This window comes from Carassius gibelio, chromosome A6 (genome assembly GCF_023724105.1).
Source record: "Carassius gibelio isolate Cgi1373 ecotype wild population from Czech Republic chromosome A6, carGib1.2-hapl.c, whole genome shotgun sequence".
Classification (NCBI taxonomy): Eukaryota; Metazoa; Chordata; class Actinopteri; order Cypriniformes; family Cyprinidae; genus Carassius; species Carassius gibelio.
This window is the reverse complement of record NC_068376.1, coordinates 9,479,905-9,768,262: the sequence shown is the minus strand read 5'-3', so window position 1 is coordinate 9,768,262 and position 288,358 is coordinate 9,479,905. Positions and strand designations below refer to the sequence as shown.

At 38.7% G+C, this 288,358-nt stretch overlaps 7 protein-coding genes and 1 long non-coding RNA gene across 15 annotated transcripts; 5 read left to right on the top strand and 3 right to left on the bottom strand.

The window, feature by feature from the left end:
* Nucleotides 1-9,690: 9,690 nt before the first annotated feature.
* On the top strand, nt 9,691-15,651 carry LOC128015443 (uncharacterized). The gene is made up of 3 exons (XR_008183902.1): nt 9,691-10,265; nt 11,911-12,128; nt 15,535-15,651. It is a non-coding gene; the product is annotated as an uncharacterized LOC128015443 (long non-coding RNA).
* A 101-nt stretch (nt 15,652-15,752) lies between these two features.
* On the top strand, nt 15,753-18,670 carry LOC128015442 (proteasome subunit beta type-3). Its single transcript, XM_052599271.1, has 6 exons — nt 15,753-15,920; nt 16,456-16,640; nt 16,734-16,841; nt 17,836-18,013; nt 18,124-18,218; nt 18,500-18,670. Exons 1-6 carry the CDS (start codon nt 15,918-15,920, stop codon nt 18,546-18,548), a joined length of 618 nt encoding a protein of 205 aa, XP_052455231.1. The 5' UTR covers nt 15,753-15,917; the 3' UTR covers nt 18,549-18,670.
* Nucleotides 18,671-23,012: 4,342 nt separating this feature from the next.
* LOC128015440 (zinc finger BED domain-containing protein 4-like) lies at nt 23,013-34,657 on the bottom strand. 3 transcript variants are annotated; one of them, XM_052599269.1, is made up of 4 exons: nt 34,521-34,651; nt 34,243-34,452; nt 28,686-28,946; nt 23,013-27,968 (listed from the first exon to the last, which is right to left on the bottom strand). In XM_052599269.1, exons 2-4 carry the CDS (start codon nt 34,408-34,410, stop codon nt 26,229-26,231), a joined length of 2,169 nt encoding a protein of 722 aa, XP_052455229.1. In that variant the 5' UTR covers nt 34,411-34,452; nt 34,521-34,651; the 3' UTR covers nt 23,013-26,228. The 3 variants fall into 3 exon arrangements, with proteins under 3 accessions (XP_052455229.1, XP_052455228.1, XP_052455230.1); XM_052599268.1 differs by having other exon boundaries at nt 34,243-34,657; XM_052599270.1 differs by lacking the exon at nt 28,686-28,946 and having other exon boundaries at nt 34,243-34,655.
* A 2,435-nt stretch (nt 34,658-37,092) lies between these two features.
* Nucleotides 37,093-44,955, top strand: LOC128015439 (thiamine transporter 1). 2 transcript variants are annotated; one of them, XM_052599266.1, is made up of 6 exons: nt 37,093-37,441; nt 40,241-40,807; nt 42,289-42,526; nt 43,240-43,432; nt 43,842-43,983; nt 44,084-44,955. In XM_052599266.1, the coding sequence occupies exons 1-6, from the start codon at nt 37,313-37,315 to the stop codon at nt 44,216-44,218; spliced, it is 1,404 nt and encodes a 467-aa protein (XP_052455226.1). In that variant the 5' UTR covers nt 37,093-37,312; the 3' UTR covers nt 44,219-44,955. The 2 variants fall into 2 exon arrangements, with proteins under 2 accessions (XP_052455226.1, XP_052455227.1); XM_052599267.1 differs by having other exon boundaries at nt 40,241-40,842; nt 42,315-42,526.
* Nucleotides 44,956-52,019: 7,064 nt separating this feature from the next.
* Nucleotides 52,020-55,737, bottom strand: LOC128015091 (serine/threonine-protein kinase pim-1-like). The gene is made up of 7 exons (XM_052598790.1): nt 55,568-55,737; nt 54,501-54,604; nt 54,095-54,216; nt 53,939-53,989; nt 53,483-53,861; nt 53,214-53,390; nt 52,020-53,067 (listed from the first exon to the last, which is right to left on the bottom strand). The coding sequence occupies exons 1-7, from the start codon at nt 55,735-55,737 to the stop codon at nt 52,946-52,948; spliced, it is 1,125 nt and encodes a 374-aa protein (XP_052454750.1). The 3' UTR covers nt 52,020-52,945.
* Nucleotides 55,738-63,071: 7,334 nt separating this feature from the next.
* Nucleotides 63,072-65,455, top strand: LOC128015438 (fas apoptotic inhibitory molecule 1-like). The gene is made up of 4 exons (XM_052599265.1): nt 63,072-63,339; nt 63,679-63,907; nt 64,128-64,177; nt 64,400-65,455. The coding sequence occupies exons 1-4, from the start codon at nt 63,226-63,228 to the stop codon at nt 64,586-64,588; spliced, it is 582 nt and encodes a 193-aa protein (XP_052455225.1). The 5' UTR covers nt 63,072-63,225; the 3' UTR covers nt 64,589-65,455.
* A 309-nt stretch (nt 65,456-65,764) lies between these two features.
* Nucleotides 65,765-223,896, top strand: LOC128015437 (arf-GAP with GTPase, ANK repeat and PH domain-containing protein 1). 5 transcript variants are annotated; one of them, XM_052599263.1, is made up of 20 exons: nt 65,765-66,196; nt 66,314-66,839; nt 144,553-144,611; nt 148,794-148,881; nt 151,423-151,437; nt 154,393-154,478; nt 155,172-155,313; nt 156,275-156,409; nt 166,835-166,962; nt 167,214-167,369; nt 168,157-168,249; nt 182,839-182,943; nt 186,241-186,406; nt 188,650-188,811; nt 193,434-193,595; nt 207,077-207,231; nt 207,848-207,938; nt 208,167-208,389; nt 220,630-220,885; nt 220,978-223,896. In XM_052599263.1, the coding sequence occupies exons 2-20, from the start codon at nt 66,677-66,679 to the stop codon at nt 221,182-221,184; spliced, it is 2,592 nt and encodes an 863-aa protein (XP_052455223.1). In that variant the 5' UTR covers nt 65,765-66,196; nt 66,314-66,676; the 3' UTR covers nt 221,185-223,896. The 5 variants fall into 5 exon arrangements, with proteins under 5 accessions (XP_052455223.1, XP_052455222.1, XP_052455224.1 ...); XM_052599262.1 differs by having other exon boundaries at nt 65,765-66,839; XM_052599259.1 differs by lacking the exons at nt 65,765-66,196; nt 66,314-66,839 and adding an exon at nt 107,850-109,764.
* A 4,043-nt stretch (nt 223,897-227,939) lies between these two features.
* LOC128015436 (homeobox protein GBX-2-like) lies at nt 227,940-231,012 on the bottom strand. The gene is made up of 2 exons (XM_052599258.1): nt 230,167-231,012; nt 227,940-229,042 (listed from the first exon to the last, which is right to left on the bottom strand). Exons 1-2 carry the CDS (start codon nt 230,675-230,677, stop codon nt 228,525-228,527), a joined length of 1,029 nt encoding a protein of 342 aa, XP_052455218.1. The 5' UTR covers nt 230,678-231,012; the 3' UTR covers nt 227,940-228,524.
* Between the last annotated feature and the right edge of the window lie 57,346 nt (nt 231,013-288,358).

Below are 288,358 nucleotides of genomic sequence, written 5' to 3'. Positions count from 1 at the left end.
ACATTCCCACCCAGTTACCAGTGCATGAAGACACCCAGTTTGAAGCCATTTTAAAGGTCATTGTTATAGCTGTAAATTTGTTCAATATAGACAAGTTATTCTATAATAAGACCATTATTTTGCAATATTTTTACAATGTAACACCTTTTTCCTTCTTACTTATATGCTTTCACACCAGGAGTGTTTAGAATTCTTCAATATACCAGAGGCTCAATCTGCTAACTATTTTTTGATGGAAAAGCGTTGGTAACTTTTACACTATGCCAAGGTGGGTTGTGGTTGTTTCTTCACAGATCTACACATTTCAAAGGATACACATTATATATTCTTGAAAATAAACACCAGATCATTTGTATGTTGACTGAAAATTGGTATGCCTCTTTGCATCAGACATATGTGCGAGACATCTACCCTTTTAGAAGATCAGTGTCTCCTCAACTAAACCTGGTTCATATGCTTCCAGAGAAGGGCCAGGAGCTCATCCAGAAACAGGTGAGTTTTGTTCATTTTAGCATTAAGGGAGAACTTTTTACTGAACACCTTAGACTAGCTCACCTAGAGTTTTTTGTAATATGAAGGTAACTTTAGTATTATGATTCATTGTCGAATGCATATACTGTATGTTACTTTTTAATTCTAGCAATTTTTTTAGTTCAATTAACAATACATAGCCAATCTTTTTTTTTTTTTGCAGGTGTTTTCTAGAAAGTTGGAAGAGATTGGCCGAGTTCTGTTCATCATCTCACTTACCCAGCATATGCCTGTCATGCACAAACAATCCCATGTCTCCATGCTTCAGGAAGAACTTTTGCGTCTACCGTCATTTCCTCGCTCTGCCATTGAGTTCATGCTCTTCAATGAGCCTCTAGGTTAGTGAGAAAAACTATTTGATCATTTTTAAAATTGATAAAAGTCTTGACCAACTGTCTAACCATTTAACAAGTGGTGTCAATCTCACAATATCACAAAGTGTCAAGGCGAGACTGGGACTCAGTTGCAGGTGCTCAAAAGGTCAGTTTATTAGATGGGCTTTATTTTCAAAAAGGACAGAAAAAATAAAACAACTCGACGATCTGACAACAGACAGCACACATGAGACTAAATAGAGAAGGAGTGATTATCATGATGCAGAGCAGGTGATGGTGACCAATAACAAGATAATAATGAAACAAGAGGGCGGAGACGGGCACCACGGTGACACAGAAGCACATGGTAAGTGTAAACAACCACACACTATGGGGAAAAACAGACAGATCAGCCCGGGGATGTGACATTACCCCCCTCCCCAGGAGTGCCCCCTGGCGACCATGCTCCCGGTTGAAATCCTCGATCAGCGACCGATCCAGAATATCCCGAGCCGGGACCCAACTCCTCTCATCCGGACCATATCCCTCCCAGTCCACCAGATACTGAAATCCCCGAACTCGACGTCTGATATCCAGCAACCTCCTGACAGTGAAGGCTGGGGAACCATCCACTAGACGGGGAGGGGGAGGGGGAGGGTTAGTAGCAGATGGGTTAAGGCGAGAATGAAACACAGGCTTGACCTGAGAAACATGAAAGACTGGTTGTACCCGACCAAGTATGGGAGGTAACTTGAGCTTTACCGCCACCGGACTCAATACCTTGGTGATCTGATATGGCCCCATGAACCTGGGGGCTAACTTACTAGAAGCCACCCGGAGAGGAAGGTCCTTGGTTGACAGCCATACTCTCTGACCACATACGTAGCGGGGAGCAGGAATACGGTGATGGTCAGCCGCTGCTTTGGTTCGTCTGGAAACCCGAGCCAAGGTTTCCTCAGCCCTCCTCCAGGTGCAGCGACACCTGTGGACGAAGGCTAAGGCAGACGTAACAGCAGCATCAGGCTCCTGTGAGGGGAACATAGGAGGTTGAAAATCAATGGAGCACTGGAATGGAGACATACCTGTGGCTGCCACTGGCAATGAGTTATGGGCATATTCAATCCAGGGTAACTGTTGCTCCAAGAACTCGGATTATTGGACGTCAGGCAGAGTAGAGCTTGTTCCAGAACCTGGTTTGCCCGCTCGGACTGCCCATTGATCTGAGGGTGAAAACCTGACGACAGACTCGTGGAGGCCCCGATCTGTCGACAGAACTCCTTCCAGAACCTGGAGACAAACTGTGGCCCCCTATCAGAAACCACGTCCACCGGAAGGCCATGAATCCGGAAGATGTGGTCAACCACCACTTGAGCTGTCTCCTTAGCTGAAGGCAGTTTGGGAAGTGGGATGAAATGGGCTGCTTTAGAGAAGCGATCAACCACCATCAATACTACGGTGTTACCCCTCGATGGTGGAAGACCAGTGACAAAGTCAAGGGCTATGTGTGACCAGGGGCAGGAGGGGATGGGTAAGGGATGTAGCAGACCAACAGGAGGCTGATTAGAACTCTTGTTCTGGGCGCAAATTGGGCAGGCAACACAAACTGCCTGATGTCCTGGGCCATGGATGGCCACCAAAATCGCTGGCGGATGGCAGCCAGAGATCTCCGAACCCCAGGATGACAGACTAACTTGGATGAATGCCCCCACTGGAGGACTTCAGGGCGCAGCCCAGCCGGCACGAAAAGTCTACCCTCTGGGCACTCCCTTGGCACCTCTCTCTCGCGTATGGCTTCCAGCACCCTCCTCTCCACGTCCCAGGAGAGAGACCCCACCACAAATTCTTTAGGGATAATTGTTTCAGTTGATACACCAGTTCTTTTAGTATCCCTGTTAAGACGGGAGAGGGCATCAGATTTTATATTTTTGGAGCCTGTGCGATAGGAGAGAGAGAAGTTGAACCGGCCAAAGAAGAGTGCCCATCGGGCCTGGTGTGAACTCACCCTCTTGGCCGAACGGACGTATTCCAAGTTCTTGTGGTCCGTCCAAACCAAGAAGAGCTGTGCTGACCCCTCCAACCAGTGACGCCACTCACCCAAGGCCAGTCTGACCGCCAACAGCTCCCGGTTCCCTACGTCATAAAAACCAAGATGGCGGCGTCCACACGCAGCGGCTTCTCTCTGTCCCGACATAACTGTGTTTTCGTGTTTTTTGTCTTGTGAGTCGCAGTGTTTTTGTACGTTGTCGTCTCGTCTACCTGTCTGTAAGCGCAAATACAGTCGCGAGTTTCTTCTCGATGTCGGCAGAACCGTATTTTTACAGTTAAACTCCGTGCACGCGGAACAGCTGCGGGGTCTCGATCTGCTACGGAGGCCTTCACCATCACCGACCCCCACTACTGCATCTCGCCCGCAGCGGAGGCGCCACAAGCGGCGTGAGAGGAAGCAGAAGACGGGTAAGCACGGAGGTATCCGGGCTAGGCTAACGGCTAACCCACACAAGCCATCTATCCCCACCATCGTACCGGCTAACGTACGCTCGTTGGACAATAAACTGGACTACATTCGATTACTACGCTCAACTCAGAGGACTGTAAGAGACTGTTGTGTTTTTGTGTTCATGGAAACATGGCTCAGCAAAAGCATTCCGAGACGGTGCTATTCAGCTCGACCAGCTGACGTGCTATCGAGCGGACAGAGCTCTCGTCGCGGGAGGAAAAACCCGCGGCGGCGGGCTTTGTGTTTACATCAATGACGCGTGGTGCCACGATACTGTTGTGATCAGCAAACACTGCTCACCCCTGGTGGAGTTTATGATTATTAAGTGCCGGCCGTTCTATCTGCCGAGGGAATATACTGCTATACTGCTCATTTCGGTGTACATTTCCCCATTCAACATCATCAGCAACAGGAACGACGCACTAAATAAACTGTACCAGCACATCAGTGAGCAGCAGACAGCACACCCCAATGCTTTTCTCATCAATAGCTGGGGATTTCAACCATGCTGACCTTAAAAGTGTGTTTCCAGCTGTTAACCCAACCAGCTGAGTCTCAGGAGGAGATCACGGCTCGTCACCATATTGCAGAGCAACTAGAGCGTTGTTTCATCCCGCGGTCCCTCTGCAAGAGCTCTCTGTTTGCCGAGTTCAGCAACGAGCTCAAGATCTTGAAAGAGGCTGTACACAGCGGCTCCAGTAAGAACTGGCTTTATTGGGATATTACCTAGAAAACAAAAGTTTACCTACCTATCTCTCAGCAAAATTGGTCACATTGTTAACCCTAACCCTAACATGCTGCATATACAAATCACACATAAATAACTAATTCATTTACAGTATATCTCACATAAACCGTACCATACAGGACATGTAGAAAGGTATATCAGATGCCACATTGCACAACTGAAAAAACACTATTGCACAAGTAGTTGTTTATAAACCATAGAACCAATAAATGATAAACAGCAGTAAATAAGAATAAATAGTATAAAACAATACGTAATGATAGATAATCAATGCTGATTGGAAACAAATCATTAGCCTTTGTCCTTGCCATTCAAAATTCTAATGGAGGCAGGCACAAAAGAGCTTTTGAACCAGTCAACATTTGGGCACTCTGTACCTTTTTCCTGAAGGCAGAAGCACATACTCAGGATCTAAGATGTGAGAAGGATCAGCCAGTATCTTGTGAGCCCCACACAGACTGCCCAAATAATGTTTGGAGGGATGGATGATCTTTCAGCTCCACAGTTTTCATGGCATTCCGGACAATGTAAGAAGGTCTGTTTTTTAACTGTACAGAGGTTACCATACAAAGCTTGGATTATGTACCTGATTAGATTCTTCAGAACAGCCTGATACAATACAGTTATATTTTATTTTGTTGACACCATACAGTCTGAGTCTCCTCAATAAGTATTTGTTGGAGTTAAGCACAAAAATTTTCAAAATTAAACTGCCATGTAAACATGTTGTCAATATTGATGCCAAGGTACTTATAGGAACACACCTGTTTGATTTGAGTGTCATGAATAACAACAGGACTGTGAACACTGATTGCTCTGTGCTCAAATACCATAACTTCCATTTTTTTTTGTCATTTAAAACATCACACCACTATTCAAAGTTCTTCTTCAGTGATAAATAGAAGGATCACTGTCTTTGTACAGTAGGCTCAGGAAGGCTGTATCATCTGAAAATTTAAAGATGTAGTTCCCTGTGTGTGAGCTTACTCAGTCATTAGTGTAGTGTGTAAAAAGCACAGGCAAGCTCATGCAACCCTGAGGAGCACCTGTGTGCATTATATTTGGGTCTGAGAGTTATTGATCTTAGCAACCTGAGTATGGCTGGTTAAGAAAGAGTGATACAATTTGATCAGGAAAGGGTTAATGTTCAAAACCAGAAAGGCTATAATAAAATACTATAAAAATACAATAAAATGTATTTAGTTCATTCGCTTTATGATGTTCTTCCAAACATCATTAAAAAAAAAGTAATCTGCTAGTTCACTGAATCCCAGAGTCTTTTATAGATTGATGTGGCAAAGCTCTCCTCAATAATGTCTTTTTGTCGCCTTCAGGCCAACTGAAGCTGCTGGTTGAGCTCTTGTTGTACAGTTTTCAGTTGCAACCGTTCACAGTCCCAGAAAGCAGCTTTTTTACTGTTAATGCACTCCTTCACTTCCTTTGTTATATGTGGCTTGATGTCAGAGTTGCTTGTTGTAAAGAGAGTACACAATAATGTATTTTTTGCCACCACATTATCTAAAATGTATATATCTAGTTATTGACTCAGTAGCTTCATCTATGTTTGATGTGTCAGACAAAAGAGACAAAATGTGCAGTCTACATGTACGTGATTCTCTGTCAGGTATTCTGGACTTTATCTCTCCTGTTTTTCAGCATACCAAGGAAAGACTTCCATCAGCACCGTTGGCATGTCCACCTCTGCATACAGGTTGAGTCTGGCCACCATGTCCCGCTCCAACACCGGTACAGGAACTGTCTGGGAGCAAGAGAGCCAACCCTCACGCCAGCCTTCACAGGACACACTCAGTCGGTGTACCGATGAGGAAGAGGAGGAAAGTGTGTGATTGATATTCTTTGGTTTCTTCTTAAGGACTAGTTCACTCAAAATATTTAAATTGTTATCAATTACTCGTCCTCATGTCATTCTGAATTATATCACTTTCTTTGTAAACTAGTTCATTGAAAATATCTGACTTAAGAACAGTCTGTTCATATATATATATATATATATATATATATATATATATATGTATATGTGTGTGTGTGTGTGTGTGTCATTTATATCACTCATCATGCATGAATAGACATGGATAAATCTTCTAGCAGGTCTAGACAGGTGGAGCTGGGTGCACTGTAGGACCAGCTTATAGTGAATACTGACCCAGGCTATTTAAATATTGAGAAAACGATCTCATTGGCTACAGAATCAGCTTGTGCCATATAGTAAATCATATGATTGCTAACGGAGTGCATGCAAAGGACTTATCAACCTGCATTATCAAGAGCAGTGGTTCCCAACCTTTTTCAGCTCGCGGCCCACACAACCAAACATATATGTTTGCAAGGCCAAAAAAAAAAAAAGACCTGACCCCGCTATTAGTGGGTTAATAACTAAGTACTCAGAAACTAGATTGTTAACTGTATTTATTGAATGAACTAGGGCTGTGCGATATGGACAAAAAAAAAAAAAAAAAAACATCGCAATTTTTTTTTAATCAATTTTGCTATTTTAATTTTAATCACAATTTTGATGCACACATATATGCTTTACAGTCATAAATACATTTAGGATGAATTTGAAACATATTTCCAAAAGAAAACCAATTAGAGCTTTATCAAAAAGTTGTAACGTCTCTAGAACAGACATAAGTCAAAATAATCACTATACTCAGGTGTTGAATACTCAGGGAAGTCGTGGCCTAATGGTTAGAGGGTTGGACTCCCAATCCAGACGGGAATTGTGGGTGGGGATAGTGCATGAATAGCTCTCTCTCCACCTTCAATACCATGACTTAGATGCCCTTGAGCAAGGCATCGAACCCAACTGCTCCCCGGGCGCCGCAGCATAAATGGCTGCCCACTGCTCCGGGTGTGTGCTCACAGTGTGTGTGTGTGTGTTCACTGCTCTGTGTGTGTGCATTTCGGATGGGTTAAATGCAGAGCACAAATTCTGAGTATGGGTCACCATACTTGGCTGAATGTCACTTCACTGAAATAGATTTGTTATACATTATACAGGTTCACACGTTTGCAGTGTGTATACAATATGTGTTTGCAATGCAGAAGCAGCAGAGAGAGCGCATTATTGTAACGCGAAAGCACATTAAAATAATGCACGAGCTCGAATCTCTCCACTCACACGCAGATTTCCTTTGCTCTGTCACAAAACCAGACGTGCTTGCTCAGATACATGCTGCTCTCGCACGGAGAGTGTGCTCCCTTAAAACGTGTCTCCTCTCACTTAAACTCACAACTCTCTCTATGCTCGTGTGCTAGATATTAATTATTTTCACACGTTTTTATCTCTAGTCTTTTACAGCGTGCAGTGTGAACGCTCTGATCCGTTAACATGGGCTCGGAAAAAAGGCCCATCACAGATAGCGTGTGAACCTGGAGTTAGGCATATGCCCAGTCTGTTGTGTTCTCGCACAAGGCACGTGCATTCTGATTGGATCGGATAGCACACTGCAGGAGGTTAGGGCCGCGGAAAATCGTGCTATAAAGCGATTTAGAAATCGCGCACACTCAAATCGTTATTTTTTTACGATTTCTATTAATCACATGGCGCTAGAATGAACTGACAATGAACAGAAAATAACTCGGATTGGCAGCACTCAGCAAAACGGGAAACAGTCAGCGGAGCAAGCAGTCAGGAGGAAACATGCCGACAGCCATTTATGTTGAGCCTGTTGACAGCCATTTATGCATGTTTGAATTTGTTGTCCTGTAGCATATGCAGCAAAAATATCTAAGATAAATTCGAATAGTGGAAGCATAGTTACAGTTAAAAAATTTTTTTGTTATTTCATTATATATATGAAATATATTATTTATTTTAATAGTGTTCCTGTAGCTCAATTGGTAGAGCATTGCACTATCAAGCGCAAGGTTGGGGGTTCGATTCCCCGGGAACACATGATAGGTAAAAAAAAATGTTTGACCTGAATGCACTTTAAGTCACTTTGGATAAATGCATTAATTAATTATAACAGTCCAGTAATTGGCGGCCCACCTGCAATACCATCGCGACCACAGGTTGAAAACCACTGATCTAGAGATTCACAACTGAGCTATATATTTGTGAAACTGTAAGTAGTGTTACTGTTTACCTGTTAATATAGGGAATATTAACCAAAGGTGTACTATCAAAGCACTCACCTTGCATAACCTACATGACCTTGCATAAAATTAAATTTAAAAAATGACTTCATGCAGCATGGTAAGTTTAATGTAAAATTTATGGCTTTTATTGCTGAGGAATTTTAGATGCATTGTTTAATGATCCATGTAAAGTTTTACTCTGTTGCTTTCAGATGACTCCATTAGCATCCCCAGCGTGGTAAGTGAGCACGAAGCTTTCCTCCCCAGACTCATTTCGCAGCGGCGTTTCTCCAGTCACACCTCTGTGTCGGCTGCTGCTCAGCCTGAACCAGGCATTAGCACAATGCTGCCCAGTCACAGGTAAACAAACAGCCCTCTTAAAAACTTGAGCTCATTCAGACAGAAAACTGTAACAGTCTTATTTATCCAATCTTACCATATCTTTCCCTTTAAAGAGGTCATCAGGTGCCCATTTTCCACAAGTTGGTATGATTCTTCAGGGTATTGATGAAAAGGCTGTAACATAGTTTGGTTAAAACTTCTCAGTTGAACATCTTTTCACCCTGTCAAAAACAGCTCTTTTCAGAGCAAGCCGTTTTGTAGGATTTTCCTTTAAATATTAATGAGCTCTGCTGACCCTGCTCCTCTCTTCAAAGCCGCTCTCAGAGAGACTGTTTAATTTAGCCTCATTAGATGCATTTAGGTAGATCGGGGGTGCGTTTCCTTCAGAAACAAATGTAATCCACTGCGTCTTCAGCGGCTCATCCAAGAACAAATCACCACAATCGCTTAGGAGTCATCCTTGTCTACATCTGCTCCGGTGGTGAAACAATGGTGGACTGATGACAGCTCACTCAGGGCAGGTCTAAGGTAAGACACCAGTCCAGTCTGTGCTGAAATGGTACTGTCAATCAAACTATCATGGGAGGGGCCTGTCTGTGTGACGTCACAAACACAGCCATCTGAGATCGGCTCGATTTGAGAAAGGGGTAAAGATTTTAGCAGATAAAAAGACGGTGGATTTTTATCATTATAGGGCGGTTGTGTACACACACTGCCAACACACATTTCAGTTTAAAAAAAACTTGTAAAAGTGCATGTAGCATCTGATGACCCTTTAAGAGAGGGCTGATCTACAGCTGGGGGTTGCATGTCTCTCTTTTTATTCCCCTAATCTTGTTCCCTGCCCAACTCTACAGTGAACCCAATGTGCTAGATGAATCCAAGGGGCTTCTGGAGGAGGGTAACCTAGGTATAGTGTGATGCCCTGTGTGTGCAGTGTCTCACCATCTGTGTGCCGGGGCTGAGCCTGCCTTCACTGTTCATCACATCCTTGGACTTGATTTATCACTAGGATCTCTCTCTTTCCCTTCTCATTAACTCCAAGTCACTATTTCATTCTGTCTTTCTCTCTCTCTCTCTCTTTCTCTCTCTCTCTCTTTCGACTAGGGACAGTGATGCCTGCCTATGTTTTATCATTTTGTGGTAGTCGTGTAATCTCCAATGAGCCTCATGGCGTCATAGTATCCAATCATGTTTCAGGCTTTTTGCTGCTCAATTTGGAGTTCCTCTTTGGGGAGCCAATCTGTGGGACTGGGGGGTGTGGTCTAGCAGGATTAAAATAGACAATTAGACTTATTTTCTGATCTGACATTACATGAATCTGACAAATTCTTGTACAAAAGTGGCTTAGTTTATATTGGATGTTTATATCCTCCTGCTCATACTGCCATACCAGATTCTCTATGGCTCTTTTTTTGTGGATAACATTGCAGGTTCTGACCTGTGATTCATGCTTTCTTGATTCGTCCCTGTTGCTGTGTTTCATTGGTGGAGGGCTATGGACTGATGAGGATTTGTGGATGGGACACATTTCTTCTTAACTCACCAATTTATTATGATGATTTAACAGGGACTTTGTTCAGCTCTTCGGGCTGTTCAAGCTCATCAGCTCAGTTTGTTTGTCTGTCCTTCGGTTTTACTCGGCAGGGTTACCAGCGTGCAGAGTTAACCAGGACAGCAGAATCTGCTTATCCAGCCACCACTCGGTCGTAAGAGAGGACTTAGGCAGGTGAGTGCTTAGAACACAGTCTTGTTTTTATTTATTTATTGCTTTTAGTGTATTCTCTATTATTTTAGGCATTAAAGGGGTCATATGATCCAAAGTTTTCCTTTCTCTTTGGAGTGTTACAGGCTGTTCATGCATAGATAAGATCCCTAAAGTTGCAAAGAAACTTTATATAAAAGTTAAGACTTGACCATGACTTCCTAAAATGGCTCATTTAAACACGCCCCCACATGTCTATGTCACTGTGTGGGAAGAGTTGCATAACACCGCCCAAATGCAAAGAAAGAAGAAGTAACTTTTATTCTTGCTGTAGTATTGTTGCTGCTGCCGTAGTTTCGCTTTGGTGTGAAAGCGAAACTACTTTGTTTGGCTTTTCAAAAGAGGACACGACTAGAAATCAGTGGTTAAGTTGTATCAACAACACTGTCCCAGAACAGTTCAACTCAAATATTCCAACGTGTGCAGCACATTTTACAGAGGACTGTTTCCTGGGAGAGTAGCTTACAATGCCGGCTGTGGCACAAAGGCTGTTTCTATAAAGTGCTGCAGTTCCAACTTTGCAAGGACATTCTTGCGCTTCTGACTCACAGTCTGTAAGTACGTTTTCATATTAAAAGAATTTGCCACTGACGATTCAAACGCGTGTTTTGAGCAGTGTAGTAAGGCTTGTTGTTTGTCGTTTCTCCAATCACAACAAGGTTTTACATTTACGTGGCGCGATATTGATAATTATTTTCCCACTGGATACAACAAATGCCTCGATTGTAAGGGATTTTATTGTTTTTGTGTCATCAAGCTGGGACATAGCATCACAGTATAGGAAGGGGCGTAACATTTTATACACTTGAGGCATTTGGCCAATCACAATGCACTGGATAGCTGGCCAATCAGCGTACACCTCGCTTTTCAGACTGATGAGCTTTGTAAAATTCGATGCGTTTCAGAAAGGCGGGGCACAGAGGAGCAACAATAATGTACAGTATGTGGAAAATAATGTTTTTATTTTTTACCTTAAACTGCATAAACATTTCACTACACCAAATACACAAAATAATATTCTTTTTAGCAACATCATATAACCCCTTTAATATGAAGCATTTTGTCCTGCAGCTACGGCGACCCCTGCTGTCTATACAGAGGGCACAGGATGAGTCTCGTGGACTTCAAGGAGCCAGACTCTCAACAACCCGCAGGGGCATTCAGCCTAAGAGTAAACCACTCGACAGGGGTCCGTGTTGTTTGTGCATTATCTACAGTAACTTGAAAAAGAAAATGAATATCAGTAACTCTTATGTGCAGAAGATTTAACATTAAACATGAATATTTAAACAATACATATATATATATACAGTGGAAGGAACTATTTATTTGACCCCCTGCTCAATGCTTTAAGTGGGCCGGTACGCACCGGTACTCAGTACCGCCACTTCCAAATATATCTCTTGAGCGTACCGCCATCTCTCCGGTACGCTCATTTGGACATCTGTTTTAATAGAGGTTTTAATATTTTGCCTGCGCAACCAAGTAGAGTTTCTTATAATTCCGACTGCAGTGATTAGTGTTAACAAAACCAAAGTTATGAATTTGATTCCCAGTAAACTGCATGAGGTAATAATGTATACTAATGAATCTATCATTTTTTCTTCAGCTCATGTTGACCAAAAGAGGTCTGTCACTTTCACTGAGACCCAGCAGGAACCGGCTGGCAGATCTCCCACTGCCACTCCCAGCCCCAGCAGTGGCCTTCCAGGGCTCACAGAGGTTGGGAAGCTGAGCCATTCTGCAGGAGGACACTCTCCTTCTGCCGCATCAGAGTCCTCATCACCTAGCATCAAAACTGCCCAGCACAAACCAGGATGGCCACAGGTCTGATTTTACCCCACTGTCATTAATAAGAACACATTGTTTAAATGAAAGCTTGCAGAGTTGTTGGTTACACACATCCTCAATTTAAAATTACAAAGTTTATTTTACAAAAAATATGTTGTAAGAATGTTTTGATAACATCCCCATTAATTTATGAAACAGAAATGAAATGACATTCAGACTGTGCAGTTTTTTATGGAAATTTTTTCTTGGTTATGTAAACATTAAGGGAACGTTTTGTGAGCATTATGGGAATGTTACATTTTAATTTTCTCTGAACATTCTGAAAAAAATAGTTATGTTAAAAAATGTAAGACAAACATCTAACTAAAACGTTTCAATAAAAAACAATTCTGTTAACAATGCATAGTTAATGTTTTTTGTGCTAACAGTTTAAGACCATTGTTAAGACCAAATAGCTTTGAACAAATATTCTATTAAAGTTACCGGAAGAACATTTGTTTATAACCCTTGCCAGAATGTTATGGAAGTTCTGAGAATGTCCCTGTGGTAAGTGCTTGAATATGAAAGGTTCTATTATGTATGTTTGGGTGCATTGCATGAGTGTTGAGTGGAGATAGCATGTCTTTAAAATTGAATGCATGTAGTTATATGACGGCTTATATAACCATAGCTTAATTTTCCTCTCAGTATGAGAATAAAGACAGGAAATATCACGGGAGTGTAAGAAGCAGTCTTTCTCCAACCCCCTCTGCTGCTTCAAGCTCCACTCCTAGCCTGCTCCCCTCTTCCTCCTCCCCTCCCCGTCCTAAGTACACCATCCCGACTGTCCAGCTTGAATACTCTGCTAGTTTAACAGAAAGTGGGAAAAGATATCCTGTGATATTGTTTCTTGAATAACTTTAACTTACATTTGTTTGTGAACTCCTGACAACAAGAGTTAAAGCATTTTAAGCAATCATGGGACATCCTCTGCAATTAATAGATATATTTATACACTGTGCATGAGTCTACACATCAATGAAAGCTAATTATAAGTATAGTAATTTACTCTTTAGTGAGATAAATTATGTAATTTTAAATGGAACATTCTGTGAAAATTATATAATAGCTACAAAATCTCAGTATTTAACTGTATAGATGTATTCTAAATATTTGTCTTCTATTAAACTATTTATTTTAGAGGATTATATAAAAGATACATATTTAAAATATATGGAAAAAAGCATTTATAATATTCTAATATATTTCTATATTTTGAGAAATATAAAGATGCTTATATGATATACCAAGTTTTTTCCAAATATTTGTTTGCAAAGACAAATTCAAAGCACCTGCCAAATTTCAGTGGGAACTAAGCTGAAAAACGTAATTTAATATTATACATAGTTAAATACATATTGAAAAAATTACTATATTTAAATAGAAATAGTCTAACCATCTTCCCTGCTGTTGTCCTGATTATGTTGTTGATTCTTATGTTAAAGCTGCAGTTGGTAACTTCTGATGCTCTAGCGGTTAATAAACAGAACTGCTCGCGTCTTGCGGAAGAACATTGTAGCTGGAGCTACTTCTCTCTGTTTATGTCTATGAAGAATCACAAAGGTACTGGGTTACTCCGCCGCAGTACCCCCTAAGCAATCTAAAATAGTCCAAATATAAACACTTATTATAGGTGCACCCCAGTGATTCTGGACAAGCTAAAGACACGGTTTGGAAAATGGATTCATGGTGTACTCGCTTATTATATACATTTTTCTACATTTTTAACACAAACAAAGTTACGGGCCGCAGCTCTGATTGGTTGTTTTCTTACCGGGAGTGGTCTGTAACTGCAAATGGAAATAGGACCACTGGGAGGAGCCAGAGGAGCTTGATTTTTTTCACAGATTATCTGTCTCATATCCTACTGTCAGGACATAATGACAGGTTTAACAAATATGTAAAAAATATATTTTTACAAAAGTTACCTACTGCAGCTTTTACTTCAATGTAATTAAACTAATACTTAAACTGACTCAAAATACACAATAACCTTTTTACAGAAATGTCACAAATTCTTCTACATAACATTATGTGTTAAAATAGTCAATAGAATTAAAAAAAAAAACTGAATGTCTCATACCCTTGTATTCAGAATGTAAAAGCTCAACATTTTATGTTTCTGTGTCTGATGCTATGTGGGCATATTGATTTTTGTCTAATGTGTTGCTATCTGTTGGATTTGTTCAATAATAAATTATTTAATCATGTCATGTTTGGTTTGGGCTTTTCGGTTTATTATATATTAGCAATTATATCTATATATTTTCAGGCCCCATCATAACATAGAAACTGCACTTGTTAAAATGACAAATGACCTTGACCTTACTGCTGCGTTCGACACTATAGACCATGATATGCTCATAGATCGATTACAAAACTATACAGGTATTTATGGGCAGGCTTTAAGATGGTTTAGATCCTACCTGTCCAATTGCTATCACTTTGTCTATTTAAATGGGGAATCATCTCAATTAAATCCAGTAAAGTAGAGTGCCACAAAGATCTGTCCTAGGCCCTCTGCTATTTTCAATATACATGTTGCCCCTTGGTTATATTATTAGAAAATATGGGATTAGTTTCCATTGTTATGCTGATGATATAAATATATATTTAAACAAGACCAGATGAAACTTCTAAATTATCTAAGCTAACAGAGTGTGTTAAAAATATAAAAGACTAGATGACCAATAATTTTATCGTATTCATTTCGGAGAAAAAAAAAACTGTACAAAAACAGCATTCTTCCATCTAACATTGCAAAGTTACATAACATGCTACCCTTGTCTAATGCAGAAAAGCTAGTTCATGCATTCATGACCTCTAGACTGGACTGTTGTAATACACTGCTAGCTGGTTGTCCTACATCTTCAAGAAACAATCTACAGTTGGTCCAAAATGCAGCTGCTACAGTCCTTACCAGGTCAAGAAAATATCATATTACCCCAATTTTAGTCTTAACTGGCTACCTATTAGGTTCTGTTTCAGTTACAAAGTATTACTACTTATTTTTAAGGTCCTAAATGGTTTAGCTCTTTCTAACCTAACTAGTCTTCTATCATGCTACAATCAATACCATTCCCTATATGGTCACAAAACTGTGGACTCTTGGTAGTTCCTAGGATAGCAAAGTCCACTAAAGAAGGTAGAGCTTTTTCACATTAAGCTCCCAAACTCTGGATTAGACTTTGTGATAATGTTCAGGGTTCTCTCTCTGTTTAAATCTAGATAAAATACACATATCTCTTTAGCCAAGCATTCACATAATGTATCTCATAACCCCCTATTCCAGTTACATATGATCAAATGCACATTAAAATTATTTTGCTTGGGTTGAACACATAATTTTTTGCTTAGTTGGAACAGCAGTTAAACAAATTTTTCTCTATTCTGTTTCTACAAGCTTCAGTCTGGGTCCAGCCCTTACAAAGACCTGAGATGACCAAACACCGGAGAAGAGATGATGCCATCCACTAAGAAGACCTCAGATGATGCCACCCTCAGACAACATACAAAATTTTAATATAAGTTTTTCTATATATATTTAAATGGGTAGGATTCGAAAACGAGTTTAATGTTGCAGTAGGGGGGTTGTCCAGCAGGGGCGCTGTAGGAACCGCGGCTGGAGGAAATGACGTGAGGAGCAGGAACGACTAGCAGCTCTTGAAAGAAAGAAAGTGTGTAGTCACCGTGTGTTACCCGGTCTACGGCTTTATTTTCAGCACAACATAATAAAATCTTTAAACCAGTTCTTCATATCAGTGCCTGCTTTTTACATTTGCCATCATGGTAAGTGAACAGGTTTGAAGAATCAAGTGTGTTTGTTTAATGTATTCTTCTATATTAGCACTGTAACGTTAGCTCATTAGCCATCCCATCTTTCCAGACGAAAATAGTTATCAAATTATTTGTCCTAACTTGCAGTTCATATTGCTTTTTAATAAGGAACTTCTTTGTCTATTAAACTGACTCCACATGCATAAAAAGCTTTATGGAGTGTGTACATTTGAGCTGGATTATTTGAGTCGATCATATTTAAAACGAAACTAACAGTGTTGTAACGTTACTTGGATGCCTGCCTGTGCTAAATATGGATGGTGAGCACTTGTGTGTAGACGTATTTTATATCATAATTTTCATAAATGCATCGGTATTAAAAGAGGAATTCAGTAGAACTTTTCTTTATCAAATGTGTTATCCTTCATAAGCTTTTCTGATGCGGAGTTGGATAACAAATAGTTTTTAAGCCTATATAACTTTTTGAAATATGCATTGACTGTATAGAAAAATTGAGTTTTATTGTTTTATAATTTTCTACCCATAGTCTATTATGTCATATAATGGAGGAGCCGTCATGGCAATGCGTGGTAAGGAATGCGTAGCAATAGCATCAGATCGGAGGTTTGGCATCCAGGCACAGATGGTTACAACCGACTTCCAGAAAATCTTCCCTATGGGAGACAGACTCTTCATCGGGCTGGCAGGCCTTGCCACAGATGTACAGACAGTGTAAGAATACAGTGTCAGATGCATTATAACATTTGATATTAAACATAACACTTGTATTTGGTTGTAACTTTTTACCTTACTCTCTTGTTTTAGATCTCAAAGACTGAAGTTCCGCTTGAACTTGTATGAGCTGAAGGAAGGTCGTCAGATCAAGCCGAAGACCTTCATGAGCATGGTGTCCAACCTTCTGTATGAGAGGAGGTAAAAATGCATGTCTGTACCTGCTAGTCACTGTTCGTTGGCACCAAAGAGAAAACCATTGCTGGAAATGGAAGGAAATCACGACATAACAAACTTTGATCTGAAGCAACAGAGTATTCTGTTGAAAATCAGAGAAAGGTGCTGTAATTAACGGCATTAATAAAGAAGAGAAACTACAATCCCATGAAGCATTGCAAACTACAATCTCAAATTAAAAACAATGGAGAAATATAAAAGTATTGACTCTGTCGTCACAGTGCTTTATGGGAGTAAGTGGGTGCTAACATGTTCTTTTGGTATGATTAGCTTGGCTTTACCTTTCTAAATCAACTAGTCGGTGCGTTGTTATAATACTAATCAGTGTGCATGCAATTTTGCTGCATTTCAGATTTCAAAAACACAGCAAGACATGTGACCAATAGAAGATTGAGAGGTCACACTGTGACCTCTTAGCTAAATTAAAAGAATGCAACATTGAAATCTGCAGGTTTGCAGTACAGTTGGGAAGAACGAATACACATTTTGACATTTTGGACGTAGTAAATGTAAAAAAAAGAAGTGTTACATCATATTACGACCATTGCAGTGTCTGTAACAGTTTTGTGTGTCTACAGCATAATACCGGTTTAAATGCAGAAATCAGCAAGTCTCATGTTGACATTACTTGCAGACCTGCTACAAAGCATAGAACACTGTCAAAATCTAAATCAGCTAATCAGATGTGGACAGTCATGCAACCCATCCCTAGAACAGTGTTTTTCAGCCGTTTCTGAAGCACACCAACAGTACGTATTTTGAATGACCTTGATCTCTCTACTAAGGAGCTGATGGGTTGAATCAGATGTGTTAGATTAGGAAGAGTTTGGAAAATGTGTAGTGTTGCTGTGTTTCGAGACACTGCCCTGATATGTAATGTTTAGCACTTTTGTCTTTCTTTGCAACATTCCCGTGTGCACTGTGTTCAGAATTGAAACCTGTCATGTCCTTGTCTCAGGTTTGGGCCATACTACATTGAGCCTGTGATTGCTGGTCTGGACCCAAAGACCTTTGAACCCTTCATCTGTTCCCTTGACCTTATTGGATGCCCAATGGTGACAGAAGACTTTGTTGTGAGTGGAACTTGCTCAGAGCAGATGTATGGCATGTGTGAGTCCCTGTGGGAACCTGACATGGTAAGTAGAGGAGAGAACAAGACTATGTAACTGTATTGGACATGAAGGCTGATTTATCTGATCTTGGTCTGGTAATCTTATGGACTTGTGCTGTTGACTGTGTTTTCTAGAAACCAGAAGATTTATTTGAGACCATCTCACAGGCCATGCTGAATGCTGTTGACAGGGATGCAGTGTCTGGAATGGGAGTCATTGTTCATGTCATGTAAATATATATTTTCAGCTGTCATCAACCTTAGTTAAACAATGGCAATCAGTAACTCTTAACTACGTTAACTGATTTGAATCAAGATTGTCATTTGTACTGAACTTTTTGAACATTAAATTGCTTTATTCATTGTATAGCTATTTTTGTTTGATTTATTGCCGAGTTGAATGTAGTAATGCATGGTACAGATTCATTAATGAATTTCAAGACGAGGAAGTGTTTAATTTTTACATTTCTAGTTGAATTCAGTGAGCTAATTGGTGTATTTGTTTTCACAGTGAGAAGGATAAGATAACCACACGCACCCTGAAGGCCAGGATGGACTAGAGAAAATGACTACTGCTATGTTTCCTCTCCTACAACCCCATTTTTTGTACTGAAATAGAATTTGCTTTGTTCCATTTGTCATCATCGAAATGTAATTGTTCAATAAACGTTTCTAATATTTACTCGTTTTCCAATTTTATGGTCCGAGATGTTTGTAAATTATAAATTTTTGTTAACTTATTTCTTGACATTTTAAAGAAGTTAATTTGTTTCCTGAATGCTTATAGATTTTATTGTGAACAATTGACCCATGCATCTCCACATATTTATGGGGAGTAACTAAAAACTGAAAACTTTTTACATTTTGGCCATTCATTTGCAAGACGATGGCATTTTGGGGGCATGAAAACATTTAGAAAACAATGGCAAAGTTTATGGAAATTCTAATTCTGTTTCATTGCGATTTTAAAGGATTAGTTCACCCAAAAATGAAAATGCTGTCACATTTCTGAGTTTCTTTTTACTGTTAAGAAAATATTTTGAAGAACATTAATCAAACAGTGGCTGGTAGATATCGACTTCCATAATATGGGGAAGCTTTGCTGTTTCAGGGTCTGGGAAACATAAACATCATGATAAGAACAAAAGAATTGTCCCCTTGGAATATTTTAAAGATAATTTTCTAAAAGACATTAAGCTTCACAGATCTCAGATGTGGAACAGTCCTTAAGATAAAGTCACAGTTACAACAACTTCTGAACAGTAGAAGAAAGATGTCCAGAAACCCTGATCACCTGTGTATAAAATGAATATATTCCACAAATATATAATGCTACAATATATAAGTGCTATTTTTATAAACACAACATTCTGTATCTATAATAAAAGGTCTTTATGTTTTGTAATTTAATAAAATAAAAAGCTTAACTTTCTTATATTCTAAATTCATTCCACACAAACTGAAATATTTAAAGAGTTTTCTATTTTAATTCTGATGGTTACGACTTATAGCTTAGGAAAATAAACAATTCAGTATCTCAAAATAATTTGAAAATTAAATTTTGAGCTTGATTAGTTTTATTAATTTTGAGTACAAATACTGGGTACCTCTTGGGCTAGTTTAGAATATTTAACGTCAATTATGGGAAAGACTACTGAATTGACAGTTGTCCACAAGACAATCATCAACACCCTCCAAAAGGAGGGTAAGCCACAGAAGGTCATTGCTGCATTGCTGAAAGGGCTGGCTGTTCACAGAGTGATATATTAAAATATATTCATTGGCTAGAAGGAAAAAGTGTAGTAGGAAAAGGTGCAGAAGCAACAGGGATGACCACAGCCTTGGGAAGATCATCAGGAAAAGCAGATTCAAGAATTTGCGAAAGCTTCACAAGGAGTGGACTGAAGCCGGAGTCAGCACATCAAGAGTCACTGCTCAGTGGTCCAAAGTTCTCTTTTCAGATGAAAGTAAATTTAGCATTTCATTTGGAAATCAAGGTCTAGACTAGAATCTGGAGGAAGACTGGAGAGGCACAGAATCCAGAGTCCAGTGTGAAGTTATGAAGCCAGAGATGGTTTGGGGAGCAGTGATGTCTGCTGGTGTTGCTCCATTGTGTTTTATCAAGTCCAAGGTCCATGCAGCCATCTACCAGGAGATTTGAAGCACTTAATGCTTCCATCTGTTGACAAGCTTTATGGAGATGCTGATTTTACTCTGCAGCCGGACTTTAGCACCTGCCCACAGTGCCAAAATGATATTACTGTGCTTGATTGGCGAGCCAACTCACCTGACCTGAACCTCACAGAGAATCTATGGGGTAATCTGAAGAGGAATATAAGTAACATGACAAACAATACAGAGGAGCTAAAGGATGCTATCAAAGCAACCTGGGCATCAGCAGTGCCACAGCCTTATCGCCTCAATGCAACGCTGCATTAAAACAATAATTCATGCAAAAGGAAACCCAACCAAGTATTGAGTGCATAAATAAACCTGCTTTGGAGATCTTGAACATTTCTGTTTTGTAAATCGTTTTTTGACTGATCTTTGAGAAAATATTAATTTTTTTTACTTCCCTAAGTTGTAAGTCATAACCATCAGAATTAAAACAAAAAAATCTCTTGAAATATTTCAGTTTGTGTGCAATGAATCTAGAATAAAAGAAAGTTTGCTTTGATACAAAAAATAAAGAACTTTTCCATGATATTCACATTTTATGTAGATGCACCAGTAATATCGCATTTTCTCATTACACATTATTAGAGAAGTTGTGTAAAAACTTTGACAGATGTGTTTTAAACCATAACCTTGTGAAAACCTCTTCTCGCTGACAACTAGGTTCTTTTTTTTCTTGTGCCTACTCTTAAGACTTTTCATACTTTACTTTTGTAAGCAAAAATCTATGTTCAGCTTCCTGTGCATTTCATTGGTGCAAGTTTCACAGCAAACACAATAATCTGTCAATTTCTATGTATAAATATGTATTATATTTATACTATATAATTTAATACTTTCTGATACATGTTGATAAGCTATGGTTTCCCCCCCCCCCCTCAGGAATGCAAAATCATCTGGTATTGATATTTTTAACCCTTAAAGGGGGGGTGAAATGCTAGTTTTCACTCAATATCCTGTTAATCTTGAGTACATATAGAGTAGTACTGCATCCTTCATAACTCTTTAGTTTTATTAAATTCATAAGAGAAAGATAGTCTGTACCGATTTTTCCTGGAAAAACACGACCGGCTGGAGGCTTGACGTGTGGGCGGAGCTAAAGAATCACGAGCGCGAATAGGCTTTTGCGTTGAGAGCATGTGGAAGCTGTGACATTACCGTGAGGGAAAACCCATCATCCAAAACAAACCATGGCTTACAGTCAGATTCATCCGTTTATTTATGATCTAGAATCAGATCCAGAGGCTGAAACTGAACGAAAGCAGCAGCAGCAACAACTCGCTCCGAGCGGGGCTCGAACCCGGGTCTCTGGCATGGGAGGGGACGCACTAACAAGAAGGCAGAGATATTTGAAGCAGTTTTACTCACCGCCTGCGGTTCCAACACACGATCGTGACCCTTTTTCGTTGGGATTGCATCATCCTTAAGAAATAAACGATACGCAAATCCATCGTCAAACTGGGCCTTGTGAACAAGCATCTTCGAAATGCAGGGAACAAACAAAAACACTTGCACAACTCCGTTGATGCTCTGTAAAAATAAACTCCATCCACTGGTCCCTTAATGTTTTTTTTTTTTTTTTTTTGGTAATCTGTGCAGGGTTGTCTTGCCCTGGCAACCAAAAACACACTTCTTCTGTGACTTTTCGCGACGCTCTCGCTCTGATCAGTGAAATGTCTGTGTTGCTCAGCCTCGCTATACGGGAGCGTGCGCTCTTCCGGCAGAAGTGCCTTAGGACCCATATAAGGAAATTCCGCTCCATCTAACGTCACACAGAGCCATACTCGAAAAAAACTTTCCGAAACTTGTGACAAACAGGAAGGAGTATTTTGGGAACAAAAATACTCCTTCAAAAGTACAACTTAATTTTTGAAACTTTGTCCATGTTTAGCATGGGAATCCAACTCTTTAACAGTGTAAAAAACTCAGTATGCATGAAATAGCATTTCACCCCCCCTTTAAAGTTAAATTTTAAACTGCTAATATCAATAGCTTTTGACAAGTGATCACAATAAACTGTATCAACCAGAATATAAGATGACCCTAATTATAAGACAATCCCCTTTTTCCAGATTCCAGACCTTTTGGAAAAAGGCTTTTTGAAAACCAAATCTTGTTCGTTTTTTTCTCTCTTTCTTCTCTGTAAAATAATTTTTCCCCCTAAATTTTTCTCATATTCCATATTTTTCCTATTTCAATTTTTGTTTTGAAAGTATGGTAAATACTGGTAAAATGTACAAACAATGATCACATTTTTTAAATATTCACTTTTTGATATACTTTAAAAATTACAGGTAGCACATTTGAATTATATAAATGCTTATGAATAATGGGAAGTAATAAACTAGGTAATAAGTACGAATATATTCAAACTCTGGTATTTGTTTTTTATTTTCTGCAGGACTATAGTCTTCTAAAAACAAAGCCTGACACCCCTGTATCACCACAGCTCAGATCATAATAAAGTTCTTTTTAAATAAAGCTTTTGTTCATGAACCACAGCAACTCAATTAGGTCCAATTATTTAGACTAGGCCACTCCAAAAGTTTTATAAAAAAAATTTGAGCCATTCAGAGGTGGACTTCCTCCCATGCTTTGGATTGTCATCTTGCTGCATAATCCAGTTGTGCTAGAGATTCAATTCACAATGTTATGGTTGAACCACTGATGGCAGATGAACTATTCTGATAATGTCTTTCATACTTTTCTGGACCTGGACAGTGTAACTTACTTTGCAATCTATGTGGTAAGTGATTAATGACAACATTTTCATTTTGGGGTGGAGTATCTCTTTTAAGCATCTTGCTGGTCCTAAAAGATTGCAGAAACAATAAAATAAGCGACCAAAGTTCAAAAAAATACATTTATTAGTAGCAAGAATCAGAATGGACAATAACTCCACTATGTGATATAGTTTGTTTATGACTGCTAAGCAATTAAGCAACCTGGGGCCCATTTCAATAAGGAGGTTTAACTAACTCGGAGTTGAAACAAACTCTGAGTTGACTTACTCTGAGACGGGAAACTGATTTTCGGTTTCAGAACAGCTAAATTGTGTTCGTTCAATCAAATCGGAGTAGGCTGACTGAGTTTAGCACGTGCACCACGACTATGAGAAGTCATAATCAATGGAGCTCCTAAAATATGATTCACCATGGCAACAGCACAGACAAAAAGATGTCTGCATACTTCTGAGTCAATGAATAACTGTAATTCTTAATCACAGTTATAATATCAGAGGTGAAAACTAAAATTATTGAACAAATATTCATTCAAAGGAATGTATCAGCATCTAGATATGAATTAAAAAAACATTTCAATCAAGTTAAAGTTTTATGCATAATACATTCTTGGGTGTAGGCTACATGACTTTACAAACATTTGACATTAAATGGTTAGTTCACCCAAAAATGAAAATTATGTCATTAATGATTCACCCTCATGTCGCTCCAAGCCCGTAAGACCTCTGTTCATCTTCGGGATCAGTTTAAGATATTATAGATTTAGTCAGAGAGCTTTCTGTCACTCCATTGCAAATGTATGATATACTGTCCAGAAAGTTAATAAAAACACCACCAAAGTAGTCCATGGAAAATCAGAAGGTCAGTTAGAATTTGTTGAAGTATCAAAAATACATTTTGGTCCAAAAATAACAAAAATTACGACTTTATTCAGCATTGTCTTCTCTTCCAGGTCTGTTGTGAGCATGTTCACTGCAGTGTATTGATGTCCGGTTCGCGAACGAATCATTCGATTTAACCGGTTCACCAAATCGAACCGAATAGTTTGAAACAGTTCGCGTCTCCAATAAGCATTAATCCACAAATTACTTAAGCTGTTAACTTTTTTTAATGTGGCTGACACTCCCTCTGAGTTCAAACAAACCAATATCCCTGAGTAATTCATGTACTCAAACAGTACACTGGCTGAACTGCTGTGAAGAGAGAACTGAAGATGAACACCAAGCCGAGCCTGATAACGAATGAAAGATTGACTTATTCTCGAGTCAAGAACCGTTTCTGTCGGACACGTCTGAGCTGATGATACTGCGCATGCGTGATTCAGCGTGAAGTAGACTGACACACAGCGCGTCTGAACCGAATTGGTTCTTTTGGTGATTGATTCTGAACTGATTCTGTGCTAATGTTATGAGCACGGGTAAACCGAAGGCTTGAATGAAGGCCAATCATCGGCAATGATGCCATTACGTCGAGAGCAAAAGAACCGGTGAACTGTTTTTTGAACCGGTTTATGGAATAGAACTGTCCGAAAGAACCGGTTTAAGGAAAAGAACCGAACTTCCCATCACTAATGGTGAGCCGAAAACCGATGCAACCAGTAGGGGAAGTCGTGGGCTAATGGTGAGAGCGTCGGACTCCCAATCGAAGGGTTGTGAGTTCGAGTCTCGGGCCGGGCGGAATTGTGGGTGGAGGTAGTGCATGTACAGTTCTCTCTCCACCTTCAATACCATGACTTAGGTGCCCTTGAGCAAGGCATTGAACCCCCAACTGCTCCCCGGGCGCTGCAGCATAAATGGCTGCCCACTGCTCCGGGTGTGTGCTCACAGTGTGTGTGCATTTCGGATGGGTTAAATGCAGAGCACAAATTCTGAGTATGGGTCACCATACTTGGCTGAATATCACTTTCACTTCACTTGACTCGAGAACAAGTCAATCTTTCGTTCATTATCTGGCTCGGCGTTCTCTCTTCACAGCAGTTCAGTCAGTGTACTGTTTGAGTAAATGAATTTATGATGCTAACTGACCCTTTGATGTCACATTGACTACTTTGATGATGTTTTTATTACTTTTCTGGACAGTATACGGTGCAAACAGTTTCAATGGAGGGACTAAGCTCTCAGACTAAATCTAAAATATTTTAAACTGTTTCGAAGATGAACAGAGGTCTTACAGGTTTAGAACGAGATGAGGGTGAGTCATTCATGACATAATTTAAATTTTTGGGTGAACTAACCCTTTAAATATCATTCAGTGTCCATTACAATGCACAGCATGTTTTTCCACATAGTTTAACTTCTTGCAAAAAAAATGCTTTACTTGCTTAGAACTTTTGCCTTCTTATTTCCAGTCAAAATATCGTACATATTCTTATATTATCATGCATTTACTACATAAAAAAGACATAAGGTATTTAGTCTTGCTTCCATTGGGGGGTGGGGGTGTAATTGAAGTGCATTTTTCTTTTTTTGCTAAATTTCTTCCAGTGGGGTAAGAAATAAAAAATATGCTTATTTCTGTTTGCATTAAGATTTTTCTTACCCTATGGCGGACAATTTCACATGTTTTAGGTAAAATGGACTTAAATACACTTGTTTCCCCCAGAAAACAAGACTAAATATCTTACATTTTTCATCTATAGAAATTGCATCTTAACGTAATAATTTTTTAGATATTTGTACTTGAAATAAGACAAAAATACACAGTAAGAAAATAATTTTTACAGCATGAAAATAAGAAGTATTTAAACATCGCTTACGTTTAAAAAAAGTGAGGAGACCATAAGAAACTCTGGATTTACTGAAGAAAACCTGCTCCCAACCAGGCTAGGTTTACAGAGTAAGTTACCTCTCATTCAGAAACGGGCTTGACTACTCTGTTTTTTCAGGTTTGACAAACCTCCCATTCTGAAATGGAAAACCCAGAGTTTCCCTCATTTCAGGGTTAACATAGTCAGAGTTTTCACTTAACCTCCTTTCTGAAACGGGCCCCTGGTGCTTTAACATGGTTACAGTTATGCATTTTTTAAAGCATTGAGCAACAGCTCTTAACATCAAATCATGATTTAGAGTAAGAACTAATCTTTATACATTTAGATTATTCTAGGACTAACATGTTGTATGAACAGTTCTAGAACCACTAGTCTAAACTTTAAAAGTAATATTTATTTTTGTATGCATGTGTACTAAGAAATAAACGTTGACCAAAGCTTTTTGGTTGCACATGCTTTTTCGTGGAATAACTAAAGGGGGGGGGGGGGGGTGTCATACATCCTATTAACTATCCAAAATTAAAAAGAATCTATTTACAGTAGTGTTACTCCATGAATTATTCCAAAGCAGTGGTGATTTTGCTGTTGTAACGTAAAAGGAGTACACGCTCAAAATGTTCATCTGAGAGGTGATGTCCTTTTGGGGTCATAATATTGCCCCCATTGTTGAAGAGCTGTTGTACTGGAACACTTGAGGGTAGAGTTGTATTGAACTTGATGAACACTTTTTTCACTCCAGGAAATTCATTTAAGCATTTCAGATCTTTGTTTGTGCCCTGAAGATACAGCCACACCTCTTCCGATGCTTCCCTCTTTCCACCTTTGTTGCTAGAACTCCCAGGTCCATATGAGAAGAATTCATCCTCATGAACAGAGCCTCCATTGGTCTCAGTTTCTTCAGTCCCTTGGTCGACCTGTAATACTTCAGTGACCAACTGTGCTCGAAGACTCTCCCTCTCATCTTCTGGTAACCACCAAAGTCTAAACTGTGGCATGGTGGCTGTGGCCAATCTGGCATCAGAACTGTCAAACACCTGCTTGAAGCGAGAGTCAATAGCCTTAACAGTGCTGTCGATGACCTTGGAGAAAAGGCGGGTGTTTGCTGCCTTTTCCTCAAGCTTCCTTTTAAGGGTCAACAACGTTGGTATCACAATGCCAAGGAAGCACTTTTCTTCACCATGTAGAAGGTCAAGCGCAAAAGCCACTGGTTTGAAAACGTCAGTATATTCTGTGAGATACGCAGTTTCATCAGGTGTAAAACATGGAACACCTAAGACTTCGGTCAATTCGTTGAGCTGCGAATCAGTAAGTGATATCAGCTTGTTAATGGCATAGTATTCTGAGCTCCACTGATTGAGACAAGGAAATGTGAATTTCATTTTCGCAATGGATTCCATTGCATCAGCAGCTACGGTGGAAGTTTGGACCTTGTGCCATATTGCTGCACATTTTTCAGTTGCGCTGCTGTGCAGTTTACCTGTCTGTCCCTTTGAGACAGCATCCGCTAGATCCTTTGAGGCAATCAAGTTCAGTGTTTGAGAAGCACACCGTTGGTGGGGTGGCAAGAAATAACTCAGAAAGAAGTCTCCACCCATTTCTCCATCACAAAGAATACTGCCCAAATCCTCAAAATGACTTTGCTCCACATCTTGGTCATCCTCAGAGGAGAATTCTTTGAAGGCTTTAATGAAATTGTTACCATTGTCAGTGACGGTGGCCTGAACCTTGCTCTCGATGTTATAGGAAGAATGAATTTCTTGAATTTTAGCAATGATGGTTTCACAAGTGTAGCTGATGGGGATTCTTGTGCAGGCAAGAGCAGCAGACTTCCTTTCTAGATTGTCCTCCAGCCAGTGACAAGTCATTCCAAAATAACTTCTGTCCTGCACAGACCATACATCAGCAGTTGTACATAATGTCTTCACTCTGTCGAGTTTCACTTTTAGCTCCCCTTTCATTTTATTGAATACTACTTCAAGTTTGGTGATAAAAGCATTTTGACTCATGACTTTTTTGCCCCTGCTTAAAATTTCGATCAACCTCCTGAAACCAGCTTGCTCTAGAATGGAAATAGGTTGCACATCCTCCACAATGAAATTGAAAACCAGGGTATTTAGCCTTGATTGCGATGTTTGATAATAAATTGTGGGATCAATCTTAGCTTCTTTTGCTTCAGATGGTTCTGCCGTTTCCTTTTCCAAAATGCTTGGTCCATAACTGCTTGGTCCATCACTGCTTGGTGCATCACTGCTTGGTGTATCTCTTATTTTTCTCCTACACACCACAGAATGCTTTCTCTGGAGGACAAAGAAAATGAATCAAAATAAGACTTATTTTCTGTGCTTAGGCAGATCAAACACACTAAAACACTTTAAGACATTAAATGATAAGTATGTATTGCACTAGAAAATTTTACATTCAATAGAGATTCATTCATTCATTAGGAGTATTTTGCAAATATTTATTTCTTCCAGAATCGAAATCAATAATGAATGAATGACCTATGAAGGATATGAGTCCATCTTGAAACTGCTTTTGTACAAACAATGAAAGTCAATGGGATCCAATGTTTTTTGGACCCCACTAACATTCACTGTATGGTCAAAACATTCTCTCAAAATGCCTTCTTTTGTGTTTCACAAAAGACAATATCTTACAGGTTTGGAACAACTTGACAATTAGTAAATGATGACAATTTTCATTTTTGTTTGAACTATCCCTTTAACATGTTGGACACAGTGGGACAGTGGCTTTGAGGTGAATTGAACTAGAAGTGTAACGGTATGAGATCATCACGGTACAACGAAAAAGTTAATCATTTAAATAGTAATTTATTACATTTGTTGTTTATTGCAGGTTTTTTTTCCCCTCACAGTAATTGTATTTATTAATGTTTCTTCATTAAACAGTCGGCCTGCAGTAATTTGTTGCATACGATTTTAGTGAAAATTATGAAGGGGGATCATTAATTTATTACCTTTTATTTATCAGCAATTCACAGTATTTCCACTTACATTCATCTTTGCAAATTCCTTGGGATGGTGGTCACGGAGATGGTGCGCCATGTTTGAGGTGTTGCCTGCCCGAGCAGACACTTTTTTCCGACACATTCTACAAATTGGATAACCATCAACATTGATGGTGCCTCCTGGGTCTTTTACATACCCAAAATACTCCCATACAGCAGACCTTAGTCGCTTGGATGGGTGAAAAAGAGGCTCAGGCTCCGATATTTCGCTGTGCTGGCGTTTGCGCATCTGGCAAGGTGAGTGACACTTAAATGAAAGAGGAAAAAGTCGCAATTTAGACATTTTATGACTCTCACTTAATTAAACGTAGATTAAATATAACCAGAATTGATTTACTTTGGTTTTATTAAAAATAAGAATCCTTCTTGGACTATAATAATGTCTGTATTTAAAGCCGTGTACCATAAAATCATACCATTACATTGCTAGTTGCAACAGATAAAGTGCTTTGATGAATGATAATTATTTGTCATACTATAATGAACAAACATGTCCTAAACCATCTCTTGTGTCCGAAATTGCCCCAGTCCCTTACATAGTGCATTATGAAAACTAATCTACATGAAACCATGGTGTAGATTATAGAGTTGTTCCGATTCCGATACTAGTATCGTAAATATCCCCGATAACACAACAAATTCTGGCATCGGCGAGAACATGAACCCATATACCGATCCGATACCATTTTCTTAAAACGACCTAGTTATGACCGCTAGCTTTGCCTAACCGCTGCACAGTTCTTCTTCACTGCTCAGAATGTATTGCAAACACAGGAAGTTGTGCTGTGTTGCCACAAGCAATCCCTGTTTAGAGCAGCGAAGAAGAAATGAAAACACGTTAGTAGCACTGATCTATATATGACTGGATCGCTCATCGCATTCTAAAATGCCAACAGACAGTGAAGCCGCTTCTATATTATAGATCAGTGGTTAGCAGTATGTCCGCTGTTTAGCAGTGTCACTATGTGAGGACACGAACATATAAACCGTCACTTCATGAGAATTTAACGTTTCATTTGAGAAAACTGTTCGGTTTAACGTGAGTAAATTGACAATATATTAAGCTACTGTTGTAGCCTACAGTAGATTTAGCTATGTCCATGTAGCAATAATAATCCGTCTCTTTTAATAATAATAATTATGCCTCAACGGTTCCTTGTTTTTACTTGTTTTGTTGTAAAGAGATTATCTGATTAATATATCATTTTTTATATTCCTAAACTTACTTGTTGCAGTTTTTTATACAGTTATATTGTAAAACTAAAATACCTTTTTTAGTTTGCGGTGTTAGATTTTTGCCTGCATTTGAAGTTCATTTTGCTTAAGAAAATAAATAATATTAGTCAAATTCATGTCAGATAATAAAAATACTGTAATAAATACAGTAGTTCACCATGTATTTGATCATGTTTTATTAAGGGATAAGTCTGAAGCACACCATAAAATAATTCTAGCAATTAACACAGGGCTAGTAGTATATATAGCTGTATATACAGATACACACCCAGGTATCGGATCAGTACTCGGTATCGGCCGATACCCTGAGCCCAGGTATCAGAATCGGTATCGGGAAGAGAAAAAGGGTATCGGAACATCCCTAGTAGATTATTAAGGGGACTCATTCAATCCTTCTAGTGCTGGGCGATATACTGGTTCAAATGGTAAACTGGTTCAAATTAAACAAAAGGTATGAATAAAAAAAAATACAAATAAAATGTACTGGTAGAAGTGGCTAAGCAACATATACAGTGTTGTTAATTGAAAGGGCATCCCTGTTAATTACATACATGGAGTAATTTTTAGAGTACTATTAGAACTATTTATAAAATACAACTACTTCTTTAACTGGGCAAAGCACAAAACAATGTATTAAACTTAAAAGAATTAGCAACATAATTATTATTTTAATTCATATTAAGGTCCAGTCAGGGAAAAAATGTGATAAACCACCAGAAAAAAATAAAAATAAAAAATGGGATAAAAAAATTGACCAAACCGCCTAGCACTATATGCGACAATACTCAAAAACTAAAGAATACCCAAAATCCATGATTATGGTATTTTTATTGGTGAAAGCTAGGGAAAAAGACTGTAAAGAGGAGTATAACTGCACAATCTGTAAGGAATTACCGCAAGGTATTTTTATTATCAATTACACGATGTACAAATACCTGTATGAAGGGTAACAAAACTAAACAATTCAATACATAGTTTTTATACTGATTGAGGCTTTAAGCATTTAACTTATTAAAAGAAAACAAACAAAAAAAATTGACATGAAAATTAACGTCAAATGTTAAAGGGGGGGTGAAATGCTCGTTTTCACTCAATATCCTGTTAATCTTGAGTACCTATAGAGTAGTACTGCACCCTTCATAACTCCAAAAAGTCTTTATTTTTTATTATATTTATAAGAGAAAGATAATCTGTACCGATTTTTCCCGGAAAAACACGAGCGCCTAGAGGCGTGACATGTGGGCGGAGCTAAAGAATCACGAGCGCCAGTAGGCTTTCGCGTTGAGAGCGTTTGGAAGCTGTGACATTACCGTGAGGAAAAAACCATCATCCAAAACAAACCATGGCTAACAGTCAGATTCAGCGTATATTTATGATCCAGAATCAGATCCAGAGGCTGAAATTTAGCAGCATCAGCAAATGCGTATCTATGTGGTATGTACTGAAACTGTATATATTTGCTTAGCGGTTTTGGAAAATGACTAAGTTCCACTTTATGTCGTCTTTTTTTTTTTTTTTTTTTTTTAAGCTGTACATGTGGAAAGTGCAGTTTGATGACAACATCGCATGTTGTTTACTTTATGTGCTCACGCGCCGATAGCTAAGTTCACAACACAGAGATATTTGAAGTAGTTTTACTCACCGCCTGCGGTTCCAACACACGATCGTGACCCTTTTTCGTTGGGACTGCATTATTCTTAAGAAATAAACGATGTTCAAATCTGTCGTCAAACTGGGCCTTGTTTGTAAAACAAGCATCTTCGAAATGTAGGGAACAAACAAAAACACTTGCACAACTCCGTTGATGCTCTGTAAAAATAAACTCCATCCACTGGTCCCTTAATGCTGTTTCTCTTTTGGTAATCTGTGCAGGGTTGTCTTGCCCTGGCAACCAAAAACACACTTCTTTTGTGACTTTTTGCGACGCTCTCGCTCTGATCAGTGAAATGATTGTGCTCAGCCTCGCTATACGGGAGCGCGAGCTCTTCCGGCAGAAGTGCCTTAGGACCCATATAAGGAAATTCCGCTCCATCTAACGTCACACAGAGCCATACTCGAAAAAAACTTTCCGAAACTTGTGACAAACCGGAAGAGGTTTTTTTGGAACAAAAATACTCCTTCAAACGTACAACTTAATTTTTGAAACTTTGTCCATGTTTAGCACGGGAATCCAACTCTTTAACAGTGTTAAAAACTCAGTATGCATGAAATAGCATTTAACCCCCCCTTTAATATTCTTGCTGAATGATAGTGTATAAAAAAATAATAATAATTTGCGACAGCCTCAAAGCCTCAAAATTCACACACAAATGCAGTGAAGTTCACAGACCGCAAGCAGTTTGTAAATCAAGATAAATGTGTATGTGCATCAGAAATACATTTCTGAATCTTGTCCTGTGCATTTGTGAATCTTGAGTGCATTTGTAAATGTTGTTTGCATTTCTGAATTGTGTGTGTATTTCTGAATTTTGTATGCATTTGTGAATCTTCCGTGCTTTCAAAATTTTGTGTGTGCATTTGTGAATTGTGTGCATTTGTGTATCCTGTGTGTGTATTTATGAATTATGTGTGTGCATGTATTAATCCTATGTGTGCATATGTGAATGCAGTGTGTGCATTTAACTTTATTGAGACTCTTTTGGCTCCATAGAACTGGACTTTACTAAAGTGCACTTAAACTGAATACTTGCAATTACACCATGCATGTCAATCAAATTAGTAACATGATATGCTGATTAATAGAGCTAAATCGCATCTCAGTATTTTCAGCAACAAACAAACAAAAAAACAGTGACTCAAACAAGTATTGCAGATAGAAGCCATGAACTGGCACCACAAAAAGTGGCTTAGAAAATAAATATTGTAGGTTTTAATTATCATAAGCATACGGTCTACAACAATCTTTTATATTTTCAATTTAGTTTGTCTTTCTGAGGTAGATTTAACCCTAAAGATTTAGGTGATGACACACAATATATCTTTTTGAGCAATGTTTCTGAGTGATGTTGTTTGGGCACTTTCCCATTGAGAATGGGCAATAAATTTCTATCTGCAAACTTTAGATCAGTTGTGGACCCTGTGTCTCACTTGGTTTCCCGTTGATGGAAACATTGCTGAAAAGGTTTCTACAATGGTTAAATGTTAAATACTTTTTTTTACTAGGTTATTTCTTTTTACAATACTTAATGCCATTTTAAAGTTGTCCTTTTTTACTTTCATTAAGTTGCCTATATTTCTGACTAGAAACTTGGACTTTTCAGTAAAAGTCTGACTCTACTTTAATATTAAAGAGTTCATTTACACACCTGTCCGTCCACAGCTCTCTCCAGCGCACGATGTTTACATCATAGTCTCAATTCGATCTTCAATTTCCATTCACTCTTTTCTCGTGTAGTAGACTACACGATATCCACTATATAGGGAATAGGGTCGATTTCGTACATACAATTGTTCATAAATCAAAGTCAAACACTTCGCTAAGCCCGCCTTTAAAACGTTATGGACAGATCCACCATGGCAACTGCCGCCGTCCGCCATTTTCTCAGACTAGCATTTGCCTTTTTTAATGCAAATATACGGAGGATATGCATGTTTTGATAGTTTAAACTTTATATTACAAACATACAGTAAGATTCCGTTGCCTGTTAATTTGTAATAGTGACATAAGAGTCTTTTTTTTTCGTTCTGCAGAGCACAATAAACAAAACACATAAGGTATTACTACTCATTCCCAACTGGCCACGTCTTAAACTAACATTTGCCCGAAGTACGTTAAATGTATTTTACTAACGTATTTGATTTAATCATTAATATGTTCGCAGAACAAGAGCTTATTACAGAAACGTCAGGAACAGTTCTTCTCACCTAAAGTCACACCAATCCTTTTTAAATTAATTAAGCTTATTCATTTATGATTGGATATTATATAATACCAGACCCAATTTAGCACTCTAACATCTAACTTATCACGGTTCCTAAAAGAAATTGATTTACTTTAGACTCAAAACCACTCCCACTTTGTTGATCATCTTGTCCGACGTTTCGCTTAAAACTTTACATGAAGACCAGATGAAGTGAAAATCACTGCCTAAGGTTACATGTGTTTATAAGCCACTAAATTCGATTATATTTCGTTTCCTCGTATTCACATATAGGAGTGCAACAAAAGCTTTATCTGCATTCCACCGAGAATCTACCAAAAACGGTATACTTTTTTCATTGTTTCCACCACAAACTCAAATACACAATAAAAACACAATCGTTGGGTGTTAAATTGAGAAAACGTGCACATGTTAGCCTAAAGTTACCTCCAAATGCTTCTTTAGATTAGACGTCGAGTCCCTTGCAGTGGATAAGATGTTGATCTTTGGGAGGCAGAGGTTGCACTGAACAGTAATGTTTCTCCCTCTTGTGTCTCTGAACGTGAAGTGGTGTTTGTGCATCCAGTGGTCAAATGCTGAACGAGACCGCTCCATCTTCACACGAAGCTCCGGCGTGTACAGCTCTTAGAAAGCGTTCTAACAAAAACAGTCAATTACTCTTGCTGATTCATGTGTAATCGTGTCATAAGAAAAATAAAATATACCATATTCTATTTGCAGACTCTTGATTTTTGTAATCTAATTAAGTAATCCAAATAACGTATCCGTTACTACCGAACAACAAAGGTGCATTTCCTCAGGAATAATTTCTTCTCTCTTCCCTTTGCTGTTTCAGGCGTTGGGCAAACTAAAATAGCTCATTACCGCCACCTTCTGCTAGCACGGGGCAGAGACACTATACAAGGGGTCTCAAAACCCTTACTTAAATTAACAATGGTTTTATTACAAGTGAAAAAAAAAAAACATTTGGTCAGTCAAATAGTAAACGTACAAAGTCACAATCCTTGTACCATTTTTTACTATGATTAGAGCAGCAACAACCAGATACATTGCAAGCAAATTACATTAAGGTTGCGCTATCTATCTCTGCTACACTAGCAATTAATTGCAAAGTAGATTTGATGCAAACCAACGAGTGAATTACCCACTGCTTTAAAAAAGATATATGTTGGACATTATTCAAGTTAAACGCACAGGCACACAAACACATTTTTAGTAATTTTACTGAAAATGGCCGATTAAGCAGTTTATATTGTGAAATATATATTTCTAGGTTTTGTTCGGTTTGCATTACATTCCATTTGGATCTAAATTGTCCTTTTCCTGGCATAAATGTAAAACAATGAGCTGCTGAGTGTCCTGTGGATCACCTTTATGAGGCTGTCTGGGTCTGGAGACGGGCATGTAGCTTCATCTGTCTTTACATGGGTTAGGATCAGATTCCTCTGCAGTTGTTGTATGTTGTAAAAAATAAAAAAAAAGATCTACATATCCATTCATGTCATGCAACGGCATGCAACAGGCAAGCACAAGCTATTATTACCCCATTTTAATAACATGATGTTACATAAAGTATCAAATTACTATAATTAAGACACAAAATGAAACTTAGTGGCAATCAACTAAAAGCTTTATTCTCATAGCTAGCATAGTACATAACTCATCCATGCTCCCAGCATACACTATTATTCATCTGAATTGTCCTATTCTTTTCTTTATTTATTATTTTATTTTGTTTTTGCAGTTGTTTTTGTTGACATTTGGTGGCTGTGTTTAGAGCTAATCTGTTTATTTGATTATTTTGTAGACTGTCACTATTGTTGAGGTTTCTATGATTAGTACTGATGTCTAAAAATGTCTTAACATCCAATTAAAATTCTTGCACAAAAGTTGTAGAATCTTTAAGAGATAATTGTTCTTTGTATTCACAGTATACAATGATCTTTCTACCACAACAGCATCTTTTATAGTACAGCAAAGCCTCAACTTTTGAGTAAATCACAAAAAAAAAAAAAAAAAAAAAAAATCATAAAAATATCATAAAAATGTACCACCAGCTGATCGGTTTGACTCTCTTTATGTAAGAACATACAAGTGTCTTTAGTAAATATTGCAATTGAAAGATAACTAACTATACATTCTTATGCTGGGAGCCGAATTCAAAAGTGACCAGCATGTGGGCTCAGCCAACAGGCTTTGATCAATGTGAAATCAATAAATAAACTCCTTTGTTAATATTCAACCAGGCTAGGGCTATTGAATATTATATATATATATATATATATATATATATATATATATATATATATATATATATATATATATATATATATATATATATATATATATATCTTTTATTAAACAATAACAAGTAACAGTGAATTAAACTCGGTCAAAAATCAAGGGGTCGAAACTTGAGGTTTTGTCCACAAACTTCACGAACGCACTTGAAAGTGGCAGCAGGGGGATCCGGATTGCTTAGGGAAGTTCGCGAGTGCGTGTCTAAAAGTGAAGTGCAACGCATCCCATGTTAACTAGACGAACCCTATGCAGTTAAAAGTTAATGACAAGTATCATTATAAAATTCACAGTGTTGCTGCAGATGAAATATAACGCGGCTAAACTTAGGCCTAAATACTTTTTTTTCAACTGGTTAAGTTATTGATTATTTATCACTCAAACCCATTTCTCTACCTGTCAGTCGGGGTCGCGTTTCCACCATCTTTGTAGTTTTTTAACACCTTTCATGCGTGTTTGTAGTTTTAGTTGGACGGATCTGGGCTGTGTTCCACTCCACTTTTACACGCACTCGTTCCACTCAGTGTTAATGTTGACAGAGATTTTTGATTTAGTCTTTATCTTGAGACGATGCTTGTCACATAGTCATTTGAGTCTTTTATAGTTTCATAGTGTCGTGAAACGCAAGATCGACTCGAACTAGACGTCAATTAATCCACCTGATCCACTTATGCACGGCTTCCTTTTTTCATGAGCAATTTCTGATATATATAAATACAGAACATAACATTTGTATTCGCAAACATGTCTGTATTTGTACATATCGCTGCACAATCATTTAATCCTGAATTCCACAGACTCAAATTGACAGGCATTTGTTGGATGGTAAAATACATGTATAAAATTAATGCAGTACATATGGATAATTGTGCGTGCATCTATTGATCATTCTGAGTCAAATTTGGGCACTCATGCAACGTAATCCATGACGTACATCCGAGTAAACGAGACGGAGGGAAGTTTGCGAGTTCGCCGGAAGCAGTATACCATCCGGGTACTTTTGGAATACTACTCATTTCAACATACTACGATTTAGGATTGAGACATACTAATTCTTATTTTCGAATACTATTTAGGGCGGATAGTATTGAATTGGGACGCAGCAGCTCTCATTGGCTTGTTACTTGACTCGCTTTCAAACTGGTCAGCAACAGCGAGATTGCAAAATGCCCCTGCATTGGTCGAGGTACAAGCGAGAATGTCTGAACCATGGCGTTACCCTACCATGTTACTCTGTATTTATGGGTTCTTCTGCAGCCACAGACCTCTGGAACCATTTCTAATCTCGTTTTTAATGGGACCTGAAAAAAACCTGACGGAAACAGAGGTAAATGTGCCTTCCCAATAAGCTGTAAAATTGAAACAGAATTAGAACAAGTGAAGAAAATTAGTTAAAATGTATTAATTAAATCAGCCACTCGTAAAAGTGCAAAAACTTCTCCTGGTGAAGACTAAACATGTAATGACATTATTATATCTATCAGATGAGTCAAAAAAACATTTTATTATATCTTTTTAATAGTGTGTGGAAATTAGGAAAGCTCCATTCCTCTTGGAAACATGGCATAATTGTTCCAACTGTAAAGCCAGGAAAAGATCATTATTTAAAAGTTACAGAACATTTGCATGTACATCTAACCTCTGTAAACTAATGGTACGAATGGCAGTGGCAAGATCAAAAAATATTTTAGCCAGAAAAACAACAGGTGCAATTTTAAGTCTAGAGTTGTATATAATAAAGACTCAGGTTTATAAAGAAGTATTTGTTGGTTTGTTTTTGAACATATAGAGGAAGCCTACGAAATAATGTGGAAGGAAGGACTTTTAATTAAACTGAATAAAATTAATATTAATGGTGAATGTGTATTTGGATTAAGGATTTTTTTTTATTGATAGAAGTAAGCTTCATACTTAAAAATATATGCAATTGAAAATGGTACCCCAAAAAGTAGTGTTTGCAGCCCTATATTGTTTAACTTAATGATAAAGGATATTTTTTTAATCATGCTGGAACAGGGATAGGAAAGTCTTTATATGAAGACGATGGTGCTTTTTTGTTGTATGTAGAAGAAAGCATGTAGAATGTTATTAAAAGAATTGAAATGTGGCCAAGTAATTGAGGATTTCGAATATCAGTAAAAAAAAACTAATATCAATCGGGAAATTTTTTTTTTTTTAAACTTCTCCTGTCCTGTATCAGCTTCACAGGTTGAACTGAATGAGATGTCACTGGAGCCTCGCAGGTTGAAGCTGAAACTGGTGTATTTGGCTACTGTAAAAGTGCATTCAGAAATGCACACAGTTAAAAGAGTATTAGAAAACTGCTGTGAACATTAATATGTGAATCTTAATCATTTTGGATAGAAAAACAAATAATAAAGCAAATATGCTGTTTGCAATACTGTAACACCTCCATGGTTATTCTCAATGCCTTTATTGATTTTCAGGTTCTGTTGAGCATAAATGATAAAAACAGACAAGAACCTAAAGATACAATTGTACAATATTTGGATCCTAAACCAGGACATGCAGCAGCAGCAATATATCTTCCAAGGTCTAAAATATAATCATCTATCAATTTCTACAACAGATGACTGTAATATTATTGGCTCTTCAGTGAGGTGAAGAGATTAATATAGATCTACCTGAAGTGGTCATATGTTCAAACTCTTTTTTTTTGTTTTTTTTTTCAGCATTATCAAGTTTAATGAGTGGTAATTCTTCGACTATAGATGAGTCATTTTATCAGATATTTTACAAAGTTTGTTCAGAATACAAACAAAAACAGTTATCTCTTTTGAATGGATACCTGCATATAGGGGAATAGAAGGAAATGAAGTGGTGGATCAAATAGAGAGGGGGGAAAAACATTAAAACATCGAGAAAGAGTTTAATGTTCCAATGAGTTAATTAGAAATTAAAGGGCTAATTAAAAATCTGTTAAAAGATATGTGGCAGAGTAAATGGGATGGTGAGAATAAAGGATGACATTTATATAGTATAAAAAAAACAAAAATTGGAAATGAGAATGTTTGAAAATCTAAAAAAAAGACAGCATAATATCTGACACACTGTACTTTATCAATCATTATATTTAATAGGAAAACATGAGTCTGGACTTTGTGTTAAATGTGATCTTCCTGAAGCAGTTGAACATATTTTAATAAAATGTAAAGGATTTGATAGCGAAAGATTACATCTTCAGATCTCACTTCAGAAATTGTTACATAAAGATGCAATTAGACATGCTTCATATACTATTTTAAGTATCTCAAATATACAGAGTTAATGAACAGGATTTTATAGGGTTTTCACATCGTAGTATGTGGCCAACTGCCATAAAAACGTCAAAGAAGAAGAAGGTAAATGTGCCTGAAGGTGATGTAAGCATACAGGAAAATGATGTCAGACCATGCGATGGCATCTTTCTGAAAAGTAACTTTCAAGCGTAACCGTTATAGAAAATAGAATTTCGGTTTTGCATGAAATAACATAATAAGAAATGTAAACGTGTATTTTTTGACTCTGCTACATATAGATCATTTTACTTCCTTGCTGAGCACGATTTCAAATAATTTGCATATATACTGTAGGGAAAGATATGAAGAATATTTGAGTGTAGCAGTGTTGGAAGTCAGCTTTCCCGCCAACTAGATGGCAAATCTGCCAGCTATTTTGTGTAATCCCAGAAGTTTATAATCTTTTGACAAAAACAAGAACCTACTTTAATTACTAAATCTGTGTCACAAGATTCTTTTAAAGATCTTTAAAAGAATTGCTAACTGTAGGTTTTCAGCTAGTTATTTATGCATCTCAGCTCTCTGGTTATAGGTCACTGTCTGATATGCTGCTTTGTTTACATGCTATGATTTAAATATGTCTATACTTAAATGATGTTTTTAATTTCCACATGAAAATAGATTTTTAATATATTTCATTTGTGTGTGTGTGTGGGGGGGGGGAGATCTATAATGTAACTATAGATCTGATTAGTTGTTTTTTTGATCTACTTAATTAAAATGTGTTCACTCACATATATTGAAACTGTAAGGACAATAGTTTTTTCGTTTTTTTTTTTTGATGGTAACATTACTGACCCTTCTAACTACTTTATCTTTTATCATAGGTTGTGAATGAGATCTACCCATTCTGGACATATTCCTACCTTTTGCTGCTTTTTCCTGTTTTCCTGGCCACGGATTACCTTCGCTACAAGCCTGTGCTCATTGTCCAGGCGGCCAGCTTCATAGTGACATATGCTCTGCTTCTGACGGCTCAGGGTGTGAGGGCCATGCAGTTATTGGAGTTCTTTTTCGGTCTGGCAACTGCCACTGAAGTTGCCTACTATTCCTACATCTACAGTGTCGTGGAGCCATCTCATTATCAGAGAGTGACTGGTTTTTGTCGCAGTGTCACCCTGTTGGGCTCGGCCATTGGCTCACTCATCGGACAGATTCTGGTGTCTGTAGCCCAGGTCCCTATGTATTACTTGAGCGTCATCACACTGGTGTCCTCCTGCATAGCCTTTGTTGCCCCTTGGTTCCTACCCATGCCCAATAAGAGCCTGTTCTTTCACCAGAGAGAGAGCAGCTCTCAGGATCATGGAGCTCTGGAACCCATTAACAGTAGTCAGCTGATTGAAAAGCCAGAGGATCCAGAGTCCAAAATGCAGCTTAGTGCAGACGAAAGAACAGTGGGTAGACTTTTAAAAAAGAAAACAAAAATATTGTGTTTAAATGTGTGTGTGTGTGTCTTTATGCATCTTTGGTCTCCCAAACTGTTTTATTAAATTTAAAATAATAATAAATCATATTAAAAATAAAGAGTAATTGTATATATTTGTATAATTATAATCTTTAATTTTCCAGCATATTCACAATTTGAGATCCATCTTTTCACACTGAGGACAACTGATGTACTCATACACACACTCAGATTAATTTTTATGAGTTAATGTAGAAACCAATTCCAAAGATTTTACATACTTTTTCTGACCATTATGTGCTCTTGAACAAAATGATACAGTATTACCTCACCTGTATTAAGCATTATTAATACTGACTAGTATTTTTAAAGGCATAGTTTACCTAAAAATGAAAAATCATCATTTACTTAACATCAAGTTGTTTCAATCATATAAGACTTTCATTCATCTTCAAAACACAAATGAAGAATTAATTTTTAATGAAAACTGAGTGGTTTCCTGTCCCTCCATTGAATGTCAAGGTAATCAAAACTCCCAAAAGCCATCATGAAAATGAATCCATATGAATCAAGCGGTAAAATCCAAGTATTATGAAGAGACATGATTGCTTTATAGGATAAACAGATTAAGTTTAGGCTTTTATTTATTTATACATCAGAATAAATCATCTTTCCATTGATGTATGTTATGAAAGGTCAATAGTTGGCCAAGATACAACTATTTGAAAATCTAGAATCTAAGGGTGCAAAAAAAATCTAAATATTGAGAAAATCGCCTTTGATGTTTTCCGAATGAAGTTCTTAGCAATGCATATCACTAATCAGAAATGAAGTTTTGATATGTTTACAGTAGGTAATTTACAAAATATCTTCTTGGCACCTGATCTTTACTTGATATCCTAATAATTTTTGCCATAAAAGAAAAATCTATAATTTTGACCCATACAGTGTGTTTTTGGCTATTGCTACAAGTATACCCCAGCATGAGAGAATTGAGGTTTGTTTTAGCTTGTGACACACATGCATTATGTGCTTCATGAATGTGTGTTTTATATGTAAATAAAAGCCTCAATTAGATCTTGTTGATTGTATTAAGTGATCATGCCTCTTCACAAGACTTTGATTACACTGCTTAGTTCATATGGATTCAATTTAAGATCACTTTATGACCTTTAATCTATGTTTTGGTTACCTGGACTTTCAACGGAAAGAAAGAAACGTCTCACGTTTTATTAAAAATATCTTAATTTGTGTGTTTGAAGATTAACCATTGTGTTTGGAACAAAATGGGGTTGAGGAATTATGACAGATTTTTATTTTTAGGTGAACTATCGCTTAAATACTGGCCTACGCAGAGAGATGTTGATTAAAAAATGCTAAAATGGGCAGATACTGATATGTTCACAGACATATGCATCTTTATCAGCATATTGATATTCAGCTGTTTCTATGACTTGGTTTGACTTTCAGACTCTCAAGGACAATCCTAGCAGTAGTGGATTACTGGAAGTGTTTAAAATGGTCTGGACAGACTTACTGCAGTGTTACTCCTCCTCCACACTACTGGCCTGGTCAGTGTGGTGGGCTTTATCCACGTGTGGTTACCTCCTGGTGATTAATTACGCTCAAGCACTTTGGGAGAAAATCTTGCCTTCCAAAGAGTTTGACATCTACAATGGATATGTGGAGACCATTTCTACCTTGCTTGGTATGGCCATCTGGTTATCTGTTTATTCAATTAATTGTATTATATTCCCATTCTTAAATGATTTTGCATTATGCATTTTCTGTTACCTATGGAAGCCCCTTTTCCACTATGGGTAAAAAAAAAAAAAACACGAAAAAGTTAATTGTGACTTTATCTCTTTATTAAGAGTTGTCCAAACTATTTTCAAAACTATTTTGAGGGATATAAACTTGTAATTATGAGGAAACAAGTTAGAATTGCAAGATGTTAACTCGCAGGTATTTTATTTCAATCATGGAAAGATGCCAGTACAGACCATTTTACAAATTCTAGTCCACCGAACTTAATCTATTCTCCTCTTGGTTTGTTGTCGGACGAAATGGCGGATTTGGTTTTATGATTTCTCCGATCGCCTGTCAAGCAAGCTTCCCATGAAGTGAAACAAAGAAAGTCGAAATTCTGGGTTTACGTTTTCCAATTTGGACTTTTTTCACAGAATTGCGAGAAACAAAGTCAGAATTATGAGACGTAAACTCCGAATTGCAAGCTAAAAAGTTATTTTTCTATCTTTTGTCCCATATCGGAAACAAGCTTCCATCGTTACCAGCCTTTTCATCATTGTCATAAACCTAAATTCACCAGTCATAAATAGCTAACAGCAGACACCCGTGTTATGTGATCCACAATAAAACGATTTAACACATTAATTAAATGATTTGTGTTTTTCTCCCTAGGTGCTTTTGCAGCGTTTGTTGTAAGCTTCATGAAAGTGTCCTGGGCAGTGTGGGGAGAATTTGCTCTCTGCATCTTCTCTGTGGTAATTGCAGTGTGTGTGTATCTCATGGACACCATCAGGAATATTTGGGTTTGCTACACTTCCTACATGCTCTTCAGAGCTACCTACATGCTGCTTATCACTATAGCAACGTAAGCAAAGCTGTCACTCCTTATCCATTTTCTTTAGAAATCCACTGTAAGCTGGATACATTCTGATTTTGTTCTGACCACAAAGTGCTATGAACCATGTTGTATTTGACCTTATAACAGCGAGTTGCTTGTTGCTCCAGAACTCCAAATAAGCATATATAAATCTTCATGCATTTTTGAGTTTCGCAGTAGGAATGTTACCTTCTAAACATGAAAGTAGTCTCATTGCTTTTTTATCTGAAATTCTATTGGCTATTTCAATCAGGTTCTCCTTGTGTACTTGGACTCAGACCATTGCCAAATATTTCTTTTTAAAATCCTTTGAAAACCCCTTGTAAAATATTACAAATGCTAAACATTTTATATTAATGTTGGGAAAGGTTCTATTCATTTGTCTTTTGTATTGCAGGTATCAGATTGCTGTTAACCTCAATATGAAACGCTATGCTTTGGTTTTCGGAGTAAATACTTTCATCGCACTCTTACTGCAGACACTTCTTACCGTGATTGTAGTAGATTCTGCTGGTCTAGGCCTGGATATTTTTCTACAGGTAAAGTACAACATGAACTTAGTTGAGTGTGTCATCATGCATCGTGGATCACTAATGAAAGCTAATATCCTGTGCAATTTTGTTTGCTCCTTTTCCACAGTTTCTGATCTATGCAAGTTACTTTGCTGTAATAGCTGTGATATTCTTCATCGCTTGGCTGTATAAACTGTTCAAAAGGAGGGGAGCTGGAGGACAGAACGAATTACCTTCAACAGAGACCATTTCAGAGTCCTGAAAAACCGCACATCAGCATCTGTTAAGCACAAGTTTATAAAATAATCTTCTGTTCAACTGAATGAACATAGGTCAAATGATAACTACATATTAAGAAAAAGCAGGATTTCCAAATAAGTCACAGATCCAGCATTAAAGTTAATAAGCAAGCACTGATGATTTTTATAACGGAGTTCACAAGCATGCACTATATCAAGTGGCCGTTGTGGGTCACAGATTGTGTGGAACAAAATGCACTTATTAAAATAACACCATTATGATGCCTTGCCAATAAAACATCTGCAAGAATCAAAAACAGCAGAGAATGCACATTCGCTCTCTGACAGCAGGTGGCGCTTATGAAACAGCAAAGATTCAGTTTAAAGCACTTTCAAACACTACTTAATGTCTATTATTACCATAGACTGTGATTATTACAAAGCTCTGAGGAATATTTGATTTTTGATATTTGATAACAGATGGTAAAAGCTGATAAACACATGCTCATCTGGGTAACTGAAGTCGGTGCTAGGAACAGTTTTCCTTCGTGGAAGCTTTGTGTTTGGTTTGCTAATAAAATATTAAAACTCAATTCAGTATTATGTATACAATTATTTAATAATGTCATCCTGGTATCGCTGACTCGTGCTTTTTTTCATACAAACATAGCTGCTGCCATTTTGTGACAACTGTTTTGTTCACTGTAATGGATTATAAGATAATTAAACTGGTAAGATTTTAAAACATTTTAATCTTAAATCCATATCGTTTATTGCCTTAATTATTTATGTGGTGAAATGTTGTGTAATAAGTGGAATGACTGTAGCCTATTCCTTAAATGATGCTCTAGTCTGAACTCAAGTACGCTATTAATAATTAGGCAGTATGCTAGTAATATGCATGATGGTCAGTTGTAAGAATTGGTCCTAAGGATAAAATGTTACCATTTTATTTAATAAATTATTCTTTAAAAAGCATTTAATTTATAGGTAAAGAGGAAGATATGTTTGTGTTTATTGCATACCTCTCTTTATAGTCCTGCATATATCAGATTTGCCACAGCAGAATGAAGTAAATTATTTAGATTTGTCTGTAATTACATGATGATAATAATATTATAATTACTTGGTGCATTGCATTTGCACCATCCATTGTAGCATAGATCTTCAAATCTTTATCGGTGGTTTAGCTTTAAAGAAAAATGACAGTTAAAGTAGAAAGCTTTTATTTATATAAACAGGCAGTGCTTTATTTACCTGCAATAATACTGAAATTAGAAATATTTTCTTGAAAATTCAGCCTTCATTAAAAATAAAATTTGAAATGTGTATTTTTTTCAGCAATAACATATGATTGTCTTGTTCACTGTATAAATTAAATAATTATTGTGCCAACATTATAAAAGAATGTTATTTTGATCTCCAGCAAAAGATTTTCTGCAGAAGAGAAATAAACTACCTGATCACTGAAATATGGATCTGTGTATTTCTTTTGGTATAAGATATTTAAGATTTGTACTAATTAAAATGTAAAGGCTTTTATTTTGCTCAACTGCATATACATACAGTATACTAATAACTCATCTAACATTTAGCCTTATATATATATATATATATTTTATCATCCAGATTATAGAACAATCCACTTTAAAAAATGCTTTGTAGTCCACTTAAAAATGTTAACTCTACAAGAATATTTTACACAATCCCAAAATGCCCAGTAGAGGGCAAAAAAGAAATTCCAGATGGATGAAAATTATGGCCCATACAGTACAAAAAACACTTCCCACAATACAAAACGCTTACTTGGGACTCTTATCTGCAAAATAACTAGTAAAACATGGATCACTTGGATTTTTCTTTTCTGGAATTTCAAGTTTATTATTGTTAATTCATGAATGTACAAAAAATCAACAGCAATATACTTCATGACACATGCAAATCTAAATATTAGCTACCACAAAATAATAAAGTGAGATGTGTTTGGGGTACTGTTTAGTAAGAAAAATGCAAAGGCAAGGTTTTCTGACATTTGAACTACTCACAGTCACACCTTTCCCAGTATGAAGTGCACAGGCTCGAAACATTCCCTTCTGTTCTTAATAACCTTAACCGTCGTGGGCAGCACATGCCGAAAGACGGCTGGATGGCCATCTCCTTGACATGGACCACATAAGGGAGGGGTACCAGGATTTCACATTGCCATCTTTCCCAACAGTCAGCATTGAGAAATACTCTTGCCTAATCTGGAAGTAGCTGTCCTGCACCAGCGAGGCAGACAGATCCTTACGGTTCACTGATGCTTTTTCTGCAATGCAGACCACAGTTTCCTCAACACTACATCATAGTTTCAACAACAAAAAAAGTGCAGGGACCATAAAAGTGAGTTTTGTTCAATGCAAAACAATCTTACCATTTATGGGATAAAGCTCCGGACTCCACTCATGTCATCCAGGGTTTTTCCAACAAGTTTCAATAGAGATATATGACGCATTCACATAATTCATAATTCATAGCTGCCTGAAAAAGGCTATAGAACAGAAAAAACAAAAGATGACTCAGTCGTTTCCAACTCTGACTCATACTATATTTGGGATTGGAGTGGGAGTTTTGAAGAATTGAAACAGGCATGTGACCTGCATCAAAGATGTTCGTTGTTGTTTTTCGTTCTGAAACAGGCCTTCTTTTGAGATGGCATCAATCAAGCTGTCATGCCCCAGAGAGGAAGTGGTCCCTGTTGGTCCACTATGCAGGACCCAAATACCCACAGGTCCTCCTGGACTGTAAAGAATACAGAGAAGGATCATCAACAATGTTCCTTCCTCCAAAATAGCTAACAAAAGAGCTGTAAATGAACTGCGTCATCCTATTTTTATTGATGCCATTCCTCAGAAGCATTTGTGATTGAGGGTTCTTGTGGAGATGAGAGCTGAAATGTAAAATGAAATGAAAACTTCTAGAAGCAGGAAGATCTCTGAAGAAAATGACCCGACCATATCCCAATATCCCAATGTACTACAAATAGTTTTTAATTTGAGCTGTCAGTTGTTGTTAAGTCAGGCTGTTTGAAGGTCAGACATCCAGATAGTGTACCATGCACATAAGAGTAGTTTGATTGGATAGGGTGTTTCACTGGATTGGCCCCCAAATTTGTTTATAAATGCTTAACATGGAATTTCAGAGAACAAAAAAAGTATATTTTCCCAAGTTACATAAACAAATGGGAGTGGTGTTGATAGAGTAAAGCTATATATATATCTTTTTTTTTTTTTAAATGGTCTTAATTTTGATAATTTAAGTCTGGTTTTATGCAGTCTCAACTGTCCTGCACTTTTTCAGTCTGCAACTTACTGATGTCATGAACAACTCAAGACAGTATCCAAAGTGCTCCACTGGCTGAAATAGCTTGATATTCTGTTTAATGCTTATTAAAAATCCTACATATATCTTTATAGTGTGTGTTGTCTGATTCTGAACTATTATAACCATTGAGGTCTTTTACATTATAGGTTATTTATAATACTAAAAGGTTTTCCAACTCAGGGTTTGTGATGGGAACTGCAGCCCTTACGAAAGGAAAATATATTTACCAATATATTTCTTAAAATATATTGTGATATATTGTAATATATTATTTTCCCTTTTTATTTTCTAATTTTTTATATATTTGAATACATTTAATAACATATTTATGATACATATATTATATAATATATTGCAAAATATACAAATGATTGCCGCTTTCAATATATTGCAATATATTGGAAAAAATAAATATATATAAGAATATATGCCTAATATATTACATGATATTTTCCAATATACTGCAATATATTTTTGTTTCATAAGGGAGGGTGTTTGAGAGTTGTTGAAAATATTAAATTAAAATTAAAAATAATAAAATAAAATTAAATATTAATGTAAAATTAGAATAAATAAATGGTGCTGAACATAGGAAGTGCTCTAGAGATCTTGATTAATCTTCTTTCTTCCACATAACCACAAGTGTCCTCTGCTGTTCTGTCTCTTTAATGCGAGTTGACAATGTGTGAATATAGTCAAAACACTGCTTTCATGACAATCAGCACTTCATATCGTTGCTGTGGAAACAAGGAATGCATAATTGTGTGTTATTAAATGAGGTGAGAAATGATTACCTCTACATATATACACTGATAAAATGATCTACGTTTTTTACCATACACCTTGACTTTCATGTCAAAATCAGTCAAAAGCATGTTGAAATAATTAGAAAACATCCCTAAAAATGCTTCTGAAATGCTGTGATGAGGTCCTGGTTAACGAGTTCACTGTCCGACAGGCCTCGCAAGGGTTTATCCTGTTAATAATCATAATAATAATTGAATCTGAATTAAGACATTTTGATAGGACATGTTACAAACAAAGATGCTAAGCAGCACTGACCTTTTCGGGAATGTGTTCAATCTTCATGGTACTATTTGTGAGAGGCCCAAAGATGCTGATGATGGAAATTTTACATAGTGCCATATCAGGTACTCATCCCTCTGTTCACTGTACATATGATTCTGCTCATCTGGAGCCGAAATTACCTGCAGACAATGAGAATGAGAAGATTAATAAGTCGTTGTTCAAGTAAGCAAATAACACAACTTGAAACCTGTTTGTATTTCATCACTCCAGAAAATAAAAATTCTAGGGGTTTCACATTTTGGGTTCCCCAAAGAGCACTTCAGTGAAAAGATATTAAAATAACCTTTTGCTTAGTGTGAAGACTGAATAAACCTTTTGCGCTATACATGTTAATGGTTTTTCATGGATGCTGTCATACATGCTGAACCGTTGTTTTTAAGAGTGAAATATCTACAGGGCTCAATAGAAAGGATTTTTTTTATGAATTTAAATGTATACGTTTTCATTTGTTGTTTCAAATGTATACTTTTTCAATTATTTAAATTTATTTAAAATTTTATTTTTATATACAGTTTTCACACAAAATGTAAATTTTTTCTAAACAAAGAAAATTGTAGTAATATTTAAATAGTTCTGCACTATATATCTAATCTAGATGACAAGTTTAAAGGGATACTCCACCCTAAAATGAAAATTTTGTCATTAATCACTTACCTCCATGTCGTTACTCGTACAGCAGCTGCGATTGCACGACCACGTTTAATAGACATGGCTATTGTTTGAAAGAGTAATTAAAGTAATATAACAGTATAAATAATAAAACGGATGAATATACTTCTGTTCTGTCTAGATTCAGAGGCTTCTTAATGACTATCTTGTTTTTGAAGGAAAAAGAAATGATTTGGAAGTGGACGTAAGTATTACATTCATAACAGAGGGTCAGTTAGAATTTGTTGAAGCATCGGAAATACATTTTGCTCCAAAAATAACAAAATTACGACTTTATTCAGCATTGTATTTTCTTCCGGGTCTGTTGTGAGTGTGACTGCTGATGTATGAAGGTGCTGATGTGTTATCTTTGTTATTGGGCGCACCAGAAAACACGATAGCAGCGTCTTACGTCAACAGTCACAGCAGTCACTCCGAAGATGAATGGAGGTCTTAAGTGTTTGGAACGACTCGAGGTTCATTAAAGGGGGGTGAAATGCTATTTCATGCATACTGAGTTTTTTACACTGTTAAAGAGTTGGATTCCCATGCTAAACATAGACAAAGTTTAAAAAATTAAGTTGTACGTTTGAAGGAGTATTTTTGTTCCCAAAATACTCCTTCCAGTTTGTCACAAGTTTTGGAAAGTTTTTTTCGAGTATGGCTCTGTGTGACGTTAGATGGAGCGGAATTTCCTTATATGGGTCCTAAGGGCACTTCTGCCGGAAGAGCGTGCGCTCCTGTATAGCAGAGCACTGACAGCACAACAGACGTTCACTGATCAGAGCGAGAGACCGAAATGTCACAAAAGAAGTGTGTTTTTGGTTGCCAGGTCAAGACAACCCTGCACAGATTACCAAAAAAAAAAAAAAAAACATCATTAAGGGACCAGTGGATGGAGTTTATTCTTACAGAGCATCAACAGCATTGTGCAAGTGTTTTTGTTTGTTCCCTGCATTTCGAAGATGCTTGTTTTACAAACAAGGCCCAGTTTGACGCCGGATTTGCGTATCATTTATTTCTTAAGGATAATGCAGTTCCAACTAAAAAAGGTTGTGTGTTGGAACCGCATGCGTTGAGTAAAACTGCTTCAAATATCTGTGTTAAACAACATGCGATGTTGGCATCAAACTGCACTTTCCACATGTACACCTTAAAAAAAAAAAAAAAAAAAAGACGACATACAGTGGAACTTAGTCATTTTCCAAAACCGCTAAGCAAATATATACAGTTTCAATACATACCACATAGAGACGTCCTGCTGTAGTCGTTGCTGCTGCTGCTCTTGTTAAATTTCAGCCTCTGGATCTGATTCTGGATCATAAATATACGGCTGAATCTGACTGTTAGCCATGGTTTGTTTTGGATGATGTTTTTTTCCTCACGGTAATGTCACAGTTTCCAGACGTCCTCAACTCAAAAGCCTACTCGCGCTCCTGATTCTTTAGCTCCGCCCACACGTCGCGCCTCCAGCCGCTCGTGTTTTTCCAGGAAAAAACGCGGTACAGACTATCTTTCTCTTATGAATATAATAAAACTAAAGGCTTTTTGGAGTTATGAAGGATGCAGTACTACTCTATAGGTACTCAAGATTAACAGGATATTGAGTGAAAACGAGCATGTACTTTTGTACAAATGTACTTTTACCAGTTATATATATGTTAAAGGGTAAGTTGATCCAAATAGCAAAATTATGTCATTAATAACTTACCCTCATGTTGTTCCAAACCCGTAAGACCTCCGTTTATCTTTGGAACACAGTTTAAGATATTTTAGATTTAGTTCGAGAGCTCTCAGTCCCTCCATTGAAGCTGTGTGTATGGTATACTGTCCATGTCCAGAAAGGTAAGAAAAACATAATCAAAGTAGTCCATGTGACATCAGAGCATCAGTTCTTCAGTTTTTGAAGCATCGAAAATACATTATGGTCCAAAAATAGCAAAAACTACGACTTTATTCAGCATTGTCTTCTCATCCGTGTCTGTTTTGAGAGAGAGTTCAAAACAAAGCAGTTTGTGATATCCGGTTCGTGAACTAATCTTTCAATGTAACTGGATCTTTTTGAACTAGTTCACCAAATCAAACTTTATCGTTTTAAATGGTTTGCAACTCCAATAAACATTAATCCACAAATGACTTGTGTGCTGTCAACTTTTTTAATGTGGCTGACACTCCCTCTGAGTTCAAACAAACCAATATCCCTGAGTAATTCATTTAATCAAACAGTACACTAACTGAACTGCTGTGAAGAGAGAACAGAAGATGAACACCAAGCCGAGCCAGATAATGAACAAAACATTGATTCGTTCACAATTTGGGTGAACTAACTATTTGGGTGAATTAACTCTTTAAATGTTTGCTAATTCAATTAAAATCCATTATATTAATTAAATTTTAATTAAATTTTTAAGCAGACACTGTGACGACAGAGTCTTCTCCAGCTCCTATTGGACGGAGTGTGGCAGTTCCTAATTGGTCTTCTCTGTTAATTGTTAATTAGTAGCATGTATTAGTGGGTTAGCTGTTGACTAAGACAGGCACTCTATGGGATGGTCTCTCTGGAGCGGCTCTGGTTTCAACATGTAAGATCTTGTTGATCATGCTAACCTTTGTATTTCTTATATCATATAGTTAAAGTTTTGTTGTGACATTTTCTCTTGGTTTTCTTTATTACCCTTAGACTTATGTTTATTATTAACACTGATTGCTGTTGTATTAGTTTAATACAATAAAAGTATTTGCATTGATATCCTTTGTTGTTTGATCCCTCTGTTATGTTGCGGTTTTAAAACAAGCTGGTCATAACAACACTTTGAAGTGCACTTTTAATGTCTCTTTAATAAAAAAAATTTTCTGAAATTCTGAAATTCATTTTTAATCTTTTGTTCAAAGGCAGGGAGCTCTGGGACAGCATTGCAAGGAGCTTGGAGACCATGGCGCCTAATACAGGACTATCTTTACCAGCTGTAACAAGAATAACTGGACCAAGAAGCAATGACAGATGAAGGGAGCTTGGAGACCAGAGTGGCTAAGATGGGCGCTTTTGAACTTTGATGCTTTGATTTCTGGCTGTGGCTGAACCTTATCACATTCAGGAACCTCTGAAGAAGTAATGGACATGGTAGACACCTCTGGGCCTGGATAGAGATGTCTGAGAGACTGGAGCCCAGGGTTGCTGTTGACTTTACAGGAACCTCAGAGGAGGCAATGACACCACTGGGGTGCCTATGGCAGGTGTGGAGCAGCCATGGCAAGAACCTCTTTAGTATCTTAAGCTTGCTTGTTGGCAGAGAATAAGAGAGAGCTCTGGCATTTGGACAGCGGAGGCAGGAAGCTCAGGAATGGAGTGGCCATGATGGGAAAAACAAAAGAAGTATGTACATGTATACAATATGTACACATCCCTCCGAAAGCAGTACTGCCAGACGCTAATACTGCTTCCTCAAGCCAAGGTGCAAGACGCTACACAAGGCTTGCTCGCCCCGCAAGACGCAGAGGCGAGAGGAGGGATGAAAGCGTCTCCCGCTGCAGCCTGCAAGACGCAAAGCTGCACGAGAGACACCAGATGAATGGTCTTATGAGACGACCTGAAACAAAACAGAAAAGAACAGGTTTTACTTTTTGGTTCTTTCTCATGAGTCATGAGGATGTTAATTCTTTATAGCTGATCTTGTATTCACTACCTTAAACCATTTGTGGGATATGATTTGCCCCAGACCAAGTCTCCGGCTTGGCTTCTCATGCAGGAGAGCCCTGAGGAGGTCACAGCATTCTGTGCAGGAAGACATGAAGGACATTTGATAACCTTAAACTTTACACCTTAAATTACTTTAAATTTGATCATGTTATTTATTCTAAGCTGTAAGGTGTTTTGTATGAATCTGAATTAAACTTTTTTTTTTTTTATGAAGATCCCACCTTTTGACAGGCCGGGTTTGGACCAGCGCTTGTAGTGTAGCAGGAACAGGTCATAGTCACTAGGTAAGCGTCCACACAACAATTCAAACATCACCATCCCTAGTGACCAGACCGTCGCTGGCCCGCCGTAGTACTTCCCCCTGCTGTGATACTCTGGAGGGGAGTACACTGCTGTGCCTGGAGGAGAGAGGACATTGTATGATGTGTAAGTTTGCTTTAATGCAGCATGATTGTTCTGTATCTATTAGAAGAAATGAATTGTATCATACCACAGTATGACCTGTACGGTGACCTCCTCAAAATGTCCCCGCATCCGAAGTCAATCAGCCTGACTTCGGATGTCTCCCTGTTTACTAGTATGTTCTCTAGTTTCACGTCACGGTGGAACACTCTGCGGATGTGGCACATGTTTGCTGCGTGAGCCGCCTGCCACATGATCTGCCGTGTTGTTTCCTCATCAAGGCTTCCACCGTGACGTCTTTTGAAATCCACGAGATTCTCACAGGGAGAGGGACATTCGAGGACCATGACGAAGTGGTCAGGGTGGTCCGTCCAGTCCAGTAACTTGATTATTTGCGGCACACTGGGACCTTTATTCGCCAGGATGGTGAGGGCGATCTCTTTTGGAAGGGGATGTGGATGATCAGGCTAGAAGAATTGAGTTTTTAGACCAGTTTGTTAATTTAATTTGTGATTTACATTAATATACAGTGCAATTTACTTACAATGAATATACATGTTGTGTTTTGGGTCTTTGTGACGTATTTCAAAGCCACCTGATGAACAACAAAAATAAAATGTATTAATTAAAATAGACTAAGAAGAGGGTTTGGATGATAAAACATTTGCTAGCTTGGTAATGTGTTATATATTTGACTTACTTTAAGATTATCCTGCAGACGTGTCCCTTCATACACCACACCAAAACCACCTTTGCCCAGCTGATCGCCCACAGTGTAACGGCTGAAGATGTAGTCTATTAAAAGTAACAATTTCACATGATCTCAGTGCCTTGTAATGTGAGATGCTGTATTTATTTTAAACTTTTTTTCATAGATTATTCATTTAAATGACTCGATAGAGACTATCCTGAATATTTATAGTTTTAACATGTATTAGTACATAAAGACATATAAAAATGTTTTAACATGTTCTGGAATAAAGATCTGACCATGCCTGTATGAAGTGTATTTTTGACATTGTGTGTGAAGGTCCTGACAGATTTACAAGGTCAAAGTAGAGCTCTAGTGAAAAATCCTATTTTCATAACATGTTTGTGTCATGTACCATCACTACTTCTTCCTGCCCATGCCACCTTCCTCTTCTGTCCCTCATCCTGCTGCTGCTCCTCTCTCTGACCTGAGCTGCTCTCTGGGTGTTTTTTGGCAGTTCTAAAGAAAGAGCACAGCCCCCGCCACCACTTCTTGCTCTTTCTTTTCTCCCTCACTCTCTCTGCCTCCTTCCTCTCCTCTTCCTCCCCTCTTTCCTCTCCTCCTCCTCCAGCACCAACAGGGGTTTCATCGCGGGGACGAGGATGTTGTAGCTCCGTGTTGGTGCTGGGTTTTGGGGGTGTACTAAGATGTTTATCGTACACCTCGCCAACCTTCATCGGACTCACTTTTGTCACTCGCTGTCCCATCGCTGTGAAAAACTCTCTGACCACCATAACAAACCCACAAAGAATGAAAGAATGTCACGCACTTTATATACTCCGCGCGATCTATTCGAACGCGCTCTGTGGCGTCATAAGGCTTTGAGCGCCTTAATGATTCCCGTTCATTTTATATATAAAACATGATAAAAACTAAAATAAAACCTTACAAGGGCAAAATCTATTAAAATAAAGCAAATTTCTAATAAATGAACAAAAATGCTTTATCTCAATGTTGTAACAGATTTACAACAATATGTAAAAGCTAGCCAAAATATTATTTTATTATTTTAAGCAAAAACATTAAATATATATTTTTGTTGCATGTATGAAACGAAAATTGTATAGGCAACAATGAAAAAAGTTTTTCAAGCAGTAGTTAGTTCAATTAAATAATTTGTCTTACAGTTTAATTTACCATTATTTGTTTTATTATGCAAGTAATATATATATATATATTGTTCAAAACATCGAGACATAAATATTTTTCATTAACAGCTCAACTAAGACATTTGTTTTGACCAGTGTAAAATATCAGGTTAGATTAATTTACATTATTTAGTTTCTATCATGACCACGCCTCCTCACACTGGTGCTGCGAGGCCATTAACGACACCATTTTGTCCCAGTAGTGTGCGGATGAGAAGGTGGAAACTTTGTTTCAGACAAATTAGGTGTATGGACGTTATTTTCTGCCATTTACCTTTCTTTCACTTCATAAATTGCCTCCAGCTGAATAGGGTATGGGCATCTTTTCGCTTCCTTAAGGGTCTTTCTTGGAAGCACCATCCCAAACTTACCATCCTCCAGTTTCAGGAAGCCCATCAGTCTTGGCACTGGGCTGGATCCAGCAGCTCCTCCATCAGAGATCATTGCTTGCTAACTCATCTCACATTGCCTCCCATCTTCCCCTTTTCATTGAACATTATAATTTGCTGCTTGTTTCTGTCCGCTATCTTGCAGTGCATGTCAGGCTTGAGCAAGTTCATCATTAACCTGTAATAGCCATCAGAGTCGATGGCAGCAGAAATGACCAGTACACATGGTGTGTATATGTGTGTTCTAGGAGGTGGATAACATTGCAGATCTTCTATATAATGTGTTTCATTGTAATTGTGCATTTCCTTCTTCTGCTCCTGTGTAATAAAGGACAATGGAAGACTTTAAAGGTCCCATTTTTCGTGCTTTTTTTGAAGCTTTGATTGTGTTTACAGTGTACAATATAACATATGTTCATGTTTCGCGTGTAAAAAAACACAGTATTTTCCACACAATTCACCTATCTGTATACCACTGTTTTCACTATCATATAAACGGGCTGATGACTTCCTTGTTCTATAAAGTCCCTCCTTCAGAAATACGTAACGAGTTCTGATTGTGCCAGCGGTTCCTGTGTTGTGATTAGACAGCAGCTGAGCGCGCACTAGGGGTGGGCGGATCGATCTAAATATCCATAGTGCGATACCAACACTGGTATTGGAATCGGATCGATACAATTGTAATTGAATCAATATTTTAATTTAAATATCTCTCATCTACGTTCATTATACTTTGCTCGTGTCTTCTACCTCTACAATCCTGAGCAAACGCTGCTTTCACATCCTGGGCCACTTTGCTACTCCTCCCCCTCCTGCTGCTCTGCTGTGAGTCGTTGTTGTGTCGTCACGTGACTCACTGACACAACGCGCCGAGGAGCAGCGAACAGAGTGAGTAAAGCTGATAGCACATTCAGAAGGGGGGCTCAGGGAATGTAAATGCATAGGTATTTTTGTTCTTTGTTTGTTATTCAGTAATAATTGTGTGCACTTTATTTCATTTGCTTTTAAAACCAGAGGAGAGATTTTTTTTTTTATTCTTCATTTTTTTTTTTAAGGCTGGAAATAATTAATTCTACAGTGCCTAATAACTAATAATTTTGTGGACTTCAATACATTAATAAAAAAATATTGCTAATGACATAGACCTACTGCACTCCCCTACACAAAAGCTTTTTTTTTTTTTTTTTAAGTAAAAAGTATCGTATTGGTATCGGTATCGGCGATACTGACCCTATATGTATTTGGTATTGGATCGATACCAAATTTTGCAGTATCACCCACCACAAGCGCACACTGCCCTCCTGCTAACATGATAGGGCTAGAACGCACGTGCTGCAGATGTACTTATTATCACAGGAGCGTTTTTACTGATGAGATGTGCATGAAAATCGCATTCGTTTTTTTGCACAGCCCTAACATCTACAAAGCTAAACAGCATTGCCCTTTGTGTAACAAGTTACAGAAACTGTTAAACGCACCAACTTAAATAATAAAATACACTTACCGGTTGTGGTCCATAAACATCCCGTTCTCCAGACAAAGAGGGAACTGCTCCATCTTTCAAGAATAATCTGATTAACTGATTAAGATTGAGGAAGTTGTCTTCAGCAAAATGTGCTGCACATAGTTTTACATGTGGATTATAATTTTCGGGAACCGAGTTAAGCATGAATTGTAACCATTAATCTCCAAGTACAGCGTCCCTGGGAAGCCCAAACAAAGATGATTGGACTCCGAGATGAAAATAACAGCCTTTCGATGACATGGTAAACACAAACGCAGCTCTTCTTCCTTCTCCTTCGGAGCACAAAAAGACCACGCCCCCTTTTTGTGAATTCATGTGGGCGGAGGATAGTCAAAAAAACTGTTTTAGTGACGTCATTACTGCAGGAAGTAGGGATGTAGTCCAAACGGGTCGTTTTTTGTAGGCGAATTCTGTTAAATAAAATATCTCGCTTGGCATTGAACTTTGAGCTTTAGCATTTTACAGATATTATTTATACTCTATAACAAGAGCATTACACAGTAACTAAAGTTTAAAACATTGGATCAAGAAGACTCCAGAATTATGACATTGGATAGGCGAGAAGGTTTGGAAATTGTTTTAAGGTGGTCATATGATAATATTTTAAAATTTTCCATTCTCTTTGGAGTGTTACAAGCTTTTGGTGCATAAAGAAGATCTGTAAAGGTGCAAAGACTAAAGTGTCAAATCCAAAGAAATATTCTTTATAAAGTTTAAACACTGCCACATCCCCTAAAACGGCTCATTCAAAACCCCGCCCCACATCTCTACGTCACTATGTGCGAAGATTTGCAAAACGCTGCCCAAATCTTCATGCAAAGAAAGGTGCAACTTTTATTCTCTCTGGTGCCGCCAGCGCCATTTCGTGGAGAAGCTGTGTGTTTCATTGTGAAAGTGAAACAATTTCGTTTGGCCTTCCAAAAAAGCACGATATCTACTTCATCATGCCTAGAGCTGATCCGTGCTGGTCACTGAGGAAAAAACATTTACTACTCATGGTATGTAAATAGGTTTACATATGTAAAGAATTTGCCACTGATGATTCAAAAGCGAGTTTTGAGCAGTGCAGAGTAGCACTTCTTGTTTATAATTTCTCTGATCACAGATGCAGAGGTGTTTTTTTTTGTTTATGCGGCGCGATATGCAATGCAACGTGTAAAAAGACAGAATAAGGCATTATAATCAGTAATGATGTCCCCACTGGATGCAACAACTGCCTCGTTTTTAATAGGTTTTATTTGTATTTCTTTTTTCTTGTCATGCTGTTGATCTGTCCAGTACATGCCATAACAGTATATGTTGAGGGGTGTACGATTTCCGTCAGACGCTTGAAACATTTGGCCAATCAGAACGCACTAGATAGCTGGCCAATCAGAGCACACCTCACTTTTCAGAACAATGAGCCTTGTAAATATCAACAAGTTTCAGAAGGCGGGGCAGAGAGGAGAAACAATAAAGTACAATATGTGACCTCATTATAATATTCAGTTACATAATAATTCCTTACATTTATATAGCGCTTTTCTAGACGCTCAAAGCGCTTACATAGTCAGGGGGTATCTCCTCATCCACCACCAGTGTGCAGCATCCACCTGGATGATGCGATGCCAGCCATAGTGTGCCAGAACGCCCACCACACGACAGCTTACTGATGGAGAGGAGACAGAGTGATGAAGCCAATCAGCGGATATGGGGATTGTTAGGAGGCCAATGATGGTCAGAGGCCAATGGGGGAATTCAGCCAGGATGACGAGGTCACACCTCTACTCTTTTCGAAAGACATCCTGGGATTTTTAATGACCACAGAGAGTCAGGACCTCGGTTTAACGTCTCATCCGAAGGACGGTGCTTGACAGTATAGTGACCCCATCACTACACTGGGGCGCTAGGACCCACACAGACCACAGGGTGAGCACCCAGAGGTCTCCCATCCAGGTACTGACCAGGCTCAGCCCTGCTTAGCTTCAGTGGGCAACCGGTCTTGGGCTCCAGGGTGATATGGCTTCCGGGAAATACATACTTTCCAGGAAAGACACTTAGTGAGTTTGTTGTAGGCTATCCTTTAAACAGCAGTGGGAAAAAACTCTCACTCACGATCAACACTTCTCAAAGCTCTCTGCACCTCACACTGAAATCTGGAAGAAAGTTCTGAACAAAAGGGGCTCACGGATAGACTGGCCACGGCCACCCACGTTTGATATGTTAATAGCGTGCCTTATGAAGGTAATTTAATGCCATATATATTTACATACGCAGGGTAAGAGTTGTGGAAGTGTACATAAAACTGTAAGCGTAAATTAAATTTGCATGCGCAAGATAAGATTTGTATGGTGTAAATGACTTTTCAAGCATAAGAAAAAATGATTTGCAGCATTTTACCGTTACTCATCAGTGTAATTCAAGTATTGTGAAACTGCAGCTTCATGCTAAAGCAAAATAAATATGATCTGTATTCTTTTGACTCCCTTTTTCTGCGTTTAAACTTTATAAGTTGTGTACCATTATGTGTTCATACTGAATTTCAAGCTGTATAGTATCCTTTTCTTCCTCAACATGCTATGTATTATATATTAATTTATTGTAATATTGTAAATTTGATGATACTTAAAGATGACTTAGTATCTGCACTAGTTTAATACATGTATAATTGCACCTGTACTGATCAGAGGCAATTACATTTTTTAAAAACAAAATTTAACCGACAGCAATATAATATATAGCCTATATATATAATTTTTTTTTTTTTTTTTTTTACTTTAACGTTGCAATTTAAGGGGATTTAATTAAATATTACTAAAATATTTATCTCTAACTGGGGAACTTATTCACCATTTATCATATGTAATACCATTGTGTAACCACTAGATGGCTGTTTAGCTCTATAAACATATAAACATGGCTGTGTGTTCCCTAGTGGCTGGGAACATTGGATTCCAACATAATTAGTTACTTTAATTTGAATATAGATTTAGAAATCATTAAACACATTTTTATCAAAGTTGTATTGTTTTATTTTTTCATTTGTTTGAAGTGTACAGGTGATGGTCATATAATTAGAATATCATCAAAAAGTTGATTTCACCAATTACATTCAAAAAGTGAAACTTGTATATTATATTCATTCATTACACACAGACTGATATATTTCAAATGTTTATTCCTTTTAATGTTGATGTTTATAACTGACAACTAAGAAAAATCCCAAATTCAGTATCGAAAATTAGAATGTTGTGAAAAGGTTCAATATTTAAGACACCTGGTGCCACACTCTAATCAGCTAATTAACTCAAAACACCTGCAAAGCCTTTAAATGGTCTCTCAGTCTAGTTCTGTAGGCTGCACAATCATGGGGAAGACTGCTGACTTGACAGTTGTCCAAAAGACGACCATTGACACCTTGCACAAGGAGGGCAAGACAAAAAAGATCATTGCAAAAGAGACTGCCTGTTCACAGAGCTCTCATTAATATAGAGGCGAAGGGAAGGAAAAGATGTGGCAGAAAAAAGTGTACAAGCAATAGGGATAACCGCAACCTGGAGAGGATTGTGAAACAAAACCCATTCAAAAATGTGGGGGAGATTCACAAAGAGTGGACTGCAGCTGGAGTCAGTGCTTCAAGAACCACTACGCACAGACGTATGCAAGACATGGGTTTCAGCTGTCGCATTACATGTGTCACGCCACTCTTGTCTTGAACAAACAGCATCAGAAGCATCTCGCTTCAAGAAGGACTGGACTGCTGTTGAGTGGTTCAAAGTTATGTTCTCTGATGAATGTTAATTTTGCATTTCCTTTGGATATCAGGGTCGCAGAGTTTGGAGGAAAAGAGGAGAGGAGTCAAGTTGATTGAGGTCCAATGTAAAGTTTCTACAGTCAGTGATGGTTTGTGGTGCCATGTTATCTGCTGGTGTTGGTCCACTGTTTTTTCTGAGGTCCAAGGTCAACGCAGCCGTATACCAGGAAGTTTTAGAGCACTTCATGCTTACTGCTGCTGACCAACTTTATGGAGATGCAGATTTCATTTTCCAACAGGACTTGGCACCTGCACACAGTGCCAAAGCTTCCAGTTCCTGGTTTAAGGACCAGGGTATCCCTGTTCTTAATCGGCCAGCAAACTCGCCTGACCTTAACCCCATAGAAATTTTATGGGGTATTGGGAAGAGGAAGATGCGATATGCCAGACCCAACAATGCAGAAGAGCTGAAGGCCACTATCAGAGCAACCTGGGCTCTCATAACACCTGAGCAGTGCAACAGACTGATCAACTCCATGTCACGCCGCATTGCTGCAGTAATTCAGGCAAAAGGAGCCCCAACTAAGTATTGAGTGCTGTACATGCTCATACTTTTCATGTTCATACTTTTTAGTTGGCCAATATTTCAGAAAATTTCTTTGTTTTGGTCTTAAGTTATATTCAAATTTTCTGAGATACTGAATTTGGGATTTTCCTTAGTTGTCAGTCATAATCATCAAAATTAAAAGGAATAAACATTTGAAAAATATCAGTCTGTGAATGAATATAATATGCAAGTTTCACTTTTTGAATGGAATTAGTGAAATCAGCGTTTTGATGATATTCTAATTGTATGACCAGCAACTGTAAGTGTTTGCGTTAGTCAAATCTGGAGATAAATAAATAATTGTGTTGCTCTTACTTGCTTCGAATAATAGCTTGATCAGTCACATGAAAGTAATTACAATGATCAAAATTATACAATTGAGTGTTAAATACTGTAAACAGAGACGGTCTGAATGATGGTCTGAAAAACGGACAAATTCAGATTTATATAGCTTTATTGGTTTAGCAAAAAGGTTTTACAAAGCACTCAGATACTTTAGTTCTGAGCATTGTCACATAACATAATTTTGATTGTAACATCAATAGTGTATGCAGATTATATTGAAATTCAATGTAAAGCTAACCCAATCCAATAATGTTAACACGCATGGGAGTCTAGCCTAATGGTACACAACTTATAAAGTGTCAGGTTTTAATTAACTTGTTATATATGTATTTTTTAATGTAGCCTATGTGTACGTTAAAAGTACCATTCTGGTAGTGAGAACAATCCGGAACTAAATGAAGATTAATGTTTTGGCATATGATGTGTTTATTGAACCAATCAGGAGTAAAAGAGAATCATGTGATTGGCTACAAGAAGGTGGTTGACCCGCCCTCTCCGTCACGCTTGCAAAACTCAGTTAGTGAGAGAATCGTGCCAAAATTGTAAGCACAGAGAAAAGAAAGACGGAGCTGTACATATCGGTTTATTTTGGGAACTTTTTGCCCCTTTTTGTTATTTAGACATTTGCAACAGTTAGTTTTTTCAATCTTCATGCTTGCAAATCACTGTTCACAGACTTTTGCATTTTAGCGAAAACAACCTGTGCAGAAAAATTGAAGACGGAAAAAATGCAGATAATATTTATTTTGTTTAGCAATGAAGCTGCAGTTTCACAATACTTGAATTACACTGATGTGTAACTGTTAAATGCTGCAAAGAATTTTTTCTTATGCTTGAAAAGCGATTTACACCTTCACAAAGCTTATCTTGCGCATGCAAATTTAATTTAGACTTACATATGTACACTTCCACAACTCTTACCCTGCAAATCTGATTGGCATTAAATTACCTTCATAGTGCCTTGCTAATTTTGGGGGAGAGTGCCATTTATTGTTAGTGACCAGAGGATCCAAATCATCCAGGCTTAACAACTGAAAACAGTTTTAATGATTTTTACTCCAACAACTGATGTCTATTTAAAATAAATTGCAGTGAAAATCACTGTCTTCGCACATAAACCTCCTCAAACAGTCTCTGGATTGATTAATTAAGCCTCTTACACTAATGCACTCGTTGCTGAGTGAGCATTGGATGGCCTCCTCAATAATATACAGAGATTTAATCGGCAGTTGCACATGATGAGGACTGCTATTGTGATCAAGCGGATGTTACAAAAATTAACAATGAATTTAAAATAGTATAGAGCGGTTGGGTAGTGTGGATCATACACAGTATGTCCAGAGACATTGTGGGAACGTGGGACGTGTCGCTTAGCGATGGGGTTTACCGAATTGAGTTTGAACATGGATCAACAACAGGGAAACGGGTCATTTATATTAATGGGAAGGTGAGAGGTTATAAACCGATTTGTTTTATTTATCATTATGTTATATTAGATATTGTATTATATTATTTTATAGTGATAATGTATATAATATAATCGTTATATAATATGTTTGTGTGTGGGTGAACAGTGGGTAGAATCCCCCTCCTTCAAAATAATCACATTTTGTTGCTTTACAGCCTGAAATAAAGACAAATAGTTTTTGATATATATATATATATATATATATATATATATATATATATAGAGAGAGAGAGAGAGAGAGAGAGAGAGAGAGAGAGAGAGAGAGAGATGAATAAGATAATATGAAATGATAATGTTAAGTTTCATCAACCTTTTAAGGAGGTGTTGAGGAGGGATTGGATGTTCAAACTGGTGGGCAAAGAAACGTTCGCTGTTGGGAGCACAGATACAAAAGCTACCATAAGTATTGAGGCAATCACTGGGTTTTCCTATGAGTACACACTGGAAATCAACGGAAAAAGTCTCCAAACATTTTTGGACAACCGATCAAAAATGTCAAGAACATGGGTGCTGAAACTGGGTGGTGCTGATTACAGGATAGTTCTAGGTAAGTGACACCCCTCTTGATTTATAAAGTTATTTCAGTTTTTCTGAAAGGCTTTACTCTTCTTGCGTTCATTTCTAACAATACTGTAAGGAGAGAATGACTAGTCTAGGGTCTAGATCTAGATTTCAAATTCGAATCCGGGGTCAGCAGAAAAATTCAAAAAGTTAAGATAATTAAAACGAGCTATTAGCAAACTAGGTTATTTTTTCTGTTCCGCTAGAGAAAGACACTATGGATGTGTGGTGCAATGGACGAAAAATGGAGACTATGGTGAGTACTTTTAATACTGTAGTTCATACTAACACAGGCATTAAGGTGTATGAAAGATCCACTTTGGTCCATTGTTTATTTAAGTCTGAGTCAAGTCGGTTAATGGTGTAGTTGTGTGGCCACTGTTTAAAAACATAACACCATTTTGTTCATATCACATCGTTCTCACGACTGGTGCTTGTTTAGTAATAGGCCTATGTTTATACTGATTTTTTTATGCAGGGGGAGTTTACAGAAGATGGAAGCGAGACACACTTTACAGTGGAAAAGAAGGAATGCTGCATTAAAGCAACAAGTAGTGGAAGGAAACGAAATGGAATAGTTCATTCCCTGCTGGTGGATGGAATCAGGATAGAAGAGGCCATTGAGCAAAATAGATGCTTACAGAATTCAGCTGTGCAAGACATTTAGTAACAGAATTATCAGAATTAGATACAGACGTTTTTTACCAGGGTAAAATGGGGTAAAATGTCCCCCAGAAGATGACCCCTGACCAGCACATTTATTGAATGACTTGGATGTTCATAATCTGAATATCAACATTTGTAAGATTTAGTCAGTCAAAACAATACTGAGGTAAACTGATCTTATTTTGTGTCACAGTAATCTAGGATATTGTATTATGCTGAATATCAAAAGTGTTTGTGTCTATTTGTTAATAAGAGATTTGTGGACACATAAATGTGTCAGATTTGTGGAGTAAAAGACATAGTCTTTATACTGAAAGGATAAAATTAGGCCCTTGAGCTAAATGCCCTAGAATGGAGACAAAAGGCTTCGAGTTTACTTACATTTGTTATTTTTTAATTAAACAATTGCAATAAATAATGGGGTTAATATTCAATAAATCCATCAGTTAGATGTACCTTTTAGGCATCTTCAATAGTCATTAAAACCTATACTATAAATTGACTGAAATCATTTCAAATTAGAATTCATAGTGTTGCTGCTATAATGTATCCTAAATTGAAATATTGCCAATGTAGGTCTATATGTTCATATGTCTGTATATAAGTCATAGAATAAATGTACCTTTCAGATGAATCTTGTTTAATGGGATTCTGCTTTGTCTACCATCGGATATGAAATAATTATGAACTAAATTTTCAAAATACACATTTAATTAGAATAGTTATATATATGAAGTGTGATTAATATAGTCTAAAATACTAAACACAAAGACACACACATTCATTTCTTTTAATATCACATTGGCTGGTGTGAATATGCAAATATGTATATTCTAAATGTGTTACAATAAAATGCACATTGCACGTGGTTCCTCTTTCCTTTGTCTTACCTTATCAGTTCACCAGTAAAACATTCATATGTTTACATTTTATTGTTTATCATAAGACTCTGATGTCATATCTGAGAGTGTGTCAAAGACTTGTGCCAGCAATTAATTAAAATCGTTTATAGGACCCACTAATCAGACTCCTTGTACTCAAAGTAAGATCCTACCTTTTAGCGCCCCCATCCAGTGTGTGGCGACCTGTATGCGTTTTAATAACAACAGACTGCGCAGAACAAACGCAGCTACGACGGCTCCCAAGCTCCGACGTTTTTCCAGTAGGAAGCGTCCAAAGGAAGGAGCAGGCGCAATGATGTTTGAGAGGATACAGACGGGACGGACCTCAGTGCGGGAGGAAAGGGAATGCACCCATCTTTGCGGATAAAACAAGAGAGATATCCGAAAAGCTTCCCTGCGATAGCATCTCGGTGAAGTTGACATATATGAATAGTTTTGAGGTTTTGCATCGAGACCGCAGAAAGTAGTTCAGTGGTTGAAATGTCAGCATGAGCCGAAGTGAACAACAGCAGGGAGTGAGTTGACTGTGCTTGGAACACAGCAGACACACCGCGTCCAGCTCGTTTGCGCGAAGTGTAGTTTCTCGCCGAGTTTGAAATTGAATTATTTATTTACTTCTCACTTTTGGCGCTGAAACTGGGCAGTGTGTATGAAGCCCACAGCCGGAGGCGACCATGTGGATCCTTCTCGTCTCGGACTGACCTGAGGTGGCCTTCTCTCGCCTGTTATAGCCGTAATGACGATGCTTGATTTAGGGAAGCTCCTGTGTTTTTATGCTGTATTTATGAGGATATGGGGCATATGACTGTATCCTTTCATTTCAGATTCGGACAGCTGCAGACCTCCCTCCAGCGTCTGGACTTCTATTGTAATACACATACTAAAATATCAAATGCACTGATATCAAAGCCGCTGCTACATGTCAGTTCGTCTCGCGTTAAGTGGTTTAATGCTCAATCTTTTACGTTTTTGTGATTTCATCCTATATAACCAGTTTGACTTTGGGAATATTTGTAGTTTTTTGTTCTGAACAAAATCGTTGGAGCTGACTAAAGACCTCATGTGGACATCTGACCTCCCTCCTGTGTTTACGTGTTTGCAGCATTTCAGTATATCCCTGCATCACCAGCAAACACTATTTAGATAATTGCATATCGGGCTCTATTGGAAGAGATCCTACTGCAAACATGAATTATCAGCAACACCTGGCAAACTCAGCCGCGATCAGAGCTGAGATTCAGAGATTCGAGTCCGTCCATCCGAACATCTACTCGATCTACGAGCTGCTGGAGCGCGTGGAGGATCCGCTGCTGCAGAATCAGATCCGAGAGCACGTCATTGCCATTGAAGGTAAGGGTGTTTAAAATCTCTTTCAGACAGGTTTCAGATTTCTTAAAATATTATTGTCATTTTATTTATTTAGCTTTTCGTTTAGTTGGTGAGTAATGCCAGGTTTGGCGGAAGCTCTGGTTGCCATAATAAAAATGGAATGGGACGTCAAACCTAACATTATAGCATGACACTTCAATAAGTGCATGCTCACCCCCAGTGTCACTACAAAAATACATAATTAGGTGTATGTTAACTAATAAATAATGGCAGTACAAATCAAGCCGCTCCAAAAGATGATAGTTCTCTTTCTTGTCATGAGTATGGCTCTTTTGAATCTCAGAAAAAAATCTTACATTTTGCTTCTAAAGTTGAAAAGTAGTATCTTTTATCCCCCAATTGTTTTAATGGTTGTTATAGTTCACTTCTGGTTATATAGGTTCTTTAAACCATTTCCTTGTCCTTGACAAGGTTTCAGATTTAGTCATAGTGTATTGTGAGAGGCTTGAGTCAAACTTTAAACAGATGTTTTTAAAAAGCTCACTTGGTTTTAGTCATCCATATCTTTGCCAGGTAGAGGCCATATTTGATTTTTAACTATAGGAAACTGTTAGGTATCAATTTACAGTCAGTTGCGACTGCTAATCTCAGCCTCATTGTCATTCATGAAAATTAAATGTCATCTAATCTGAATAAGGTCTATACTGTAATATGAAATTGTTGATGGTTGTGTTTGTGTCAGGTATGGCTTTCGTTCTGTTTTGTGGAGGACTGAATGTGATATAAGTTTTGATGTATGGGTTGCCTGAAGGGAGTTTTGGCAGTGTGTTGAGAGGGTCGTTCTCACAGTCTGTGAGGTAGCAAAATGCTATTTACAATAACTGCCGTCAGTTTTAGCAGCAGGTTAAATAATATCAAAACGAGAAGCTGTATTGTGTGTTTGAAACGAAACTGTTCTCCACTAGATTGCAGTGAATGTTTTCCTAATGAGTGTGTGCTCTGCTCGGCTCTGTGTGTGGTCAGTGACAGGTCTGTGTCAGAGCCGAGTTGATATATGAATCTTAGACCCCTTGCAATGAGAGTAAAATGCAGGCTGTGCTTGAAATGGTTCTTGACTTGCTGAGACATGCACATGACATAGACAAACCTGTCACTACCACCAACACACCCCCTTTACAGACCCCGGCCTGTCTAATTCCTGAAAACCAAGACAGAGTACTTAAAAGAGGGAAGCTTTCAGAATGAGAATTTCCTGATCATTTACTCACCCCCATGTCATCCAAGAAGATGTTTATGTCTTTCTTCAGTTGCGATGAAAGTAATGTTTTTGAGGAAAACATTCCAGGATTTTTCTACATATAATGAACGGACTGAAGGTCCAAATTGCAGTTTCATTACTTCAAAGGGCTCTACACAATCATAGCTAATGAATACCGGTCTTATCTAATGGAACAATTAGTAATTTTCATTTTTTTTTTTTTTTTAAGTATATACTTTTTAACCACAAATGTTTGTCTTGCACAAGCTCGACCTCATGCATTACACAGTCACTTTTGAAAGGTCAGAAGGAAATGTGCATAGAAAGTCAAATGCCCTTTACAAAAAAAAGGTAAAACAACAATGTCGGATGATTTTTAAGTTGTAGGAGAAACTTTTTTACCTTACCCCACCTTTTTGAACCGGAGTACACAAATGAAGAGCTAACTTCATATGACATTTCCAACGGGATTACGTCATGCGGGAATTTGCAGACGTGCATAGCGAAGCTAGTGTAAGATGTGCGTTTGTGGTAACGAAGTATATACATTTTTATTTTTTAGAAGATGACTAATCGTTTCACTAGAGAAGAGCCTTATTTATCTGCTGGGATTGTGTTAAACCCTTTGAAGCTGCATTGAAACTGCAGTTTGGACCTTCAACCCATGGCCAATATTTGTCTCGAAATATCATGGATTTGAGTGAATTCTGGAAGTGAACTGTTTCTTTAAAAGTAGAATTGGAACAGTTTACTTGCTTAGTGGAATCAATTAATGTTGAATCTTTTAAAATCTTTTGTATAGTTACTTAAAATCCTTTAAATTTATGTTAAAGTATGTGGTCATGAGTCAAAGTTGGCATTCTAAAAGCAGAACTTGGTAGTAGTTAAGTGTTTTTTTTTTTTTTTTTTTTTTTTTTGCCAAAACGTAATGATTGACTTCTGCACTGCAGTGTTTTACTATTCATGTCAGCTAAGTGATAACTTGCAAAGTGCTTTCATTAGCTATGTGGTGAATTTAATTTCACAATATCCCAAAAATAATTTTGAGAAAATTCAGCATTTAGGATGTTGGTATTTAATTGTGAATTAATTGTTGACGTTTTAATGCCACTTTCATTAACTTCTCGCTGACCTCCCAGTTTAACAGACGGCAAATCGGAGCTGAAAACCAATACTTAACACACCCTGTGATCAGAAGCAAGTCGGTCTTCAGATATTATAGTTCTGGTGTAGCATTTACACTGGTGTCCACAGTAGTCACTTTACTTAATTTTACACCAGATGACCGCTGACACGTCAGGGGTGGGTTGCTTTGAGCCTGAGATCACTGTCTGTGCAGAGCATGTTTGTGATCTCAGAGACACGCATCTGGGCGACACGTCCTCTAACCTCTCTGTTTCGTGCATAAAGGGCATGATATTTATAAGAATGAATGCTGTAGCTTGTGCATGGAAAAGAAGGTTCTTGTGAATGTAAGTGTCTGCTCGATAAAACTGACCTTCTGAGAATGTAAAATTCCGAAAACCTATGCACAGTCATTTACAGGGATATTTGACACAAGGTTGGTTTGATTTCATATTGATTTCAGCAATGAATTCTCTCTATCATTAAATTGTTCAAAAAAAAATTTTTTCTCCTTTGCTTTTCCTTGCTTGGCAAACAAAAAAACATGTTCAGATTTCTTATTTATTTCACTTCTGTAGCGGTTCAGTTGTTACTAGGGCGGTCACTTTTAGTTCGAAAATCAATTGCACAATCGATCGGACCAACCAAAAAAAGTTTCGAAAATTAAAATAGGGAATCGATTTTAACCAAATATGTACACTATTAATTTTAAAATAATTAAACAATTAAAAATGTAGATGTAACAAAACTCACAAACAAGCAGAAAAAGAAAATAAAGAATTCCGAAAGTGCAGTATGCCTTGCGAAAGCTAGACAGAAAATACCAGCGATTTTTCGCGCCTATAAGACCCAGTGACGTCGAAAGGGAAGTCTTATGCTGTGTTCACACCAAACGCGAATAGAGCGTCTGGCGCAAATGATTTCAATGTTAAGTCAATGTAAAGATGCGTTTACGCGCGTCTGGAGGTCTCGCGGCGCGGTAGACGCGAATTCTGAGTTATGAAAAGGACCATTGCAAGCTGACAGCGACCGGCTTTTGTGATGGAAAATTGCCAGTAATACCCCCACCTTGTGCAGCTGTACCTGAGTGTCCCTGGGACATCAGTTGTTTGAAATGGATTGAATCATTATTTAAAATAATCTTGGAGATTTTTGAATTGCCTAAATCATAAATGCAGCCAGGATGAAGCCTGCAGTGATGTTTTTCTTTTTTCGAGAATGTTGCACTCCTGTTGCTGTTTGTTATTCTGTACGAAACATCATGCCAATAAATAAGAAATATTGCTGACTTGAGCTTTTCCAGCGCTCTCTTTAAGTTCGTCCGTTATTTGACGTTGAAAAAGGAAACGTCTTTTTTTTTAGACATGGAAAATCGATTTTACAATCTATTCAATGAACACTTATGTCTTAAAAATCGAAAATGATTTTTTCGCACAAGTGACAGCCCTAGTTGTTACACAAATAATTTCTTATAATAAATTGATAAATTGATGTCAACTTCAAAAAGGAGTCTTGGCACCTCTTTTGCCGAATGCTGGATTTCTAGTCTATGTCTAGATAAATTTAATATTTTGGCCACTGGTGTGCTTGGTCCTGTAATTGCTGTTTTCATATACCCCCCGCCCCACCATTTTGACAATAAATGTAACTGGAAAAGCCCAAAAATAGCATAATAAGAATTGAGTTTCGTTTGATGACATAGTTCTGTTGCTTTAAGCTTATTGTATTTCTGCCCTCTCACTAAAAGTGTCCATTTTTGAAAGGTAGGACGGGTTGCTTCATGGGACTGTTAGCCCTGAAATGTCTGGCAGCTCTGTTGGACGGGATCATTGTGCCAAGGGAATGGGGCTATGCAACGCACCCCTTCCAAATGAGAGGTCACAACATCACGCAGATGTCGGGAAAACAGCCCTCCCATCTGATGTCTGCAGGGCACCATTAGGGAGATGCAGTCGCAGTAGCCCATATAGTTTGTTAAATGCCTACTGAGGAGCATGTGTAACCCCATGGTATGACCGCAACAGAGCTGTAACGGATGTCAGACGCATCAGTCTTTTAAAATTCCATCTCACGTCCTATTGCTGCGTCATAATCCGCTTTTATGGCCAGTCTGCCTGATGCATTAAACATTTTGGCCATCTCTTCGGCGTTTCTCAAAGCTGTCAGCCTCTGTGGTCGGCATTTTGCTTAAATTGCACTGAGCATTTGGTGTAGTAGAATGCTAACCAGAGGAATGGCTGCAAGGAGACCATATATCTGTTTATATTTAATTAGGAGGCCCTGAAGCACGGCCGTGGAGCCTGAGGCCAGGAGAGAGGAACCAGGGCAGCATATGCGGGTGCCATATGCTGAAGAGCCTGCGAAGTCTAGACTGGGTTCAGGGATTAACAAGCTGCCAGTACAGTTGAATTAAATGGCTCAGTGGGGTTCTGAACACAAACAATAAAGTGGCATATTAGGGGCAGTAACTGTCTCTTCTAGTTGTGAGAGTAAGGAGATTGCAGATTGCTTGAGATTCATTGGTTCCCACACAGTTTTTTCGAGGCCTTTATTTGCTGTTCCCAAAACCATTACAACTTTTGGGGTTTTGATTCTCTAACAGTGGCTGAGACGACAAAACATCAATAGCATGATACGTCATTCCCAAAGGAGTTTTTTTTTTCCCTTTGGCATTGAAAGAAGGCAGTAGTAGCTATTCTAAAGGCCCTATTTATCCATAGCAAAGTTTTTTTTTGTTATTCGCTTAGGGATAAAAAGAAGTTTGAAATACCCGAGCAGCGATATGATGTTAATGGACTTTCTGAACATCCAGCTTTACAGTATTTACCATTAAAAAACAGTGCCAGTGTCACTTTCAATTAGACTTAGACTTAACTTTTGTTTCTACTAATGAGCTTTCCAATGTGTTCATGTTTTTTTTTTTTTGGGGTCTGACCTTAACAGACTGAACAGAAGAAATGAACCAAAAAAATGACCATGTCAAAGAAAGTGGAGCCGCAGTGCAGTTTGGAGAACGCCAAACGAAATTCATTTTTGGTCTTATTTTGTTCACAGTCTCACCAGTTCTTCAGTTTCACTGTGTGTGTTGGGGGCTTAGTAGATTGCTTTATCTTCAGTGGTTCCCACATCATTTTATCTAAGGCCTGCTGTTTGAAGGCATTCATTTTTTATACTGCTTTCAAAACCATGATCTTCTGGGGTTCTGATTCTTCAACCGTGAGCGGGACAAAAAAATCAGTAGCACGATAGGTCAGTCCCAAGGGCCTTTTTTTTTCTTTGGCGGTGGTAGAAGGCAATAGAGGAAGTTCTAAGGCTCTACTAAGTCACTTTCAAAGGAAAAAGATGAAACAGTGCCACAGGCAAAGCTGTAAAGAGTCTCCAGTCGAGATCGGCTCTCTCTCCCCATCCCTTTCCCTCACACTCCCTCGTTTTATCATTCTCTTTCTCGGTGTGGGTGGTGAGCGAACAGAAGTTCTCTGCTGAATAGCCATTTTGTTCTTTCCAGTCTAAAGCGAAAACAACACCCTCATCTCTCTCTTGCTGCTTTTATCTCTTCACATTGTCATCCTTTCAGCAGACCTGTGCACCCGTGCCCTATGACAAATGTGTTGGGTGATTCAGAATGGTTGTCTCATTCCTGTTTGAGCCTTGCATTTGTTACTGCATTCTTCTCAGATAATAGACCAGATGCCAGATAATCCGAAAGATCAAAATGCAGGAACTTAAAAGACATGCTTCAGGTGTTTTTACATGTAATGAGTAACTCCACTGTCATTTGCTTGATTATCCAGAAATGCATTACTCAGGAAAGGCAGACAATTGTGTTGTTCAAAGTTATTCTGTGTGTATCTTTGTGAAACTGGAAGTGGAAAATATTCGCCTCTAACTATGTGGCATTTTGAGCGGTAATGGGAAACTCTTTTAGCCTATCCTCCTCATATAGACTAAACTAGTTCTCAGAGGACATATGACACTTGAGGAAGTGTCAGGTGTTACAGCGTTGCTGATTAAAAGAGTTGTGTTGGATTGTTTAAAACCAATGTATTCTTATGAGCTGGGGGAAGATCCACCTGTTTGTCCAGTTTGGTGGGGAATTCCATCAGCAGGCCATCTAGATGGAAGTCACTTGGTTCCTCTTGTTTTTAACATATAATGTGATTATGCTGATCACCATATTTTGGTTCCACCTTGCTGCAGACAAAGGAAAAAGTATGTTAATTGTATGTCTACTATGGATTGCACTACTTCATGCACCTTATAATCAAAATTGGGTCAGTGACATGTAACTCTTTTTTTTCTTTTCTTATATGTGTAAAGCACTATAAGTTTGCTCAGAAATACATAAAAATGCAATTCTTACAATACACCCAGTGACTTGTAATTAAAAAACACTTACATCATAAGATGTGATGCAAATGTTGCAAAGCCTTGTTACATTACATTCTTTAAAGGAAAATAGTAGTTTAGTGTGATCTTCCATTATTATATCTTACTATTATTTTAACAAAATCACTTCACTATTAATATTTGAAGAAATGTTCTGTGCCATAGCAACATAATGTGGAGCAACCGACATGCAGAAAAGATATAAAACAGGAAATGATGTGATAGATATGACCCCTGCAGACCCTCCAGACTGTGTAATTCTTTTGAAAATATCAGATAGGCTAATTTGACTTATGACAAGGTTAGTTAAAATGTTTTGAGATGCAGCTCCCCAAAAATAACACACACAATACATTTTTTTATTTTTTTAAATAATAATAATAATAATAATAATAATAATAATAATAAGGCAATGCCATATTACAAACTCCAACAATATCTAACATTATATAAAAAAAAAATTTAAACTTTGTTTTTAATGAAGATTAAACCTAATTTAAAGACGTTCTTAGACATTACAAAGATACTAGCAGGACCAATAAGCAGTGTTTGATCACTAATTTGGACCAGTGTTGTAGAAATGAAATGAATGTTTGCAGAATTGATGTTGGAAACAGGTTGCATTTGAAACTATTTAAAGAAGTGGAGGTTCTGAGAAACCTTGTGTTACTACAGTCTCTGAAGATCATCCTAGAGGAAACACCAGACCGTCGCAATGAATCTAATATGGGGACGCTGGTGATGTAATGCCTCTAGAGACACAGGGCTTTGTTGTCATTTTGTCCTCTGCATGCTTACGCACTGGGTTGGGTTTGTATCTTTTGACAGAGGAGCAGCTTACCCAGAGAGCTAAAGCTGTTTTCTCTTTGTAATACCACACCATGTGATTTACCTGTTTAATGACCTCATGTGCTGATGCAATTGCTTAGTTCCCTTGTCCTCTTCCTTTTTTACTGGACTTAAATGGTTGTAAATGTCTGTATCTTTCCCAGATGTCATTCGCATGTTGTTTGGTCATGACCTCATTTGAAAGTCAGTGATTTAGATCTTGCGGTGTCAGTGTGGTGCAGTGTTTTTTGGGCGAGTATGCCATCAGAGATGTTGGAACGGCTCCAAACAGACAGCCAGGATCCCCCGTGACTGTAGGGGACGTGACCCTATTAAGGCCATGTACATTATATACTTACTACTGTTCATATGTTTGGAATCACTTAGGGCTGCAACAATCTATTTTGGTTAGTACCATAACTTCTGCCATAAATCTTTTACTGTTTAATTAAAAAAAAAGATCATGAAATAAAATAAAAATGGTTTTCTTACAGATGAGAGTCTAGAAATGTTTTCTTCATTCAACAGACTTAAGTTGTATGCATGTATGAACAACTGCATTCAGGTCACCACAGCGACAGTATCAATAAAGATGATGTGCTTAACACCAAGAAGTTTTATCATACCTGTAATTATAATTCATATATATATATATATGTATATGTATATGTATGTATGTATATGTGTTTGTGTATTTATTTTATTTTTTTAAAGTAGAAACACTAGAAACACACTGAACTTACTATAAAAAGCATTAACTTAATTTTCTGTGCTCAGAACAGATCCTTTTTATTCGTGGACTGTACCCAGCCAGGGAAAAGAAAGTAAGCCACTTTCCACAGGTAAAATATAGAAAATTAAAAAAACAACAACATCTAGAATAGAAGTCAAATACGAACACTGTTCTCCATGTTTGTCCAGTCTGGTCAGCAGTTATTTAATTATTTAGAGTGATTTATATTAAATATTAATCAAAATTGATGTGTTTATTTAATCAAATATTAAATATTTACAAATTTGGAACACAGGTGGGTTTAAATGGCACAGAAGTAGCCAACTCTGGAGCTCTCATGTAATTTTATAACTAAACATATATCATACGTATTTGAGATTTTAGATTACATTTATCTGGTTTGGTTTAATAGGGTCACTTCCCCTCAGCACAAAGGTTGAAAAAGCTTGTTTGTATGACTGGAGGCAGGACTCTGTGTTTCTGTATTTAAAGATCCAGTCAGAGCTTGAGCACTGCAGAAGTAACATTCTCATTCTCCTGATATTGCTCATCTTACTGATCAGGGGACAGACACCCAGCAAAACAACAGCGGATATGATTCAGATCTCAGGGAGGCAAAAATAGCCTCCTGAGCTGTGGCCTTCCTGCTGCTCACAGAGCCGCTTCCCCCCATTAATGTCTTGAGGGGTGTGATGTCACTTCCCCAGCATTGATCGCTCTGTTGTGGGTCGAGTGAATGTCCTCCAGCTGCAACCTGTCCCGGTGGCTTTGCTGTCAGTCACTTTGTCTAAAGTCACATTACAATAATACGTCTAAATTAACGTCTTTCTTTTAGCTATATCATGTTCAAGAAGAGTTCAAATTAAATAGGGTTTGGTATCGAGCTCGATACTTTTTAAGCACTGACCGAAATGCCTTGATACCATCGAGTATCGAAAACTGTCTTGTCGTTTCGGTACCAAATTTCGACATCTAAGGGGTTAATCTAATTAAAGTCAGTGAACCAATAAACATGCAACATGCTTTATGTGCCTAAATCAGTAACTGGCTCTTCTGAAGCATCAAGGGACATGCATGTTACCTGAGCATTCATTCATACTATAGCATCATGCTATATAAGACAAATGGTTTTACCCAAAACTCACTTTAAACCACCATTGAGTGTTTTTAACAACCTGCGATTGGTTTAGTTATACAATATTGTAGAAAGTGTTATTTGTAGCCTTTTGTATGAATTATTATTATAGAAGTGCATCATGGTATGCATACATTTGAATCATACCGTGCTTTTAATTAAATTTTTTATTGTTTTTAAATTGAGTGTCATGTCATACCTTAAAAAATGAAGTAAAACTTTGCACTGCACTGATAGATCTTCATTTTTGAATGTTTTTAAATATTGATATTTTCCACAGCCTGCTGTGTTCTAAAAGCATAAACCCCACCTATGGTAAACTGGGAAATTTGTTTTAATCTTTTTTTTTTTCAGTGTTTTTTTTTTTTTCCACTGGAATTCCCCTTTAGTCTTTTTTTTATGTCACTTGGCCTTAAAATAATCATGCTTCTGCATCTGTTCTGCATTTAAAAATAACATTCTGGCTCAAAGACAATGTAGAAAATTGATGCTTTTTTTTTTTTCGTTAGGAATTCCCATAATAGGGATAGTCGTTTTTTTTGTGTGTCCCATATTCACTGATACAATATTAAAACCAAATTCTTTTGTTATTCATTCATCATAACAGTATAAGATTTATCTGACTATCAGTGTTGTTGAACATCATTTGTGGGGAAGCCTCACTCAGAGTAGGAAACACTCTAGTTGTACACTTGCTATGTCTGCTCTAATTTCAGCAGAACAGTCTAAGCACAATGGTACCAGGTCTCTTGAAATTAAACATTTGTATTCAGAATCAGGCCATCTGCAACTGCCCAACCCCCCACCCTGTAAAGGAAACCGAAACGGATTAGCTGAGCCTCTGTCCTTACATCTTGGGGTTGCCTCCTTACAATGGGTGAAGCTCGGTGTGTTGAATTGGCATTGAAAGTGGAAGTGTTGCGTCGATAAGAGGCACTGTTCCCATCTGGCCCCTGTTTAGAAAGGAAAAAGAAAATCAATGGCACTTTCCTTCAGGACCATCCTCTTGTATTGGGTCACCATCTGCCAGTTCTAGACCCTGTCTTCTGTGTTAGTGAAGTAATTAATGTCTTCTGCTACACCTAGAGAATGTGTGCTAACACAGCCTCTGAGCACCCACCCAGATCTGTGTATGGTTTGTGTAGATGAATATGTCTGACTTTTTTCAATTTTTCTGCAACCTGAAGTGCTGGAACATTCAGATTGATCTTTCCTTTCATTAAATTTCATAAGTGTTTCCGACTGGAATGTCTTTAGCAGTCTGACATAAGCACAATGCAATAGTTAGGATGACAAATAGGATAAAATGTAGGATAAAAGTGACAAGGATTCAGAAGAATACTTCAGCCCAAGGCACAGTAGCACAGCGCAACAAAATACAATAGAACTTATAATCAGTGATTATAATAAGTGGATGCATTGCGACAAATCCATGACGCAATGCAAGAAAACTGCTGACTCATTCTATTTATGACGTGCTGACACAAAGTTCAGTCCAGTGTAGATATGAAGACATATTAGACACTTTTAACCTTGAATAAAGCACATAATCATTACCTGAGATTATCACTGTCATATTTTGTATGTTGTTCCTGCCGCGAGGTCGCAGAAAATAAAAAAACATTTCTAAAATAGAATTCTGTGTTGCTTATTGTCACGTGGCGCAGATGGAAAGGACAAAAACTGCATGGAAAAGATACATCTTTTAACTATATAGATTTTTTCAGATTAACCGTTTTTTAAATGACGTTGATTTGCGGCTTTTGAGAATCGATATCAAATCGATCTTTTCCAGTATTTATTTCAGCTCACGTTTAAAACCAGATCTGATTTACGTGAATCTTATCATTACTCTTCTCCACTAGATGTCACCCTTATTTACCTTGCGCAATGTTACAACTGTAAGCCTGTTATTCATTCAGCGCTTATCATGGTGGAGATACTGTTCATGAGAACCAAGTACAAAGCCACATGCTTGATTTGAAATGCTCCGGTGAAATGCTATAGGAATACTATAAATCTGCGGAAGCAGTTGAGATCACGTATAAGACGCCATGATTTCCTCAGTCAATGAATGAATGATGGTGTGGCACACTGTTTTGTTAACTAACGTACACACATACTAGAGCGTGGATGACACTCGCTGTGTTTTCAGCTTCTGCCATCTCACTATGATGATATGAATACACAAATATCATCTCCAACTGCTCTGAGAGTCACTTCATGAGCATTTTACTGTTTAATTTGAGAAAACTACATCATATCACATACACGGCAGCCTCACGGCAACCTGTCAAAATAAAAGTTTAGTTTAACATTAAGTAATGTCAGAATATATTATTATTTAGCAGTCGTTTTACTCGGTGCTACTACTGCTAATACACATAAATAAATCTTTATTTTTAAAGGAATAATCACATTTGAGGCCAGTGGAGTTAATGAGAATGAGCGACACCTGCGCCACTCACGAGTCACGAGTCCCGTGGAGGAGCTCCGGAAGGATAAAAAGAGGAGGAACAACAGTGAAGGAGGACCAGGCCTGGATTTTATTTTGTAAAAATGTTTGTAAAAATGTATTTTTGTTCGCTCATTCTCATTAACTCCACCGGCCTCACTCCGTTCCCACAGCTCTCTGCCCCGCCCCTCTTATCACACTGAAGTTTACGGTTCATTTTTTGAAATATCAGTAGCATTTGTATTAAAACTATATTCACTGAATGTAATAAAAACATTGAGAATCAAATCGAGAGCTTGCGAATCGAAATCGAATCGACATTCGGGACATTTGAATCGATACCCAGCCCTAATATATGTGTATATATAGGTTAGTGGCCCTTGGCTTGGTATTGTTTGCAGAATTCGGCCCTTGGCGAAAACTTATTGAGGAACCCTGAACTAGACAGACAGTTTATTGTCCATTTTTGAAATCCATTTTCAGTAGTATAAATAAAAATGCACAATATAGCTCAATGACAACCATTATCCTGTAATACATTTAATAAATCTATGCATTAATAATATAATAAAATTATATACAATATGAATATCCCACGCACATTAACACGGTTTCATTTCGCTTTGGTGCATAAACATTTCATCATTCTATTGAGGTAAACATGTATTGTGATTTATTTTTAATAATTATTGTTTTATCACCTACCTAGCCAATAATGACAGTTTAAGCGTTTTTCATTCTCCATCATTTCTCCACAGGGCTTGTGCACAAAGGATTTGACACACAAAACCATAAACCTATCAGGTTACAAAATCAAAAATATAACTAGTTCTTATTTAGTTCTACGTATTTAGACCAAAGTCATGTGAACCTGTATACATATTTAAAATAAACAAGTATTAAATAAACAAAAATCACTATTGTATAGACAAGAAAAGGGGACTGCAATGGGTGCTTGTTTTGCTCCCAACTATGCCAATCTGTTTCTAGGCTTATGGGAGGAGCGCTATATATTTTCCCACGTCAACCCTTTTAAAGATAAAATCTTGTGGTGGGGTAGATATATTGACGATGTGATTTTGATGTTCTCAGGTTCAGAAAAAGAACTTGTAGACTTCCATGTATATGTTAATAGCTTAAATGAGAACCTTAAATTTAGTTTGGATTATGATTTACACACTATCAACTTTCTTGATCTACGGATCTCAAAAGATAATGAGGGATTCCTACATACATCTATCTTCAGAAAGTCAACAGATCGTAATACCTTGCTGCATGCTAATAGTTTTCATCCCCCATGGCTTATTGATAACATACCCTTTGGACAGATCCAGAGACTAAGGCGTATATGTGATTCAGATCAGGATTTCCAGTATCAGTCTTTGGATATGCAGCGGCGTTTTCAACAAAGAGGTTACCAAACAAAAACTCTTGTTCAAGCTCATAATCGAGCCCAATCACTTGAAAGGAAGAGCTTGTTTCAGTCTAGACCCAATAGAGTATCAACACAGAAACCCTATTTTGTCACTCATTACAGCAAGGAGGCTGTCCAGATTAAACACATTATAAAGAAAAACTGGAACATTATTGAATGTGACCCGACTTTACGGGAAATATTCACGGAACCCCCTGGAATCAGTTTTAGGAGGGCCCCCACACTTAAGGACAGGTTAGTAAGAAGTCACCTCCCTGCTCCTAAACGTGAAACTTGGCTTCGTCAACCCAAGGGTAACTTTCCTTGTGGTAATTGTAATTATTGTGAGAATATTGCTAAAACTGACAAATTTATGGATGTTTTTAGCAATAAGACTTACACTATTAACAGTTTTATAAATTGCAATTCTACCCATGTTGTTTATCGTTTAGAGTGTACTTGTGGCTGTTTTTATATAGGCCTTACTAAAAGGAGACTAAGAGACAGGGTAGCTGAACATAGATATGCCATTCGGACTGGAAATATGAACTATCCAATGGCCAAACATTATATAGACGCAAAACATGGGAGTGATTCGACCCTAAGAGTAGTGGGCATTGAGGCTGTTCGCCTGGATGCCAGGGGTGGGGATATCATCAAACGCCTTAAACAAAGGGAGACATATTGGATCTATTCCTTGAGGGCTACTAGTCATCCAGGTCTTAATGAAGACTTTGACCTCTCACCTTTTTTGTAAAAGTTGTGTCTCAATAGGGACAGTGTATTGTTGTCCGTGAATGTTGACTGTTCTTTTAATGTACTGTAATGCCCATAATAATATTTATCTCCTGTTGCTTTGGAACTATCTTGACAATAAATCCAGAAGTAAGATGGGTAACTAGCCTCTACACATTTATTTGACTTTATGGATATAATTGTGTGGAGTACACAAGATGTCTGTATTGGTGTTACTCTCTCCTGGTTTTTTTTTTTTTTTGTTTTTTTTTTTTTCTTCCACTTGGAGATCCTTTATCTTGTATTTGTATGGTTTGATCTTTGGTATTAGCCATTATCTGAACTATTGCCTCTAGTGGCCAAAAAATTGTGTTACAAGTGCCAGAGTGGCACACCTGAAACCAATGCAACTATAAGTACTGCGTGATTCTGTCTGTTTGTTACCAACACCCTGATGAAGGCCAATGGGCCGATACGCGTTGGTGTTTTAATGCTTTAGCCCAACCATTAAAGGCTTTTTAACTTTTGCATCCTATTGAGTGCCTGGACTTGGATTTTTTTCCAAAATCTTTTTCTATATTTAACCCTTCCAAGAGCACCAGAGGATACAAGGGATTCCAGCAGCGCTCCAGTTCTCTTTTGTTTAACAAAAATCACTCTTCTTATTTCAATTTACTCTTATACCCCTTGTTTTTATCAGCTTCGCATTCAATTTTTGATTTTCAATGTTGTGTGGAAAACAAAATAGCTGGAGTTGTACGGTTAATTTTAAGTTATCCCTATGGAACTTGAAAATTATGGACCTCATTTGTATTCTTTATTGAACGTTCTTAAAAAAAAAAAAAAAAGAAAATATATATATAAAATATATCTCTCTCTCTCGCGCGCGCACGCTCTCTGGCCCATACAGTTAATGAATAACGGATCAACTACGACAGCCTACATCGCACATCCTGCGATGTGACTATCGTGGATTCGTACATCGCGATATCGATGCTTAAACGACACATCGTGCAGCCCTAATAAATATATATATATATGTATGTATGTATGTATGTATGTATGTATGTATGTATGTATGTATGTATGTATGTATATATATATATATATATATATATATATATATATATATATATATACACACACACACATATATATATATATATATATATATATATATATATATATATATATATATATATATATATATATAATATACACACACACACACACACATATATATATATATATATATATATATATATATATATATATATATATATATATATGTGTGTGTGTGTATATATATATATATATATACACACACACATATATATATATATATATATATATATATATATATATATATATATATATATATATATATATATATATATATATTTGGTTTTTAAAAGAACAGGTTTGAAAAGCATGAGGATGAGTAAATGATGACCCATTCCTTGAAGTCTTACAAACCTTATGTGAACCCTGCAGCATGAGACATGAACGTTATAACGTGCAGTCCTTGAGTGACACAGTAGTTTTTCAGTCTGTCCAAAAATACTAGTGACCTACAGAGGTCACTTAATTCTCTTGTCTCAGCATGTTGGTGGCATATCTGGATTGCAAAGGTGAGGGAACCGCTGGCAGAGGCTTGTGTTTTCCATCAGTATGATAAGTTGTTGGGTTCAGTAAGTGAAGCTGCTCAGGTAAAAGGAAAGATAAATAATGTAATGTGGTTCAAAGCCTGCACTAATCCACGTCATCTGTAGCTAGACATGTAGGCATTTTCTGGAAATTCACCACTGATGTTTTGTCAGCTGTAGACCTGCTCCCCTAGCATCAGAATATAGAATTTCTATTTAAGCCGTTTAGTGTGGACAAACTGGCACTGAGAGGAATGGGTGTGCAAAACACACACACACACACACACACACACGCAGTGTTCAGGAGTGCTGGAGTTGCCATGGTGCTACCGCTGGTTAGGACGACGGAGTGCTGGGCTAATTATCCCCTGTGGATGCAACTGCCTGTGGGTGGCGGTGGTTCTAGGTCATCCCTGCTGACTGGGAATTGCACCAAACACTCCAGCCCTCGTGTTCCCTCTTCTTTTGCTTTCCTCGTTCCAGCTATAGTCAAGACTACTAGAGGAGTTTCCATGTAAAAGGGCCACATTGTGATTTGGTGCAGCAATGGCGGTCTTGTGCTGAAAAGAGATCCGGCAGTGTGCCATTGTTATCACAGTATCACAACTTCCAGCAGTCATTTGAACAATATGGAACTTGCGTGCCAAAAATCAGCCGCAATTGTTTCTTATGCATGGGAGGCCTGAGGGGGAAGTTGGATATTTCAATTACATATTTGGGTTTTCGTTGAGGCGGTTTAATGTGTATTAATGAAGCGGAGGATGTGCCATGAAATGATAGCCATCTTTCAACCGATGTGACAGCACGTAATTATGATAAGAAAGACCTCTGGTTAAAGGTGTAAAATAAAGCTTGTGTACAGTATACATTTCCTAAAGAGCCCATGAAATGGTTTGACATTTGGGTGCACTGAAACTTTGGCTGATAGAAAAACACAGAAAATCTGAGCAGAAACCAGATCAGATAAGCCAAAACTTTGATGTGGAGAAAAGCAACTTGCAAGTGAAATGATCTAGGTTTAATTATATTTCATGTAAACACAATGATAGTGGCATATTGCCAAAAAGAGCTTGTGTTTAAGGTTGAGACTGGCGTGCCCACTGTGTATGATAGATGTAATGTGTGAATATGCATCAGTCTCACTGCAGTCAATGGGAAGCACATTGCGGTCAAAATTCAAACGCACTTGCAAATTCGGTTTATAATGCTTTGTCTAATTTGCATGCACAGTGTGTGACGTATTTCAAATACTATAAATAAAAGAAATTGTTCCGCATGTTTACATTTGCATTTTCATGCATATTCCTCTTAGATACTGGTTTCAGTTCTTGAAGTTCAGATTACATGTTAGAGAGAGACTAAACCTTGGTCTCATGATGTTCTATTATCCTCCAATATCAATTTTAGAGATATTTTGAGACTGTGTTCTGTTTCCAAAATCAAGATCTCTGTTTGATTAATACAGTTGTTCATTTATTTTATACAACAGCTGTTTCTCAATTCCAAAAACCCTAAGAATGGACTTACTTTCTTGTGGAGATGATTGAACTAGGAATGAGAAAAGAAACGGAGAAAAAATGGACAATATACATTTATTATTATTATTATAGTTTTATATTATAATAAAATGGCATGATATGTTTGCTATTTTGTTATTTATTTATCAGATTATCAGCAGAGTGAAGCCAAAAACATCTCTTTGTGGCTGCTGTCTTTTTGTGAAAATGGCATAATTTGGAGGCCGAGTGTGTGCAGTAGTGATCATGGTATCAAAGTCCCGCCCTAACTCCTGCAGAGCCAATCGCAACCTCACAATCATGACACCACACCCTGGTTCTATAGCATAAAATAATCAACTAAAAGCAAACTTATTAGAAAAACAAACATTTGATCATAAATTAGCGTGACAAGAACTACCTAAAATTATGGAAACTATTAAAAATATGTTTAAAAAAATTCTAAGTATAATTAGATTATTTAGTTTAGTTTAGGTTCCATTTATTTACATAAAGAGGTTCATGACCAATGCTGCAGCCAATCAGCAGATGACGATTTAAATGTTTTGTCTTCACTTTTCAATTCATGTGCAGCATGCTGGGATTAAATATATCATTCTGTATTACTTATACTTATTACATATATTACTTATTCCTGTTGTGATGTATTTCCCATTAAAATAGTTGGGACTGGACTTATAGAAGTGTTTATTTATTGATTTATAATTTTTTATTATTATTATTATTTTGAATTACTACTAGCTTTATTTGACAGCCTGGCAAAACCATTCTCGACAGTTTTACCCTGAACTTTCTCATTCTAGAAAATATTAATTATTAGGTCAGTTTTACCAAAATATGAACAATGTAAATAAATTTTTTTGTGCTAATGCTAATTCATTCTGAAAAGCTGAGAAGTTAATTTAAGTCAATTTAAAGTGATAGTTCACCCAAAAAAGAGAATTACCACATGATTTACTCAAACTCAAGCCATCCTAGGTGTATATGAGTCAGAAGAATACAATCAGTTATTAAAAAAATTGTCCTGGCTCTTCCAAGCTTGATAATGGAAATGAATGGGTGTTGAGATTTTGAAGTCCAAGAAAGTGCATCCATCCATCATAAAAAGTACCCCACGCAGCTCTGGAGGTTAATAAATGCCTTCTGAAGAGAATTGATGCATTTGTGTAAAAAAATAAAAATAAAGAAATCCATATTTAGAGCTTTATAAACCTATTTATCTCTAGAATCCGCTAACTGTTGTACACGAGACAGTAGCGTTCCAGCAGATGACGTAGATGTTAGCTTAAACTCCGGTGAGAATATGATAATCTCACCAAGTTTTGTTTACAGCAAAAAAGGATCAGTCTCCTCTTGGCTTATATGGAAATCCAACTGTCCCCCCTCTGCATTTGTAGAGTTTCTCAAGAAGACATAGCACTACCTGTTAGTAGTAATATCTCATTGTGAGTAGAAGCTGTTCTTAAAGCTCTTAGTGGTATTAGCATTATCATTCAAAAGTGGTGCTTAGGGAGTAGAGCCTCTCCCTCCAGCGTCTGCATTTTTTTGCACAGTATTGTGGGTATTTGCACTTCAACAGCTCATTGTATGCTTGATGAGTTCAGTGTTAATGTGTGCAGTATCATGTTTCATGCTACTATTATTCCTATAGCAAATGTGGTTCCTTTGCCATAAGTTTATCGATTTGTTTATTAATCAATAATAAGCTGCTGAGTTGTTTATTAGTGTGCGTGTAAAAACTTATGGAATGAGATGGAAGTATTAATTAGATATGCAGATGGTGTGCCTTACACAAAGCAACAGGCGAGGTGTGGCAAATCTAGGCCACTCTCTTATTACAAAGCTGTCTACACTGTATGCACCAACAGTCTAGTTGTTTTCTGTTGCATCACGTAACACTGTACTCATGGTGTTAAACACCTTTGAAAGTTTAATTTGAGTAAAATTAGAGACAGGTGGGTTCAAAACTAAGTTTTGAGTGCTGAATGGTATTATCTAGAAAACACATTTTTTTTTTTTTACTGTCATGTGTTTGTCTCCCCTCTTCCTTTTACATATTTCTTGGGTACTAAGGTCAACTTAAAGTGGGATCTAAACAACTTCTGAACTATATATTATATACTACTAAATAAATTTACTATATAACTATAATTGATTATTACACTGAATCTGTGCCAATATCATGGACCATAACTATATCAGCATCACTTGACCATTGAGTGTAGTTTCGACTCATCCTCAATGCATCCTATAAACATTGTCATATATCTTGAACACATTCAGGTTTTTTTTACATAATTATATATAAAGTGTTGAATTTTATCTTAGGCTCCTTGCATTCTTTCTTATCATGTAAACAACAGTGATATGAATATGGAAGATAGTGTATGTATTTAGCAAAATTCTCGTCTTTATAGTTATTTTTTCTGGCTGACTGATGAGCTAATGGGCACTGAATGGTTATTCTGAGGGAAATGATTGTCACATTGTATTGTTTGCAAGCTTTATACATTTTCCGCTGTTTGAAACATTGAATGAATGACATTTCATTTCAGTAAATTGTACTGTAGGCTTACTTGTAATATACCTTTTGATGTCCATTCATATTTATTTCATCGTAAAGAGAAAGATATGAATTTGCCACTTGAAGTGAGGCGCTAAAGAAATTGCTCTAATGCCACGATAAAGAGCGACAAATATTTTTTTTTTGTCTGAAATTCGTTATGAATTTGGCAGAATTTTAAAGATGATACTTTATTTTAAAATAACAGAGCACAAGGCTTATTACAATTATTATATGTCAAGTTTGCTACAAATAATATGAAGTTCATGCATTAACATTACATAGCATAGTCTAAAGGTCTTGATCACAAGAAGCCATATAAGTATTGATTCTAAATGATAATTGTTAATGATATAGAACAGGAGCTGCTTTTAGCGAGTGTGCCATAAATGCTGGTTTGCGGCAAAGATGAGGATTGTTTGAAAGTCTTTTTTTGTCCACAAAGACTTTGATGTGTGTCATCTCATGTTTATTACATCAACAAAACGAAATATGTGATCACAAAACAAGCAGGAAAAAAGGCATCACATGCAAATATTTTAATCATAACGTGCAAATTAATATAGTCACCAGTGGCGATCTCAGCCAAAATATCACTTGCAAATTAATATTTTTAGTAGCAATTGTGACTGTTTTAGGTGCAGCCTGGAGCCCTTCATATAGTGAAAATCACTTCTGAAAAAGGCAGCAGTAACAAGGTTTTGACTAATGCTGTCATTAGCTAATAAGAGGACCAAAACATCTTTATTTCATCTTTAGGCAAGATACATACTTTACAAAAGTGTGCAAACACAGGCTACACAAGCACTTGAAGATACAAAGCTCAAAAGAAGGTATTTTAAAGAATGTTTCAGCTCTTTAATTTGAGTAAAATTACAGGAAGAAAAAAATACTTAATAAAGCAGGTCTGTATGTAGGGCCCTATGAAATCTTTTTTTTTTTTTGCCAAATTCTGTTTTTTTTTTTTTTTCTGGATTTATTCCCCCCCATTTTTTCAAAATTTTTTTGACTATTTTAATAGCTAAATTAAAGTTTATTAAACAAAAAGCACGTATTGAAATCATGAATCTATATACAATTTAACAGCAATTTCTTAGAAGTTTTAACAAAAGTTAGTTTTTTAGGCCCCTGTGAATTATGATTAGTTTAAACATTTTTTTTTTTCTGGTAATTAAATGAAGGCATACAACATAAATTATTCATGTAATCCAATGAAAATTAAACCCCTTTCAATTTGCTGCACAACAGGTGTACTGTTAAAACATGGAAGAAAATTGTAAATTTTTCCTTACATTTAATTTTTTTTTTATTATTAGTAGTAATATTACAATAAGTGTGCATTATACTACGCTTATGTAATACATTTCTGTCACAATTTCTTCAAGTTAAACTGGACTTTTAATTTGATGAGTTGCCAGTTATATCACTAAATTATTACTCCATTTTTGGTTACATCATTGTCGTTTGTTTATCAGAATAATCCACATCCAGTAATTCACTTTCCAACTTTGTTTTTCATAACGGAAGAATGAAATGGCTCAGAAAATCTCAAAAATACCTCTTAATAATAAAAAATTAGTATTCTCGTTTTCATTGACGTACAACCTGTATATATCTGTCAAGATCTCAAAAACAAAAAAAAGGATCTTCCCCCCACTTTCAGAACTGCATTTGAGGGTTTCAGTCCCTGTTTGCTTTTCCTGACAGATTTTGTCAAATTCCCTGCATTCTGCACTTTTGAAGTCCAAAACTCTCCTCTCCCCCTCCACTTTTCTGGCTGCCATCGCTTTGCTGACTGTGCAAGAGTTTTCTCAGGAACAACAGTGACTCACTTTTGAGGGAGGGGGGCGTGCGAGCTGTCTAGTGACGCAGGATGATGTCATCTCCCCTCTCGAGTCAGTCATCCAGTTGTGTGTGTTTGAGAGCGAGCGCGTCAGTGTCATCGTTCTGTGCTGAGTTTACATCTCTTGCTCGCTCACTTTCATCTGGGATATGACTGTCAGTACGTTGACAGCGTGTCCCACTTGCCACTCAGTCTCTCTGTCCACCATCTGTCTGTCATACTGCAGCGCTGCGCTCGACTCCGAGACAGGAACAGTGATCAAGGGGGACAAAGTGTGACTATAAATTCTACACGCAGTGGCTGCCGTCACTTTGACACTGATGCCTGTCACAAGTTTCCTAAATTCGTAGGCAACGGATTGTAGACTGAAGCACAGCACATCTGTGCTAGTAGCTGCAAATATCAATTTTCTGTAATAATCTACAAATTATTTATTGGATTATTATATTTTTGTCCAAATACATTTTTCACTACTTTTAAAATGGCGTTTCTGCAGACTAACTGTAATAAATGTAATTGTAATGGTGAAAGACTGTAGTAAAAAAAAAGTTAGTTTTTCCCCTTTCTCTATATGGTGAAAAACTGTAATAGATCTAATGGTACGTTTCATGTAGTTTTACAGTAAAATACTTTTAAATGGAACAAGTCATCTTATAGTTTAGTGAAAACTGTATTTTGTGTTGGATAAACTTCACTATACATATAACTTTTAGTCATTTAGTACAAAGTCATGTCTGTTTTATAATTTGTTTCTGTTTAGTATAATTTCTTTTATTTGCTTTTATTAACTCGCTTCTGATAGGCAGAGCAGCCAAGAGTGCATTGCTCCATCTGTTATACAATGTGAATTTCACTTCACTTTCACTTCAATAGATAGTCGTTTTGCTCTTGGTGTAAATAGACTATGCATCTGTGATTCTTTTCACTTTTTTTTCATACCATTTGATGTGAAAAGGGGCTTATAAGCTACAGGGAGACCAGAGGCTGTTCAGTTTGAAAGAAAGCATTTCAGTGACGTCAAGGCCATTATACGATTTGATCCAATTTGAGCCCTGTTGACTGTTCTTTTTTCAGCAATACAGACGCGGAGGTTGACATCTCTTCCTCCTCTGAAGAAAATCTCTGCTGCAGTCCAATCCCCAGTCTCTCTCGCAGACACATTAAAGCAGTGCTTGCGTCACATACATCTTGTTCTTTAACTCGATTTGCTGACCAGCTCAGCATTTCCGTTTCACCCCTGTGAATAACTGAATTCTGCTGGCATCATTCTTGTATGAACATGTGTGAACGAGTGTTTTTTTTTCTTTCTTCTTTTTTTAGAGCCTTATTTGTTCCACTGATATTTGTTAGGAAACTGAATAGACTTAACAGGTGGCGAGGTTTCTGTGTGTGTTCAGACATTGTGGCTGTGGTTTGGTGCTGTGCTTTGTTTACCACCTCCTTTCCTACTCTTTCTGTCTGAGGAAAACCAGTGGGAATAGCACATTGTTTGGTAGATGCTCATCATGGTTTCACTTTAGAAAGGGATAGAGCCAAAGCAGATGGGGGAAATGGAGTAGTATGTGCACAGGAGGGGCGAGACATTAGAGGAATGAGTTTAGTTGCCCTTTTTGACCTAGGATACAATATGCAATTGAATTATGCTGCAAATCACATCTGGCTGTTCTTCCTCCCAGAAGACGAAGGTTTTTTTTTTTTTTTTTTTTTACTTGATGATCCCATGTTTTCCAACACAATATACAGAGACTCCTCAAATAAGAGAGTTTGGGTTTTTCTGCTGTAATTTTGACAGTTGTTGTTTTTTTTTTTACACAAACTGGGAGTATTGATGTATTAACAAATTTAAATTAAATAATTGTAAAAGGGTCATATGACGTTGCAAAAAAAACCTCATAATTTTGTTTATTTGGTCATGAAATGTGTTATGTGTTTAAGGTTAAAAAACCACATCATTTTCCAGGTTGAAAACCACATCATTCAAACAGGTTGATTTTTTAGAAAGCTCATCGTTCTCAAAGGCGAGGTGTACGCTGACTGGCCAGCTGTCCAGTGCATTGTGATTGGTCAAATTCCTCAAGTGTGTGCCGGAAATGTTACGCCCCTTACCTTACTGTGATGACGTGTCCCAGCGCAACCTGACAAAACCATTAAAACTCATTATAAACGAAGCATTTGTCGTATCCAGTGTGGACATAATTATTGATTATAATGACACACCATCCTTTTACACATTCCTTTGCATCGCGCAGCATACAGTAGACAATAAAACCATGTCTGCATTTGTGATTGTAGAAACTACAAACAACAGTCGCTACTCTACACTGCTCAAAAGTCATGTTTGAACCATCAGTGGTAATTTTAATTATGAAAACGTACTTACAGGCTGTGAGTCAGCATTATTTGTCAGAACACTGGCATTACACTCCCAGGAAACAGTCCTTGTCCTCCGTAAAATGTGTTGCGCACATCTGAATATTTGGGTTGAACTGTTCTGGAACAGTGTTGTAAATACAACTTAACCACTGACTTCTAGTTGTGTCCTCTTTTGGAAGGCCAAACAAAGTAATTTAGGTTTCAACACGAAACACACAGCGTCTCCACAACATGGCAGAGTCGGCAGCAACAATACTTCAGTGAGAATCAAAGCTATGCCTTCTTTCTTTGAATGAACATTTGGGCGGTGTTGTGCAAATCTTCCCACACAGTGACATAGACAAAGTGGGGGCCTGTTTAAATGAGGCATTTGAGGAGGGTGTGGAAGAGTCTTAACTTTTATAAAGAAAACGTTTATTTACTGTTTAGCTCCATTGTTGTTTTTAGAATCTTTATTACCACACGTCCAGGTTTAATGGGTTGTTGTGATGGTACTGACTTATATAATTAATATTAATTAGGTTGCGCCTGTCCTGTGCAGATAAGCTTCAGTTGAAAGGTCTTCAGGATGTACCACACTAACTTGGCACTTAGTTTGGACCAAAAATCCAATATTGATTGCCTATTTTACTGTAATATTGTTATATTGCTAATACACATGTTCTAATATACTGTACAGAATTTACAACTGTCAGCAGTTTAACAGAATATTAGAAATAAATGTACAAATTGCATAAACAAGTAAAATTGTCGACAGCACATTAATTAGCATAAATGTAAATTCAAGCATATATTTTTAAATTAATGTAAAATGCTATTCACGGCTAAGTAAATCTATACTGCCTTCTTTACTGTGGTTTTGAAATCTGCCATCTTTGGTTATGGGAAGTTTGTAGGCCAATCATCATATGAGTAATCATTATAGAGCTGCAGGGAAATCTTATGACAACACTGACTCGCTCTCGCTCATCACACCACAAGAACTCACGCAGTCCCAGTCCTTTCACTAGTAGTGACTGTCCTGAGCTGTGATAATGAAAAAAAAAAACTAAAAGAGCCAGTTTCACTCTAAGAGCTCAACGTTGTGCGCACTAATGGTGCTGCTAAGATATAATTTCATCAGAATACATGTTTGATTTTGAATAACCAAATGGAGGAAGATGTAGTTGTGGCTTCTGCTAGAGGGTCAACAGGGTCCTGCTAATCCCCCAAAACCTAACCTCTTGTTCATAACCCATTTTAATTTGATATTGTAGTGTACATCAGCATATTCAATGAGAAAAAAATGTTGGGCTAGGGCTTGAGTTTATCCATTGGAAATGGATTAGTTTGTGAATAGAGGGTGTTACACACCAGAATAGGTAGTTGTGAGCCTAGGAGGTGTTTGTGAGCCAAACTGTCATGTCATTTTCATTGTCTGAAGTTATTGTATTTTTAGAAAGGTTACATAGACAAACCTGCACATTAAAAAAGCAAATAATTAAATAATTAAATATTAGTTTCTGGCCAATATCCCACAGCCAATTCTGTGAATGATTGCCAGCCTTTTACGGCGATATGTTTTCAGAACTTTATTCAGAACTTTTAATTATTTAAATGTATAGTTTTTCTTTGAATTGTTTTTTGCTCTTTTGATCTTTAAATAAAAAATTACAGATAAAAAAAAAAAAGAATATATACATACGATATATATACGATATACATATGATATACATGTGTGTGTGTGTGTATGTATGTATGTATGTGTATGTATAATATTTATAAAACGATGCTTAGTAATAAGTATTTGTTTTTCATATGTTAATATGTTTATACTGTCAATGTCAGTGTCATGTCAGTGAACTCCATGTCCTGTCGGCTCAAATGCTTTAGAAACATCTAAAGTCTTGAACGCAATGTGACCTCTCTGTCATTCCTCTTCCTATGAAGAACAAAAATTGAAGCCTTGGTGCATGTGACCAGGTTAGTTAAAGAGGATGCCTCGCTGCTATTTTCATGTAATGTATTTTACATTCAACACTCCTTAGAATTGAAGGCTAATGAAAGTTTAATATGAGTTCATTTTTATTAATTTAACAGATGATTTAATTCAGAGTTCAACAATGGAAAGAATACAAGCTATTTCTGTTACATTCACATAACATCACAACATAAAGTGACAGGAACAGTTCTTCCTGAGGCACAGTGGTTATAACTAACTTTGTTTATGCTCATTCATACTCATTTACTGGGATGCAGTGGCATAGGCCTTTCAAACTTGTTTTTCTGCAGTCTGTGTGAAGCATTTATTTCAGTGTCTATCACTTCAGATGGCCTGGAGCTCTGCAGCCAACTCTTTGACTGCCTGACCTGTGCCATTTAGAATTTTTTAGCCTGTATGTGCTTGTTTTCATGCATGCCTTTGTCTGTCCATAACACAACTGCAAGTTTTATGCCATGCAAGTCTAAGAAAAAAGTCAGGATTGCGACAGAAGTCGGAAACAAGAATCCACATTAAGTTGATCAAAAAGTGACAGTAGAGGCATATTTTTTTCCTAAAGATTTGGAAGCACTGTATAAGGTCAGTAACACGGTCACCATAACACCGTTTTGGCTCATACCCTAAAAGTGGCAATTTCAAGAAGCTATAAAAAAAATATCTGTGGGGTATTTTGTGATAAAACTTTGCATACACACTATGGGGACATCAGAGAATAATTCAGAATATTGTATCAATGCACTATATGGCACCTTTAAGTAAAACAATAGCTTAGTTTTCAACTGTGATAAGAAATGTTACTTGAGGACCAAATGATATCTGAAGGAACATGTGAAACTTTAGACTGCACTCTATACAGAACCTTAAATGGTTCTATCAGGCACTTCATATTTGGAACCCCTAACAGGTTCCCTATAGAACCTTTTTTAAGGGTTCAGAGAAAAGAACCGTTTAGGGTTCTTTGTAGCCAGGAAAAATGCCCCTTTGGGGCTCATTTTATGAATTTTAGTTTTTGTTTAATTTTAATCAAATTTTATTTTATTTTTATTAGCATTTTTTCCTTAAATTGACAAAACAGTACATTCCATTTTTAAAATATTAGCGTTTCATCAAACCTCCTCCCATTTACCTAGCCATCTAACATGCATCAGTCATAAATTGATTGCTACACACAAAAACAATAATTGAAAAATTCAACTGTTCAACCGTTTTGTTCTGTGTCTATTCTGTGTCTCCTCGCTTCATAACGTTATGGTTGTTGGTACAGATACTGCTTTAAAAAAGGTCCTTTACCGCCATGATAATAAGTCTTTATTATTGCGGATTCACATTTTCGCTCCAAAATATCTCATAATAGGAAATCAACACCCTCTCACTTCTGTGTGTGTCTTCAGGGGTTTATTTATAGACTTGTAAGGACACTCTGTTAGTATGAATACAAATGAGAGATGTGCCCTTCAAAATATGCAGCACAAAAGCAGCCTCAGTTCTTATGCGTAGTAGCACATTCACACCACTATGTGGTGGCAGTGAGCTTTGATTGCAGTCATAGGTTCATGCAGAATAGGTTCATAAACAAATATGAAAACCTATAGCTGTGTCCACCAAGAAATAGGAAGGATACTTGTTTTTCATGTACAGAGATTGTATTTTTCCCCCTACAGTTTGTTTGTCTCGCCATCTGACCCTCGCTGCGGTTCATCTTTTGAGTTTGCATGTTTGCATACTTAAAGCGTCTTGTGTGCACAGCGCTGTTTTAGAAAACACAAAGTGCATGTGGTTGTTTTGAAGTGGAATCTGACTCCTTTGAATGTGATAGTGTTCTTGTGCGTGTTAACATGCATTATTTTGCACGCTGAGTCAATCTGTGTGTCTCAGTTTGGCTGCAATTCTAGGTCAGACTCCTGTCTCGCATTATTTGTGCTTGCTCAAAGACGGCGCCACATCTCCCTTGTTGATACACCGCTACTTCAGGGGTCCTACTGTGGAGCGAGGGGGCCCGGCCAGCAGTGCCTAAACAGCCAATTTGCAGTAATTAGCCTAAATTTGTAAGTGCACTGAAAATATCAGTGTGTGCATGTATCTGGTAGGATTTGTGATCCCAAGTTTTTTAGCTTTAATGTTTAATGACGGTGTAAATGGTTTATAAAACACAATGATATCTTTAATGCATAAATGATATGAATGAAAGTTTATACAGTATTAGATACCATGTTTTTGGTTTGAGAACTAACTAGATTCACGCCTCGTTGTGTATTTTATTAGTGAAACATGTCAAGACTCTAAACAGAGTTCAGAACTTTAAAGCTTAATAGTGCATTTTAGTATAGCCTATATACTTGCAACATTCAGTCAAGAATGAAAAACTATGTTTTCTTTAATTAGTAATATATGTTTAATAATTCATAGTCTCTAGAACAGCATTTCTAACAGAGATCAACTCAGTTCACTTCTTGAAGTCGCACGCACACACACACACACACACACCGTGAATGATAATATTATCTCTCATAGGCCTCTAATGATGCCTCCAGGGCAGGAGTTTGTGTGTGTGTGTGTGTGTGTTTACGTAGGATGCTGTTCTTCCCAATTCTCTATTCTGCTTTATTACATTCTTTTTTTTCTCTCTGACCAATAGAATATCTGACACTTTTACTCTTCCTTGCCCACTCGCTCTCTTCTACTTTTTTCCCCTTACCATCCCTTGTTTGTTCTGCAGCGGTCTCATTTAGCAAACACACCATTGCCTGTGTCTGGTATTGCCGTCGTACCATTGTGCATTTGTTGGGTGTGTCTTGTAGGTGACTGGTGGAATTCTGGGACTTAAGTGTGTGTGTGGGTCTTCATTTTATGGGAGACTGACAGCTACTTAATGAAAAGGAAAGTGTTTGCACTCTGTGGGTGTAGGGCTTCTGTGACCGCTGATGTGGAGCGGGCTTAACACAGTGGATGTCATTGTTTTTGTTTTTTTTTCTTAAAGAATGTGAGAAGGATTTCTTTGAGATAAGCATTTCTTTGAGACGTGTCCAGGACATTTCCTTTTAAACTCTTTATAACCTAAATAACTGATACTGTGACTTCCTCTTTCTGTTATCATATAATGGAGCACACGTGTCAACAGGCAAGGGTTGCAACATCCATTTGTAAGGCCTTTGTCAAATTGGGACTTAAAGTTCACACTAGTGACTAGTTTGTAACACTGTTCTTTATTTGGGTGGTCTTAAGGAAGAACTTAGATGGTAGCTTGTTAGCTCTCCATAAGTAATGTGTAGTCGCATATGATTTTTAACCTTTATTTGGACCATTAAGAATATATATATATATATATATATATATATATATATATATATATATGCTTTCATATTCTTCTGGAAAAAATACTGGTTTTTATAAAAATTTGTTTTTAACATTGATAAGAGATATTTCTTGACTTCAAATCAGCATATATTATTAATTTCTGAAGGATCTTGTGACACTAAATACTGGAAAAATGACTTGAATTTTTTAAAAATATAATATATTAAAATAGAAAACAGTTATTTTATATTGCAATAATATTTCACAGTATGAGCTGCGAGACTGCTGATCTCTGGTGCACTTCTGTATGAACAACCCTGTGTGCAAGAGAAAAGATTGGTCCGTCTAAAAATATCTTTTTTTTTTCGCTATTATGTTTTATTTATTTTGATTTATAGATATATTTTGAGGGAAAATCCACTGCCAACTTGCATTGCTGACATGTTGAAAGGCTTCCTGTGTTCTGAAGGAATCTGATGGAGTTCAGCCAACTTAATGTCCTGTTTTTCTGAACACTAGGCACTTCCTCTCGCTGCTTTTCTATTCCCATCATGTTTTTCGTGAACGTGTGTGGTTCATCTGCAGTTTCATCGCCAACACTGTTGATTTCTGTACAAAAAGAATGTGAGTCTCCTCTCTTTACACTAATTTAGATTAGTCTTTACCAAATTTGAGATGTCTGTAATAAAACACACCTGATTCAAACCTCATACCTTCAGATTCCCCCCATTTTCCCACACTTTATATTCTAATGTATGTTAAGGCAGGATCTGTTGGATGTTTTTATATATAGTTCTTTTTTTTCTTTTTGTGGAAAATATTGAAACATGGTAAAACAATAATGAGAGGGCTTTTATTATACTATCAGTAGGATACACAAAGTAATAATATATAAATAGTAAGATAATTTTATTTAGTAGTCTACCATTTACAGTTTTTAATCCTTTTTTTTTTAATCCTGTTTTTCCAGTTAGTCGCTTCAGTCTAGTCCAAATAAGAATAATATCCCATTAATTTGATCACTTTATGAGCACAGTTTACTGAAAATTTCGCTATTCACAGAAATCTCTGCTTCATTGCTATGCAATGTTCTGTAAAGCTAGTCTGAGTTAGTAACGCTACCCAAGAGATCGAGCTGTTTTGCTGTAATATGTCGTCTCTAATTTGGTACGAGACAAGTTGTTTTCTCAGTAACATTGATGGTTTTAGATGGAAAAAGGAGCAATGCCACAGTCATAATTATAGGCTCCAAATTCCCTCAAACAGACATTTTTCTATATTTATACGCAAGCCTGAATTTGAGACGTTATTGCTAGATCGGTAATGCTTGCCATCTATCTGTTGACAGAAGGAAGTTTGGCAACGGGTGTCCAGACGGACTTAAAAGAGATGAATTGAAGCTTAGCTTTTGTTGCTAACATGTGTGACTCTGGGCTGTGTTGCGTAGCGACAGCTAGATGGCATCAGAATATTGAGTGACCTGCGGCAGGCTGGACTGAGCTGAGGAGCTTTTGTCCACACTTACTGACATGAATCTTCTAACACAAATCATATTTACAGATAGTGTTAGTACTTTGTCGTAAGGTCATTTGCTTGTTCAGTGTGATCGATAGCGGTTTCAGTTTAGTATTACCTTTTAATTCCATTCGGTCCTTCCACATCAGATCCTTGTCAGGTTTTGGGCTGTAGCTCAGGTTTTATCTGGTGTAAATCTAATGCTCAGTGTCAGATCGGATGTGCGTTGTGCAGCTGGCCAAATCCTCTTTAAAATAGGGTCATGCCAAGAAACTTAATCCTGCTTCCTACACTCGCCCCATCAGCCCCACTTCCTGTCCAGCGCTAGGCCAGGGTGGCATCCGTACCACTTTACCCACAGAAGTGTTTTTTTTTTACTTAATATTTTTTTTTCCATGCAAAACTGTGTATTAAATGATTTATACTATGCTTTTTTTTCTGCAATATAATAAACAGTTAAAATTGTAAATTGTGTTTATATACTGTATAGTGATTTGTGGTGGACCAAACAGCTGCAGTAATTAGATTAGATTAGATTCAACTTTATTGTCACTGCACATGTAGGTACAAGGCAACGAAATGCAGTTAGCATCTAACCAGAAGTGCAATAAGCAGTAAGTACAGAATAAAGGTCTATAATATGTACAATAACTATACAGGTAAGTATTATGGACATAATTTACAGATATTAAATACTATAAGCACGATATACAGATAGGTGTACTATGAACATACTATACAGATGGGCTATGTAAAAGTGTATGTACACTATAGGCAGAACTATGAACATAATTTACAGTATTGCAATGGAGAGTAAAGTGCATAGAAAATATTACAATGTGCAAATGGATTATACAGTGTTCCTGGATGAACAGACAGTAGTGCAAGTAATAACAAGTTACTGTTTTTTGCTTGTTGTGAATAAATAAATAAATCAGTCACAGTGTTGAAGAGGGGGAGGAGTCTATGTGTGTGGTGTGGGGGGTGTTGAGGGGTGTCAGAGGGCAGAGTTCAGCAAGGAGACAGCTTTAGGGAAAAAGCTGTTCCTGAATCTTGTGGTCCTTGTCCGGAGGCTCCTGAAACGCCCTCCGGAGGGGAGGAGGTTAAACAGTTTGGGTCAGGGTGAGAGGAGTCCTCCAGAATGCTGCGAGCTCGACGTAGACAGCGTTGCCTCTGGATGTCCTTAAGAGCAGGAAGTGGTGTCCCTGTGATGCGCTGGGCAGTTTTCACCACCCTCTGCAGTGCCTTGCAGTTTATTCAAATTAAATTGTTTATCACAGATTTTTGGTGTAAAGAGCCTTTAACAATTGAAGAAGATCATAGTGAGATTTCCATTTTATTTGAATTAATTGAGGAGCCCTTTAATTATTAGGCAGATTGCTTTCCTTACACCATATTTTCCTCATATCTGTAAATCTGAGTCAGTATTTTGGCTGAGTACCGCTGAGTTTGAATGTGAACCGTGAGTGAGTTCAGGATGTTTTATTTTTAGGCAGGTTTGTGATTGGAGGGGGCTTGAGAGACAGAAAGAGCATATGGTGTGATCTGTGAAGGGTGATTAAGTGTGGGTGAAGCCAGGAGCACTGCAGGGGTGCCCGGGGGGTCCACACTGTTCCTGCCCCACTTTGGTTGGCATTGCGGCTGTGCAGTTCTGATAAGATTGCAGACACATTTGGAATGTGCCTTATTGTAGGTTTACACTGATTCAACAGTATCCGGTCATGTGCTGTAATGTGCAGAAGTGTGTGCATTTGTGTATTTGTGAACTTGGCCTCTGAACTCCAGCCCTTCCTCCACCTGCTCATGAATATGTAATGTGTGTGCTAAATGCCACACTGAAACTACATGGCTCATGAATAATTAATGCCTGTATGTATGTAGCAACATGACTCAAATGTTAGCCTGAAGCCCTTGAAATGACTTTAAAGCTGCTATAAAGAGGGCCAAACACATCTGATCACTATTTGAAGCCTTGGTTTGACCTTCCACCTTGCCTTGCAAGAAAGTGGTGTCTTAAAATTTGTTGTGTGCACAGTATAATGTAGTATAGAGATCATAGACTATTACTAATGAATGTTTTTCTTTCTCTTTTATGTCATCTTGATTTCCTTGACGTAATCCTCAAAGGTAAGATATGTTTTATTTTTTGATTTATATCAAGTAAAGCTATCAAGTGCATTCTGTTTTTGACCAATAATCCTCGCCCGGGGCCCCGGCCCTCTAGAGAGCCTCAGCAACCTTCCAGGGGGCCACAGGATGACATAAAATATTATATAGTTAATAAATAAATAAGTTATTTAAATAAATAAATATGTATTTTTATCATTATGATGTTACAATATTCCAACTCCAGTATAAAAAAAAGAAAATAAAAAAAAGTTGGCATCACTGGTGTAATGCTAATATTTAATGCTGAGACGCTGCTTTGAAACAGTCTGTAAAGTATTACCGTATTTTCCGGACTATAAGTCACACTTTCTTTGATAGTTTGGCTGGTCCTGCGACTTATAGTCAGGTGTGACTTATTTGTTCAAATTAATTTAACATGAACCAAGAGAAATGAACCAAGAGAAAACATTACCATCTCTGGCCACGAGAGGGCGCTCTATACTGCTCATTGCTCCTGTAGTCTACCACTGAAGACATAGAGCGCCCTCTCGCGGCTGGAGACGGTAATGTTTTCTCTTGGTTCTTGGTTCTAAATAAGTGCGACTTATAGTATAGTGCGACTTATATATGTTTTTTTCCTCGTCATGACGTATTTTTGTACTGATGCGACTTATACTTAGGTGCGACTTATAATCCGAAAAATACGGTAATGAAGTCAAGATGTAAACTGCCATCAATAGGTTTAATGTTCTAGATTGAAATCCACATGTGAGAATGCAAAAACAGAGCCCTGTTGTTATTTTTAACTATTAAAAATAGTTTTCATTAATTGAAAGCAGAAATAAGATATAAATATAAGATGGAACAACATAATATTAATGATAGTTAAAATTATAAATATATAACACTAAATAACACTGAAACTCATAGACAGAGTTTTCTTATCGGTTGTGATTTATGATTGATCATCACACAGCATTTTCATGTTCATTGTGGACAGACAAGTTTCTTATAGCTGAAATCTTGTTTTTTAATAACTCATGACATAACGTTTGACTAAAATGCTAAAATATGTCATGAAAGGTGTGATTTCCTTGAAGATCTAATCAAATCTAAATCTGTGTCCAATCTTGCCATGTCTAAATGCATTTGAGCAAATCTATATGCTACTTTCTGGGAATGTTAGTTATATCTGCTGTTCTTGTAATATTATCTGATGTTCATATGTTCCTATATTTATGCTGTTATGTATGTTACCACCTTCTATTCTTGTGCTTCGTGTTATCTGATTTTCCTGTTTGTTTTCCTGTTATCTGTCACGTTTAGCAATATCTGTTATTTCCAGAGTGTGTGTGTATTTGTGTGTGTGTGTGTGTATATATATATATATATATATATATATATATATATATATATATATATATATATATATATGTATTTTATATATATATATATATAATATATTATTATCTGCATTTCCTTTAGTTTAGTATCATGTTTTGATCTGTTCTTTGTCTATTTGTAGCTTAGGCTTTGCACATATCTAGTCCCTTTATATTTTTTACGTTTGTGCTTTTGAGTGAATTGTGTATGTATCTGTGCCCATATTCCAGGGTGTGTGTGTGTGTGTATATGTGTGTTCCAGCAGGGGTCTGTATTTTCTGCTAACTGACCCATTTTCCACCGCCTCATGGGGTGTGGGGGGGATGAATGGCAGCGTGGTGCTTCGCTCTTTCAATCTCTTTTCTCATCAAAGAGAGAGAGAGAGCTTCTCAAATGCACCTTATTCCGTGTTAAAATCCCTCTATCCCAGCATCCCCACATCAGCTTCATCGCAGCTCTGTTGGTGCTTTCATTACTGTCTTTTAATGTCTAAACAATCACCCTATAAAGTTTTTAAACGGGTTTGCGTGAGCTGACACAGAAAAGCCTAGCATTTCTCCTGTGTTGCAGAGCTGCGATTCATATTTAATGCGGGGAGTGTGTGTCGATGCGTAGGAGGGAAGCTGCAACCGAGGGTGCGTTTTTGAACGTAGAAAGAGCACGAGAGTGTCTTTTTGTATTCCACTGCAGTGTCAATTCCCTTTCGGCTTTGCTAGTTTTCTGATCTCCATTTTAGCAGTGACCTGCAAAAACGCTAACATAGAACAAGTCTCTCAACAGCATTTAGTTTCAGTTTCTGAGCTGTAGAGTCAAGGTTGATGAAAGGTCTGGAAGTAAAATCTATCCTCAGAAAAGTAACCTATGTGACTGTAACTACGATCATGGCTACAGGAAGGAGGAGACGGGAACCGGTGAACATTTAAACTTAAAACTTTAATTAATAAATAAACAACCACAAAACAAAAGGAAAAGCAGCAGCCCCTCATGGACGACTGCTGAATAAAACAGAACAGAACTAGTCCAGGCCTGGCCCTCTCTCGTCTCGTCCTTCGCTGTCGTCGCTCCTCCGTGGGACTCGAGACCGGTGAATGGCGCAGGTGTCGCTCATTACCTCGCTGTTGTCTCGGCCCTGCCCCACACCTCATAGTGACTGTCATATGACAGACAGGATCATATCACACAAAGTTTTGCCACGGACATGGTTTCAGTTAACTTGAAGTTCAGTATCCGTAAGACTTGTAGTTTTCTGAACTCAGTGGTGCAGTGGAGGTCTTGTTTTGAAATAACCTCTTTATTAGCTCTTTCTGCAAAAACGTACAATTACATTGACCGATTTTGATTGTTTTTCCATACCAGATACACATTCTGCTTTCCTTCTGCTTTTTATAGAATAAAAATAATAGTATATACATTAATCAGGTCATGACACATTAGGGCTGAAACGATTCCTCGAGTAACTAGATTACAAAAAATGATCGAAGCAAATACCTCTGCCTCTAAGCCTCTTTAAATTTTTTTTTAAATCTCACATCAGGTTCTTTGGCAATGATTTTAATGTGACAACGAGTTTACGTCACCCACAAAGCGGAAGGAGACACAAGCGCTGCGTCCGAAATCTCATACTGCAAGGAGTCAGCAGTGTTTTGATTTGAGGGCGATCAGAATTCAGAATTTGAATTCAGCATCTGCTGTCTCTCTAAATAAGACGTGAACACATGAACAACATCTCCAGATCTGCTCTGACAGTCACTTCATGAGCTTTTGACCGTTTGAGTTGAGTAAAACTAGCGTCACATCACACTGTAAAGGCACGCCAACCCGTCAAGATAAAAGTCCGGTTAAAGACTGTTGTTCAGCAGAATGTACATAGCCTACTACTAAAAAATAAAAAAATCTAAGTTTTAATCACATAAGATTTCTTACATGTTTTATTTTTTATAGTAAATCCCCTTTGTTTACCAAAAAGTTAAGTAAATTTTAAATAATTAAAAGATAAATTTATGTTTTATGTGTTTAATGTGCATCTCAGAAAATGCTTTATTTAAAACCCCAACTGAATGGCACTTAAATGTACTTAATTCATCTGTCAACTTTATTGTCATTGTTCACAGTACAAGTAAAGACAATAATTAAATGCTTATTTTTGCATTGCATTCTATGCATTTAAAAAATAAATAAAATAAAAAATCTAAAAAAGGAAACTTAGTTGTTCATTTTAAGAGACCCATGAGTCTTATTTTCTCTTGCATAATTAATATTGCACTTTAATTAAGCAAAAACAAATTTTATCCGATTACTCGATTAATCGATGGAATTTTTGGTAGAATACTCGATTACTAAAATATTCGATAGCTACAGCCCTAGCAGATACACATTCTTTCTCAGCCGCAGCCAGGGAACACTGTGGGTGCTTTCCTTCTGCTTTTTATAGAATAAAAATAATAGTATATACATTAATCAGGTCATGACACACATTACATAACAAAGAGTTTTGTCCAAGGCTTCCTCACTGTGCCAGCAGATGGTGTCAACCTACAAGGATTTCATTTGACTTGCCATTAAATAAAAGAATTGGTTTTATTTATTTTTTCTGGAAGTCAGATTCACAGTCTGTAACCAGGTAAATTGTTAAGGTAATTACCTTTTTCTATATTAATATTATATTTATATATATATATACAATTTTATATATTTCATTGCTTGATTAATTTATATTGGGTGTGTGTGTATATGTATATGTGTATACAAACACACACACACACATATATATATATATGCATGTATGTATGTATGTGTGTATATATATATATATATATATATATATATATATGTATATGTATATGTATGTATGTATATATGTATATGTATATGTATGTATGTATGTATATGTATATGTATGTATGTATGTATATGTGTGTGTATATGTGTATATGTGTGTGTGTGTGTGTGTTCCCGATAACAAATATTAACTTTTATAAAAAAAAATTATTTTACTTATTTATTCACTTTATTTAATATTATTCATGTTATGTATAATTAGAATTATGTTTTTTTCCTATTAACAAATGTTCATAATTTATGAAATTATGTAAACATTTATTGTAGAGGTTAAGTTCATTAGAAATATGTTTGACAGACAAAATGATCTTTCCCGTGTGTTTAAGTAGCACATGTGCTTATTTTGCTGCTGATTTATTGCTTCATTACAATAAGAAAAGTTTCATTACAGGATCCTTCAAAACTGTTTGGTTTTATCATACAGTAAGTGCTGACATGAGCAAATCATGTAAAGACAGTCAAAAGTTCACACTGCTTTGGTCTATAAAGAGCTGAACAAGTGCCTGATCATCATAGCTTTTTATCTAAGAGTTTCTGTTTAAATAGTTGGACTTCCTCTTCTCCAGAGTCCCTCAGATTCTGCTCTTAACCAGAATTCACTTGTAGAACAATAGAGGAGCTTTGTGTAAGTAGTTTGTATGAGAACAGATATGAGTGATATCTCACTGTCTTTCTTTCAACCTGCCGGCTGGATTCTTGATAAAACAGTGATCAAGACATGGACTGAATCCTTGTTCTCTCACTGCTTTCTCCCCTCTATAAGCTTTAGCTAATAGTGTGGATCAGAGCTCTGTGCAGGCTGCACCTGTGAAGCTCTGTGGTCCGTATCGGGGATCTCACACGGTGCAGGAGTGATGAAACCCGCCAATCATGAGGCCTGTCAACACCCTGCCACTGGACCGCAGCAATAAACAGCTCTTTTTATTCTGAGCCTTTTATCTCAAATAAAAGTCTCTCCCTTGTGAGTCTTGCAGCAAATGGGCCAGAGAACACCTGAAGTATAATCAATATTTTAATTCAAATAATATATGCAATTGGATTGTATTTATTTGTCGAATATTATATTTTTTAGAGATTATATAAATATATTTAATATTGAACATTTACTGGTTATAAACCAATAGTATGTTAATTAAAATCTCACACATTTACAGTAGCTGTCTTCATGGTTTTTGCTGTATAAAACATTCTAGTTTGGTGCATGGTAAATGTGCGGGAATTACATCTATATATGTAGTCCGAAGCTCTCACAAAGCACTTTAAATCAGTGTGGGCTGAGAAGACAGAAGAAAAAGACAGGTGGTTCCTTGCATGCTACATTCTCTTCAAAGCGGGGCTCTTGAAATATAATTTCATTAAAGCTTCTTTCACCGTCTGGCCTGTAATTATCAGATTCCTGTCTTTCTTGGCCATGGATTAAAAAAGGAAGAAGCAAAGACCGGTCCAGAATACTCTAGATAATATTTACTTTGAAATAGATATACAGCTCTTTTTTTCCCCAGTGCTCTAAATTTGTGAGTATGAGCTCCAATTATGTTGTTTTTAGGATATTACAGTTTGCCAATTCACTGGTGCAGTTGAACTATGTGTGACGAGAGGCTTATTTCCCAAAGTTTGGGAGAACATCTGCATGTTTTGAAGACATGTTAGGCAAAATCTATTATCCAAAAGTGTTTGTAACTAGTGCAAGCAGCTCTGCTTTCTTTTCATGGCATGCAGTGGGAGATCTTACACTGGAGAATTTTTCTGCAATCAGTCAGGCTCCTGGGTTGTCCAGCAGTGTCGCATGCTGTTTCAAATAACTGTACTCAAACGTCATTTTTATTCAGCTGCATGCAGAAATATGCAGAAAGATTAATGTAATAGAACATAGAAACATAGGCTCTCGGTTATATATTTAATATGTAACGTGGAGTGTGTCTGCTTTATATTCCATTCTCTGTGTTCAAGTATTTTACGCAGGTCTGTGGTCATGCAGTCACATTGATGATAGACCATGTGAAGGGCGATGTGCTTCATCAAGAGTGTGTAGTGCATACCTAGGCTTCTAAGCTGGCTTCTCTTTTTGACAGTTCTGTGGCTGTGATGAAAGGACAAGGCATGTTTGAAGTCAGACAGCGTCGTGTACAGAGGTGTAGAATTGGCTTAAACTGATTTTCCATAGTCTCATATGGTGCACAGGTTTGAAGCTCCACAATCAGAGCAGAATTGAAGGAACTAGACCAAATTTGGTGTATAAATCTGACGTAAATAAAAACACACATTTAAATACATATATTTCATGAGGTTTGAGTTTTTATTTTAAATTAATTTTGCAATTTGTTTTTTAAGTTGAATAATATCAGCAGTATACAAGTGTGATATCTTAAAGTAAAATGTCTTATTACAAGAATGAAATTAATCTTAAAAAAGCAATTTGACATTTCTAGCATTCCTTTTTTAAATATATTTTAACTACTTTTTCTTTACATAAATATTACTATATAATATATTTAAGTGCTTAATATTTGAAAAAGCTGTTGTCCACTAAATCTAAATTATATGGTAAATATAGTAAAAAGACAAGGGGAAATTATTATTATTATTTTTCAGAAAATGTTATTTCTTTTTACTTTATAAATACAACACAGAACATTTTGGGGTCTTTAAATTGAAGCTCTTGTTGAAAATGTATAATGTATAATACTGTGTGTACAAGAGATCCGCAAAGTCCCATGTACATATTGGGATTTGTTTTGGTTTTATGGGAATATTGCATGTAAAAGAATCATGCCAATTAATTTCTTTGAAATGGAAATTGAAACTATTCTTCTTATGGGAATAGGAGATCAGTAGATGAAGACCGCTGGAGTAGATGGAAGCTTCACGTGGGGCAGGTGGGGCTCCCCTGGGTTAGAGAGAGGGCTGGGGGAGAGGTGATGCTAAGAAAAGCTGTACAGAATGGATCCTAATGAGCCTTTTCTAATCCGCCCAAATCTTTGTAACAATCCTACAAATGTCAAGCCGGAGTTTGAAGGCGAAAGGAAGACAGAGGGATTTGAGTGGTGAGATAAGTGGGGTAATCTTCAACACCCACACCTCCCTCCTCACAGACAGCAGGGAGTGATGGAGAGGTGGCCGGAGGGCAGATGAAAGTGCTGCTCCAAATATGATGTGATAGTCCAAATATACTCGTCTGTTAAATACTGCTTTGGCATTGAGAGAACTCGATTTTTATTAAGTATAAAAGAAAGCACAGTGAACCATTTTAATAGTTATCTTATTATTAATAATAATTACTAATAAATGAAATAAACCTGTGACATGTTATTCCCATCTCCTGTCCTTTTCTCAAAGTGATGCTTTTTTTTCTTAAATGCTAAAGCATCAATAAAACAAACCATTATCTCACAGTATTCGTGAATATGCGCAGTTTAAACGATAACATGTTGAAAAAAGTACTTTGTGTATTGTAGCGTGTTTTCTCTTTCTCATTTGAGCCCGGGTGGGTTTCAAGTTTTTGATGGACAGAGACGTGGAAACCCCACCCCCGCACGGCCGCTGGATAATGCGATGTCCCGGAGTGGATCACCCAGCGGAGTAGACTCGCTTCAAATTAATGCTCAGTGTTTTATCTTGACACGCCAAAGCAAATACACGCTTGTATTGCAGTTAAATTAATTTTAGCACTACTTTGTGTGCCACTGCTTAACATGTTTATGCGTAGCTACAGGAATTTATCTTCACAAGTACAACATGTGTTTGATATTTCTCTCAGGGACCAATTAGAATATTTTTCTGATTAAATGCCTGCATGTATTTCACATTGATTTATTGATTAATAATTCCCGTATGATAATCTGAATAAGTGATGCAAGTCGTATGAAACGACACTAGTGTGAAAATCCGTTCCGGGTTTTTCTTTGGCTCAGACTGGATGATTTGTGTGAGCACACACGGGGCAGAGAGAGGAGAGATACGGGTATGGATCCGTAGCTCTAGCCGCTGTCCGTCTCGATTCCCGGGACTGTCGTTATGAATACAGTGAGGCTCGAGCTTTGAGTCGTGCATGGTAGGTTTGAATGAGAGTAGGGACGCACAGCGGTGGGAAACAAAGGCGCGCACGCTTCGGTGCAAAGGAGCAAGCTGGCTGCGCGGCGGGGGATGCACGGGCACAATAGGGAAGACCACACTCTTCTGCTTTTAGGAGGACAGTGTTGCAATAACATTTCCCCTCCCAGACAAACAAGCCTCGCAGCGGGAAACAGGAATTTGAAGCCGGACTTTACTTTTCAGGCAAATGTTATGTGAACATGAGGACGGGCTTTGCACGGGACACCCAGGCGACTTGATGGGGCTCTTTCAGGATTTTTAAGAATGCGCAAATCGTCTTTTAAAAACGCACCAGCACAGCAAAGGAACATTTATCGCACCAACGCGATTTTGAGCTGAGATTTTTTAATATCATTATTATTATATTATTATGCGCTCTGGAGATCACCAGCTGTGGGTGAAATCACGCTAGAAACACATTTGACGGGAATTTATTTACTTGGATTTGGTTTCTGAAGAATGTACTTACTTGATGGTAATTACCCGGAAAGGATGGAGCGGGGTACGCCACAAAGAAAAACCGTGTACCGGATATCTTTGACACTAGTGAAAAAAGAAACTCTGCAGGATGGCGGAGGCTCAGCGCCCCGCCGGCTCGAGAACCCTAAAGTGAGCGCGCACCGGCGCGAGGGAGCCGCTGACGCTCCGCGCAGCTCTCCGCTGGAAGAACTGAAAGAAGTGGAGGACGAGACGGATGAATTTTATGCACACTCATACATGAGGAACTTCAGGACATTTAGTACTGGACATCTAGAGTTGGGCAGGTTGAAAATCCAAAGGAGGGCGCAACATTCACATAAAGACAAGGAATTAAATGAAACGTGCATCCTGCCAGAGAATGGACAGAGCAAGGTCATTGAAAATGGGGCACTAGTCCACAAAAAGGCAGATGATGTTGCTGAAAGTGACAGATTGAAATGTGATGTTGAACATGGAGAAATCTGCAGCACAGCTGCTTCTAATAGAGGAAGCACAGACATTCGAAAAAAAATCTTCAAGACTTCCCGGAGCACAGAGGAACCGGTCGGTACATGGTCAGATGATACCTCAGAGGAACCAAAGGGTGGCAGGACGGCCAAAGAGAGCTGTATCTCTTATTTGCTGGCTAAAGGGAATGGGAAGTCACCCAAACCAGCACCTGAAACTCCTCTGGTGAAGAGGCACCCGAGTCTGCTGCGGCGAAGCTTCAGCTTTCGCCACTGGACGGGTGGAGAGTTGATCCGCATTCGGGCACTTTCCAAAGAGAAGCACCACAGCAGCTCGGGCTGCATTGGCCACGATGGAGAGCACAGTCAGGCCCAGGCCGGCGTGGTTCTTCAAAACATGGCTTTCGCCGAGTCTGAGTCCACTGAGAAGCGAAACACCTTGGATGTGGGTGAGGTCCTGAGCAAAACTGGTTCTGTGACTGTAATGGGCCGCAGGGAGAGAATGAAGGGCAAGAATCGAACGCTGGACAACAGTGACCTGCTCAAGCTGTCGGATAAATCTTTAATGGACAAGGAGGGTTTCATTAGAGGGACAGGCTCCCGTTCCAGCGGACAGGAACGTAAACTCATTCGGTTCTTCAGCGGTATCTTCTCAAAGCGAGATGGGACATCCACGCCACTTAGCAGCCCCAGCAGCTGGGCTCTCCGGAAGAACAGCTTACTGGGAAGTCAGCGGAGATCAGAAATGAGCTACTCGCAGTCCAGCAGCGAAAGTGTTAACGGATGCCAGCCGGACGGTAATAGCTGTTACCTTTGCTCTATTTTTTTGGGCTTCATTTAGACATGTTATGAGGCAGGAGGATGCTCGGTTTGCTATTGTGGACTTAAGACGGTGGTTAGAGGATGCATGTTTGTTTTGGACGGGAAGGTGTTGTTAAGTCCACACTTCGCAGGCCACCTGTATTTGTGTTTCATTATGCTGCATTCTCACAGCTTACTCTGAGATCTGGCAGCCTTGTTTGCAATGGCAAGTGTTTACATTCTTGAACCATGAATGTAAAAACCCTCATTAAGCGCTGTATACGTTAGCCTGCTCTATATATTTTGCTGGCAATGCACAATGTCAGACTGACGGTTTCTCCCACTTGTGTTTCCTTCTGGAAGTTTAGAGCTTATATAAGTGGATTTGCACTATTCACACAAACACCGTTTTCCTTGTTGTTTCGGATCCATTATCTCACTGTCAGTGTTACTGGTGGCAGCAGGTCGTCTGTGCGAAGACCACCGCCCGCTAGTGTCATTAATATGGTAATGTAGAGCTGTTGTAGATATTGTGTATAGAGATTTGAATGGATTTCCACACACATCTACTGACTGAGGTTAGCAGAGCCTCAAGAAAGGGAGGTTGCCTCTGCAAAATATGCCTTTTAGACAGGGTTTTCCGAACTTTGGATCTCTTAGCGTGAAGATCCCCTCGCAAGGATCACCCATACTCAATTATAACCACAGCAATGAAATTCAGTCTTGAAAGACAAATTTATAGAGTCATATTATAGAGAATTAAATAACTGGCTGTTGTATTGCCATTGTATGCATTCTATTGCACATTATATTATCTGTAGAATACTAACTTTGAACTAAGTTGACTGATTAGAGCGATGTTTGGTGTTTGAACCTTTAAAATAATACAATTATTTTAGTTTTTTGCTTATTGTTAAAAAGTCAAGTTAAAATTATCCAGTCAAAATAAAATAATTGTGATGTATACTTCTCCTTTTATAAGGAGTGATTAGATAGCATAAAGAAACTGGAATGTCAGATTTTGGTACAATTATTAATAAATAAATACAATGAAATCTTAGCTGTTTAAAAACCAGTGCTTTGGGTCATACTGTCTGTTCCTGCATAGAATAGTGAGTGAAAAATCTTTCTGTTTGTAAAATGTTTAATTCAGAATTTTGTAATACAACGGTGATGCAGTCTTGATTAGACTGGAAGTGTGTGTCAGTGACGTAGCTCGACAGAGGGCTTATTTCAGGACAGTTAATGATCAGGTCAGGCATGTAGTAAAACCTTTAGTGTCTGTGGGGTGAGACGGCACCTTAGCTGATTAGCCGTTTCCACATTCCTCAGATTCCAGAGACATTCTTGACTCATCTGAAGAAATATATTCTTGCCAATTAGATAATGATCATCTTACATTAGAGCAGTGTCATGTTTCCTTCTAAATGAGCGGCTTCACTTGGAACTGTTTAATGATGCACTATTCTATCCGGTCTATTGTCATTGGCTGAAATTAATCTAAAACGGGTGGTTCAGGGATGATCATTTAAATAGTGTTATACAAAATGTAAGCAAATGGAGGCAATGATTATGAACAACAGTACTTTCTCAGCGCACTGTGCACGATGCACCAAAGCTTATTCACTTTCATTATAATGAAAAGTGTGGCCAGATTATTCTTTAAAAATGTATTTTTTTTAAACAATCTTTTGTTTTCCACATAAATTTCCTTTTTGGCCATTTTTAAGAGCTTAGCATGATGTATGTTCATTGCAAAAAGTTTATTCTACAATATGGTTGATTTTTAGGGATTTTAGCTGATCATTAGTAATTTGTGTAACACTAATTATAGTAAACCAATCAAATTCAAATTATGATTGCATTTCTTGAATGTTTTTTATTTTTGCTTTCAAAGCAAAACTATGTTCGGCATTAGGAGACGCCTTCCTCCTGCAAGGTTTATTTTTAGCTAGTTACTTGTTTCGTGACTCAGCCGGTGTATGTAGCTCTGACGTTTCCTCAGAATGCCACCTTGGAGTCATTAGTTTGCTTCAGTTCTGTTAGCATTGCTGTGTTAGCAGCCGGACAGGGAATGACTTTCATTCATTTGGCTCTGTGCGAGCAGGATGTGGGATATGAGGCACTGCAAAGTCAGTGTTATGTTGTCCTGCAGGGTATATTCCCAGATGGATTTGTTTATAGGCAACTGATGTCCTCAGAGGGCGCTTGCTGTCCTATAGCTTGGATGTGCAGCGAGGAATCATTCATAAAAAAAAAGGAGAAATGTGTATTGATTAGAGATGTATGTAATGATTCACTCAACTCAAAATGTCATACGATTCCCAATACGGATTTCACAATATGATTATCTCACAATTTTTTTTAATTATAAATAAAATGGTGTAAGTGCTTAGACAACTTTCTTTGCAAAGTTGAAATGTGACAAATAACAAAATTGCATTGAAATTTTAAAACCAATCTCAAATCAAATAAATAAATGTAAACGCAATAACCTGATTTCTGTCGGCTTATTGAAGGGCGCATGTGAGATATTTGACCGGAACGCAATGTTAGTGCAGATATAAGTGCATCTAGACTAGGGGTGTCCATGGTTAACCGGTTAACCGATTAACCGTTAAAAATTGCGTAACCGAGTGAAACATTTTGCTCGGTTAAGTGACGTCAATGGCGTGCATTGAATTTAGTTGTAATACATTTTTGCACCACCAGAGACCGCCAGAGCGCTCCCAGACATTTGTAATTTCCACAAGAAGAAGTCATTTTTCTAATATGAAGCGGGCAAAAAAAAAAGTACAGCGTTGGAGCACTTTAAAATTGAGAGCGACGGGGCAAAATGCAAGTATTGCAATACAGTGCTTAGATATACTTCAAGTACCACCTCGTTGTTGTAATCTCAACAGCCAACACCCGGGCATCATTAGGCCGGTCAGGACACACTGGATGCGTGGCGATGGGCGAAAGCATCTCAGCTGCGTGGCGTGTCTGTTTTTAATTCGGTTCCCATGTTAACAGGTTAGACTTCCAGACTGCCTGCGTGAGACGCGCGGCTCAGGCGCGGCTCGACGCGTGCATGCTAGAAATAGAACCGGCGCCTTGTTGGAAGCGTTTCCAGGCAAAATATAATAGGAAAATATGTTTATATGTCATTTTGTACACAAATACATAATAATTCATGACATTTTGATATTTGAAAGTCTATAGGTTGACATAAATTCAGATATAAATGTAATTAAAAAAAATAATCATCGATTTTCAAATATTGTACCTGTCAAACATATCATAGTCATAGCCTTAGCGAGGCGGCCGCGGAGCCTGCTTGTTACCTTCGCCTAAACACGGAAAGTTACATAACCATTACTAGAGCCTGTTCCTTTATAACATAGCCAAAGGTCGGTGTATATTTGCTTTATACATTTTAGGCTTATTCTCAAATACAGATTGTGTTAGTGGGCGGGATTATTAGGTAGTTTTAATAGGACAATTTGACCGGAGAGATTAAATTTTGTCGGACATTTCTTTTTTTTTTTTTTTTGGCCAATGTCTGGAAATTACCGGACAACGGAAACCCTGGCGCACACTATGGTTAACCGATTATTAACCGCTAAGGGCCTCGGTTAACGGTTAATGAAAAACTTGAAAACGTGCAGCCCTAATCTAGACAGAGCAAAAGTTTGCAGTAAAGAAAGAATGAAATATTTCACAAAATTATAAAAGTGTTCTCATCTAGTTCTTCAGAAGTAGTTCATTTGAGCCCGGGTGGGTTCAGTCAAAACGCTGCATTTATTACTTCATGAGAGGATAATATGAGCTGTAAGTTTAACATGTAAACCGGAAAACCTGGTTATTTTACTAAGCTGATATTTGTGAGTTATCAGCTTACTGGTGCACATGTAAATATGCTCAGTGTAGAGATGCATAATAAAGCACTGCTCACACACAGAGTAATCTGTCTCAAACCAAGCAGCTTCCTGTTGTTCAGCACAAAAAAAAAAAAAAAAAGATTATGAGAGAAATCTGTGTGGGGAAAGTTCGTCAGTTGTGACCTTCCTATCAATCTCCCGATCTCAAAGAGTCCTATTGGAATGACTGGATTTTGCCCATGAAGTTTCACAGAGCAACAGTAAATGTGGCCGCACCTTAAGAAAGATCTATCATTTTTGCCTCTCTTGATGTCTGAAGTTTCAACAAAATGTAATGCTAATGAAAAGCAGAAGTTGTAAAACCCCATATCATTGATGCTCCCAGGATGAAGTGGCTAGAGGAAGTAATGGCCAGTGTTTTTTACACTGAGTCATTGGGAAGTGTTGAAATAGAGCTAACTCTCAGCTTCCTCTGGAACAGAGTGATCACAAGGGTGTCCATTTCAGTGTTCTGCTCAGGTGCTAGCTGTTGGTAGGGGGAATTTGGTATATTATGGAATAGCTGGAGGGTCTGACCTGTGACTATCTGTCCCACTTCCCCCTCCCTCAACACGAGCCATCTATTGGTGTCAGGTATGAGTGAGTGGGTGGGCTTGTGTGTGTGACCTTCATCTACAGCCATGCAGAAGTAATGCTGGTCACATGTGGAACTGTGACATGCTGGATGTGATAAGAGCATGGCTGGAGTTTCTCATGGGATGAGTGTCTGAGAGCGGAGTGGAAGCAGACTTTCGTATGCACTCGCTTACACACACAAGTCAGATGTTTTTTTTTTTTTTTTTGCAGACAGTCATTGTCAGAAGTTGTCAGAAACTGGTCTGAAAGTCAAACAGTATTTACATGTTTTCAAACAGATTTTTGTTTGAGCAAGTAACAAGGTGTGAATTAGAGGTTAACTGATTTAACATATACTGATAGCTAGGTTGGACCACAATGGCCGGTAACCAATTAATCGATAGCTTTTAAAATAGATACTGTATATGAATTAATGAATTAACTTTATCACACACACACACACACACAAAGTACTGAACTATACTTTTAATTTGAAATACATTTTACATTGATCATTCATTTTATTTCATAGTTCATTAGTTAACAAATGCAAATTTAAAATATATGGGGGCATGTTTGAATGAGCCATTTTAGAATAGTCTTAAACTTGATAAATAATATCTTTTTGGATTTGAGACTTTAATCTTTGCAAATATACATATCTTTATGCACCAAGAGCTTGTAACACTCCAAAGAAAAATAAAAATTTCAATCGCATCATATGACCCCTTATAAGTCCATAAGTATAAATATAAATATAAATCCAAACAGTCTTGCTTAAAAAAGTATACTGAAGTGTTTTTTGCTTTCAAAAGTATACTCAACCACAGATGAGCGTGGACAGATGAGCTCGACACATACGCAGTACCACGGGGTGCACGGCTGTCTGCGAGCCCTCTTGATGACGAAAATAATGTAATGATGACGGTACGCGGACAGCCGAAATGCACATTAGCCTTTACGCGATCGGCAACAGGACGTTTTTGCCTTATTGCAACTCTCTGTTCTGGACTTGCACAAACTGCGTGCAATGCATTCATTTTCCAAAATGTAATTTCAGTGAAATTATGAAATCTGTTAATGGCCATTGACACGACCAGAGACTCTGAAGATGAACGTACAGAGAAAAGTACTGTAGCAGTCAAATCACTCACTGTTCATTATTAGATTAGATTAAACTTAATTGTCTTTATGCAGAGTACAAGTACAGAGCTAATGAAATGCAGTTAGCATCTAACCAGAAGTACAAGAATATAGTGTTTTATATACATAAAAGTGCAGAGTAAGTGAAGGCATTGTATGTACATTATGAAGAGAGCAATGTAGGATTATATACACATTATGAACGGCAGCAACGTGAGAACAGTGGTAATAAATACAGTTGGATGAGTGTGCAAAAGTATTGTTAATCAATGTATTATATGCAAAATAACAGTAGTGTAATGATATTTTTATAGAAATAGTTTACTGTGCTTTGTACAGTAACAACTGTAGACCGTTTACAGTAATAGCTAGAACAGTGTGCAGTCTGTGCAAAATATGAGTAGTGCAAATACATGTATGTAAAGTACTGTGACCAGTGCAGTAAAAGAGCAGGTGCAGGTTAGATTGGTGGTGTGGCGTTCAGAAGTGTCTCAGCCTCGGGGAAGAAGCTCTTCCTGAGCCTACTAGTGCGAGAGCGTAGGCTCCTGTAACGCCTGCCGGATGGAAGGAGGGTGAAGAGTCCATGGTTAGGGTGAGAGGCACCCTTGATGATGTTTCTTGGCCTGCCCAGACACCGCTTGTGATAAATGTTCTCGATGGAAGTTAACTGGGTGCCGGTGCACAAACTATAGGAAGAAAATCCTCAGTATTGATTTGGGGGTTTATATGAATGTGTTTCTGAGGGGAGCTGACTGTCTTCTGAAAAGTTTACGTGGTAAAATTTCACAAAGCTTGTCAGAGCATTCTGTTTTTGCTTCAAATTGGGTTATAATTAAATCAAATGATGTGTATGATTATTATTATATAACTAAATTTATATAATGAAATTATATGAATGATTTGAATAGGAATTGAATCTCATACCGGCCCATTCCGGGTTCAGTCCCGGAACGAGCTCTGTGTGAACAAAATGCTAGAACCAATGCTGTAACATATGTGTCGTAGTGATGACATAGTTATCGTGTAACTCTTTGAGTGGGTGTTTTAAATAATACAACCCTGCAGTTCCAGAGGGGCTATTACTAGTCTGTGTTTTAAATGCAGAGTGGTGTTCACCTAAAAAAAAATACTTAAAAAAAATAGAAATGTGCGCAAACTGGACTGAAGTAGAGACCACGGAGCTCTTCAGTATCTGCTTTGAGATTGTTCGCCTGCTCCGTGCAATGTCACGTGATGCGGTAGTGAATGAGCAAATTAAACACCAAATGCAACAGCGTGGTTTTTTGAGAGAGAAATCGCAGGTAATTCGTAAGTCTTAAGAAAATAAAGAAATCCACCAAGTGCTGGATCACAATGGAAAGAGCGGCAGCGGAAGATTTTATTGGCCTTTCTATGATTGATGATGTCACGTGTCATTTACGGGTTGTGTGTGAAAGCGCGCACAGATTCCGGGAAATCACTGGCAGTGTGAATGAACCAAAATCGAATGATCTGGGAATGATTGCCAGGACACATTTCCAGCTAATTTTCCAGAATCTCAGTATGAAAGGGACTCATGGTGTGTGTTGCTGCTGAATAGTAGTATTTAAATACTGTTAAAATATTTCAGTAGGTTGTTCTGTCTGCATCGGTGGAACAATGCACAACTAGGAACCATTAACAGAACCGAAAGTCATGAAAATAGTTTGGTTCTGGTTCTTATTTTAAATGTGACATGTTGAAAAAAAAAGAGAAGTAATGGGAAAGAAATCTGACAGTGGATTGCAGCCAGAGATGGATTGTGGAGTTGTACTGTATCCATGCAGCTGTCATCACTGAAGCGTGCTGTAGAACATGCACTCGACTCCAGAACAAAGGCACAGCAGGGACCAACTTAATGTGGCTTTTGTTTCCCATGTGCCGCGAGAGGAGGAAGTTAAGGAAAAGGATTGAGCTAAAAAAGTGAATTATTTTGTGAGGGTCATTGTTCTTGGAATTTGGTTGACACATGCTGGTTTTATTAGATCTAGTAAGCAGAGAACAGCTGGAAGTAGTAGGAAGAAAATCAGGGCTCACTGCAGGCCAGACTCAAACCTGCATCACCTGCTTGAGCAACACCTAAATCGTTGCACAATGATCTTTTTATTGAAGTGGTTTTATTGAGAAAAGAGGGTCTTCCTGGGCTCACTGCTAATAGTTGTGATCATAGACTAAGTGTGTGTACATCTCTGCAGTAGTCCGTTTTGGCTACTCCTGGCTCCGTACCACTGCAGAAGCAGTGCTTTGTAAAAATAACGAGCCCTTACCGAGTGAACAGTGATGGGGGGGTGGAGCGGACCATGTCTGAAACTCAGATGCACTCATCCTGCAGTGTTTTGTAGGTCAGTTTCTGCCTTTATGCACCATTTGGTAATTGAAACAGATGTGTTTATGTACAGAATCCATTGAAATGTTCTATTTTAAGTTTAATTAAGTAGTTTAATGTGTCTTACCTTTGCAGTCTGACTTCTCCAGCTTCGATGGGAGTCGAAGAAAGTTGGAGCAATGTTTACAGAATGAGCATCTCGATTCTGCTTGTGTTTCAGTGATGTACATTCATATGGTAGTAGTGTGTGTATTGTGTTTGTGATCGAGGGAGAACGACTGTTATAGCTCTAGGCGATAATACTGACCTGACCAGTGGAGCATGGGTGCTACACAAACTCACGCACGCGTGCTTACAAGCCTTCACTAACTATATGCTTTTTTTCTTTGATGAGGGATGACGGGAACACAAAAATAGAAACCTGCAGCAGTGCATACACTATTCTCACACACAATATTCTTATCTCATGGACTACTGTGCATTTTATATTGCCAAAGATTTGAAGTTTGGCTCCATTCACTTAATATTTATTTTAAATAATATTTGCTAAATTTAGAAATCTTCAACAAAAATTAAGATGAAAACAATTTGTATCTGAAAAATCTGTAACAAAACAGAAAAATCATCTTCAGATCTATTATATTATCTCTATAATAAAGAAACTTCTTTATTTTCACAAAGAAGTTTCTAAAAAGCACAAATAAAGAAGTAAACATTAAAATTTCAGCTTCATGGCATTAAATAGTTAATAGCCGACAGTACAGGTAAAAAAAGCTTTAGTTGCATTTGCCTTTCAAGTAGTAGACAGAACTGTTAAACAAAGACATTAAACTAGGCAATAAATCTCCTGTTTCTGACACTTATCGGCCAAACAGAACAATATTTTGGTAATGAGATATGATACGATAATTAAAAAAGGTCTAATATCATTGATATATCAGTATTAACCAGAATTAATAAAAATAAATGCCATGAAACAGTAACAATAATCACAATAATATATAATTTTGACAGTATCCATCATTCTATACACATTTTAATGGAAAATTTTAAACTACTTTAAAATAATTATTTTTAATAATTGTGAGGTTGAGGGTCTAGTATATAGATCAGCAGGGTCTTCATTGCATCCCATTCTTAGGTTCATTACCCTCAGACACCACAGCACGATCCCATTAAACACATGCTGTGTCTAAATACACATCTGCTTGTGTGTGAGAGGCACTGAGAGATCTGCGTGAAGATGGAGCAGGCAACCTGACATTTTTGTAGATTACTGAGTGTTTGGAAGCAGATTACATTCTACTATCTCAGTGTTTACACTCTCATAGACTCTAATGTGATCCAAGCTGGTATTAAGGTCAGTGTGTGTGTTTATGTCTGAGAGAGAGGATAAATTAGAGCTGTGCAACATGCTCAGAGGAAACCAGATGCTAAACAGCGGGAGCGAGTTTTGCAGCCTTGTTTGTAGACCATTGTCGTGATCATTAGCTAGAATTTTACGTTGTATTGTGTTGTGCGTCTGTGAGGGCTTCAGTGGCTGTTATTAGATGTGGTTCGACAGCTGTGAGAGTAGAGATGAGAGAAAAGAGTTTAGTTCCCCTACTAGATGAATCAGACTGATTCCCCACCTGACCTCAAAACAGCACTTATAAGATTGTGATGTGGGTCAGAGGTCCAGATGGTGTCCTAGAGCAGAATGAGGGGAAGACAAATCGGATATCTCATGTAAAACAAGATTTTCCACTTTTTAGTCTATATTACTTAAAGAGTGATACAAAACAATCAGATATTGTGCTTGTATTAACATCACAAAACGTGTGCAAAATGCCCACCCATGCTTAACTTGTATTCATTATTCAGCAACTTGTCCCACACTAATAAATAGCATGAACTATGCCAGTAAAGGGGTTTACCAATGAACACAGGACATTCACATACACAAATAGTAAAAGTTAAGTAGCATGAAATAAATGTATTCATACATTACATATTAAAGGGATACTCCACCCCAAAATGTATCGCTTCCCCCATGTCGTTCCAAACCCGTAAAAACTTTTTTAGTCTTTAGAGCACAATTTAAGATATTTTGGATGAAAACCGGGAGGCTTGTGACTGTCCCATTGACTGCTTAGTAAATTATACTGTCAAGGTCCAGAAAAGTATGAAAGACATCATCAGAATAGTCCATCTGCCATCAGTAGTTCAACCGTAACGCTACGAAGCCACAAAAATACTTTTTGTTTATTCAACAATTCAAGTCTCTCCGCATCACCATATCGGCTTTTTTGAGAATATCCTCTGGATGCAAGCAGCGTACACTATTCTGTGCCAGCCGTGCTGCATGGATGCACTGTTTTCGTCCAGGTCAAAATGTAAATACACAGAAAATTTATCCTTGTGTCGCGGCTGACACAGAATAGCGTATGCGGTTTCCATTGAGCGGACATTCTCCAACATGGCCTATGGCCTAGATATTACCCAAAAGGAAGATATATTTGTCTGGATTTCTTTTTTCTTTACTATATTATAAAGAGCTTGCACACTTCACAATTTACATTGGAGACAAAATTTTCTGACATTCTCAGCGAAAGACACTTACATAATGACTAACAAAAAAAAGGTGAATTATGCATATTAATTATGCACTTTTCCAAATGCGACATTTGGGCTGAAAACAAAGAAGATTATAATTGCCTCACATACATATTGACCTTTTTGTGATTGCATGTAAACAAAAACATAGACATAGTGAGTCTCTCCATTATATATATTTGGTTTATAGTGTTGTACCATTCATCAGTACCTGGTGGATCTGGTTGAAGCCATTTTCTTGTCAGTGCCTTTCTGGCTGACAATAACAGTCCTAAACAGGTACTTATCTGCAGTTGAAGTCAGATTTGGGGTTTCCAGACCTAAGTACATGTGCAAGAAATTGAAAGGGATATTAGTTTGGAAAATGTTCTCTAAGCATCAATGTACGTCTTGCCAAAAGGGTACAGCCTTTGGGCAGGCCCAGAATATATAATAATGTTCAGCGTCGTTGATGCCACACAGTCTTCAGCATCCTGTTCCTATGTTTTGGTGAGATTTCTGGACAGGGGTAATAAAAAAATCTCGTTATGTTTTTCCATCCAAATTCTCTCCAAGTTAACGGGTAAGTTGTCTTCCACTGCATTTTACACATTACTTCCCAGTCATTAGTATTAAAATGGCTCCGGGGCTAAATTATGAAAGACTGTAGTATCAGTAAGATCTGACGGTAACGGTTCTGCTTTCGGTACTGGAGGGGAAAAACTTAATGTACTTTGTATTTTTGTTTAATAATGTTATCGTGCACATTTTATCTCACCAAACATTTCTAATGTGCGATCATATTAAGACGTTTGTCTGTGAGATCTGCGAGATCTGTCATGCACGCCGCGGAGGCTGTCTGTCAGTCACACACACACACAACACAACGAGCGCAGCGCATGCACAGACATAACAGTATGAAAACTCCCGCTTAATAATAAAGAGTGGTGATGGAGAAGAGATTTGCTTAATAATGTTATCGTGCACATTTTATCTTACCAAACATTTCTAATTTGCGATATTATTAAGACGTTTGTCTGTGAAATCTGCCAGATCTCTCATGAGAGATCTCACGCACACATATGCATAAGGGGCCATTCACATATCGCGTCTTTTGCGCGCTCAAGTTCGTTATTTCAAATGTAGGAGCGCGGTATCCAGGCTCATAATGGAAGCAATGCGGTCGCGATGCGCATGCGGTGCGACGAGCTCGTTTTTTCCAGGCGCGTCCGCACCGCAGTTTAAAAATATCTCAACTTTTCAGAATGCCGCATGCGCACCGCAGGTCATGTAGCTTCTTCTCCTTTTCCGTAACAACGTTGAAAGTTCAGCCAAGATGAAGGAACAGCTGATAGCTGTATGTGGATTTTAAAATTAATTTTGTAGCAGTGCTACTGCAAGCAGTTCTTAGTGCTGCAAATCCATTTATCCATTGCTGAAATTTCTGCGTCTTCGTGGAGAGAGCAGGTCATGTTTGCTTAGCAACGGCAGACTCATCAGGAGCGAAAGTGCCCGAAGGGGGAAAAAAATCAGAAAGCGGCATGCCTAGCATTTTCCACGCATTTTTAGACGCAATATGTGAACGGCCCCTTACAGTACGAAAACTCCCGCTTAATACAAAGTGTGACGATGGTGGAGACAGCAAAACGTTCCAAAGTGTGGTTATTCTTCACTAGAGTTGATGCAGACAACGCTGGTTGTTATAAGTGCAACAAAATTTTTGCATACAAGGGCGGAAGCACAAGCAATCTGTCAAAGCATCTTTCAAAAGTGCATTATGTCCAGACAGAGAAATGCAAAGTTTTCGACTGCTAAACACAACACAAAGTACCGATAAGAATACCGTTAAAGTACCGGACCGTTAAGCAGTATCGGTAAGAGTAGTAATACCGTTAAAACCTTAATGATACCCATCCCTAAATATCAGATGAGTAGAACTTAAATATTGATTGAAATGTTGAAAGAAAATGAAGTAGCAATAACATTTGTTTTAAACTGCAAGATTTGACCTGTTGAAAATGTCCCTCACAGAGCGTTTTTCAGTTGCTGTTTTGCATAGGAGCTGCTTTTCTGCCCACTGCTTTTTTCAGCCATGGGATTTGAATGAGTTTTTGCCTCCATCTGTCTGCATGTGTGGTTGTTGTTAGGGGTTGTAGTGGCAAACTCTTATTATTATATTTATTTATTTTTTATGTCATGTCTTTTCCATGAGTGTTTGCTTGTTCTCTGTCCTGTTATCTTCTGCATGAAATGGAGAATAGAGGAAGAGAGGGACAGAGCGGTGAGATTTTGCCTGGGAATGTGAAACTGGAGGTGGGGGAAGCCCACCTGGGTGTGCCAGCTGAGATTTGGCTGCCCAAGAATTTGGAAAATAGATTTAGAGATGAAGAGAGCAAGACCGCTATTCACATCTTTATCCTAGAAGAAAAATGTATGGCGTTGTAGCGTTCCAGCTTAACTGGTCATTGAACATATTGCTGAATTAGAAATAATTTTAAAATGACTCATATATGCGGGAAAAAAAATAGGAAAATAAACGTAATAATTTAGATACCAAGAAACTTCTAGCTGTCGATAAATGAAAATATCATCTCAGTTTACCATATGTTATAAACTAATAATCATTCAGTGCAGAAGATGCATTTCAATATTTGTACATTATTTAGTCCTTGGTGTATTGTACAAATAATTGTATCCTTTTATTTATTTAATTGATTTATTTGTATTAATTTGTTGCTGCATTTATTTATCAATCCATCTATCCATTCAATATGTTTAATGTTATTGGTTGATCAATCATCATGTCATCTAAGTAACTAGTATCCAGTAAATATGTGTTTTTCATGGTTAGCATTGATCATTTCGTTGAAGAAGGGCTGTTCTTACATTTTTGACATAATAAGTTTATATTTTTGGCATTTTTTATTGTGCAGGAAAATAAAAGGTTTATCATCACTTTGATATATTGATTATACTGGATCTATGGGGCCTTTCCCACCATTTTAGTTCCAGAACTAAATGTAAAGTAAGAAAGTACTGGGACGATTTTGCGCTAACTATTTCCCAGTACCATTTAAAGGTTGCATTCGCACCGACAGTGTGTGTGTAGGACGTGACGTGAGCTGGTCTAAAACGATGTCATTTTTTCACTGCATTCAATAATGTTAACAGTGTAACGAAGAACAGTGTTAAGGACATGAGGATGTAGGACGCTGTGATCAGAGCTGTGTTTTTGTTGTTTCTCGCGGGTTTCACAATAATGGACATGGAATGTCAACATATACATAACGCGATTGAAAGAATTGAAAGGTGGCTTAAGAATCTCCAATGACAACTGGCAGTGCTACATTTGGCTGCACTTCAGCATCCGTACATTTATCGCTGTTCATCATACTTGCGAAATAAGTTGACACAATGTTTACCGTATGTTTACACAGTGTTTTAATTCATGGTGGCTGAGGGTGATTTCCAACACATCTGGCCAATCAATGTCTTCTTGCATCATGGGTAGTACCAGTGCTGGTTAGACCCCGTTCTGGAATAGGAGCTAATTTGGTTCTCGAAAAAGGCAGTCTGGCACAAAAATTGCACCTAGTTCCGGCGGTGCGAAAACGGCCAAAAGTGGGTAGTTCTACAATTAGTTCTTGTACTATGAAATGGTTCCCATCCCATCATTAACTACATAGCTTTTAAGATACGTCACTTTTCTGATTGCACCACCATGGCACCAGTTACCCAGCATTGTGTCTGTCACCTCTGCAGTAAAGGACAGCTGTGGTCTGCCACCGCTAATGCTCATGTCTGCAGCCCCGAGTGTCTGCCAAGGAATTAGGCCACATCTGCAGAGTGTGTTTCAGCTGCATAAAACCGATAACAGCACCCAGCATTTCTGTGCCTTACATCCAGAAGTGAGATCAGAAGGAAGAACACCTTATGTGGCGTTAGTAATTCACGGCTCTTGTGTGTGGGAGAGCAGTTGGCATTTTTTCACTTTACTGCAGGTGTCACCTGTTTAGGCAGTCAATGAGCATGATAAATAAAGAAATGATGAGATACAATTGGCTTGAAAATAATTCTTGCCTTGTTCAAAGCAAAATTTACAGCAAAGTTCCAGAATATTCTGTTTATCTCTCTAATTCTGTTTATCTTCTTGGTGAAGTTACCTCAATGTTAACGGGTAATTTGTGTGGTGTGCAAAAATCTGACAACACACACACACAGACATACATGCATATATTTTTATCTTGCTTGCTCTTATTTTCTCGTAAGGTGTTCTCCAGAACACTTCCACTTCGTGGTTTCTTCTCTAGGCGAAAACCCCCGGCTTGAAAAGATGATGATCAAGCTTAAAACATTCAAGAAGTGATTCATGAACTGCAATCAGACCCAGCCCTGTGAGTTACTGTTGCTACGTCCAACAAGCCGTGGCCCTCTTACGCCACACATCATGTTCTCACACGGGGAAAAATACATGGTGGAGCAAACAATAAATACTGTTTTGTGGCTTTCCAATGTGTCCTGAGAGATAAAAAAGTGGCAGAACCGATCATCTCTTCCTCAACATTAATCTTCTCTCATGTCTGGTTTGTTTGTCAGACAAAATGGCAGATTTGGCGTTATGATGTGTCAGTCAAATCAGGACTTGGTGATGATTCAGATTTTTTAATTCGAATCACAAGTTCTTGGTTAAATTTTATTTGATTCTGTTTCATTTGGGTATATTTGATTGTAGATGTCCATTTTGCTTGCCTGTAAAAAAAATAAAATAATCTGCTAATGGAGTAAAAAAAAAATATTTTGCTATATATTAAAAGAACACGTTCATGGTCATACAGTATGTTTTTGATTTATAAGAGGCTATAAGAGGCTTTAGTCTTCAGTCAGACTATACTGGTTGTGTTGTATGTTTATTTTGTGTGCAGCCTGCAAGGACAACTTCACTGCTCTGTTAAATATCCTTGGCAGAGCACTGCTGGTCAATGGAGATTTGTTTGAAAGGCTAGAATGTTCAACTGTTAACACAATTTAATGAGAAGTGAAAAAATGAAGCAGTCCCCAGGCTTGAGGGAGCGGGCATAGGGAGGAAATGGCCTTTGGTCTGTAAGTGTAGGTAAAGGCCATGGGTTTACATGGAGTTACTCAGGATATAGCAGGGAAACACTTCTGCCATATGTGTGTGAAAGTGTCTGGGCAGATATTGTTCACTTAATGTTTTTGTTCACCTTCTGACGAGGTCATATCCTCTTTGAAGCTGTAGTCAGGTTAGTTCTGCTTGTACAGGTGAGTGTTATGTCTGTAAATTCCCTTTTCTGTCATCATGTCCCTTCAAATCCTGCCAATGAGCTCATTTTCTACACATTACTTCCCAAAGTGGCACTGGCTTTCCGCTGAGCCAAGCATTTCTGCCACCCTTCTTCCAGCTCATTCTCCGGCTCCCTTTCCTCCCGTCCTTGGCTGTCGTGCCTATCTGCAAGCTTTCCATCCTGAGTTCTGGATCAGTGCCTCGTAAGTTATGGTCACAGTGACCGTGATTGGTCACTAGCAGATGTCTTGATGTCTGCCCGTTCACAATCAGCGCTCACAATGACCCTTTCTGTACTATGAGCATTTCAGTGGACGTCTTTTGAAAGTGCTTTTATGACTCTCATGAAAGATTCACTTGCTTTATTCAGAAGCATCTTTGCAGTCTGTGCCTTTTGCCAGCCAAAGAGAACATAGTCTGCAAGAAGACTTTTCTGTGTTGTACTAGTACAGAAAAAATGTCCTCATTGACCCTTTGAGTCTTAAGACCCCTATCAAGATGAATACCGTATTTTCCGGACTATAAGTCACACTTTTTTTTCATAGTTTGGCTGGTCCTGCGACTTATAGTAAGGTGCGACTTCTTTATCAAAATTCATTTGACATGAACCGAGAGAAACAAACTAAATGAACCAAGAGAAAACATTACCGTCTACAGCCGCGAGAGGGTGCTCTATGCTGCTCAGTGCTCCTGTAGTCTACACTGAGCAGCATAGAGCACCCTCTCGCGGCTAAAGACGGTAATGTTTTCTTTTGTTTACTGGTTCTAAATAAATGCGACTTATAGTCCAGTGCGATTTATATGTTTTTTCCCTCATGATGAGCTATTTTTGGACCGATGCGACTTATACTCAGGTGCGACTTATAGTCCGAAAAATACGGTAATTGACGCGTATGAGGAAATTTTTAACAAAATCTGGCCGACACAAAGGTTGCTTTACAAGTTATTTCTGTGGATTGAGACAGTTCCCCCTCACACTTTCTTTTTTGACATGGAAGATTTATTTAAATGTCATTTTCAGGGGCATTTTTTCTTCTTCAGCAAAGTACAGTGAATGTAATGTTATGTGATTGTAATGGCATTTTGGGAGCGTTTTACTTTTTATGAAAAAACTATATTAGAATGCAGTTATACTCTGCAGATTGCACACAAGCTTCTGATGATTTGCAGACATTCTGAAAAATTTCAGACAACAGCATGAATTCATGCAATGTTTGCAGACTCCCATGTTTTCGAATACCATTAATAGCTCAAAGGTTTACATGATTGCCAATGGAATTCACCAGGTCATAAAGTCATGTTGTGTACAGCTGCTTTTCTATGATAATCAGGTATACTACCTTGTGTGCAAGGGCTTCTGACTTTTCGTTTGTAGGAGCTCACACATTGTATGTGCACTCCTAGATACACACTAAACAATGCTTCCCTCTGGGACAGCAAATATAGATATCTCACACATACTTTGTCTCTACGGTCTCTGCAGACTTACTAAACCCATACCAAACAATAACTAGACAGGCCTAGAATGGATTGACCAGATTGAAACAATAGAAACTGAAAGGTCTTTTCCCCATCTTTTTTTAATATCAGGGACCTTTCCCTCCACTTTTGTTGCATTTTGATTTTTTTGCCACAACCCCTGGTTAATTTGCAAGGGCCACCAATGAAAGGGTTCTTTGACGTTGCAGTGCTTTTTAGCTCATGAGCTGTCAATCAAAAGCTTGTGCAAAACCGTAAACACCACAATTGATCGCAAACAGCTGGTGAACGCAAACACTTGTGTGACAACTCAGTGTGATTGGTTGATGAGAATGAATTTCTGAACATTAAGAAATCAACCACCAGGATTTTGCCAAGTATCAAAAGAAAAAGATGTCCTGCACTCAGAAAAAAGACAGATAATGATGGGACCCGATAACAGAATTGTGGGGGATGGGGTTGTTCTAGAGGGTATTCAAGTGCAGTTTTAATGACTCATGTCCATTGCCTCTTTGGTTGGGACTCTTAAAATTAACTGAAGGATTGCCCTGCCTCCCGTCTTTTGTCCGGGTGCTGCAGTTTGACTCTTGAGGCTGGTGTTATCCACTGTTTATTTGGCTGTTGTTTAGCTGACAAAAGGCCAGGTCAATGGCTGCAGGCGGCGAACTAATGAAAGTTTTTCATGGCATTAAGCCTCGCTTTCGGCAGACGCTGAGGAACAAGAAGTCAGCTGGAACTGTGGCGTGTGGCACACGTGTGGGGCGGGGGCATATTAAGCAAACATGAATATTCATTGTGGTTTCATCCACAATTTGTTGTTGAACATTCAATTTTGTCATTCATTAACTAATTTTGAGCAGAGATTTTTGTTGTTATTTTTTTTTAGCTTACGGAACATAAGAACAAATTACATGTTAAGAGGAAATTGGAAGTTATTGAGGGATTTCCCCAAATGTTCTTCTGTTTATCTTGGACTCTGTATGTAAAATACCCTGTCAGACGGACGGGTTACTTGGACACCACACAAACAGAAGAAGAAACATCCTCCCTCTGAACGGGATTATGAGTCTTGACTGTGAACACACTGCAAACATCTCAATGAAATGATGAAGTTGGCCTTAATTGCTCTGGTTTAAACTAGTTTGTGTTGCAACCGTTTGATATGGGGGATGCATAATCGCAAATGCATGAAGAAGGGAGTTGCGTGTTTGCATTTGGTTGAGAGTGTTTATTATTTGGGTATTCAAATTAAATTATACTTTCATTTATGTATATAAACAGTAGTGATCTCTTGAAACCCCTCTGCTGAGAGCACAGTGAGAAATGAATAGCAGCTTGCAGGTTTTGACAGGGAGAGGGGGATGAATGAATGAGTGGTTATATGGTTATTTGTCATCGTCAGTCTCTCGTTAACCCACTGTCAGACACACACACACACACTTCCCCCCACTGCATTCTGAAGCACGAGCTGCCCTCAGGATATGGGGCCCGACCCTCACCCAAACAATGGAAGTGTGTGTATGTGTATTTCATTATGTATGCAGCGTGCAGTGAAATTGATAATGTTTCTCGGCACATGGAGCAATTAAAGTTTTGTATAATTATTTCATTAATTTGTGAGGCAAGGTTTGGGCTGATACCTCAGCAGGGGGCTGCTCTCCATACACCTGCTGTTGGGGTGCTTTCTGTGTCTGTTCTCTTTCATAATTTCATCTCATTCTCTGTTTCTTTATTCTGTAATTGGTAAAACTTGTTTTTATCCCTGTATCTAAATATGTACATTATGTATGAGTATATACACCACTGTGAACTAATTTATGGTATGTAAAAAGCAGTTTGTCAAACAAATGGCATGTGACGATCAGTTTTTGTGTTTTTTTAATCTTGTGTTTTTGTAATTTAAAATTCAAGTTCAAATATGTCAGGGTGATACACATGGCCTGATATCATAATACAGAAAAAAAGTCCCAATAAAAAAAATGTAATTCTTGAAAAGAGAACTTAAATTGTTTTGGCACTTTTTTTTTTTTTTTTTTTTTTACAAATTATGTATTTTAACAAACATCCTTTTTAATATTTGCAAATCCTTTTGTCTGAAAAATCAAAATCATGCTGTCCACCTAACAAAGTCATGTGTTGCAACCAACATGCAAAACCTGCTGCGTTAAAGTCAGTAAGTGTTTTAAAAATATCCTTGTAAATTTGGTTATTAATATAAACTATTTTAAAAAATTTGACTTTTTTTATGACAAAACAAGGTTATCTACAAGTTTAGGATATTTACTAATTATATTTGTCATTCAATATTGTAAAAAAAATATAAATGGTTAAAGTGTACTCGCATTTATTCAAGGAATAAGAAAAATTAATCTTATTTTCATTGTCTTTTAATTGGAAGGTTTCTTTAATTAGTTTTTTGTTTTGTTTTTCTGAAATAGTACAAAGAGTACATTTCAAAAAATTTGACATGTGTTTATATTTTCAAACGTGTTTATATCTATTTTTTTTTTTTTTGAAAGAATTTGCCTTTTCTATATAGTGATATTCATTAATCTTATTTATCATTGATCCATGTCTGAATATGTAGTATTCGTGTACTTTAGGTGAACAATATCTGGATGACTTCCTATATATGTTGAGGTTCTCATGTGTGGGACTATAGTCCACAGTCTCCTCCGCTTGTTTTGTCCTCACTGACAGAAGGTGAAGTCGTCTCTGAGTCTAGGACGAGAGCCTCTCTGTGTTTGCTTGTGCTGTCTGAGGATGTGTAGGATTTCCATTGTTCAATTCTTGGAAAACCCCATCTTATACACCCCACCCTTTACCTTTTCACCTCACTTAAGGAAAAGAAGAAAAGAAAAAAAAAACAGGCATGGATAATGGCACTCGTACAATCAATCTGTTCCTTCAGTCACTGGGAGTGTGATTGTTCTTGACAGCAGGGGGTCTGTTCTTAATGATTAATGCCACGGCTGCTCTGTTTTGGACCCTGTACACATTGTCATTTTCAGGGCATTAATTGACCATTTGCAAAGACCCGTTCCCCTTAGTTACTTTTGCTATGTCCAACAAAGGCATGGCTATCTTACACCACACATCATGTTATCACACAGTGAAAAATACATTGCGGAGAAAAGAGGACACTGACAATGCACTGACAGACAGGACAGAGCAGGTTACTTCTGATTTGAAACAAAGTCTCAGCTTTCAAATGTAGTCTTTTTTTTTTTAAGAAATTAAAATAATAAATACTGTTTTGTGGCTCTTCCATGTGTTGTGACAGATCACTATGGCAAAAACTACAACTACATATTGTACAAACTTGTCTTATGCATATTGTATTCAGAAATAATACAAGGAAAATTATTTTAGAAAATCTCAAAAGTCTTTTGCAGTGTCTCATGTAGGAAACACTATTCAAAAAATGCGGCGCTTAACTTAAAAGAAGATCACTCCATCTTCTTGCATGTTTTACATATTCCTCTGCCCGCGTCACATCTTTTTCAAAACAAAAGCATATTCTGTGTTAATGGAGCTTGGCGTTATATTTATGGTCCTTCACAGAGCGCGTCACACATGGTTGAATCGTTCTTTTCTCTTTGCTGTCATCACTGGCATATTGTCAAAGTATCTAATTCTAACATTTAGTAATATTTTTATTCAAAATTGCTAAAAAATTTAATTCTGTCAAAATACATTCAAATTAATCCGTGAAATCTGGAAAATCGGCCAGACCTGGGTGTCCCATACTCAAAATATGTTCTCTATTTATTTTTTTTTGTGCAATTGTGCGCGCACACACACACACACACACATTTTGCCATTAGACACCGCACGGCTGGCACAGAGCAGCGGTGCGGAAATGGTGCCTGGCATCTTGTCTGTATTACAGACCCTCCCACAAGCTTCTCGGATTCATTCCATGACTGTAGTTTGTATTAATGCTTTCATCGATGAGTGATAACACACAGGAACCTGTAGGAATGCTTGTAAGCAGTTTATATATTGTGAGCACAGGCCACAAACTGTGATTGTCAGTTATGACCCTTGATATTGTAAAGTTGATAAGAAAAAAAAATCAAACATTAAAATCGATAAGTGAGAATGGAGAAACTTTGCACCATCATATGCTGAATTAAGAAATCCATCATTTATTAATCTAACGTAGAAATGAGCGCAGATCCATGCGAAGAAATCAACTTACGACACATGTGATTTAATGAGACATTCATTATGACGCCAATCTCATCGTACAAATGATCGCAAGTTGATAAATCTGATGGCAGAAAACGGTTTACGACACAGAAACGAAACCTGGCTTAAAAGAGGATGTAATCTCATGAGAGAAATTGATCTTACTCCAAAAACACCCATTATACGTGTAATTGCAAACAATTAGGCTACATTAATTTATATAATTTATATATACATCAAAATGCTAGTAAAATAAACAGCCTATTTAGTTCCCCTCACTCTACAACGAATATTTTACATTTGTTCATTATAAACCGCATACAAATGACAAACAAAACTGAAATTGCATTGGGCTCACGCCTGTCTCATACCACAAGAATCCAAATATTTCAGTTTAGTTTTGCCATATTTTAAACATTTGTTTGCATTACTGTTATTCATTATGCAGCCTAAACATGGCTTTATACTTCACTCATGTTCTAATATCAGTGTAAAATCCTTCACATTCGCAAAAATGTTTGTTTGGGAGTTGCATGCTGATTTTACAGCGGACCTAAAATAAATAGTGAAATTTATGTTTGTATGACTGCATTTTAGTTTGATGATGAATGGCTGAAATGTCAGGTAGTGGTAGAACTAATGTTGTTTGTGTGTGCGTGAGGCGCCTGTGCTATCAGATGGATTTAATCAAATAAGGATATATAAATAGAAAAAAAAAATTTGAGGTAACTCAAAAACATGCGTACACGAGCTGAGACCAGACGTGACATTATATCGTAGCCACCTTTTATGTCCATATTGATAAATTTCAAGTTTTCAGTTGAAACGATCGTAAACCCAATTTTCAGTCGTACGTCGTTTTGTAAATGAGGCCCATTGCGATTCAATTAAAATCTTCAGCTGCTGCGAAACACAAAGTTTGGGGACGGAAGGTTTTTAAAAATGTTTTGAAAAGTCTCTTGTGCTTACTGTGGTTGTATTTGATAAAATACAGTAACAACAGTAATAATGTAAAATATTATTTCAATGTAATATTTTTTAGATCATTTTAATTAATTTTATAAAATAAATTGTCCAAAGATTCTGTGTCATCCTTTAGAAATCATTCAGTATGCTGATTTGTTGATCTATGTAATATCTGTGTTGAAAATATTTAAATTTGTTTACATTTTGAAAAAAAAAAATTGCTGGAATATTGGATTAAGGGAAAGCATTTATTTGAAATAGAAAAACTTTTAAAAATGTAAATGTCAATTTAATGAATCCTTGATCAAAAGTATTTTTATTTTAATCTTAATGACCCCAAACTTTGCATTAGTGTGTTCCCCACTTCACATTTAAAATTGTAATTGTAATCTTGATGAATGTTTCACCTGACAAGGGACCAAAACCTCATGGCAATGCTCCTGGCAGTTTAAATAACACAGTGGCGGCAGCTCATGTGGGTGGCCAGATCCAAAGGCTGCAAGACAACAACACCTCTCTGGAAACAGCACACACTGAGTTGGACCGGTATTGAGTGAACCACAGTGGTGCATCAGACCTACGGCCGTCTTGTTTTTTAGCTGCAACATCACAATGGGTTGTTTGTGGGCTGCCAAGTGTCCTTGCTGTCTTTTCTTAATTCTCTTGTATTTATTTCCTGACGTTGTGGTGGAGCATATGTACGGGTTTGTCTGTGTGTGTGTGTAGTCTGCCTTGTTGTGAGCTCCACAAGTGTTGTGTTTGATTATAGACATTTACAGCTGCTTAACTTTTCATAACACTGCTGTGTCTCATTAGGTTTCACATTTTGTGTGTTTTGTCAGATTAATTACAGTGTGAATTGCAGCATGCAGCTCTAGGGAATGTTTTTTCCGGATCGTTCTAGTTACGTTTACATGGCTTACTGTTTTGTTTTGTTTTGTCTTGTGCATCTTGCTTGCACACTCTCCCATTGTCATTCTATCACTGCCTCTTGTTTTTTTTTTTTTTGTATGCCTTTGTCTTGCTTTCAGTCAGAACAATGAGGGGTGGAGAAGCATTTGCGTGTGCCACCTTGATCAAGTGCTCATCATATCTTCTGTAATAATGGCATACTGATTTTATCAGCTGTAATGATATCTTGACTGCATGAAGTATCATAATAGCAAGGTAGTTGTGCATTAAACGTGTTTTTTTTTTCATAAGGTGAGGAGGGAGATCCAGCATTATTGTGCTGAAGGGCCTAATTAGGGCTGAAATTTCATTGTACATAACTCTGTTGAAGTATTATTTGCTGATAACTTTGCAAGTTTTCACTCAAGTATGACTTGTGTGGGTTGAGGTTTGGTCGTCTTTTAACAGAAGTAGCATAAGTGGGTTTTATTTTGGCAGTCTCAGACGTGCTGTGAGGCTGGGATCTGTGTGGTTTGTGTGCAAAATCATGGAACACTGTAAGACAAAATTTACATGTCTGGCTCCAGTCGTTCCCCAAGTTTGTAAACAGAAAAAAAAATGGAAGGAATATGTGATCTCAAAGAGAGGAAAAAACTGTATAATCAATCTGATGTATGATAGATGTTTCAAGCTGAAGCTTTTATCATGGTATGTGCTGTTATCGTGATATTGTATTGCATTACAAAACAGGTTTAAAGACCAATTTTTTTTGCACATAATGACAAGTTGTAGTTATTTTCTTTTAAATCATAGAGAGAGGAATATCAAAAAGAACCTTGGACCTTTAAGAAACAAACTAAATTTAAATGCAAAAAGTAAAAAAAAAAATTAAATGAAACCCCATTAAAAATGTTAACTTTTGAAAATAAATATAAAGTGAAATGGAAGCTCATGTGCATGCTTGATGTGTGAGATTGTGTTAAAATCTGGGTCCTAAGTTTCGTTTGAGTAATTCAACAATAATTCATTCTCCGCTGCCTCTGGTAAATTTACCGTGTCACTTTAATAATTCCTTGGAATAAAAACATCCAGAAAACAGAGATGTGCACATGCAGCGGCACACTAGAGAGATCATGTCAACTCTTGCAGAAGTGGAGCCAGTTAATATTTGCATTTAGCATTTGGAATTCAGATAAGCCTAAAAATGATTTGCTTGTTTGGTTTGGCATGTTTGTTCTTAGCTGCTTTGGTCCTGAATCAGGTGCTTTGTTAGTGTATGTGTGTTCTGTCTCCTGTGATGTCTGTTCTCCTTGACAGCGTTGACTCAAAGGTGGCCACAGTATAATAATAGCAGCAGCGAAGGAAAGAAAACTGCAGGAACTGTGCCAGCGGTGCAGGCTGGTGGAGACAGAATTATGGCAATATGGCTATTTGTCCTTCTTTTTTTCTCTTACAGTGGTGCTGCCATGTTTTCAGTGGACCACATCACAGACGCAAAAGGAGGGAAGTCTATATAGAGAATGTAAACACTGCACAGGAAGTGGGAAACACATTATATTTACATTGTTCCTTCGAGGCATCCATTTGTTTTACCCCATGTTCCTGCACAACTAACTTGTATGACAAACCTACTAAAACTTAATTGCAGATGTTCATTGCAAATTGAGCTATGAACTGATCGAAGTCCCTTTCAAGGCAAGCCTGTTCACTTTGCGACCATTCTAAGAACATTTTCAGTTATTTATTTCCAGTCATGCAAGTACAGCTCAGAGTGAATTTAAATGAGCCAAATACTCACATTTCATTAACGTTTCAAATCATGAATGGTTGACATAAATGGTTTCATAAATGTTATGTTCATTTGGAAGGTCGGACTAACGAAAAAAAAAAGGGATGTACTTATACGGATGCTAGTATCTGTATCAGGCCCAATACCAAAAACCGATACCACACAGTGTGGGAACAGTGATATGTCCAGACAAAGAAACATCAGCAACAGAGAGCAGAATGTTATTTGGGTTTAAGGATGTCTATCAAGTACATGTATATAATTAATATAAAATTGAAAATGTAATATCCACACCTGCATAGTTGATGTGCAAAGCTCAATGGGTGGATTGAGCGTGTTGTGGAAAGGATGTGCGAGGGGTGTGCAGTAGTGACAAAAAAAAGGTATCTATATTTTCTGGAATTATTTCACTAACAATAATTAGAGGGTATTTTGCTTTTTGTTTATTTGCTGTTACTGTGCTGGTATTTTGTTAGGTCTAGGACTGTCGTGAAGAGCTTTGCAGGAGTACAGAAATGAACTTTTCCAATGAGTTTAAATAGATTTTTAACTTTTATTGGCATTTATAAGGTCAATTTTCTAACCTATTTAAATGTATGCATTTCTTTTTTCGTTTTAATCTATTATTTCAAAAAGTAAGACACTATAGGGCTATCATTTCAATTAAATAAAAGTTTCAACAAAATGTGTGTTTGCAACGCAGAGGTGGCACAGAATCGGCATCTGAAGTCACATTTAGATGCATTTACACAGACTGTTTAATGCAAGACATGAATACATTTAACCTGTAGTTATAATTACATGAATAATGTGTTTTAAAAACAATGTTCAGTCGTGATATTTGCAATGATTTTGGGGGAAAAAGGGAAAATATACTTTAAATATAAACCTAAAATTGTCATATTAATTGCCTAAAACCTAAAGGTGGTGGCAAATCACTACATGAGTGAGTCATTCATTCAGCGGATTTGTTCAAACTAGGGCTGGGACAACGCGTCGAGGTCATCAATGACGTTGATGCAAAAAATACGTTGACGCAAAATATGCGCATCGATTCGTCGGCCTGTTTTTATTTCTCTAAAAAACGTTTGCAAAACATTTACCATATGTGCGCTGAATATACGCGATGGCCGCATCAACATTCTGTCCAACGTCATATAACTAATCCAGGGGGTTTTCTGCATTGATCTTTTTTTTTGGCGGTTGTCAAAGACTTATTTGATCGGTGAGGGATGTAGAATGACAGGGCGCATACGAGAGAGAGCCCCGGCTCTGCGCGCGCACTAACAGTCTTCAAACAACACAAGCGCTTCTTTCTCTCTCTCTCCCTTGTGCATATTAATCAAAATCATTAAACACGATAGAAAAAGGGCGAAACACCAAAGTTTCAAGTGCGTTCGCGCACTCACAGTCTTCAAACTACACGAGCACTGTCTTGCTCTCTCTCTCTCGTGCATATTAACCAAAATCATTAGACACGATAGAAAAAGGGCGCAACGCCAAAGTTTCACGTGGAGCATTCAGAGATTTTTTTTTCTTTCTCCATGACAGGCTGCTGGCTCCCACTGTAAATTTTTTTTTTTTGGAAAAGCACTCTCTGTATTAGCTTAAAGCCCTCAAGTTTACATTGGTTACTGTATTCTTTCAATTGCTCTAAACAAGTATTTTGGGTGACCTTTTTTATTGAATGCTAGACATCAAGTTGTTATTATTTTCATCTGAAAGAAGAACTTTTTTTCAGTAAGCTAGGCCCTATGTGTTCAGTAAGCTATGTGTGTTCAAGGCTTCAAGGTTTTATTGAATGCTATCTCTATAAAAGTGCAAAGTAATGCATTCTTAGTCTTTTATTTTGTAATTTTAAGAGCAATAAACATATATTGCAATGTTAAGGAATTCATGTTTTTTTCATTCAGATATGCAAATCAACATGTATAAATTGTTAGTAGTCTGAAAAAAATTAATCGTTAGATTAATCGATGCATCGAAAAAACAATCGCTAGATTAATCGTTTAAAAAATAATCATTTATCCCAGCCCTAGTTCAAACATTTAATTGATTCAGTAATGAAACATTATGTTTTGCAAAAAAGTTCTGCTGTGGCTTTGTTTGAAACTATTTTCATTGACGAAATTGAGCAAAAACCGGTACACTGTTGTGTCTAAAGTCATGCTGTACTAACCGAAAAACCAAACAGCAATAAAATGAACAGTGAAAGTTACACATTGTACAGTAGCTAGCTAACATGATTCATATTGGTTTCTTTACCCAGTATTTAAAAAAATTACAAATGCTATGAAAATACAGGTATCAGAATCTGTATCGGCAAGTGTCTGTATCGGACTCTTTCTGGAAAAAGTGGTATCAGCGCATCCCTATTGAAAGATATTGTAAACTAGAGCATTCCAATTTCTCCCATTCATTTTAACACCAGCGACCAGTTTCAGCCATATACTTTCTGTGCTTTGGTCTGTGCAGCCTCCAAATTCTCTTTAAATATTGTCTATAGGCGTACAACTATATGTCTGCTTTGACCCACCAATAGAAATAGAATAAGTGGCTATAATAACCTAGTAGAGGCAATTCTGTGGCTGTCATTCTGTGTAACCACATCAGATCCTTGTTGGTTTCAGTCAGCGTGTCTTGTTTACTTTGACTGTGCATGAGAAATTTCAAGCATAGAATGTTATGTCCCACGATTGTGATTCCAAAAATGTGTTGTTGTGTAATGCAGGTAATAGCAGACAGGAAACACAGTTGCTCTAAATATAGAGTTCATGATGCAGAATGCAGTTTTTTTCCTATTTGGGTTTTTGTGAGATTGATAGAAATGAACTACATTAACTGGATATGACATTACGAAACAATGAGAACATTTTAATGATATTTTTTGTAATTTTAAAGGAAATATGACTAAAATCTGCAAAAAATGAGCACTGCACAAAATGCCCCTGCTTATTCCATCACTAACTTGCTGCATCTTTTCTTTTCCAACCCTCTTAATCTCTCTGTTCCCCTGTGTCATTTTGACAGAGAGCAGACACATTCTGCTAAACACTCTTTATCTCTTGCTGTCTTTGCGAAGTGACACCCAGAAACACATTGTGAGGGTAATAGACTTTCCATTGTCACTGTGTGGATCCATTTTAAAGCATGGCACTTGCGTTCACCTTATGTAGCTTGTAAAATCTAGGACACAGACTCAGCTTCTCTTTTCCTGTCTCAGCACGTGATGTGCACATGTGTAGCAGGTTTATGTTTATTAAGAATGTCTTATTGAGTCAGGAAACTTACAAAACCTTACAGAACATATGGTTCACACCTGGACTAAATGGACTAAAATTGCAAATCCAACTTTTATTGTCAAAAGAATTGCAGGTGTAGTTGCCTCTCAGCCAGTTAGATTTAACTTAGCATTTTCAGTGATCAGTCGCAGAAGTCTGATTGGTTGATAACGTTTGACTACTTTTAGTAGAGATGCGAAAATAATTAATTTGTAGCGTAAGAGCACGGAGAGATGTGTGAGGGCATGTTCTGAAAAAAACACAATGGCATACCGTATTTTTCGGATTATAAGTTGCACCTGAGTATAAGTCGCATCAGTCCAAAAATACGTCATGATGAGGAAAAAAAACATATATAAGTCGCACTGGACTATAAGTCGCATTTATTTAGAACCAAGAACCAAGAGAAAACATTACCATCTGCAGCCGCGAGCGGAAGCTCTATGTCTTCAGTGTAGACTACAGGAGCACTGAGCAGCATAGAGCGCCCTCTGGCGGCTGTAGATGGTAATGTTTTCTATTGGTTAATTTATTCTATTGGTTCATGTCAAATTTATTTTGATAAATAAGTCGCACCTCACTAGAAGTCGTAGGACCAGCCAAACTATGAAAAAAAGTGTGACATATAGTCCGGAAAATACGGTATTTTATTTAGGCTTTATATATATATATATATATATATATATATAGGATTTAAAAGGAGAAATGTGAACCTTCTGTATTAGCTGGTCTGTTTTACTCTGTTGGATTGAGAGCCATTTATTTCCAAGTGCATCACTGTAACCCAGATTTAATTTTCTTTTTTATTATTGAGAGTCAAAATGATTTTAAAAAAATAATCAACAATATGCTACAAGTACTGTCTATTGAGCTGATAAGAATCAGTATTTGAACAGCTTTAGATGTCATGATCATACTGCCGATGGGTCGTAGCGTTTCATTGGGAACTGGTTCAGTATGTGTGTGGCACCACATAAAATCAGCTAAAGAAATGATTCCAGCATGCAGGGCAAAGAACTGGTACCACAGCGACCCTGCTGCACTGGGAAGACTGGGGAAGATGGAAACTTGACTACTATGAAATCAGGAAGCAGCTGTAACAACATCCTGTTTCAGAGTGATATCCAGGGAGCGGTGGCGCATGGGTGAGCCATCAGTAGCAGCCCAGCAGAAGGACAAGAATACAGCCCAGTGTGTCAGCGCAGAAGTGGGGGGCCAACCGGCTGGATTTTTTCCATTCACCCTGTTGGAGTCAATGACCAGCAGTCAGTTGAAGATAGACGCTTGATACAGGAATACAATTATTTGCTGGTTTTCTTTGTTGAGGATGATGGTTGATAGTGGAAATTGGAGAGAATGAGAATCTTAGTTGTCTGAGCTAGTCTGGCTTGTCTCTTAGTGTGTGTGTTTTCACATAAACTGCTGGGATATGTGTCTTTGTGTTCACAATGCTATTTTGGGAGCTGCAGTGAATGAGGAGATGAAATATGCTGTTCTCAGTGTCTGGAGGGAACAATGGGGTGAGGTGGGAATGAGATGAAGAGTGTAAAGTGACAGTGAAACGGAGGGTGGAGGGAGGTTCTCCAATATCCTCCATCAAATCTTCAGAGTGTGCAGCAGTAAGTCATGTTTCTGGCAGCATTCAGAGCTAATTGAATTGAACTGAGGCTCCACAGAACACTGACTCCACAAGCACTTAGATGCCTCTCAGTGAGTTCTTTATAAAAGTCTCAAACCAACTGGGCAAGCCTTATGTGTTCCTTTTTGTCTCTGTATGTTCCTCATTTTCAATTCTAATATGACCCGTCCTGACCTGAACTTGTTTTAGCATTTTACTTTGCAGTTTCATATTGAATCAGAAAGATGCAGACTAGTGTTATGCTCAGAAAGCACGCCCTCAACTGTTCACAGACCGTCTAAGATTTTAAAGGGATAGTTTGCCCATAGTTTGGAATTTTAAAGGGATAGTTTGGAATTTTGAAAAGACAAAAACAAAACCTGATTCACAGGGGCCTTAAAAATTATTTTTTTTATTTATTTTTATTTTAAAAAAATTCATTTTATTTGATTTATTTGATTTAACTTGTTTAAAAAAAAAATCCATTGTGGAATCCGTATCATGATTTGTTTCGCATCGTGAGTTTAGTGATTCGTTACATTCCTACAACAGAGCCTTTGTGCCCACAGAAATTTGCTTAAATTTCGCTAATGTCACTGTACCTAAACACATTTCAAACAATAATCTTTTGTACTCCACAAAATAAATAAATGCATTCGGTTTTGGAACAACATTAGGATAATGATAGAATTGCATTGTGGGTCGACTATCATTTTAACATATTTAATGCATTTTAACAAAGACCACTTAACTAGTATGTTATTCAGAAAACTGTTTTTTTTTTAAAACCCAATTTACAAAGATCACAATCAAATCACTACCGAAAAAAAAGAAAAAAGTAATAATTTATTATAATTAAAAAAATTGATAGCTTACAGGTCATTAAAGTCCGACTGATTCGAGTTTTTAAACAGTTCATTAAAAAGAAGAGATCATGATGGAGGTGTCAAACATTTTTTTTTCTTCGATGCAGCTCAAAAGAAAAACTCAATAGAAAGAAGTGTTATCTGTCAATATTTTGCTGTACACTGACTGCAAACTCAAATTCATCTTGGAGTGAAAAGCAATGCAGGAAATGTTGGTAAGCACCCTAATGCATATTGCACATATGAATGGAAAGAGCTTTTGCCAAGCTCCAATCTGACGACCTCTTCCTGTCTAATCAGGCCAGTTCTTAGACAGAATAAGCTGCAAAGTGCATCAGACTTTGATGACTGTCAAGATTCTGGCTGTAGATGAATATAGATGAGACCAGATATAATCAAGCAACTTGGATCTCATACCAGACGTCTCATTCAGAGCAATTACACACTCTCACTGTTCTGCAGGAGAGGAAAAGCTGCTTCACGACAGAGAGAGATTTATGCTCTGAACGAATGATGATGAATGTCCTTGGGAGTTGTGACTTGTGCCAAGTGCGCCTTTGAGCACTGTGTAGTGGTTAATTGTTGCAAACTACCAGACACATTCATTATTGCACTTTGCGTGTTAGTCCTGCTTTCATAAATCCTAAATGAGTCTTTGATGGAGCCTCGCGGTGTCGATTTTGGACTTGTGTTGGCCTAGTTCTCAAAGTCCCCTCAGGATGCTTTAATTGAGTGTGTGGGATGTGAATGATTCAGGAGACTGTCTAAGAGATGCACATTTCTAAAGTGAGGGTGATTCCGAAGTATGAAAGCTGAGCAGGATAAAAGCCAAGGAAGGACCTGATCTGGGTCAGGCCGTTACAGACACCAGGACAATGGCCCTGGTAAAATGAGGCAGAATCATTGTAAATTGAAGTAGTACTTGTAAATGTCTTTCTTTTTTCTTCCAATTTCACTATTCTGTTCTTTCCATCATGTCGTCATGTTCTGCCCGACACACAGAGTGGGTGGTGGAAGTCCACTTCTGCGATCGGTCAGCTCACAGCGAGGGGGTCGAGGGTCCAGGGAGGTCATGGGAAACTGACTGCTAAGAATCAGCGCTGAGTGAAATGACTCTCTTGCTCTAAATACACATATAAACAAATACATAAAAGCATTTAAATAAGACACATGAGCCTCCCACAGGGCACACAGACACCCCTCATTAGCCCACCTGCTGGAATATCAGACAAAAGCTCTTGCAGTGTTTGCTATTACTGTTTTTCATGCTATTGACTTTCATAATGAAAAATATTCTAGCAAGTCTATTTCAATTGAAGAGATGAGACGAGATTGACAAGGGCTTTGGCTGTAATGGTTCATTACCGGTCTGTCACTCCCACCATGTCTCCTGTGATGTTACAGACCGTCATTTTTAATGAGTCGCAGTATCACAGACAGCGGTCATAACGCTGTGTTGATTGGTTTCTATCTGCACACGGAACGCCCAATAGAGGAAGGAGATTGAAGTTTTCAAATAAGTCTGATTTCTCCAAACAATATGATTTATATGTGATTACAGCATCAGAAGTGCAGTCAATCCTTAATTTTCCAGTCGGTTTTCATATATGCTTTCTCTAAACACAATGAAGAATAAAGCAATGCCCCAAAATGCCTACCTAGACAACATTATAAGACATCACATGTAGAGATCGACCGATATGGGTTTTTCTATAGCCGATGCCGATGTTTAGAGGTCAGGGTCAGCCGATGGCCGATGGCTGATATGTGCTGCTGATTGTTAAGGCCGCTATCTTGAAGTTTTCCCCTTCATTTGCATGCTAAAATGTCACACTAATAAGTGGATGCACAACATTTCTAAACTTATCATCATTTATTGAGCACTGACTTGAACCATCTCTCGAATCTTAATTTAGTGCACTGCACGGTATTAAAATAAAAAATGTATCCAAAGTTAACCAAACAAATCAATAAACTGACCAAGTATTAACTATATAAAACATGTGTTTTGTGTAAATGACACAGAACATCTAAAGTGCATTCTAATTTCAAACTTACATCGCAGTCTCTTCATAATTAAAATAAAGTACAGTCAACCAAACATATAAAAGGTTACACTGGTCAGTTTAAATAGACCGTAGTATACCGGTCCACTCTGCTTTTATGCCAAGGACGGTTTTGATCATGTGAAGAGGATGATATTTTCCGTCTAGTGTACATAAAAAAAAAATAAAAAAAATTACAGTTTAACATTCAGATACATTGCGAATATGGAAACATTTGGATATGTGCAGAACGAGACGTGAGCAATAACCTCCAAATACATCTAGTCAAACCCGCGCTCGCTCATCCTCGTATGCACGCACTCATGCACTGTCTCGATCTAATGAACTGTAAATGCCGGATTAAAAAAAGACAAATAGGCCTAGCGTAATGCAAAACTTCAAAATCGGACATTTTGCAGAACAGGATCAAATAAAGTACTGGTCATAATACTTGCATAAAATGCTTGATGTGAAAAAAGCGGTTCACTGACTGCGCAGCACAGCCACAAGCGCCACAGTTACATTTGGGATCATTTTATTTTTAATACTATAGTGCCATTTAAAAACATTGCAATTGCACACACTCAATGTGTGGACAAAGCAAATCAGACAATATGGTGAATGGGGTTAGACAAATTTTGATTTGTAAACATGCTTATTTAATTGAATATGTAAATGTTTTAATATAATGCAGCCTATTTTTAAATATCTTACACAATATTTGTGCATAGAGTGTGTTTTATGCTAATTAGATGTTTTACGATGATTGCGTGTGATATGTATTTTTATGCTAATTACTCACTACGATAGCAAAGCAGCATGATAACGTCACACTCTGCTTGAAACACTGCACGGTTTTCAACCTTTTTGACTCCAAATATGAATTCACATGACTTTTCCAATCATTGTGACGTTCTGTATAAGGATTAAAGATAAGGATATATATTTGTATAATTCTTATCCAATAAAATTACTTTAAAGTTATTTTTTAAGATTCTATTGGTATTCATCTACATGACTTTTTCAGGTCTGGAAATTTCACTTTTAATTAGGCTCCCTCATATATAAGGTTTTTTTTTTTTTTTTTGAGGGCTGTTTGTGTTGCGCTCAGAGTTGCAGCATATGAACATTGTCCAAATTAGTTACAAATGAGGTTCCATTTCAATTAAGATTAAGGCTTGAGGTGTCATCGGTAGTTGCTGAAATACTTTTTTTTTTGTTCTTTTTTTTTTTGGGAGTTGATATTAGAGCACATTTTCATTTGTCATGCATCTCTCAGCAATGATGTGCATGTTATATCAAAAGTTTGTTGTGTTTGGAGTGACAAATATCTAGTAATGTGTCTTTTATTTACAACTTTCTCCCCTGTAACCATATATGAAGTTTGCAAATGTATGATGCCTAGTGTTTTTTAATCAGTTCATGTAGTGTATTCCAGTCTTTAGAAGACACCTTTAAAAGGTTGGTAGGAAGGCAGCAGCTCACTACATTTGTGTATTTGGCAGGTCCTTTTTTTCCAAAGTGACTTAAATTGCATTCAATATAAACCTTTTATTTGTTCTCAGTCCCTGAGAATTGAACCCATGACTTTGGTATTGCTAACGCCATGCTCTACTGGTGTCTAGCATTTTCTGTAGCATTGATCGTCATGGGCATTTGCTTTGGTAATACAGCATAACCTGACTCTAGCTATATATATTTCCTCTGCTGTTTGTATTGATCATTGAGTCACTCATCTGGAACTGTTCTGTAAATAAGACTGAACTGAAGGATGAGCTCACATTTACAATGATCTCTTTCTGTCTCTGTTACAGATGCCTTTGTCAACAGTCAGGAGTGGACACTCAGTCGCTCCGTACCAGAGCTCAAAGTGGTGAGTCCAGTCACTGATGTTTCATTAAAACTAATACAAGATTCCATTTGCATCATTTTATTGCTTAAATTTGTCTTGCATGCTCATGACCTCGCCACTAAACAGCTTTGATCAGGTCGTACCTTCTCTAAATTGGCCTGAATATGCTGAATTACGAAAAACATTTCTTCTTTGATAGCTTTGTGTGATTAAATTATTAAATGTGAAAATTGCATTGTACCAGTTTTAAAGTTAAATCACTGACTTGTAATGCTAATCGCATATGAGTGCATAGATAAAAAAAAATTTTAATTAAAAACTATATTAAGTGTTGCGAAGATATAGCCTCAAGTCCATTTTTGTGTGGATTTCTTCAACATCGGAAATCTTGATAACCATTTGCCAGCATTGTCTCAGGATGATCTGTGCAAATTTTAGTGAAACCATCTAGGGAGAAACCATCTAGGGAAGGTGCAAAAGGTGTACCTGGAATCAGAGGAAAAACAAATATTTTGCTTCTAGACCTTACGGTTTTGCTTCTAGACATTACGGATCCTATTGTATCTGTTAGGTCTCCTCTTCCTTCCCTACTCCTCATCCGCGCTGCAATCCATGACAGCCCATCAAACTGCTTGGTAGGAAGGTTATGAAATTTGGCACACAGATAGAGGACAGTCTCCATATTAAACATAACAAATTTGGAGTCTCTATATCAGACTCTCAAGTGCCACCAATAGGCCAAATTTACACTCATATTTCTGCTAATAACTTTGTTGCATACCAAAATGTAAATTTCTATGAGTCAAGAGGCACACAGAACTGAACAATACCTACTTTTCTTGTGTCTGCCTTTTTGGCTGTCGACAATTTTGAGTTTTGTAGTAAAATGCTGTATCAACAAATGTCTTTAACAAGGGCCTCCAATCATGCTCCTGGAGAGCTACCATACTGTAGAGTTCAGCTTCAACCCTAATCAAACACACGCAAAGCAGTTAATCAAGGTGTTCAGGGCTGCTTAACTATAGACAGGTGTGTTGAAACAGAGTTGGAACTTAGGGTGTACTCACACTAGGCACGGTTGCCATGAACCGGGCCAGAGTACGATTGTCCCCCCTCCCCACTCCCCCTCTGGCCTGCACTCACATATAGGGTTTCAGCATTCGTGCCGGAGCACGCTTACGTCATTATGGTGCGACGGTTTCGGGATAAACAGGAAGAGCGGCACTCTCTGAACACAATGGAGTCCATCGCTCTGTTTTCTTTGTGGATAATTTTGTGTCATTTGGTCCACAGCCCTCTCACAGTTAAACAGATGTGTCGCCTTAGTGGCGCGAAAATTTTCACATAATCGTGCTGCTCGTATGAGGATGTTTGCAAGGTACCAGCTGAAGTGCAGCAAGGACTTTGCAGTTTTTAGTTTTTATGCGTTTTGCACCTCTGCCGTAGACCAAAGCGACCCTTTCCCTGCCATGTTGGTTTTGGAGCGTCGCAAAACCGTGACGCAACGCGTCCTTTTCCGTGCTCCGGCACGGTTAGCACTCACTGAACTCCAACTGAACCGTGCCCTGGCCCACCTCTTCCAAGCGGGCCAGGGCTGGCCAATCGAGCCGCGCCCGGGCACGGTTTGGAGCACTCACACTAGTCAAACGAACCGCGCTTTGGTGGTCAAACGCACTCGGGCACGGTTCAAACTGGCTAGTGTGAGTACACCCTTAAGGCCATGTCGCCGGCAGCCATATCACCCTTGAGCCCAAGACCGGTTGCCCACTGAAGCTAAGCAGGGCTGAGCCTGGTCAGTACCTGGATGGGAGACCTCCTGGGAAAACTAGGTTGCTGCTGGAAGAGCGTACCTCTTTTGTGCTTGACCCCTTGATCGCTTCTTGCAGCTATATTTTAATATATTTTGCATAATTTAACAAAATTCCTGTTTGATTGGATTTAAAATTGTCAAGTAAAAAATAAATATCATATTTTCCAGACTATAAGTCGCACTTTTTTTCATAGTTTGGCTGGTCCTGTGACTTATTTATCAAAATTAATTTGACATGAACCAAGAGAAATGAACCAAGAAAAAACATTACCATCTACAGCCACGAGAGGGCGCTCTATGCTGCTCAGTGCTCCTGTAGCTGACCCCTGAAAACATAGAGCGCCCTCTTGCGGCTGTAGATGGTAATGTTTTCTCTTGGTTCTAAATAAATGCGATTTATAGTCCAGTGCGAGTTGTATGTTTTTTTCCTCATCATGACTTATTTTTGGACTGATGCGACTTATACTCAGGTGTGACTTATAGTCCGAAAAATATGGTAAATAAAAAAATACTGTTAGTTTTACAACAAAAATCAAACCCTGGGACTTAAAATACACAGTTAAAAAGACTTTGTTTTACTGTACTGATGATACTGTGGTGGTGTTGGCGCAGTAGATAAGGCACACGCCTTTGGTGTGAGAGACCCGGGTTCGAATCCACTTTGAGACACCAATAGCCGTGTTTCCACTATCGAGCTAAGACCGGGCGTGCTAGTGCGTGCCAGGGCCAGTCGCGTTTCCACTGTCACTTCCGGGGCTTGATCGTGCCTCGCCAGGGCTTCCTTGGGGCCAACGGCCAGGTTTTTTCGGCCCGACGAAATCCTTGGGCCAAAGCGGGCCAGCTGGGGCTAGAGGAGGGGTTACGAACAAAGGCGGAGTTTCTCCGTGTCTGGAGAGCGTCAGCGCAGATCATTTCAGAAAGATAACAACTTTAACACCAGCATTAAAGACGTTTTAAAATAAGTTGAGCTCATAACTCACTCTTAGTCAGCAGCGAGTGTTTGAAATAACTTGATCCGATGTGGATTATAATCACTAAACAATGCAGAAATATTTATAAGCGATGTAAAAGACTATGCACGATAAACATTAACATTACCATGGTAAATATGACCGCTTGGAGAAATCAGACGTCAGCTTCTTATTCTCTATCACAATTGTGTATTTATTAAGTAACATTTTATCTGTCGTCTTGTTTCGTGAGTTTAGCTCCACGTTGCATATCATCAAAATATAATAATGATTTTTGTTCGGGAGCTTTTATAAAAATAGAGAGTCTGCGCTGAGGATCATTTCAGAAAGATAGCTGCTATAACGCCAGCATTAAACGCTTTATTTAAATAAGTTGAGCTCAAAACTCACTTTCAGTCAGCAGCGAGTGTTTGAAATAACTTGATCCAATGTGGATTATAATCACCATACAGGGCAGAAATATTTATAAGCGATGTAAAAGACTATGCACGCTGGGCATTAACATTAAACATGGTAAATATGACCTTGAAGAAATCAGACGTCAGCTTCTTATTCTCTATCACAATCGTGTATTTATTTAGTAACTTATATTATCTGTCACAAGCCTCGTCTCGAGAGTTTAGCTCATGTTGCCTATTATAAAAATATAATAATGTTTTTGTTTGGGATCCTTTATAAAAATAAAGATATAATTCATTCTTAATGTGACGTATAGGCCACTGTGACTACAAATAAACAGAAACAGACTCACTGAATAAGCAGGCTATTTTCATAAGCGTTAAAAATAAATAAATAAAATAGAAAGTGTATTTATGTGTGATTAATTTTGAGTCTTGATAAATTAAATCAATATGATCACTGTATCACTTATTCTATAGTTAAAAAATCCATGCTTTTGATTTTGAATATATAACAAAGCTTGCAAACAAACGGCCGCTTTTATCATGTTCGTTTTGTGATCGCGCATGTTCCAGTGACTTATTTCTTAGTTTTCTGATAACTTCTCTAGTGAAATAATGAGGTTGCATGACGTTGTTCTGAGAGGCGTGTAAAGGGCGTGTTTTAGTGACGAGCAGCGGAGCTTCAAGCTCCCCTGTGGAAACCCTGCGCTACTCTGGCCTCGGTGCTACTGGCCCGGGGCTATGAGCCCCGCCCGGCCCGCTTTAAGCCCTGGCTCGCACTGGCCCTACAGTGGAAATGCGGCTAATGTGTCCCTGAGCAAGACACTTAACCCCTAGTTGCTCCAGAGATGTGTGACCTCTGACATATATAGCAATTCTAAGTCGCTTTGGATAAAAGTGTCATCTAAATGAATAAATGTAAATGTATTAGTACTTGCTTCAGGTCTAAGGTGAGACACTGTCTTTTTACATGCCAGTATATCATAAATGGGACCCCTAATAATTCTTTGTGTATGTGCAGGGCATTGTGGGTAACTTGGCCAGTGGAAAGTCTGCCCTGGTGCACAGGTACCTGACAGGGACGTATGTGCAGGAAGAGAGCCCTGAAGGTAGGTGTTCTGCTATCAAATGGGCAGGTGAAATACGAAAACCCTTTTAAAGCCTTTGTTATATCTCTCACTGCATTTATCTTGTTTAGTATTGTTAACCGTTTGTATTATTCACTTCAATGCTTTTGAAAGGCTTTACAATGGTGAATGTATGTCCTTCTGTTCTTAGATCCCGTTAAAGTCTTGAAGTTATGTGTAAATACAGTTAATATTCTTCTCTTTTCAGTACTGCCAAGGCATAGCCTAGATGCACTTCAATTTTTTTCTTTCAGCTCTCTCCTTCTCTTATTCTCTCTCTCCGCACACCTGCTGTTAGTATGGTACAGTTTGTGCCAGAGGACTCTGTTATACTTCTTATGTATAATTGAGAACATTCAAGGCACACTGCCAGACCACCACAATATGTTCTCGTCCCTGAGCATGGATGTGCTTTCAAAAGCTCCCCGTGTCAATATTTCATGTCCTTTAGAACTGTTATCATGTAGACATGTTAAATTGGCCTTTCAAATGGCTCCCTCAATGAGCAGGGTTTATTAAATTCAGGTACTCATTTAAAAATCAGGGCTTTTCTTTAAAGATCGCAATTAGTTTAAGCGACATTTAGTGCAATTGTTCTTAACTGCAGTGATCTGCATGCCTGGGGGTCCCGTAGAGAGCATGAGGTCACAGAAGAGGGCAGTTAGCAGGCCGACGGGCACTAATCATGTCTCGTCCTCTCTGCACTTTATCGTATAAAACTCAAGCCACTGCATACCAGCGGTCAACCAGGAAATGGCCCTGGAAGAAAGAAATCCCCCAGAAATGTCAATTGCCTGTTTTCTGCAGTGGATTATAGCACAGATTGCCAAAGGAAACTTAGCGCGACATCAGAGACCGTTGAAGTATGTGCCTTGCTAAGATTAAGCAACACGGTTAAATCTTTGACGTTTGAGGCCAGCACATTGATGTTAGAAGTTCAGCTGAACTCAGATTTGCAGTGACGTTATGTCACATTTCAGCATCATAAAGCTGTGATTTTAATTTCCTAATTTACATTCCAGTAAAACTACCGCATAAATGTTTTCCTACTTTTTTTTTTTTTTTTTAAGATTTACTATTCTGGGTTTAAAAATAGTGTTTCCTAGCTTTGGTAGAGTAACCCCAACCTCGAAACCACTAAGTAGAGCTGGAGCAGATTTTTACTGCATCCTCTGCAATGAAAGTAGTCGGCCGCATGGGTTTTGCACCGCCCCCTTCTTCTATCACACATACTACATGAATAGAAACATTCTCAGAGCTCATTAAGAGATATTATCACAAGGCCAACTGTGTGACTGCGTGTGTATGTTTACGCAAGAAGAAAGAAAAATCCCTGCAGACCCTGTGGTCTCAGTCCAGACCCAGTCTTTACCATTTCAAAACCAGCACCCCATATGGGTAAATAAACGTTTTTTTGTTTTGCTTAAGCCGCCACAATCATGTTTGATGTAGAAATGCGGCTCTGCTGGGATCTGCAGTTTGGTGAAATTGTGCAGACCAGCCCTTGTGGCGTGAAAAATAACACTTTTATCAATGTGAAATATCAGATTTAGACATTGAATCTTTTCCAAGTAAAATCAAGATAAACTAGTTGCAAACTGTAAAATACGTAAAAACTACACAAACTAGTTTCTACTTTGTATTTCCTATCTTTTTGTTAAATGGGTCAGTGGCAAATAAGAATATATATAAAAATCATACAAGAATATTTAAAAACATCTGACAAGTTCTTAGAAATTTTAACTTGGGTTTAAATTTAATAAGCTAATAAATGTTATGTGGTGTAAACATTAGGTAAAAAGTAATAACAAATTTCCATTAAATTTTTAATGTCACTACACCACATGAATCTGATATGGCACATATTAATTAGCCATTCAAATATGAATAATATTTTAACATAACAGCTTCACTTTTCTCAAAAAAATAAATAAATAAATAAATATATATGCCAAACTACTGTTTTTTCCTTAATTATATGTATTTTTAATTACCTTTTTTAATGTAGTGTTTATTCTAAAATGTACTTAGAACAAATAAAAATGAATTATATATAAAAAAAATGCTCATAATTGAAGAGGTGTATTCAAGTCATTGTATGTTTAAATGGCAATTTAATGTATTTTTGAATTAATTAATATTTAATTAAAACGTGTTACTTCACTGACCTCAGTACTCAGCTGGCCTGCATTATACGAGCGTGTGTGAGAGTACGTGCCCTTTCATGTCAGACCGTACTGTAAATCAGCTGTATTGACCTGTCCGTGTCCTCAGGGCAGATGTTTTTGATCAGTCTGTTCTGATGCAGCATACTCAGGACCCACAGGCACAGAAGAAGGACCTGTGCCAATAGAATGAATGAAAGTCACTTCTCTCTCTCTCTCTCTCTCTCTCTCTCTCTCTTTCTCTCTCTCTTTTGTCCTGCTGTGTTTAATTTCTTAACTGACTGTGCATGTTTAGCTTGGCTGCTTTTTGATTTGAGTTTTGTTTATTCTCTTTTTCCTCGGCCGCTTCTTTAACTAGCTGACGTGGATGCAGGTAACCTCCTTTTCTTCTTGGGGAAGGTCTGTCATAGTACAAGAGAGTTGAGAAGGTGGACTCTCCCCTCTGTGGCTTGTGCAACAACATATTCTTCATCATGTTTCTGTTTAGATGCTCTCTACTTCCAGTAGAATCTACTCGACATTGCTTCTCTTGACTCGTCACAAAGCTTTAAGCAGATCAAGCCACAGGACAGGAGCTTCCACTCTTACTCCTCTCTTGATGCCACTGTAGTTCTGCCATCTTCCATGTCATTCATTTCCTCAGTAAACCACCAATGACACCACTGCACTGCGGGTCTCTATCCATCAAGACAGGATGTTAGACTGTTGTTGAACTGTGCGTTCTAGCAAAAACTTTGTTTCTGAGAGTTTTTCATGATGAGCTAAGCTTCAATGCATCCAGAGACTTTCAATCCGAGTATGTTTTTACTCAGCTGAGGTTAACTCCATGGAGAGAGAATTAACCAATGGGTGTTTATCTTTCACTCGCTGCGCACTTCTCTCTCTCTCTTCGTTTTCAACATATATATATATTTGGGTCCAGACTGTATTCTGAGTATTAGCTGCCCTGATGCTGCTCTGCTTCCTTATCCTTCATAATGCAAAAAGACAAACCATGTCATTATGGAAAAGCTTGCCATCTCCTCCAGTCTCCTAACCGACATACCCAAACAACTCGCTCACTCTTCGTTTTCAACCAAACCTGAAGACTTTTGTAAAGCACATGAACTTTGACATTCACATTATTGCCCACATGTTTTGTTCAGTGGAGAAGCAGAGTTCAAACTCTAGTCATCCAGACAGAGGGAAAGTTGGAATGGAGACTGAAACAGATAAAGCTGTTCGAATCATTGAAAGCAAGAAACATTGTGTTCCATCATGTCGTCATCTCAATTGAGTTAAAGTGGCTATGCTTTAAAAACATAATGTGTCTCTTAGGAAGAGAACTATGGCAGTGACAAAAAACTATGGCAGTGCTGCATTAACTGTAATAGTTGCGACTGCTGTATTAAAAATAATATATATATATATATATATATATATATATATATATATACACACACACATACATACACTTTCTAGTGTAAGAACTATAATCTTTTTTAGAGGTTTTTTTAATGATTTTTGCTGCTGTGTTTTTATACAGCTATGCAGAACCAATATAGAATAGCGGTTATATTTACAGTGGGTATAGAAAATAATCAACCCCCACCCAGATATAACACCAATATGTTAGAAAAATCACAAGGTGCCCCATTAAAACAAGGCAAACTCATTTAAACTGTGAGAAAAGTAGTGTTATATTATGAAGAAAAAAATTTTTTTTATTGCATTGATACATTAAAGCCAAAATAAATATAATCTAGAAATTAATTTTAATTAATATATTGTGTGTGTGTCTATGCTGCAAGTTTGTTACCAATTATTTCTTACCTACAAAAATATTTACATTATAAAATTATAAGTTATTTCGGTTGCACTTTATTTTACAGTACGTGTACTTACATGTACTTATAGTGTATTTACAGTGTATTTATCTAAGAAAGTTCTGGTAATACAAGGTAACTGCATTGGGTAGGGGTAGGTTCAGGGGTAGTACCTAGTTATTACATAGTTATTGTAATTACTATAATAAGCACATAGTATGTACATGAGGAACAGGACTGTAAAATAAAGTGCTAGCGTTATTTCTAACCTGTAGATACACCACTGTTACCGATTAGACCTGATAAATCAAAAAATAGTATTGAGTAAAATAGGGTAAATGGCCATCAAACCCATTATCAGTCCTTTCCAGTCTCTCTCTGTATGATTTATTGGTCTCTGTTTGTTATCATGGGGATACACAACTGGAGGTCAGAGGTGAAGGGTAAAAGTTGAACATGTTTGAGTGGTCATGCCCCTAGATGACTTTGGAATGTCCTTTCAGGCTATGAAAGCGAGAGTGAAGGTCTCTCAGGTCTGCGGTGCACAAGCTGATTAGCAGTGTAGAGCTGCAATAAGACCCTCTAACATCTCCAGGAATCCCCTCTGATCCTCTTACGCTTCAGCAAATCAGCCAACAGTTGCCCTCCCCTCTTCCCCCGAGAGAAAGATAGAGAGAAGTCTCTCTGTCCTCTGATCTCTGACCGCCGCTCTCATCTCAAATGGGGCATAGGTCACAAGTTAACTCTAGACGTTTTGACCTTTACCACTCCAGCCATCGTTAGACTGGACGTTTGGAAAACGAATTACAGCGGTAACACTTAATTAGTCATTGGGTTCAAATACTTTTGATTCAGGCATTATTTGTCTTTCTCTGGAAAGCAAAGAAGGTCAAGCAGAGAGCACTAATTACTTAACATGTAATCATTTTTATAATAAATCACATTTTCATGAAATACTACTGTCAAAATTCATAATGTGTATTTGTATCTAGAAATTGTCTTAAGAACAACCGTTAAGTAAGTACACTATGAGTGTTAGCAAATATTATATAAACGTGAAGTATAACTCATACATTAACTGTCAGTTCTGAAAAAGGAGCTTCCACAAAGTCGATCTTATACAGGAATACCAGAACTGAATTCCTTTGCTGTTAACAACATTTTGACAGAAAGAATAGAAATATAACACATAGAAGGTGCAACAAAGCGATTGCCATGCTACAGTTCTCTGTGATAGTTGTAGAGTGAGCCCTGCAGTGAATCTTACACCAAATAAAAATGATGCTCATCATTAAAGATATTTTTAAAGTTCTCACTTTTTGTATATTTACTAGTTCTGAACTCTGATTTTTAGAACAAATTATCCCCCCCCCCCATAAATAATTAGAAAATAACTAAATGATACACATGCCCTTTTCCATTTCCATTTCAATCAACAGTCCTCCAATCATCTCACTGTAGAAGTAGTGGATGTCTTAGAATCATCAAACTATGTAAATTGATTGGCTTCTTTTGTTGGACAGGAGGACGTTTTAAAAAGGAGATTGTAGTGGATGGACAAAGTTTCCTCCTCCTAATCAGAGATGAAGGGGGACCTCCTGAGGCTCAGGTAGGAAGTACAGCCACAAATACATCACAAAACATCACAAGGGTTTCACAAAATTGTGATTTCCTTACAGAGGATATTCATTTTGTTGAACAAAGCGGCTGAGTGGAAAACAATGACGTAATAGGGTTTACATGAGGTAGATAACATTTGTTTAGACAAACTGATTCTCTGTTGGTCATAAAATGCAAACAGGAAGTCTCATGTGCCTCTTTCTCATGGTCTATGAAATATGAATTTGATGGTGTGTGTGTCAATATGTTAGTTCAGTAAGTGCACTGAGCATTGAGTCAGTCATTTCTAGAGCTCTCAGAGCAGTTTCAGTGCACTTTTTATGAAAATTCCAGGAATTAACAATAAAATCCATTGGTTGTATCATATATTCACTTACTGTATAGCACATTTTCAATATTTCATTAACACTGTATTTTTAGGACAGCTACAAATAAGATGCATAATGGGAATGTTGATGATAACTGATGAATACCTCTTTATAATCACATCACCGCTAACGGAGTCATCTGTGACCCGATATGTAGTGCTTCAAAGCCCTTGCTAGCGCACAAGCTAACAGTCACAATAATAATATCATAGGGAAATATGAAATATGTTTAGCCTATTTTAAACAAAGAATCATTATGTTTTTTTGCATAATGTTTCTGAATTCTTCCCACTCTCTCAATCATTCTCTCTTAGTTTGCGTTGTGGGTGGATGCGGTGATTTTTGTGTTCAGTCTGGAAGATGAGATCAGCTTTCAGACGGTCTACCACTACTATAGTCGTATGGCTAACTACCGAAACACAGCAGAGGTGCCCCTGGTGCTTGTGGGAACTCAGGGTGAGTACTGTATATAGGGTGGATATATCATATGACAGCAACTCACACTCACAATTCAAGGCCATATTCTCCAGTGGCTTGGCAACAAATTGAAAAGAATTCAGAAAGAAAAGAATACAAAAATTCCTTCAACGTATCAGGGATTGTTGATCAGTTTAATTATTTTTACAATTCACAAACACATTAAGGTGTGGCATTATTTATCAATCTTTTATATATGCACTACTGTTGAAAAATCTGGGGTTGGTCTTTTTTTTTTTTTTTAGTCTGTAATTCTACCGATGCTGCATTTATTTGATATCAATAATTGTTTTCTATTTTAATAGAATTTATAATAGAATTTATTTGTGTCATGGCACAGCTGAATTTTCAGCATCATTACTCATGATCCTTAAGAAATCATTCTAATATTCTGAATGACTATTTTCATGAAAACCCTGATACATTTTCAGGATTCTTTATTGAATAGAATGCTCAAATGAACAGTTTTCAGTTTTTGTTTAAAATAAAATATTTTGTAGCATTATAAATGCCTTTTGTAGTGAAATAGTGAAATGACTCACTTTTGATCAATTTAATGCAAAGTATTACTTTCTTTACAAAAGTTGATTGACCCCAAAATTTTTAATGCACATATACATACATACATACATACATATATATATATATATATATATATATATATATATATATTTTTTTTTTTTTTTTTTTTTTAAATAATAAATACTAAAAATATAACTTTCATACTACTTGTGTTTTCGTTATATGATCACTAGAGGGTGCCACACTCTAATTAATGGAAGATCATTTACTAAGTCCACAAGTTTTTTTGTTGTTGTTGTTGTTTTTTTTGAATGAATATGAAGCCTCTCTCATTTGATGTAATGATTTTTTTAAAACATGAATTATTCAGACCATTTATAGTTTCAAATTTCTTTGTCCCGTCCTGACCATTTGGCAGATGCAATCAGTGCGGCTAACCCTCGCGTCATCGATGACACCCGCGCTCGAAAACTGTCCAACGACCTGAAGAGGTGCACATATTACGAGACCTGTGCTACCTATGGCCTCAACGTGGAGCGCGTCTTCCAGGATGGTGAGTCTTTTCGTACTGTCCAAAATAGTTTAAAGTGTACGCTTTACATTTTTGCCGTTAAAAGAGTTTTCATCTACTGGCAAAGTTGTGTTTAAACACGTAAACAAACACCTAAATCTAGCATTCTTCTCAGATGTGTCAATTGTATGTGTTAAATTAGTCATTTCAGCACCGGTCATAACAGTGCATGCTTGGATTACTGTTACTTTCACATTATGTGGGTTACAGAATAATGAGCAGGAGGCAGAATATGCAAGGTGACTTTGCTGTTGAATAGCTGACCCAATCTGGCTTATCAACCCTTAATTACAGGCTAAATGGCCCATCTCGCCTTGCATTGCTCTGTGAGGTATAGAGATAGCCGTGTTCTGTGTGCTGGATTTTTGCTAGGACACTTTGAGAAGTAAGATTAAAAGAGCTTCATTAACCATTTCAGGTGTAGTGTTATGTCAGGAGAGATGGAGCCTTTGAGGCATGTGCTCCACTAGAGGGCACAAGATGGTAAGAAATCGGGCTCATTTCAGAAGATTTTATTATTTAAAAAATCAGTGGAGGTCTTATGGACATTTTTTCCTTGTTGGAAAATTGTGTTTCTAGTATGTTTTGACAGATGTGCCATTTGAGCTATGTTTATTATCATATTTATATTTATGTTCCTGGCAAGTGCTTTGTGGCTTAAATATCTTTCAAGTGTTTTCGAGTGTATATTGTGTTAAAGTTATAGTACACGTGTGTAGTAAAAAAAATAAATAAAATTAAGTTGAAATCCATCTAAAACCCCAAGAAATGAATTCCCTTTTGATGTATCATCACTATAGCCAGCAAAGTGTTACTTTATAATAAATCCCCCACATTAAACCATAAACGGTTTCCCGTGTTCTGAATGAACAATGAAAGTTTGGTAAATTGAATTTTACATTTGTACATCAAAATGCTTGTTTTTTTTAATTCTTAGAAAATGTATCTCAATTTCATTATATTTCATTGAACTTTTGAACAGTAATATCTATCGTTTTGAAGTTTGCACGTTTTTTCTAACTGTATCTTATTTGTATATTTCTATATGGACACGTTGGTTTGGTTTGTAATGTGGCATTACGTGTGTTTCCGGTATTTGCACATGCATGTGTCTGCGTGAGGCTGGCTGGCTGATGCACGGAGCTCTTCGGAGGGGTTGGGCAGGCTGAAGCATTCAGTGCTCCATCCAGGACGGAGATTTCAAATCTAAACGCGCAGCTATTATCTTCCAGCCAAGACCGCTGTAATTTAACTGTGTGTGTGTGTGTGCGCATGTCTGTATTATGGCCAAGCTCATCAGAAGCACTAAATGAGAGCAAGAAAAGGCTAAATTCCTGATCATTACTGACGCTGTCTCCTCGCATCTCTCGTTTAATTATCCTCAATTAATCATGCATTCTAATTATCCACTGTACTGGAATTTATTGATGAGTACCAAAATTATTATTTTAATGTTTTGTGTTGCATTGATAGCATTGCAACTGCCCAGAGGTGGGTGTGGGTGTGTGTGTGTGTGTGTGTGTGCACGTGCGTATACTCGTGTCATTTTGTTTGCCTGATTTGGGCCTACTTTGGCATCAGAGCAATGCATGAGGTGTCATAACTACACATGTGACCATAATTAAAGAGTTTTAATCATCGGCTCACTGCAGATTTACAGGCTCTGATATTTAAGTTGATCATCTCAAACAGAAATGAAATGAAACAGTATGGACTGATCTTAAGTTTGTTTGGCCCCATAATTATATTACACATGAACAATGTCTTAGTATCTTAGTGTATAAATCGGAAATATAAAAAATCCAGTCTGACTTTGTTAAAATATATATAACATATGTATTGTACAACACAGCGTAATACAGCTGTTTTACCAGAGAGGTGTGCATTTTGCAAAAGAGCGACGCTGTAAAAATATGTATAATTATAATATCAAATAAACAGATAAGATAATAAAAATAAGATATAACATTTAAATAAAATCTTTTGTTCATTTGTTTTTCTTCAAAAAAAATTTGTGTGTCATTCTAGTATTCTAAAGAGAGGTAATATGGTATTATACATTTAACATTATATATATGTATATATATATATATATGGTTGTTCTTTTCCATTTTTTTCTACAAGTATGCCATATTTTCTGTTAAACATGTTTTACAGAAGTAAAATGAGATACACTATCGTTGTAAATACCAGGATGATTTTTTCTTCTGCTTCGTTCGTCTTCTCGATTGATTTGAGAGATTCAGTGGAGTATTAATGAAAGTGCAGTTTAACAGGACAATAGATTTTTTTTTTCTTTTTTTTTTCTTTTTTCATAAAAGCATGTGATGCCCATTGATTTGCAATGCAGTTTTATGCATGTTTGATCACCCTGCTTTACTTTCTGTCACAATCAGTTATTACTCTCTCAAATTCCTAATTCCTAATGGGACAAAAGTCTATATATATATATATATATATATATATATATATATATATATATATATATATATATATATATATATATATATATATGGCCTTTTGCCTCTAATAAATGATAATTGTCTTTTGGTTGAGCATTCAATAATATAATGACCTGAGTTGCCATAAATCAAATAATGCAGGCGAGCGAGTTGCATTGCTTTCCCAGAATCACAGAGATGCCAGCACGCAAATAACAAGAACATTAACCATTAAAAATAATTGGTGCAGTAGTTATCTGCATTAGATTTATGTAACAAAGTGTTTACGAGATGGCCAGTTTGCCAATTTATTTGGTCAGGGTCAGCTGAGGGTTTACTCCAGTAGGTCGTGTGTGTGTGTGTGTGTGTATTTACGCGCATTTTGTGCTTTCCTATATGTGCCTACTGTTCAAATAGAGTCCACAGCTCTGAGAGTGCTTGTGGACGTGGCTGCGTGTGTATTTCTACGCCTGCAGAGTGTGTGAATGTGTTTGTCAGGGGTTCTTCGGTAGAGGTGAGGGGTCCTGACAGCTCCCCTGCCTGCGTCCATCAGCGTGCTAATTTAATTATCCTAATTATCCCCCTCCCCATTCCTCCCCTCACGCCAGCTGCCTTGTCACAGTGTCAGAGTGAGGATGTAGAGCTTTCTTAGCATACACTAACATCTAACGAGGTCTGCTGTGCACTTCCCCTCTTTCTTTCTTCTCAATCTCTCTATTTCTATCAGTATCTCTTTCATGGACCCCTATGGTTTGACTATTTCTTTGATTGTAAATATTATAGAGTTTGTATTGAAGATTAATCGTTAAGTTGTTGTTGCTGCTTGAATATTTGCTAATACTACATCAGAGTTTTTTATTAGTGTATTTGGAAGTAATAACCGAAGTGTACAATAGTTTTTTTAAGTACCAGGTGTTCTGGGTCCTAAACCACCATTATATTACTTGGAAAAACATTACAACGTTAATTTTAGGTTAATTTTGTTAAGATTAGTTAGATAACAAAAACAAAATTTTTTACTAGAAACTAGAAAGTGAATGTGAATTTCTTTATATACTAATAAGTTTCTAACTTTGAATGGAGTTTTGTTAATTAACATTAATTAAAATATTATGAATGAGCAAGAATCAACAATGAACTATATTCATACCTTTCCAAAAAAAGAAACTTTCAAAAGCTTGGGGTCAGATTTTTTTTATTTTTTTTTTATGTTGCTCAGTAAGGCCACATTACAGTAAAAGCTGTAATATTGTGAAATAATATTACGATTTAAAATGGCTTTCTTTCATTTTAATTCATTTTAACCCTTAATTTATACCTGTGATGCAAAGCTGAATTTTCAGTAGCCATTACTCCAGTGTGACTGCTTGTGTGTACATTTGTGAAATAAGCTGTCAGCGTGACATAACTATCACTGTATCACTTGTGGCTTCAACTCCCTGCGTTTGCCAGGTAAAATGGTAGTGTTTCATGTGGATGCGGTCTGTGTTTCCACAAGTGTGTATTGTGTGTCTTGTGAATCAGGTCTAATTACTGAACAGTAAGTGCAGGAGCTGTTTGACCTTTATACAAGATTCCTGGCAGGTGGCTCATCTGCCTCGCTCTCCTCCGACTCATTAGCTAATATTTATAACACACTGCTGCTAACCGCTCTGACAGCAGCAGCCTAATAAACATACCTGTGTCTTCATTTAGTTCCACTTACCTGTTCTGTCCATCCATACGTTGCACGATGTAGTCTCTTTCTCTGTTTCCTCATTTCTCTCTGGGGGTGGAGAATAAAGGTCAGTCTGTTGTATCAGCTCAGCGTTTAGAAGAGAGGTCACAACCTGGGTTGCAGAGTCGGGGGTCCAAGTCTTTGTTCAGCAGGGTTCTCTATTCTGTTGACCTCGATGAAGTATAATTGAGTGAATGAATAAACACAGCCACATGGGAAGTAAATCAGAGCAGGGTCATGAGCCATGACAGTGGATTATTAGTGCAAACTGATGATTATCTGGTAGTACAAATCAAAAGATATGTGCGTAAATCATAATTGGAATGGTGTGTGTGTGTGTGTGTGTGTGTGTGTGTGTGTGCATGTGCATGTTTTTGTGACATATCAGGACACAACTTTGTATAATGACATGGGTATGACACAGGTCAAAGTCACCTTTATTTATATAGCGCTTTAAACAAAATACATTGCGTCAAAGCAACTGAACAACATTCATTAGGAAAACAGTGTGTCAATAATGCAAAATGATAGTTAAAGGCAGTTCATCATTGAATTCAGTGATGTCATCTCTGTTCAGTTAAATAGTGTTTGTGAATTTATTTGCAATCAAGTCAACAATATCGCTGTTGATGAAGTGACCCCAACCCCAGGTATTACAAGGAGAAGGTGACGTATGAGGACGTAACCCATGTCCCCATTTTTCAAAACTCTTATAAATCATACAGAACGAGTTTTTTTGAGAAAGTAAAAATGCACAAAGTTTCATGTAAGGGTTAGGTGTAGGGTTGGTGTAAGGCCATAGAATATACAGTTTGTACAGTATAGAAACCATTACGGCTATGGGATGTCCCCACTTTTCAGAAAAACAAACGTGTGTGTGTGTGTGTTTGTTTTATATATATATATATATATATATATATATATATATATATATATATATATATATATATATATAAATCAACAGAACAAAATGTTCACTTTAGGGGAAATAAATAATTTATAAGTAATTTATATCAAAATATTATGCTCAAATTCATTTATTCACCCTCATGTGGTTCCATAATAATTTATTTGGTAAATGTGTCTCCATCATAGTTAATTCACATTTCTGCTTACCAAATAAAAAGTTTTTTTATACACGATGGGAATTTTTATTTATTTTTCATTTATTGTATTGATTCTTATCCAGTGTTTTTAGTTTGACATCCCCAAAATAATCAGATATTATTGATTGTATACATGGATTGAAACCTGGCTATTGATTTCCACCAACTGCAGCAGAATGTATTATAATGTAATAAAAAGTATCACAACAGGATAATTTGCTATTTGTTGTAGTAAAAGCAGCATTTTAATTTCAACCACTGACAAGTGTCACTAATATATTATTATAGAGTTGTTCCGATTCCGATACTAGTATCGTAAATATCCCCGATAACACAACAAATTCTGGCATCGGCGAGTACATGAACCCATATACCGATCCGATACCATTTTCTTAAACAAGACCTAGTTATGACCGCTAGCTTTTGCTTAACCGCTGCATGGTTCTTCTTCAATACTCAGAATATATTGCAAACACAGGAAGTTGTGCTGTGTTGCCACAAGCAACCCCTGTTTAGAGCAGCGAAGAAGAAATGTAAACGCGTTAGCAGCACTGATCTATATGCTCATCGCATTTTAAACTGCCAACAGACAGTGAATCCGCTTCTATATTATAGATCAGTGGTTAGCAGTATGTCCGCTGTTTAGCAGTATTTCAGACTGGACCAACCAGACAGTAAAACGGCAACTAGGGATGCCACAAGTACTGCCACTTCACTACCAAGTCGGAGCTGAAAATTTAAAGTGATGATACCAGCGTCTCTGTAGTACCGGTAGTAAGTTTGAGTATATTCAGTACCCGCAGCTGCGTTCAGTCACTTCCGTGTTAGTCTAAGCGCAGGGCTCCAGACTGTAGCCATATATATACTAGTGTCTGTGAATATTAAACTGCAAAATACTATTTAAATATTACTCCTGCAAATTACAAACTGTAAACCGTCACTTCATGAGAATTTACTGTTTCATTTGAGAAAACTGTCATATCATAAACACAGACACTCAAAGATCTTCATGGCAACCCATCAAAATAAATGTTTGGTTTAATGTGAGTAAATTGACAATATATTAAGCTACTTTTGTAGCCTACAGTAGATTTAGCTATGTCTCTATGTAGTAATAATAATATGACTCTATTGATAATAATAATTATGCTTAGACCATTGCTTGTTTTTTTTTAATTTTGTTGTAAAGAGATTATCTGATTAATATATCATTTTTTATATTCCTAGACTTATTTGTTGCAGTTTTTTGTACAGTTATATTGTAAAACTAAAATACCTTTTTTAATTTGCAGTGTTGGATTTTTGGCTGCAATTGAAGTTCATTTTGCTTAAGAAAATAAATAATATTTCTGTCAAATTCATGTCAGATGTAATAAATACAGTAGTTCACCATGTATTTGTTCATATTTTATTAAGGGATAAGTCTTAAGCACACCATAAAATAATTCTAGCAATTTACACAGGGCTAGTAGTAGGGGTGTAACGATACGCGTATTTGTATTGAACCGTTCGGTACGACGCTTTCGGTTCGGTACGCGGTACGCATTATGTATACCGAACGGTTCGTTGGAGTAATTAATTATATTTGAAAAAAAAAAAAAAAAAGAGAGAGAAAGAAATATAATGATATGCGTTCAACAAGGTAGCCCAATAACCCAAACAACGTAACAGGCAACGCCCCTGACACTCCCGAAGAAGAAAAAAACACCATCTTATATGTTTATGTTAGGCTACTCAGCAGGCGCTCGCTCACTCAGTACGCGCTGAAGGCTCGTTGCAAAATAGCCAATGCGTTTAACAGACTAGAAATGAGAAGATCCTCCAATAACCAACAGGTCTGGTGTTTGGGTGCACTTTGGATTCCCTTTAAGCTATAATGGTGATGGCAAGAGAGTGGTGGATAAAAAAACAACGGTATGTCGCATCTGCAACATGACAGGGTACACCAGCGGGATTACAAAAAAAAAAAAAAAAAAAAACAACAGCGGGAATATCTGGGATATATGCGTCAGTACTATCTGGGAAAAGACGAAAAAAAGGAGAAACATGCACGCAGCAAACTATCCCTGCAGCATTTAGACACTATAGCTTACAGGGAATCCAACCCAAACACCAGACCTGTTGGTTATTTTAGGATCTTATATTTCTGGTCTGTTAAATGCATTAGACATTTTGCAACGAGCCTTCAGCGCGTGCTGAGTGAGCGAGCGCCCGTTCACATATCGTGCCTAAAAACGCATGGAAAACGCTAAGCGCGTCTTTCTCCTCTTTTCCAAAGCGCTCGGGCAGAAGCGCTCATGAGGCGTCTGTCTTTGCTAAGCAACAATGACGTGCTCTCTCCATGAGACGCGGAAATTTCAGCGAAGGATAAATGGATTTGCAGCTCTAAAAATCGCTTGCAGTAGCTCTGCTACTGAATTTATTTCAAAATTGCAATCCATATACAACTATGATCAGCTGATCCTTCATCTTGGCTGAACTCTCAACGTTGTTACGGGAAAGGATGAAGCTGATTGGTTGGTTCTTGTCACATGACCCGCGGTGCGCTTGCGGCATTCTGAAAAGTTGAGATGTTTTTACATTTTGCTGTATCTAAAACGTATCGAACCGAACCGAACCGAACCGTGACATCAGTGTATCGTATCGAACCGAACCGTGAATTTTGTGAACCGTTACACCCCTAGCTAGTAGTATATACAGCTGTATATACAGGTACACACCCAGGTATCGGATCAGTACTCGGTATCGGCCGATACCCTAATCCCAGGTATTGAAATCGGTATCGGGAAGAGATAAAGGGTATCGGAACATCTCTAATATTATAGAGCTGGAATTATTCTTAGTGGCTGTAATAGTAGCCAAGGTTCTCTAAATCTGTACAAAAAGAGTCGCTCCAGTGGGGTGAATGGTCCTGCTCTGTGTTGGCTGTGCTTCTGCTTCTCCTGACTGCGGTGCCATAAATCTGATCAAACGGGAAATGTTTCCGGCAGGATAAATGTCTGCCTCTCAGAGGGGAGTCAAGATTGATAGTCAAAGTTAAATTGTATTAGCTGTGCAGTTTAAATATTTAACCCAGTCTTATCATAACTGCTCTTAACACTTAAAGTAAAATACAGCAGGTGTGTCTGGAGAGAGATCTCTGGACGTATATCTCTCACCTCCTCCATGCTCTTGCAGTGCTATTGTCCAATAATACTTAAATGGCTTGACTTATTACGATTGCTCATTATAAAGCTCTCTAAAAGATTCTGGGTGATAACAGAGTCACTGATAAGTGTTTTCATGAAGGCCACTGTGGGTTTGCGAGTTGCATTGCTATTAACATAAGGGTAAGTGAGACAATGCTCGCTCAATTTTTCGTACAGCTCTGTTCATGTAAATTATTATCTGTCCATAAATGAAACATGCACAGAATGACTTGAATAGTATTTGTATGTTGAGCATATTTTTTGAGCGAAATAAAGTAAAAAATATCATAATGAAAAAATAAAGCCTCATTAAAATAATAAAAGAAAAATAAAGAGAGAAAAAAAGTCATTCAGTGTGACCTAAAGTCTGGTGCAACCAACATGCAGAAACACAATAAAACACACTCAAAAAAGGAAATGATTTAATGAAGAGAACCCCTGCAGACCCTCACAAATGTGTTAAAAAAATAAGACAAATAATAAATTAAAAAAAAGAATTTACCCCAGTTTTTAGTTAGGTTGTTGTAGCATTCATGTTTTTACAACTCCCCCAAATTATAATATTTTTTTAAATTTAGAATGAATTATATTTGTACAAGAAAAGCTTTTACTTTAAAAACATAACTGTGATTGGTTTGGAAACTATTATTCACCCATTCAAGGTGTAAGGAAATTGCTTTCAATATTTTTTAGATTACACCACGACTGGTTTCATTACATTTAAACTTTCCCTGAAAATAATATAACGTTTTTTTCCATTTAAAATCATTTAAATAAAAAGATTGCATTTCTAAGAACTTTTTCTCTATCGCGCACACGTATTTGTCATCGCCCCTTAACAGTTTTCGTCAGTGCTATTTGCTGCTTCTCTTTACTCAGTTTCCTTTTAAATGAGAGGAGTTGCTCGTTTATGATTATAATTAGCCGATTAGAGTGGCAGCGTGTCGCGACGAGTCTAAATAAACACAGCTGCACAGCGTTTCCGTTGGAGCGACAGATGGGACACGGAGAGCATGGGAGTATTGCATTGAGGGATTTTTGTTTTTAGCAGAGTAGCATGGCGTTTGCCCTTGTACAGTGCTCTCTCACCTGAAGGTAAATGTTTATGACGGAATCATCATTAAAACTCAAGACGTTTAATAGTTCCAATTAAAACAATGACTTCATTTACAGCGGGATGAGAGGCGGCCCTATTTATTGGGAGCTGGAGTAATTGAGTTCTGGGCACTTGGACCGTTAACTCACTCCTGACTCCTGAGAGCCACTTCAGTTTAAAGGCTTGAGGAAGTTTCTGAACACTAGAGGGCAGTTGTTTGAGACTCGAGGGAAAACAAATTTAAACACAGTTATGTTGAGAGGAGTGTTTAATCAGCGAATTTCAATTTCGCATTGACAGTTCACAACTTAAGAGTTACTGTTAAGTCCTGATAGGGAATAAAAAGCCACTTTCTACTCTTCTCCTCCCCTGTGTGTGTCTGCTTTAAGGGATTTATGAGTTAAAGAATGAGCTCTTCTCCGTGAGCTTCTCTTCACATGATGAGATCAATGTCGTTAGCCACGAGATGACGAAGTGGTAGAACATATCTCCGCGGCCGGGAGCAGGTTGCCACGAGGCCCGTCAACCGATCGATACGGACAGAGGCGAGCGATTGACTGACGACGCACTTTATCTGGTGCAGGCAGGGCATCGAGGGAAAAGAGAAATGGACAGGGGAGGGAAAATGTTGAAATAATGGGCCTTGGAGGCTTTGAGAGCAGTGCGGGTGCCGTTCTGTGGAGGAGAGTGATGGGCGAATTAGGGGCGGTCTGGGTTAGCGATTCCATATACACTCTCATGAGGGGTAATGAAGGGACTACTTACCTGTCAAACTGAACCGGGGTTGCGTTTACTGCAACAGTCTTTCTCTATAATACATACATTTCCCCTGACTTTTTCCATTTCTTTGTAATTTCAGTGGCTCAGAAAATAGTTGCGACCCGGAAGAAAACGCAGCTGTCAATCGGACCCTGTAAGTCACTGCCCAATTCTCCAAGCCACTCCTCCGTCTGCGCAGCGCCTGTGTCTGCAGTGCATATCAGCCAGGTAAGTCTGAAACACTTAAAACCTGAAAAAAAAAATCATTTAGCTCCAAACGCAGATGGAAATCCTCTTCCACATGGCTCATTCCTAATTGATTTCTCATTAGCAGTGTACAGTTGAGCCTGTGTTTGTGCAGCCAAGCTTAGAGAGGCTTAGAGAGGCTCAGAAAAACAGGAGGCTTGTGGCGTTTCTTTGTAACGTGAGATTATTTTCTTGCTTTTGTATGTGATTCTTGCTTTGCGTGTGTATTACAGACCAGTAATGGTGGGGGCAGTTTGAGCGATTACTCCTCTTCCGTACCCTCCACTCCCAGTACCAGTCAGAAGGAACTGCGTATCGATGTACCCCAAACTGCCAACACCCCTACGCCCGTCCGCAAACAGTCCAAACGACGTTCCAACCTCTTTACGGTCAGTGTTTAATGTTAAAATTACACTTGAGACAGAAGCAGCAGTCAGTTTAAAGGAGTTTCTTACTTATCATACCAAATGAATACAACACCAAAAAATGAATTAATATTTAAATAAAACAATCATTTCAATTATCTTTTTTTTTTTACACACACTATCATTCATAAGTTTGGGGTCTGATTTTTTTTTTAAATTATTATTATTATTCTGCTGGATGCATTCAATTGAGAAACAAATCAGAATATTAGAATGATTTCTGAAAATACACAACACTAAGCCAGGAGTAATGTTACAATTACGTTTTAAAGAATGGTTCTAATAATGTTTTTCAGTATTACTGTTTTTAAAGTATTTTCTAAAACTTTTGAATGAAAGTGTAATATAAATATATTGGTAATGCCTTGGTGAGCATTTTCTGATGAGAACTTAAAAAAAAGTCTTGCACAAAAGTCTTTGTGTGAGTGTGTGTGTATGTATACTGCATATGATTGTGTGTGTGAGATATATCGCGTGCACACACACACACACACACACACACACATAAGAGAGAGAGAGATAGACTGTTGTTCTTCTGGTCTTGCATGCTCCTTAGTAGTGCAGATGTACCACATGTCTTGCTTTCAAGAAGTTGTGGGTGGGGGGTCACATTAAGGTCAAGATCACCCCTCCTATACCCCCTTGACTTTTGAAGTTGCGTGCCCTGCACTCCAAACTGGATCTAGTCTGAAGTTAGGCTCAATTAGCAGCTAGCTTGCCTTTGACTAAAATGATGTCTTCTCCCCCACAGTCTCGGAAGGGAAGCGAACCAGACAGGGAGAAGAAAGGGGTGGATGGCCGCGCAGACAGCATTGGAAGTGGTCGTGCTATCCCAATTAAACAGGTAGGGTCTGGCCGGCCGTCTGGACTGGTATAATTGGAGTCCAGCAGTGGTGTATTGTGGACGAAGGGCTTCAGATCAGTACTCAGACCCGCTCAAAGCCCGTTTGATGCCATCTCCTTGATTAACAGTGAAAGCACGCACTTGACATCAATTAGAGCCAGGCTCTCCTGTGTGCTGAAATGAGATCATTAGGATAAGAAGTGGGAAGGGATTTGTATCTCCTCAACGTACCCCCCCAGCCAAAACCCCTACCCCATCTCACTCTCCCACCTTCTTCTTATTCCCTGTCAAAAGAAGGGATAGAAAAAAGCTAAGAGGAAACTAATGAAGTGCAGTCTACCAATCTGCATACAGGCCCATATTTCCCGATCAACCCTCCCCGAAAAGTTTGGATTGGGTCATGAATAAGTGGTGTATGTGTGGAGAGGGGGAATGAGAAGATGTGATGTGAAGAAGACCCCCCTCCATTTCACTGTGGGAGAGATTGTTTGACTTGGCCTTAATTTGTCACAAACAAGAATGCGTAGTGAGAGAGTAAAGGAGAGCGCTAGCTAGCGGGGGGGTGGGGGGCGAGATCATTCTCTGTGCATCTCAGCTGGAGTGAAAGAATCAGGTAATTAGCGGCACTAATCGTGCCCCCTCATGTCAGCGCCGTGGCCTTGTTTGTAATTTTCTAATGAACAAATTGCATCTCTGATTAAAGCTGCCTTTAAGTCAGATCTGTGTTTATTAGCGTGCCACAGTGGAGCAGCGCTTCTGTCGTCCACCGTTACAGCGCAGCTGGCGTTCAACAGCGAAGCTGCACATCTTTTGTAAGTGCGGGCCATGTTCAAGACCTGCTGGGTTCGCATTGAGAGGCTCCATAGGAGTCAAAAAAAATGTATACAAGACACCCAGGCAATGAAACGGAAGTGCAACTGACCCTCTTTTTTGCAAATTAGATGTTGGGGAATACATTGCATCTTCGTTGGGATATATATGTGGCATCGTAATCTTAAATTGCCTACTTAGTATTATGGTCATACAAATGTCACTATGAGCTATGAATCAATTAAATGACAATTTTATCACATCTATTAATTTAATTTAAAATAATATATAATAAAAATGCAGCTCTTCTATGATTCAAATTATTTTTTTTTTTTATAAAGTCAGGATGATATTACTGTCCTGATATTATAATGAAGAAAAAAATATTAAAATTAGAAGTTCTTGAAAACAAAAAAGCAGTTTGGCATAATATTTTATTATTTCTAAGAAAAAAACCTTTTAACAAAACTGTAAAAAAAAAAAAAAAAACATTTGTCTGCAAAATTTGTGACATGCATGAAATATACATTAAGTAACATCATATTGAGGACCCTCATGCCATAAGATATTTATACTCACATGTATGTACTGGTCAATTTTTTTTACACACTACTTTTATTTAGCAAGGAACATTTTCTGTATGCATGTAAACTTAAGTCTACAATTACTACTTTGTTATACTTGAGAAAAAAAGACTTGTAAGGTAGAAACAATCTTGACAGCACTTTTGGAGATTTTGGCTTTTTCAAGCAGGTGTATGCCTGTTGTTACCCACATGGAAAATATAGCTGCCCAGGAGCATTCCCAAGATGGCTGCTGATTGAATTGTCTGAAAGGGATTTTGGAGGAACTTCTTTTTCGAGGCGCACAAGCAATAGCTAATGCTGCCAGCAGTCATCTTTCACCTCCTGCGGCTCTATTTGCATAAATCCTGTTAAAGTCAGTGGCGGTTAATGAAGAAGAAATGAGGCTGGCCCGGCTACAGCGTTGCTGAGAGCAGGGCACTGCGCTAGTGGCAGATGGGAAGGCTGAGCCGTAGCAGACAGCTGTGCAGAGGAGAGAGCAGCATGCAGTTTTAACTATGATCCTACTCTCTTCCGACTGGGCTTGCGCTGTGCTAATTTGTATGTTCGATGCCAAGAGCGATCAAGACGATAACGCGTGTTCTCAGGAGAGAACAACAGTGTTCTATGACTTCATTCAGATAGACACGAGGCATGATTGTGATTTGAATTTGTAATATGAACTTAATTATAATAGGGAGTTCTCATTGTGTGTGCTATTTTTATAGGTATGTTAGAGAGCCTTCAGTATAGTGAGACATTAGTGGATGGAGAGTGTGTCGCCTGGCACAGAGCCATGTCTCTGAAACATCTCTCAGCCTCTTGACACTGCGGGTACATAAATGAGGTATTAATTTCCCTGGTGTCAGACAGGACCTGCCCCACACTTACTTGTACACGCACACACTCTTGTGCCGATCAGAAGCCCTGTCAGTGCCTGTGTCCCTCATCTCATGAGAAGATCAATCAGCCAGCGCAATCAAAGCACACCAGTCTCTGCAGTCCACAGTGTTTCAGTTCTTCCTGCTGTCTTCTCGCTCCCTCGCTAGTGCTTTAGATTCATGATGGTAGGAAGGTACATTGGCTGGCCCACACACTCTTTTGCAGTTTCTTTGTAAAGTAACACATTTGAATAAGACTTTTTTTTTTTTGGGGGGGGGGTCATATTGCAGTTATGTTTTTCATATCTGCAACTGGGATTTGAACTGTGATATGATGACCGTTTACTGTTTCGATATCCAGGCAAAGTAAAAAAAAACTGAACTTTAATGTGGACTCAAATTTATTTTTAGTTTAGTTTATATTGATCTTGGAACGTGTCTTAGCCTTCTTTCAATTGAATATTTTTTTGGAACCCAATCAAGATGAATATTTTATTTCTATATATATATATATATATATATATATATATATATATATATATATATATATATATATATATATATATATATATATATATATATATATATATATATATATATATATACACACACACACACATATATATATATATATATATATATATATATATAAATGCTAATGATAAAAAATAGATGTAATAAATGTGTGTGTGTGTGTGTATATATGTATGAAAATGAAATGTACACTATATTTCTGTTAGATAAATCTATTAATAATTTGTCCTAAAATAATATTTGTAGTAGTTAGACAATAGTATTATTTCTGTCTATTCAAATTCAAATTTATTCAAATTTTAGTTCATCTTAATTATAAAAGTTGTAACAAATGTAAAATAAATACAGTACATACTTTTTCAAAAATTTTACAGTGAAATTATACTGTTACAAATAAAATAAGTGCAAAATTGAAGCAAGACCTTAACATATAAAAAACTAATCAAGCCATGTAAAAATTTCAGTTTTAGATTTATTAATTGTGCATTTCTAGATGTTGTAGAAGTTTGTGAAAGATGCGTGTTTGGATTCTGCAGACTTCTTTGGATGCCCATTCTGTGTGGGCCTGCCCATTGGTCCTTTAATCAAACTTAGTTTACTTTTATAATGTCCATTTGATCCATGAAATCTCAGAAACTCCCCATCCTTCTCAGAAACAGATGGAGAGACAAAGAGCCATGGAGCCACTGACCAGAATCTCTCCGTCAGATCAGTGACTCTATCTGCTGATGTGGCATTTCCCATCTAATTGGGCACCACGTTCAGGCGATGAGTGTTTCACCAACAGTATGAAAGTGGCCTGGGCACATCCCCTCACAGACGATAACGCAGCCGAGCAGTTTGCGGTCAGAGGCACAGGGCAGAGCTTCGTTTAGGAATTAGATGTTAATTGATTTGATAATTCCCTGTGGTCTTTCCTCTTACGTGCTCGCGTCTCTTTCGATCTGCCTCCTTGCCTCTCACTGGCCACAGCAGGCTGCTGGGTGTTAGACCTGCTCTCCTATAGCGTGTGGCCATGTACACTTCCAGTTCTACCTGCCTCATATTAACACCTCTTCACTGGTCTCTTTAGGTCCAGGAAAGTTGATTTTACCAATTTCACCAGAAATCCCTCACTCATGATACGGCATTAATGGCTGGCCTGAACTCTCGGGCACTGGCTCTCAGCTGCACGTCATTGCTGGTTTGGCTGCTGATGAGGATTGTTAACTTGTAATCTTTTTGGCAGGTGTCTGAGTGTATTAGATTTATCACTCAGCTGTTCCTTGAAGGTATGGCCATAATTGTTAGTGAGTTACTCACACACGGATGAGTCCTGAACAAAATCGATTGCTCTTGATGTTTTTCTGTTCCACTGAACCCTCTTAACAAATAAAGTTACCAAAAGGGTGTTTTTGTAATGATGCCATAGAAGAATCATTTTGGGTTCCCCAAAGAACCTTTCAGTGTACAGTTCTTAAACAAATTTGTGTGTCATCACTTAGAACAAATTTATGCAAAACAGAGTTTGTTCAGAGTTGGTTTCAGGAGTTTGGAACAGCATACCAAATTGAACTTTCCAGAAAAGTTTGTTTAGGATGAAGCTACTACTTACAAACTACTATATCGGGTAGGTTTGCTCTGGGGCCCCACCTTCTTTGATGTGAAAATGTTCTCTGGCTCATAACAGAGTCATAACTGGCTCATAAGTTTTTGCAGGTTTTCATAAAGTGAACAGCACATATTTACATGATAATCTAAATGTGGCTCCCAGCAGTGTTGGTGGTATAGGATTGGTCGCTAACAGTATACCATTGCCCTGGTTTTTCAAATTGTGCTGGGATATATCGGGGCCTTAAATGCGAAGAACATTTAAATAATCTGAACTTTTTCTCATAGTATAAAGAGCCTTCTGTGTAGTGTACGGAGCCTAAAACAAAGCTAAAACGTGTGTACAATTTACTATTTTGTTTCCTCAATTTATAAATTGTGCGCACGATTTACTAATTTGTTCCCACGATATGCTACATCGTGCACACGAATTAGTAAATTGTGCGTACAATTTAGCAAATTGAGGGAGCGAATTAGAAAATTGAGTGAGCAAAATAGTAATTGTGTCCATGTTTTAGTACATCGAGGGAACGAATTGGCAAACTGAGAGAACGAATTAGTAATCGTGTTAGTAAATAGTGCACACAATTTTTTTTTTTCATGTCATGAACGAGGCTCTGTAGTATTGGAAATGTTCTTCATAGAACCATAGATGCCAATAAAGAACCATTTTTCATGTGTGAAAAACAACAAATAAAAAGACTAGGTCTATTTCTGTGGGTGTTACCTTGACACCTAATTCTTCCCCTTAATCCAAGAAATTCACAAAAACAACGATATAAAATAGGTATCAACTAAATCAGTTGTTTTTTTGTGTATGTTCGCATGCTAGGTTTATTCTTTATCTAGTCCTTGTCACAGTTTATTTGCTATACGCTGTGATCTCATTATGAAGGTTATTGTCCTGACTCCTGAGCTGAAGGTTACGCTCTCAACATGGCTCTCAGCTACAATAAAACCTTTGTAAAAACGTCTTCATTAGAACATGCTCCTCATTAAAACATGCAGACGGCTCGGTGGACAGTAATGAGGCTGGGGTGGGCTCGCACTCTCCAGCAATTAGATGGCTAAAGAGGAGCATTTTCACTGCCGTCTCCCTGTGGAGGGCTTCAAACCGCCCTCTCTGAGCCCTCAGAGTGGGTGTAGGGAGGTCAGATGTGTCACATGAATTTGCCATGACAACTTTCACGTCTGCCAATCATAGCATCCTTTGACATTCTTCCTTGTTTTAAATATGACTGTTTGTCCAATCACCGCAGAGATCCCGGTTGTTTTTGACATCTATAGTTTATTATGACTGTATTTTTTTTTTTGTTTTGACTGGTGGTCATTTTAATGGCTGTTATTGTTTTTAATGGCTCATTTACATTTGTCAGAGATCACACTGAACAGTGATTATTATGCTGAAACTCTGTTGAAACTTGGCAAGCTTTTGGATTGTCTGTAAAAGATTGTTTAGTTTGGTAGTTGTTTATGGCTTTGTTCAGAAACTAATGTTACTCTAATGATTGCCAGCTTTGTTTACTGACCCTGTGCAGCCCGGAGTCTGCCGACATCTGTTCCACGTTCTTAATTAGCCGATTACTGCGCACTCACACATCTTTGTTAACTGTATGGAAAGGCATTTTAACACAAGCTTAGAGACAAATTAATTTTTAGAAGTGGGTGCAGTGAGACTAATGTTTGCAGAAGAGCCATCTTCATGTCAGTGTTGTACATTCTGGTTTGTGGTACTACACTTAAGTACAGTCGTAAAAATAAATAAAATAATAATAAATATTTCTTTATTGCCAATGGTCGTTTAGTATGTTTTTGATTAATTTAAAAGTTCATTTAAAAGTTTTTGATTCTCTAGAAAGAACATAATGGTCATTTGTTCAGGAATTGCTAGTTGCTGTTTCATGTTGCAAATAGTTTGGTTCGAAAAGGAGAACTAATTTTGAGTAACAACCATAGTTTTTAGTGTTTTATTTTGCTGCCTATAGTTACTTTTATTGTCTTTGATTTCCATTACAGTTGTTTTCTGCCTATGCCTGATTAATTAGCTATCCACTTGTCGTCCTAGCTGATGTGTTGTCATTGCTCAAGATTAAACATTTAGATCTTTTTCCATTTTTGGTAGTGCAGAGTGAAACTTTTCACACATTCGTTTTTTACTGTGCATTGCTCTCTTAAAATTTCCATTTAAGAAATACAATGGCACTCAAACGTCTCTCCTCATCATAAAGGGAAATTAGTATCATGGATGTAATTGCATGTTCTGGTGCGTAGATGAGCACTGAGCTGTGCATGTTTGACGAAGTTCTGCCCCTTCAGAGCAGGAGTGCTTTGTAAGGAGCTAAATTGGATGGTTAATTCGGGTGTTATTTACCCTGTAATTCATTAGCTTGGCCCTGCCATTGGCAGTGGGCAGGCTGTAATTTCACGCTTCGCAATAAAAGATGTCTCATAATCTGCTTCATTTAGCACCGAAAGAATTTAATGAAATTAACTGCAGCCCTAATTAAGACGGTGAATATTAAAGACCTGCTATCAAGCCTTTAACGAGTGTGACATGATCCGCCTTCTGTGGGATTGGAAAAATATCATTTCCCAGGGAAAGGTTATCGCTGCTCTGAGCCATTTTGGCCAAGATGGCATTTTTGTCATGCACACTAACCTCCCGCAAATTAGATTTTTTTCCCCTTATATAATTTTAGCTTGAAAATAATTTAACCAAATACACAAACATCAATTAGAGCCCTCTGTTTAAATTTGTCTAATCTCTTGTTACCAGTATCCTTTGGCTTTGATTGGTTTAAGCTTTCAGGGGAGTGTTTAAACCACTCATTAAGCTCCTTGATGACCTTGACGTGTTATTGTTAAATCTGAGAGCCATGATGAACTTCACATTACAGTCTTTACTGTCTCTTCATCAAACTTGGTCTCCTGAGCATTAGTTAACATGGCCAGGTCTTTAGTTATGAAGACATCGATTTGTGGATAATTTCCAAAATGTCCTTTATTTTCAGTTTTCATTATCAGACAAAAACTCGATCGAAACTAGGCATTATGATCTGCATGATACAATGCATTTACAATAGTTTTTTCATGCAATATTTTCTCTATATATGGAATAGACATAAAATATTTTTTATAATTCTTATAATGTTTTAGATATTGTTGTCCCTTTGAGAATTAAAAAACAAAAACAAAGTTGAACCATGGCTAAACATTAATACTCGTAGTTAGTGATTGACCGATATATCGCCAAGGCCGATATTTGGCATTTTTCAAATATCGGCATCGGCAGATAATTTTTTCTGCTTGGCCGATGTGTTTGAGACGAGACTTTTATTTTGACAGCGCTGAGAGCGGCAGTGCCTGAGCACGCACAGTGCTCACACTCTCTCTATGTTTGTCGCCGTCGTCGTTAACAGTTCTGTCAGATACGGATAGAAGTCTGTCTAATAATCATATAGAATGGTTAAACAAAGGAATTAATGTATACAGAAAGAATTATAACAAGTTTATTTTATATTAGGCCTATTAGTTATAGAAAGGCAAACATTATAATAAGTTCTCGTTTGCCGTCACCGTCAGCATTGAACAAATACACATTTATATAAATAATTTATATAATAAACAAATCTTTGAATGACTAATGAACATTTAATTTCACAAACCTTGCAAACTCAGTCGAATCCAGCTGTGAAATCTTGTGAAGTGTGTTTCATGATCATGTGTTCTCTGCAGATTGGACAGTCCATGTGAATTGAATGCTTTAAACTCATGATTTCAAATTATGCTGTGCTTTATGCATCCGCCCACTGTCATATTCATGTCATTTTCACTGTGTGCTGTATGTAAAATGAGGGTTACCCTGGCTGTATTTGAAAAATATGATTCCCAAATGCAAATTTTCTTTTTTTTTCTCTAGCCATAAATGCTACTGTAATTTGCCCCTTCTCTAAGCATTTAAATAATTTAGTGGAAACAAGAATACAGAATCAATCGTTATAATCGAATCGAATTTAATTGTGAATCGAATTGAATTGTTCTAAATTGGCAAAAATCGTTCTTAAATCGAATCGAAAACCTATGAATCGAATCGAATCGCTGCCTTCCCAAAGATTCACAGCCCTAGTTTTTAAGGATGTGTTCTCATTTCTATCCTGATTCAGGTGTTTGTCAGCATGAGAGAATGTCTGCCAGTGCTGCCTGTCGTTAAATAATAAATGTCTCTTGGGGAGGTGTGTTCCCTCACTGCCTGCACTAGCCAGATCAGATGTCCACAACGATATAAGACCTCCAGCTTTCACGCTATGTCACTCACGTGACCCCGCTTCTCTCGTACACGTACACAGTCACTCACAGTGACAGGGCCGGAGGCGAGCCAGTGTTGGGATGACACACTTAATTTAGCACCCTTCTCTCTGGAGTGCCCAAGAACAATAAGGCCAGCGTGGGCAAACACCCAACCCTTTGTTGAGCGGCTGTCCGGTGCAGACTCATAGGAGATGGATCCTGTCCACATACTGACTCTGTCCACACCCATGCCACAGTCTGCATTCATCTACCAGTTAACCAATCCTTTTGTTATAGAAGAATGGAAGAAATGAGAAGAGCTGAAAGAAGAAGATAACGCACTGATAAGAGCACATCAGCACATCTTTTAATGGAAGAGTGCACAGACTAAAGGAGGGGTAGACCAAAGGAGGGGTAGACAACGTCGGTCCTGGAGTGCCAGTGTCCTGCAGAGTCAAGCTCCAACTCTGGAAAAAAAGCCTTATTTGTTTGAAGCCTTAGTAATCCTGAAGACCTTGATCAGCTTGTTCAGGAGTGTTTGATTAGGGTTAGAGCTAAACTCTGCATGACAGCGGCACTCCGGGACTGACATTGACTATCCCTGGATTATAGGGTTTTTTTTGCTAGTGAAGTTTATTTGTAATGTACTCTGTTCTAGCTCTTTTCCTTCCGGGACAAAAAAAAAAAAAAGAAAATATACATTTTTTGTCTCATTGCTCATTAGAAGTGGGCTCCTTGCGTGAACTGTTTTCCGACTCACATGGTCCCTACACAGTGTTCATTGCTCCCTACTCCCTGAGCAGGGGAAATGTGTTGAAGTTTACTTCACATCGGAACATTTATTCATGGATTTGTTGTGTTTTTCAACGTCTTCACACACGGACAAGTATGACATCATATACCACGGTAAATAAATACAATTTAAATTCACATCTTGCACACTTCAGTGCACTTTGAATGGAACATACACGTTCGAACTGGAATCATGACGGAATCTCCTGTGATGTCCACTTCGCAGGGCACTTACATTTGAATTGAACAAATGTCTAAAGCGATAAGAGTGACATACAATATGTGCACAGCGGGGGGCGTGAGAACTGGAACTGAGAACCGCTAGTGTAAAACACAATCTGCCACATATAGACAACTTCATTGTAAAGAAAAACAACGAATAAATATATGATCATAATTTGACAAAAATACTACTATAAACTAGCTTAGTGGATATTTTCAGTAGCAAAAAAATATTTAGTGGGGGAAAATAAAAGTGGAAAAGTGTAGGGCTAAATCTGTTAAAATGTTAAACATTGCTTTTTGTATTGTTGTAAAATACATTTATGAAAAACAAGTAATATATTTATATAAAAAAAAAACTTTAATGTATAGTACAGTAATGAGGCAGCAACATACGAGAGATAAGACAACAAGATAGACTATTAATAATATTTAATTGTCCAGAAAGTATATTATAACACGCTCTCCAATACGAAGCAGCACAAAGAGCTTATACGGATCCTGTGCACAGAATGATGCGTCACAACGCCCAGTGCTCTGCATAGAAAAGTTCAAAGCACAAAGGGTTTTGATGTGCAGTGTGTCATATCTGTGCAGTAGTTTACGGAGTCTTATCTTCAACCAGTTTTAAATTTCAGTTACTATACATGAAGAACAATCCACAGTGTTACAACAGACACCTGGTAGAAAGCAATATGCTTTAGAAACAGAACTTAACTCCAGCAAGATAAAGCCCTTTTATGCAAAACTACTGATCTTCATCTACAGATCAAGTATGATTATAGGACCACTGAATCCCCTTGGAGAGAGTTTTATCGTCTTGACTGTCGTAGGCGAACGCAGCATGTAGTTTGAATGCTGAATGTAGGATGTCAGACAGCCGCAGCGGAGAGAAGAGTTTACGTGAACTTGAATTTAACAACTTAAATATTCATCTAAACCTCTCATTAAACTACGGAATGGTCTCAGAACACTTGAAATATAGTGCACGGAAACTTTATGGTGCTTTATAATGTTTTTGTGTCTTTCGTGGGATTTAACAATAACACGGGATAGTATACGCAGAATATTGGATTTGGATTGGTCTCGATTGAACGATAATCGATCCGAAAATGCCAGTATCGGAGCAATACTTTTTTTGAAAATCTGATTATAAAAACTCAAAATCTAAAAATGAAAATGAAAAATCTAAACATGTTAGCATCATATTAGCATATGTGTTAAATCATGACAGCAAACATGTTAAAACATGGTCAAACATGCTAGTAAAACAAGTTAGAATCATGGTAGCAACATGTTAAATAATATGAGCAACGTGTTAAAAGATGCTATCAGTGTACTAAACCATGCTAGTAACATACACTTTTTAGAAACATGCTACAAACATGCTAACAATGTGCTAAAATGTAACAAAACAGGCCATGTTTTAGTTACATATAACACAATGCTAGCAAATTGTTAAAACATGATAACAATGAGATAAAACATGTTAAAACATGGTGAAGGACTGCTAATGTTTTTTAAAGGTCTAATGGTTTTAATGAGGTTTCTTAGCAGTCTGAATTAGTCTGACATATATTTGGTGCAATTTTTTTTATGAAAAACTTTAAATGTTTCTTGTTTTTAATTTTCAGACAAGACATTGTCAAACCAACATCAGAGTTTATCCTGTCCACAGTTACTGCAGTTAGATATACTTTAGACTACTCTTAAAAAGTTAACCAGTCATCTCTCTCTCTCTCTCTCTCTCTCTCTCTCTCTCTCTCTCTATCTCTCTTTTCTTTAAGACTGTTCATAACTTTTTAAAATCAGTTATGAAAAGGGAGAATGGTTATCTACTAGTTGGTCAAACTAGTTCTTAAGACAGTCTTAATATAGCAGCTATGTCTATGCAACTGGCCCCTGGTTTGTAGAGAGTAGGAAATGTCTGCTTGAGATTTATTTTCTTTGGCCCGTTTGCAACATTACAAGACCTTGCAGGTTGTCAACCAGGGGAGGGTAAAATAGAGGCAAGCAGGGTGTCGCTGGCTCAGGCATTAAATAATGAACGATTACTCCCATCAGAGAAGTGACGTGGTGTTCAATTAGCCTCTCCTGCTGAATGATCACTTGTCATCTTGCCGATGGATGTGCAAAATTAATATACCTAGATCCAAAGCAGGTTGAGACAGCTACCTGCCCAACACACCTTGCCTGGAGAGACCCCACACATACACAGTCATTAAAAGATCATCTTCTTTCTCTCTCTCTCAATCTGTCCATTCCTTTCTTTCTCTCTCTCTCTCTTCCGCTTTCATTTTTGCTCTTTTTTTCCCGGAGCCTCACACACAAACACACACATCTCAGTCTTCGTTAATGAAGTAATGGATATTCACCCTATGTGACAGATGGGCCGCTAGCGGCAGCACCCTTGTTAGGAAATTAAAAAGCTTGTCAACTTGTGTTTACCACTCAGTAGGAGAGCCTGTTGTTAATTGTCTTAAATACTGGGTCTAGAGTGTACAGACGTGCATTCTGACCTAAGGGAACATCCACCCACACGTATATCTCCATCGCCCAGGGCCAGACTGATCTCAGAACAGTTACAGGCCTCATTACCTAAAACCCAGCTGATCTTAGAACAAATAGGTATGTGTCACAAGAGGCAAGACTGATCTCAGAACAGTTACACAATATATAGGGAATAAAACAATGTAAAAATCATATTAAAGCACATGATCAAAAATAATATATATATATATATATATATTAGGGGTGTAACGGTTCACAAAATTCACGGTTCGGTTCGATACGATACACTGATGTCACGGTTCGGTTCGGTTCGGTTCGATACGTTTTAGATACAGCAAAATGTAAAAACATCTCAACTTTTCAGAATGCCGCAAGCGCACCGCGGGTCATGTGACAAGAACTAACCAATCAGCTTCATCCCTTCCCGTAACAACGTTGAGAGCTCAGCCAAGATGAAGGATCAGCTGATCATAGTTGTATATGGATTGCAATTTTGAAATAAATTTAGTAGCAGAGCTACTGCAAGCGATTTTTAGAGCTGCAAATCCATTTATCCTTCGCTGAAATTTCCGCGTCTCATGGAGAGAGCACGTCATTGTTGCTTAGCAAAGACAGACGCCTCATGAGCGCTTCTGCCCAAGCGCTTTGGAAAGGAGGAGAAAGACGCGCTTAGCATTTTCCATGCGTTTTTAGGCACGATATGTGAACGGCCCCTAAGGCGCTCGCTCACTCAGCACGCGCTGAAGGCTCGTTGCAAAATGTCGAATGCCTTTAACAGACCAGAAATATAAGATCCTAAAATAACCAACAGGTCTGGTGTTTGGGTTGGATTCCCTGTAAGCTATAGTTTCTAAATGCTGCAGGGATAGTTTGCTGCGTGCATGTTTCTCCTTTTTTTCGTCTTTTCCCGCTGGTGTTTTTTTTTTTTTTTTTTTATTCCCGCTGGTGTACCCTGTCATGTTGCAGATGCGACATACCGTTGTTTTTTTATCCACCACTCTCTTGCCATCACCATTATAGCTTAAAGGGAATCCAAAGTGCACCCAAACACCAGACCTGTTGGTTATTGGAGGATCTTCTCATTTCTAGTCTGTTAAACGCATTGGCTATTTTGCAACGAGCCTTCAGCGCGTACTGAGTGAGCGAGCGCCTGCTGAGTAGCCTAACATAAACATATAAGATGGTGTTTTTTTCTTCTTCGGGAGTGTCAGGGGGGTTGCCTGTTACGTTGTTTGGGTTATTGGGCTACCTTGTTGAACGCATATCATTATATTTCTCTCTCTCTCTCTTTTTTTTTTTTCAAATATAATTAATTACTCCAACGAACCGTTCGGTATACATAATGCGTACCGCGTACCGAACCGAAAGCGTCGTACCGAACGGTTCAATACGAATACGCGTATCGTTACACCCCTAATATATATATATATTTTATGTTTCTATTTAGAAAGTTTTAAACTGACTCTGAGTGACAGATTCACTGTCACATATAAATAAGTTGCCATCAGAACAAAATGTCTTTTTTAAAATAACATTTTTTCAGAACTTTGCATTTGTTGCTTTTAATCTCACAATTTGATAATATAAATTCATAATAATAATCTAATGTTAAATATATTGTTAAAATTATATACAAATATTAAAATTTTAATGTCTTAATGTAATGAAAATTGTGACAAAGTTTTCCTCCTTTTTTCTTTTCCTCTATTTTACATGCGTCAGGAGAGAAAAGTCTGCCGTTGACTTTATATATATTTGTGTGTGCATTTATAAGTATATTTATTATTATGTTTAAAATTTGCATTACATCTAGAAAAAAGTTACAATTTCAGTTTCTGTTACTTGATGTAAAAAAGTACAAAATATATATATTTAAAAATTTTTTTAAAAAAGATTGACATTGACAAGTTTTCAGAATCAGAAAGCTAAATTTTCTAATGTACTTGACTATTACTCCTTTTGGAACATACCGCCGGCTCGGGTGTTGAACGCTCCGTGGCAGCCAGAGCAAGAAATCTATTATTATCAGTCCGGTCTGCGCGTTAATGTTTAACAAGTCCAGCGAAGTGACACGCCAGCACAGCAGCGTAATTGCTAATCAGCGGACAGTTTTATTCCCTTCTCGCCTAATGAATTTGGCTGAAATGAGGTGTGGGCGGCCGGACCCTTAAAAGGGCAGTCAGCCACCACTGATGTGTGTAGTAGAGGAAGTAATGTGTTTGGGTGGAAATTGGGAGATACTTTATGAACCACAGACAGTTTTAGCCCTTTCTCACACTATAAAGCAATTTATAAACTATTTTTTAGGCCATGATGCTGTGTTGTTCATAATAATAAATGAATACTGTTAATATTCCGTAATGATGATTAAACGGTGTGTTTCTGTCTTTGTGTAACAGGGCATGTTGCTGAAAAGGAGTGGCAAGTCGCTGAACAAAGAGTGGAAGAAGAAATATGTCACACTTTGTGACAACGGAGTCCTCACGTATCATCCTAGTCTGCATGTGAGTACTGTACCAACACACACACACACACACTCTGCCAGTACACGTGTATTGTATTTGCTTTTCTCCTCATCTTATTGGTCCTGCCCTGTTAATGTTATTACTCTCTGTTCACCCGTCGCTGTTACATCCAGTTTTTTATTTTTTATGTTCTTTTCACTGGTGTTTAACGGATTATTGTGTCCGCCTCAGTAAGCACGGTGTCTGATGACACTGTCTTGTCCTTAATTACAGACTCATCAGTTTGCACACGGCTGTAATATAACGCTGTAATGTCTTGTCATAATCACCAACTCAGACAACCCGTTCGCCTACACAACAGTGGAAATGGCCATCTTTTATTGGTTGTTTTCCTTCTCTGGATTTCTTTTTTTTTTTTTTTTTTTTTTTAAATCAGACCTCAAAAGTGCATTTGGTATCTCAAATGCAGATGAAAGATGCTTTGTAGAATGGATGGATTAAGATATGGATAGCATATAGTTAGACCTTGCCCTCTGAACAAGAACAAGGCAGTTTTATCATTTAAAAGAACAAATCTTCAATATATCCATGCAGAAACTTTTAATAATATTATTTTTATGGTTGGAAACATCTGTAATTTATACACACACACACATATATATATATATATTAGGGGTGTAACGGTTCACAAAATTCACGGTTCGGTTCGATACGATACACTGATGTCACGGTTCGGTTCGGTTCGATACGTTTTAGATACAGCAAAATGTAAAAACATCTCAACTTTTCAGAATGCCGCAAGCGCACCGCGGGTCATGTGACAAGAACCAACCAATCAGCTTCATCCTTTCCCGTAACAAGGTTGAGAGCTCAGCCAAGATGAAGGAACAGCTGATCGTAGTTGTATATGGATTGCAATTTTGAAATAAATTTAGTAGCAGAGCTACTGCAAGCGATTTTTAGAGCTGCAAATCCATTTATCCTTCGCTGAAATTTCCGCGTCTCATGGAGAGAGCACGTCATTGTTGCTTAGCAAAGACAGACGCCTCATGAGCGCTTCTGCCCGAGCGCTTTGGAAAGGAGGAGAAAGACGTGCTTAGCGTTTTCCACGCGTTTTTAGGAGCGATATGTGAACGGCCCCTAAGGCGCTCGCTCACTCAGCACGCGCTGAAGGCTCATTGCAAAATGTCTAATGCATTTAACAGACCAGAAATATAAGATCCTAAAATAACCAACAGGTCTGGTGTTTGGGTTGGATTCCCTGTAAGCTATAGTGTCTAAATGCTGCAGGGATAGTTTGCTGCGTGCATGTTTCTCCTTTTTTTCGTCTTTTCCCAGATAGTACTGACGCATATATCCCAGATATTCCCGCTGGTGTTTTTTTTTTTTTTGTTTTTTTTGTTTTTTTTTTTTTTGTATTCCCGCTGGTGTACCCTGTCATGTTGCAGATGCGACATAGCGTTGTTTTTTTATCCACCACTCTCTTGCCATCACCATTATAGCTTAAAGGGAATCCAAAGTGCACCCAAACACCAGACCTGTTGGTTATTGGGGGATCTTCTCATTTCTAGTCTGTTAAACGCATTGGCTATTTTGCAACGAGCCTTCAGCGCGTACTGAGTGAGCGAGCGCCTGCTGAGTAGCCTAACATAAACATATAAGATGGTGTTTTTTTCTTCTTCGGGAGTGTCAGGGGCGTTGCCTGTTACGTTGTTTGGGTTATTGGGCTACCTTGTTGAACGCATATCATTATATTTCTATCTCTCTCTTTTTTTTTTTTTTTTTCAAATATAATTAATTACTCCAACGAACCGTTCGGTATACATAATGCGTACCGCGTACCGAACCGAAAGCGTCGTACCGAACGGTTCAATACGAATACGCGTATCGTTACACCCCTAATATATATATATATATATATATATATATATATATATATATATATATATATATATATATATATATATATATATATACATACAAATATATACATACAAATTTCTTTCTTGTATTTAGATTGAACGCTTTCAGACCTATCACTGAGTTAAATGCCCTCCTGAAACATTGACAGATTTTAGTTCAGCCAGTTCATCTAGGTGAATTAAAGGAAGTGTGCGTCAGGATGCACGTTCCCCCTCCTCCCCTTGGCTGTGAACAGGTTCCTCTCATCAGCAGGTGTCTGCTACTCAGCCATCAATTAGAGTGTTTGCGGAGGCTAATAGGATGAAACTCAATCAGGGCTCTTAATTGCTCAACTATGTGAAAAAGAAATCACATTAATTCAGCTGATTAAGTGGATGGCAATAGATGCAACCTAATTAGTGAGGAAAAAATCCCAAATAACTCATCCACATTCACAACCACGGATCAACTTTGTAATCTTTTTTTTTTTTTTAGGCACATAACTATTGTGCGTTTCATTAAACTTGCACTTTTTTGTTAAACATTACGTGATTATGATTTAGCACAGTGCGATTTGATAGATTCGTCGACGTGGAACATCAATTTTTAAATGCACATCTGCCGCTGAAGTGGCCAGATGATGATCTTTTCATGAACTGTTCACACTTGAGGACTCAACTCCCTTAACTAAATCCCTCAAGTGGCAAGTGGTTTGCTCGCCCTTTATTTTAAATCAAGAGTTACATATGGACCAGTGCCCGGAGTGAATGTCCAACCTGAAACGCAATAACATATGTTCTTCAATAGAACAGCTCGGTGGAGTCTTTCGGCTTAATGAGCAGGGGCAAGGCTTTGAGAGGGAGAGCGTACCACCCAGAACTGCCATACATCTGCCGAGTGCCAATCAAATAACACAAAGACCTGAGAATCTCTGTGTATGTGTGCTGCACCAGGCAATTTACAGCAAGAACATAACATGTCCATACCTCACTAGAGGCCAACAAAAGGGCAATTCAAAGCCAAGAGCTCTCCACACGGTTTAACAAGCCACAGGAGAGCCCTTCAGGAGTGGCGGGCCAACAGCTTGCGGCTGGTAATTGTATCCCTATTAGCATTGAGTAACTTTCATCATCAATGCAAGCAAAGCCACGCTCAAATCCCGACAGCGCAGACAGAATCCCAACACATGCTGCGATGGCATGCTGTGGTCCTCAGAAGAGGAAAAAGAAGCTCAGAAAGAAGATTTAACGTGTTCTAAAAGGCTGATTTTCTGCACTTCACCGTGAATATCCAATTCATTAATATTGATTTCTTCACCTCCAGAGAGGTGGACACAATTAACTGTGTACTGACAAAATAAATCTAGTAGACACTTTTCATCCAGAGTGTCTAATGCTGTTGCAGTAATCCTTTTGTCGTTTTTCCTTCCTAAAGGATTATATGCAGAATGTTCATGGGAAGGAGATCGACCTGCTTCGGACTACTGTGAAGGTTCCAGGGAAGAGGCCCCCCAGGGCCATCTCCACGTGTGCGGCCCCCAGTCCCAAAACCAATGGGCTGACCAAGGACATGAGTAGCATGCAGCTCGGACAGACACCAGGTAACATGATCATGCTTTTGTCTTATCTTATCTTAACCTTTATTTATTTATTTCGTTATATAATATATATTTCGTTTTAACATGTTCTTTCCAAAAAAACAAACGTATTATAAAATGATCCTGATGTCAATATAATAGGCCTAAGAAGAGGTCTTCATCAGTAGAGTTATTGTTTAGTTATTCGTGTAAAACTCATTGCATCAACAATCCTCAAGCCCCCCAAGGAGTGTTAAAGACCCTTCTTGGGCACACACAGACACACACACACAGCACCAGGAGGACCAAACTAATAGCATGAATATTCAGTGACCCATAATACATGTAATAATTATTGTCATGAATATTAATGCAACCAGCGCTTGTTCTCCAGTCAGGCTAGTCTGAAATGAGCTCTAATGAGAGGGAGAGAGAGAATGATGGAGGGAGGGAGCGGTAGAGGAGAAAAGAGAGATAATTCACAGTGGTAAGTCAGTGAGGCTTTTGTGAGTCGTGTATTTGACTGCAGGGCTGGGTCAGCGGCGTGATCACATACACCTCTTATTCCTTTGGTCTTAACATCTCTTTTTGTGAGAGCGCCAATTATTCACCGAATCCATTATAGCATATCTTCACACACTGCTCTTCTTACGCTGTGTGTGTGTGTGCGTAGACCCTTCTCTGCCCTCATACACACATAGTGTTTATTTTCCCTCAGATGGCCACTGATGTAAAAATGTAGTTTATCAGGGCTCTCCCGAAGTATGAACAGCTTTTGCCATTTACCCAAAGGTGCTGCCGTCTGATTTACCCACTACAATGGAGATTAAATTGAGTCGTGACATTTCATTCAGTTGAGTTTGCAACGAGCCCGTGGGTACACCTTTTTGCAGCAGCAACAACGTATTAAAAACAAAAACTGAAGCGTTTGCTGAACTCCTTTTTTCTTTCTTTCTTTTTTAATGTGTATATGACTGTAGCTAGAGCAAGCGGTGGCATCAAATCAGTGTTATTTACATTTTGTTCATCGCTATTGGACAAAGTGTTGTTGAAGTTAGATTTGTTTTGTTCGTAAGCCCAGAAGCCTTATGGTTGATTGTGTTTGAGTCTGTGTGTGCGCGTCATGTCATATCCCTCCCGCGTTCTTTTCTGCTCAGCTGTGATGAAATCTTATTAGTGCGATGAAATGCGACTTCCTATGACGTCCACTTTAATTTCCACGTTAGTCAGACGAACCTCTTCTGCAGTTTAATGATGCCTCACGGTCGTGATAATTAACCTTATATTAATCTGAATTCACTGTTTATGCTCCTCAACGACAACAAATCAAGAGGTTTTGTGCATGATTGCTAGTTACGCTTATTATTATTATCATTAACAAAAAGTATTAGGTAAAAAAATTAGGGATGCATTGATATAAAAATTTTGGTCAATGTCAGTAAGTTGATAATCATTCTCTTGATTGGGATGATATTAAAATTGCATACTGTCTTTTTAAAATAAATTAAAGCACTAAAAATGAAATTATTTTAAATGGTACTTACATTTAACAGGTTAGTTTACCCGAAATGAAAAAAAAAAAAATAATAATTGAATTAAATTTAATAATTTAGTTAGATTCCTGTCATTTTAGAATCATAAGATTTTCATTCATCTTTCGAATACAATTATTTTTGTCTTATGTATACATATATTCTCTCATGCATTCATTGAAAGTCCAGGTAAACACAATTGTAAGATTCATAAAGTTCATAAAGACATTATAAAAGTAATCCAATCTACACTAAGCTGTTTAAACTAATTCTTCTTAAGAGACACCATCACTTTATATGATCACACTCAATCTAGGCTTTTTATTGACAGAGTATACATATTTACATGACAGAACTAGCCCCTTAATGAATTATTCATAATTTTTCATTATAAACTTTGATTATGATTACAAAGTTAATCTAATTGTAAAAATTGGTTAAATGACCATACAGTATTAAATAACTGACCAATGCATCTTAAAAAAAAAAATACAAATTCTAATATTGGCTGATAACAATTATAATGCCAATATAATGTACATGTTGTAAAAAAAAATTTATTAACCACTATAAAAACTTGAGTTTGCAAAAAAAAAAAAAAAAAAACTCTAAATGTGCACTATAATGCAAACAAAAGCTATATGGCATTAGAGATGACAAGAACAAATCAGGAAATTTGTTGCATTGGGAATATCATATTAATGGTGTATAAATGATCATGCGTCTCTCCCGCAGGCTCTGTGACCAGTAGTTCTTCTGCGTCTCAGATGGCAAGTGGCATCAGTCTGGTGTCGTTTAACAGTCGGCCGGATGGGATGCATCAGCGCTCATACTCTGTGTCCAGCGCTGACCAATGGAGTGATGCCACAGTCATTGCCAACTCAGGAATCAGCACAGGTGAGTGTAGAGCGCTAAATCATGTGCAGCCCCCTCAAACTGCTTCGGGCGGGTTTGCTTGTCATAATGTTGAAGGTTTTTCTTAAACAGTGATTGGTTATCCTATAGTTGTACACCCACTCCACCTTCCATTGATCCTTGTGTCAAGCTCTAATACTGCTTTAACTGTTTATCAAAATAATGGCCACTCATGAGAACCACATTACCAAAGGCTCATCTGTCGATGACGAGTCGCTAGCAGAAGAGAAATGTTTGGAGCATGATTTTTATCAGTCTGTCACCTTTCTGTTGTCAGAGAATTTCATACTGGACTATTTTTATGAAATCTTTCATGTCTAAACAGCCACGAGGGGAAATGGACATATACACAGACGTCACTATTGGACGGACAGCTGTCAGACACAATGTTTTTATGTGTGCTGATGAACTGCAGTGACATGGTGTGACTAGTTTTAGGCCTGTCGTTTGACCCCTGCCTGTAGTTGACTCTGTATTAACCCCTGAAAACAAATACAGCTGTGAAACACTTAAACGGGCTCCTGGGTGTTTCCGCAGCAGGGCTCTACTCGCACACAGCTGAGCCACAAACCCCACACATGACTTCAACAGTACATGTTTTAAAATGTTAGCTTTCTGCTCCTAATTCTTAATTCACTAGTAAAGCTATTATCTGTTTAATAGTGTAGATTCAGTACTTGAATGTGCTGTTTGTCTTCCTGTTCCTTTGCGTGGAATAAAAAATGTTAATGAACTGCTTTATAGTGCATTGTCAAAATTTTCTGAGTTGAGCTAAAAAATAAAGGCTAAGCGGTGAAACAGATCTTCTGGTATGCGGCACTGTGTACGTTATCCGTAAAGTGTCTTGGAATTGCTACTGTGCCTTTAAGACTTCTATGTAAATACCCTTTTCACTTTTTGCTGAAAGGTTTGTTAGTATTTGCATTGCCCTGTCCGTAAACAGCCTTTTTGCTGAGGCCACATTCAATTTGTGTACAAAACAATCTGTACTTAATCTGTGCTGAAATGTAGCCGTTTTGGAAGAATATGCAGAGCCGTAGGTGCTACACACCAAGAGAGGGCACTACAAGATGAACGAAAACTAAAAAGAATTCGAAATAAAAGTAGTCATAATTAAAAAAAAATTATATATATATATATATATATATATATATATATAATAAATCATTAAAACCAACAAATTGAAACCTACACTGAAAATAAAATTAAATCAAGGTAAAAACATGTGGAAAGTTAACCTCTCTAAACAGTAAGCATATGAATAATTCTCTGTGTGTATCTGTGTGTGTATCAGTGACTTCAGCATTAAAACAGCAGTGGAGTTGGTGGGAGGATCTATAAGTGGCCCCTGCTCCAGTGATATTCCGGATAGTTGTTCGGACACTACAGCTCTCCGGAGGGCTGTGTTATGAGGTTGTGTGAGTGCTTGTATGCTTCCCCCCAGGAATCTCTTAAAAATGACCTTTCTGCCGGCCTAATGATGTGTCTGTCCACGGTCTGACTGGATCAGATCTGATGGCTGGATGACGGTAGTGCCGGACGCTGATTGCTTGTTACCTCTTGCCCCCAAGAGCTGACGGGAATGAGATCCTGTCTTTTATCTGAGAGAAGTGGAGAGAGATAAGTGGTAGCAAAGTAATTAACTGATGTTCCTCACTATGCACTGTGAGGAAGAGACTGTTGACTAACCTCTAGCCTTTCATTTAGTCTTTAGCCAGGAAGCTAAATTATTTTTCATGTTTGCTGAATAAAAGCCAGTACTTATTTTCTCACTAATTTTGGGATTAGTTGTAGTTTTTTTTCCTCTAGCACATCAGTTTCTCATTAAATTTGTGCATTTTGTAGCATTATGGATTTCAAAAAATTTTTATAGGGTGAGGAAGTCTTGCATTGTGCCTTGACCACCAGAAAAACTGCCACAAAGACATGATTCCTGTCTTCCTCTGAGCCAGTTTATGATTATTTGTTCAGTTCTCAGCCGATTTGCATGTGGGAATGATTTCTAATGACATTAATTTATGCCTAATTATGCATAAAATAATGAATTATAACCAGTGACAGAAGAAAATGCAAACATGACCCAGATGTTTTCTGCTACATCTGTAGGTGTTTTACTACCATACATCCAAAGCGTGACAGAAAATTACAGATTTTTTGACAAAATGTGTTTATGGAAAGTTATGCAATATTAAATAGAGTATTTGAACAAATTTTCCCAATCCTTTGCAAAGTTGTAAGTTAAATGATCCGTTGTGAAGGCATCTTATCATCATTAAAATTAAACTTTTGACTGCTTTTATTTTTGCAAGTACATTAAAGACAAGATTTTTCAAATGAAGTGTTAAGGAATTACTTCTTATATACCTCTAAATTATATATTTATAACCTATAAAACTTCTGTTTTGTGAAGAAGAAAAAAAAACTGTACATGATGGAAACTCTGAATCATGCAAATCAGCCGAAAAAAAGAAAGAAAGAAAAATAGTGGTCTATAAGTAAGATTGTTAATTAATTTCCCACAACACAATTCTTGTGATAAAACAGATACTGACAACATTGTGCTTTTTATCCAAAATAAACACAGCTGGATCAACTGAGATAATTTAGAACTAAAGCCTTTAAAGTGTAATTGTAAGAGGGTCAAAGTTGAAAAGAGCTGCGGTGGTTGACACTTGGCTGTGTGCCGTCTGAAGGAGTTGGATCACTTCAGAGCAGACTCGTCCTGACTGAATGTGGCTGCTATTTGAAAAACACAGCCTCAGTAATGAGCTTTTTTATTCCAGAGGAAACAAAGCCAAGTCCGTTTAAAGGAGATAAGATCCCCTCTAGTGATCGGGCACTCTGTCTTTTTGTCCCACTCCATGTTGTCTTGAGGGCATTGGAAAGGCTGTGACATCCCTGTCTCTTTACCTGGAGCATCCTTTGCTGCGAGCAGACAGTTGCACATAAAAATATCCCCTCTGTCCCTCCCTCTGTGGCTATTCTTGATCCTCTCGCTCTTTCACTTAATACTGAGAGACAAACAGCAGCAGAAGTAATGAGTGTCTCTTTGATTACCGCTGCTCTGGGGTACATGCTTTTGGTTCGACCCGCCTTAAGATAAGTTTCTGACCACCCTGATGTCATGTCACGTCACCCCACTTGTTGATTAATGCACTCTTTCTGTTTTTTAACATAGGGATGTTCATTCTTCCCTCTGTCTCTTTCGAGCTTGCAATAGCTTAGCAACAATGGAGAAAATGCACATAGCAAGTTCATAGCTAGATATTTTTTTGAAAAAAAGATACAATGGTTTTGAAATAAGCCTCTTATACTCACTAAGACAAATGATTGTTTTCCATTTTAATTTATTTTGAAAAGTAATTATTTTCAGCAGCCATTATTCCAGTATTGGGTGTCACATGATCCTTTAGAAAACATTTGCTGCTCAGTGACTTTTAAAGAGTAAAACTTTCAAAAGAACTTCCTTTATTTGAAATAGAAACCTTTTGTTACATTATAACATTATAAACATCATTACTGTCACTATTGATGTATTTAATATACCTATGCTAAACACATCATGAATACATGTGAGTGTATGCAAAGTAAACATTTAAAAAATAAAAATAAATAAAAAATAAAGAAATAGTGAGGGAGGATGTATCACCCTGGCATTTTTTCCCCCCTTGAAAAAATATTAACATGAATTTTAATTCAGAAATTTAAAGCATGCTCATCAGAGATCAGGTGTATTCAAGACATTGTGTGTATGAATTGCATTTTTAAAGTATCTTTAAATAAACAAATTGATCCTTAAAGCACTGTTTTTCACAATGACCTGGCAACTACCCCTAACAATCACTCTCTAGTTTATTTTAGTTTGTATTGTTCATGGTAAACGATTACAGACATTTAGCCTTTGCCTTAAAGCAAATTATTCAATAATAATCTATGTAGTGCCATGGTGTGTTGCCCTTTCTCTCCTCTGAAGTAACTGGATATGCCTTACAACAAAAACTAAAAGCAAACGGACGAACATCAGCTAGAGTTATACCAGACTAATAAATTACTTTCTTATAAAGCATTGAGCTTGAGAAGACAAGGATGGAGAATATGAGGGAGAGGAAAAGGTATATTTGACGTTGAGGTGTGTGAGAGGGAGAGCTCAAACAAAGGGGCTGTTAGAACGAGGTGGTTAATTGTTCACTTTGGCATGGCATCTTGTCAGCAGAGATAAGTTGTCACGTTTTCCACTTGAGCTGAGACTAAACGATTGTAAAATAAGTTCCAGCCGTCCTTGGGGCTGTCTGCTGATGCACGGCGCTGGGAGCATGCTCAGTGCCAGCCTGAATATCCCCCAGCCCCTCCCCACATCAGCGCCTGATATTGATGTGAACTGAACGTTATTTTATTCTGCCGCTAGTCACAGCTGTCAGTGCCGCTTATGAAAAGTGAAGCAGCCTTCTGATAGCCTGAGCGGGAAAATCCAGCCAAACGCCAGTCACAACTGGCTTTACACATCATTTAAAGCAGAGCAGACAGCACAGAATATTCTATATGCGTGGATAAAAATAAAAAAAAAGGCTGAACATTTATATCAGTTTCTCTCTCTTTGTTTCCAGAGACGGGTCTGGGAGATTCTGTGTGTTCCAGTCCAAGCATATCCAGTACTGCCAGTCCAAAGATAGACCCACCCCCATCGCCCCACGCCAACCGCAAAAAACACAGGAGGAAGAAGAGTACCAGCAACTTCAAGGTGGACGGCTTCTCTGGAACTGCAGAAGGTACATCCTTTCTCTGTACCACTTCATCTGTTCTCTTCTCTTCCTCTCAGATCTGGTCAGATCTCGACTGACCTTCTCTTGGTCTGTAAATTTGGGTGACGATTGGGTGTTCAAGAGAAGAATCTTCATTAGTATAATACTAATGTGTTGCATAGGTAGCATAGGTATCAACATGTAACATACATTCTCATTTAGTTCATGAAAATATGAACTCGTAGATACCAAACATGGCATATGTGGGGTTATATTAACTAGTGATCAATCATAATACATGCATAAAACAGTACACACTACACAAGACCATATACAAGAACGTAATAATCATCAGAGATGTATAGTAACGAAGTAGAACTACTTCACTACTGTACTTAAGTACTAAAAGGCGGTATCTGTACTTTACTAGAGTATTATTTTTTTCTCCTACTTCCACTTTTACTTCGGTACATATTTTTGCTGAGTTTAATACTTTTACTCCGATATTTTTTTTATGTGCTGCATCGTTACTCGTTACAATTATGATGTTACGAATCATTCCATTACAAACCACTGCCAGAACTGTAGATGGCAGGTTTGATGAAGCTGGCATATCATTGAGCGAATCAAGTGATTAAGAAGACTGCGCGTGCTGACTGAACTGCTGTGAAGAGAGAAATGAACACCGAACCGAGCCAGATAATGACTCGTTCACGAGTCAAGAACCGGTTGCATCGGTTTTCGGATGACCAGTAACGTTAGTTCTTTCTGACAGTTCGATTCAGTAAACCAGTTGAAGAAAACAGTTCACCGATTCTTTTGCGCTCGATGCAATGGCGTCATTGGCGTTGACTGCACATTGGCTCATAACATTAAGAATCAGTTCAGAATCAATCACCAAAAGAATCAGTTCGGTTCCAGACGCTCTGTGTGTCGGTTTGCTTCACGCTAAATCACACATGCGCAGTATCATCAGCTCATCAGTTCACGAATCGGACGCGTCTGACAGAAACGGTTCTTGACTCGTGAACGAGTCATTATCTGGCTCGGCTCGGTGTTCATCTTCATTTCTCTCTTCACCTCAGTTCAGTCAGTGTACTGTTTGAGTCAATGAATTACTCCTGGATATTGGTTTGTTTTAACTCAGAGGGAGTGTCAGACACATTAAACAAGTTAAGCTTAATTCATCTGTGGATTAATGCGTATTGGAGACGCGAACGGTTTAAAACGATTCAGTTCGATTTGGTGAACTGTTTCAAAAAGATCCGGTTACATCTAATGATTCGTTCGCGAACCAGATATCACAAACTGCTTTGTTTTTAACTGTCTTACAACAGACACGGAAGAGAAGACAATGCTGAATAAAGTCGTAGTTTTTGCTATTTTTGGACCAAAATGTATTTTCGATGCTTCAAAAAATTCTAAATGACCCTCTGATGTCTTACAGGTTTGAAACAACATGAGGGTAAGTTATTAATGACATCATTTTGCAAATTGGGCGAACTAACCCTAGTAACCGTTTTTTGTTTACAAGAAGTTACAGTCAAAGGAATTGTGATTGTCCTTTAGGTTAATCATTTGAAATAGTAAAAACAATATGTTCAAACTTTTGACTATTTTCTTTAATAGCTACATAACACAATACTTCTACTTTTACTTTCAGTACTTGAGTAGTAAATTTTAAAATAGACTACTTGCAATACTTAAGTACAAAAAATGTTGAATACTTCAGTACTTCTACTTAAGTGTGGTGCTTAAAGAGCACTTCTACTTCTACTCAAGTCACTTTTTTGATAGAGCACTTGTACATATACTCAAGTATGGTTCTCTAGTACTTTATACATCTCTGATAATCATACACAATGACCTGGAGATATGCATGATAGGGAAGGCATAGAAAAAAACTGTCTATGAATTAACTGAAAGAAGTCATTTCATATAGCAGTTTGTGTGTGTTTTAGAGATCATTAAGTAGGGAGGAAGTTTGGTTGTAAAGTTGATCTAATCTGGCTGAGGTGTCCCGGCCTGGATACCGTTCACAGACATACAGGCACGGAGTCTGGTGTTGGGTGAGGGCTCTGTGATTGTTTGTTAATCTCATGAATAGTTGATTTGTTAAATCTAATGAACAGTTGTGTGTCTGATTGGTCCAAATGCTAAAATCGTTCATTGCTTTTGTCTTTTTAAATATAATCTATTTCAATTTGTGAAATTGACCATGTGAATTCCTTTGTAGAAACAATCTAACTTCCACCTTGCTCTTAGAAACATTTTCAAGTTATGCTGGTAAACACAATCATCAAATTTACACCACCGTTGTCATGAAAATTAATGTCAACAATGTGATTTTGACTCAAATTCTGATTTTGAAAATATAATTTATGAACAAATTATTAGATTAGAAAAGTGGAGAATAGCAGGCATTGTTGAATGGTGCTACAATTTATATACAGTTATCTGTGCATTTCATTATAGTCAAAGAACCCTTCCCATATACCAGCATACCACCATTAACACCATAAGCTGCATACACTGCTGCTGTCACACACACACACATAACCACAAGCACGCACACACCATCACGCAGGGAAGTTGTGTCTGCTGTGAGGTGCAGTGGAACAGATGTTTCTGAGCAGCAGATGTGTAATATGTTTCTTGCTGTCAGTTTGGACCAGGCAAATGACAAGCCTGCGTGGAGCAAGAGAAATATGCTGAGTGATTATCACACACACACACACACACACACACAGACAATCCGGTTAAACGCCGTCTGTCACTCACACACACACAAACTCCACTCATCACTGCAGCCACCAATTCGACAAAACGGATAGATATTTGTATTTATTTTTGTACTCATTCGCATAGAGAATTGAAGCTTAAACTGGTTTAATTAACATCGAATATAACTACAAACACAGTATTGTTTGTACAACTTTGCAATAGGCCTACATTTAAATGTTATGTAAATGCAGATAACATACTCTGCTGTTCAAAAGTATGTGGACTGTAAGTTGTACAAAAACATTTATTCATCAAGTAAAACGTTAGACTTATATTGTTGTAAAATTATTCCATGTAAGGGCTGAACAATTCTATCTATTAAATAATCCTAATATATATATAATATTTTATTTTTCTGCAATATATATTGCGATATGAAATCGAATCAAATTTTTTCTGACAAACAAAAATGGGGTGAGCACACTTACATTCTGATTTTAAATGATTTAAACATCGACACCATCGTGACAATTGATTAATATGCGCAAGGGATAGAGAGCAAGACAGCGCTCTTGTAGTTTGAAGATGGTGAGCGTGCCGCCGGGGCTCGCTCGCTTGCGCTCTCTCTCTCTCTCTCTCCCTCTGTCTCTCTCGTGCTCTCTCTCTTTCTCTCGCGTGCGCATGCTCTCTCTCGCGCTCTCTGCGAATCACATTTGTCAAGGGCTGGGGAGCAGCTGGCCCATACAGTTAATGAATAACGGATCAGCTACGACAATCGCATCGCACATCCTGCGATCTGACTATCGTGGATTCGTACATCGCGATATCGGTGCTTACATGACACATCGTGCAGCCCTACTAGATTACATTGTAATGTTTGGGAACACTTGGTGTAAATGGGTCTTCAGTTTACAGTAAGTAGTTCATAACCTCTGGACAGGGTGAGAGTACAGTCCTGAAGTGTTGTAAAGTTGTCTGTGTTTGTGTGTGTGAGAGAGGAATGATGGATGAGTGTGTGTCAGCTCAGAGAGTGTGTGATTAATTAGACTGGGCTTGTGTGGGTGGCCACGGCCTCTTGAGAGCCGAGGACCAGTGCTTGTTTAAAATGTTCCCAATCACCCTTATTGATCCTCTCCCTAAGGAGGCCAATATATTGTCAGTGAGGGAAGAGTGTGTGCATGTATGTCTACACATCAGTGTGTCACATGCAGTGTGTATCAGAATGAAATTTATTCAGCATATTTCTTTCAGTATTAAATACCATACATGTATGCATTCATTGGTTCTCATCTAGGGGGTTGTGACCCCAAAAAAATGGATTACAGATCTGTTACCAGACAGAATGGAAAACAATGCTAAAGAAACCTGTGTAAGATTGACAAGATTAATCATGTATAAGCAGTGGCATTGATTGAATACACATAGGAAAATAATAATTTCTCTTACAGTCCATAGATAAAATGATAAAATATATAGCCGTCATGCAGTACTCGTTTATTTTTTTAATTCTGGTCACTTGGTAGAAACAAGTCAAATTAGACATACAAACATAGACAGGTTTCATGACAGTTTAAAACTAATCAAACTAAAATAAAGAAAAGAAACTAAATTAAACGCGCGGATAACTTGCAATATAACCACATTGCAATGTTTTGTGCACTTAATTATTATAACATAAATTCTACTTTAGTATTATATAAATTATGGAGCAAACGGGACCATTGAAAAGGTTGGGGTCAGAATTTTTTTTTTTTTTTTTAAAGAAATAAATACTTTAATTCAGCAAGAATCCATGAAATTCATCAAAAGTGACAGTAAAGACATTTATAATGTAACTGACGATTTATTGGTGAGCATAAGCAACTTCTATAAAAATAAAAATAAAAACTTCCCAACCCCAAACTTTCGAATGTTAGTGTATGTATGTTAATATGCACAATCATTTTGACAGTCAATTTTCATAGTAATGCAATGTCTGATTCTATAGTGTTGGATTGGATTACCATCAATGTTAAATTTGGGAGTTGAGAACCACTGTACCATCTTTACCATGACCTTAGCATTTGAGATTTTTGAGAGACCATCTTTTCCACTTAATACTCTCTATGGTGACACCATGTGGTCATGGAAGAGTGGAATCATGGGAAATGAGAACCCTGAAAGTCCTCAGATTGTAGAAGGGGGGGGGGTCTTATGAAAATGAATTCTGTTTCTTCCTTTACTGTGGTATACCTGTTTAACACATTTTCTATTTCCAAATGTAACATTCAGAAGAAGGATTATAATTTTTTGTTCTGAAAGAAAGAGATTTTTCTTGTCGTTTTTATACCTGTAGGGGTCTTCTATGAGAAATGGGGTTGCATGAATGTACCTCACTCATCCCCTCTTAATTTCTCACCATCACTATCTTTCTTTCACTCCTCCCTTTTCTTTTTCCTAACCCTGGAGAGCCGCTTTGTCTTGGCCTGATTCACGCTTTTTGAAAAGGTTGAACGTTGTCAGACACTCCCGGGCCTCTTCCCCAGCCCCCATTCGTCAGGCAGGCACTTAAGTGAAATATTATAAATAATCTACAGTATTGAAATCTTTTATCAGCTGTGTCACTTTCATTATTCAATAAGCGATTAGTAACAGTCTCCCAATTTAGCCATTAAGCACTTGTGCGTGGGGCCGGGGAGTGCTGTCATGCCGTGGGCCTGCTGAGGGATAAGGCTGTCAGCCTCTTTGTTATTCATGAGCTCCACCGGCCAGGTACCATGCTCCTAGTGCTTTATATAACACACACATACTGTCAGGCTCAGGTACTGCCCTCATAGTGTTTTATAGAGCATGCACACATTTACATGTACTCTCATGGAGGTGCTTGAACACTGCATGTGTTGCTAATATCTTATGTGAAAACTTTGGGTCATATTTCATTCCAAAATCGAAAGAAATATTATTTTGCTGAAAGAAAATGACATTTATTTTAGGACCATTAAGAATGCATTGTGACATTAGTTAAGCACAATTTCCCTCTGAATTCGAATGACTGTCAAATAAAAATAAAATAAAAAATCACATTAGCATTACTGTAATAAAAGAAAATCATTGCTCTTGTACAAAAACTACTTCATGCATATTTAAATACAGTTGAGTACAATTACATTGTACAGTAGCATCACCACATAATATATACAATTTATCCATATGACTTGAGATCTATTTCATAAATTGATTTGCGAACAAATAGTTCTTTTGAATTGGTCTTTTCAATGAATTAACTGAACCAGGTTTCAAAACCAGCCCGAATGATTCTTTCACTAAATTGGATTGATCCTGTTCTCAAGTTCAACACACTGACAGAGTGATTCAGTCATTAAATCATGGATCATAGATCATTCTTTTTATATTTGGGTGAAATGTGATATGTTTTTGTAGGCTTTATCTGTACACAGTTAGCAGGTTTTGGAGTTTTACTTTCATCATACACCTGGCGCTTTTTTCCATTTGATGTAATTTAATGTGTAAATAAAATATTGTTCTTCAGTATAAATGAAACTCTTAATCACTTTAACATTGGAATTAATTGGGAGTCATAACGACATCCTACAGTTGTCTTCAAGATCTTTCACTGTATCCTAAATGCTGGTTGTAACTGTTTTAGGTGCACCGTTTTAGAAACGTTTCCCTAAACGCACACAATCTCAACATGCCGATGATTCTCAGCTAACATTACAGCAGTTCAGGGGTCTTTCTCTAATTTCAGCTCACCTGCTCTTCTCCCTTCTCTGAGACAAAGTCTTCTCACACACGTTCTTCTTTCATCCCCCTGAAGATCAATTGATCCCAGCATGCTGAGCATTTATACACTCCTCACATCCCCCCCACAGTGGGCCGCTGAAAGCCCAGCACTCAAATGGCAAACTTACTGCACGGATGATCACAGTTTATCAATTACCGCTTAGCTGTACGGCCCTAAGTGGCCCTTGTTAAGTAATTACTATGTTTGATAAGAGCAAGAGAATGTGAGAGCCTTTGAAACCGGATCGGGTGGACGCGGTGGGCTCTGCACTGCAGAGGGACAGCAAGAGCCTTATGAATGCCTTGATGATCGCACAAAGACATGGATACAGGAAGAGCGATACATTTTAAGCAGCAGCCAGAAAGAAAGAAAGACATTCCATAAGATGGCTGGGGCTCACAGGTGTCCTCGGCTGGAATTGATCTGGCACGTGGCCGCAACTTTTAATTAAAGCATTCTGCAGGTGAACAGCTCTGCACTGTTACTGGCAGGAACAAAGTGAAGATGGGCTTATGGCTTCCTAATGGTATGGGAAAAGGACTATTTATATCTTAAACTCAAAGTTGCTCTCTGTGATCAACAAAGGCTATTTGGAAATGGCTTTTAAGCACAACAAATGAGAGCGAGAGAAAGATGTGAAGAGCAGACAATCATGGAATATATGTTACTAGAAGGCGAAGAATGGTTTGTAAGGGGGATCAAGCATAGCACATAGATAATAATGCTTGGGTAAATCTATCCCATACAGTTTTTACTGAGTCTATTGTGTGGAAAATAGCTTGATTCCGGGCTACGTTATTGTAGTTTTTTCCTCTCTGATGCTGTGCACATGGAAAGGACTGGATGGGATTACTGTTGTGTAACAAATTAGGCCTGAGGGGAAAAGAGTGAGACTGCATAGAGCCGAAGAGACTTCAGGTCAGTTGTCAGCACAGCTGGGGCTAGACCTGTGAACACAGTGACCAAAGTGATAAATAAATTAGTGAAACTGGATTTTGCATATCATGGTAATTTTAGAAGAATTTGTTTTAGTGAACAGATTTTATGTATTACAACACTGTGAAATAAACATGCACATGGTGAAATAAACAAATCTCTTAAAAGATTAGCAAATATATATTTATATATATATATATATAATATATAGACAACTTAGTTCATATGTCATCTCAAGTATTTAAGTATTTTTACAATGAAATATAACATGAATGCAATATTTTTGTGAACATTTCCAATCAGCCTGTAAAGTTATGCAAATGTACAAAGTGTCACTTGACAAAATTAAGAGAATCTTGTGATGAATTGCTATTGGACATGTTAGTGGAGCAATGTTTTTTTTTCTTTTATGAAATGTACAGATTCATTCGTTCATCTTTATTTTTCATTCACACGCTCTGCTTGATAACATGGACATAACCTGTTTTGTCTTGCAGTTTTCCACTCAGACGGGGCATTATTATGCCTTTTTAAACTAATGCAATGTGTTTTCAACCCACGCTTCAAACCCACTGACTTCATTAGCCAATTAATAATTAATGCATAATTCTCATTTGTTTGAACATTTGCACTTTTGTCTGCTGACTGCAGTTCATCCTTGTTTTTCACCCTGCCTTTCTCTGTCATATATATTTCGTTCTGTGATACTTCTTGCACATTTCCCAAATATTTGTGTTTTTGGCTCTTCTCCTTTCTCAGTTTTTTTTTTTGTCTTCTTTTCTTTCTCTCCATCTGTTCCTCTGCTTGTCATCAGATGCAGCCAAACGTATTGCATGGAAACTAAATCGCGTCGGTAGTCTGCGCAACATTTACAGCATTGCTTCCAACACTGAAGGTAACTAGCTCCAGAAAACAGACCGAGGGTTTTTTTTTTTTTTGAAAAGCCCCTCACAAATGCGGTGAGACCCTGTGATTATGCTTTATCCTTCTGTCCTCCCTCATCGCTCTCCCTCGCGAAACTCGCTGCACAGCACTTACAGTTTTAGGGCATGTAACGATTGTAAAATGAAGCTTTTGTTTCCATAATTGTGTTTGTTTGTGTTACAGTGTCGTGTTTGATATTTGAGCATTTAATGTAGTGATGGTAAATTGGATAATGTCATTTGGTGATATTGGACTCATTGTGGGAGGTGACATGCGCTTTGCCCCCTCCCCTTCCTACACCCCCTTTCCCATGACTCCACCCCTTCCCTTGCTTTATTTATTTGTTCACATTTTCCCAGGATGTGAATAACTCCTGTAATATTTGCCAGGTTATTAATGCTAGATGCTTGAATAGGAAGGGGATAATATTGGAATTAATGACCTGTGTCACAAAGCAATACTGTGTGCTTTGACATTTCGCTCTGTTAATTTGTGTTTCCAACCATTCAACTCTTCTACTGTACCCCCGAGCACTGCCGTCTGGGCCGTGTGGAGGTAACACCCCCTGCCTCATTTCTGTTCATGCTGCATTCTTGCTCTCCAAGTTGATTGCGTGCCGTTTGTTGGTAAAGGTTGCCTGTGTCAGAGTTCACAAATTTCCTTGTCGCTGCAATATGCCTGAACAGCGCAGCCCAAGAATTGAAAAGCATGAAAGTGATCGGACGCTTTCGGTCTAAATTGTGTGAAACCTAATGATTGCCCTATTAGTGGCTTGTGGAATATTGAAAGCAGTACCAGGCTCCCAATAAATGATAGCTGCCCCATTGTAAAGTTTAAGGGCGAAATAGAGGGGAGGGGTTGCAGCCTGATGCCCTGTCATCACAGTTTTTGTATTTCACAGTTGTTTTCTTATTAATTTTGTGCTAAGGGGAGGGGGGCGGAGCTAATCTTCATATTTGCCTCCAAATATCGTCTTTCTGCATTGTTGCTCTTCATAATTGTCAAATATCCCCCTCTCCCCAACAGCACTGCGATTTAATTAGGGTGAGAACATTACTGCTGACCCCAGAGGGGCCGGTACCTTTGAAGGGTGGGTCCAATCTAGCTGGGATGCTCCAGTGATCCCACCAGCCCCCAAACCTTGCAAATGTTGATAATAATAATTTAAAAAAAAACATCAAAAATTACTCCTCCGCCACTCCACCAGAGTTTGACTTTTTCTGTAAATGAGCACATTTTCTATTGTCTGCTTGTTACTTTGGTACAGAGCAGGAAAGACCTCTTTTTTTAAGCACTCTGGCTGCCAAGCATGTCTTTCCGTAAAGGAGGAATTTTGGGATTTGAACACAAGGCTCTTTTACAGCGGTGAGGGCGGCCTGTGGTCCTGCGGGACCTTTAATATGACTTGTATGATAGGAGTCCAATTAGGCCTGTGATTGACTAAAGGAGAGGAAATGGTGTTGCTGCACAGATTTCCCGCTGATTAAACTTGTGAAATGGCCTCACGGGGAGATGATTCAAAGAGCTGTCTCAGAACATAGTATAGCTGGAAGAGAAGTCTCACAGACAGATGGTGGTTAAAGACTTGTTTATGAAAAAAAACAAAACTAATCAGCTGTGAATGCAATTGATACATTTGTTTTTAACTTACTTTTGGCTAAATTAATGATTCAAAGAGGCAGACTAGCAGAATAATGTCTGGTCCACATTACCGCTTATTCTAGCAAGATCTGCTCACTTAAGGCCCAGACACACCAAACCATCATCAGAGAACTAGAGGCGACAAAATCTGACTGTGGTGTTGCATCACATTGTATCTTAGCCGAAAAAGTTACTCTTGAACACACGGCAGAGACTACAGCCAACACCCATATAGTACAACTTATGTTTTATGCCTGCATGAGAGAAACCTCGGACTGGTCAACCGATAGTGGATTTTGCTGATACCAATAGCTAGGTTGGACCACACTGGCCGATAGCAATTAAATAACTGATATTTTTTTAAATGGATACTGAACAAACACTAAAATAGTGCTTTATTTATAAAAAAAAAAAAAAAAGCTGTACTGAATCATACTAGTAGTAATAATAATAAAGTAATAATAATAGTAAATGAAATTAAGACAAATTAAGACAAAATCAGTTTTATTTTGTCCTAAATTCTGTTTTATTCTTTTCAAAATTCTGTTATTTCCATTAGAATTTTTCTGGATTTTGTATTTTTCCATTGTAATTTTTATCTACTCTATTTTAACTATTAAGGCTTATTAATCAAAAAGCAAGTCTAATTAATTAAAACTATGAAACTTATACTTTTTCACATCAATTTAATCAAAGTTTAACAAAAAATACATATTTAGGGCCCTATGAAATGTTTTATTTTTTCCATATTTTTTATTGTTACCAAATTCTGTGTTTTAGTATGTCTAATTATTTGAGTCCATAAAACAAATTGATTAATTTATTTTTTTTTCTTAAAGAAGCCTTACTCAAAAATGATGTTTTGTGTATTAAAAATATTCTGGATATCAAATTAAGACATTAATTTCATTTATCTTTTAATTACTGAAAATTAAGCCAACTTTTTTTTTTTTTTTTTTTTTTGCAAACAAAGAGGATTTACTATTACAGTTGAAACATGGAAGAAATGTTGTGTGATTATTTCTTAAAAAATAATGTTTGTTTCATTTTTTTGTAGTCGTAGGCTATGTACATTCTACTGAAAAATAGATTGGACATTTATTTTGGCAAGTTGCCGTGAATGCCTTTACAGTTCTGTGTATGTGATATGAGGCCAGTTTTACTCAAATCAAATGGTCAGAAGCTCATGAAAGATCTCTCAGAGCAGTTCCGTAGATGTTGTTCATGTGTTTACGTCCTCATTAAGAGAGACGACTGAAGCTGAAATCACCACGAGCATCAGGCACATGTCTGCGCCATTCATTAGTCAAGCAGAATATGTAGGATTCATATTTAAATCAGCTTTTGAGGCTCAATAGTAACAGATATTAGTCCATATCGCGACTTGATTTAAGTGTAATTACTTATTTTTGATTAATTCATTCAAAATTTGACCAATTCTGTGACATTCCGCTTTAAACTGTGAATTCTGTTTTTATGACTGGATTCCGCAATTCCGTCCGCGTTTTCTGCATCACGGAAATCACAGGGCACTACAATTATACCAGCACAATGTATAGTCTCACACTTTAACTGCTTCAATCCTTGAACACTTAATGATTATCTAATCGAAATAAAAGAGTAGAACTCTTTAGGAGAACTCACCGGTATCACACTCCAGACGCATCGCTTTCAACTCGAGCAGTGGTCTAAAACAGTTTATTTATCCACCAAACGGACACAGGTTTACTTCAAGAATGAACAATGAGGCATAGATAAGTTTGAAGTTCATGGATTAAAAAAATTATCTATATTATAGTTCTATGAATGAAGCATACAGACTTTATAAGAGCCACAGAAAGACAAACGTTTCAATGAAAATGTTCAATATTCACTTCATTATGTACACTAACAACGATTCGGGGCAAATATAATGTAATTTAATGGAAAACTATGTGAATGGCGCTCTGTGGCGCGGCAGGATTTTCTGTCTGCATTTAAATCTGGGTCTGAAGTTTCTCGCTCTGTTCAGCGTGCAGGATCACGTGTCTAAACAAATAGCACTTGCTGTCAGTGATTACAACCACTAGAGGCTGCTCTTGCAATCAAAACAGACCCTTCTCAGCCGCTCCTGCAATGGACACAACCTGGAAAACTATCGCCATTGATTTTTTCCGATTATCAATTGTTCCAGCAATCAACTATCGGTGCCGATAAATCGGCAAAACCGATACATCGGTCGACATCTAACTGTGGATATACAAATTGTGAGTCTTCTGTGTGGACCCTCTTGGCTCCCATATTTGCTGGCTTCCATCACTTCTGTAATCATCATGTCATTGATAATAATAATAATAAGAAATGTTACTCGAGCATCAAGTCAGCATATCAAAGTGATTTCAGGAGGATCTTGATTCACTGAAAACTGGAATATGGGCTGTCGAAAATTAAATACACCCTTGGTATATTGGATATATTAACCATTCCATACTTTTGACCGGATTTGTAAGTTTATCTTTAAGGGATACCAGCTGACTGTGAGAGATTGTGTTGACTAGTTTATACTAGTTTCTAGGTTGTTTCCTGTTCCTGTTTCTCATTGGCCTTGTATATGCTATGGGGAGTGTGGGGTTTTCCACTTCGTGGCATTTTGGCCTTAGGGATGACTCTTTTGTGTGTGTGGAGGGGTATTACTTCCCTGATTACTTCATTATGTAATTGCCCCTCCAGAGTAAATTATAAACAGAATGTGTAGAGTGTGTGATCTCTTACTGCCTCAGATCGTGTTTCGGATGGGATGCCTTTGATTGTGACACACCATCACATCTCATCAATGTAGGTTCTCTGTTTGAGACATCTGCGTGTCCCTTCCATTGCTGTCCCCTCTGATCATCCCGTCAATGGCCTTTTGTTCCTAACACTTTCCAAATGTTGACCCTCAGTCCCGTTAAATAACCTCCTTTCATTTCCCTGTTCTCAAGCTCTCGAGATAAACTCTTGAAAAGGGGGCTCTCACTCTCGCTCTCTCATTTAGTCACACACACATTTTCCTAATTGTCTCATGATTGGCCCATTAACCTAACCAGGGCCCTGGATAGCAGATCCATATGTCAGTTTGCCTAGGGAGTGTTGTGGACAGGACCAGCAGCACGGTTGGAAATTTTGAGAGTCTGGTTTGTAATTAGTGGTATATCCTGACCATGGTCGTGGGGTAAGCCCCCCCAGGTCAGGGAATATGCGGCGTGTATCCCACAGCTAACAGGTGCTCTACAGGGGCGAGAATCCTTCCTGGGGACTTTTATCCCAGAACAGTACATCCAAAGTGTTTGAGTTAATCATTCATATAATTTTATTAAAACCACATTCATAAAACGCTCAAAAGTTGCATCAGAACAAACAAACAAACAAACAAAAACATATTCAAAGATCACGTACACTACTTAATGGGGAAATACGGTATTTGTGTTGTTGTAGCTGTTGATTAGTAATCGTCTTGAATACTTTCTCTCCTCCGATCTAGAACAAGAGGACAACTTTGAGTTCATCATTGTTTCTCTGACGGGACAGACCTGGAATTTTGAGGCAACATCTTATGAGGAGCGGGACGCATGGGTTCAGGCCATCGAGAGCCAGATTCTGGCAAGTCTACAGTCCTGTGAGAGCAGCAAACAGAAGGTAGAAAAATCTGTATAGTGGATCTGTTACTTGATGCTTGGCCATTCATTTATTCAAAGATACCCTAAAAATGCAATTTGTACATACAGTAACCTGAATATACCTCTTCTATGCAGGGATAGGGGAGTATAAAGTAAAAAACGTCAGTGCAAAAAGCCTTATTTATAAGAATAAAATGCTGAAGTGCTGATGTTTTATCAAGCGCAAAAATAATTAAAACCCCGCACCTCCTTGTTATAGGGCTAAATATATGTACATATGACTAAACAGTATATCATACATTCATGTACACATTTAGAAACTGTAATTACTTTTGTTGTAATATTACCCTTTTGCAGTATTACATTCCTGCTTCACAGCTACAGTCTTAACTCTCAAACACACTGTGTGTTTATGCCCCAGGCCAGGGCAAATTGCATTTCCCTGGACCTTCTACCGAGTACTTCTATCCTTTTTATTTGGTTCCCCTTCTTTCCCTGCTTTTGAATCTCATTTCAGCATGAAATGCAAAGTGAAATGTTGCTGTGTAGTCAGAATTGTCTAATCATGCTTCATAACATGCCTTATAAGTCATTACCATTCAGATAAACTTGAACTTTCCTGAATGTGCCCACAGTCTCGTCTGAGCAGCCAATCAGAAGCCATGGCTCTGCAGTCGGTCAGGAACATGAGAGGAAACACACGCTGTGTGGATTGTGAAGCCCAGAGTGAGTATTGTTATAAACTGAGATCTGCATGTACCTTTTGTAATGTGATTTATGATTCATTGATGTACTGATCTATGTATATTGATTGATTTAAATGGTGCAACACCCAGAATGACCTTCTCTATCCTTCCATATAGAATATATATATGCTATATGTATGTGGTTATGCTGTATATAAACTTAAGGACTTTTTCTTTGTTTCTGTCTCTGTTTATCTGGTGTTCTCAGACCCTGATTGGGCCAGTCTGAACCTGGGGGCTTTGATCTGTATAGAATGTTCAGGCATTCATCGCAACCTGGGTACTCACCTGTCCCGTGTCCGCTCTTTGGACCTGGACGAGTGGCCTCTAGAGTTAATCAAGGTCATGTCGGCCATCGGCAATGAGTTGGCTAATAGTGTGTGGGAAGCCAATGCTCAAGGACGCCTAAAGCCTGCCCCTGATGCCAGCAGGTACACGGTTACAGCATGTCCTCTTTCAAACAAGTATCTGTTTGAGCTTTTCTCAAAATCAATGCATTCTGTCATTATTTCCACTTCATATGATCAAGGTGCTTATTTTTACTTTAAAAAATTTGCTTGATTTTTCTTTGTTGAATATGCATCATCAAACCACAATTAGAGTTTGAAAAATTTTATTTACAAAATACTGTACTATATATTGTATATAATGCTGAAAATGTCAATTTTATTTCTAAATTAATTTAATCAGTTACAATATTATTTTAAAACTATATATGAATATAAATCTATGCAGTCAGTGGAAGTGTAAAAACAAGTTTTAAAATGGAAAATGTGTAGGAACCCAAAAAAAACACTGTATCTTGTTCATGACAGAAACTTAATTTTCTTATTCCATCTCCATCTGCCTTATAGCATATGTGGATTTCTGTGGAAAAACGTAAAATCAGATTTTTCCTTTTCTTTGCTCCTCCATCTTTAGCAGTGTAATTATCGGCAGAGAGGCTTTAGTCCCACCAGCCATCATAACAAATTAGTGCTGACTGCTAGCCGCCAAAATATCGACTTCCCATTCCACGCTGGGCTCATTAGTCACCTGAAGCACCTTTTAATTACTCCCCTCCTTTCTGAAAATCTTTCGATATGGATCCGCCATTTTCTGCCGCCCGTTGTCAATGTGCTAATGTGATTATAGTTCCTCATGTAGCCGTTTATGTATGTATGTGAAGGCATGTGGCCCCCTGAGTGGGAAGAGGAGATTACAGAGAGGGTCAATATTATCTCAATTAACCACAGTCCTGCAGTCATCTCTCTACTCGCCCCCAATACTCCTGCTGAAATAAACAAAGTGTAATTCAGTTTGATTCTTTCATGTTTTTGACTGGAACTAGCTTTTGACATTAATAGTTGATGTGTATTACATTTATGGGCTAAGCAGAGAAGATACATCTGAAAAACAAACACCTTTTCCATTTAACTTAAGCACATAAATTTTATATCGACACTTCAAATGTCGCAAAAATTAGTTTGGAATCACTTTGTGGTGTCACTACAGAATAACAAAGTACAAAAAATAAAAATAAATGACACAAATATTGTTTCAGAGGGAAGTGGAATAGATAGGCCATTTGCGTAGTAAGTGAAATTATTTATGAAAACGGCTCAAGGACAATTTACATTTTTTAGCGTTTTCTTTTTTTTTGCCGTCATTTTATTGGTAATAAGCCAATTGGATGGAAAAAGGCTGGAGATAGCAAATTTCTCAACTTTTTTTGTCAATAAAAAAACAGCGGAAAAACTAGGTGGAAACTTTTGTTATGCTATTGTTAAGATATGTTACCTGAGCACCAAATCAACATATTAGAATGATTTCCATGCGATCATGTGACCTATACTAATGGCTGCTGAAAATTCTTTTACAAAGTTTTTTTTTTTTTCATTTTTAATAAAATAAATGCTGAATTATCATTATTATTATTATTTTTATTATTAAATGTTTTTTTTAATACTTTATTTTTTAAGATTCCATTTTTTCAGATTCTTACCAGCCACCTTCAGCACTTTCATGAAATTCTAGGGGTTCAAGAGGCCTTGTTGGGAAATTGTCTTTCATTCCAATAAAATACATTTTTTAAATAAACTTGAAATCTGAAACTTGAAGTCTTCTTGATCAGCATGTCTCAGCATTGAGACTCTGAAATGTTGTCTTGCTGCTACTCAGCAAGCTTGTGTCCTGGTGAACAGCTCGGGCATTGGTGTGTGCGCTCTGCATCCACGATTGGTGGCTGATAAATTAAAACCCTCCCTCGTGGTCTCTCAAGTGAGTAATAGAGCTCGAAATTTCATTTTGCAAGCGACTGATTTAATGATCCAAAGGGTAATTAATGGGCTGATTATCTTAATGTTAAATATGGCCAGCAGCAATTAGACTGACCTCCCGCCTGTCAAGGTCTGGGCTACTCTCGTCTTTCAATTAGGGGTCTGTTTGGGGGGTGTGAGCTGGAGGTAAGGAGGAAGAGAGACGCTGTCTTACACACCTCCGTCTCTGCATGTATCATCCCTTGTTCTACAGGCTGGAATTATGTTTGGGACTGACTAGACAACCCACCTGAATCCAACAAGGGAATTAGAGACTATTGTCAGTCTCTCTCTTTTCCCCTGTTTCTTCTTGACCCAGCTGTGTCTATATAGTTTTGTTTAGCCTTAACCTCTGTTTCTTTTTCCAGCCCTCTGTTAATTGTCTTTTGAAAGAATGTCAAGAGTTAAAATAAAGGTGCTTTATGTTAGACGTTCTTAATCGTTTACTGATTTGGATACACCCCCTCTTTTCAAAACCACATCCGACAAGGATACAGTTGTATGGTTGTAATCAGAACAGTAGCATGTTATCTCAGTGTTGTCAAAAATAATGGTAGAAAACAAATGGCTACAAAATATTGCTTAATAAGGCTATTTTCTGCCATTCTATAAAAAAAATCTGTACCTTTTAAGAACTAGATGTATTATTAAAAAACAAAAAAAAACATATTTAGCCATAAAACCATTTCTGTATTTAACCGCTTTCGAAGCAAAAAAATAAAGTTTCTTCTTGTTGCCTCATGGGCGTCTTGGCCGTTATGTATGATGAAGCCTGAGAGAATCTCTAAACTTACCCATTATCCTTTTAGTGCCTGTGATAAATTCACACCACCACTGCCTTTGAAAGTCTATGAGGTCGCTCAAAGACACCGCTATGGGCTTATTTTTGGGACTGTTTGGCCACACACACATTGACCCACACTCTGTTGTAGGCGATAGGTTTTGGCATGAGTGCTCTTCGGTGGCAGCTAGGCCATGTTGCGGTCTCATTTTTTTAATTAGTGCAGTGGTGCCATGGACACCAGAGCCCCCACATCCCTGCCACACACACTCGATGCCGGTCTGTATTAGTGGCCCAGGCAGGGTAGGAGTGACAGCTCTGCTAATTGCGCCTCGTGGTGACTTATTGGGAGGGTGGCGCTCGCTGGCATCTCACACTGCCAACCCTGAGCAACACTCTGATGTTTCGCAGCCTGTCACCAAGCGTGAATATTTTAAATTGTGAAATACATGCATTGTGTGTGTGATTCACACGCCCCTTTGTTCCAAGTGAACATTAGTGATATACTTGTTTTCTCATGTTATGTGAGTGTAATGGAGCAAAACTTTTTTTACACATTAGAGCTTTTGCGATATCATTATATTTCACTACAGATATTATTCCTGTGCTTCAGGGATGATGTATTTTTGTAGGCCAAAACCTGCAAGCAAGTTAGAATTTTTGCACTTCTGGTTTCATATTCCTGAAGTCAGTAGTTTGTTTTTTGACGATAAAGATAGGGGTTGTCGAAAGCTTAATGCCCCATTACAAGCGACACGATCCCATTCATTTCAATGGAGAGCTGGTGATAGATTGGATGGGGCATGTCCAGCGGCGCAACAGATTTTAGAATCCTTAAACTTTATGCAAATGAAGTGTGACATTCGGGAGGGACAGCCAACAGAAAAGAAAACTCTAGAGCTCATGTGATCATTCTCTTCTCAGCTCTGGCAATGACGCTGTGTGCATTTTTGCTGCAGATAAACATGCACGATGGAAAAAAGACATGGCGACGTGCAGCGACAAAGATGCACGCTACTAGTGGGAATGCAGCTTAATGGTTGTGGCATTGAAGTCATGTGACAATGGTGTAGTTTGTGTATAGCCTGTGGTTAAATTTTACATTTTGGCAAGTGTCCTGTATTTAAGCTTCAAAATTCATGAAACTTGACCCATTAAGATCCTCATAATGACCCAAAAGGGTAAGATTTATAAATTTGTGTTGGTCACACAGATTACTTTCTGCAATAATCCAAAAAAAAAAAAAAAAGAATTTGGAAAAATCTTTTTCCTTTGGTCGAAGATACCAGGGTAATGGTAACTTCCAGGTTGGCTTACAAAAATTTTATCTCTGCAGCACTCTATATTATTGTGATATCTATAGAAATTCTGAAAAGGAAAAAAAAGCACAATGATAACTTAGTCCAATGCCATGATAACTAAGCTTTAACAATACAAATAAGAACTTTTCAGAGCTAGCAAGCTAACTTAATAAATGCGCTCTACCATGGTGAAATCTTCGGGATGATGAAGGCGAAGATGAGTGAAAAGGTTAGTGCTATTGCCTTCTTTTGCACTTACTGTTGATTTGCAGCTTGTCTTTTTTTATTTTATTTTTAAGTGTAGTCTGTTCTAGAGGGGTCTTGCCTCCATCAAACACCAGAGATATTGAGCTCCACACACCGCCTGACTCCCGTAGCCACATGCGTCATCATGAGCAATGCCTGGCCTATAATAATTCAGCAGTAAGTGGCTAAAAAAGAGCCTCTTTATAGCCAGATATCGGTCTTTGAAAGGGCAGAGCTAACAGATTTCAAATTAGACCCGGCTCTTAATCTGGGCCGGGGTGCAGGTGTGCATCCCCAAAGCTGAGCTCAGATTGGGCCCTGGGGACTGGAGGGAGGGGGTTTAAGTTGGGGGGGACCTGCTGGGCTTCATTTTTCCTCAAATCCAGACATAGACGGAGAGCGATATGCTATTAATGTCCCATGAGCCGCTTACTTGCTGAACTTCCTCTTTGTGGGGAAGAAGTAAAATGACATTTTAGATTTGAATATGTACCATATACCTTGTTTCTGTCATTTACTTCTCTTCCATTCACCAGCGTTTTCTTGTCAGTGCCGTCAGGCATTCCTGGAGGTCCATTTCTTCATTATTAACTATCTGATCCTGTGATGGTCAGCCTCTGACCTCCTCCATCCGAGAAGACCGGTGATGTGAGCCGACTCATGTCCTGCATGTTAAACAGCTCCTTGCCTTTTTCTCTTTCACTGACAGAAAGCGCTGCACAAATGTTTCAAATAATTGGCTGCCCCATTGTAATTCAACTGTTAAAGGACTTCTTGATTAGAATAGGCTAATAGACATTATTTTTTACATGACTGCCTACCATTGCCCGTAATCATGTCCCAACTAGGTTAACAAGCCTTCCAATTTACTATTGGCATTAAACTGGCTGACACGAGCCAATCAGAGCGCAACGTATTATGAGGAGGACTGATAATATGAAGCAAGAGGGGATTTAATGCCTGAATCATCATGTCATCTACCTTTTCGTCCAATTTAATACAGAATAAATAATGTGTATATATTTGCGTGGCTTTTCTCTCTCTCTCCTTTGCTTTGTCAGTGACTTTCCTGTGTATTTTTTCTTTAGGACAGTAAAAGCTATGAATAAATGTAATGTCTCATTATTTTTTGTTTTGAAACCTCTTTTCAAAGCGTTAAATCTGTCAATATTAAAGATCGACAAGTATGTCAGCTTGTCGAAGACCTTGTTCTTGTGCAGGAAATTTGGGTTTGAATCCAGCCTGCGTCAGGTCCAGTTCCCGCCCCTTCTCCCCATCATACATTGGGTTGTTTATGGGAGCGTTTCGAGTACAGATACTCAAACATCAAGCCCTGTGCTGTTTTACTGATGCTTAGCACATTTTTTTCTGTCTCTTAGTCTCTCACACCACACACACACACACTTTTTTTTCATCTCTCTTTGCACTTTGGCCCCCATTTGCATTCTACCACTGAAGCGTTCTGATCCAGTTAATGGAACCTCATATGAGTGTGGCCCATTGCCTCCAGTGGGACTGATTTGAGTGTAGCGCAGGCCCGAGCTCAGTCAGAATCACTAAGTGCCTGTAATATTAAAAAGAAGCGCCGAGCTTAATTATCTGTGTCTATCCAAGGGCAGCTAATGACTCGGCTGGAGAGGATAATTGATTTCAGGCCCTTGTTTTTTCCTTGTTAGAAAACGTGGTGCGGGGAGCAGGAACAGAGCAGCTCGTGAAGTTAAAGTGTCCCTTTGTGGCATTATTCACCTCATGAATGCTGTCTGTCCAGTGGTGTTTAGTTTTTGTGAGCTTTTTATGTTTTCCAGGAAATAGTGATTTTGAGAATAACTGTTAGAGCACAGAGATGAATGAGCATGCATGTCTGCGTCTGCACATGCGCAGGTAACTGTGCACTGCTGTCTGTTTGACAGATTTAGCCTGTCAGAGTTCATTACCTGTGAGTCAGTAGGGCACTAATGAGCTGAATTAGTGGTATAATTAGACTGAAAAAAGAGCATTAGTGTCGATCTCTTCTCTATGAACTTCTTTCTTTCGTTTTACTCTGGACAACCTGAAATAGGTGATCCTACACACAATAGTTAACCTCTGATATGTGGTCTCTCTGAACTCTCACAGGAGTTCAGAGATGTGTGTGTGTTTGGGGTGGGGGATCACTGGGGCCAGTGGCAGCTGGAGGGCTGTCCTGTCACGGGTGGCTGCATTAGCGGACGCCTGTCAGTGTTGGGTAAACAGCCCCTGGCTTTGAGCTGGACAGGAAGCGCAGGGAAGTGGGTAAACACAAGCCTACAAAGTGATCGTCCAGGGAGAACACAAAGAGCGCATACACACTCACAAACAGGAAACCATCCTGACAAGAAATATATGTAGACTCCCGTTAATTCCCGTGACCCGGCCTGTTGCATTCCAGCAGTGATGAGGCTACTGTCGCATCTCCTGCCTTTCCCTCAGGTAAACGTCCCAAAACAGCAATGCAACATACTTTATTGAAGCTGTCAGTAAAACAGATGTTTGCCATGAACACATCAATGCAAACACAGTATATATATATAATTCATTTTGTTTATAAAAATGCATAATAATGATCAAGGAAAGTACATTTTCTCTGCAGGTATTCAAGGTATAGAGAAAATGAGACACCACATTACATACAGTATTTAGAGTCATTAAGATAACACTGAATTTTCAAAGCCATTTTAAACCTATAAGGATACAAAGATTAAGAACTTTGCACGTGCATTTTAAACTAGGTTTTTAAATCCTTCTTTATCGTAGGCAGTCTTATTTCTCACTGACCAGTGGTCGGTTTAATGCACACAAAACAAGGGAACTTTACATTAGGTTCAGACATGTTGACTTATTACAAGTAGCCATTTTGGATCTAACTTGCATGGAAAGTAATTCTTAAAGTCCTGCTAAAGCCTGCAGTCTGCTAGCACCATTTTTTCATCAGCAGGACTACACACACACAAACACACACACAATGATACACAGTCATGGTAATTGAACAGAGTTTCTAATTAATTCAGTTAGCCATCTTCCTATTCAAGGACAAATTCCCCAAGATTCATATGAGTTAATACTGATTTGGTGTGTGTGTGTGTGTGTGTCTATACCCTGATTACCCTTTCCAACTGACACCAGGTTGTAAGCAGCTCCCAATCTTACCCCTGGGCATCATTTGCTCTTTTATTTTTTACATTTGTACATGATTATCTTGTCATTATACAGTATTGTTGCTCGCCTTAATTTGTGAATTTGGCATGCAAAGACAAGGTAGTTATTTTTGTACTGGGTCTTTATGTGTGTGTGAATTAAAGTGGTAGGGTGGTCTTAAGACAAGAATAGGAAGCAGCAGGTGACCTGTTTTTTCTTGTGTGTGTGTGTGTCTTTTCCAGGAGGTTCAGTTGTGCCGCCCATCGTCTCGCTTTACATCAGTCACCATTGACTTCTGAACCGTTTTTTTGTTGCCTTTTGTTGCTTATTTACACTTCATTTATGTAGGCATACGTGTGTTTGTGCACATTTAGGGAGACCTGAAATCAAACACAAAATGCTATTGCCTTCCTCAAGGTTTATCGATTAGTTCAATTCTAAACTAATTAGTTAACCCAGAACAGCCCCACAAAAGCTACCAGCTACATTTCTGTTCCTATATAGGAGTAGATTTTCTTTTTTGAACACTGTTGTAGTTAACTGATATTTAAAAAGGTTATTTGCAAGAAGTTTAAGCTTTTGTTTTCCATTAGCCAGCTGGGCTTGGCCCTTAGCAACGCTGCTAACTGGGGAAGGCATGCGTTTCAGAGGGCACTGAAGTGCTCCACATTTCCTCTAGACACAGAGAGGCAGAGGGGCAGTGGGGAGACCCTGCCGAGCCTCTTCCTCTCTCTTTTGCCCTTCTATCCATCGCCCTCCTCCACGGGTCCCAGGATGCTTTGTGTGGGGGCTGTGGGCCGTGGCCCTCGTGCCAGTCCTTTCACTCACCCTGAGCTGACCAGCAGCACCCGGAACATTCCGTGCTGCTAGACCCCCCTCTCAAAACACACACAGCTTTCCCACAGAAGCTGCAACCTTTCTCTCCTCCTCCTCCTCTTCCCTGTCTTTCCTTCCTGCTCATTCGTCCTTTTTTTATCTGTTGGTCCTACAGTGAATCAAATGATCATTGCTGAAAGTTCTGTTTTAGTTTCTTACTGTCTGCATGTTAGTGCTATATAATTGTTCTGGGTAAATTGCATTTCATGGCATCATCCCGATTCTGTTTGACGACCTTAACCACAGATTGTCTGATATAAAAGTTCGAAATAAGATTTTTTTTTTTTTTTTTTTAATCAGGACTAGTCCCATAAAATAAACCCTGTGGTTGGCCACTTTACACAGTTCTCAGATAGCCCCTTCCTGTTTATTCAGTGTCTTTTGGCTACAATAAACTGAAAAGTGAACCAGATGTTATGCTGCTAGTCAAATTTCTGACTATAGTTTGACATCAACAGGTGATGGTTACTTGAATCTTTCCCATGTGTGCCCTGTTTGTTTGTGTGTGTGTGCACTTGTGACTGTGAGATGTGATGCTAGCTGTGACATTAGACACTTTGAGTGTGCTGTGGGGGTTCAGGTCGTCAGCATGGCTTTGCTGCTTTGATTAAGAAGGATGTCACTAAACCATCGATCCCCTGGGCTATTGATTACCTATTTTTATGCATCTGCCTCGTTGATAAAACGTTATCTCCTCTGCACTCTGGCCCCTGATATCCATACATGGCTAATTTGTAATCAGGGGTTCTGAATTTAACCCTTTGAGACACAGTTCAGTTCATCTTTCAAAGCCCATCATGGCTATGCCATCCTCTGTTATTTAACTTGGAATTAAATCAAACATTTTTGACTCTAAAGGTTGCCTATTTAAAAGCTGATATGCATCTCTTGTAATTGTTTTTTTATAAATAATAATAATAATTTTGAAAAGATCTTATACATTTTACTGTTTTAGTCTCTTTTTGGCATTTTAAATAAGATTTTTATTATAAATAAAATAAAAAATAATAATTATTTGAAATAATTGTAAGACTTATTAGGGCCTCCCTGGAAATTTGCAGAGGTCCTGTTTGAGAACCATTTTTAGAATTGTTGTTTTTTTTTTTTTCAATGACCACTGGACAAAAAATATACACATGAATAAAATAAATATAAACAGATGTAGACACAAGTTTGTTTTTAAATAATAACTTTTACATATTCATTTTATACTAAATTTAAATAAAAATTTTCACTCAAAGAAGTAAATAGTTTGAATGTTATTTACTAGAGGTGGGCATAAATAAAAAATGTTTAATCTATATTAATCTCACTGTGATCTTGAAATTAATCTAGATTAAGCAATCAGAATATGTGTGTTACCTAAATAAAATTGACAAACAGTAAGTCTTTGAGAAGGGGTTTATCAAGCTAGATGATGCATTATAAATGTACATCTCCTGTTTCCAAAATGCATCACAAACTGCTTGAAAAAGCTGTAAACTAATTCCACATTGCACAAGGTGCAAACAACAAACAAAAAAATATATCTGGTGTCTGAATAATTTTTGGTTTGACTGTTAAAACTACAGAGTAGTCAAGAGCAGTGAGTGATTTTCTTTCTTTAATTTTCTTGGATTAACATTACAGCAGCCAGTAGCTAAATTAGGCGCGGTCACTTTAAGAGACGATGGACGCATCCAGTATAATACACGTCACATTTTTTTCCTCAACTGTTTGCTTTCACTTAAGAAATAACTGACAGTTTTTTCAAGCATAATTTCCAAGGTGGATATTTTGACATGTTTCGTATGTATTTGTCGGCACTAGAGCAAAAATAAGCAAATTCGATGTTCAAGAGTTTTGATCAAAACAATTGAAAACGCTTATTTTTAGCGTTTCGAGACGCCTTTCTCTGCCTGAGCCCTGAACACCAGAACACCGCGAGTATTGAATTGTGCTCTTTCACATCTTTTTGTTTGTTCAAACTGCGATTTGTATTTGTTCGTTCCGGTGCAGGAGGGACTTCGAGGAAAACTTCACAGAAGAGAGCTCGGTTCAGTGTCGCTGTCCGTGATACACGGCTCTCTCTCTCGTGCGCACCTATAACACGGCACGCGCTACTCTGTTCAGCTTTTCCGTGTCTTTTGTTTGGATGCTTTAAAATTTAAATCGACAAGCGGTAAGGTTTAACAACATGTGAAAAAGAGAAGCTTTCGATGATGCGCAGCAGTGGCCCGTCAACTGTCCTGAGCATCTTTTTTAGGCTGGCCTCAGCCAGTCGGTTATATAAAATATCAAGGTGAAAGTCATCATAGCTTGCTTAGTATAGACCCAGATCTCAACCCAACTTTGAGAATAGATTAACGGCTATATTTTTTTTATCGCCCGATAAGAGTCTCGCGTTAACGCAGCACGTTAACGCCGATAACGGCCCACCACTATTATTTACACAATATTTACCTAATTCTGGAATTAACACAATATAATATATTATGGAAAAAATATTGGGCAGTTAATTTAATTAGCCAGAACACTGGCCTATCACTAGATTGCACAATAAAAATGTTAAAACAGTTGCACAACCAATATCCATGTCAACTGTTTATTATATTTAATCAGAGATTTTTTTCAAACTGTTGTGTTTGAAAATGCATCTTTCTGCAAGTCCTAGACTAAACTAAAAATGTCTAATGCAATCTCTGTTCATCAAAACCTCAAAATGGAAGTGATCATCGTCTGTCCACATTGTTCCTGTCCAGATGCTCCTTTTGAGGAGGAATTGTGGCAGTAGGATGTCTGTTCTTTGGTCTCATTGGGTTGGACTCCCTGAGGGGCAGCTGCGTTGAGGGAACAGCTCAATATCCTCTGCCCAACTCCCTTCCCCTCCTCGGGGGTATCAGAACTCCCTCTTCCCCTCAGATAGCATCTGAAGCTGAACTAATCCCGAGTTGTCTGAGAAAGGCTGTTTACTCTGCGGGGATTAGCAGAGATTAACTGCTATCATAGCACAGTTTGAGGAGGTGATGCTGTAAATGATCCAGCGATTGCTGATGGCCCTTTCCTGTTCGCAGTTACCATCAAATGCTCTTTCACATTCTTACACTTCTATGCCACTTTATTCAGCCACTTCAGTGTATTGATTTCTTTCTCTCTCTCTGTCTGTTTTTATTGAACCTCCGCGTTCTTAAGGCCCTGATATCCAACCAGAATCGAACTGGTGTGACTATACAAACAAATTCGGGCCAAACTGAATTTGAAACTGTCTAGAAATCTTCTCTTCCGCTCGTAAACACCTTTAAATACTTGAACTGTCTGCCTGGGACTATTACATATTTTTTTCTGTTCAGTCCATTGAGGTGATATGTGAGTAAAAATATGAACACACTGGAGAGCTGTAGTTGTAGTTCTAATTTAAAGTGACACTCACACAGTTTATTAATATTTGCTTGCTTTAAAGCGTTCTGTTGTATTAAGTGCTATATAAATAAACGTGATGTGACTTGACTTGAGTGCTGAATCGTGGAGTGCAAACATATCCACATCGCTGTGATCAGATGCTTTCTTAACTGCTGTTTTCTCACCGTTGTCATTTTTGTCATATATTTTGTTATTGAGATGAAAGCACATATTTACACATTCATCTAATCGCCACTCACAGTAGCAGCGCTTTTTCAAACTCCTTTTTACCCCTAAGAAAAAAGTGAAAAACATTTTTGATCTGAGTGTATTTTGGACCTTTACAGCCCATGTTACAAGATATAAGTTTATATTATGCCTCCTGTGGTTGTATTGTTTCTGTTCTGCTCAATGTAATTTTTTTTTTCTAGTGTATAAAGGTCTAGATGCTGCTGTGTGTAATGGAGATGTGAGAGCTAGTAAATGTTTGGCGCTGGAATGGGAACAAACTCAAAAGGCTATACAAAAATCCCATCAAATTTTAAATGTCATTTGGAATGAGAGCCAGTTCAAAACATGTCACCGGTGCGAACCATGTGTTGACAGCCCTGTTTTCTGTGTTTGTGTGTGTGCTTTCAGAGAGGAACGTGAGCGCTGGATCAGAGCCAAATATGAGCAGAAGATGTTTTTGGCATCACTGGCGTGCACAGAGCTGACTTTAGGACAGCATTTACTGCGGGCCACAGCGGAGGAAGACTTGCGCACTGTGGTCATACTGCTGGCCCACGGCTCCAGAGATGAGGTCAACGAAACCTGTGGGGAAGGTGACGGCCGGACAGCCCTCCACCTGGCCTGCCGCAAAGGGAATGTTGTGATCACGCAACTGCTTTTATGGGTGAGAGCCACAGCACACACACTTTTAATCACACGATAAACTGTTGGTCAGGATGTGTGTTTGAGCAAACCTGTTCTCTCTGTACTCTGTAGTACGGCGTGGACATCATGGCACGGGATGCTCACGGAAATACAGCACTGGCATACGCACGGCAAGCGAACAGTCAGGAGTGCATGGACGTCCTGCTTCAGTACGGCTGTCCTGACGAGCGTTACCCACTCATGGCCACTCCAAACCTGTCACGCAGGAACAATAACCGCAATAACAGTTGCAGCAGCATTAACAGTGCAGTTATATGAGACATGAACATGCATTCTGGTCAGCACTCGTCCTCCCTCCCTACACACACTTTCACATGTACAGCTCCACCACTACATCAGAATCATAAGACTATACCAGACACGAGGGAAAGACCCCTGACACTGATGATGATGATGATGATGATGATGAAGATGATGAAGCAGCATGAGCAGAGCTACTGTGTTTGCCTGACTTTACATTCCCACAGGTTGAAAACAACGTCACGGCAAGGGTTTAGCCAATCATGTGTCATTCATTATTTTGTGTTTTTTTTTTTTGGGGGGGGGGGGGGGGGTTGGGTGTCCCACATGTCTCACTGAGCTGTGGAACAAAAATAAAAAGAGGATTTTCTGACTGCGCCAGTTTAAGCTACCAAATGCATGATGGGAGAATAGAGTGTGGATTTGGGAACAGCGTTCTGCTCCCTGCCTCTTCTCTGTGGAGTCAAAAGCAAGACAGGAAACGATGGGACAGCATAGGATACTTTTACACTGGATCTTCACAACGACCCAGAAGAACCAGAGAACTTCACTTTGTCGCCATGTGCGTCTGGACTTCCATCTCCCCGAACCTGACTCGGATTCCTCTGTCTGATCTCACTCTCTCAGACTTTGCTTTGTATCTGTTTTTACTATTTCTTAGTCAGTTACACCAGTATGTCCATCATGTCTTTTATTCTTCTCTTATTTTTTAAAGGAATGTGAAAGGATGTAATAACATTTTTGGAAAAGAGCCAAAATATTGAGTCCGTTTGAAGTTTGAATCTGGTCTCTTAAACGGTTTTTGTGCTCATTACTGGACCAACGGAAGATTCTTAAAAACAAGGGTTTTAAGATTTACATTTCTCAGAAGTAAAAGGGAATTATAGTTGTATTCACCAGCTTTAATTAAGCAGATTTTTAAAAATCTTTATACATGTCAATCTAGCCTTTTATGTTGCTCATTCTTTACTTCAGCTCACAGTGAAGCGTGCAGGCGCCGATCTTAACCCAGAATTCAGAAGTGCAGGGCTGAAGCTCAGACTGACCTCAAGTGTTCAGCATTAAAAACTCCACCGAATATCAGGAAAACCCAGGACTTTTTATCGTGCCTCTCTCAGGTCACCTCCGTCTGTTGCTGTTCTCACACTTCACACTGCACCTCATTTATCACATAGAAGAGAAGGGCTCTCTGGGTCTTCAGTCTCATTGTGTACATACTCTTCTTCCTTCTCTCTCTCATTCTGTTTTACACATTCTGAGTAGTGTAACTGTTATAGAAAAGCATTTCAAGAAAGCACTCCCCGGCAAAAGCGGTTTTTATTATATATTTTCCCTTGCCCTCTTCTTGTTTCAGTGCAGGTTAAGGTGTCTGAAGTTGTGAGTTGCAAAGCTCCCTTTACATGCTTTCTTCTTCTGAACTGTTCTTCATAGCTTAGTTGTCCTCCTTGCCTTTATCTTCTTTCTTTATCGTGTATCAAGTGGAATTAAAGCAATACGAATCCAAAATTCAGCCAGGTAGAAACATGAGTATGATTTGATGGGCTTTGACCATCTCATCTCGGGTCACGTTGATTTTACTCTTCGCTAGAGTTTGGAGATGTGAGAAGATCTGTTGCAGAAGGAATATTCTTCTGCAATGCATACTATCTTTAGGCTAGCTGATAGACATTTGGGACTGTGTCGCGAGAATTTTCCAAGCTCCCGAAGGAAAACTGTGAGAGTGGAGAAGCTTTAGTGAACAACATGAGGATAGAAACACTGAGGTGTGTTGATTTTCAGCTGGTGAGTGTGTAGTTTTGGCCTTGTATATATCGTAGCAGGCCCTTTAGAGGCTTTACCACAGTAACCATTATTTATGACTAAATGCACTACAGAACATAGATCACTTGTTGTGAAGAACCCACGAAATAATGTCTACTCTGAATCCTTTCTGTGGAAAAACAGTCGTTGTTTTATTTTTGCATGAATGGATGTTAATGTTCTCTTCCTTGTGTAAATGTCTTCATCTTCATACACGTAACTGTACTCTGACAGGTGACGCTAAAGTGTCTGCCATTTTAATATATATATATAAAAAACCAAACCTTTCAAACTTGTGAACAATTTTTTTTTTCTGCTTCTTTTGGAATTCATCTGCTTGTGTAAAACTTCTTTTTGGGTCACCTGTCCATCTGTAAGTGAACAAAGAAAACATGAATAAGCAAAACAAAAATCCAGCCATAACAGCAACCAAAGCATCACGTCACCCCCTCGCTGGCGAATAATGCAGACTTAAAGGGGGCTTTATCAGAACGTTCCGAAATTCTTGACCATATCCTCGTTTTATTTCCGTTTCCATTCTCTAGTCGTTGCTTTGTGTAAATAGATGTAAAAATGGAGAAGCAAGTAGTGTTTGTTTACGTTGTTTTTGTTTGTGTTCGTTACCTCATTTCATCCACAGTCTCCATGTTACACCCAAACCCAAGAAACCGATTTAATTATTTATGAATATGCTAATCTGAAAGGGGAGGAGCTCTCTCACACTACTTGGGTTTTGCATTCGTTCCTTTATTTAGCCCATTGGCATCACAACTATCATTCTGATTCAAATTATCGGTGTTGTATTTCTAATTATTCTTGTTATTATATTGAGTTTGTGTCAGCTGTACAGTACTGTGTTGAAAAATTATACCTGATGCAGAGTCTTATACTGTAATGTGTCTCTTTTCAATAAAATGCTTCTTAATATAATGTTCTCTTTTTGATTTTTATCCTTTTATTATTATTTGTTTTGTAATTATTTTGAGATTTTACGTTTTCAAGCTAAAAAAAAAAAAAATGTGTACACGCATATTATGTAACTTTATAATATATTTATTTATGTATTGGTATTTACACCATAGCTTCACAGTATCTCAGTAGATTATTTACACACACACACACACACACACGCGCGCACACACACACACTTAATATTCAGCACTTCTGTGACACTGACAATTGGAGTATTGATGGTGAAAATTTGACTGCATCACAGAAATGAATTACATTTTAAAATATATATTTAAATAGAAAACCGTATTTTCAAATTGTAATATTTCACAATATCACTTAAAAATAAGTGTACAGTATCCAAACATTTGACAAGTACTTCATGTAATATCTAAGGATCAATTATAAGTATAGATAGATAGATAGATATGTAAAGTTATTCACACACACACACACACACACACATATGCATATGTTTTGCGTTTCTCACGTCTGCAGCCTAAAAGCCTAGTTTGGGTTTGTCAGTGAGTGCGGTCCGCTCTCTGGCCTCTGCGGTCCAGATGAAGGCGTTAAAGCCAGGCTCTGTCGACTCACTGTGTCCCTAATCAGATAAAGATCCTCTAATCCCCTCCTCATCCTCTCCCTCTCAGGAAGAGAGCCGCAGCTCCACAAAGCATCCAAAGAGGGGATGCAGGGCTTGATTCTGCCCCCACAAAAGCCCCCTGACCGGGAGGACAAAAGAGGCCTCAGCGGCCCAGGAAAACAGATGTAATTAAAGAGATTAGACAAGACAGAGAGAGAGAGAAAAGATCAATCTATAGAAAGAGGAAATGTTTTGTGGTTGAGAGGGAAGTGGGAGCGTGATTATGAGTTAGTGACAGGAAGTGTGTTTGTTTTCTTATAACTCCTTTCACAAACATTTGAAGCTGTTGAAGGTTGACAGGCTAAAGGAGCCATGGGGAATGAATCCTTAAAATGTCAGTGGTGCTCCAGAAACCCCGAAGCATCTTGTCCAGATCTAGTCTGATCATCTCTCATCGTAAATCAGTTCCACTTAGAAATCCAATGAGGCAAAGCACTGGTTCAGTGCATTAACAGAGCTGTTCATCTATCATGATGTGTGTGTGTGTGTGTGTCCCTCTCAAACACACAATAATGGCATTAGAAATGCTAGAGAAGCCCTGAAATGAGGCGTGAGCTGCACCATCATATTGTGATGATAATCCAAATTTTCAGAGAGAAAGAGCTGGGAAAACCCATCCTCTAATCCTGGCGTGTTGTCACACATTTTGTTTTAATCTTGAATTATGTTGTGAACATCTGTTAACTCAGTGTCTCAATCATATATGTCTCTGCTACAAATTGTGGTAGTTAATACATCTTCTAAATTATGTGATTTAATGTCACCTACCAAGAGTGCTCTACTTGACACCCGGTTCCAAGCTGGGGTGTGACACTTCCAAATAAACGAATTAAATTGCATGGATAAATTTAGCATGGTAATCAAATGTACTTGTTTAAAATAGTCATCATCTTACTGTAAACACCTTTATTCAAAATGCCCAATATATAGGAAATTCAGTCCAAAACAGAAACATGTCATTAAAAAAGATCACATTAATATAAATTTATTTGTTATACAAATCTTCAGATGATGTCTGTTCTGTCATTTAAGATGCATTGATATGATCAGAAATTATAATCCAGACATTCATTTTTATTTTAAACAAAGAATCTGTCAATATGATTATATACATACATATTTGTATGTCAGTATGACAGTGTTTTCATATCTTTAACTTATTTATAATTGGTGTTTGATGGTGTTACAACTCACACCGCTCTCCCCTGTACACAGAAACTGCTTAATGCTCATTGGAAAACCATATTTAATTATTAATAGCAGTTGTGCAATGTAATTATAAAATAATATTATTGGAATTTTCACATATTAACCTACTTATATTTATTGGGTGGGGATGGGGGGGATGGGGGAGTCACTATTTATAAACTACTGCTTTATTGTGATAAATGATCTAAGATCTAAATTTGCATAATGAACTGACATATTTAGTTTATGACTGGTAAAAGACTAAATCAATTATTTGATATTTGATGTTTGATGCATAGGTTTTCTGATAATATACAGATCTATTATTGAAAATAAAATCATAATTTTTTTTTAATTAATTTAGTTTTTATAAAAAAAAATGAATACTTTGAAAACATGTTTTTTTACAAAAATGTGTTTGTTTATAATAAATAAATCAATATTATAAAAAGGTTCAGATGTATCTTTGTCATTCTCTCATTACTTTGTTGTTTAATATGAATTGGAGAGAAACTTCTCAGTACATGTGAGTATTTGAGTCGTCATTGGTTCTGTAGCCGGTGCTCTCTGTCAGGAATAATCATTGGAGGTTCATTTGACGCTGTTCATTTAGGGCAGAAGGGACAGGCGGGAGTGAAAAGCTGAGGCCCGAGCCAGTCCCCCGGGCCCATTTATCTGTCAGCCACCACGGCCAACCTTGATTACAATTTGCAAAAGGAGAGTTAAGGCAACTGTCAGATCTTTTTTTCTCTCTGTCTCCCATCACTGTTCTTCTTGAAATGTCTTTCTGCCCAGGTTTCATGTCTCTCATGATGTACCTGGATACACTGTCTATTTTCCAACATCATCCAGACCTGCATATTTTCATTGTCTAACCACTGGTGTGTGTGTGTGTGTGTGTGTGTGTCTCACTGATGATGAGGCACTGATGATGTCTGATCTATTGCTTTATACAACAATAAATCTACTACCAATAATAATTAAATTCCTCTGGGAAGAAACATTAGTATTCCAATTCAATAATGAATCTTCAGCATATTAACCAGTGCAATAAGCTGTTTTTGGCTCATATTATAGTTTTCAATGTATACATTACCTCAAAAACAAGTACTTCATATTTAATGATTTTTGTAGAGCAGATTGTTATTACACACTGTTCTTATTACACCTTGTTATTATTAAAGAGTAGCACAGTATTAATTACATAATGTGTGTAGATTAAAAGATTAAAAATCTTAATTCTTAAAAATCATGAAATTAATAAATCAATTAAATGGGTCAATATGTTCTTGATTTAATATTTAAGATTAAAAAAATGTAATATGCATATTACAAATTATACTTTTATTAATCGTATTTAAATAAATAATGTACTTATATGGTTAAGTTTGGACTTGTCAATTTCGGAAAAAAAACGACTGTGTACAATGATGGCAGAATAATATACAATTTCGACGACCTCTAATGCAGACGCAAATGCAAAATAGCTAATATTATTTAACGATAAATAAAGCATAATATATGTAAATTTAATTATTAATATTATTTGTTTATTTCTTTATTTACATTTTTTATAAATAACAAGAGCTTCGATGCGTGAAATTAGATTGTATTACCATCAACTGCATATACCGCATATGCTGTTTATGCGAAATAATATCTGATTTACATTTGTGTCTCAAGGTTTCCCGACAAGTCCCGTGTGGGCCGAATAAGCTCGTTACTTTTCCTCCTACACGAGGGAGGTCCGCAGATCAAGGCTGACACGCGGTAGTGTGTTCACACACCGTACTGACACACCGTGGCTCGCACCCTGACCCTGAAATCTATTCATGAAGCACAGCCTCCTGTCACAACACCGCACTCCTTCCTCACAGATGATTTCAGATCATCTCCACCGACACGAGCGCGAATCCGTTCTGCGAGTGCAGTAAAACATGCTATTATTAGCAATAATAATAATGTTTTTATTGTTATTTATTATTGTTATTATTTGATGATATAAAAATAAAAGTTGCATAAATAAAGAAAAAAGTTTAAAAGGCTTGTTAAAATGAACCCACTCAATCCACGACTGTTTTTGAGATTATGTTTGTACAGCCCATATGAACGCTTAGTTTGATTTATTTCCAAGTGACAAGTGAATTAAATGATTACGTGTTGCATTAAAAAAAGACAAATTTCTTTGCAATTGTTTATGGTCCAGTTTAATCCACACAATATTCCGAAGTCAGTGAACTCATGAAACGTTAGCAACTTTTTTTCTCACAATATTAAATAAATTAGCAGCGTGCCCTTGACGTCTGAAAAGGTTACAGACAATGAATGCAAGAAAAAATAAAAAATAAAATATAGACTATTTATCATATAAAATAAAGGGAACATATTAAACAGGTCGTTCTATTCGAGGGAACAGTGTTAATTTTACTATGAATTTAATTTAATTTTGTTCTTTAGCAAAGACCGAAAGTGCTCCTTTTAGGATAAAATTCATCTCTGCCAAAACCACGTGAAACTAGACAGTCACACAAAATAAAACAGAAACCCGATTATTTTCTTTTAAATACATAGCCTAGTGGAATTTCCTGAATTAAAAGTTGTTTTTGGTCCAAAGTTGGAAATAAAACTTCTCCCAATATATTTATAGAGCACAAACTATATCAGCTGGATAGATTTGCGTGTCCTGGTTTCCTTAGAAACATCAGCCTCGAGAACAGTTTGGTCATCTAGTATTCGCTGATTTGTCTCTAGTCCTCTAGTGTCTAAACTCAGTGTATCAAGGTCTGGCCTGTTCTAACTGTTGGTGCTGGCTGCGAATCGCAAACCGACTAACGTGCACCGGAATGGGCACCACAATTTTCGGGTTTCTCGAGTGCTCTCCAGTTTTGGAGTTCACATTGCCCGCTTTGACCCGTTTCCACTTGGCTCTCCGGTTCTGGAACCAGATCTTGACCTGCACCTCGCTGAGCTTTAACGCATGGGCGATCTGCGAGCGTTCTGTGAGGGAAAGATATTTCTTACAGTGAAACTCCTTCTCCAGTTCTAAGAGCTGCTCGCTCGTAAAAGCGGTCCTCCTTCTCCGATTTTTCCCGGTGGACGTGGTGTTCCCGGCCCCATTCCCGCCGTGGACGCCATCGTCCAGTCCTCCGTTGGCGTCTCCATCTTCCCTATGACACATGGCGTTACCGGGCCCGTTATCATCGGAGCTGTAATCTAAATCACTGTCCATGGAGAAGCTCTCATCTTTCCTGTGACACTCATCCTCCTTCGTGTCGTCTTTGATGTGACCTCGGACTATGGGAATAAAATAAATAGATAAATAAGCAGAATTAATTTGAGAACTGCCTGAAACTATCAGAATAAAACATCTAAACAATAATTTGCTGTGGGGAAAGTTGTGTCTATTATTTTTGAATAATGTGAGGTTGGGAAAACAAGTTTTGTTTTCATAAGAATCTTATCTGGTTTTGTCTCGTAGCACGTTCCTCGTGTTTATTGCTGCCACTTTTACGCGCAATTACGCACGGTGATGGATCCCTTAGGAAGGCTATTTGTACACCTCAAAACAAGACTTCTGAAATGGACCTAAAAATCTCCCCCCTTCCACATCTCTTTAGATTAATTGTATTTTCATCTCATTGCTATTTTTTTATTTAAATATTTTTTTTTTATTTAAATATTTTTTTATTATAATAAAAAAATCTGTATCAGATCATACCTTTAGATAATGTCAATTTTCTTTACGTTGCAGTCACAGGCTACTATAATAATGTTAGACTACATTTACTATGCTCTCATTAATGATCCAGGCGACAGTGACTTTTGCTTACAGTTTTATGAACATTTAAACACCACTGACCCTGCGATCATTCAATTCAATCGAGCTAATTTAGTCACTGATGGCAGCTCGGCCTCAGGCATCGTTCCCTGAAAACTTGATATGGGCCTTTAATTCACGTGCTACGCTAAAATTATTTAAGCCACAACCATGACATTTTATTTCCGGAGGATTTTATATAATTATTTTTGTCCCACATCCCTGTCCCTCATCGGTGCGACTGGTGAATTTAATTGAAGCGACAAAATTAATTTCAGCGTAAAGCAGATTAGTTAATCATACCAAGAGTAGCCTACACATATTGTTTCTAGAAATCGTTAAGAATAAATATGACATTTTAAGACGTAGAATAATAAATAATTCCAATAATTTCTAGATGATACATTTTTAACATTTTGAAAATTGTTTGAGAATTTAATAATATAAAAGAATAACAAGATACGTTTTAAATTATTTTAAATATTAACCTATTACATTCTTTTAAAAGACACTTCAAAAACAACTAGGTTAACGTAAGGCTATTCAGAATGCGCACTGAAAGCAAATGCGTGATGAGATATGCACGCTCTTTTTGTCTCACCTGTAGAAGTGTGAACGCACTGCGAGTCGTGAAATGACGGAAGGCTCGCTGAATCTTTCGTTGGAAACGTTTTCCCGTCTTCTCCATCCAAACGAATGTCCTGAGATTTATCGAACATGGCGTGAATAGACTGAGAGCCGAGCTTCCTCGCCGCGTCCTGATGCTGCTGAGACGGCGAGGTGGAGAAGCCGCCGGGTAACGTGGCCATTAGCGTGGATGTGAGCGCCATGCCCTGCGCCAGGCTGGAGCAGAACCCGCTGGGTAACCCAGGGATCGGGTGGTGCGGATGGGTGGCGGGGAGACCGCTCTGAGGAAGAGTTGGAGGAGGTGGTGGAGGAGGCGGAGGAAGCACCACTGACCGATAGGGCATAAACATGGGATAGCCCGTGTACACGAAATGTCCCGGACTGGGCTGCGGTGGACCTCCGATGAGCGAGTCGATGCTGAATGCAGTGGTGCTTCCCACCGGACGCTGCATCATCATGAACGGTGTGCTGAAAGCTGCACTCATATGATCTTATAGCCTGTGGACAGTTTATGAATCCTGAAGTCTGTGGGAGAAGCTGTCTCCCCGTGTTCTCAGATGAGGATGTCACTGGCTCAAAGACTGACTCCTGGTATTCCGTGGCATCTGATTCGACTTAGTTCAGCGTCAAAATTGTTGTTTTCGTTATAAGAACAGAGCGAGAGAAGTGCGTTGAAACACAAACACCGGGCACTAATTCCTTACTGTGAAATATCTGGACGAAGAAAAGGTCGAGCATCTCAGATGAGCTTTGTCGTCCTCCCTTGAGTTATTTCAGCGTCCTCGTCCCTTGTGGAAGTCACAATAAATTGCTCCTCGCGCTATCAGCTGTGATCAACTACTGAAGTGTGAGTTTGAATTACGCTCCTTCGGTTTAAGCGTCCCCACCACGCGCTCTGGCCACGCCCACCGCGACTCCGCGCTTTTACTATTGGTCCGGTTTCATCCGTTTATGTGGAACTGTCCTGACGCGCCGGTGCTGCGAGCGTTGCGCTGGCTGCTGTCTCTTAAATTAGAACGTCACTAACTCGGTCTCTCATTCCAAAACAGTCAAAACAAGAATCATGTGAGATGTGATCTGGTGTGTATTTTGGCACTTTGATTGCAATTGCATTGAATAGTTTTTCTTGATTCCAGTTAATGTTTGCAAATTCTGATATGCCAATTTATAAATGTAAAATAAATATAGTTAATTAATACAAAATGTATACAAAATAAAGCAAGGCATTTTAAGACGTTATAAATTCCTATTTTTTAGTACACCAAACTGCAGACAAACATGATCAATAGTTTATAGCCTTTTTATTATATGAATGTTTTCCACTAAGTTTAGTGAAATAGCATCCTTACATCAGTTTCTAGCTGAAAACTCACAGTCTATACATGACACTGACACTGGTCTGTTCATGATGACATGATCCTCTGGCCTTTATAGCAGTCAGTCATCATCATAACAAGATGTCACAGACACTTCATTCCCAGATCTCTGTGAATCAGCAGTTAATAGCCCTCATTCACACCTACACTGTATTCCTCACATATTTCAAATAGATTATAAACAGACATAGTGAAGTCTGAAACTAAAAGCACAGCCAATCGTATACTTCACCGATATTACAGTGTAATGTAAAAAAAAAAAAAAAATGCTTATTTTCATACACATTAAATCATGCATCAATAGACAGGCTAAATTATATTTCTAAAACCACGAATAAACAATGAAATTGTCTATTTATTTTTTATTTTTGGTGAGGGGGATTAATTCATGAATTATTTAGTGGGTTTGCTGATCAATAAATGTGTCTCCATGTTATAAAGTCTTTGGTCATGTGTGCATCATTTAGCCCACATGATTAAAAGGAATGCGTCCGTTTTCTGGGTTCACGGTGGTGATTAGTCCTAATCTTTGGGGACCTTCCTTCCCTTCCTGCACCCTAAAAACCTTGACCCCGAGCCCCCCTTTATGCCTCCACGCCAAATCAAGGGCGATCCCCTCACCCCCTCCCAAGGGTCACAAGGACACAGTCTCATTAAAGACAGGCTGATACACAACTGCAATGCAGACATTAAATAGCAGTATTTTTCAATTAACGCTGACAAATTCAATCAAAACTCCATAGATTAGGATGAAATGAGGCATGGGTCATTTACAAGGGGATTTAATTGCACCACCATTAGACAAATAGTACAGCAGTCACCATTCCATTATCAATCATGTGAAGGCATCAATAGTACGAGGAGAGGATGGGGGATGGGGGGCTCTTTCTGATACGCTGCGACTGAACCGGCACCGCAGAGCAGCTAATAAATACCCTCTTTTGTACTTATAAATTATCCAGTTTAATTAACAACATGGATTATGATTGGAATATGATTTAATTAAACCTTTCCTGCATGGTCGAGTGCAGAATCATCCATTATGGAGAAGCGAGGGGGAGCGTTACCGTGGACTAAATTAAGAAAGGCCTAGAAACACCGACAGCCCCCGAAGATCTTCCCATCGGGACAATAACTGCAACTGTGTAAGATGCAGAGAAGTTCTGCACTTTAAACAGGAGACTGCATCAACCCGATACATGCTTTTAATTGTGTAGCATACAGATGGAGGCCTGGAGAAAATGCCCCACATCTAAGAAAGGTTTACTCAGTGGGCAAACCAATTAAAGACCTCTTATTGCTACTCGATGCAGTTTTGCAGGGGAAATGGATTTTGAAATGTTGCCTGCAGCATTTGACCATTCAACATTATTTAGTTACTGTGTCTCAGACTCAACCTTTTCATCAAGATCCAAATGTCAGCTATAATTTATTCGGCACAGTTCACCTCTCCCAATAAAAACATGAGTCGCTGTTTCCCCCTCTCTGCGCATTAGGAAAGGGCATAGGCTCCAACACTTTCATATATATGTTTAATTTGCTCTCAAATTGTTTTGGTCATAGACAAACGGCTATTAAAAGGCTGACCTTCGATTTCAAATTATGAGATCTATTTGAAATCAATTGATTAAGCTTTAAATGATCCCCTGATGATTGGAGATCAGACCCAGTCAAGGTCTGACCATGCGTGACCGTCGGGGAGCGCTGGATCTCCCTGAGGCTCAGGGCTAAGCACAAAGATTGATCTATCTCAGTCAACCAGTCCTCAGGACTCCTCACTACTCCAATAACCACTGAGTTTAGGGCTGCTCTCCATAAACTCACAGCTAAAGTTAAACAGTGATGGAGAAACAGAATTTATGTGCATTACCACAAAATAACATTTAAGTATATATTAATATACTGTATGTAATGTGCTAAGTACATACTCTAAATAATCACTTCTGCAAATGCTGCAATGATTTTGTTGATTTAATCACTTTTGGCATCTCATAATGCCTCAAGTGTTTTCTACGAACTATACATTTTCCTTTCAGCACAGTACAGTGCAACAGAGCTGCATTGTTGTCGTTTCCCTAATGACTCTCCATTGTGATTTGAGCAATGAGAGCACACTCTGCACATCCTTCACAACAACTTGATTCCTTCCTAATAATTCAAACAACTAGTTACACTACAGGTATTTAGCATCTGCCTCTTTTGTGAACCTAACAGCATTTTTGGTGACATTTTGTGGCCACAGTGAGTCTTAGGGGTCCTTTAACCCCTTTTACTTTTTTAAAGAGCTTTTTACCCCTAATTCTATCCTTTCGACTGTTTAGACAAAAAAAAAAAAAAAAAGAGAAAACTAAATGTTAAATCAAATTACATCGGTGAACCTTGTCATTATGCACAATGGAATCATGGATCAGGAAACTCAGGTGTCAAACAGGTGTTTACCCTTGTGAGAAAGAAGCAGACTTTAGCATAGCAATATGCACTTTATTAAAATAATATAAGTGTAGAAGGCAAGTCAGTGTCAAAACTACACTAGGCACATGCTTTACATCAGTTCAGACTCATCATTTGGCTTTGTGAGACATAAAGGACACATTTTCATGCCAGTTTCATTGGTAAATAGATGCAGGGTCAACGCAGTACTCACAATAAAGTGCAATTCAAACCATCATTCTAATTTTAATATGCCTCACATTAAAGGGTTCACACCACGACACAAGTGTGTGCCACGGTCCAATTCATCTTGCTTTATTAAAGCGAGGAAATGAGGTGAGGCATCGGTGCTTTGCGCCCCCAGGGCACGTTCAAGACAGATGAACAACAGGGGCAAGCACAATGATAGCACAGCATTAGCACCCCACACACACCGGAGCTCTGTTCACACGCACAAAGCAGCAGAGAATGGCTTTACAAATCCTCAAAAGCAACATTCTGATACTGTCACCATCAGTCTGTCAAACGCACCTCACACATGCAGTCTTGCACGGCTCAAGGAAATCAATACTGTGACTAAGTGCATCTATAAAAGACATAAACACGCCAGCTCATTCAGCCCATTCACTAGATTCAAGAAGCAGCAGTGAAACTAAGAACTGATAGCATGCTGACTTATTATTATTATTATTATTATTATATAAGTATTTCCCCCATAAATATTTCTTTAGAAAATCATTTTATTATAAATGCAATTTATAACAACAAATATTTACATTTTAAATGAACTATTCCCTTTAAAAGCTCTCTGTGTAAAAAAAGGATTTACAGTACAATGAAAAGGTGGCAAAGAATGTGGTAAAACTTCCCCTATAGTTATAATTTGTTTTGTGTTCATGTTAATCAATGAAAACTGACAGTTTATATCATCTCAGCAGGTTTTGTTATTTAATTTAATTTTTATGAAAGAAAGAAGGAAAGAAATATGATTATTGTATTATTGTCCTATTTATTTGCTGCGGATTTGTTTCCTGTTTTATTTAAAAATAATAATAATAAAGTAAAAAGCTTAAAATTAAATGAAAGAAGAGGCTAGTGATAGAAAACGGCATAACAATCAAAGTAAATGTGTCCATAATAATTCCACGATAAATTAATGTGAAGAAAACATGCCCTTTTAGTTCAACTGATCTAAAAAACTTACTTTAGTTGTAAATTGTAACAACCAGTCTTTGGTCACTGTACGCAAATTTACACCTCCACTTTGTTGATGAATAAACTGTTTTTAACCAGATTTGTATAAGAATATTATTTCAGAGAGATACTTCATTGAGCTACAAAGGATTAATGAGTAAGAAAATGTGTTACAACACTGGCCTTTTCTCTTAATTACTGTATACACAGAAGACTTACTGTTCCAGGCAGTCTGATTAATCCACAGCGCCGCCTGCAGGTCATGATAAAAACACTACAACCATTTTCAAGCTTCAGCGTGTTTAAGTGTCTCAAACTGAGTAAAATATTTAGAAAATATGTTTGATTGTAAAAAATAAAAAAGTCACGGCCTAGTGTTCAAATAGCTTACATGTATGCAGTCACATATAATCTCTCACATGTGCACAATTTGTACATTTTAAAGAACAGTGAGAAATTTGATTAAAACAGAAATGAGAACCTTAAAACCACAAAATTAAATATCCTCAATTGTCTTGCCATCAACTCTACGCAAAACCACCAGCCATGTCAATCACAAGCCACTTTTAAACGCCCATGAAAGGGAAATCCAAATGTGCCCTAATTATAGTCATTTCAAAAGCATCAACAGCCTTCACTGTCCACAGACCTTCAGAAACAGACACCATTCTCCATGACTAGACATCAATTCTCGCTTTTAACAAGCTGAATTAAAGCCATTCTGGCTGAAGACAGCCGTGGGATCAGCTGTCCAGACGGTCAGGTTCAATGATGTGTTCCCATCAAAATCAAGTTTCCTGAGAGTTTACATCAAACGGCTCTCCGACATGTCCCAAAGCGCATTTATTCAATTGCAACACAGTATATTAAACACCTATAAACAATAATCAAAATAAACAATTAAAGCCGTTTTCTGATGCTACTCTCGGGTTAGAACAGACCCGATTTGTTTCCTCTAATTGAGTTCAGAGCAGTCAGTTTGATTAACATTAGTACCTCAGACCGGGGCTTGTCTTGTTATTGCTTGGCTAGACAAGACACGATGGGTTTATGTTCTCTTTAACACATGAAAGCTAGACTGGAACATACACGCACTTATAAGGCTTTAACTTAGTTGCACGATGATCTTCCACTTCTGTGTGAAATATACATTTTAAAGACCCAAGATGTCAATGTGAAAGTAAACGGGATCTTTAAAAGCATGTTCAAATTGATTTCTTGTCTTGTTACAGTGTGTAGATAATGGTAATTTCATGGGGCTGTTTTCGACAAATCTGAGAAAGAGCTTTGATTGATTTAAGAAAAACCTTCCTGCCACCAGTAAGTCCAGCCTCATCAGAGGTGGCAGGAATGAAAAACTCCAGGCGAGCTATGAATCCAACTTTATTCGTCAGAGAAAACAGATCGGTCATTTTTCTCCCAAATGATAAAGACAACAAGATTCAGGATATGACAGAGAGAGAGAAAGTCAATTGCTGAGTGAACACCATACAGGTATCTGTTTGATAAAGTGTAATGTGACACAAGTCTGCAGAACACACAGAGACTCAGACACTGTCTATTAGATTACAGAAAGCTATTTGTTTCTTGTATGTTTACAAGGTTTAGTGGTATGCCCCCCCACTTCCCATTCATAATTCATACTTTATGAGCATGTGAACTACTTTGGCTTAATCTTTTAATTATTCTATACCTGTAGTATTAAATAAAGTGAACAATGATTCACTTCTCATTAGATAAAGTCATGCAACACTAGCAACATATACTGAACAAAGAGCAAAAATCAGGAAATGATGTCATAGAGAGGACCTCTGCCTCTGAAAAGTCATTAATAAGTCAGATAATTTGTCCTTTTCAGGACAAGGTAAGGACAGGTCAGGTTGTGATATAATCTAGTACGACTCCTCTCAAAGTAATGATATTTATGTATAAATAAAGATGTTATGTATGAATGTAAAAAATATATATAATAATAATACTTCATTTATTATTTAACATTTTCTTGAAAATCATTAAAGTAACACTCTCCTGTGGGAAGGACCGTAGAATTTTGTAAATTGTGAGCAGTTCTAAGGAATTCTGCAGAGCTTTCTATAGCCACAGATCCAGCGTGAACCTGGTCATAACTACATATTGGCTTCTTCAGCATGACTCCAACATAATGGACGAATCTTTCTCTTACCCTCATGTTCTTCTATAATAATGATTTAATCCAAAAACCATGTAAATGCTGTATCTGCTTTCTGGGGACATGTATCATCCCTTTATCACTTCTTTCTTTCTGAGTTATGAGTGTTTTTTGTGTATGAAACATTTGCTTGAAAACATATGTACATAGATGTGTGTGTAAGTGCTGGTGTATGAGTGTTATGGGCTTTTCTAATATAGCTCTTATGACAAGGGGGTGTGGATTCTGAATGGCTGCGGTTGGCAAGGTCACCGTGTCAGATTGGGTTCTATAATGCTTCCATGATCATAATAACAAATCCTCAAGGTTACGGAGCGTTGCTCTTGATCATAACGGAGAGCAGGGGTGGAATACATTCAGAGCACCAATATGCCACTCAGATCAGAATTATGCAACAATCTACATTCCCTATGTTAACACATGTCCTTGAGCACTATACTCCCCCCAAAAATATGTTGTGAATGACATGTGTGGAACCTCTTGGTTCCTCAGGATAGAGTTGGTGACATAGAAAAACTGTTTTTAGGAATCTTGTTGTGAAATTGCATGGGTCCAAAAAAACAAAACAAAAAAACAAAAACAACAACAGCTCAAATGAAACAGCTGACAACTGTTAGCGACAATTTGGGGAAATGTGCTTATTATTACTATGTAGTCTAAGAGAAATTAGAAAAGGTAATGCTTTTACTCCAGTTTACATTTAAGGATGTGTTGTAATAACTACAATTATACATAAGCACAGATAAAATATGACCATAAAAATGAACTTTATTGTTTCCTGTTGAACAATAGAAACCAAACAATTATTATAATTATTGTTATTGTTGTTGTTGCTGTAGTAAGCTAGCCTACAATAGGTTTAAAGATGACATATCATGAAAATTGGACTTTTCCAGGTTTCAAGTGCTACTGTATGATCAGTTCTCCATCTGAGAAAAAAATGTGTCTGATGTCGTTCCCTTGGTGACGTGGCAAAGGGATCTCATTACAATATTACGTCCCTTAATCAGTTAGTTTACACCTAGTCTTGCATAGCCAGACCTTCAGACTGATGGCTGAAGGTCTGGAATCTATGGGAGCTTTTATTGGCCAAGGCCCAGCCATGAGACTGTTTGACAGAGATGTCAAACAACCTATCAGTTTATTTAGTTCAGCATCACATTTCGGGGCGTGGATGTCACGGTTGGTAAACCGTGATCTCGGGGTGTTTGCACTTTGTGGTGAAATCTGTGTGAATCGCGTCTGCACTGATTAGTATGGCAAGCCGTTCAGGAAATAATTCATGTATATTGTGTGAATATGGATTGGTTTACTGGTTGAATGTATGGTTCAATGACAAACACATTGGTTTATGATACATTGGTATAACCAGACATATACTGGTTTAGATACATCGGTCTGATCAAGTGTATATGGGTTTGCTCCTTTATACACTGGTTTGTTCGAGTAAACATTGGGCTCCTCAAATATGCATTGGTTTCCCCAACTATATATTGGTTTAGATACATCGGTTTCCTCAACTATACATCGCTTTCCTCAACTATATATCGGTTTCCTCAACTATTTATTGGTTTTCTCAACTATATATCGGTTTCCTCAACTATATATTGGTTTAGATACATCGGTTTCCTCAACTATACATCGGTTTCCTCAACTATTTATTGGTTTTCTCAACTATATATTGGTTTAGATACATCGGTTTCCTCAACTATATATTGGTTTTCTCAACTATATATCGGTTTCCTCAACTATATATTGGTTTTCTCAACTATTTATTGGTTTTCTCAACTATATATCGGTTTCCTCAACTATATATTGGTTTCCTCAACTATATATTGGTTTCCTCAATTATATATTGGTTTAGATACATCGGTTTCCTCAACTATATATTGGTTTTCTCAACTATATATTGGTTTAGATACATCGGTTTCCTCAACTATATATTGGTTTAGATACATCGGTTTCCTCAACTATATATTGGTTTAGATACATTGGTTTCCTCAACTATATATTGGTTTAGATACATTGGTTTCCTCAACTATTTATTGGTTTCCTCACCTATATATTGGTTTTCTCAACTATTTATTGGTTTTCTCAACTATATATCGGTTTCCTCAACTATATATTGGTTTCCTCAACTATATATTGGTTTTCTCAACTATATATTGGTTTAGATACATCGGTTTCCTCAACTATATATCGGTTTCCTCAACTATTTATTGGTTTCCTCAACTATATATTGGTTTAGATACATTGGTTTCCTCAACTATATATTGGTTTAGATACATTGGCTTCCTCAACTATATATTGGTTTAGATACATTGGCTTCCTCAACTATATATTGGTTTAGATACATTGGTTTCCTCAACTATATATTGGTTTTCTCAACTATATATTGGTTTAGATACATCGGTTTCCTCAACTATATATCGGTTTCCTCAACTATATATCGGTTTCCTCAACTATATATTGGTTTTCTCAACTATATATTGGTTTTCTCAACTATATATTGGTTTAGATAGATTGGTTAGCACTGTTAACTGTGTGCTAATTTGATCAAATTTTTCTTTTTATTTTAAATGTTGTAGATTTCAGTAGCAAATAGGCCTGGTTAGAAGATAGACATATAATAAAAGATGAAATTATGTATTTATGATCCTCAAGACGTCTTGATAAAACTTATGTTTCTGAAGACTCCAAAGTGGGCAAGATGATACTATAAACAATTATTTGCAATCCATCAAAATATGCCCGAACTTCATCTGAACTAATTTTCCACAACCTTTAACCATTTCTAAATAGATAAGGAAGTTAGTTTGATTCTGTGATCATGTGATCTGATCATGTGACCAGAAATTTCACACATCAATTCTGAAAATATCCAAACTTGTGTGTTTGAACAAACCAATATATAGTGGAGAATACCAATATATAGTTGAGAAAAACAATATATAGTTGAGGAAACCGATGTATCTAAACCAATATATAGTTGAGAAAACCAATATATAGTTGAGGAAACCGATGTATCTAAACCAATATATAATTGAGGAAACCAATATATAGTTGAGAAAACCAATATATAGTTGAGGAAACCAATATATAGTTGAGGAAACCAATAAATAGTTGAGGAAACCAATGTATCTAAACCAATATATAGTTGAGGAAACCGATGTATCTAAACCAATATATAGTTGAGGAAACCAATGTATCTAAACCAATATATAGTTGAGGAAACCGATGTATCTAAACCAATATATAGTTGAGAAAACCAATATATAGTTGAGGAAACCGATGTATCTAAACCAATATATAATTGAGGAAACCAATATATAGTTGAGGAAACCAATATATAGTTGAGGAAACCGATATATAGTTGAGAAAACCAATAAATAGTTGAGAAAACCAATATATAGTTGAGGAAACCAATAAATAGTTGAGGAAACCAATGTATCTAAACCAATATATAGTTGAGGAAACCAATGTATCTAAACCAATATATAGTTGAGGAAACCGATGTATCTAAACCAATATATAGTTGAGGAAACCGATGTATCTAAAACAATATATAGTTGAGAAAACCAATATATAGTTGAGGAAACCGATGTATCTAAACCAATATATAATTGAGGAAACCAATATATAGTTGAGGAAACCAATATATAGTTGAGGAAACCGATATATAGTTGAGTAAACCAATAAATAGTTTAGAAAACCAATATATAGTTGAGGAAACCGATATATAGTTGAGAAAACCAATATATAGTTGAGGAAACCGATGTATCTAAACCAATATATAGTTGAGAAAACCAATAAATAGTTGAGGAAACCGATGTATAGTTGAGGAAACCGATGTATCTAAACCAATATATAGTTGAGGAAACCGATATATAGTTGAGAAAACCAATAAATAGTTGAGGAAACCGATATATAGTTGAGGAAACCGATGTATAGTTGAGGAATCCGATGTATCTAAACCAATATATAGTTGGGGAAACCAATGCATATTTGAGGAGCCCAATGTTTACTCGAACAAACCAGTGTATAAAGGAGCAAACCCATATACACTTGATCAGACCGATGTATCTAAACCAGTATATGTCTGGTTATACCAATGTATCATAAACCAATGTGTTTGTCATTGAACCATACATTCAACCAGTAAACCAATCCATATTCACACAATATACATGAATTATTTCCTGAACGGCTTGCCATAGATTAGCTTGTGGGCATCTCCGTTTATTGTCATCTGCAACAGCTGCCACTCATTACTCATCCACTATATATTGGCTTGTCTCACGTCTTGTGTTTGTGAGATTGTTGTTACATGTTTGATGTGGTTACCCTGTTCGTCTGGCTTTAGTGTTGTATGCGTTGGATGTCTGTGTTTTCCCCAGAACCTCATCCACTCTCTGCACGTTCACTCAGCCACGGACACTTACCTTCAGCTCCATTCCCCGCAGTTCCTGTGCCATCCTCTCCTGCTGCCTACTCGCCGTCATCATCCGGACTACTCACCTTCTCTCCGCCATCATCCGGATTCTTCACCTCCTCACCACCACCACGGAGTGTCGTCTTCTCAATAATGTATTTTGTATATGTATTTTTTTTGTTTGTGTATTTATACTCATCTCATCACATTAAAACTGTTAACTCGCATCTGCTTCCAGACTTTCCTTAATCCACCATCACATAACGATCTCACCAACATGGAAGCAGCGAGCACCAACAGCCTCATGGTTTTTATGCATCACAGTGGCCAACGCATGGATCAGCAGAAGAAGAGCATCTCTAACACCAGACGCGCTATCCGAGCGCTGGTGGCACAGGTGTCCGAGGTCACCCATCGGATCCATCTGCTCAAATCTCCCACTGCGCCCATCGCACCGCCTGCGCCGTCTGTCCCCCGGGAGATTCCCCAGGACCACTTCCGGCCAGAGACGCGACTTCCGGCGCCGTAGAACTATGCGGGTGAGCCAGCGTTTTGCAGAACTTTCCTAACCAAGTGTTCAATGCATTTCGCCCTACTGCCCTACAGAGTCTAAAGTAGCGTTTACGCTCACATTATTGTCTGGCAAGGCTGCCTTATGGGGGATGGCAGTGTGGGAAAACCAACACCCGTGTTGTGCCTCGTTCCACGCCCTCTCTGAGGAAATGAGGAGAGTCTTTGACGGGGCCGCGACCGGCAGGGAAGCCGCTCATCGACTCTCGGAACTCCGTCAAGGTTCTTCCTCAGTAACGGACTACTCCATCGAGTTCCGCACCCTGGCCAGTGGAATAGTGGGTGGGATAGATTCCTGCATTAGTTATCCGACCGTGTTCAGCAAGAGATCTACCTCCTCAAGCTGCCCCCCACTCTCAATGGACTCATTGAACTGGCTTTACGAGTTGATGCACGGATTAATTGCCAACCCAGTCCTTCAAGATCTCTCCTGTTAGGGGGCGCTTGAGTCGAGAGAACACAGTCGGTTCTGTCGACGACCATGAGCCCATGCAGGTGGGTAGAGCTCGGCTGTCCCGGAGGGAGAGGGAACGGCGGAGGTCCCAAGGACTGTGTTTGTACTGTGGAGGCTCTGATCATAACATCGACTCAAGCCCGGTTAAAAGAGCCAGCCCGGTAGTAAACTTGAGGCTACTATCGGGTGGGATCTCCGCTGAGAAGTCCTCATCTACATCAACGACCCTTCTTCCGGTGAAACTGCGATGGAAGAATCAACATCACGAATGTCACACTTTTCTGGACTCTGGAGTCGAAGGTAATTTCATTGATTCTTCACTTGCACATCACTTGAACATTCCTGTCCTCCCTGTGTCTCTCCCCATCCATGTCACCGCACTCAACGGCCAGGAACTGCCTCACGTCACCCACCATACTGAACACATCACTCTGCTCACATCTGGTAACCTTCAAGAAACCATAGACTTTATCCTCATGGACTCCCATAAGAATATATGCCTAATATATTACATGATATTTTCCAATATACTGCAATATATTTTTGTTTCATAAGGGTGTGATTTCCCAGATTCCCCTGCTGGAGCTTCTGACCAGGGCAAGGCTGTTTGGTCATGAAGTTACAGGGCAGTGGTGTAATTGAGATGAAGAACACCTGGACTTGAATTGCTTACTCACCTTGTTCAACAGGCCCTCTGTGTAAGTAGCACTTCCTACCTTATCACTCTCATTGTGGGACTGAGCTGCTAGCATAAACCGCTCTGTCATACAGACATTAGTTGACCTTTTAAAGTATTTATAAAGGCGTTACCAGTCTGCTCTCAACCCCAGGTAACTCCTTGTATGAGCAATGCTTATCTGAAGTGCCTGAGTAGTTAGGCCTCTCTCATCTGCACCACTGGCCTGATTCCTAGACAGTTTTGGTGAGACCATTTTGAACTGTTTGATAAACTGCTTTTAAATGCAAAGCATGTAAATTGCTCACTACTCCCAGATATCTCTAACATGGAACTGCTGAACAATTTTCACTGTTTAGGGGACTCGTATTGCATTTGTGGGAAACTGCATTATCTAAACTGTATGTAGTTGAAAGTTGAAGAATTCAGGTTGAAGCTGAATTAAACTCATGCTGTGTAGCTCTGCGATGGAGATTTTTTAACACTAGAATATGTTGAAATCAATCACTCTTGATTTGCTGCATTAAAAAGTCAGACTAATTAACAAATGAGTAGCAAATGATAAAGAATAACATGTTATTGGGCTAATTAGCATTACATTAATTGCTGTATTTATGTACCCTCCTAGCTAATTGTTTTTTTTCTCCTTTTCCATAATTATTGCAGGAAGGAAGTGATTGTGGTTTATCTTCAGCCTACTGAGGGCTCGTGAAGCTTAGAGGAAGTATTCACATGAGGATAGTACTGCCACAACATCTACAGTGTCCATCATCAACTGTAAGGCAAACACATACACACTGCAGTGCATAAGCAAAGCAGCAGGTTTAGACCCTAAACCACTTAACCACGTATTCAAAGATAAATTCTACCACTAGATCATCAGGTCATGACTAGTCACTGGTAGTGAGGAACAAGGTATTTTGTCTGAGCAAGTACTGTAAGTAGTGTAATTGCTGACATAAACTCAAAATTTACCACCAAAACTCAAAATATAAATCATTATTGCTGGCTTACCATTGTGATATAAAGTGCAGCAACACCACAGAACACTGATTTTTGTACTTGTGGAATTGTGTAATTTTGTTCATTGTTACCCAAACATCTTCCACAGTCCACCATAAATAACTGCCATACAGATGAGAATTTGGCCATTTGAATTATTACAAAATGTATTTATCTATTTGATTAAGCAACAACAGTAAAACAGCAATATCATTACAATTGTAATATATTTTAAAAAGTAATTTATTCCTGTGTGGCCAAAACTGCATTTTTACATGCCTTCCATCCATCCATCCATCTATATAACTGAGAAAGCTATTGAGTTCTGTCAGATGATCTTCTGCTTGATCTTTTTTCGTTGTATATTAAAAAAAAGCCATTACAAAACAGTACACTATCCCACTATCTCAGTAGCTTCCCAATGAGTAAACTCTGCACTCATCACTGGGATATAGTCAAATGTGACAGCTTAAGAGAGGCGATCCTATGGGTCAGTTTCCCAGTTATCTCCCGTCATCTGGCCTTTTAGGAAGCTCACTTTAACAGTCTCTATTAAATCAGGGACAACTTCTTAATGGCTCTGTCTCACCCCTTCAGCCTCTAGGCCAAACCTAGGGTTGCTAAAGTTTAAAGGCACGAGCAGGCTGCATCACTATAAACAGTAACTCAGAGGTCACCGCTTGCTGCAGGAAAGGCAGCCCTGCATAAGAAAGCCTAGGACCCTGGAGCCACAGGACAGGGAAGTAAATAGTAATTACAAAACAATGGTTAAAAGGCTCCTTGAAACGAGGGAGTTGCTGTACTTTATTTTACAGCAACGGCCACAGGGCGAGAAAGGTCTGCGCTCAGGTCTCAGTGAGACAAAAAAATGCATCTGACTAATCCAATCTGAATAATGTTTAATTATTAGCGCTCCTGAGGGAGAGAAATGTGTAGGGGAAATGACCTATGAGAATAATACACAGTCAAATGAGGCATTTAATTAAAAACAGTATGAAGAGCACTGCAGGAAAAGATGACTTCAAATCATCTTTTTATTTTCAGTAATTAGGTGTGCAAATGTAAGCCAGTGCATTTGGGCATATGAATATCAACATCTTTCATTTAAATTAGGAAGTCAAGAAAAAAAAAAACACATACAGTACTCCTCTTAACATGTCACCCGGCTCTTTTTGTTCTTTGGGTTAGAAGTTAAACACACACACACACACACACACACACCAACACATTCCTGTTTAATTCAATTAGATGTGAGCTGAAGCTACAAAGAGCACATTGAGGGGACTGTATTTGTCATGCCCTATAAACCTTGTGAGACGGAGGAGGGGATCCCGTAGGATCAAAGTTAAAGAGTGTTACAGATAGATCAAGGTAAACCAACAACAAACACACACACACACACACACACACACATGACCTGGGATTAGTAGTGAGGGAGTTGATTATGTTGCAAACAAGAGGTAGGAGACACATTACTGAGAATGAAGGAATTTAAAATGAGGATCTGTTCCCATGGGAAGAGGAGTCTAAAGGAGGAAGGGAAGTGGGTCAGCTGCTTGGGAGAACAGGCCATCTCTTAAGTGTTGAAGACTAAATACTCTGAGACCTGGGCAGAGACGCTGTGGCAGACAGTATGGCTGAAGATTACATGGGCCAATAAACTCTGTGATACTGAGTTTTTATATGATGTCATATGATCCTATGGTATTATATAGCTTGTGTTTTGCTCCCTCAGTGTTTTTACAAATGAGGATAAAGTGGACCCATTCCATTATTGAAGGCTATTTCTAGATACTTTATAACTACTGATAAAAAATAAATAAATTTGTCATCAATTACTCACACTCATGTCAAACCCATATGACTTTATATTTTCTGTGTAACAAAAGAAGAAAGTCAGCTGCATAGGTATGGCATGATGTTAAGTAAACAATGGCAACATTTACATTTTGGGATGAATTTTTTGCCATACTTTAAAATGAATGAATTCAGGACAATTCTCAGTGTATTGAAACAGCACAGATGCACAAAGTTTGAGAATTCAGATGCAGTATTTATTAAAGGAGTAATCCACAATCAAAGTCCAAAACTGGTGAAGGTCATAACATGGGCAATCAATCCAAACAATGGCAACAGGGAAAAAAACAAACAAAGGCAAAAGTTCATCCAGAGACAGGCAGGGAAACAAAACCAGGGACCCAGACAACGTAGAACCAGGAAACGAGGTTTAGGAATACAGTACTGTCACATACAAGACGTAGCAATGAATGACAAATATGAACCAGTCTTATACAGGGTGAGCAGACATGGTTAATGAGACACTAGTCCCAGCCTCAGACGTCCCACCCACAAACCGTTGGCTAAATGTCTGATGTATACGGCACTCAAAAGTGGAAAAACTTCAGGAGTGTAGAAGTTGTTATCAGATTGGTAGAATTGGTGAAAAACTATGATGATGAGCGCTTATCAAGATCAACTAAATGCTAGATTTTCAAAAGTATGTGAAATATTTAAAGTTTGCGGCATACTTTCCAGACCTCCAAACCTAAGACACAGGTGCAAACAATGAGTGCTACTGAGTCCGGGCAAAGGATTATGGAAAATGAAGACCAAATAACAGAGGTATGGAGTGGAGTTCCCTCTGGTGATTATCAAGGGCACTCCAGTTGATGATCGTGACACTCTATAATTTTTTAAAAAGTAATATTAATTTTATAATATGGTAATATTTTACATGGCAACGTTAATGTGTTACTGCCAATACATCCTCTGAGCATGCAAGAAATATTGCTGTGGCACATATAACATATGAAATAACTACCATGTATAACATACACAAAATTACCCCTTAGCAGATCTATACAGGTGGAGCTGGGGAAGGTGAAGGGTTTCTGAAACGCACTGCGACTGCTACAGCAAACACTAGCCAAGTATTTGGATTTTAAGAATCATGCTCATTGGCTGCTGATGTGAAAAGAAACCAATCAGCTGCACCATGTGAAAAAGTTAAAGTGGCATCTTATTTCACAAATAAATTAAGGTATAGTCCACCCAAAAATTTAAATGTTGTCATAATTTACTCTCTCTCTTCATTCTAAACCTGACTTACTTTCTTCTGTGTGTTTGAAGGAAAGTTTCTGTTCCCACTGACTTTGGACAAAAATACAATGGAAGTCAATGAGAACGGAAACTGTTTGGTTACTTACATTCTTCAAAATATCTTCTTTGGTGTTCAGCAAAAGAAAGAAATACACATAGGTTTGGTATGACATGAGGATGAGTAAATGATGATTTTTCATTGTTGGACTATCCCTTTAACAATTTCCTTATCACTTTGAACTAACCTGCACCCTTTTGACAACTATGTAGTTTGATAAACACAAAATGTCCAAATACTTTTTGTTTTAATAATTAATTAATGTAATTAACCAATTAATTAACTAAGACAATTAATTAACAGTATTTAATTAAATAAATTGAATATCAATATAAACTGTTTATCTATTATTTTATCAGTTAAAATCTATAAAATGATCAAATATTTTATCAATTCTATTTTTATAAACCTACTTTTCTGAAAAAAAACGTCATGAAAGATGTACTGTACCTTTGTGACATTTTTACATTATTATATTTTAAAGTCCGACTTTCAGATTCCAGTGTTTTAAGAACCAAAGTCAAAATAGCAAAAAAAAAAAAAAAAAAAAAAAAAAAAAAGAAGAAAAAAAAAAAAATAGAAAAACACCCCACAAAATGCACTGATTGAGCAACAAAGGAAAGGATTAAACTTACTGGTAGATACACAGTAAGTAGGCTCTCCTTTGAGAGATGTGCTAATGCCCTCTGCTGGCCACGAGAGAAACTGTGGCTGTGTTGGAATTTAGGCTCTGACTGGATGATCATGACCTGTTACCTGTGTTCTGGTCGTTTAAAAGTTTAGAGTGTTCAGTTAAAAATTTGCATTTCACACTTTTTAGTCTTCCTTTCCTTTCTTTTGTGATTTTCCTCCTTTTGTTGTCCCTTTCTTGTGATCTCCCTCCTCACTGGCCTTGGCTGCCAAGTTGTCCAGCTGAACCATGCCTATCAGTACAGAATATACAAACATAATGTACACTCACTAGTTGGGTTCACCTGAAGTATGTGCATATATATGTGTGTAACATTAGACAGCTCAAATCCAGCTTAGGGCCCAGCTGAGCACCACCTGCTTGGAGCAGCTCCTTTTGCAGAGCTAAACATAAAATTAGTTATGTCAGTAACTTGAAATGTGAAAGCAGTCTCAGAATAAAATTTAAATTAAACACACACAGATGTTTACTTACTAAATCTTGAAGCACTATCTGGCCCAGGGATCAAAATGATTTCCTTGTAAACTTTGTGGAAAGGTTTTATGTCTGCATCAAAAGATCTGCGAGTCGGCCCCACCAATAACACACGGTCCTCTGGTTTAATAGATTTCAGCACCTTTGGCAGGATTTTCTTTAGTCTTTTGGCTTCCATCTAGAAATTAACAGAATTAAGAAACAGCTGAACTGAAGAAAACAAGTTATACAGGGATGTTTTTTTAGTCCAGAACCTTGAAATGTTTAAGCATTTTAGCACTTCTGGTTCTAGATTTGTTCTGTTTTTTTAATGGGGTTTTTGGTTAAATGCCTGAAATAAAGCCTGTGGTCAACACAAGCTTAGTATGTTTTCACATATTATTCCACAACATAAAAATCAGTACCACCTTGTGATAAGTGAAAAAGCGACTGCGAGTCGCAAGCGGCTAAATGGAACTACAGAAGCTATCTGGGACCTGTAGTGAAAAAATCCTATTGGGTTTTTGTTGACTGTATCGGGTAATGCTAATTTCCAGGTTGGCCTACAAAAATATATCATCACTGCAGCACTCTATTAATGTTAGCACAGTGTATCTTCATTTTTAACCACAAGAGGTCAGCAGAGGCCATCTCGTCACATTGACAACAGCTTTAAAAATTAAGTTTGAATGACTATGAATGAAGGGCTAAACAAATGAAGAATAACACAGCCGATGGTCTGGTATTAGACTTGTATGCAGGGATGGGTTCTTAGTTATGTGTTTCTTTAGTTAGTGTTCTTATGACTGTGAATGTAAGCTGACATGTTTTCCTCCTGGCGGTAGAGGAACCTCTTTGTCCAGCTTTGGAACTTTTTTGTAGAATGTTTTCTCAGCTTCGCCAACCCGAATAACTGAGGGCTGCAGCTGCCAAGCCACCTGCCAAAAGACGACAATGTTCCTCCAACGCAGGCCAAACGGTACAACCAAACAAACAATCATCTCAGCGCCCTCACTCACAAACAATCACTTATCAGCCAGAAAAGAAACAACACTGATTGTAATCAGAACTGCCCTCAAAACACACGGTGCCACATGAGTGAAGTGAATGCTTTAATAACATTTGACTGAAAACAATGTGTCCTGTTCACTAATAATTAACAAAGTTTTCTATAAATAAATTATGTTCCCTCTCATTTTTGTTGTTTAAACTTAATTTTTGAGTCAAACTTAATTTCTAATGGGCGAACCATTTGTCCACCTGAGCAGAAACCCTTCTCCCATGTTCCAGAACATTTTTTGTGAAGAAATTTCTACAAACAAAACGTTATATTTTAAATATATTTTACATAACTCATTTTTTAATATTGGTAAGATATAGGCCATACCTTTACCCTCACTCTTTATAACCATTTTATAATTTAAGATAGTTATAAAATAAAATACTTAGAAGTCATGTTATTTTCTGATCAAATCATAAGTGAAGAAAGACACTGTGGCTGATATAAGTCAAAAACTGCAAAATATAGCCTAGAACAGGGGTTCTAGGGAGTCTGCACATAAAATAAAATAAAAATGAATTTAATTGAAATCAAACTTATTTAGTGTGTGTATACATCTAAAAGACTATACACTTAGATATATTTTATACATAGTATATTCTGTAGTAAGAGTTAGTATAGTATAATAGTATGTTTCTGCCTCAGTCTTGTTTAGTCAAATATGGCCTCTATGGGCCTCTGTATGTTTGGAAAGTATCAAACTACAGTATTATAACACTTTTGATACAGCTATGAACTTTAAACTGTGAGTTTCTCTTTTATGATGGTTTATGATTAATTCCATAGTGAATTAATCAGCACTGCATATTTCCACATACAACTTCTCAGATTCAGTTCCTTAATGAAAATCAATGGATTTGGGGATTGACTCCAGTTGAAACGCTGCACATTCATTTAGCAGTAATTCAAGAAAACACTAGCTCTTTTTCCCACATATCTTTGAGTTAGCCTTCGGGATTTGCGGATTTGTTTTAGTCTGATTTGTTTTTGGCGTCCTCAGCAGCAACATCAGAAGTTATAGATTAGAAAGGAACAGTATACAAACTTACTTCTGTAAATGCACTTAAGTAAAGCCTTTCTCTACTGTTTGTAACTGAGTGCTTTGCATTGGGCAGAATTTAGTGATTCATTACCAATTGACTAAGCAAGCAGGAAGTCATGTTGGCACCTGGTTTTATTCCCAGCATGCATTAGGAGAGGTGCTGAAAGACCACTATCCAACACAATGCTGAGTGCAGAATCTTAGAACCCCCCTGCCACATCCTGTCTTGTTTATCTGCGGTACCAAATGCTCTCAGGAACAGTTCTTCAAGCCTGGTATTTCCCTCTCTTACGGCTACAATAATCTATCCTGGTGGGGAACTGCACAAGTTTCACAGCGCTTTATTGATATAAACTGTCTATGCTTTGTGATTTCCTAATAAAGCTTTTTTTTTTTACTAAAGGGAAGAGGTAATGTGGGAATACAGTTGTGGCCTCCTAGTTTAAACACAAGTTTATTTATGTACTGTACACTACTAAACACTTCTTGAAATGTTAAGCACCAAGTAAACAATGTCTTTTTAAAAGTATGACGTTGACACAGAGAGGAACGTTTTTCCAACTGCATTAATGTTTATGTTTGGATGTCATGCCAGAATAATTCTCATAAACAGAAAAACGTCACTGAAGTCTCACTCAATTTTAGAATATGAAAAGATGATGACAGCAGTCAGTCACATATGTTGATCGATCACCTTTTATGACACATGGAGCTAATAAATCTCATGCAGTTTCAACATTGGAATCTTGGCATTCTACGTTCCTAGGAAGTATTTGGAGAGAGGCTTAGATGGTTTCTCCTCACCCCGAAGACCATGTGCAGGAGGTATTGCAGTCCTGGACATTTGCCAGCTATCGTTGCGGGGGAGAGCTGCACAGGCAATGGACCAGCATCTTCATCCCAACACCTGCCGCCCCCGAAAGCAGCAGAGCCCGGATCAGGAGTCCTCGTTCATGGACGCACTGCGAGCCTATGGAGACCAGAAGAGGAAGCAGTGAGTGTTCATTATAATATCATGTATCTTTTGTGTTCTAACCCAATGTTCCCATCGTCGATCTTGACCTCCTACACTTTTCTCATTCATTTTACTGACATTATTCTGCATCAATTCTGTATATCAGATTATAACCGTTTGTACACACCAGTGGAATATGAGTAAATGACTAAAAGTCATCTCAAGAGTATTGCCAGATGATTTCCAATATAATATTGCTTTAACAAAGAAGGAAAATCCCCTTTGACTCCAGCTGTTTAGACTCTAATACAACTCAGCCAATCATTCACTTATATCTTAAGAACGGGAGGAACTGCGAACTCTATACTCATTTGATTAGGAAGTCAGATGTTAGCAAAGGTTGATTGCTCTCGCTGCCGGTGCTCAGTAATAGAAGAACAATAGCTGAATGGCTCTCTGGGGCTAAAACACAGGTGGTGTGAGATCCTTCTGATGGATGCCGAGGTAAAAGGGCTCCAACTGGACAGAGCTCAGGATGCAGTGAGCGGGTATGAATGTGAGACCACACAGAAGCACAAACAAATGTCTACCAGTGCACACACAAACATCCGGCCACACACACACACACATTTAGACAAACACATAACAGGTGCTGCGCAATATCAGGTCTCTGTTTTCACCAAGTCCCAAAAGCACTATAAAAGTATACCGGTGGTTCAGATTTGATAACATTATATTTGAGTCATTATTCTCAGAATATCTTGGCATCCACCCATCTCTCCTTGCTGCATTCTTGAGAGTTCATGATAGAAGTAGCAATGTCTGTTTCATACTTTTGAGTTAATGAATTACGTTAATTCACTTATATATATGGGCTCACTGGAAGGGAAATTAATAAAAACTTGTATTTCTTCATCATGAGATAAGAAGCAGGCATTGAGAGCATAGAAAGCACTGTAGTGATCCAGGCTCATATTTTGTATGTGAGGGTATCTTATCTTCGCATTTCCAGCTCTCTTTGACATCTATGTGATAACAAGGAACCTTTGCCCTTTAAAGGATTAGCTCACTCAGAAAGGAAGATTTTCTGAAAATATACTCACCCTTGGGCCATCCACAATGTACTGTAGATTCATTTTTTTTTTTCATAAGAATGGATTTGGAGAACTACACCACTTGCTCACCAATGGATCCTATGCAGTAAATGGGTGCCGTCAGAATGGGAGTCCAAACTGATAAAACATTACAATAATCCATAAGTAATAAACACAATCCAGTCCATCAATTAATGTCTTGTGAATTGAAAAGCTGTTAATGTAAGAAACAAATCCATCAAGACATTTTTAATTTCAAATCGTTTACTGCTTGTCGCTTTCTTCAGTAAAAAAGTTGCCTCATCTGAATCAGGAGATAAATATGCACAGGTCATGCACAGTTTATAAGAACTCATATTTTGGCCAGAAGCGATGGTTTATGAAATGAAAATCCCTTAATGATGGATTTGTTTATCAAAACCACGCTGCTTTTCACTCCACAAGAAGTTAATTGATGGACTGGAATCATGTCCAATACTAATGGATTATTGCAGTTTTTGGTGAGTAAATGTGGTAATGCTAAATTTATCAATTTCTATTTATTTTAAATATGTTCAAAATTAAAGAAACAGACTCATCTATATCTTGGATGGCCTGAGGACAAGTACATTGTAAGTTGAATTTCATTTTTGGGTGAACTACTCCATTAAAGACTATAACCAGTAGGGGGCGATATTAACAGAAAAATCACCACACTGTGCCAGCTGTGTGTTGCATGAGTAGAGCAAAGGTTACATCCTAATTCAAAACTATCCTAACTAATATCAGCATTTCATTAAAGATTAAAATTAAAATGTTTAAAATCATAATCAATTGCATGCGTGGTATAATACTTTCTGTGCTTATGTGCATGTTTATTTTTTATAATTATTTATAATGCTTTACTTGTGACTTTTTTTTAGTTGAAAAATATAAATGAATACAGAGCCATAGCTGCAGCTGTATTTATTAATTATATAAAAGTTAAAGTTTAAAAAAATAATAAACAATAATAATAAGAATAATAATACTAAGAAGATAATGAATTTACCTATCAAGGCACCGTACCTGAATACTGCTTTACCAGACATAAAGGCTCTATTGTCTCAAATTGATAATTAGGTTGGATCACAGTTGTTTCTGAATGCTGGTTAAGAATTTAAAACAATATTTATAGTCCCAGCCGTATCTCAGGTATGAATACTTGGAATTAATCATTGGACAAAATAACTTTCTAGTGTTACAAAGTGTTCCAGTAAAATAATTTTGCATGTGACTTAACGGAGAGTTCAAATTTCTATGCCAATAAGCACCCCCTTGAGGAAGCTCATTTGTGTCTCATAGGAAAAGTTTCATAGGTTATTAACCATCCAGTGCTACACAGTCAAAACCCAGAGAATCAGAGAAGTGCATACTGTTATTGCACATTGTAAGTGTGCAGAATTTGTTGAATGTTTATGCATGAATGAATATGCTTCTGCGTGTGCATTTCCCAAGCACCACAAATTAAACATGATTATTCAAAACAGAATTACACTTCCTAATCTCTCCTGACAGCTCCATTAAAAGTGTTATGGAGGAAGTCCATTTGACTTCGGAATGCCTGTAAAGTTTATCAAGTACAAAATGGATTACAGATAAGCACAAAGAGGGATACTGTGAGAAACTTGTGCTTTTTTTTACAACCAACTTAAAAGTGGTTGTTATAAACATGGTGCATAGCTAATGTATTTCACACTGTCCCAATTAACAACTGCCAGCTTTGATATGCTCAAATCAAATTTAATAGCACTGAACTCTGTTTATGTTGTAACCCTTTTCTGCCTAGGGCTACAGATCACTGAGGAAGAGTCTTACTCTCCCTCCAAATTATTGGTTGTTAAGGTTAAAGCACACCAGGACAGCATGTGCATGATTTGCCTTGATCCTTGTACTGATCCCATCGAGCACAGGTTGGGTTAGTAAATGAGAAATGAGTGGTATGACGTGAATGTTGGTGTTGATACTGTGATATGGGACACCAGGCATTGCTATGGCAATGAAGCATTCATTCCAGAGAAAGCTACCAGAGACCATGAGCTGCTTATTTGGGTCAAGTGCAGTTCAGAAGAGCAGACAGAGTGAATTCTGCTCCTATTCTGACACACATACACGCAACCGAGTGCATGGATCTAATAGAACCACTCCTGAAAAATGTAAGTGAGCCACTATAAAGTTTCCTATAGGTTATTTATTGCAAAAATATTCAAATATTATAGCTTCAAGTTGTTTGCTGCTTCATAATGAATCTGCATCAGTTTTGTCCAATTTTAGAAGAGATACTAAAAAAAATAAAAAAATAAATAACAAAAAGTTTTTACTACAGGCACAAGTTAGAACAGTTTTGCATCACAGTGTTTTCCATTTTTATATTTTAAAGGATTTCTAAAATGTTAAATTAATTAAAAGTAAAAAAAATAATAATAATAACTTTGATCTTAACAAAAACAACTGAATATTTAAATACAATAAAGCAATACTGTCACGGTAGGAAATCCAGTGTTTCCTCCGTGTCATGTTTTGTGATTGTTTTTGTACTTACGTTGTCTCCATGTGCTCGTTTAGTTGATTGTCATCACCTGGGTGTTGATTGTCTCGCTCCAGCTGATCTTCATCACACCTCAGCTACTTATACTCACCTCGCTCTCTCTCTGTTGTCAGATCCTCTCTCATGTCTTCGTGTCCTAGTTGGATTACCGTCTTCCGTGTTCGTGTGCTGGAGTGGATTAAGTGTTGTCGTCCTCGTGTCAGTGTTCCGGTCTGTTCCTGGTTTCAACCATTGACCACCTTCACCTGCACCGCCGACTTCACCACCCAGCTCATCTCACGCCACCGTAGACCTTCCTTGCCATTGCCAACATCCTGGACTCTCTTTCTCAATAAACTACATCTGATCGCCTGCAATTGCTTCCTCCTCTTTTATCTGTCGTTACAGAAGGATCTGACCATCATGGAAGCAGCAGGCGACCGCTCCCCATCTCATCTGGAAGAATTTCTGCAACGAGCTGTGGGTCGTATGGATCGCCAAGACAAGGCGATAGATGAGATGGGTCGAGCCTTCCAAGCAATGGTGACGAAGGTGTCCGAGCTCGCTCTCCAGACGCAACACCAACAACAACCGTCACCCGCTGCGCCTCCCACGCCACCCACACCGCCGATCGTCTCCGGGGGGATTTCCCAGCCCGAACCACGCCTCCCCATCCCGGAGAAATATGCGGGTGAGCCAGAGTTCTGTCGATCATTTCTGTCTCATTGTTCTCTGCACTTCGCCATGCAGCCCCGCACGTTCTACACCGAGGAAATGAAGGTGGCATTCGTCTTATCACTACTTACGGGAAGGGCTGCCCTCTGGGGGACGGCGGTGTGGGAAAACCAAGACAGCTGCTGTGCCTCGTTCCACGCCCTTTCGGAAGAGATGAGACGGGTCTTCGACCGCTCCGTCGCCGGGAGGGAAGCGGCTCGCCTTCTCACGGACCTACGTCAGGGGGAAAGGTCCGTCTCCGATTACTCGATTGAGTTCCGCACCCTGGCGGCGGAGTGTAAGTGGAACGAAGAGGCGCAGTGGGATCACTTCCTGCATGGGTTGGCTGACCGCATCCAACAGGAGATCCGCGCCGTCGAGCTCCCCACTTCTCTCAATAGTCTGATTGACCTCACCATCAGAGTTGACAATCGACTCGATCAAGCCACCAGACGGAGGGGGAGAACAGTTCTCGCGAACAGACCGGAGGCTCAGTATCAGCGCTCAGATGTTGCGGTCAGCCCACCGGGAGATCATGAACCCATGCAGGTGGGGCGAGCTCGGCTCTCCCGGGAGGAGAGGATCAGGCGGAGATCCCTGGGACTATGTTTATACTGCGGCAGTCAAGAACATCACATCCAGCGTTGTCCGGTAAAAGACCAAGCCCGATAGTAAAACGGAGGCTACTATCGGGTGGGATCTCTGCCAGGAAGACCTCATCTACATCGACACTCCTTCCGGTGAGTCTACGGTGGTCCACCCACGCACTCGAGCATCACGCCTTGTTGGATTCTGGGGCAGAGGGTAACTTCATGGACTTCAAGTTCGTTTGTAAGCTTAACATTCCTCTCACCTCCCTCAAACATCCCATTGCACCCTTTGCTCTCAACGGACACAGACTACCAGTCATCACTCAGACCACCTTACCTGTTTCCCTCACCACATCTGGCAACCATACTGAGGAGATATCATTTTACATCACGGACTCACCTCAATCCCCCATCGTTCTCGGTCACACCTGGCTTCAGAAACACAACCCCAGGATCAATTGGCGCCTTGGATCTGTGGTTAGCTGGAGCGAGGAATGTCATTTGTCTTGTCTTTTGTCTGCTGGTGTTAATGTTTCTGAGTCTGTGTTTCAGGGGGAAGCAGTGGATTTGGCTAGCGTGCCCGCGGAGTACCACGACCTGAAGGAGGTGTTCAGTAAGTCTCGTGCTGATTCTCTTCCTCCTCATCGTCCCTATGACTGTGCGATAGAGTTATTGCCAGGTACTTCTCCGCCTAAGGGCAAGTTATATTCTTTGTCTATTCCAGAGACGGCGGCCATGGAGAAATATATATCCAGTTCTCTAGCAACGGGGTTTATCCGCCCTTCTTCTTCTCCAGCGGGGGCGGGGTTCTTTTTTGTGGGAAAGAAGGACGGATCCTTGCGACCTTGCATTGACTACCGAGGGCTGAACAACATAACGGTAAAGAATACCTATCCTTTACCGCTTATGTCATCAGCTTTTGAGAGGTTGCAGGGAGCGTCCGTTTTCACTAAATTGGACTTACGTAATGCTTATCATTTGGTCCGCATCAGGGAGGGGGATGAGTGGAAGACTGCCTTTAACACCCCTAGAGGCCATTTTGAGTACTGCGTTATGCCGTTCGGGCTAACCAACTCGCCGGCAGTCTTTCAAGCACTCGTTAATGACGTGTTGCGAGACATGGTCGATCTGTTCATATATGTTTACCTGGATGACATATTGATTTTTTCTTCGTCTCTCCAGGAACACGTGCAACACGTACGACGAGTGCTTCTGCGGTTGCTAGAGAATGGATTGTTTGTCAAGGCGGAGAAATGCGTTTTTCATGCACAGTCTGTTTCTTTTCTAGGACACATCATTTCGACTGAGGGTGTTCGCATGGATCCTGAGAAGGTTAAGGCTGTGGTAAATTGGCCATCCCCAGAGTCTCGCAAGGCCCTGCAGAGATTTCTGGGGTTCGCCAATTTTTACCGGCGTTTCATTCACAATTTCAGCCAACTAGCCGCTCCTCTGACCGCCTTGACCTCCCCTAGTTTGACGTTCAGGTGGTCAGACGCAGCTGAGGCTGCGTTTGCCAAACTGAAAAGCTGCTTTGTTTCAGCTCCCATTCTCGTCACCCCTGATCGCTCACGTCAATTCATAGTGGAGGTCGACGCGTCAGAGGTGGGGGTAGGAGCAGTGTTATCCCAACGCGCATCCTCAGACGGAAAGGTGCATCCGTGCGCGTATTATTCTCACCGTTTATCTCCTGCAGAAGTTAATTATGACATTGGCAATCGAGAGTTGTTGGCAGTCAAACTTGCACTGGAAGAATGGCGTCACTGGCTTGAGGGGTCGGGTGTACCTTTCATTGTATGGACGGACCATAAGAATCTCGAATACATTAGAACCGCCAAAAGACTTAACTCCAGGCAGGCTCGGTGGGCATTGTTTTTCGGTCGTTTCGATTTTACACTTTCTTACCGGCCGGGTTCCAAAAACATCAAACCCGATGCTTTATCCCGTCTTTTTGAGCGTTCCGATCGTACTGCTACTCCCGAGCCCATTTTACCGGGGACCATCATTATCTCCGCGCTCAGATGGGAGGTCGAATCGAAGGTGTTGACCGCCTTAGAAGGGGTAACGCCCCCGGCTCGTTGCCCACCGAACCGATTGTTTGTGCCGGAGGGGTTACGGTCAGACGTTCTCCAGTGGGGTCATTGTTCCAGTGTTGCTTGTCACCCAGGGGTTAGTAGAACTAGATTTCTAGTCAAGCAACGATTTTGGTGGCCTGGTATGGCTCGTGACGTCCACGATTTCGTCTTGGCTTGTTCAGTTTGCGCTATTGGTAAGACTTCCAATCGACCTCCAGATGGGTTACTCTTACCGCTGTCTGTCCCTTCAAGACCCTGGTCCCACATTTCGCTAGATTTTATCACCGCCCTCCCGCCCTCTAGAGGCAATACGGTGATTTTAACCGTAGTGGACCGGTTCTCGAAGGCGACTCATTTTATTCCCTTGCCCAAATTACCTTCAGCCAAGGAAACAGCGGTAGCTGTCATTGACCACATCTTCCGCATACATGGCCTCCCGACAGACGTGGTTTCTGACAGGGGTCCCCAATTTGTGTCCAAATTTTGGCGAGAATTTTGTAAATTGTTAGGAGCGACTGTTAGTCTTTCTTCCGGGTTCCATCCCCAGAGCAATGGTCAAACCGAACGAGCCAATCAGGATGTCGAGAGGGTTTTGCGATGTTTGGTTTCCAATAATCCTTCGTCCTGGTGTCAGCAACTCTCAGTTGTGGAGTACGCACACAATTCTTTGCCAGTGTCATCTACGGGCATGTCTCCATTTAAGTGTAGTTTAGGGTACCAACCACCTAATTTTGTCAGTACGGAATCCGAGGTTTCGGTCCCCTCCGCACACGCACTAGTCCAGAGGTGTCACCGAACCTGGACCAGAGCTCGCAGAGCTCTGCTCCAGGCTAGGTCGCGCACCAAGGCTAAGGCCGATCGCCACCGGTCGAAGCCTCCCCGTTACGTCGTCGGTCAAAGAGTGTGGCTTTCTACCCAGAATATTCCTATGCGTTCCGTTTCTAACAAACTTGCTCCCAAATTTATTGGCCCGTTTTCTATTACCAAGATTATTAATCCGGTAACCGTGCGTCTTAGCCTTCCTCCGGCGTACAGGAGGATTCATCCCGTGTTCCACGTGTCCAAAATTAAATCGGTGATTTCTTCCCGTCTTAATCCGCCTGCTCCGGTTCCCCCCCCGCCTCGTCTCGTTAATGGGGAGACCACCTATTCGGTTAATCGTATTCTGGACTCTAGACGGAGGGGACGCGGTTTTCAGTACTTGGTGGATTGGGAAGGTTACGGTCCGGAGGAGAGAAGCTGGGTTCCTGCTCGGGACATATTGGATCACCACCTTATAGATGATTACAATCTACAGGTAAAGCAGGCTGGGAACGTCAGGTGACGTCCTAGGGGAGAGGGTACTGTCACGGTAGGAAATCCAGTGTTTCCTCCGTGTCATGTTTTGTGATTGTTTTTGTACTTACGTTGTCTCCATGTGCTCGTTTAGTTGATTGTCATCACCTGGGTGTTGATTGTCTCGCTCCAGCTGATCTTCATCACACCTCAGCTACTTATACTCACCTCGCTCTCTCTCTGTTGTCAGATCCTCTCTCATGTCTTCGTGTCCTAGTTGGATTACCGTCTTCCGTGTTCGTGTGCTGGAGTGGATTAAGTGTTGTCGTCCTCGTGTCAGTGTTCCGGTCTGTTCCTGGTTTCAACCATTGACCACCTTCACCTGCACCGCCGACTTCACCACCCAGCTCATCTCACGCCACCGTAGACCTTCCTTGCCATTGCCAACATCCTGGACTCTCTTTCTCAATAAACTACATCTGATCGCCTGCAATTGCTTCCTCCTCTTTTATCTGTCGTTACAAATACTGTTTTACACAGATTAACGTGCAAAACAACTATAAAGAGCAATAGGTATTGCTTTACAATAAAACCTCATTAGTTAACCTTAATTAATGCATAACATTCACAATGAGCAATAGCTACATTTGCTACTGAAGATATTAATCTTTGTTTAAAAAATACAAGTCTTAATTTATAATGTATAATTATTCACGGTATTTATAAGTGCCCACAATAACAATATCAGGGATTTTTTTATTACCGTGATAAATCATATTACCAAATGCTGGCACATGTCTAGTGTTGACTAGGCCTATCAGAGCTGGTTACACTCCCCCAGGAGCAGGATGCCATACAGTGCGATGAGCTGTCTGACATCAGAGAGAGATGGCATTGGCTCAATATTTGCTTGCCGCAATGTTGTGCCAGGTAACTGTATTTGCCTAGAGAGACAAGGAAAAACTGCTGTACTATCAAACATCAGACATCACTGGCTGCTTGCCAGCTCTGCATCACGTCACCGTTACAACCCTGATTTCCATGGAATATAAAAAAACTATTTGTTCAAATAGCATAGTAGTCAATGTGGTTTATATACTTTAAATGTCACACCCTGTTCTTGTAAGAAAAGAAACAGAAACCCCTGGGCAGTGCACCACATCATAAAACATAATTTACACTTCTATATGACTGATTTTAAGTCTGATTTCAATGTCACGTGGATTTTTAAGAAATAGCAACACATGAAAACCACTGAAAGCAGTCTGTTAGTTGTTTTAGGAAAGACCCATCAATGTACAATAAATGTTCTCTGAGATTGTACTTTATGTGCTTTATGTGATTGTGCTATACTAATTATTTCCAAGAATTATCAGCAGGAATACTAAAATGTTTAGTAAACAAATGACTTTAGAGGCAGTTTAGAGTCAATAAGTGTGACCACAGCCATTGAACCGGGACAAGAGTCTCTCTTTAAATGTAGCATTACACTGTGCCAGGAAACAGAGGGGAGGGAATGATTCTTAAGGGTGCCTTCAACTTCTTGTGCCAAATGAAGATCTAGTCTTTTCTGGTATCACTGATGGCGTGGACTATAAGATTTGACTGTGCAATAATAATAATAATAATAATAATTACTTACATAAATACAACTAAGTTACAAAAAATGACAGTGACAGTGACGGTTTTTTAAATCATAATTTTTTTACGAAGTATAATTCTAGTTCCCTTTCAGTCGGTCACGTTATACCTTACGTCATAAAGAGACTGACGAATGGGGTTTCGCCCCCGAGAGCCCAATCACCTTTGAGTGGTAACAAAAAGAGCCAATGGTACACAGTGTACCTTGGTCTGCGGGATTTGCGTCGCGAACTCCGCCCCGCTGTGGTGGTATATAAGGAAAAGCGCGGGCAATTCGCACTCAAGCTTTCACTTCTGAGCTGAGCACATCGCTTGCTGCTTTTACCAGAGTGTTTACAAGTGAGTCAGCTGGTGTTGGTGTGACGGCGCGATTCAGCGGTACATCTGAGTCTTCCTGCATTCAGCTCCTGAGTTCTCCTGAGCATTTCAAGATCACTGAAAGAGCTTTTTTCTCTCTGTTAAAGAGTAAACGGGTTGAGTTTGCATCTTTTTAAAGATGTCATTCCGCCTGTGTGTTTCTGGGTGCAGTCGATATGTGGCTCCTTGTGACAGCCACGATCGCTGTGTCACGTGTCTGGGCTTTCAGCACTTTACTTTACTTTACTTTACTTTATACTTTATTGTCAGACTGTGTCTGAAATTTTTCTTGCATAACAGTATTTATGTTTGCAACATTTAACATACATTCTACATTGACATTCACTCTAGCACGTACAATTATACATTTCATACAACATTTATACATCCGCAACACCGTCCCAATACTCTTGATCTCTGATTAGGTGTTTTTGTTCAGTGCAAGGATTGCCTGGTGCACAAAAGAATTTTTCAGCTTCACTTTCTTAAATTTGGGAACTCTATACCTCCGTTGTGACGGTAATAATTCAAAGTCTTTATGCAGTATATGCGTAGGATTAGAGACTATATTGTTAGCAAGCCTAAGCATCTTCTTATAATAGGATGAATCGTAAAGCTTCTCAAGCGGCTGACCTACTATCTTTGAACAGATTTTTAATTGATTAAAAACCTTGTTTTTTAGCGCAACAGATAAACTTTTATACCAAATAGAGTTGCAGTATTGCAGTAAGCTCATTATCACAGACCTATAGAACAACAAAAGAATCTGCCTTCTTACTCCAAATGACCTAAGACGGCGAAGAAAATAGATTCTCTGCTTTGTTTTTTTACATAGAGTATCAATGTGATCTTTCCATGACAACATGTCGTCTATAATTACTCCCAAATATTTATAGGTCTTAACAAATCTAATTGTGCTTGTTGACAGTATAGTGTCCCCATCACTACACTGGGGCGCTAGGACCCACACAGACCACAGGGTGAGCACCCCCTGCTGGCCTCACTAGCACCTCTTCCAGCAGCAACCTAGTTTTTCTCAGGAGGTCTCCCATCCAGGTACTGACCAGGCTCAGCCCTGCTTAGCTTCAGTGGGAAACCGGTCTTGGGCTCCAGGGTGATATGGCTGCCGGCCATGACTCTCTGAACTCTATCAGTGAGAAATGATCTATACCACCAAATCAGATAAGGATTTACCCCCAGCTGTGCAAGTTTTAACACCAGTCTGTCAATCTGTATTGTGTTGAAGGCGGAAGAGAAATCCAAAAACAAAGTTCTTACAATTGTTTTGGGTTTGTCTAAATTTTTTGAGATAATGTGCACTAAAGAAGCAACTGCATCTTCAGTACTACAGCCTTTCTTATAGGCGAACTGCCAGGGATCTAATTTATCTTTAACTACCATAACCAAATGATGGAGTAACAGTCTCTCTAGACATTTCACAATTACAGAGGTAAGAGCTATTGGTCTGTAGTCTTTCATTTTTTTGGACATGATATTTTTGGTAGTGGTTTTATGTATGCAGTCTTCCATATCACAGGAACAACATGTGTGTCGACTGAAGATTGAAATATTGGTTGCCACACAGGTGCTAATTCATGAGCAAAATTTTTTAAAAGGCCTGCACTACAACCATCAGGACCCACGCTGAGACTGCGTTTGTGGATGACTCATGTTCTTATTGCACGGACAAGAACATCTCAGCGTTAAGATCGAGACTCAATTACCTTGAAAGGTATTGAGTCCCCTCTGCCACACCCCGTTCTTGCTCCTCTTCTCGTAAGAAGGCTACTTCGGCTGGTGGCCAGGGTGATTACCGTGTGGGCTTCCCCGATGAGCCAGCCTCCTCGGGCCACACCCCCCTCACAAATGCCGCAGCCTGTTGAGTTTCCGGACGAGGTTCCTGACATCTGATTCAGGGCTCGGGAGGAAGACTTAATGTTGATCGCCACATTACAAGGTGGGCTTGAGTCCTCGGGAGGTGAGGATTCAGCTGCGTTGCCTCCCTCAGGAGTGCAAGCATTGCCCAAGTCTGATTCCGAGCTGATGGCAATGCTTTCCTGGGCAGCTGAGAGCATCAGGCTTGAGTGGAATCATCCACCCTGTCCCGAGCACTCAAGGCTGGATGACTGGTTCTTGGGGGCTGCTCGAGCTGATCGCCAACACCGCTGGTTCCTTTCTTTCTGGAGGTGCACCAGTTCATGAAAGGCACCTTTAAATGCCCGAAACCGTTCTGGTGCTTCATCCGCTTTCACTGCCCTCGATGGTGATAGAGCCAGTCCCTCCAGCAGACATGAAGTCCAGCTTTTACAGCCCCTACTTCATAGTACCCAAGAAAACAGGTGGGTTATGGCTGATCCTGGATTTGCGTGCCTTGAACCGAGCTCTTCACAGACTTCCATTCAAGATGCTAGACCTTCGTAAAGACATGGGGAGACAGGGCCAACCTGAATGGAAGAACCTTGTACTGAAATGCCTGCCCCTCGAAAGCAAACCATAGAAACGGTCTGTGTTGAGGAAGAATGGAGTCTTCATACCCATACAACGGACAAATCGATTCGAAAATGTGTGCAGAGGATCTCTTTTCTCGGTATGGAAATAGACTCAGTCACCATGTTCGCGCAGCTTACGAATGTGCATCACGCTTACGCTCACGGGGACCTGCGGGAACCTGGGGGTAGGACAGACGAGGCGAGAGAAAAGGAGATGGAAGGAGGAGCGACAAGGACGAGAGAGGGGAGAGAGAAAAAAAAAACAAAAAAAACAATCCGGTTCCCAGACGCACTGCTGCTCGGCCCTCCACCAGCTGTGTGATCTCCTCCGCGGTGCCTGGCGGTGGCACTGGACGGCCCTCGGCGGACGGCACGACACTCCTCCGCCGCCCAATGGACGGCGACGGCTCCTCCGATTTTGGGCAGCGGCAGGAGTCCCCCGTTCCCCGCCCCTCCAGATTCCATCACGGAGGCGGCAGGCTCCGGCCCCCTGGCGAACGGCGCCGACTCCTCCGCTCCCTCACGGACGGCAGCCGCCCCTCCATATCGTGGGCGGCCGGCAGCGAGCTCGCCCGTCCCCGGCAACTCGCTCCAGCCCACCGCCTCGAGCGTCCATGGCGGCACATACTTCGCCTGCTCGAGGGCACCGCGGATTCACCACAGCGGCGAGGGATCTTCAGCAGCGCGTCCCTCCTTCTCCCGGGTTTCGGCACCACTGTAACGATATACAAACTCCATATACATCGGGAAGAAGGAGGCGGGAACCGGCGCACAATCAAAAATCACTTTAATAATTCAAAAATAAATACAAAATGGCGCACCAGCCCCTCACGGACGACTGGTGCGCGCAAATAAAAACCAAACATAAAATAATGTCCCAGGCCTGGTCCTCTCTCGTCCTTCACGGTCGTCGCTCGAGTTTTATATCCTTCCATCTCCTACGTGGGACTCGATACTGGTGGTGGGGCGCAGGTGCAGCTCATCTTCAATCACTACACCTGGCCTCACTCCTCGTTCCCACGCCTCTCGGACCCGCCCCACTCGCCACAGTGAGAATCAGGGAGGATCAGGAGCTGTTCCTCATGGTTGCGCCTTTTTGGCCCCACTGGACCTGGTTCCCCAAACTTCCTCGTACTCCTCGCGAAAACCCCTCCCAGGCAAATTCCTCTGAGGGAAGACCTTCTTTCTCAGAGACGGGGCACCCTCTGGCACCCGCGTCCCAATCTTTGGAACCTACATGTGTAGGTTCTGGACGGGACACGGAAAGTTTAGTCAGCTTGCCACCTCAGGTGGTATCTACCATCACTTCAGCTAGAGCCTTGTCTACCAGACACGCCTATACTTTGAAGTGGAACCTCTTTGTCACTTGGTGTTCTTTACGTCGTGAAGACCCCTGGAGAGGCCCGATCGGGTCAGTGCTTTCCTTTATTCAAGAAGGGTTGGCACGAAGGCTGTCTCCTTCCACCCTGAAGGTCTATGTGGCAGCCATTTGGGCTCACCGTGACCCTATTGATGGTAAGTCTCTTGGGAAACATGATCTGATCATCAGGTTCCTGAGAGGGGCCAGGAAGCTCAATCTGCCTCGCCCTCAGCAAGTTCCCTCTTGGGACCTTGCAGTGGTTCTATCAGCACTGCAGAGGGTTCCCTTCGAACCCGCCTTGCTAACAGACATCTGTAGAGCTGCAGACTGGGTGACACCTAACACATTTGCAAGATTTTATAATCTCTTTGTGGAGCCTTTGTCCTTCCGGGTACTCACCCATACGGGCCACTAAGGACCTGCTCAGTGTCAATCCGCTTGCTGCGCCATTCCACTCCACGGACTGGATGCGTGAGGTATTCCCCTTAGGTGAGTTTCTCAGTTCAGAACCCTGGGTTCCTCCAGCACTGTTGAAGTCCAGCACTTGCGTGCATGCCCTATCGGCCAGCCCTGTGTGGGACTAGGTTCCCCTTTTCTGGGCAATCCCACATGTGTATTCCACAGTAAGTCTCTTTGCAGAATGTGTCTTTCTCTTGGCAAGCAGCTTGCCAGCTCTGTCGTTGAAACTTCCACCCTGTGGGCTGGTACCTTGTGTATCACCACTTCTCGGTTGATACCTGCCTTTTAAGTCCTCCTGTGAGCAGGCAGCCAAGACTTGAGTGTGAGTTGCTTGCACTGCTCCTTATATACCTGCACAGCTGGACAGAGCTTGCGATGCAAATCCTGCAGACCAAGGTACACTGTGTACCATTGGCTCGTTTTGTTAACCCTCGAAGATGATTGGGCTCTCAAGACCCCATTCGTCAGTCTCTTTCTGATGTAACGTCTCAGTTCCCTCCTTCAGGGAATGAGGGTTACATACATAACCTAGATGTTCTTCATTGTTCTATAACTAATTAATTTGCAGTGGATGCAGACAAAATGGTAACATAAGCTTTTGATTGCACAAAGGCTCAGAAAACACAACACAGCATGATTCATTCACTTGTCACCGTCTCTTTTTCAATGACATCCAAAACACATTGACAGGGAAGTATCTGATATGTACATTTACATGATAGAGGCAAATGCACATATCTAATTAATTCGAGTTATTTCCAGACCTGAAGCTGATCTGAGAATTTTGGAATTTGTGTGCTTTTTTCCTACTTACATATTCGTGGGTCATATCCTATCTGCTACATGGAAAAAAATAAATAAAACAACAAAAACAAAAAAAAAAAAAACATTGGGATACTAGAAGCATGTTATCTAAATGTGGCCTTTTTTATCTTCTTTTGTATTGCACAAAGTAAAGAAAGTCATACAGATTTGGAATGAGAGGGAAAGTAAATAATGACATACTTTTAATTTTTGAAAAAACTATCATTTGATTCAGTGTGAAATTGACTAAATGAAACCCGTTTCAGGACAGACAGTTACAGAATATCCAAGAATAAAAAGATGTGACTTATCTCAGTAATGATTGTGTTTGGTTTAGTTTTAACAATGTGATCTGAAAACTTGACATGATTATGAAGCCTTCCATTACAAGCTCCTCATATAGAGATTGTATAGTCCTAGAGGGAAGACAAAAAGAGACGTAGACAGAAAGTTAAGGAGAAAGAGCATTGCAAACGAGAGCAAACTGATCAGTCATGCTGAGTATCTGATGCAAACATCTATTACATCACAACGTTCAAAGCCAGCCATGAATTCTTGTGCTCCATATGGACATCCGCCAGTCAGCCCCCTGAACTCCAAACCCTACACTCACAACGTCTGAGCACTTTCCAAAGACACAATCCCTATACTGCAGAACTCTCACAGTCCACCGGTGTCTAACATATTACATCTCCCAGTGTAAACAGTGGCAGGGGTCAAATGTACTCTTTCAGCAATGATTAAACTACATTATAATATTCTTGTATATTATCCACCTTTTTCCTGACGTAAAAATGGGAGCAGCCATTTGTAAATTATATGGGTCTAGCTTCCAGTCTCATTTGCGTCCAGTTTGTTTTGCTGCTTGATATTGACAATTGATGTGTCCTGTTATCTTAATTAAGAACACTGTCAGAAACAGACGAGGACACAGAGGGTTAGGTGAAACAGTATTTAATGTGAATCAGAGGTTTCAGACACAGGTGAATCTTGACACGTGGAGGACACAGAAACAACACAACTTTCCTTCAGGTGAGTGGTGGTGCAGACGGTGACTCAGACGAAGACGATGGTAGTAGAAGTTCCGATGAGGATGAAGAGAGGAAGGGAGATCAGGTAGGTAGATTAATGTCGTTCAGGTAAGTGAGGAGATCGGTGCAAGACCAGACACTGAGTGATGGTGACTGGTGGCTTTATATGTGGTGCTGGTGATGAGGCACAGGTGTTTAGAATTCAGGTGATTGGGGACGAGTGGGTGTGGCGTAAGTGTCCGATCCTGGGAGTGTAGCAGGTGTGGTTGTGACAATACCCCCTCCTCCACGGGCGGCTCCTGACGGCTGGGATCTTGTACGACGACGGGGTCTACCTCGACCACGGGGAGCGGGGCGGTCTGGATGGTCTCGGTGAAAGTCAGTGAGAAGGCTGGGGTCCAGGATGTCGTTGCGATTAACCCAGCAACGCTCCTCCGGGCCGTAATTCTCCCAGTCTACCAGGTACTCCAATTGTGGACCCCGTCGTCGAGAGTCGAGGATAGCTCTAACCCGGAAGATGTTGTTGTCTTCTTCGATGGCTGGAGGAGGAGGTACGGCATCATCACCAGGCTCTGTGGATGGAGGAGACAAGGGTTCAGTGAAGGGTTTGAGGAGTGAGACATGGAATGAGGGTGAGATGCGGTACTGTGCAGGTAGCTGGAGTCGATAGGTCACTTCATTCAGTTGCCGATCAATGGTGAATGGTCCGATGTATCGGGGACTCAGCTTACGGCAGGGCAGCCGGAGGCGGATATCCTTCGTCGAGAGCCAGACTCGCGGTCCAGGTTGGTATTGCGGTGTAGGTCTTCGACGAGCGTCCGCTTGCTCCTTATGCCTCTGCACTGCCCGCTGGAGATGCACGTGAGCCGAGTCCCAGACCCTCTCGCTCTGTCGGAACCAGTGATCTACCGCTGGGACCTCCGAGGGCTCACCTGACCATGGGAAGAGCGGAGGCTGGTATCCGAGGACACATTGGAAGGGGGTGAGCCCGGTGGTGGATTGCTGGAGGGAGTTCTGAGCGTATTCGGCCCAGGGTAGGTACTGGCTCCAACAGTCCTGTTTATGGTGGCAGTATATCCTCAGGAACCTCCCAAGCTCCTGTATCTTAGGCTCCGTCTGGCCGTTGGTCTGTGGGTGGTATCCGGAAGAGAGGCTGACGGACACCCCTAGAAGACGGAAGAAAGCGGACCAGACTCTGGAGATGAACTGGGGACCCCGGTCGGAGTCCTCAGGAATGCCAAAGTGGCGGAATACATTGTGGAACAGTGCCTCTGCCGCTTCAAATGCAGTGGGAAGCCCTTTGAGAGGGATGAGTTTACATGACTTTGAGAACCTGTCAACCACTACCAGCACACAGGTGTAGCCTTGAGAAAGAGGGAGGTCAGTCATGAAATCTATACCTATATGGGTCCAGGGACGTTCAGGAATGGGCAGAGGCACCAGTTTACCCTCCGGGAGTCTTCTAGGGGTGTCTGCTATGGCGCAGATGGAGCATCCCTTGAGGTAGCGGATGGTATCCAGAGCCATCGATGGCCACCAGTAACGTTGTTGAAGGAGCGAGAGGGTCCGCTTCCTGCCTGGATGTCCAGATCCCGGAGAGGTGTGAGCTAAGTCCAGGGTGGTCAGGGTCAGGGTGGACCAGGATCGGAGCAGTCTTGAAGGCCCGCTTGAGTCGATGGAAGGCTTCTGTGGCTTCGGGGTTCCAGGACAGAGACTTGGGCCGGTTCCGGAGGAGAGAAGTTAGAGGGGAGCTGAGTAAACTGTAATCTTGGATGAATCTTCTATAGAAGTTGGCAAAGCCCAGGAAACGTTGGAGGTCTTTAATGGAACCAGGTTGAGGCCAGAGTGTAATGGCGTCCACCTTCCCCTGGTCCATCTTCACGCCTTGTGGGTCGATGATGTATCCCAGGAACTGGACTGAGGGCGTGTGGAACTCACATTTTTCCAATTTGAGGTAGAGGTGGTGTTCCCGGAGTTTTCGGAGTACGAGCGTGACATGTTGGATGTGTTCCTCCTTGGAAGTGGAGTAGATGAGGATGTCGTCGATGTAGACAATTACGAACTGATTAAGGTATTCTCTGAAGACTTCATTCATGTAATTTTGGAAGACGGATGGACTGTTGGATAACCCATATGGCATGACCCGGTATTCGTAGTGTCCGGAAGGGGTAATGAAAGCAGTCTTCCACTCGTCCCCCTTCCGGATGCGGATTAAGTTGTAGGCGCTCCTCAAGTCCAGTTTTGTGAAGATCTTGGCTCCGTGTAGTTGTTCTAATGCTGCTGGGACCAGGGGAAGAGGATAGCTGAATTTGATGGTTTGAGAGTTGAGGTGGCGATAGTCGATACACGGCCTCAAGCCTCCGTCCTTCTTGGCCACGAAGAAAAAGCTTGAAGCGGCAGGGGAAGTAGATGGTCGGATGAACTCCTGAGCGAGTGCTTCCTGTATGTACTCCTCCATGGCCTTCTGCTCCGGGATGGACAGTGGATAGACTCGTCCTTTAGGAAGGGTTGCTCCAGGCAGGAGGTCGATGGCGCAGTCCCATGGCCTATGAGGTGGAAGTTTCGTTGCCAACCGCTTACTGAACACATCCTGGAACGCCCGATATTCCGGAGGGATGACATGATCAGCCTCAGAGTCGGGGCTTTCCACTGATGTGGACTGGACTGGTAGGGATGACTTCTTCCCGGGAGGAATGACCTTGGGAACTTTAGTTGGGGGAGTGATACAGGTAGGATGACAGGATTGTCCCCATTTCAGACTGGGTGACACCTAACACATTTGCAAGATTTTATAATCTCTTTGTGGAGCCTTTGTCCTTCCGGGTACTCACCCATACGGGCCACTAAGGACCTGCTCAGTGTCAATCCGCTTGCTGCGCCATTCCACTCCACGGACTGGATGCGTGAGGTATTCCCCTTAGGTGAGTTTCTCAGTTCAGAACCCTGGGTTCCTCCAGCACTGTTGAAGTCCAGCACTTGCGTGCATGCCCTATCGGCCAGCCCTGTGTGGGACTAGGTTCCCCTTTTCTGGGCAATCCCACATGTGTATTCCACAGTAAGTCTCTTTGCAGAATGTGTCTTTCTCTTGGCAAGCAGCTTGCCAGCTCTGTCGTTGAAACTTCCACCCTGTGGGCTGGTACCTTGTGTATCACCACTTCTCGGTTGATACCTGCCTTTTAAGTCCTCCTGTGAGCAGGCAGCCAAGACTTGAGTGTGAGTTGCTTGCACTGCTCCTTATATACCTGCACAGCTGGACAGAGCTTGCGATGCAAATCCTGCAGACCAAGGTACACTGTGTACCATTGGCTCGTTTTGTTAACCCTCGAAGATGATTGGGCTCTCAAGACCCCATTCGTCAGTCTCTTTCTGATGTAACGTCTCAGTTCCCTCCTTCAGGGAATGAGGGTTACATACATAACCTAGATGTTCTTCATTGTTCTATAACTAATTAATTTACAGTGGATGCAGACAAAATGGTAACATAAGCTTTTGATTGCACAAAGGCTCAGAAAACACAACACAGCATGATTCATTCACTTGTCACCGTCTCTTTTTCAATGACATCCAAAACACATTGACAGGGAAGTATCTGATATGTACATTTACATGATAGAGGCAAATGCACATATCTAATTAATTCGAGTTATTTCCAGACCTGAAGCTGATCTGAGAATTTTGGAATTTGTGTGCTTTTTTCCTACTTACATATTCGTGGGTCATATCCTATCTGCTACATGGAAAAAAATAAATAAAACAACAAAAACAACAACAAAAAAAAAACATTGGGATACTAGAAGCATGTTATCTAAATGTGGCCTTTTTTATCTTCTTTTGTATTGCACAAAGTAAAGAAAGTCATACAGATTTGGAATGAGAGGGAAAGTAAATAATGACATACTTTTAATTTTTGAAAAAACTATCATTTGATTCAGTGTGAAATTGACTAAATGAAACCCGTTTCAGGACAGACAGTTACAGAATATCCAAGAATAAAAAGATGTGACTTATCTCAGTAATGATTGTGTTTGGTTTAGTTTTAACAATGTGATCTGAAAACTTGACATGATTATGAAGCCTTCCATTACAAGCTCCTCATATAGAGATTGTATAGTCCTAGAGGGAAGACAAAAAGAGACGTAGACAGAAAGTTAAGGAGAAAGAGCATTGCAAACGAGAGCAAACTGATCAGTCATGCTGAGTATCTGATGCAAACATCTATTACATCACAACGTTCAAAGCCAGCCATGAATTCTTGTGCTCCATATGGACATCCGCCAGTCAGCCCCCTGAACTCCAAACCCTACACTCACAACGTCTGAGCACTTTCCAAAGACACAATCCCTATACTGCAGAACTCTCACAGTCCACCGGTGTCTAACATATTACATCTCCCAGTGTAAACAGTGGCAGGGGTCAAATGTACTCTTTCAGCAATGATTAAACTACATTATAATATTCTTGTATATTATCCACCTTTTTCCTGACGTAAAAATGGGAGCAGCCATTTGTAAATTATATGGGTCTAGCTTCCAGTCTCATTTGCGTCCAGTTTGTTTTGCTGCTTGATATTGACAATTGATGTGTCCTGTTATCTTAATTAAGAACACTGTCAGAAACAGACGAGGACACAGAGGGTTAGGTGAAACAGTATTTAATGTGAATCAGAGGTTTCAGACACAGGTGAATCTTGACACGTGGAGGACACAGAAACAACACAACTTTCCTTCAGGTGAGTGGTGGTGCAGACGGTGACTCAGACGAAGACGATGGTAGTAGAAGTTCCGATGAGGATGAAGAGAGGAAGGGAGATCAGGTAGGTAGATTAATGTCGTTCAGGTAAGTGAGGAGATCGGTGCAAGACCAGACACTGAGTGATGGTGACTGGTGGCTTTATATGTGGTGCTGGTGATGAGGCACAGGTGTTTAGAATTCAGGTGATTGGGGACGAGTGGGTGTGGCGTAAGTGTCCGATCCTGGGAGTGTAGCAGGTGTGGTTGTGACAATACCCCCTCCTCCACGGGCGGCTCCTGACGGCTGGGATCTTGTACGACGACGGGGTCTACCTCGACCACGGGGAGCGGGGCGGTCTGGATGGTCTCGGTGAAAGTCAGTGAGAAGGCTGGGGTCCAGGATGTCGTTGCGATTAACCCAGCAACGCTCCTCCGGGCCGTAATTCTCCCAGTCTACCAGGTACTCCAATTGTGGACCCCGTCGTCGAGAGTCGAGGATAGCTCTAACCCGGAAGATGTTGTTGTCTTCTTCGATGGCTGGAGGAGGAGGTACGGCATCATCACCAGGCTCTGTGGATGGAGGAGACAAGGGTTCAGTGAAGGGTTTGAGGAGTGAGACATGGAATGAGGGTGAGATGCGGTACTGTGCAGGTAGCTGGAGTCGATAGGTCACTTCATTCAGTTGCCGATCAATGGTGAATGGTCCGATGTATCGGGGACTCAGCTTACGGCAGGGCAGCCGGAGGCGGATATCCTTCGTCGAGAGCCAGACTCGCGGTCCAGGTTGGTATTGCGGTGTAGGTCTTCGACGAGCGTCCGCTTGCTCCTTATGCCTCTGCACTGCCCGCTGGAGATGCACGTGAGCCGAGTCCCAGACCCTCTCGCTCTGTCGGAACCAGTGATCTACCGCTGGGACCTCCAAGGGCTCACCTGACCATGGGAAGAGCGGAGGCTGGTATCCGAGGACACATTGGAAGGGGGTGAGCCCGGTGGTGGATTGCTGGAGGGAGTTCTGAGCGTATTCGGCCCAGGGTAGGTACTGGCTCCAACAGTCCTGGTTATGGTGGCAGTATATCCTCAGGAACCTCCCAAGCTCCTGTATCTTAGGCTCCGTCTGGCCGTTGGTCTGTGGGTGGTATCCGGAAGAGAGGCTGACGGACACCCCTAGAAGACGGAAGAAAGCGGACCAGACTCTGGAGATGAACTGGGGACCCCGGTCGGAGTCCTCAGGAATGCCAAAGTGGCGGAATACATTGTGGAACAGTGCCTCTGCCGCTTCAAATGCAGTGGGAAGCCCTTTGAGAGGGATGAGTTTACATGACTTTGAGAACCTGTCAACCACTACCAGCACACAGGTGTAGCCTTGAGAAAGAGGGAGGTCAGTCATGAAATCTATACCTATATGGGTCCAGGGACGTTCAGGAATGGGCAGAGGCACCAGTTTACCCTCCGGGAGTCTTCTAGGGGTGTCTGCTATGGCGCAGACGGAGCATCCCTTGAGGTAGCGGATGGTATCCAGAGCCATCGATGGCCACCAGTAACGTTGTTGAAGGAGCGAGAGGGTCCGCTTCCTGCCTGGATGTCCAGATCCCGGAGAGGTGTGAGCTAAGTCCAGGGTGGTCAGGGTCAGGGTGGACCAGGATCGGAGCAGTCTTGAAGGCCCGCTTGAGTCGATGGAAGGCTTCTGTGGCTTCGGGGTTCCAGGACAGAGACTTGGGCCGGTTCCGGAGGAGAGAAGTTAGAGGGGAGCTGAGTAAACTGTAATCTTGGATGAATCTTCTATAGAAGTTGGCAAAGCCCAGGAAACGTTGGAGGTCTTTAATGGAACCAGGTTGAGGCCAGAGTGTAATGGCGTCCACCTTCCCCTGGTCCATCTTCACGCCTTGTGGGTCGATGATGTATCCCAGGAACTGGACTGAGGGCGTGTGGAACTCACATTTTTCCAATTTGAGGTAGAGGTGGTGTTCCCGGAGTTTTCGGAGTACGAGCGTGACATGTTGGATGTGTTCCTCCTTGGAAGTGGAGTAGATGAGGATGTCGTCGATGTAGACAATTACGAACTGATTAAGGTATTCTCTGAAGACTTCATTCATGTAATTTTGGAAGACGGATGGACTGTTGGATAACCCATATGGCATGACCCGGTATTCGTAGTGTCCGGAAGGGGTAATGAAAGCAGTCTTCCACTCGTCCCCCTTCCGGATGCGGATTAAGTTGTAGGCGCTCCTCAAGTCCAGTTTTGTGAAGATCTTGGCTCCGTGTAGTTGTTCTAATGCTGCTGGGACCAGGGGAAGAGGATAGCTGAATTTGATGGTTTGAGAGTTGAGGTGGCGATAGTCGATACACGGCCTCAAGCCTCCGTCCTTCTTGGCCACGAAGAAAAAGCTTGAAGCGGCAGGGGAAGTAGATGGTCGGATGAACTCCTGAGCGAGTGCTTCCTGTATGTACTCCTCCATGGCCTTCTGCTCCGGGATGGACAGTGGATAGACTCGTCCTTTAGGAAGGGTTGCTCCAGGCAGGAGGTCGATGGCGCAGTCCCATGGCCTATGAGGTGGAAGTTTCGTTGCCAACCGCTTACTGAACACATCCTGGAACGCCCGATATTCCGGAGGGATGACATGATCAGCCTCAGAGTCGGGGCTTTCCACTGATGTGGACTGGACTGGTAGGGATGACTTCTTCCCGGGAGGAATGACCTTGGGAACTTTAGTTGGGGGAGTGATACAGGTAGGATGACAGGATTGTCCCCATTTCAGGATCTCACCAGTGGGCCAATGGATGTGAGGTTGGTGTTGATTTAGCCAGGGGCGTCCCAGGATGATGTCTGCGGTGGATTCCTCCAGCACCATAAACGTAATGTTTTCCTCGTGCAGGAGTCCCACGCGGAGGATGATTGTGGGGGAGAAATAGTGGACACGACCCTTGCCCAGCGGTTTTCCCTGTATTGTTGTTATTTTGAGTTCGACGGGGCTTCGATGACGCTTGGCACTTAGACGAGTTAATGTTTGCCGGTTGATGAAGTTCCCCGCCGAACCAGAGTCGATGAGGGCTTGTACTGAAAAAGGAAGAATGGAGATGTCTTAGAGTAACCCAGGTTTTAGTCAAAGGAGCAGTTAGAGGTGGAATATGGATGGTACTCACCGCTGGGCGTGGAGGTCGTACTGGACAGGATGGTAAGAGGTGTCCATCTCCCCCACAGTAGAGGCACAGCCCGGTGTTAATCCTCCGCTGACGTTCCGATGTGGATAGATGGTTAGAATCCACTTGCATGGGTTCTGGTGCTGGAGGAGCGACAGATGGTATAGCGGGCGGAGGAAGTACAGCGGGAGTGAGCGGATGACAGGCAGTGAGTCTCTGGGCAACTCTAATGGATTTTTGGATTAGACACTCAAGTCCCAGTGAGTCTTCATATACCACAATCAACTCTTGTACTCTGTCACACAAACCGTGGCGATATGCCGTAATTAAGGCGGTTTCATTCCAGCCGCTTATATAAGCGAGTGTACGGAAGCGTACGGCATAATCACTCACGGATTCATCTCTCTGTTGGCGAATTGTAAACAGTTGATCATGGACAGATAAGGCCGAAGTTTGTTGACCAAAGACGGATTTTAACTGAGAACAGAAATTTGTTACCGATCCGATAGCTGAGGAGTTAGAGTCCCAGAGAGATTGAGCCCATTGAAGAGCTTTACCTGAGAGCAGGTTGATGATGAATGCGACTCGACTGCGTTCAGTGGTGAATAAATGAGCGTTGGATTCCAGGTAGAGGGAACACTGTAGTAGGAACCCGCTGCAATCCTCCGCCGTGCCGCTGTATGTCGCAGGTTTGGCCATGGGACTCGCAGGGGCAACTGAAGAAGTGACCGGCGGTGTAGCGGTGATAGTCGGAGCAGAAAGTTGAGTTTGTTGTAGTAGTGAGGACCGTACAGCGTTAACCAGTTCGGTGAAGGGATCCGCGCGGTCCTCGCCTGTATCTGGAGAGCTCTGCATCTGGTCTGGTCTTCTGTCAGACACAGACGAGGACACAGAGGGTTAGGTGAAACAGTATTTAATGTGAATCAGAGGTTTCAGACACAGGTGAATCTTGACACGTGGAGGACACAGAAACAACACAACTTTCCTTCAGGTGAGTGGTGGTGCAGACGGTGACTCAGACGAAGACGATGGTAGTAGAAGTTCCGATGAGGATGAAGAGGGGAAGGCAGATCAGGTAGGTAGATTAATGTCGTTCGGTTCAGGTAAGTGAGGAGATCGGTGCAAGACCAGACACTGAGTGATGGTGACTGGTGGCTTTATATGTGGTGCTGGTGATGATGCACAGGTGTTTAGAATTCAGGTGATTGGGGACGAGTGGGTGTGGCGTAAGTGTCCGATCCTGGGAGTGTAGCAGGTGTGGTTGTGACAAACACACTGGTTAACTGCAAATAGTTTTACCGTATACTGCACGCTGTTATTCTCCTCGTTATTTACCTATAGCGGCTAATGAAAGGGAAGTCTCACCCATAGGCTTACTTCTTTGTTAAGGAAAAAGGTGGATATTTTAAACCAGTTTTGTTATTCAAACCTATCAGCTGTGAGATCCTTCTCTTTTTTCTTCTTTTTTTCCAGTCTTCGCCCTTTCTTTTTTTCTAAATCAAAGAAATTGTGGTTTAAGGTATGGAAAAGATATGAATATAATTATATATTCAAGAAGGGTAGTAAATATTTGTCATATGACAGTACCAGAATTAATGTTTATGGTCTGAATTAAAGTAGATGGAATAAGCCATAATGTCAATCAAAGTGTGCTTAGATTAGTGTCAGATTATAAAGAAAGTTTATTTTTCTTTTAACAGCAAGGCATATCTAGTATATGAAATCTTCTGACACCAAAGTTTTATTAATAGGTGTGTATGTGCTTGCATCCAAAATGAAGAAATCCTGAAAAACATCTGGTGACTTGACTTAACAAACAAACCAGTTACACTGTGTGTCACCAAGTGATGATCTACTTGTGTGTTTTCCTGATTATCCAGAAAGAACCACTTTTATGCAGCTTTCTGAAGACACCCTGGAACCTGCTTTAATTCAGGGTTTTTCCAAACCACAACTGAACCAGACTAGCAGGACTGGCAGCCAGGTATTTTCTCAGATGTTACATTACTAAATGTTACTTAATACTTACTGGGTGAAGAATGGAACATATTCACCTCATTTTCTCAGAAAACACTGGACTGAGTGTACTGTGATTCCCCAAAATATTTTTATGGAGAATTGTAGATAATTTGTGAGTCAATGATGAGGAAAACACCCTGCAAATGTATAAGTCAGTAGCATTCTCCTAAAAAACATTGGTCAGGACTTATATAACAGACAGAGTGAACTCCTGCTAGCATTAGCTCAAGATAACAAACAAACCCTCCCTGTTGCATAATGTTCAATTTGTTGTACCCAAATTGCATGGCTTACAAGATTCACTGAATGTTTTTCAAAATTCCAGGAAAGTTCAAAATACCAACCTTGTGAGAAGATGGAATTTAGTCTTATGCCATCAGAACTGAATGGGATTTGCAGGTGCCTGCATTTGCAGAATGATTCATGATAAAACATCTTTCTGTATGAATTACACATGTCAGACAGACAGCATCTGTGACCAATTTAGATGTCAAAACCTCTCAGCACAAAACAACTGATGCAGGGTGTCAAATATGTTGTTGAGGAATTCCAGCTCTTGTGCAGGCATGCGATGAGGTCTTTTTCTATGTGTCTTGTTTTGGAAAAGACACAATACTAACTGATTGCAGGAAATACAGTGATGGATTGTTCTCAGGTCACAGTTAAACAGCCACGCACATAGTCTGTCTAGATATTGCTGGCATATAATGTGTGTTTATTGTGTGTATATTCTTTGCAAATATGAATGTCTAACATTGATCGTCATGATATAGTAAGTCATGACATAGTAAGTCATGACATATCAAAATTCTAATACTGTTTATAGGATTTTATGAAAGCTCTGCTCCCACCTGAACTCTGAGCTCCTCTTCAACTTCCAATCTGTTCTCCTCATGCTCCAACTGAGCATCAAAACATTGAAAGAAGTTCTGTTTTCATCTCGGTTATGCCAAACCTCTGCAATGAACAATAAATCCACAGAGTAAATATAGATTTAAATAAAACACATGAGAACAGCAGTGACAATATGATAATACTACTGGGAAACAGCCGCGGTGCTTCGCATTACATTCATTTAAACAGCAGAAAGCTGACATTTTCTGACATGTGAAAACAAAATTGAGTTGGATACAAAGCATCAAAGTAAAACCAGGAGAACATCAGTCAGCACTGTGTGTAAAGGAGGAAACAATTCTGAGAGTGGTCTGGTGGGCCTCCGTTGGAGCTCATGCATGTGTCCTGTGTAGAGGAAGCACAGGTGCTGTAGTCTGGGTGAGAACGTACCCTACGATTGTACTCCATGCTGCACTCTCAGGCGCCACATCCTGACAGGAAGTCCATTTCCACCCACTTTCTGTCCAAGCTACAGGCTGTATGCCAGGTTGATTTGGAAACTAGAACTGGACTGAATGGCAGCTTCTGACCTTACAGAAGTTGTTTTCCCATTTTGTCCATATGCATATCTTTTAGATATACAGAAATAAACAGCAATCTTAACCTAGATTTACTGTAAAAAAAAAAAAAAACATTTGTGAAAGTGCTAAACATATATATTTACATTTGACAAATTATTTTAACCAAAGCAACTAAAACTGCATTCAATAAATACATTGTTATCAGTTATGATAAAAATGGCCTAATGTTTGAGCTACAGGGACACTTATTTAACAGCATAAGGCTCATAAACAGTAGGGCTGTATGTATATATATAAACTGAAACAGAACTAGTAGTGGAATTCACATTTGAATTTAAAGCTACAATGCAGACCCCTCAGCCCCTCTCAAAAAATGAACAAAATTTAATTATTAGGCTAGATCATAAATCAATCTACTGTATGTTCATATCAGTGTGCTTGTCTTACCCTGATTCGTATATCCTACAAGAATACAATTTTGAACTATATCAGGTCAGATTTCGAGGTAAATTACAATTCACACAGTCCATGAACATAGTCAAAAATGTCTGACTACTTTATTGCATTCCAAGGTGAAGAGGAGTGGTTGTAGTTTGTTGTGAAAATAAATAGTGTTACATAGAATTTGAACTAGTCAGCTAGCAGGCATTTATTATGGACAGTTCTAAATGTCAACCCTCATTGACGTCTGGGGAGCACCCACTGACAAAAAAGAATGTTTGCTAGAGCCCATGCCAAAACAAGATTTAAACTACAGCAACAAATCTGATACTTGCTCACAATATATATTTTTCTTAATGAAGTAGATGAACGATCAACTGTCTTTATTTAACTAAATAGGGAAGTAAAGTACATGGAACGGGCAGGAACACACACACAAGTAAGCAGGAGGGTTACACGTACAATTCCATATCAAGACAGACTGCACAGACTCAAACTTATATACACAGGGAAATATGGATAATATCTAGACACACATGGAATAAATTGAAAACACTTAGGACAGGTATGGGAAGGACAAAATAAAGGCACAGAAACACACGGGGAGCAAAACACACACAAAACAAGGAAGAGGGTCTGATAAGAAAGTACTTAGGAAGTTTTAAGGTTTTAAAGGCCTTGACAAAGTGACACACCAACTCTACAGTCAGAACATTGAGCGTCTGTCAGCTCAGTTTTCATGATGTGTTCAGCAGCATTGACACTAGTTGGACCCCGCTTTTTGTATAATGAATGCAGATTACTGCCACCTATTGATTTCCTCACATACAGGTGCAGGACATATGTGCAAGTTGGCTGTTGGCTATAGTGTTTGTTGTGTGTTCAAGTACAACTTTTTGGCCCTGAAGCAGAGACATGAGGCAACAACACAGTCAGCTTTCGACACTGCTCGTTCTTTGATCTCACTTTGGTGTGTTTTGAGCTGTACAGATGTACAAACCAGGGTTGAAGAACACCGGTTCAAACGTCTTTGAATTGGAATTCAGAAAATTCCAGTTGCCTGTTATTCCAATTCTAGTTTGAAAATCCTGTGGTTTGTGGCCAGTTCAGTTGAAATACCAACTTATAAAATAATTTTTAAATTCAGAATTTCACACAACTCTAATAAGCAGTGCTGTCAAGTTCACATAGCGATCTAATGCCACTGATGTTAAAGCTAACTCTGGTGGAACCTAAAAATAAGCATCGAACTCTGAATAAGATCCGTTGCTGAGGTCAGAGGTCAAACTGTCGTCCACAAAGCCTCCTTTTCAAAGTCACATTTCCAGAACATCCTGGGGCAATACGATCCACATAATTGCCTCGCTCCTTCAGAGGGATGCATTCACACAGCATGGCCTGTTTGTTTAAAGACAACATCCACCTAACTCCCCTGAAAACACACGACTGTTAGGGGTCAGCTTTTTAAACCTTCTTTATTGGCACTGAGGTCCTCTGAGAATGCTCCACACAGCATCCAAATCCAACCCCACACAGTGCACGAAGAACAGACACTGTTGTGGATAAATAGAAAATCGGCAAAATATCTGGTGCCATAGTTGCTAGTTTTTGTTGGAGGGAGGTGGCCACACACATCTGCTCAGACTGAACATGGTGTATATACAACACATTTGCTACCCCACCATATGGAGATTAAGGGTAAAAACACTCCAGGTCTGGAGGGTGGTCAGCTGTACCCACTCTGCTAGGCTCCATCGCAGCCTCTTACCTTCACGATAAGGTCTTTTTCCCCATTTGTGAAAATTTGTACCCCAGTCAGTCTGTGGAGACTGTGTTGCTCTCCTTCTGCCAACCTGTTTTGCCTGTTTGTCTCGGTCATTAAGCTAACAGCTAGAAACCGACACTTCCTTGACATAGCTCTCTCTGCCAAGAGACTGACATGAAATCCATCAGTCACATACAGAAAGTGCACCGTGACTTAGGGATGCAGTAAGTGAAAGAGGGGGAAAAAGGGAGCAAGAGGGAAGCAAGCACCAGACAAGTCTAAACAGGCAATCTCGATCTTACTCTGAGTATTACAAATGACTTCCTTGGCCTCACTATAAGCCATTCTCAACTAGAGTGTGGGTGACTTTCCAAACAGAGCTTGTCCCTTTAGACATCATGCTGGATATTTTCTGATTCTGGGTAAATATGGTGTTCACCTTTCCGCCCCATTACAACTAAATAAACCCACTAGATGAACATATCCCAATTACAGACAGCTGATAAAACAGTGTGCTGCAGATGAACTTGCACAGCAAAGACCCTTAACTCTAATTAGCTGTCTGACAGGCAGGATGTAGGAGACTTAAATATGTTTGTCTGCTGAACATATCATACAAATCTTTTAGGAGTTCAGATTAGCTGAATGCATTGTTTACTGTCACACAAGGCTCGTTTTGCAAGCTGTGAGCGTACTTATTTCAGAAATAATATATATACTTAAAGGGGGGGGCCGATAGCGAAGTTAATAACACAGAGATATTTGAAGCAGTTTTACTCACCGCCTGCGGTTCCAACACACGATCGTGACCCTTTTTCGTTGGGACTGCATTATCCTTAAGAAATAAACGATGTGCAAATCCAGCGTCAAACTGGACCTTGTTTGTAAAACTTCGAAATGCAGGGGAACAAACACAAACACTTGCACAACTCCGTTGATGCTCTGTAAAAATAAACTCCATCCACTGGTCCCTTAATGCTGTTTCTCTTTTGGTAATCTGTGCAGGGTTGTCTTGCCCTGGCAACCAAAAACACACTTCTTTTGTGACATTTAGCGACGCTCTCGCTATAATCAGTGAATGTCTGCTTTAGCATGTCAACCCATCAAAATACGCTTAGTTATTTAAAGCCCAACAAAAGACTTAAATATAATGATTTAAATGTTTGTAAAATTAAATCTTTAAATTTCAATGGACATTGTTACAAAGTACAATTTTAAAAATATGCTCTCCTCAAGCTACACTTTTTTTAAAAGTTTTTATTTCATTAAAATTATCAACAAGTAGTTAAAAGAAAAAAAAATACTTTTAAGATCTAAATCACACTACAATCACATATTTTATACAATTATGCACACTTCTTTTTACAAGAGACAATATAAATAATAAAAACCAGCAACATTTCACATTTTACCATTCATCATGTAATATTATTGTATTCTGTGGACAATGCTGATGACAGCAGTTTAGTTGATGATTATTGCAGATATAAGCAACACACTGTGAGACAGACACATCGCTATTTACTCAACTATGTCAAATATTTGTGAGATAAGCTCTGATCTCTGCTTTTCATTACACCTATAAGCTTCATTTCTCAAGAATGTAATCCTTTGCTTCACAGACTGAGCAAGGTGATGTTTAGAGGAAAATCCCAATGAAAAGAATTAAGCAGCTTTGACTGGGCATATAATTGCTTCCTGCAAGGTTACAGCTATTCATTGACTGAATTTTTTTCCAGTCAAAAAGGCATTTGTACACACGTACACACACGCACGCACGCACACATGCACGCACACACACACACACACACACACACACCCAGTAAGATGAAGATTCATGTAAACATATATCACACTTTTAACATGCCATGCTCTCACCTGCAAAATTAAAGTGTTTAATATCCAATAAAAACATTCAAAAAAATCAATGGCAATATTTGTAACTTTAGTAAAACAGGTTTAATTTAGCACAGTACAGAAGCAGTACTGAAAAATTTACTTCTACTGCATCCAAATTACCACACTTGTGCTGCAAATCTGCAGTAGTACAGCATCCAATTTACATACTTGTACTGTATGATTATGATGCATATTTGGCTGCAGTTTTAGAGGTTAGTATAGTCTTCATGTGTAGTATAATATATTATAGAAATTTTCCTTGTACACAAGAGTTTCATCTGCTTGTTATACAGAAAAAAAGAAAAAAAAAACACTCAATAAAATAGACGAAATATTACTGGCAATGATATCAGCAATGACTGAATCAATGAAGCCACAGTATATGGTAAGTTACTATAATGAAAAAGCTTTACAACTGTATATAGTGAAATATGAAAACTGCAACATGCCAATGCACTGCAGCTGTTGCCCCAAAACTTCAGCTTAGTTCATGTTTCAGTGCAGCTGTCCATCAGATCTGTTTCTGTACTGATCTGAAGTACTACTGAATTGCACTACATTGACAACAAATATACTTAATGTATAAAGTAGTGGTACTTGAGAGTGCTTGAGATTTTTTCATCAATACAGTGTTCTTTTATGCTACAAAACTGCATTTATCACTGCATAGATTGTAATAATATTACAATCACACTGCAGTTTGATTGCAGTTCTATACTTTAAGGGAAATATTAATCATCACAGACTTGTAGATGATAGAAGCAACTGTCGTGACTTGACGTCAACACATGTCTCGCAATGAATACTCGTGGAGGGGCTGAGAACACACAGAACTTCAGCAGATGTGAAGTAGATGATCCGCTTTAGTGAACCTTTATGTTCTCTGAAGAATGATACAAGCCAGATGCACAGCTGTGTGATAGATGTGAGATTCAGTGACTTTAAAAAGACAGAAGTTTTCCTTATCAGATGTTGACTTTAAAAGACACTTCACACCTCTCTCAGCTAGGGCTGGGCGATATGACCAAAAAATATATAATCTAGATTTTTTTCAAAAAGTTTGATCGATTCTCAATTTTTACGATTTGTAACTAAATGTAACTACAACATGATTCAATTAACGTTTTCTTTATTAACCCTCTAGTTAAAGGAATTTATATTTTAATTGCATTACATATGGAGTTGTCATCATGATGTATATGTTAAACAAATTACTTGTAAACGTTAAATATCTTTGCAAAAAAAGATTCATGAACTACAGCTTCTACAAGCCTGTCTTATACATATTATATGTTCAGAAATAATGCAAGGAAAATGCTTTAAAAAAATCAAGGTAATTCGAATTCAAAATGACTGCAGGTATAATACCTGTAGACTATTATTAAATAAGCTATAAATGTTCTGTAAAAACAATGAACAGCAGCTTTCAGCCTATCGCCATGATGCAAACAAAACATTTCAGATATAGACTAGTAGTTCTTTGCAGGTTTTTATTCGATTGCACTGCTTTTTCACTGTTTTTTCTATGTAAACATGGACACGTTTGACTGTTGCGCTTGCATCAAATTGTATGCCACTTCATGATCTCATGCATGAAATGGCATACTAAAAGCACGGTACTCAAGTTAAAAGAAGTTGAACTGCCACTATTCTACTGCCTGCATCGCATCTTTGTCAACACAAGAGCACATTCTGTGTGAATGGCACCTTCTGGTCCATCACTGAGCGTGTCACACATGAGCGGTTAATCCTGTGCGCCGACATGCGGTTAGATCATTTTCTCTTTACTGTTGACATTGGCATATTGTAAAAGTGTCTAATTCTATCATTTAATAATATTTCTATTCAAAATCATGATTCCTCGATTTCCAATAAAATAAATTGTGGTTAAACATTAAATTAGAATTAATCTATAAAATCTGAAGAAAAAAAAAACGCCCAGTCCTACTCTCAGGTAACAGAGAGTAAATGAGTCTGTTGTAGGAGTAGTAGAGAAATAAATCTAACAATCTGTAGCCTAGAGATGGTGGGTAATGGGCTGGACCACCGCTAAAATGGAGTTGGTGTGTAATCTACAACGCAGTTTATTGATACATGTTCTCTAATCACTTAACACAGGCAACAGAGCAGGATGTTGTCATAGCAATCAATCCAGGAAATGCTAGAATGATATGTTTAGAATGTGTTTTTGCAGACCTCTGTTTCACCTACTCCCTACTGACACAAACATTCAGACATGCACAGAAATGTTCAATGGTTTCGAAAGATCTTAGATCTAGCTCTCTACCCTGTCTTCATGGATCATTTAAACAGAAGAAAGCAGTCCAGTCTTCTCATTCCCTGTTGAGAGACCTTAAACTTCTAGACTAACAGGAAGTAGTGTCTCAGTCATTACCATGCTTGTCTTGTCAAGAGGTTTCAGGGGTGACTTGATTGATTTGCTGTTCTATAGGCAATGCTGAGGTTGAACTATGGCTCCTAAACATACGTTCTCTTCACACATTGCAGAATAAGACCCAAGTGAAGCATCAGGTCAAACAGGACATATAATGTGGTAAAGACATTTGTGTGAATTAGAAGAAAGAAATTTATTTAACCATAGATATAAAACTGTATAATAAATACATGTTTTTGGAAGTGTATTAATTACTTTGGAATGAAAATGTACGACAATACACATATTATGTTTAAATTGTTAAAAACTTCAAAAAAAAGAAAAAAAAAGATTAAAACATCTTTCTCTTATTTTACTCTAAATTTTAGTTTAAAAAATTTAGTTAAAAATGAGTTACAGTATTAATATATTGGTGGAAATTTGGATTGTAACAAGATAATATATGTATTTATAGTAAGTAAAACTCTGCTTTTTGTTAGTAAAAAAAGTTACACTAATTTATACAGTAAGAACATATTTTTATTGTTATTCACAATAAATTATAATGTAAAGATTTTTTTGGGGGGGGGGGGGGGGTACTAGCAAAAAGCTATTTAAACAGTGTTCAACTGTATGTATTTTACTTTATAAGTACATGTATTGTCTTGTTACAAAAACATACAACAGCAATCTAAACAAAAACATAAAACCCAACCCCAAAACCGAAACATAATTATTAATAAAACCTGAAAACAATAATATAATTGATTTTCAATCTAATACAAATTATTTTATTTTATATAAGAATTTGTTTGCTACAATTTTTGTTGTTAAGTCAATGTTTGCAGCAGTTCTAGTGTCATGTGAATTACCTTGATAGTATTTTGATTTTAGGTTGTGTGTCATTCTACACCATCTACATGAGTCCCAGCTGTATATTGAGTTTAAGTTCACTACAATATGATGAACGTTGATGAATCATGTGCTATTATAAGATTTTACTCAGGGAATGCTAATTTACCCCTTCTAGTAGTTTTTAGATTCTCACGCTCAGTTAACATGGTCAATTAATAATTTAAATAGTTATGAATTGTAAAATATACAAGAATCTGTATCATGTATTTGTTGATTTTCCTTTGACCTAGTTTCCCTTGTTGTCTTGATCATGTTATCCAGTTAACCTGCCATGGATAACCATGCTGTTAAGCTCATTTGATTGGAGAAAAAGGATCAGTCCTTCGAGGACCACATTATGGACTTTAGATCTTGCACATTACCCGAACAGCTGCCTATGCATGTTTTATTTCGTGGGACTGAACACCTCCACACCTTGGGCTTCGCCTCATCACTCCATCCCTTTGGCTGCACTACGGTCTTCAGGGCCTCGTCTCTGCCTTGCTTGCATGAGCCATCAGCTCCGCCTAGGCCCTTCAGAACTCGGGTGACACCCTGGCTCTCCGTCTACTCAGCTCCACCTGGGTCTTCAGCTTCAGTGGCTCCGTCTCCATCACTCATCTCCTGGGTGTTATCTGCCAAGTCTACTCCATGGTTCTTATCTCCCTCGACTCAACCCTGGAGCCTCATCCTGCCTGGTCTATTGACTAACACCTGGCCCCTTCTTCTCCTGGCTTCCCCTTGTCTCCCCCCCCCCCCCCTCCGCTCACCTGTGGACTAATTTGGACTCTTTTAAGCCACTTTGACACTGCACGTTGGTCCCGGAAAATTGCCGGAACATTGCCGGATTGCCTTCTGTGTGATCCTGGGATTGGTTCCGGGATTGATCGGACTGTTCTGGTTGGGGACCTAGTAACATTGACGGGGTCCAGTCCTGGAATGAGCTCTGTGTGAACAAAAGCCAGAACCAATGCCATAAAGGGTGTGTAATATTGATGACGCACGTTATCGTGTGACTCTTTTACCAGGTGTTTTGAAGGTAGATCAACATTTGCGACAAAAAAGTATGTGCCAACTGTAATGAAGCAGAGATCAGTTAGCTCCTCACTATCCACGCTAAAGCTGAGATCGTTCGCCAGCTTAAGTGACCGTTAACGTAGCTGGCATCAGGAAGTGCATTACACATCACTTCCTGATATCACGTGTCATTACGTAACCTTTACGGGCTGTGTGTGAACACACTCACAGATTCTGGGAAATCACTGGCAGTGAGAATGAACCAAAATCTAACCATCCGGGAACAATTGCCAGGACACATCACCCGTGTATAATCCGGAATCACAGTGTGAAAAGGGCTTTAGTTTCTGCCTCTTTCCTGCT

What these genes read in the sequence shown, in the direction of transcription:
- LOC128015442 (XM_052599271.1), top strand. An exon ending in AACCTTCTGTATGAGAGGAG is followed by an intron (nt 16,842 to 17,835) that starts GTAAAAATGCAT and finishes TCCTTGTCTCAG; the next exon opens with GTTTGGGCCATACTACATTG. An exon ending in GGAGTCATTGTTCATGTCAT is followed by an intron (nt 18,219 to 18,499) that starts GTAAATATATAT and finishes TTGTTTTCACAG; the next exon opens with TGAGAAGGATAAGATAACCA.
- LOC128015440 (XM_052599268.1), bottom strand. Translation starts at nt 34,410, where the DNA reads ATGGAGCGGTCTCGTTCAGCATTTGACCACTGGATGCACAAACACCAC. An exon ending in ATCTAAAGAAGCATTTGGAG is followed by an intron (nt 28,947 to 34,242) that starts GTAACTTTAGGC and finishes CTTTCATTTAAG; the next exon opens with TGTCACTCACCTTGCCAGAT. An exon ending in AGGAATTTGCAAAGATGAAT is followed by an intron (nt 27,969 to 28,685) that starts GTAAGTGGAAAT and finishes TTTGTCCTCCAG; the next exon opens with AGAAAGCATTCTGTGGTGTG.
- LOC128015439 (XM_052599267.1), top strand. Translation starts at nt 37,313, where the DNA reads ATGTCTGAACCATGGCGTTACCCTACCATGTTACTCTGTATTTATGGG. An exon ending in AAAACCTGACGGAAACAGAG is followed by an intron (nt 37,442 to 40,240) that starts GTAAATGTGCCT and finishes CTTTTATCATAG; the next exon opens with GTTGTGAATGAGATCTACCC. An exon ending in GCCTGGATATTTTTCTACAG is followed by an intron (nt 43,984 to 44,083) that starts GTAAAGTACAAC and finishes CCTTTTCCACAG; the next exon opens with TTTCTGATCTATGCAAGTTA.
- LOC128015091 (XM_052598790.1), bottom strand. Translation starts at nt 55,737, where the DNA reads ATGATCTCTGATGGAGGAGCTGCTGGATCCAGCCCAGTGCCAAGACTG. An exon ending in ATTTATGAAGTGAAAGAAAG is followed by an intron (nt 54,605 to 55,567) that starts GTAAATGGCAGA and finishes CTCTTTCTTTAG; the next exon opens with AACTGCCAAAAAACACCCAG. An exon ending in ACACAACATGTATATTCATT is followed by an intron (nt 53,862 to 53,938) that starts GTAAGTAAATTG and finishes CAATTCTTCTAG; the next exon opens with CCTGATCATCCACATCCCCT.
- LOC128015438 (XM_052599265.1), top strand. Translation starts at nt 63,226, where the DNA reads ATGTCCAGAGACATTGTGGGAACGTGGGACGTGTCGCTTAGCGATGGG. An exon ending in TCATTTATATTAATGGGAAG is followed by an intron (nt 63,340 to 63,678) that starts GTGAGAGGTTAT and finishes CAACCTTTTAAG; the next exon opens with GAGGTGTTGAGGAGGGATTG. An exon ending in GACGAAAAATGGAGACTATG is followed by an intron (nt 64,178 to 64,399) that starts GTGAGTACTTTT and finishes TTTTTTATGCAG; the next exon opens with GGGGAGTTTACAGAAGATGG.
- LOC128015437 (XM_052599259.1), top strand. Translation starts at nt 108,501, where the DNA reads ATGTACTTACTTGATGGTAATTACCCGGAAAGGATGGAGCGGGGTACG. An exon ending in CTTCTCTGGAACTGCAGAAG is followed by an intron (nt 193,596 to 207,076) that starts GTACATCCTTTC and finishes CCTCCGATCTAG; the next exon opens with AACAAGAGGACAACTTTGAG. An exon ending in TGTGGATTGTGAAGCCCAGA is followed by an intron (nt 207,939 to 208,166) that starts GTGAGTATTGTT and finishes TGGTGTTCTCAG; the next exon opens with ACCCTGATTGGGCCAGTCTG.
- LOC128015436 (XM_052599258.1), bottom strand. Translation starts at nt 230,677, where the DNA reads ATGAGTGCAGCTTTCAGCACACCGTTCATGATGATGCAGCGTCCGGTG. An exon ending in GTGCGTTCACACTTCTACAG is followed by an intron (nt 229,043 to 230,166) that starts GTGAGACAAAAA and finishes TTATTCCCATAG; the next exon opens with TCCGAGGTCACATCAAAGAC.